Genomic DNA, 271,477 nt, shown 5'->3' on the forward strand with positions numbered 1-271,477 from the left:
TATAGTAGCAAAATCAGATCAGTTTAGAAATGTAAATACTTCTGCAGATCAGATGCTGGATAACCTATGCCCCGTAATCAAAGATGCTCACCTTGTATGCATATAGACCACCAAGTTCACAGGCAAAAGCCATTGTGGGTCAGATTCTTCAGCAGACTCAGAGATAAAATCAGTGGTCTACTTAGCCCAATGCCCCACTTACAGGGGTATTCCCACAAAAACAAGATTATTAAATATACTAAGGATAAAAAATAACACATTCTTTAATTCACAAAAATACAGCATTTCACAGATATAGCTCCAACCTGTCTCTATCAGCCCTGGTCTATACAATTTTGTTTGCTTTGGGATCCGACCGTAAATCTTATATGATTGAGCAGGACAGAATATTCTCATGAATAGCTTCTTCTGTCTGCACACTTCAATGTAATCTCTGCCTCTCCCCCTCCATTGGTACAGCCATGGGCACTCCCATTGCCTGTACCTGTGCAAAAACTTTTTTTTTAAGTCAATTTTTTTGGACAACCCCTACATCACACATATCAAAATGTTTCATAGATTTGTAGACATTTTTGTCGTCTAGGATGATTCAGAGAATAGTTTTATGGAATTTGTTAAATACCTTAATGAAGTGAATGACATGAAAATGCGATTTACTTTAGTGTTTGAGAAGAACGAATTAGACTTTCTTGATGTGAGACTAAATATACAAGAAGGAAAATTGATCACCACCACAAGTAGAAAACCGACGGCAACCAATTCTTTGCTGCAATATGACAGTAATATACTGTAATTAAAATCGAGACTAGTCGAACGTGGTTACCCATTACATATTATTGACAGAGCTTCAGAAAAATGTGAAAATTCTCAGCAGACAGCTAGCAGAAGGAAAAGGAATGCAGTTTATCTAGAAGAAAAAATAACGAAGAATTATAGTTTCGCATTTTCGTTTGTGTTTAACACACATGAGAATGCGATATGGGCGGGAAATTGGGAAATACCGAGAGAAGACCTCCACCTGGCAGAGGTGACAGGACAATTACCTGTAATTAAATTTAGAAGAAGTCAGACCATTAGAAATCAATTAGTGAGAAATGATTTTTTCACACCGCAAAAGATGAGGTTGGAAAAAAAGTATTCCCAAAGGCTATTTCAGATGTGGCACATGCTATTTTTGTAGATATAACAATCAGGCTAAATTTATATATATTGAAGAAATTTAATGGAATGGGAATGCTTTGATCACATGTAGAACTACATCCGTCGTATACATTATGTGGTGTCCATGTAAACGCTTTTATATAGGGAAGACCAATCGTAATTTATTTGTACGCTCCAGACTATAAATCTCTCTCAAATGGTTGTCCTCGGGTAATAGGACATATTCGGAATCAACATGGAGGGAACCCAGAGGTTCTGTGATTTGCCGGCCTAGAAAAAGTCGAGGTGAATCCCCACAAAGGGGATCGGGCACAAAATTTGTTATGTCAGGATGCTAGACACATCATCAAATTTGATGCGATGGGGAAATTAGGTCTAAATGAACGTAACAATCTAAATGTATTTTTATAACTGTACTAACTAATCTATTACCTACCTCTATAATCTACACCTATTTGTAAGAGTGGAGGCTGAAAATTAACATGGTATTTGTTTCTATTACAATTTACATGTTTTAAGAATGTCTTTGATGATGTTCATTGACACGACATCTAGAATTGGAGATGTTTAGAATGATTGTTGACATTTAGGGATACTTATGGATTCATAATGTATTCCTTATTCTAATGTTTTTAAATGTCCACATGGTATTTTATCATCACTGCAACGAGAACCTATACTGCTCTACTTCAGAAACCTGTGGTATTTCCAAGCAAACGCCACATGTGTTTATAACATGAGGAAACATGGCATAGCTAGAGAGCTATCTTTTTATGGTGGCACATGCTGGATATGACATAATACACACTAAAACTGCTTCTAAAATTTCAATGATTTCACTGGGTACTTAGCCATTGCACATAACTTTTTGGAAAGTACACCTGGTATCAAAATGTTCCCTTGCCCCTCTATAAATTTCCTTGATGGGTGTAGTTTCCCCTCACTCTATGGGGGTTTCCACTTTTCTGGTATCACATGGTCTTCGCTAATTCAACATAGCACCTGAAATATATTCCAAACAAAATCTACCCTCCAGTGTGCAACGTCTGCAGTTTTCAGCTCCATGTGGAGATTACATTTTATGCACAAACCCTGATACACCCATGGGGATAAAATGTTCCCCATACCCCTTGATAAATTCAGTAAGGGGTTTAGTTTCCAAAATAAGGTCACTGCCAGGGGTTTCCACTGTTCTAGTACCTCATGGACTTTGGGTCATTTCAACTGAAAAAAATTCCAAAATATTCTCTCCAAATATACAATAATCCTTCTTCCCTTCATGTTGCGGATCCATTCAGCGGTTTACATCCACATTTAGAGTGTTGCCATACTTGAGAGAAACTCATCAACAAATTTGCAGATGTATTTTCTTATTTTATCCTGTATAAATGTGTAAATTTTTAGTGCTAAATACCATATATACACAAGTATAAGCTGAGTTTTTCAGCACAAAAAATGTGCTGAAAAACCCTAACACGGTTTACACTCGAGTCTATAAAAACAAAAAACAAAATGTGTACTCACCTTCCGACGTCCCCCAGCAGCTCGTCTTCTTTTCATCGGTGTCCGGGAACGGCTACATATCGGCGCTGTTCCCTTTAAATAATGTGATCTGCCTTTATTGACCCATAAATAATGTGAGATGCTTAAAGGGTTCATTTTCATACATTACTTTTTATCTTAGATGCATGGAGTATTTCTAGAAATATGCAAATACCTTTTCCAGGATTGGATAAGAAAAATAATGCCTCTTTTAGTTCCAATGCTCAGCTGTAAGGTGTCTGTAATGAAGTTTTATTGATCATCCTTGTTCCCATGATAGAAAAAAATTAAAAAATTTAGCAGTTAGGCTACTTTCACACACATGTATGGGGGACGTATATACGGCATATGTACGTCCCCCATACACCTCTATGGGCTCACGGCACACGTGCAGCACCATACCGCTCCGTAGCCTGGGAAAAGATAGGACATGTCCTATATTTTCCCGTGTTACTGCGCCGTGCGCCATATGTTCCTATGGAGAGGGGCGTGGGTGAGCAGCGCTCACCTCCTCCTCCTCTCCCCGCGCGCTGCCGCGTGCCTGCTGTGTTACGGTGCGGCGGGCCACAGCAGTGTGCATGTAGCCTAACAGTTATAAAATATACAGTTCTGATTTATAAACAAATTCAACTTAACAACAAACCTATCTTGTACATAACCCTGTGACTTCCCGTAGCTGATAATTTGGACCCGATTGCAATCTGTACCCAGCACCCTAAGTATATGTCTCCTGGATGGTGAGGAAATGGGTGGTGGCCTATATAATAGACCCCAGTAATGTGATCTTCAAAGTGCATCCACTGTATAAAAAGACACTCCAGGAACTAAGTAGCCAATACATTTGTCATCGGGACCTAAGATTATAAGATGGTTTATAGTCGTGTCTATTCTATAAATTACAGCTGCCTCTTAGATGTTAATACAGCAACCAATGTGAGTGATAAATACACTGAGGGAAATAAGTATTTGATCTCAGGCCGATTTTGCAAGTTTTCCAACCTAAAAAGAATGGAGAGGTCTGTACTTTTTCTTGTAGATACACGTCAACTGTGAGAGACAGAATCTAAAAAAAATCCAGAAACTCACATTTTATGATGTTTAAATAATTAATTAGCATTTTATTGCATGAAATAAATATTTGCTTAAATAGAAAAACAGAACATAATATTTGTTATAGAAACAAACTACAGAGGTCAGATGTTTACTGTATGTTTTTAACAAGTTTGCACACACTGCAGCAGAGAGTTTGGTCCAGTCCTCCATACAGAACTTCTCCAGATCTTTCAGGTTTCAAAGCTGTTGCTGGGAACATTGAGTATCAGCTCCCTCCAAAAATGCCTGATTGGGTTTAGGTCTAGAAACTAGCAAGACCACTCCAGGACCTTCAAATGTTTCATATGGAGCCGCTCCTTAGTTGCCCTGGCTGTGTCTTTTGGGTCATTGTCATACTATAAGACCCACCCACGACCCATCTTCATGCTTTTTTTTCCCCAACACATTTTTATTTGATTTTAATATACATAAAACACCAACAGTTTTACACATTGCAGTTACATCTTTCCAATAATAGTACTGTTCGCTAGGCTATGACAATAGCCTCATTGATTACAAGAAGGTGGTCTGCAACCTATATAATCTTCTCGTTTCATATGGCTTGTACAGTCATGGCCATAAGATTGAGAATGACACAAAAATTATATTTTCACATGATCTGTTGCCCTCTGGTTCTTATGTGTGTTTGTCAGATGTTTTAATCACATACAGAAATACAAGTGCAATCATATTATGAATAACAAAAGCTTTTATTGACAGTTAGAATGAGTTACTGCAGCAAGTCAATATTTGCAGTGTTGACCCTTCTTCTTCAGGACCTCTGCAATTCTCCCTGGCAGCTCTCAATCAACTTCTGGACCAAATCCTGACTGATAGCCGTCCATTTGTGCACAATCAATGCTTGCATTTTGTCACAATTTGTTGGTTTTTGTTTGTCCACCTGCCTCTTGATGATTGACCACAAGTTCTCAATGAGATTAAGATCTGAGGAGTTTCCAGGCCATGGACCCCAAATCTCTATGTTTTGTTCCCTGAACCATTTAGTTATCACCTTTGCTTTATGGCAAGGTGCTCCATCATGCTGGAAAAGGCATTGTTGATCACCAAACTGTTCTTGGACGGTTGGGAGAAGTTGCTAATGGAGGACATTCTGGTACCATTCTTTATTCATGGATGTGTTTTAGGCAAGACTGTGAGAGAGCCGATTCCCTTGGCTGAGAAGTAACCCCACACATGAATGGTTGCAGGATGCTTTACAGTTGGCATGATACAAGACTGGTGGTATCGCTCACCTTGTCTTCTCCGAACAAGCTGTTTTCTAGATGTTCCAAACAATCGGAAAGGGGATTCATCAGAGAAAATGACTTTACCCCAGTCCTCAGCAGTCCACTCCCTGTACCTTTTGCAGAATACCAGTTTGTCCCTGATGCTTTTTCTGGAGAGAAGTGACTTCTTTGCTGCCCTCCTTGACACCAGGCCTTGCTTCAAGAGTCTCTGCCTCACAGTGCATGCAGATGCACTCACACCTGCCTGCTGCCATTCCTGAGCAAGGTCTGCACAGCTGGTAGCCCCATCCCGAAGCTGAAACACTTTTAAGAGACGGTCCTGGCGCTTGCTGGTCCTTCTTGGGCACACTGGAGCCTTTTTGCCAACAATGGAACCTCTCTCCTTGAATTCCTTGATGATGTGATAGATTGTTGGCTGAGGTGCAATCTTTCTAGTTGTGATATTCCCTGTTAGGCCAGTTTTGTGCAGTGCAATGATGACTGTACGTGTCTCTTTAGAGATAACCATGGTTAACAGAAGAGAAACAATGATGCCAAGCACCAGCCTCCTTTTAAAGTGTCCAGTGGTGTGATTCTTACTTAATCATGACAGATTGATCTCCAGCCATGTCCTCAACACTCAACCCTGTGTTAATGGAGAAATCACTGAAACGATGGTAGCTGCTCCTTTTAAGGCAGGCCTGCAATGAAGTTGAAATGTGTTTTGGGGGAAAAAGTTCTTTTTCTAGGCAAATATTGACCTTGCAATTAATTGCTGTTAAGCTAATCACTCTTTATAACATTCTGGAGTATATGCAAATTGCCATTATAAAACCTGATGCAGTAGACATTGTAAAAATTAACATTTGTATCATTCTCAAAACTTATGGCCATTACTGTACTAGTTAATAAACTTAAACAGAAATAAAACCCTTCCCTCCTTCCTTCCCTGCCTATTCCCTCACTCTCCCCCAGTGCTCCGGAGACCCCGTCGCCCCCCTTCCTATGTCCATCACCTGTCTGAGATTTTTAGTTCACCCAGCCTGCCTGCTACCTCCGCCTCCAAATACCAGGTTGTAAGTTTAAATGGAGATACCACCTCATGGATTTCTTCTCACACGTACAGATGTGTTATCACTTTGCCACATTTTTAAAAAAAAACTTTTTTGTCATTGTGGTTTTGTGCATTAACACTTCCACTCGCTCCAGACTGATATACTTCTTAATGCAAGATATTTTCTCTTCCAGGGTGTGTCATATGGGTTGGAGCCACCTAGCCAATATGCATCTCTTGACTGCTAAGATGTAGACGTGTGTCAGGCTTGCGGGATGTGGATCCGCTGGACCACTGCAGACGATGACTCAAGCCACTACCTGGGACCAGAGTCTAAGTGGTACCCGGTTTTCACCAGAGCCCGCCGCAAAGCGGGTTAGACAAGCTGCGGTGTGGTACCACCAGGTCGTTCCTCAGGCGTGACTTGTCTGCAGTGGCGGCCAAGGTTGAGGTACAGAAACAGCAGTCAAGCTCGAGGTCACAGTCCAGGCACAGGGTCAGGGCAGGCGGAGATGCAACGTCAGAATCCAAACCGGGGTCAGCAACAGGAGGTCCAAGCAGAAGGGTACGGGAACACAGAACTCACAACAGCAATACGGAGGGACACTGGTACACGGGAACACGGAGGTAGTCAGGCAACACAGGAACACGGAGGATGTCAGGCACGCAGGAGACACTGGAACGCAGGAGACACTGGAATGCAGGCAAATCGCAACAGAGCTTTCTCTAAGGCTGTGAGGCACAAAGATCCGGCAGGGCTTGCAGGAAGAGGCAGGCTTATATAGATTTGGGCAATATGGCCAGCGCCAATTAATGGTGCGCTGGCCCTTTAAATTTCCTGGAAGTGCCGCGCGCGCGCCCTAAAGCGCGGGACCGCGCGCACACGGAGCGAGGCCAGGACTCGGGAGCGGGGAGAGGTGAGACGTGCTGGCGCGGCGCCTGCGAGGAGCGAGAGGCACGGGTGAGCGGATTGCGGGTCGCGGGTCCACCCGTGACAGTACCCCCCGACCTAAGGCCTCCCCCTCTTCTTGGGTTGAAGAAATCTCTGCAGAAGATCACGGTCCAGAATATTGTCCTCCGACTCCCAAGACCTCTTTTCTGGACCGAACCCCTTCCAGTTGACTAAGAAGAACCGCTTCCCCCTTACTGTCTTCATATCAAGGATGTCTTTTACCTCATAGGTGTCGGTGGAGTCAGCCACAGGGGTAGGAGGAGGTACTTGCCGGGAGAAGCAGTTCAGGATGACAGGCTTGAGCAGGGAGACATGGAAGGAGTTCGGGATGCGCATGGTTGGAGGAAGGCGCAACTTGTAGGATACAGGATTGATACGGGTCAGAACCTCGAAAGGACCCAAGAAACGAGGACCGAGCTTGTATCCAGGTATCTTCAGCCGGATGTACCTGGAAGATAACCAGACCTTGTCCCCAGGAGAGAAGACGGGAGGAGGTCTGCGTTTCTTGTCGGCCTGGATTTTAGTGCGAGCTGACGCCCGAAGTAGAGATAGACGAGTCTGTCTCCATACAGAGCTAAGGTCCTGCACCAATTCTTCCACCGCAGGAACATCCGAGGGAACTGAGAGAGGGAGTGGTGGGCGTGGAATTCTTCCATAGACAACAAAGAATGGAGCAGCACCAGCAGACTCAGAATCCAGAGAGTTGTAGGAGAACAAAGTCGGACCAGTCGTCCTGACGGGCAGAGACAAAATTACGCAGATAGCAGCCCAGACTCTGGTTGACTCTCTCCACTTGACCATTGGACTGAGGGTGGTAGGCTGAAGAAAAGTCCAACTTCACCTGCAGTTGGCTGCAGAGTGAGCGCCAGAAGCGGGAGACAAATTGAACTCCACGATCAGAGACAATGTGCAGAGGAAGCCCATGTAGCCGGAATATATGTTGGAAGAAGAGACTGGCAAGACGTGGAGCAGACGGAACGAAATGAGACATCTTCGAAAACCGGTCTGTCACCACCCAGATGACAGTATTGCCCGAAGAAGATGGAAGATCCGTGACAAAGTCCATAGCCACGTGTGACCACGGGCGACTGGGTATCGGCAACGGAAGCAAGAGACCAGCCGGTTTTAGACGAGAAGGCTTATTTCGAGCACAGGAGGTGCAGGATCCCACAAAGTCCCGAACATCTTTGACCAAGTCAGGCCACCAGTAGTAGCGGGAGATGAGGGCCACGGAGCGTTGCACCCCAGGGTGCCCAGCCAGGCGGGAAGAATGTCCCCAAAACAAAATCCTCTTCCGCAGAGAAGGTCGGACATACGTCTTGCCAGGGGGAAGCTGCCGAAGATCCACAGGAGCGGCTGCAACCAACTGTTCCGGAGAGATGATATACTGAGGAACCGGCTCTTCTCCAACAACATCTGAGGCACGGGAAAGGGCATCAGCCTTGATATTCTTCTCTGCTGGTCGGAAGTGGATCATCAAATTGAAGTGGGAGAAGAATAGTGACCAACGGGCTTGCCTGGGATTAAGACGTTGGGCTGTCTGGAGGTACGAAAGGTTCTTATGATCCGTGTAGACACAGACTGGATAGCGAGCACCCTCCAAAAGATAACGCCATTCTTCCAGGGCAAGTTTGATTGCCAAAAGTTCCTTGTCACCAATAGAGTAGTTCTTCTCTGCAGGAGAAAAAGTTTTAGAAAAGAAACCGCACGTAAGAGTTCGGCCCCTGGGTCCCTTCTGAGTAAGCACAGCCCCTGCACCGACAGAAGATGCGTCCACCTCCAAGATAAAAGGCTTCTCAGTATCAGGCCTAGAAAGGATCGGAGCTTTAGCAAAGGCGGACTTTAACTTTGCAAAGGCCTCTTCAGCTGCTGGAGGCCAAAGGCGTGGATTAGCGCCCTTCCTGGTGAGTGCCACGATGGGAGCAACAAGAGTAGAGAAATGAGGAATAAACTGACGGTAGTAGTTTTCGAAGCCCAGGAATCTCTGAATGGCACGAAGACCCTCTGGACGTGGCCACTGAAGAACGGCAGACAGCTTGGTAGGATCCATCTGGAGACCCCTGTCGGAGATGATGTAACCAAGAAAAGGTAGACTCCGTTGATGGAAGAGACATTTCTCGAGCTTAGCGTAGAGACAATTGGCTCGAAGGCGGCCTAGGACTTGCTGTACGTGAGATTGATGAGTCTTGAGATCTGGAGAGAACACCAAGATGTCATCTAGGTAGACCACTACACACGTATACAGAAGGTCCCTGAAGATGTCATTGACAAACTCCTGGAAGACAGCTGGAGCATTGCATAATCCAAAAGGCATCACAAGGTATTTGAAGTGACCATCTCGGGTGTTAAATGCTGTTTTCCATTCGTCTTCCTTGCGGATACGAATAAGGTTGTAGGCCCCGCGAAGATCCAACTTAGAGAAAATCTTGGAACCGCGCAGGCGATCAAACAGTTCTGTGATCAGTGGCAGAGGGTAGCGGTTTTTAACCGTGATCTTATTAAGTCCACGATAATCAATACAAGGACGCAAGGAGCCGTCCTTCTTAGTAACAAAGAAGAATCCTGCACCCGCAGGAGAGGAGGACTTCCGTATGAAACCTCTTTGCAAGTTCTCCTGGATATACTCTGACATAGCTGTGGTCTCAGGAACGGAGAGTGGATACAGTCGGCCTCTGGGAGGAGAAGTGCCCGGCAATAACTCAATAGGGCAATCGTAGGGTCGGTGCGGTGGCAAAGTCTCAGTCTGCTTTTTAGAGAAGACGTCAGAGAAGTCCTGGTAGCACGTGGGTAAACCCTCCAAAGGCTTCGTAGACAGAGAGGAGGCCAATACAGGTACAGGCAGGGAAGCTCCCATACAGCGGGACCGGCACTCAGGACCCCAATGAAGGATCTCCCCTGTCATCCAATGTAGAACAGGAGCATGGAGCTGCAGCCACGGAAGACCCAACAGGATAGAGGACGTGGAGCGAGGTAGCACGTAAAAGGACAGTTTCTCCTTGTGTAACACTCCGACTTGCAAGGACAGAGGCTTGGTGCGGTACAAGACCGGGTCAGAGAGGATCTGGCCACTTACGGATGAGATGACCAACGGCTTCTCAAGGCGAACCACTGGGATGTGATGCCAGGAGACCAGAGCGACATCCACGAAATTCCCTGCAGAGCCGGAGTCCAGGAACGCAGAGACTTGGATCTGGGGACTGGCGCCAACGCTAAGAAGCACCGGAATCAACAGACGTGGAGAAGCTTGGCAGACACCTAGGGAAGCTTCTCCCAAGAACCCTAGGTGCTGGCGTTTCCCGGACGCTGAGGACGGATAGGACAGGAACCGATGAAGTGCTCCGGACTAGCACAATAAAGGCAAAGGTTACCCTGGCGCCTTCTGATGCGTTCCTGGGAGGAGAGTCTAGCTCTGTCCACCTCCACAGGCTCCTCTGCGGGTGGTATGATCTGAGGCTGGAGTGGTCTTTGGAAGACCGGGGCCAGGCGGGGAAGGCGGCGAGGACGGACTTGAGGTTGCTCGAAGCGTGATTCCTCCGCACGCTCTCTAAATCGCACGTCTATCCGGGTGGCCAAGGTGATGAGAGCACTCAGAGTAGACGGCAGATCACGAGCGGCCAGAGCGTCCTTCACATGAGAGGCGAGACCCTTCTTGAAAGCGGCAGACAAGGCGGCGTCATTCCAGGCAAGTTCTGACGCCAAAGTACGGAACTGGACCGCATACTCTCCCACGGAGGAATTTCCCTGGCGCAAGTTCAATAAGGCAGACTCGGCGGAGGAGGCCCGAGCTGGTTCCTCAAACACGGCCCTAAATTCGGACACAAAGCCTGAGAGAGAAGCCGTAACCGGGTCGCTTCTGTCCCACAGGGGTGTAGCCCAGGCCAGGGCTTTCCCAGAGAGTAGGCTGATTAAAAACGCCACCTTCGATCGTTCCGAAATAAACTGGGTCGGCATAAGTTCAATATGCAGGGAGCACTGAGTTAAAAAAACTTCTGCACATCTTAGGATCACCATCATATTTGCTGGGCATGGACAAGCGCATCCTGGGTTCAACAGCAGGGAGAGGAGTCGGAGCTGTAGAAGTCGCTAGAGCAGCTTCCGGAACCTGTTGTGGTTGTTGGTTGGCCAATAGTTGCTGCAACATGGCAGTGACCTGCTCCAGCTGATCACGCTGCGCAGCAATCTGCCGGGATTGGTGGATCACAATAGTAGCGAGGTCAGGCTTGCTAGGAGACGGAACCTCGGCGGGATCCATGGCCGGATCTTACTGTCAGGCTTGCGGGATGTGGATCCGCTGGACCACTGCAGACGATGACTCAAGCCACTACCTGGGACCGGAGTCTCAGTGGTACCCGGTTTTCACCAGAGCCCGCCGCAAAGCGGGTTAGACAAGCTGCGGCGTGGTACCACCAGGTCGTTCCTCAGGCGTGACTTGTCTGCAGTGGCGGCCAAGGTTGAGGTACAGAAACAGCAGTCAAGCTCGAGGTCACAGTCCAGGCACAGGGTCAGGGCAGGCGGCAGAGATGCAACGTCAGAATCCAAACCGGGGTCAGCAACAGGAGGTCCAAGCAGAAGGGTACGGGAACACAGAACTCACGACAGCAATACGGAGGGACACTGGTACACGGGAACACGGAGGTAGTCAGGCAACACAGGAACACGGAGGGAGTCAGGCACGCAGGAGACACTGGAACGCAGGAGACACTGGAACGCAGGCAAATCGCAACAGAGCTTTCTCTAAGGCTGTGAGGCACAAAGATCCGGCAGGGCTTGCAGGAAGAGGCAGGCTTATATAGATTTGGGCAATATAGCCAGCGCCAATTAATTTAGGGCGCTGGCCCTTTAAATTTCCTGGAAGTGCCGCGCACGCGCCCTAAGGCGCGGGACCGCGCGCACACGGAGCGAGGCCGGGGCTCGGGAGCGGGGAGAGGTGAGACACGCTGGCGCGGCGCCTGCGGGGAGCGAGAGGCACGGGTGAGCCCGCGACCCGCGATGTGGGTCGCGGGTCCACCTGTGACAACGTGCACATAGCCAGAAGGCAGGCTTCCACAGGGTGACACAATGGAATAGTAGAAACAGTGGGTCCAGGGGTATGGCGATTTGCAATTTGGTGGCTGCTAGCAAGATCACCTCTCCCTAGTGTCTGTATTCTAGGGCAGGAGCATATACCATGGAATAGGTCTGTCTTTGGCGTTCCACATTTTGGGCAAGCTGTGAGACGGTCTGGGACGTTTGGGTGAGGGGGATATTAAATCCATATATCGCTCTGTGCAGGAAGCGGTACTGGCTATCTTGCCAACCTTCTTCTATGAACAGTGTCCAATACAATGACCACACATGTAATTTAACAAAATTGATTACTTTTACTTCAGCTTATATGTTCTTCGTTCAAAGCATTTGTCTGTCCCAAGATCATATTCATATTATCCTATTCAGCTTGCATAAATATTAACCCCTTAACGCTGAAGCCACTTTTCACCTTCCTGACACGGCCCATTTTTTAAAATCTGACATGTGCCTATTTAAGTGGTTATAACTTTGGAACGCTTTAACATATCCAGTTGATTTTGAGATTGTTTTTTCGTGACACATTGTACTTCATGCTGGTTGAGAAATTTAATCAATATATTTAGTATTTATTTATGAAATAAATGGAAATTTGGCAAAAATTTTGAAAAAAACAATGTTTTCCAAATTCAAAATTTTCTACTTTTTGGAAAGTTGGTCATATCACTAAAATAACTTGATAACTAACATTTTCCATATGTCTGCTTTAACTTGGCATCATTTTTCAAACATCTTTTCCTTTATTTAGGATGTTAGGAGGCTTATAACTTTAGGTGCAATTTTTCAGATTTTCACGAAAATCATCAAAACCTACTTTTGGAGGGTCAATTTAGTTAGAAGTGATTTTATAAGGCCTACATGACAGAAAACCCCCACAAATGACACCATTTTAGAAACTACACCCCTCAAAATATTCAAAACAACCTTTGGGAATTTTGTTAACCCTTTGAGCGTTTCATGAGCGTGAAAGATAAATGAAAGTGAAATTAGAGAAATGTAATTTTATCTTACTATAGATTCATTGAACACTAAAATTTGCACCTTCACAATGGGTTAAAAAGGAAAATGCATTTTACAATGTTTAGGGCAATTCCTCCTGAGCATGCCATTACCCATTTTGTCACTGTACCCTGCTGTACGGGCACAGGGGGGCACTTGGAATGGAAAGAGCGTTGTTTCGTTTTTGCAGGGCAAATATGGCTGAAAAAGTTTTCATGTGTCAGGATGCATTTGGAGAGCCATAATGGTACCAAAACAGAGGAAAGCCCCAACATGAGACACCATTTTGGAAAGTACACCCCTTGGAGAGTTTAGCAACGTGTAATTTGTGTATTTTCCCCAACAGGTGTTTGATTCAATTAGGCCCCAAAAGGGAAAAAAGGTGAAAATTTTCTCAAAAAAGTCACTTTTACCCCAAATTTTTGTAAGACACAAGGGATAAAAGATGAAACAACCCCATAAATGTGTAAAACTATTTCTCCTAAGCACAGAACTGCACCACTTTTGCATATAAAGTGTTGTATGGGTACACAGTAGGGCTCAGAAGGGAATGAGGGGCTTTGGCCTTTTAGAAGCCAGATTTGACAATCATCCTTTACATGTGTCAGGATGCATTTGGAGAGCCCTAGTGGTACCAAAACAGAGGGGAACCCCAACAAGTGTCACCATTTTGGAAAGTGCACCCTTTGGAGAATTCAACAAGGTGTAATATGTGTATTTTCCCCTACAGGTGTTTGCTTCAATTAGGTCCCTAAAAGGAAAAAGGTGAACATTTTCCCAAAAAAGTCACTTTTACGGCTAATTTTTGTATCCCATAAGGCATTAAAGATGAAACAACCCCAAAAAATGTGTACTAGCATTTCTCCCAAGTATAAAATTGCCCCACACATGCAAATAAAATGTTGTATGGGTACGCAGTGAAGCTCAGAAGGGAAAGAGGGGCGTTGGCCTTTTAGAAGCCAAATTTGACAGACATCCTTTACATGTGTCAGGATGCATTTAGAGAGCCGTAGTAATACCAAAACAGAGCGGAACCCCAACAAGTATCACCATTTTGGAAAGCACACCCCTTAGAGAATTTAGCAAGGTGTAATATGTGTATTTGTCCGTAAAGGTGTTTGGTTTAATTAGGACTTAAATAGATAAAAGGTGAACATTTTCTTATAAAGGTCATTGTACCCCTAATTTTTTATAGCCACAAGGGATAAAAAAATGTAATAACCCCCCAAAATGTGTAAACCTATTTCTCTCAAGTGTAGAAGTACCCCACACGTGTATATAAAATGTTGTATGGGTGCACAGTAAAAGGAAAGGGGAATGTTTGCCTTTTAGAAGCCAAATTTGACAGAAATGTTTGACATGCATTTGGAGAACCCTAGTGGTATAAAACAGAGAAGAATCCGAAAAGTGTCCCTAATTTTTGAACGCACACCCCTTAGAGAATTTTGCAATGTGTAATATATGTATTTGCCCCTACAGGTGAATGATCCAATTAGGCCCTAAACATTAAAAAGGTGAAAATTTTCCTATAAATGTCACTTTACCGCTAATTTTTGTAAGCCACAAGGGATAATATATTAAATAACCCCAAAAAAGGTGTAAAACTATTTCTCCCGAGTGTAGAAGTACCCCACATGTGCATATAAAATGCTTTATGGGCGCACAGTAGAGGAAAAGAGGGATGTTTGTCTTTTAGAGGCCAAATTTGTAAGAAATCCTTCACATGTGTCAGGATACATTTGGAGAGCCGTAGTGGTACCAAAACAGAGGAAAACCCGAAAAGTGACCCTAATTGTTGAATGTACACCCCTTGGGGAATATAGCAAGGTGTAATATGTGGTATAGTGTAATACACATGGTGAAATGAGCATTTTGAACATATAGGTGGTTTCCAAATACGATGTGCGATGGAGTCCAAGATGGAAATTGCAATTATTTCTGGAAAGTTCAGTGCCCGTTATGTGGCGCCCCTTATGAAATAATGGAGGGGTACAGGGAGCAACGGGACATAACAGTTGCTACAATTATTCATTTTACCGAAATTAATTCACAACAGGTTGGGCGTGAATTATGAATGTGTTGCGTATAAGGAGGTAGAATATACCAGGGGACCAACTAAACTTTTGTCACTCTGGAGTTGTCGCAGGTCTCTTAGTAGTATGTAGTGTCCATCTTAACTTCTCTTTTGGAACAGACTCTTTATTGAGTCCTACCATTAGAAGCAGCAGAATTCACCGGGAAAATGCTGTCCTAGCAAAACACAGGAACATCTAAACCAGAGATACTGGGGCCGTGTCCTTCTTGTCCCAATATTAGTTTCCTAATATCTTCCTCTTGAAAACGGAGAAATGATACGGCAGGACCTGCACATTGGAACAGCTCGTAAGAGTTGTACAGCATAATCTGTACATTGTGCACGGCCAGCGCTTTTGTACCATATCTTCGTTTTAGTAGGGAAATTATAGCCAAGTGTTGCTCTTATTCACCTTAGCGATGCCCATTGTGACGAATATTGCTGCTTTTGGCTGGACCAAATCGACCAGCCAATAGCGACAAACATGGACAGAGGGGGGCAACAAAACCCATCTGGACCGCAAAGCAAAATTGGTGGCTGTCAGGAACAGCCGCCACCCTGCCCCGATCACCGTGTCTACAGACATGGTGACCGGTATTACAGACGTCATAAGTAAATTCGCTGCTATTGGCTTGTCTGAATTGATGAGCCAATAGCAGCGATAATAAACTGGGGGTGTGTGGGGGGGACGTAACCCTTCTGGTCCATGGGGCAGGATGGATGGCTGTCAGGAACAGCCGCCATCTTACCCCGATCAGTGAACAGCCGCCGTCTTACCCTGACCAGTGTTGGAAAGTCACTACCCGCCGCACCGTTCTATAACAACGCTCGTTGGGAATAGGCTATACAATCTTTATTTATTTTTTAAGCAATTTAGACAAATAAGGGCTTATTTTTTGCGAGACGAGATGCACTGTAAAAAAACTTAATTTTAGTGGGTTTTTAGCTTATTGAAGAAATTTTATTAACTTTTTACGTGTGGAGGAAAATAAAATCATCAATTCTTGTTTTGGATTTTTAGCATTTTTTTGGGGGGGGTGTTCACTGTAGCATAACAATAATATATTATCTTTATTCTACGGATCACTACGATTACGGTGATACCTCATTTATATAGTTTTATTTTTATTTGTCCAATTTTATTGAAGGAAAACTAGAATAGAAAAAATTGCATTTGTTTTAGTATTGCCATTTTTATAGCGGCATAATTATAGTATTTTTTAGTTGACAGAGCTGGTTGTAAGCTTATTTTTTGCGTGACAAGTTGCTCTTTTTATTGGTATCATTTTGGTGCTTGTAACTTTTTCGGATCACTTTTTAGAACATTTTTTGTAAAGCAATTTGATAAAAAGTTTTAATTTTTGGCAAGTTTTTGGGGTTTTTTTTTTACCACGTTCACCGAGCGGGTCCAATTATGATTAGGATTTATTGTACAGATTGTTACGGACGCAGCGATACCAAATAAGTGGGGGTTTTTCGTGATTTAGTGGTTTTTATACTTTATTACTTGTGTAAAGGGAAATGTGGTGTTTGGGGGGACTTTCACTTTCTTTTATTATTTATTTTTATTGTAAAAAACGTTTATTTATTTATTTTTACTTTTTTTACATTTACTGACATCTTAGCTTGAACAAGTGATCTTCTGATCACTTGTTCAAGCTTTTATACAGGTTACACAGTGCAATACAGATGTATTGCACTGTGTAATGTAAGACACTGAGCATGCTGCGCATGCCCAGTGTCTTACAGCCGGGTCCTGCCAGGAGGCAGGGACCCGGCTTCCGGACGAAGATCTCGCAGCCCCGGGCACCGGCAGTCCCGGGGCTGCGATCGGAGCAGCGGACCCCCCCGGTAAGCGCCGCGGGGGGGTCCGATTCAACTTCTATTAGATTTAAATGCCTCTGACACGCCGCGGTCAGCGCGACCGCGGCGTGTTAGGGGTTAACACCCGCGATCGGAGAAATCTCCGATCGCGGGTGTTAGAGGCGGGTGTCGGCTATAATATATAGCTGACACCCGCAGCTTCTGGCCCCGGCTCCGTTCAGGAGCCGGGGCCAGAAGCTTGACGTAATAATACTGCATTTTGCGGGAACGCACCTCCCGCCATGCAGTACTATTACGTCAAATGTCGGGAAGGGGTTAATACCTTGGAGCGTAGGAGTTTATTTACGTTCTAATGCATTATGTACAATTTTTTCTTTCAACGAGATATAATCATTGCATTATTTACAATTTTTTCTTCCATCTTCTTCTATCTAGCCAACCTTTTCTACCTCCTGTATGGTATATGGGAGTTTTTCCCCACTATGATAAGTACTCCTCCCTTTCTGTTTTTTGCCAGAGGAAAATCTTCCTCTGACAGGGGAGTTTCCTGCAACAAGTCGTTTTAAATTTTGGAGAACCATGGGCTGCTTGTGGGGAGAACCAGCCCCTTAACATTCCAGGACACACACCACATTATATTTGAGTCTTATTATGCCACTAGATGAGCTGAGATTCCCATGAGCACTGTCTCCCTCCTCCCTCCCCGCCCAGACCCTTTCCAGCGTAGGCACTGCCCAACAAAGATCTTGGAAAGTGGTCTTAACATTAAAAACACTTCCAACACCCCTCCCCCCAAAAAACAGTAGGAGGGGGAAAAAAGAAAGCGCCCCAGTATTTTAAGGGCTTGTGCCAAGAATATGACTTAGGGACTCCCTTCTTCCCAGACATGAGTAGCTGTCCATCCTCCTCCCCCCAGTCTCTGCTAGCTGGTGAAGTCCCTCATCGGAGTTCGGAGATGGACCCATCGGCATAGAAGATGCATAGCACCACTGGGTATAGAAGCGGGAATTTCACCTGGTGCTGATAGAGCACTATGCATATTGGAGCGTTCTATTGCGTTTCTTTGTGACCTCTATTGAATAATGACAGAATATCAGTAAATTGTGTCCTTGTGCCAGATCTGGATGTCTTTGAACGCTTTTGGGTGAGGGCTTATGTGGTGTACCCTTTCCACCTTGCATCTGTGCCAAATCCCCAGTACCTTGTGGATAAGTTCCTTGCACACATATGGCAGATCACGTTGAGGGACCAACTCTGGGATACCAATCACACGTAGGCTATTCCCCTTGAGCGATTTTCAAGATCCTCCAGATTTTCCCAGAAACGCTTGTTCTCCTGGAGGAGCTCTTGTATCTCTGTAGCTTGTGGTGGCGGAGTCATCTCCAGCTCTGTCACTCTCTCTTCCAAGCGGTCAAGGCAGACCGCTCCAGATCCTGCTGGATCGCTTGCAGGGTTGACGATTCGGTGGCTACCAGCGTCTATTGAATGTCTGGTGATAGGTGTTTTGCCACCTCGATGGCCAGGGAGCAGTAATTAGCCAGTACCTCTTCTGCATTGTACTTTCCTCCATCGCCATCCTCGTGGTGCTCCATTGCGGCCATTTTGGCTGCGGCAGTGGAGGAACGTGTCGTCTTCACCAGCAATTTTGGTTTAATCTGTGGCCCCATTTTGCTTATAAACCAATCCATATAAGTGCCGCTACTTATGGAAGGTTGTGAACCCGTGTGTTCGGGTTAGGTTTAAGTGTTGTCAGCCCTGCAGGCTTTAGAACTCTGTGGGAGGACAGGAGCTTCGCAGGTATCAGCCTTTCATGTTGGCCCCGGAACTGGAAGTCCTCTTCAAAGCTTTTAATGAGAGAGGGAGGTGTTTGTCCAAAATCTTGTGATACATGCCCCCATCCTTCCTCCTTTCAATACAATGCAGTCCTCCTGTCTCCTTTGCAGAAAACCACCCCCAAAGTAGAATGTTTCCACCCCATGCTTCCCATTTGAGACGGTATTGTTGTACTCATTCGTCTTCCTCCAAACCCAGCAAGTGAACCTTATAATAAAAAGTTCTATTTTGGTCTCTTCTGACTACATGGCCTTCTCTCGATCATTCAGATGCTCAGTCAGGAACTTCAAACAGGCCTGGACATGTGCTGGCATGAGCAGGGGGACTTTGCAAGCCCTGCATGATTTCAATCCATGATGAGACCGAGTGCCAAAAATGCAAGCCAGACCCATTTATTTATTTAGAAGTGCCAACACAGCAATTCAAGCATTAAATTATTAAAATCTTCTTGCTCTGTGCTTTAGCAAAGCTTTCATCGGTCCTGAGGACACCAATATCGTTGTCAGAAGGTGGTAAAATTCTGATTCCCATTGGAGCTTCCCTCAACAGAAAGAATTGTGGGGCCAAGAGTAGGAGCTTCAATGGCTCCAATAATAATCTGACAATGTCCTCACCTTCTCTTCCTGCAGTCTAAGGTAGACCAATATGCTTCACGTCCTGGGCTACCTGGGCCTGCAGGAGGATCCATCAAGTCCTGTCTGGTGAAGTCTGTGCTTGGGCAACAGCTTGAGTGCCCACTGAGAGGGCTCAGAGTGCCACCTCTGGCACCCGTGCCATAGGTTCGCAACCACTGGATACAGGCGGTCCCCTACTTAAGGACACCCGACTTACAGACAACCCATAGTTACAGACAGACCCCTCTGACCTCTGGTGAAGCTTTCAGAATGCTTTACTATAGTCCCATATTGCAGTAATCAGCTGTAAAGTGTCTGTAATGAAGCTTTATTGATAATCATTGGTCCCATTACATTAAAAATGTTTAAACTCCTATACCTGCTTTAGACGAGGAAACTGTGGCAGATATTTTATGTTCTCATTTACAAGTTTCACCAGCAGTGAACAATAAAATGATACAGCTACACATCATCCACCAGAGCTATCTTACCCCCCTGAGACTTGCTAAGATGCACCGCATCCCTTCCCCGGAATGCCATAGATGCCGATTTGCCCCTGCCGCATTCTGGCACATGATATGGGACTGCCCTCTGTTACAGTCATTCTGGTCAGAGGTGATCTCCCTGCTTTCTGACATCCTAAATCTCCCAGTCCCATTACGACCAGAGATATGTTTATTTGCAATTTTGGATGAGGAACTGTGGCCAAAATATGTTAAAATTTTCCTAACATCCACCCTCTTCCTAGCTAGGAAAACCATAGTCCTTAGATGGATGGACCCAAGACCCCCTACAGTGGACATGTGGAAAGGCCTTGTTAACAACATAATTCCATATGAAAAAGTAGTATATAAGAACAGGAAATGTCCTGACAAATTCCACAAAATTTGGGATAGGTGGTGCTCATCCGACCTAACTACCTACACCTCTAATGACTTAACTCCCCCCTACACCAAGACAGATCCTCCCTCATGTATAGTTTCAGTGTCTGTTTTGTTTGTTCCCTCTACTGGGATATATGTTAGGATTGTTAATTCCTTACTAATGTACACATATGTTTGTCTTTTGCATATACAAATGTTTAGCATAACTGGATTCAATACCTATTGTAATGATATGAGATTCTAATGCTTCCAACAACTTGCTTGTACAACGGATGTAACGCTTTTATTTGTAATCCATTGTCACAATAAAACTGAGTTTAAAAATGTTTAAACTCTAATTGTCACTGGGACAAATTTTTTTTCTCAACTTAAGAACAAACCTCCGGACCCTATCTTGTATGTAACCCGGGGACTGCCTGTAGTGTGTTACTAACGGTAATCTTTGAGTCTGTGATTCCAGCTAGCTTCAGGTCATTGACCAGATCTTCCTGTGTAGTTCTGGGCTGATTCGTGACCTTTCTCAGAATCATCCTTACTCTATGTGTTTCAATTTTCACTCCCCACCTTCAAAGATCTATAACTTTTTTTTATAACAAACTGTACTTCATAGTGACGGTATCTAAAACCCTATCTAAAACTTGTATTCCATGCCGTGTACTGGGAAGCAGGAAGCACTTGTAGAGTGCTGCTTGCTGCCAGGAAGTCTCTGTGTCTGAGATGGTCTTGTAATGCAGGGGGAGTGGCGGGAGGCAGAGAGCACTGCAGTGTGCATACAAGAGAAGCTATTCTTGAGAAGAAATCGACCATAGTCAGAAAATTCACGATTGTATCCAGGGGCAACCAAAATTGTAAACACCAGGAGTGATAGAGGCAGGTTGAATCATATCTTGGAAATGCTGTATTTTTGATGATAACAGTGAATTAGAGAATGTGTTATTCTGATATCCCGAGTATCTTTAAGAATCTTGTCTTTATTGGAATACCCTTTAAGGTCAGCTGAAACACTGTAGGTGGTAAAATCCCCCAGATGGTTAAAACAAACAAAGGGGTTATCATACAAAAGGGTGACATAAAATTAACAGACATATACAGATAATGCAAAAATAAACAGTTTGATAAAAGTGATTAAAAACCACTAAATGACATTATAAGTCATGGAAAAGCAGAAATTTTGCATTGAATATATCCGCTGGGGATCCCCCAAAAGATTGAGAATTTCTCTATGGAAGCTTCCATCTAAGTAGAAGTCGTAACCTGTGATGGCATGATGAAGTCTAGGCATGTACGAATAGATTTTTATGACTCAGGCACAGAAACTTCCTACCGGCAAGCAGCAGTGTGCAGAGACCTACTCCACAAGCAAGAAAATGTCTTTATCCAGAGTGGGGGCGCTCTATACAGATACAGAAAGTATATTAGAAAATTACATAACTTATTTTTATACAAACCATATCAAATATTTGCTGTGAGTGAACAACCCCTTTAACTAAATTTGAGACCTTTTTTTCATGGACCAATCCCTGTAAGGATAGAAATACATGGTATGTAGTTGATTTCACAGCGCCTGGCAGCAGCAGAGATCAGTGTATAATGCATAAGCGCTAATACATGACAGGACTAGCCTGGGGTATATTATACTATTATGTATTATATATCTAAGGCGGTCACAAAATACATAATGATACACTAGATAGAGAGTAATAATGTCTGCATAGTGACGTATATGTTATCATGGCTGTTTTTTTTGTGATTAGCAGTCAGCCAATGGCGGGACATGACAGTTAGTATCACATGATACCGCACGGGCTGCAGTGCCTCCATCCCTTCTAGTCACGTCTCAGTATCTTTTTCCGGAGTCCGGACTACACGTCCCATGCTGCAGCGCGGCGCCGGTCATCTGACTGAGGGGCGTGTCTGGAGCATGTGACTGCGGCCGCTGTACCCGGTTGTTGTGGAGAGAGCCGGGAAGATGAACGCGGAGCGGGATCTGAGTCCTCTGACCCCAAACATCGTGCGGGCCCTGAACGACAAGATGTACGAGAAGAGGAAGGTGGCGGCGCTGGAGATAGAGAAGTGAGAGACACCCGTCAGAAGGAGGAGACAAGAGAGAGGGAGGGAACAAAAGCATAAACGCCCGGCAGAAGGATGAACGCGAAATTAGATAACTGAGGGAGGGGAGAAAAGTTCAAACTCCCTATAAGGGGAGGGGCCAGCAAGGGAGACGCCTGCAAAGGGAAGGGACAACAGAAAAGACACCTAGGAAAGGGAGCTAGAGGAGAGACACCTGGAAGAGATAACACCCAGGAGAGGGTGGAGATGTCTGGGAGAGAAAGATAGGAGACACCTGGAGGAAAAGAAGGATTCTAGAGAGAAGACACCCGGGGGAGATGGTGGATGCTAGAGAGGAGACAACCAGGGGAAATGGAGGATGCTGGAGAGGAGACACCTGGAGGAAAAGAAGGATACTAGAGAGGAGACAACCCAGGGAGATGGAGGATGCTAGAGAGGAAACACCTGGAGGAGATGGAGGATTCTAGAGAGGAGACACGCCAGGGAAGATGGAGGATTCTAGAGAGGAGATTCCCAGGGGAGATGGAGAATTCTAGAGAGGAGACACCTAGAGGAAAAGAAGTATTCTAGAGAGGCGACACCCGGGGGGAGATGGAGGATGCTAGAGAGGAGACACCCGGCGGGAGATGGAGGATGCTAGAGAGGAGACACCCGGCGGGAGATGGAGGATGCTAGAGAGGAGACACCCGGCGGGAGATGGAGGATGCTAGAGAGGAGACACCCGGCGGGAGATGGAGGATGCTAGAGAGGAGACACCCGGGGGGAGATGGAGGATGCTAGAGAGGAGACACCCGGGGGGAGATGGAGGATGCTAGAGAGGAGACACTCGGGGGGGGGGGCGGAGATGGAGGATGCTAGAGAGGAGACACTCGGGGGGGGGGGAAGATGGAGGATGCTAGAGAGGAGACACTCGGGGGGGGGGGGGGGAGATGGAGGATGCTAGAGAGGAGACACCCGGGGGGAGATGGAGGATGCTAGAGAGGAGACACCCAGGGGGAGATGGAGGATGCTAGAGAGGAGACACCCAGGGGGAGATGGAGGATGCTAGAGAGGAGACACCCGGGGGGAGATGGAGGATGCTAGAGAGGAGACACCCGGGGGGAGATGGAGGATGCTAGAGAGGAGACACCCGGGGGGAGATGGAGGATGCTAGAGAGGAGACACCCGGGGGGAGATGGAGGATGCTAGAGAGGAGACACCCGGGGGGAGATGGAGGATGCTAGAGAGGAGACACCCGGGGGGAGATGGAGGATGCTAGAGAGGAGACACCCGGGGGGAGATGGAGGATGCTAGAGAGGAGACACCCGGGGGGAGATGGAGGATGCTAGAGAGGAGACACCCTGGGGGGGGAGGGAGGATTTTAGAGGGGAGACACCCTGGGGGGGAGGGAGGATTCTAGAGGGGAGACACCCTGGGGGGGAGGGAGGATTCTAGAGGGGAGACACCCTGGGGGGGAGGATGCTAGAGAGGAGACACCCTGGGGGGGGGGGGGGGAAGGATTCTAGAGAGGAGACACCCTGGGGGGGGGGGGGGAGGATTCTGGAGAGGAGACACCCGGGGGGAGATGGAGGATGCTAGAGAGGAGACACCCGGGGGGAGATGGAGGATGCTAGAGAGGAGACACCCGGGGGGAGATGGAGGATGCTAGAGAGGAGACACCCGGGGGGAGATGGAGGATGCTAGAGAGGAGACACCCGGGGGGAGATGGAGGATGCTAGAGAGGAGACACCCGGGGGGAGATGGAGGATGCTAGAGAGGAGACACCCGGGGGGAGATGGAGGATGCTAGAGAGGAGACACCCGGGGGGAGATGGAGGATGCTAGAGAGGAGACACCCTGGGGGGGAGGGAGGATTCTAGAGGGGAGACACCCTGGGGGGGAGGGAGGATTCTAGAGGGGAGACACCCTGGGGGGGGAGGATGCTAGAGAGGAGACACCCTGGGGGGGGGGAAGGATTCTAGAGAGGAGACACCCTGGGGGGGGGGGGGAGGATTCTAGAGAGGAGACACCCGGGGGGAGATGGAGGATGCTAGAGAGGAGACACCCGGGGGGAGATGGAGGATGCTAGAGAGGAGACACCCGGGGGGAGATGGAGGATGCTAGAGAGGAGACACCCGGGGGGAGATGGAGGATGCTAGAGAGGAGACACCCGGGGGGAGATGGAGGATGCTAGAGAGGAGACACCCGGGGGGAGATGGAGGATGCTAGAGAGGAGACACCCGGGGGGAGATGGAGGATGCTAGAGAGGAGACACCCGGGGGGAGATGGAGGATGCTAGAGAGGAGACACCCGGGGGGAGATGGAGGATGCTAGAGAGGAGACACCCTGGGGGGGAGGGAGGATTCTAGAGGGGAGACACCCTGGGGGGGAGGGAGGATTCTAGAGGGGAGACACCCTGGGGGGGAGGATGCTAGAGAGGAGACACCCTGGGGGGGGGGAAGGATTCTAGAGAGGAGACACCCTGGGGGGGGGGGGGGAAGGATTCTAGAGAGGAGACACCCTGGGGGGGGGGGGGGGAGGATTCTAGAGAGGAGACACCCTGGGGGGGAGGGAGGATTCTAGAGAGGAGACACCCTGGGGGAGGGAGGATTCTAGAGAGGAGACACCCTGGGGGGAGGGAGGATTCTAGAGAGGAGACACCCTGGGGGGAGGGAGGATTCTAGAGAGGAGACACCCTGGGGGGAGGGAGGATTCTAGAGAGGAGACACCCTGGGGGGAGGGAGGATTCTAGAGAGGAGACACCCTGGGGGGAGGGAGGATTCTAGAGAGGAGACACCCTGGGGGGAGGGAGGATTCTAGAGAGGAGACACCCTGGGGGGAGGGAGGATTCTAGAGAGGAGACACCTCAGAGAGGGAAGTAGAGAAGAGAGGAGAATCCCAGGATAGTGAGAGACAAAAAGAGTAGACACTGTGAGAGGGAGGAGATACAGATGATAGAGAGAATGCAAGAGAGAAGACACCTTGGAGAGGGAGAGCCAAGAGTGCACCTTCCATGAAGCAAGTTGAGCCTATCACCCCAGGGCAGCATTATACGCACTGTGGAACAGAAAAAGGGAGAAATTGTCAGCACCAGCTTGATGTAGATTAAAAACATGGAACATTTATTAATGCCACACTAGGCACTAGTAGCTGCTAAAAAGAGAGACCTTCTGCTTAAGCCTTTTGCCTCAATTAACAAAATTGTCAGAGCAAAACTATTGTAGTTGCTCATATCAGCCAATTAGAGTTTAGCTTTCATTTTATAAACTGCTGTGGGAAAATGAAAGTTGAGTGATTGGTTGCCAACTAGAACAGTTTTACTTTCAGAGACTTTTGTTAAATCTCCCCCAAAGTGCTAAGGCTCAGTTCACTTCTTAGATACCAGTTACTGTGGGCCAAAACCAGGAATAGTGAAGCCCATAGAACAGGGGCAAGTCTTTTCAGGGACTATAGAGAGGCAAAGTATAATGAAAAGACTTGTATCTGTTCTATGTGTTCAGCTGGTTATGGCTCACATTACATGGAATGATGGAAATAGCAGAACACCTAACCCAGATGTGAACAGGCCCTAAGAGTGCAGTCACATGCAGTGCGTTAACAAATGTCCCTAGGGGGCTTAATCCAATGGAAATTTGCAGTGAAATGCATCCAATCAACAACAAGTACCAGTTGTTTTGCATGTACACAACAATCGCATGCGTTTCACTGGAAACACATGTGATCAGGCCGAGACCCGCCCTGCATAACATTTCCAAACGCCTTGCAAGTACTGCGTGTGTTCGTACCCTTAGGAACAATTCACATCTCTGTTAGGTCTGAAAGTGCAGCATAGACTCTTGAGAGAGGTAACGGGCAAGGGCATAGACTCTTGAGAGAGGTAACGGGCAAGGGCATAGACTCTTGAGAGAGGTAACGGGCAAGGGCATAGACTCTTGAGAGAGGTAACGGGCAAGGGCATAGACTCTTGAGAGAGGTAACGGGCAAGGGCATAGACTCTTGAGAGAGGTAACGGGCAAGGGCATAGACTCTTGAGAGAGGTAACGGGCAAGGGCATAGACTCTTGAGAGAGGTAACGGGCAAGGGCATAGACTCTTGAGAGAGGTAACGGGCAAGGGCATAGACTCTTGAGAGAGGTAACGGACAAGAAAGAGCATAGACTCCTGAGAGCGGTAACGGACAAGAGCATAGTAATGGATAAGCATAGATACTTGTGTAAAAAGTATGGAACATGTGTCCATCAGATGAAAAGATCAGACAGTAGGTGTTCTCCTTAAGGAGACAATGCCAATTAAGGCCACCTTAAAGGCATGTGGAGACTTAAAGCCATAGATGCTCCACCAGGGAATTCTGGGAAAAATGCAAATAAGTTTTCCAAGGTGTTAAATGGAAAACAATACCTCCTGTTGCTACCTTGAAAGGCAGCCCCCTTAACATCTGATGTTAAGGGGGCTGCCTTTCAAGGTAGCAACAGGAGGTATTGTTTTCCATTTAACACCTTGGAAAACTTATTTGCATTTTTCCCAGAATTCCCTGGTGGAGCATCTATGGCTTTAAGTCTCCACATGCCTTTAAGGTGGCCTTAATTGGCATTGTCTCCTTAAGGAGAACACCTACTGTCTGATCCTAGTCAATAGCCTCTCACATAGCCAAATCAGTTCCCTACACTGTACTGAGGAGACCCAACCAGGTCGAAACAGTGCTGTCTACAGTTGGGAGTCTGTTCCTTATGGAATAGATATACTGGTTTGGCTTAATCCCACATCATGTTTTTAGACTTCTTGTAGGTCATACTTGATGTTAAGGGGGCTGCCTTTCAAGGTAGCAACAGGAGGTATTGTTTTCCATTTAACACCTTGGAAAACTTATTTGCATTTTTCTCAGATGAAAAGAAGCAGACTAAATGAGGGAAGGGAGAGACCCCTCTGTGAAACTGCCTTGATGGACCACATCCTTCCTATGTTTCTACAGGCTAGTGCGGGAGTTTGTGGCGCAGAACAACACGGCACAGATAAAACATGTGATCCAGATTCTGTCTCAGGAATTTGCTCTATCTCAGCACCCCCATAGCAGGAAAGGGGGTCTTATTGGACTGGCCGCCTGCTCCATTGCACTTGGGAAGGTGAGATGTTGGTTTGGGGATGAGAGCAGTCATGGTACAGCCCATTGCTAATCTTTTGTTCTTGCTGCAGGATTCGGGTCAGTATCTGCGGGAGCTTATTGAACCCGTCCTCACCTGCTTTAATGATGCAGACAGCCGGTTACGCTACTACGCCTGTGAGGCTCTCTACAACATTGTGAAGGTGGCCCGCGGCTCTGTCCTGCCACATTTTAATGTCTTGTTTGATGGACTCAGTAAGGTAAAGAGACAATGGCCGTATCCTTCAGTTTTCTCTCTTCCCCAAAATGTATTTGCTCTGGGGTTCTAATGGTAAAATAAGCAGCGTTTTGTGCAGGTCATGTGACCTCCACTCCTTAAGTCAAGTGACAGGAAGTCCATTGACCGACACATTGCATTAACCCTTTTGTTTCCAGGACAATTTTCCCTGAGATGTATTGGGCAATTGTGAAGCTTCTTACAAAAGATGAATGAAGTTACAGGAAAGTTGGGTCTCCACCTTGAAGATGTTTAGAGCTGCCAGGGAGATTAGGAGTTTGACACTCATTATTGTACAGAGCTATAAGAGAACTAGTTCCTTTGTTTTAAAGAAGACCCGTCACCAGAATTATACCCCTCACACCAGTAATACCTGCTGGTAAAGGGTTAAAAGTCCTCCCCATATCATCTAAATTGATCGGGCACTATAGCTTAATTACAGCCGTTTTTTTCCTGTCCATTACATGCTATATTTAGCAGTTAGCACTATGTGGGAAATTGCAGATTTTGTTACCAATTCACACGCCCTGCAATGGGAGGAGCCAAGTGCTGAAGGGGAGCGATTTTACTGGTGGAAGCAGGCAGATTTATGGGGGGGTGGGCAGGTTGAGTAAGTTTTATTGTGCCTGTTCTTGATGACATGTTCCCTTTTAAAGGTGTGTGGGACAGTTGGTCACTCTACCTTTAAAGATGCCTAGGGTTTTAGGAACAATGGGGACCTGGGGTAGGGGTGGGGGTTGTGGGTACAATCCTGTAGATATGAGGATCTGTAGGGGAATAGGGGGGCTGCACCCTAAAGCCATATGGGGTTTTAGGGGAGTTTTGCGCTCCACTTTAAAGATAAATAATGTAAGTGAGGTAGGGGTCTCCTTTTAAAATGTAGGGGTTGGAGGTTTCTCCAATGTAAAAGCCCTGTTTATATGTATTTTGCAGCTTGCTGCTGATCCTGATCCCAATGTAAAAAGTGGTTCTGAGCTCCTGGACCGACTACTGAAGGTTTGTGTCTGTGTGTCTTCACAACAATATGTATACTTCTGTCCAGCTTATGACACCTCTGCCAGTGCCTGGGTTCAGTAGTTATTAGCATGAAGCCAACAACAGTCATTTGAAGCAGAATGTGCATTCTCTGAAATCTATAGTGTTACATATCAGAAGAGAGATCACATGTCACACCTCATGTCATCCTAAAAAAAAGTTTCCTTTTTAGCAGGTGACTAATGTGTTCTGTCTTATCTCTGTGTTCTCCTGCTTTTCTCTTTACACACACTTTATCTCTATGAACCAGATTGAGGACCATCTCTGTACCAAGGGATTCATATATTTAGTCTATCAGTCCATGAGTTGCAGTGGAGTTGACATTGGTTCTGCAAAAAAAGGTTTTGACTGAAACATGGCCTTCATGCAGGAAATCTCTAACTGCAGTAGTGGAAAATCTTGAATTGAAAAAAGATCAGATGATAGGAACAAGCCCAGATGAATTATGGCTAAAGTGGTAGTAATGAATCATAATGAAGCACCCTGTACCCTGCTAATCCATAAAGCTGTTTCTGTGCAGTGTTACCTACAGTGTTATTACGAAACTAGAAATATCTTCTAGGAGAACACAAACTTGTGTCATGTAACTTCAATGTTTAGGCCTGGCTGTTCCTGTGAGATTATGTTCAATCAATTTTTATTTAACAAATACAAATTTAGGCTACATTTACACGGACGTATGAAAATGGCCATATCTGTACCGTTTTTTTACGGATTACATACGGCCACATTCATTTCAATGGACAATACGTTTGACCATTTATATTGCCGTTGTTAACTCCGTTCCGTACCGTACTGTATACTGGCCGTATAAAAATACAGAGCATGTCCTATTTTCTCCCGTATTTCAGTTCTGTATGCCCTAGAAGTCTATGGGGAAGTATAAAATACGGGTTACACACGTGCTGCATACGGATGAAAAACGTCACGTATATACGGCCCGTAAATACAGGACTGGAGAAATCATACGGTCATGTGAATGTAGCCTTACAAGTAAAATAACAGTAACAAACAGTTGTACAATTACAAATCAGCACTGGACCAATTCCGCAAGCCACTGAAGGAGCAATAAATGATATGATGATGGGTATATCTGAAAGCAGAGTGCTAGGGCAAGTCAGTAAGAGACAGTCCCTAGAGGATGCCATCGATTCCAGGTGGAGTGGTGGATATTAATTATGTAAACACTAGCGTTTGTGTTCCTATAGACCCAAGGTGATGGGGAGGGTCAGGAGGTACCGTAAATATGACAACTATGGGTGCTGCTTATTCTTTCTGTGAGTTTAAAGGGGTTTTCCTACAAACAAAAGTGAGGCCCTATTGACGGGATAGTGCTTAACTTGATGATCAGTGGGGATCTCAGTGCTGAGACCCCCACAGATCACGAAAATGAGGGGTCTATCAGATCAGACCCCTCGTCGCCCCGTTAACCTAATGGAGCAGAAGGCGGCAAATGACCATTCTGCTGCATTAATCTCTATGGAGCTGATGGAGATCTGTGAGGGCGGCGCTCGGCAATTTCCGTCAGCTCCATAGAGATTAATGGAGCTGAACATTCATGCATGGTCGTCTGCTCCATTTGTTTGACGGACCCCTTGTTTTCACGATCTGTGGGGGTCTGTACTAGGGGGCAATCTGTGGGGACCTATGGATAGGGCCTAACTTTTTTGTGGGGAAGCTCCTCAAGGACTACTTTAACACAAATTTATGATCTCTCTGGTCCCATATTTCGGTGCTTTATGAACCAGTGACATACATGCACGTTTAGATAAAAAACGTCACGTATATATTGCCTCTATACCGTATCCATATAAAATATGGTGGGCTGGCAAATGATGGCTGGCTGAAAGAATGCACCCCCAATGGTTCTGGTCTCCCTGGATACAGCACGTATATACTGCAGCATACGGTGTACAACTGTATGAGACCATGTATGTTACACGTATTTTAGACTTCTATGGGGCATAAGGAACAGAAATACTGGAGGAAATAGGACACACATGCTACAGTACAGTACATGGACAATATGACCATTTAAATGGATGATCATATTGCCCATTTAATTGATTGTGGCCGTATGTTACCCATATGAAAACGGTACAGTACGGGTAGCATTCGGCCGTTTTCATACATTCTCTTGAAAGAAGCCTTATCCGTACAGCATTATAGTGCCTTTGCTGTTTACTTCCTACTATCAATCACTGTTTTTTTTTATTAGGATATTGTGACAGAAAGCAGCAAGTTTGATCTGGTCAGTTTTGTTCCACTTTTGCGGGAGAGGATTTACTCCAACAATCAGTACGCTCGACAGTTCATTATCTCCTGGGTGAGTGACTCACCTTTTCAGATTGAAGCCCAAGAAAAGAGGTCACCACTAAGGCCCTCTTCACACCATCACTTGTTTCTGTTATTTTTAACTGAAAAATAATGCAGTCTTATTTTATGTTATGTTATTAACAGTAGAATAACAAAGGGGAGTTATTGGGAAAAGATGGTAAACAAAAAAAATCATATTAATATATTAAAAAAATATATTAAAAATGCTTCCCTTTGTTGGCCACTGGAGGAAGTTTCAGCTGTAAATTGTGTCCATACTGCCCTAACTCCTAGTCTGAAGCAGTAAATGTAATTCATGAGGACGTCATGATGGTGGATGATCATTCTCAGCAATGCACTCCAGATCAGATCATCACAGTACCATATAAGATTTCTTCTGTTTTCAAGATTTGTTTTCCTGCTTCCATCCCTAATGGGGACATTATCAAAAGGACTTTTATGGAAACAGTATCTGTGTTTTATACCTTGCATTAATATAGTAACCGGATGATGCACCCAACTGTGGTATATATTCTGTAATATTTCGCAAACTGAAGAAGGATGAATGGGGGTATTAAAAAGAACAAAATATTCTAATATTCTGTAAACTCTCAAAGAAAATTATCTTTGTTATCCATACAGCCAGCCCCAGTACAGCATATATTGTTTTTCATGAGGACTGTAAGAAAAGCTTTGCTTGGATCAGTAATTGTGGTTAACAGAGACCGCTTTTCTTTTACCCTTGTACACTAATATGTTCCTGTGTCAAGAAAATGGGAGGTGATTTGGGTGACTCCATCTTGGTAGTGGTGGGATTTTATGAGGCAGATTCAATCCTGGTAGAAATTTGACAAGATTTGAAAGACCGTGCCATAGATAGGATGTAATGTGGTTAACTCGACTGGCAGTAGTATATCATAGACAAAGTGCTCAGTGCAGATACACTTCTATGTATTTTTGATTATAGGGGTGTTCTGTCCCCTGAACTATTTATAATATTTCCACAAATTAGCTCCGTCCATAACATAAATGCTGTCTCTACTCAATAGGGTTGTTGCTCACCTTTACCATCATCTCCTGCCCTTATAGTTTTTGTTTTTTTTGGCCTTTAACGCTTAAGGTTGATTTGTATCTTTTTTGCGTGCAGACTGTGATACATTGTCATGTATTATTTCTGTCTCAGATCCTTGTTCTGGAGAATGTTCCTGACATCATTTTGCTTGAATATTTGCCAGAGATTCTGGATGGTCTATTTCAGATCCTTGGAGATAACAGTAAAGAGATCCGAAAAATGTGAGTGTATATGTGACTGCAACCTGTTTACTTGGTCACAAGTCCTGTTGGGGTTGATAATTCTAAAATATTGGGAATGGTGAGACCAAGTTTTCAGTTTATTAATAGCGTTCTGGGAGGAACAGCGCAGTACAGAGCTATGGAAAAAGAAATTCTTCATTCATGACTGTTGTCCATTACCTGGGGAGATGAAGGATTCACAAAGACAGACTTTTAAGGATTTCTAACTATAAAAGTGCTAAGTGAGGAGTCACAACCAGGGACTGGGGGCAAGTGCTGAACACTACAGTGAGGAGTCACAACCAGGGACTGGGGGTAAGTGCTGAACACTACAGTGAGGAGTCACAACCAGGGACTGGGGGTAAGTGCTGAACACTACAGTGAGGAGTCACAACCAGGGACTGGGGGTAAGTGCTGAACACTACAGTGAGGAGTAACAACCAGGGACTGGGGGCAAGTGCTGAACACTACAGTGAGGAGTCACAACCAGGGACTGGGGGTAAGTGCTGAACACTACAGTGAGGAGTCACAACCAGGGACTGGGGGAATGCTGACTGAACACTACAGTGAGGAGCTACATCAGGGTCAGGAACCTTTTTGACTGAGAGAGCCATAAGCGCCACATATTTTAAAATATAATTCTGCGAGAGCCGTACAATATGTTTAACCCCTTAAGGACGCAGGGTTTTTTTTCGCTCATTTCTCGCTCTACACCTTCAAAAATCCATAACTTTTTCATTTTTACGTGTACAGACCTGTGTGAGGGCTTATTTTGTGCGTAACAAATTTTACTTTCCCGTAATGTTATTTATTTTAACATGCCATGTACTGCGAAGCTGAAAAAAAATTCCAAATGTGGAAAAATTGAAAAAAAAGTCACGTTCTTGTGGGCTCAGTTTTTACGACTTTGACTGTGCACTCAAAATAACACCTCCGCTTTATTCTTTGGTTCGGTGCGATCGCGGTGATACCAAATTTATATAGGCTTTATTGTGTTTTAATACATTTTCAAAAATTAAACGAATGTGTACAAAAAAGAAAAAAATTTTTTTGCCATCTTCTGAGCTAATAACTTTTTCATACTTTGGCGCACAGAGCTGTGTGAGGTGTCATTTTTTGCAAAATGAGCATTGCTACCATTTTGAGGTCTGTGCAACATTTTTATAATTTTTTTATTCCATTTTTTATGTGATGTAAAAATGTGTAAAAGTCGCATTTTGGACATTTGGGCGCCATTTCCCGTCTCGGAGGTCACCGCCGGCCGTAACCATTTTTATATTTTGAGAGATCGGGCATTTTTGGACGCGGCGATACCTAATATGTCTGTGATTTTTACTGTTTATTATGTTTTATATCAGTTCCAGGGAAAGGGGGTGATTTGAACTTTTAATATTTTATTAATTTTTTTTATTTTTTAAACTTTTTTTTTTCCACTATTTCTTAGACCATCTAGGGCAGTGATGGCAAACCTTTTAGAGGCCGAGTGCCCAAACTACAACAAAGAGCCGCTTATTTATCGCAAAGTGCCAACACAGAAATGTAATTAGTGATTTATACTCCCTTCTCTGTCACAGTTTTCATTGATACCAGCCCCCTGAGTACACCAATAGAGCAGAAAATAGTCCCAGGTTGAGCTGTCACTTTAAAATAGCTCTGTGCACAGCAAGTCCTGGGCTGTCTGGGACTGCAGGAAGATACCTGGAGTCATCTCTGGTGATGGCCTGAGTGCCCACAGAAAGGGCTCTGAGTGCCACCTCTGGCACCAGTGCCATAGGTTCGCCATCACTGATCTAGGGTACACTAACCCTAGATGGTCAGATCGCTCCTACCATATACTGCAATATTGCAATATATGGCATTTTTGCAGCTCATTCATTACAATGAGCCACTGGCTCATTGTAACGAATCTGCAGATGCCAGATAGCCTCGGGTCAAACGAAGACCCGAGGCTACCATGGCAACCGATCGCTGCGCATCCCTATACATACGCCAGCCGCTGCAGAACATCCCTATACACATGCCAACCGCTGCAGAACATTCCTATACACATGCCAACCGCTGCAGAACATCCCTATACACATGCCAACCGCTGCAGAACATCCCTATACACATGCCAACCGCTGCAGAACATCCCTATACACATGCCAACCGCTGCAGAATATCCCTATACACATGCCAACCGCTGCAGAACATCCCTATACACATGCCAACCGCTGCAGAACATTATAATACACATTTATTAAAGTATCTGCACCAGTTTTCTGGGGGCTTTGCACTGGATAGAACATCTTTGATGCAGAGGGTCTGCAGATGCAGGGATGCAGATGATGCAGAGGGGGTCTGTAAGGGACACTTAGGAGCTTCATAGATGCACACAGGACACTAAGGGGTTAACGCATAGTGTGAGGAGACACTGGGGGAGGGAGCACTTAGCTCTGGCTGATTCCCAGCTGCTGACTCCTTCTCCTCAGGTGCTGCATGTCTCCTCAGTATGCAGCTCTCTCCTCTGTATGAATCTCCCGCGTTGCTACATCCAGCGCTGGGATTGGCTGCAGGCCGACAGTCCCTTCCCCTCTATCAGGCTGCTGCAGGGAGGGAGATGGAGGTGCCGCCCCTGAATTAACCCCGCGGACCCTACGCTGCTCTGCCGAATACATCCAGGGGCATAACTACAGCTGGGGCAGACCAGGGGCCCCGGTCATACGGCCCCTGGTCTTGGCAGGCATCTTAGTTGCTGCGGCTGTAGTTACGCCCCTGGATAGGAGCCCTGGCTGCGAGCCAGATGCGGCCATCAAAAGAGCCACATCTGGCTCGCGAGCCATAGGTTCCCGACCCCTGAGCTACATGGATACAGCTGTCCCAGAAACAATTGTGACTTCATGAGTCACAACCAGGGACTGGGGGCAAGTGCTAAAAACTACAGTGAGGAGTCACACCTAGGGACTGGGGGTAAGTGCTGAACACTACAGTGAGGAGTCACAACCAGGGACTGGGGGCAAGTGCTAAATACTACAGTGAGGAGTCACAACTAGGGACTGGGGGGTAAGTGCTGAACACTACAGTGAGGAGTCACAACCAGGGACTGGGGGCAAGTGCTAAATACTACAGTGAGGAGTCACAACTAGGGACTGGGGGGTAAGTGCTGAACACTACAGTGAGGAGTCACAACCAGGGACTGGGGGTAAGTGCTGAACACTACAGTGAGGAGTCACAACCAGGGACTGGGGGCAAGTGCTAAATACTACAGTGAGGAGTCACAACTAGGGACTGGGGGGTAAGTGCTGAACACTACAGTGAGGAGTCACAACCAGGGACTGGGGGCAAGTGCTAAATACTACAGTGAGGAGTCACAACTAGGGACTGGGGGGTAAGTGCTGAACACTACAGTGAGGAGTCACAACCAGGGACTGGGGGCAAGTGCTAAATACTACAGTGAGGAGTCACAACCAGGGACTGGGGGTAAGTGCTGAACACTACAGTGAGGAGTCACAACCAGGGACTGGGGGTAAGTGCTGAACACTACAGTGAGGAGTCACAACCAGGGACTGGGGGCAAGTGCTAAATACTACAGTGAGGAGTCACAACTAGGGACTGGGGGGTAAGTGCTGAACACTACAGTGAGGAGTCACAACCAGGGACTGGGGGCAAGTGCTAAATACTACAGTGAGGAGTCACAACTAGGGACTGGGGGGTAAGTGCTGAACACTACAGTGAGGAGTCACAACCAGGGACTGGGGGCAAGTGCTAAATACTACAGTGAAGAGTTTCAACCAGGGACTGGGGGCAAATGCTGAACACTACAGTCATGGCCATAAGTTTTGAGAATGACACAAATATTATATTTTCACATGATCTGTTGCCCTCTGTTTTTTATGTGTGTTTGTCAGATGATTTTAGCACATACAGAAATACAAGTGCAATCATATTATGAGTAACAAAAGTTTTAATGACCGTTAGAATGAGTTAATGCAGCAAGTCAATATTTGCAGTGTTGACCCTTCTTCTTCAGGACCTCTGCACTTCTCCCAGGCAGCTCTCAATCAACTTCTGGACCAAATCCTCACTGATAGCCATCCATTCCTGCACAATCAATGCTTGCATTTTGTAACAATTTGTTGGTTTTTGTTTGCCCTCCCGTCTCTTTATGATTGACCACAAGTTCTCAATGGGTTAAGATCTGGGGAGTTTCCAGGCCATAGAACCAAAATCTCTATGTTTTGTTCCCTGAGCCATTTAGTTATCACCTTTGCTTTATGGCAAGGTGCTGCATCATGCTGGAAACGGCACTGTTGATCACCAAACTGCTCTTGGACGGTTGGGAGAAGTTGCTCTTGGAGGACATTCTGGTACCATTCTTTATTCATGGATGTATTTTTAGGCAAGACTGTGAGAGAGCCGATTCCCTTGGCTGAGAAGCAACCCCACACATGAATGGTTGCAGGATGCTTTACAGTTGGCATGAGACAAGACTGGTGCTATCGCTCACCTTGTCTTCTCCGAACAAGCTGTTTTCCAGATGTTCCAAACAATCAGAAAGGGGATTCATCCGAGAAAATGACTTTACCCCAGTCCTCAGCAGTCCACTCCCTGTACCTTTTGCAGAATATCATTCTGTCCCTGATGCTTTTTCTGGAGAGAAGTGACTTCTTTACTGTCCTCCTTGACACCAGGCCTTGCTCCAAGAGTCTCCACCTCACAGTGCGTGCAGATGCACTCACACCTGCCTGCTGCCATTCCTGAGCAAGCTCTGCACTGCTGCTAGCCCGATCCCAAACCTAAAACAGTTTTAAGAGACGGTCCTGGCGCTTGCTGGTCCTTCTTGGGCGCCCTGGAGCCTTTTTGGCAACAGTGGAACCTCTCTCCTTGAATTCCTTGATGATGCAATAGATTGTTGACTGAGGTGCCAGTTTTGTGCAGTGCAATGATGACTGCACGTGTTTCTTTAGAGATAACTATGGTAAACAGAAGAGAAACAATGATGCCAAGCACCAGCCTCCTTTTAAAGTGTCCAGTGGTGTGATTCTTACTTAATCATGACAGATTGATCTCTAGCCCTGTCCTCATCAACACCCACAACTGTGTTACTGGAGCAATCACTGAAACGATGTTAAAACAGTCTTCTTTATTCATGCGTTCATGCAGTAAGTACACAGGGGGGCACGCAGTGCCGCTAAGCCGACGGGGAATTTCGCGCCAGCCGGCGCTTTCTCAAGGCAGTGGTATCAAGGCCAGCGCTTTCCCAAGGCAGTGCCTTGAGAAAGCGCCGGCTGGCGCGAAACGGCCCGTCGGCTTCCGCGGCACTGCGTGCCCCCCTGTGTTCTTACTGCATGAACGCATGAATAAAGAAGACTGTTTTCACGACCGGTGAGTGCTACTCCGTCTCTTCATTTCTTGTGGACTGTACTTGTCATTTTTGGGAGTTTGAGCACAACTTCAGTGTGACAGCATAAATCTCCGCACCTACCCATCCATTGCTCCTGCCTGTGCCCAGCCGTTTGACAATCACGCTGGCTGTGCCCGTGCTGTACTCACCTCTACAATTGAGACTGAAACAATGTTAGCTGCTCCTTTTAAGGCCAGGCCTGCAATGAAGTTGAAATGTGTTTTGGGGGAAAAAGTTCATTTTCTAGGCAAATATTGACTTTGCAATGAATTGCTGTTAAGCTGATCACTCTTTATAACATTCTGGAGTATATGTAAATTGCCATTATAAAACCTGATGCAGTAGACTGTGTAAAAATTAACATTTGTATCATTCTCAAAACTTATGGCCATGACTCTACAATAAGGAGTCGCAACCAGGGACTAGCTGCTTCTAATGTATATAGGATACAGCGGAAACCAGACATTTTGGTTTCTGTAGAAATTCACTAGAAGTACTGTGTGAAGTGTAGGTGGATATAATTTATTCCAATGTAAATTTGAGTTGTGAAAATCTACACAGTGTCTTGGTATATCTTAGGTTGTTGTTGCATGGTACGTTTTCATTGAGCTAAAAAATGCATTACAGTTGCTTCCGGCCAAAAGAGTATCATGTGCATTGTGACAGCAGTGAATGTTTGTAACCTTCATCATTGAAGGTAAAGTTACTAAACATGTGCATTTTGTATGAATGCAAATGTGATTTGGCCTCCTTTTGGTATGTGTCTGCAATGCAGCAGTCGCACCACGTGAGAACAGCTCTAGAGGAGACACATGGGGCGGCTTGGCTCTAGGTTACCCACATTGAGATAAACATCAACTAAGCCAATTGTTGGCACACATTCACTTATATAATAGCCATGGGACTGAGTTATTAAAATGTATTGCATTATAGTCATGTTTGTGCTATAGGTTAAAAAAAACAATCTTTCAGTGTCACGTGACCCATGTCAGTTTTCCATGATTTCATAAAGGCTGTGATTAGAGAGCTGCTGGTAATACTTTTAACTACTTCCCTTTTTCGATTTTGTGTTTTCATTTTTCACTCCCTACATTCAACATTCATCTATAACTTTTTTATTGTTCCATGTAAAGAGCTGTGCTTCTTTTCTGCGTAACAAATTGCACTTACTTGCGACAATATTTAATATTCCATGCCATGTACTACGTGGGGGAAAAATTTCAAAAGCAGTGAAATCGGCGAAAAAAACGCATTTGCCCCGTTTTCTTTTTGGCTTGGTTTTTAAGGCTTTCACTGTGCACTCCAAATGATATATCTTCTTTATATTTTTGGGTCTGTACGATCACATATGTTGTAATGTGTTTTAATACATTTAAAAGAAAATTCAAACCTGTACAAATCTGTACCAAAAAAAAAATCATTATTTCGCATCTTCTGGCGCTAATAATATTTTCATACTTCAATGTGCAGTTGTGTGACATGTCATTTTTTCGAGATGAGATGCTGTTTTCATTGCTACCATTTTGAGGACTGTACTGCACTGCCTTTTGATAAATTTTTATAAAAAATGTTTGCAAAAAAGTGTTTTCTTGGACATTTGGCCGCTATTTTCTGTTACAGGCTGAGCATTCGTGTCCCATATATCGGACACCGAGCTGATGCCGGCTCAACTTGAGATCAAAGCTGGCCTTGCCTGTCAGGGGTCTCTCCCCCAAGATCGCCCCTCCTCCCCCAATACTGTCTTTGGTGGGGGTGGGGGGTGGCATCCATTCAAGGTAGTCAATAAGGTGGCTTATTTCAGGCAAAGATAGTTATGGAAGATAAGTGCAGTGCTTGTGCCTGAGGGGGTTCGGGAAGCTAGATCACCTGAGCTCTGATAGAATTGGCTGCTGTGTTTCCCCAGGTGTGAGGTTTCTTTGGGTGAGTTCTTGAAGGAGATAAAGAAGATGCCAGACAGTGTGAAGTTTGCAGAGATGGCCAATATTCTGGTAATCCACTGCCAGTCTTCAGGTGAGTGGCCACCTGTGTCTTGCCTGATGTGGACACAATGGACTTCGCTCATATATATTCTTGCCCTTTGACAGATGACCTTATACAGCTGACCGCCATGTCCTGGATGCGGGAATTTCTTCAGTTGGCCGGGAGAGTGATGCTTCCATATTCCTCTGGGATTTTGACTGCAGTATTGCCTTGTCTGTCTTATGATGATCGGAAGAAGAGTATCCTTTGTGGTAGAGCAGCTGCATTTTATTATTGACATGTGATGGCATGGCTCCTATGTACTCCTTACATCGTGTGATTCAAGGTATTAAGGAGGTGGCCAACGTGTGTAACCTGAGCCTCATGAAGCTGGTAACCCCAGAGGATGACGAAAGTGATGACACAAGTCACTTACCAAGTCAGGAGGAGCTGCCATCTTATCAAGAGTCTGTGGACCGTGGTGAGTCTGTTACAGAGGAATAGATGAAATGTGTTGGTAGGTCCAGAACAAGTAGTTTTCTCATACGGCCCCCTTAGAGGTCTATGGCACCCAGTCACAGTGCGGGGACCACACGCTATCTCACTGCACCGTGTCTGAGACAGGCCTATATAGGAATATGTCCTATATTCAACAGTTTTTACAACGCAGCAGCTCTGCTTTCGATTTAGAGGGAAGGGATGATGAGCGCTCACCCCTTCTGCACCTGGCTGTATGTTCTGTCCGACATATGTTAATGTGTTTGAGGCCTGACTGGTAATTTAGCTTTTTTTCTTTTTTTGGGGGGGGGGGGGGGTGTCAAAACTTTTCATACATGAAATCTCAACTGCATTGCGCAAAGTGGGAACTTATGTGTGGCAGGCAAGAATTTTACCACTGAGCCACCATTTGTGTACATGGGATTGAATGGAATTTATCATAAGTATAAAAACAAACCTCGGGTCCCAGGATATGAAGAATAAAAAAAACACTTACTAAGGCTCCCGATTTCTGTTTCGACCAGGTACTTCCAGTTTTGGGCCCTGACCCAGACTGGAAGCTCAACCACAATTACTGGCTCTTTTGAATATGGAACATCATTTCCATTTTCCAGGGAACTTCACTTCTTGTTCAGGGAGGTAAGTAATTGGATGAAGTGGGTTGGAACTTCCAGTCGGGCAGATGGCCCAAACCGGAATTACCAAATCAATCTGAGAGCCAAAGCCGGGTGAGTGTGTGTGTTTGTTCTGTTTTCTTTCTTTTTTTTTTCTTAATTCTAGCCCCATAGGGCTTTTCCTCTAGACGTTTAGAGGATTTCAGCACATGAAGACTTATATGATTCGCTGTGCTCCTCCAGGACCTCAGCTGTGTGTATCTGGAAATCTCACAAAGTAGCAGCAGAATGTCTGAAGGCATACACATGGATTCCAGATGTGTGTCTGTCAGCCCTATGCAGCCTAGAACAGCTGTAGCATTGGTGGTTCAGTGGTAGAATTCTCGCCTGCCACGCGGGAGGCCCGGGTTCGATTCCCGGCCAATGCAAGTTGATTTTTTTTTTGTTTTAGCCCTGTAATTTTTTATTTTGTTTTGCAATTTTTGACATCTGGGCTTATCACACAGTCCAAATGTTTTCTTATAATGTACTTTTTTCAAGAAAAAGATTGAGAGACAGAACCACCCTCCTTCACTCACTTCAGAAGTAGTGAACAGAGGGCATACATATGTATAGGGGGAGGGATCAGAAGTAATGCTGCTTAAAGGACACCTGTCATCAGGTCTGTGTCACTAGTCCTGTCACCACTACCTGTTGGAGCAGCTCACAAGGATCCATCCCAGCCTTTATCTAGTTATTTCATACATTATTCATTGTAAAATCATCTATTCTTTATCATGTAAATGAGGCAGGTCACATGGTCAGAGGCAGTGATGTCACCCCTGTTACCCCTCCCCTCTCCTCCTCCTGCTCATGTCTGTGTGTAATGTATAGTAAAGCATAGTTAGTGTGTGTGCTGTATCTGCTGACATGCTGCATCCTCCTAATATACAGGAGAGAGACACAGACATCAGCTACACATGAATCTGACATGTTCTGCTGTAACATGGCTGCCTGGAGCTGCTGTATCTCTCCTATATACACACACACACACACACACACACACACACACACACACACACACACACACACATGCACACACAGGCTGCAGGGGGCGTGGCCACCAGCACCAGGAAGCACATCATTATACAGGCTGTCAGTCATGCACTGGGGGTGTGGCTGTGCCTCCCACTCATGAATAGAGTGGACAGCTTGAATATGCTAATGCTTCATTGGACATTTCACAGGTCATTTGCATACAGCTTTAGGACCTCATTGCTTAGGTTTACAGGCATGTAGAATACAAATAAAGTCTGTATCGGCTCTACTCACTCCAATACCAAACCGAAGGACTGCGTCCACGGAAACGCCCCGGCAAGGGAGGAATCACTGAAGAAATGGAAGAATTCCAGCGCACGTCCCAAACGGTATAAAATATACTTGTTTATTGGTGCATCAGCAAATATGGATATATACAGTGAAGAAAAGGCGATCGACGCGTTTCGGCTTGTTAAGCCTTAGTCATGATCTAAAAACTACTAAAATCTCACATCTTAAATACAAAATGCAATCAAGGTCACATGACCCTAGTAGTGAGGTGGGGCGTACTATAATTAACCCTTGATGGCAAAAAGCCTTATGTTGCATATAACGGTCTAATAATTAACCAGGGAATGTGGACATCACCTCAGTACTAGAAGACAATAAAGTAGCAATTCTTTAGCCTGTAGAGTTTTACATTTTTTAGTTTTTCATTTTGCAAATAACGTAGTATTTCCTGAGTCTCTAGTTTGAAATATTTAATTGACTAGATAAGTAATTTCATTTCCAGAGATAAATAGGTATTTACTGTGATATATGCTGATTTGGGACTCTTGCATGTCTTTATATGTAGCAGCCCAAACAAATATATTGCTGTATTCATCTTCCATTGAAACTGCAGTGTATGTACGGCAGTAACTGGTACACTCCGAATTGTGACTGACCCCCCTGTTTCTTTTTTAGGCACTCCTGATACAGATAATGACTCCAGTCTGGACAACATTAGTGTATTTGCACCTAGAAGGTAAGCGGGATTCATATTACAAGCGTTCCAAGGGGAGGGGGCAGCTTTACTCTCCCCCAGCTGTACTGTCTGCTGACCACATGGTGGCAGTAAGAGCTTACAGTTCTCTGCCCGTCCACCAGCCCTTAAATAAGTTGCAGAAGAATCTTTCACCCTTCATTTTCATTGCACTTGTGTTTTAACAGTCGTTTCTCAAATAGTATTATTCAGGGGAATGGAAAGAAGGTGTTGCTGTCTACTCACATGCCTCTTACTGAGAGAATCTACCCTAGTGTGCATTCTGCTGTAGCTGCCTTATTGAGTTGGGAGTCTTGCATTTTTATTCTTAAGATTGCCCCCATTGAAGTCAATAGCACCCGATACAGCAAGCACTCAGTATTACCCCTCCTCCAGGTTTTTTTCTATGCCCGGGATACAACCCATGGACCACACGGCTGTCTGCATGTGGCCTTAAAGGTATTTAAATGACAGTGTCAGCTGATTGACCCAAATATGGCTGCTCCTTCCACAGCGTAGCTGACTCCCATGTTTTTGGCTCCATCCAAAGTGTTAACTGGTTAACTGATTGACAACAGTCCTGGGTGTCATACCCACACAAATTGCTTATTATTCCCTTAGCCTAGCTTTTTATAGACATTTTTGTGTGCTGTAGGTTAAAAATAAAAGCACAATGGCGTACAAAGCAGAATAAGAAGTGTCATTTTAAAAAGCTGCTTGCTGTTAGTGAAAAGAGAATGTTATAGAACTGAATGTTATGCACTACTCAAGGTTTGTTACAGTATAATGGTATAATATACTTCACCACTGTCAGAAGTTGTATGGAAGAGTCTGGCAAATCCTTTAACATAACCTGCCAGAAGACATTGACCTTTAAACCACTACCAGTTTGTTGTGAAGCAGATTAGCACCTGCCAGAACATTTTTCTTTCATTCCCCATTGTGGTGGCAACATACAGAAAATCAACTTTGAAGTGAGATGTAAATTGGTTGCATAAAGTCAGGAGGGCGGAGAGTTAAGCTTCACCCAGCTCAGAACACCCCCATCTGCTGTGATTGACGTAAATTTACAAGACTTCAGGAGAGCCGTTTAGTGATGACCTGGAGAAAGGAGCATCAATTACAATGAAGGGAGAATTCCAAAGCACGGAGAGCTTGACTTCAGCACCCAGCTGTTCACTTTATACAACGAATATACATCTTACTTTAAAGTTGATATTTTTGGATGTTGCCATCACACTGGGCCATGAAAGAAACATGAACTGGTGTTAATCTGCTGAATACCATATCAATAGTGGTTTATCAGGTCAATTTCTGCTGACAGATTCCCACTGGTGTAGTTGGACCTGGAGACAAGCTTCCGGCCCATGTACTGTGTATACCTCAGCCCAGCTGAGGACATACATTATGCTGTGGCTTAGGTGGAATTTATATTTTTAGACTGGACATATTACAGCAAAACCACAGCTGTGAGAGGAGGTACATCTGTACAGATTTTCTGCCTCTATGCAGAAATGTTATCAATGTCACATAGGAGGCAGAGATCTTAAAACAGTAAGAAATAGATCTTGTGTAGTGAAGTGATAAATGGTTTTTCACAGGAGGCTGCAGCGACCCTTTAAATGATATCTGCAGTAAGCGGATGTTCTGGAGGAGATGATTGTAGGATTCCTGCATTCATCACCCAGCATTACCATTACAATGGAGCTGTGAGCATGAGAAGCCATTGCCAGGTCGCCCCTCTTCCATCTAACAAGTGATTAATTAGGTGTGTTAACCCTCAAAGTACTGAAGTGGACATTTGTTATTGTGATTGAGATGATAGCCTCCTCACTGCCGCTCAAAGTTGCAATTGATATTATGGAATATTATTAACTGGCAGAGGTCGGATAAGCTCTGTGTCTCCTCAAGTGAGCATATCCATACTTGGTTAATCTGTAAAGCGCTATGGAATTTGATGGCGCCATATAAATAAAGATTACTATTATTATTGGGTCACACAGGGATGTAGAGCTGACGGTCCTCTGTACAGTTGACTTCACACTTTGTTATTTTGTGGCCCACAGTTCCCCTGCCACTGCAGTAACCCTCAATCTGGACGGGATTGTTCAGGTACTAGACCGCTACCTTCATGAGCCAAGCACAGGAATGATGACCCGAATCTGTGTGCTGAAGTGGCTGTATCATCTGTACATCAAGACACCCCGTAAGGTGCGTATCCCAGTTTTATTGCCTAGCAGAAAAAAATTCCCTTATACAACTATTCTGGGCAGTAATCACTACTAGGTGTGAACACTCACCTTATCACATGGCACCAGTAGAAAGATTGATTCTTTTGCTTAGGGCGCCAGTATGTAGACATTAAAGACATCTTCTCTCATAGAGTTGTATAATACTTTGCTGTAAATCTGGGATAGGGGTTGGGTACCGCTGTACAAACCCTATGGCGCTGATCTCTCTTACCCTCTTGCTGCAGATGTTTCGTCATACTGACCTTCTCTTCCCAATTTTGCTAAAGACCTTGTCTGATGAGTCTGATGAGGTGAGTATTATGTGCTGTACTATCAGGTATCTGTATAGAGTACTAGACAGGTGTGAGGCTCCATGGTGAAGTCATGAAACTGGCGTTACTGTATTGAGGGAGTGGAAGAACCGTATCCACCGTATAATAATACCTGGTGTGTCCTGAGGGGGGAGCCTGATCTCTGATTCTATGAAATCCATGTGTCACGCACCCCCCCTCAGGCCTGTGTCTGATGTGATACACTCTACATGGCCCTCCTAGAGAATTTCATTCATTGATTCATTCATTTTTTTTTTTTTTTTTGCTCTGGGTCTCTGTCGATAATGCCAATTAAATAGGATTTTTGTAAATAGAGGTTTGGCTTTGTATTTCATTCCCTTGGCAATTTTAAGGATCTCTGCCCAGGACCTCTGTCAGTGACTGGAAAAAGTAAATATATACATAAAGGTGAGATTTATCAGAAGTGTCTGAGAGCAGAACTGCTATAGGTGCTCACCAAGCAGAGCTCAGTTTTCATTTTATAAACTTATGTGTGATAATGAAAGCTGCGCTCCGTTTGGTTGCCATAAACTCATTACTAATAGACTCGGCTGATAATTTTGTTGGGTGTGTAAGGAGCCTACAGTGCAGAACCAATAAGCCATCTCCATGTGGCTGTGCTTGTCATGCCATCCTGCAGCGCAGTAGGAAGGGCTCAGTAACTGGGGTGTTTATCATAATCCCTGTGTCTGGAGATGAATGCTGTGTGGGGTCTGGTTTGGAAGGGGTTACTGGCGCTGGAGCCCACTCTCCCCCTCCTCTGGCAGAGCTGCGGGGCGGTCGTGCTTGTTTCCATGGTGACAGGAGGCTGGATTGTTCTGCAGAGCATTACACCAAGCAGGGTGCTGTGTCCTGAATGTTAATGGAAGCGTCCATCCAACCACTGCTCTTGTACCCCTTGTAAACCATCCATAATTTGCTCTGATTAACCCTTTGTGTAGAGGGGGTTAGAGATACAGTCTGAGTACGGGGTCACTTGCTACATGCGTACTGTAATGAGGGTGCTTGCAGGAATTCCTGGTGGTTTTGACACAGATTATGATTGATAAAATTCTGCAGAGTGCTCAGTACCAGCCTGGTCTTTGCATTTCCTGACAGCTCAGGCTGATAGGACTGTATTATAGGGACACAATGCAGCAGAATGGCTGTGACATGGGACTGATGATATTATCGGTGCAGAATGTGATCATCTGGACGCCAATGCTCGGGCTCCTATTATCATGTGTCCATTCAATGAATAGTAGGGGCCCCATGTTTTCTGAGAACAGGCATCTCAGCATGTTCTTCTTTCTAACATGATAAAGAAAATGATTCCTGTCTATAGGTCATTTTAAAGGATTTGGAGGTTCTTGCAGAAATTGCCTCCTCTCCAGCCGGACAGAGCAATTCAGCCAATGAGGAGCCTGTGGGAGGCCAGACCAAGCTGCAGGTGCCATCTCCAGCTCGAGGAGTGCTGCCAGGCAGCTGTGGCGAGGGTGAGTGACTGCACGGGGGTCTCTGTAATACTCAGTGGAGATCTGCGTCAGGGACATCAGAAAATACAGCAGTTATCATCACTGTCCTCTCCTGACCCTACTTTGGATTATGTTGACAAATGCCCACTACAGGTCCTATCCTGAATTGGTGACTTCTGTTCACAGGCTAAACCTGAGAGTCTTAATACAATGAGCTAACAGTGTTGAGTCCAGGCCAGAAGAGAGATCTGTGTAGCTGTACAGCGATACAATTTAGCTGTGTGATCATAACATGTATTTAGACTCTCACTCTAAAACAAAATTATCATTTACTGGCAGCAAGGGAAGATCTTCAACTGGAACAGCCTGCCAAATATATGTGTGTGTACATATGATGAGTTGCTGGGCAGGCAAATGTCAAGTATCCTTCTGTGAGAAGCACCACTATTAGTCCTGGTGGCCATGTGATTAATCATGTGGTCTGTGATGGAGCTGGTGCTAGGGGGGCTGCTGCTGGGAATGTTCAATTGCACCAAGACCATCTTTTAACATTATATTCTTGCCCTAAAATTTATAGTTTTTTTAAAGTATTTTTTTTATAATTCTAAACCTTAAAATTCTAAAAAAAGAAAAGATGCAAAATTCACATTGCTAGGCCTACACACAACAAATTCATAGTAAAGTAATCACATGAAAACACTGTTTGGGCCTGAAGAAGTTAAAGCAGTGAAGTAGCTCCAACTTTTATTCTTCAGGTAAAATCTCACAAACTACTGTTCTTACTGTTTAGTGAAGGGGCAGATTTTCAGTGAGGGAGTCCACCCCAAGTGTAACCAACTTTGTATGCAACAGAGTAAAAAGTTGGTGTTTTTAAGTTTTAGAAAATTGGCCTCAAGTCCTATCTGGGAGTGTCTGCTCCACGTTCGCTTGCATGTAGCCCAGGGAGGCTGGCATCTGTGATATTGGTGAGCGGCGCCATCCTTGTGTTGGGGTTGGCATAACATTTGACTTCATTATTTCATGCCTGTTAATTATCCCTTCAGGGGCTCGTGGCCTGGAGAGCTCGCCCTCAACACCTACCATGAATTCCTATTTCCACCGCTTTATGGTAAATCTGCTTAAGAGGTTCAGCAGTGAGAGAAAACTCCTGGAGATAAGGGGAGCATTTATCATCAGGTAACAATGCAGGGGAAGGGACAATTTCCAAGAAAAGATGGAGGTGGATCTTCTTTTGATGTTTCCATTTGATAGAGTATTTGTATCCAAAAGTGTAGATTTCGCTTTGCTCTCCAATTGACATCTATAGTAGTATGAAAATAGAATTATTCCAGAATTAAGAAGCAGGCATGTGCGTCCATAAGGAGAAAGCTGTGGCGCTAGAGGCTGATAACCTGTAGGCCCAAGATCTGGGTTTTTTTCATGCACCATATTAAATGGTCCTGAAAGCGCTGGTAGTTAGGTCTGTGATGCTGGTTCAGTGATGTTCATGATCTCCCTGTCTTTCCTGCTGCGTCCTATAACAGCTGGTTCTTACATTTAGGCAGCTATGTCTTCTCTTAAACGCTGAAAACATCTTCCACTCCATGGCAGACATCTTGCTGCGGGAAGAGGATCTAAAATTTGCATCTACAATGGTCCAGAACCTAAACAGCATATTACTTACTTCATCTGAACTATTCCAATTGCGAAGTCAGCTCAAAGATCTGCAAACTCCAGTATGTATTTCCTCTGTCACTGTGAAAGACTTGCACTGTTCTATAAAAAGCATTATAGGGGCCAAAAAATGTAATGCACAGCTCCACGTATGCTGAGGAACATGTTGGGTGGATCTTGTTCCAGAGATTTTAGTAGGTGGTCTCGACCCATAGTATGGGGGATGACATCTTGTCCCATGGTGTAGGGGAAGGAATCATTTTGTGTATAGGAGAGCATGAGAATCCCATCCCTTAGTGCAGAGGAGGGCGTGAAGGGTCTTTTTCCAAAATATTGAGGCTTGTTTCTTCCAGGAAAGCTGTAACCTGTTTTGCTGCCTGTACCGTTCCTGGTGTCACAGTCCTGTGGCTACTGTGTCTCTGTGCTTCCTTACTCAAAACTACCGGCATGCTTATCACCTCATCCAGAAGTTGTATCCTTTGTTATTCTGCTCAGTAATATTTTGTACTCAGAGGGTGGCCACTGCTTTCAGATTCTGTTCTTGTTCCTTGATGTCCAGCCTGCAGTGGGGACCTGGAGGTCACTGTGGATTTCCTGACTGAAGTGGACAAGTTAGTGCAGCTGATAGAATGTCCGATCTTCACATGTGAGTGCACCCAGCGGCCGCTGCATATACAGCACCCCCAGCACTTGGTGGTAAATAGAGCAGAAGTGATGAAATGCTGCACAGGAGGATACTAAGCAGAACAAGTCAGGTCAGGACAGAGCAACTCAAAGGGAAAAAAAGGAAACCGCACTATAGTAGTTGAGATGGTTTACCTAGAATTTATATAGCAAATGGTATAAACATTGTATCGGCTATAACTATATCGGTTTGGATATATATGGTGTTTGTGGCTTATAGAAAACTTTTCTAGAGACTTGTTTAGGAGCACAATTACATGGATAGCAAAAATGGATCAGGATAGAGCAACATAATAGTGGATGAGACATGTAGAGTTTTAAGGGAATTAGCAAGTAGAGGTGCCTTTGTAGGTTGGGGGGAGCGTTTTTCACTGGGAAGTTCCCCTCTCTCGGGCTGGGTTGTAATCGGCAATGCAGCTGCATTTTATGATGTTGACCTCTGACCTATCCATTTCCTGCAGACCTGCGGCTGCAGCTCCTGGATGTGGAGAATCACCCATATCTAATCAGAGCGCTGTATGGCCTCCTTATGCTGTTGCCCCAAAGCAGTGCCTTCCAGCTGTTGTCCCACCGACTGCAGTGCGTCCCCAACCCTCAACTAATGAGATCTGGGTAAGTGCTGTAGAAAGGACTGTTACAAGCTTTGCACATTTGTGAGCAGTACAATGATGAAGCAGTGTGTATACACAAGACTCACCAACTTTTCTCTCCAGGCATGATGAGCCCCCACCCCCAAGTTCCCCAAAATCAGAATCTGAGATAATAGACTATGAAGAACTGCTGCAGCACTTTGAAAAGGTTCAGAACAAGCACCTTGAAGTAAGACACCAACGGGCGGGGACATAATGGATCAATGCCTGGGGCAGTGACTCCCTTCCATAGTGTGATGATGTCTACTTCATGCCTTTGGGTATATGTGGGTCATACCTGCTCTCTCTTGGGCTGATCTTCAGACACTTGCAGCCACAAGTGACCTGGGACAGCTGTGACCTTAGCTGTGCACAGGGACTGCACAAGACCAGTATTCATATGGCTGTCCTTATACATATAGGACAGCACACAACACTGGTCCTCCACCGTAATACACTGGATTTGTAGATCATCAGGTGACGGCACCAATGAAAATCTGAAGCAAGGACTGAACAATGATGTCTTCTGTGTGATTGGCGTCTTCTGGTCACTCATCTTCTTTCTGTTTTCTATGATCTCATTAAATTGTGAGACATTTCTTATGTTTGTCTTTATTTCTACAAATCTACAACTCAAGTAGCAGGGCACTCGCTGTGGGGGGCACCATAACGACAGGCCACTAGTTACACGACAAGATAAGCAGCACCAGGTGAAGGAGACAACTCACAAGTCTAGGGATTTCTTCTAGTAACAGCGCTTACAAATTAACATTAGAACCTAAATTTGCTTATTCCATCATCTGATAATCCAACACAGTACTGTAATCTATGACTATAAAAAGATTTTTTGGTCTAATTTTGGAGTGTGCACCTTCCTCCATCCACTGGACCGCAATATCAAGTGATCTAGTTAGACTATGTAGTAAGACCGGTAAATATCCCTGACTTAAAACACAGTGTTCTTTCTGGGGTTCATTTTTGCAGTTTTAGGCGGCCTGTTAGCAGGGATGGCCTGGGAGGATAGTGGGGTCAGGCAGGGGGAGGGCGAAGTTAGTTCCCACGGCTCTAAAACTGTTCTCACGGCTTGGGCTTTGTGCTGGGACACGGTCATTGTGCGCCTGTATTTATGTAACCGCACAGCTGCTTTTAACCCCTTGCTTGCCACTGCACTGCTTATCTCAAGCTAATTAACCTGTATCTGCTAGAGATGATGCAAAAGAGTAATTTTGGGAAGTCCACTGAGCAGCACAACTTATCTCCTGTCTACTCTGCACTGTACAAGGGGAAGATAGATGAGGGTGCTCATCCGCTCTCTGCATTTGCTGCTTGTTAAATGGAGTATACTATTGAAATATTGTCGTTCACCTTTATAAATAAACAAATTAGACCCCATCTACCTAAAAGGACCATGGAAGCTCCATATCTGTGTTGTCCCCTCACATCAGCAGGCACAAAGAAATTGTCCATTCCCAGGACGCAAGTTTACTTGCACTTTTTCTATACAAATGTCACTCTTTGGAACTCATTACCCACACCTATAGGAGAGATATCCTCCCTGACAAGACTCAAAACACATCACTTCAGTCTGGCAATCGGGGGTAAATGAAAACCTTTGTTATACACTCACCGGCCACTTTATTAGGTACACCTGTCCAACTGCTTGGAGGCAATCACATGGAGGCAACTCAGTGCATTTAGGCATGTAGACATCGTCAAGACAATCTCCTGCAGTTCAAACCGAGCATCAGTATGGGGAAGAAAGGTGATTTGAGTGCCTTTGAGCGTGGCATGGTTGTTGGTGCCAGAAGAGCTGGTCTGAGTATTTCAGAAACTGCTGATCTACTGGGATTTTCACACACAACCATCTCTAGGGTTTACAGAGAATGGTCCGAAAAAGAAAAAACATCCAGTGAGCGGCAGTTCTGTGGGCGGAAATGCCTTGTTGATGCCAGAGGTCAGAGGAGAATGGGCAGACTGGATCGAGCTGATAGAAAGGCAACAGTGACTCAAATCGCCTCCCGTTACAACCAAGGTAGGCAGAAGAGCATCTCTGAACGCACAGTACGTCGAACTTTGAGGCAGATTGGGTACAGCAGCAGAAGACCACACCGGGTGCCACTCCTTTCAGCTAAGAACAGGAAACTGAGGCTACAATTTGCACAAGCTCATCGAAATTGGACAGTAGAAGGTTGGAAAAACGTTGTCTGGTCTGATGAGTCTCGATTTCTGCTGTGACATTCGGATGGTAGGGTCAGAATTTGGCGTCAACAACATGAAAGCATGGATCCATCCTGCCTTGTATCAACGGTTCAGGCTGGTGGTGTCATGGTGTGGGGAATATTTTCTTGGCACTCTTTGGGCCCCTTGGTACCAATTGAGCATCGTTGCAACGCCACAGCCTACCTGAGTATTTTGCTGACCATGTCCATCCCTTTATGACCACAATGTACCCAACATCTGATGGCTACTTTCAGCAGGATAATGCGCCATGTCATAAAGCTGGAATCATCTCAGACTGGTTTCTTGAACATGACAATGAGTTCACTGTACTCAAATGGCCTCCACAGTCACCAGATCTCAATCCAATAGAGCATCTTTGGGATGTGGTGGAACGGGTGATTCGCATCATGGATGTGCAGCCGACAAATCTGCGGCAACTGTGTGATGCCATCATGTCAATATGGACCAAAATCTCTGAGGAATGCTTCCAGCACCTTGTTGAATCTATGCCACGAAGAATTGAGGCAGTTCTGAAGGCAAAAGGGGGTCCAACCCGTTACTAGCATGGTGTACCTAATAAAGTGGCCGGTGAGTGTATATAGAAAATACTGTTTCCCATGGAGCCCTATTAACTATGTGACCCCCTTCTCAGAGGTGGCATATCCCATGTACTCCTCCCCATGTATCATGCCTATTTTCAGCATTCAACATCATGTGAGTTCGTTAAGTTTGCTATATCTACCCCATGTATGTATCACATGAAATCAAAGCATGCCTCAATGGAATATGGGGAGTAGTAGAAGTCCTTGGTCACATGGCCAACGATGTAACATGGCTCTCTCTCAATGTTCCACACAGCAGCATGTTCTAGCAGTCAGACCTGTCAATCGGGGAAAAAAGAAGCAGGGCAGTGCAAGTAAAATTGACAATGCATGACTCACTTAGTAGGATGGACTCACATCAGGTGAGTTGCATATAAATTTACAAAATTATTTTATAACATTGCAGCCATGGAAATGAACCATTTAGGGATACAGCCAATGCTTTTTAATCATAGTTTTTAATTAAGTATTTATTTGGGGTGGATTAATTTAAATGGCAGATTCTCTTTAACAGCTGAGGTTATCTTTCTACAAAGTGAAATCCAATCTGGAGAAGATTTCCAAGCTGCAAACATCATTGTAGAAACTGGTCCATCCTGAAATCTGATACTAGTATCGTACCTATTGTAAAGGAATAGAAGTGAGGGATATGGGACTCCCCTTAATGTGACAATAATGTATTATGGATGAGAATGAGGGGATCTCACAAGCACTATATGAATAGGCGGTCTCTTACAATATCTGGGAACATTATCCTTTACTGGATTTGTCAGTGTGATTACTAACAATATATAGGGTGCTATATCTCTTTGTATGTGCTACCATGAACACTGTACACTTGCTTTACATTTGGTAAATTACCATACCATGAGTACATAGACTGACATCTACCTGATGACATAGGACAATCATTGGAAGACATGGAAGTCCGTGGAACTGAGATTTTTCTCTGCCTCTAAGCCCTCCCCCTGCATTCCAGGACGGAGCTCACACACCGATACACGGACACGGGGGCACATTTACTAGGGGCTATGCGCCAGTTTTCTGTTGGACTTTGAACGTTCTTTCTAGTGTAAACTCCTTGCACAGGTATTTAAGAAGTGTCTGCACCGCAAATGTGTCGCACGTGACCGTTTTGTGGCGCAGCTGCACTAGGCACCATGCAACACAAATTAGGGGGCGTTCTGGTGCTCAGTTGGACTGTGTGCCAGATTTAACATGCAAAGTCTGTTGCACTCCCTATGTTAAAGGTGCACCACAAAAAAGTTGGTGAACGCTGTCGAGCCAGTACAGGGCAGCGCCAGATTCATGATTACTGGCACACCCAGCATTATACACAGTTTCCTACATTCTTAGTAAATATGCTCCACTGAGTTCCTGTCGGCAGCATGAGGAATGTAAAAGTACAGACAGATAAGTTTAGATCTAGTGTGTTGTGGAATAGCAGAGATGTAAGAGAGCTAACTGTGTTATTGTGTGCAATAGGCATCTATTGGACCTCATCTCATCATCTTTGATCTGTCTTATATCTCTTTCTATGTGTCAGTGTGTTAGTACAATGTTCAGGAGCTAAATGAAAGTGTAAATAAACCTGTACCCTGATAATCTACATCAGTTTGAGACAATGTACACCACATTTTCACCCCACAGAACTAGATGGATAATAATCTGACTGTTAAGAGAGTCCCCGCCCACACCCTGGGATTTTTCACTGACCATCACTGAGTGATAGGAGCTAAAACAGGATTAAAAATGATCTTTATTGTGTGAACATCACTAGGGGATTGAAATTTGAAAATTTTCTTTCATGGGAAAACCCCTTTAAGGCTTGTCTTTACCCCATTCACCAAACATCAGTGACAGTCATAATGTACATATATAGCATTACTTAACTTGTAGATCGTGAGTTACATCTTGCATTGAACTCCTGAGCTGCAGTCACTATTCTGCTGATTTCATCTCCCTGTACATACGTTACTTAGCCAGTACTGATCCTGAATCACATACTGTATTGAACTCAAGACCAACACTCACTATTCTGCTGGTGGTGTTACTGTGTAGATCACAATACATAACTTGTAGTGTCCACAAATAAACTACAATAATCATAACAACATTATATATATAATTCCATCACACTAATGTTGCATAAAGACTAAAATATATTTTACAAGAAATAAATACAAATAGACACTAAAGATGAACTAAACCCTAACCCCCCAGAAATGGTTCTAACATCCAAATTCTGCGTTAGCAGTGCAGACCACTTTCCCCTACAAACCTAACTCCTATACCACAAAAACACACAACATAAAAACAAGCAAATCAAAACTGGATTAATCAAATAAATGTAAACATAAAAAAACACAAAGCACATGGCATATAGAAAAGCACCATGTCAACACAACATATATAAATTTTAAACCGTTTCCATATCCTATTTCTTAACATATATGTACGTTAACAATAATAAAGTATCCATGATGGCATTTCATTATCAATGTCTACCTCTATAAACCAAAAGAGAATATTCCCTTAAAGGGATAGGTAAAAAGAAAAAGAAGAGAAAAAAAGGTAAAAAGAAAATAGAGGGAAAAAGCATTATTTATTATTATAAATATAGCCCTCCAGAATTCCTGAACCAGTGCACATCCCCACCAAGAGAGTAGAAAATGTCCCACTAAACCGCAACCCTTCCAACACTGATTGCTTTCCTTACCACCGTCGTTGAATTTATTTACCAATTCTGGACAGTAATGCCATCTATACTGAATTTTCTTTTCTAGTTCTAAATAAATTATACAGATGGAGTATCCTACAATTGATTTTCAAGACCCTTCCCATTCTCTTAAACTAAAATTACTACCCAGATCCCTTTCCCATTTTACTGGGACAGGTTCAACACCTGTGAGATCTACATTTCTATGTAGGTCAAAGAAGAGAGACCCTCCTGGTGCCTAACATCCAGATAACGCACTCGCCAGGTCACTGTGAATGCTCCTACCAACCTCATCTACTGGTAAGAATCGGCTATGTTGATGCCAAGCACCATGCACTCCATTTGTGGTACCTGACTTCTAAGCAGAATTAATATGCAGAGGTTCTCGCTGTCCCACTCTGCAATGAGAGACTGAGCAACCTAATAAATCACTACCAGAATGTTTCCAAGCAGCTGAACACCTTCCAGATCATGTTTATTTGATGTTTCTTTCATGACCATTAAATCTACTTTGAAGTGAGATGTAAATTGGTTGCATAAAGTAAAACTCTCTCTTCCTCAGAAAGCCCCTTCATTGTAATTGATGGTCCTACATCCAGAGACATCACTAACCAGATCTCCTGAGGTCCTATGCACAATGTCAATCACAGAGGAGGAGGTATTCAGAGCTCCCCATCTTGACTTCAGTGTTAAACTCTCCGCCTCCTTGACTTTATACAACCAGTATACATCTCACTTCAAAGTTTATTTTCTGGATGATGTTACCACACTGGTCCATGAAAGAAACAAAAACCAGAAGGTGTTACACTGCCTGATAATATACTAGTAGTGGCTTATTAGATTAATTGCTGATGACAGGTTCCCTTTAAGAGTTATACTTATTATTCTGCTGGTGAATTTACTGTGCTAACCTTACAAAAGTTATCAATTTATCTTGAGTTACTGTATGCATTGCACAAAACGTCTCCCACCACACTTATCTTAAAGGAATGTAATCTACCATCAAAATCAAGCATGATAAGCCAGGGACACTTACTCATAGATTCAGGTACTGTGACTGTGGTAATGTTCTAAATTTGTTATCCATGGCCTCCTTTATTCTCAAATCCAATTTCTAAATTATGCTAATGAGCCCTAAAGGTTCTGGGGGGCATTACCAGAGCCCCTCCATGCTGGAGTTTCACAGGCTGTTACTCTCTCAGCACTTGCTGAGAGATTAAGGGGGAGTTTGAGACAATGTAACAGCCTGTAAAGAAACAGCATGAACGGTCATGGAGGTCGTGGATAAGTGCCAGTGTCTGGATCAAAGATTAAGTGTGCTTGGTTTACATTCTTACAACCTGGTGGTAGATGTCCTTTAAAAGAGTTTGCCCAAGAAAGAAATTTCTCAAATGACATAGAGAAAGAGAGATGGAACAGATCAGATATGATGAGATCCATGATATTACACACAATGACGCTGTCAACACTGCTACATCTCTGCTCTATCACTCTATCAGATCTGATGTGCCTTCCTCCCCCTTCCCTGGGATAAAGAACTTATCTGCCTGTAGCTTGTAGCTTTCCTCAGGATGTGATGTGTCAGTGTGTATCTATGTGTGCTCCTTCTGGAATTCAAAGGTGGGGGTCGCAGAGAGCAGAGAAGAGCTCAGCTCCACAGCGTTAAGACCCTAAACTCAGAAGATACAGGGTCTGAAACCAGGGACAACTGAAATTGTGTACACCAGGTCTGATAGAGACAGGTTGGAATGATATTTGTGAAATGCTGCATTTTTGTTAATAACATTGAATTAGAGAATGTGTTATTTTGTTATCCTGAGTATATTTAAGAAATTGTTTTCATGAAAATATCCCTTTAAGTTGACCTATACTATAAAATGTATCTTTTGTCTTTTGAGCAGAACAACACACCTGTTTAGGGTATGGAGCTTAGCCCTTTTAACCTGACAGGCCTGCACAGAGTAGGAGCTAGTAGTATATACTGTATATACCTCAGACTGTATCCCCTAGGACACCCGCTGTCCACCCTGCCTAATCTTTATAGGTATGTGATGAGGCCAGCAGAAGAGAAGGCGCAGCTCATGAGTGTAGCACATACAGTAACAGCTGTTCTCATAGAAAATAGAAGGATATTATATTGGTGGTGGTGACAGATCTCCTTGAAATCTCTGTTGACAATCTTCTCATTGTAAATTTTATGTATTCTGTTACGTTCCGTTTTGCCAGATATCCTTTAATCATGAATGGATCCATGCCAAACTGACCATAATTGATGACATAAAATTTACATTGATGTCAATGGAATTTTTAATTGATACGTTAAACCCTATTCTTTACTTTTTTTTAATATATATAAGGAACAGAGGTGTGAACTTAGCCTTATGTAGGTAAGTGTTCACATTCAATGGGGCAGATGTATTATCGCTTATGCGGTAAAAAAGTGTCGGAAAATCACTTTTTTTAGGCGCAAAAGTGTTACGGATCAGAAAGAACGGATGTTTTCGACTATCCCAACCCGTCCGTCTTTTTTTGGCGCACGTCGGCGTGGCCTATATTTTCCACATCATCCGCCACATTTATGTTGAGTTTGTCGCCTTTTTTAGGTGCAATTTCTGGCGCGGAACAGACCAGGAAAAAATGGTCTGAAATCAAAAGAAAAAGAGGCGCAACCCATGTAAGATTTTGACGCACATCTCATTTGTGTCGGCATTTTTATGATGCCGGACTGATTAGTTCCATCTGCGCATTAATTACTTACAGCCGTGCGCCACTTTAATACATCAGGCTATGATGTACCGTGGTCGGATCTCAGATGCCGACTGTCGAGGTTGCTACAGATCATTTTTATGATCTGACTAGTTTAGATTTTGTTCTGAATGAATTGCTTGGATTTCTTTTGATGTGACAAGATTTCTTCTGACTGGACCAGTTAGACTTATGTTTTTTCTAGTTATGTTTCTTTTTATTTGACCAGTTAGGTTTCTTCTTATCTGACTGGTTAGGTTTCTTTGGGTCAGACTAGTCAGATTTTTCTTAGTTGGGCTATCTCAATTTTCTCTGATTGGACTAGTAGTTATATTTTTTCCGATCAGACTGGCATGGTACAAAGGATCAGGTCCATGTGAGTGAATATGAGGTGGCTAGCGCTGGTGTCCGAGCTGTGACATCACTGGTGACAGTGTGAGGTATGTGTAATGTCCCCTCATGCATATATTGGGTCACTGGGGCAGGTATATGTCCGCGGATGCTCCGTGCTCTGATCCCCCCGTGTTCCACAGACAGCGCCCCCTCCCCTACCGGCTGTGACAGCTCCGTCCCTCCTCCTCTCCTCCCTCCCCTCTCCTCTCCCCAGTCTGCAGTGCAGGCAGCAGGCAGGCAGGCAGATCGCTGCAGAGCCGCTGCTCCTTCCCGATCATCGCTGTTGCAGATCCCCGCCGCCCGGCAGTGGCCGATGCCTTTCCCCGGAGCCCGCTGCCCTCCCCTGTGCCGGAGGATGAAGATGCTGGGCGCCTGCTGCTCTCCCTGGAGATGGGGCATCTGACTGCGGAGACTGACTGATCGGGGGCAATAGCGGGGAGGGGGCGTCTGATTTTCTGCCGGTACTGCACTCAAAATCTCAGGACACCTGCACCCCAACATCGGCGCAGCATGGAGGCGGTGGACAAGGAGTGCGGGGCACTGGGGGGGCTGTTCCAGGCCATCATCAATGATATGAAGGTAAGGGGGGAGCAGGGGAGCGGGGCCGCTTCTAGCACCCGGGGCTCTGTCATCTCCTGGCAGTGGGGGAGGGGCAGGGCTGGCATCTTTGTGTAAGTTGCAGGAGGCTGGGCTGCTGCAGAGTATTTCACTTCTGCATTACCAGGGTGTTACCAGGGATGTCACCCGCTGCCCCTACATCTGGCGGGCATCATGCGGCACTCGTCTCCGCTCATCTTCATGCAATCTGATGGGGAAGGTGTCCGCCGAGGAGTGCTGAATGCTGGTGATTATATGTCACTGGCATGGGAAATATCATAGCCCTCATACACCCCTGCAAAATACCTGTCATTGAAGGTCAGCATAATGGCGAAAAAGGGATTGGATCGGTGGTGGTCTGTAATAGAAGGGGCAGGGATTGGAGATATAAAAGGAAGGGGCTATGGGTCATTGATGTCCAAAGAGTCACCAGACTGGAGGTCAGATATCCCAGGAGATAGTAGGCAAAGGTCAGAGAACGTGCTGGGGGAGTGATGTTGCAGGGAAGAGGGGTCTGGGCATCAGAGTGATGTCCCAGGAATGAAGAGGTCAGAGTGATGTCCCAGGAATGAAGAGGTCAGAGTGATGTCCCAGGAATGAAGAGGTCAGAGTGATGTCCCAGGAATGAAGAGGTCAGAGTGATGTCCCAGGAATGAAGAGGTCAGCGTGATGTCCCAGGAAAAAGTGGTTAAATTGATGTCCTGTACGAGAAATCATTGTTGAGAACAGAAAAGTCCTAGATCAAAAAGGGTTGGGAATTATAATTATTCCCTGGAGTTAAGGACGAGGGGCGACATTATGGAGAAAAGGGGTCTAGAAATTAGAGTCATATTGTGGGAAAAAAGAGTCCATCCTGCTAAATAAGGAATCCCAGGAGAGAAGGGGCCAGAGGTCAAAATGATGTCCAGTGATGCCTTGGGAGAGATGCGGCTAAAAGTGAAGAAAAAGGAAAGGGTGAAAACTGATAGGGCCGCAGGTCAGAGTGAAAAAAAAAGGAACTGGTTACACTGCTTTTCTGGAAAGAATGGGGCACGGGATAGAGTAATGTCCTGCATTGGGATAGGGCACGGGTTAGAGTAATGTCCTGCTTGGGGATGGGGCACGGGTTAGAGTAATGTCCTGCATAGTGATGGGGCACGGGTTAGATTAATGTCCTGGGTGGAGAATGGGGCATAGGATAGCGTAATGTCCTGCGTGGGGATGGGGCACGGGTTAGAGGAATGTCCTGCATGGGTATGGGGCACGGGATAGAGTAATGTCCTGCATGGGGATAGGGCACGGGTTAGAGTATTGTCCTGCATGGGGCACGGGTTAAAGTAATGTCCTGCATGGGGATGGAGCACGAGTTACAGTAATGTCCTCCATGTGGGTCGGGCACGGGTTAGAGTAATGTCCTGCTTGGGGATGGGGCATGGGTTACAGTATTGCATGGTGATGGAGCACAGGTTATAGTAATGTCCTGCATGGGGATGGGGCACAGGTTATAGTAATGTCCTGCATGGGGATGGGGCACAGGTTAGAGTAATATCCTGCATGGGGATGGGGCACAGTTTGGAGTAATGTCCTGCATGGGGATGGGGCACGGGCTAGAGTAATGTCCTGCATATCCTGGGTGGAGATGAAGCATGAATTATTGTAATGCCCAAAGAGATAAGGTGCAGGGTTTTGAGTAATGTCTGATGCAAAGAATAAAGAACCCCAAGTCATAGTAATGTTTTTGGAGAGAAGAACCATGATCGGTAATATTCCAAGAAAAAGAGGACCTGGCCAAGCATTTGGAATGAGCATCACAGTTGGCAGCACTTCAGTAACAGCTCTAACTAAAATAAACTGATGAAGTGGGGTCATAGATTTATTCATGGGCTCCTTGGCCCTTTTTCCTTTGCCCTCTTACATACCCGCTATATTGGAAAGTAGATGCAGACCTGTTTTTAGATTCTGAAGCAGAAAACATATGGAGAGTCCAGTGTCAGAGCCTCATCTACAGATTGATAAACTACACTCCTGACTTCAGGTATTATAACTGTGCTTCTGAGATACTGAAAATCTTCCCTCTAAATACATTGCCAGCTGTTCATTGTTTTGTCACCATTAAAAAGGATTAGGACTGGTTATACTGGGGGATTTATCCTGTGCACATAGTTGAGGATGAGAGACCCTTGGTTTGATCATTCCTCCATAGCTGATGGGGGATGGGGGGATTGTTTAGTCATCAGATGCATTACCTGCATTATACACAACGGTGAATACATTCTACTCTCCTGTATGTCTAGTATAATTCTCAGTGCCTGCTTGTATAGAGAGAGGGAGACTATGTGAGTGTAGACCTGCTGCACCATTTTTCAGGACACAGATGGAAATTATGTTTTCAAATGGCAACAACATTTATTGACACATAGGCTTATAAAAGAAACACCAATAAATAATAGCAAAATATAAAAAAAACTAATAATATAAAAAGTCCTATGTTATTGATGAGAACAGTCCTGGTCACAGATATAGTTCCACAATGCAGGGGCCTTGCAGTGATCTTCTTGGTCTCAATTCACATGTGTGGAGCTTTGTAACACAGTGGTACAATGGTGATGTAAACAAACCTTTAGTATCCGAGTCTGATAAAGTTCCTAAATGTCTGGTATCCCTGCAAAATACCACACACTATTTATTTTATACTTAGCGCACGCTGTATGGTCACACACTCTCTCTGGTGGATCTATCTCTTTCTGGCTGCAGCTGATGAGGTGATACTTCTGCGCATGTGTCTTAGGAGTGAAAATGTCTGCTGGGTTTTGTAGTACTACAAGGTATGTTTGTAGTGACAGAAGGTTTCTCCCACGTATGAGGTTAGATCGGGAGTCTCCAATATCTCTTCTCAATGCTTTCACATGATGTGTTGTGTCACATTTTTTGATGCGTTTTTGATGCATTCCAAAGGCTTCAGCCCTGATGACATGCTAAGGTTACATTGCGTTTCCACTGCATCTGCTAAAACACAATGTAACCTCAGCATGTTGTCAAGGCTAAAGCCGTTGGAATGCGTTGCAAACTCATCAAAAAACGAGATGCAACGCATCTTGTGAAAGAGCCCTCAGGGTGCTTCCTTGGTCAGTTCTTCAACCACTCTTGGTGTGTTTTTGCATGTTGCCGTGCATTTGACTGCTTTGAAAATATTTCTCTTCAATTCTGGAAGTGTAAGTAGCTTTGACAATTTTAATACAGCTTCTTGCACTCATCAAAAATGCATCAGGTGACTGCACCCTTAGGTTGGAGGTAGTTTAGGCTAAAGCAAAGCAGGAAGGTAGAAGTCGGTTCCGGATGGTCAGTTTTATGTGTGAACCAGCTCTAAAAAAGCATCAGGATGTCAACTAAAGCCATTTTGGAACATGCACCTTAAAAGTACCTACTTATATACATACGTGGAAAAAATTGTTAGTACCACTTGTTTAATGAATGAATAAATTATGTTTCTATGAAAATGAACAAATGAAAGGCAGACATTGCTTTTCAACCATGCTCCAACAGGATTTTTAAGGCTTCGGTCACACGTATCACTAGCGCAGTGTATGTACGGGGGCAGGCCTTGGCCCGATCGCAAATACATTTCTTAGGAAACGCAAGCAATCTGTAGTCAGAAATCAGTTTTAATGCAAGGCACCTGGTTCTAGTTACTGTTCACATGTGTTTTCATACAACCGCATATGTGAACGGGCCTTTGGCCCACCCCCTAGTGTTAGCGCTGCGTACGGTACATGTGACTGCACCCAATAAGAATCAAACTCACGAAACAGTCCCTTACAGAAATGATGGTACTACTGAAAAAAGTGTGAGCCAAGGGGTGTATCCACAATTTTGTAGTCAGTCAGTGGGCCTGTTTACTGTGTATAGCTACAGCTACTTACTGTGCTGTTTGGTGACATGGTGTGTACCACACTCAACATGGACCAGAAGAAGCGAAGGAAAGAGTTGTCTCAGGACCTTAGAAAAAATAATTATGGACAAGATTGTCATAGGTCAAGGTTATAAGACCATCTGCAGGAAGCTTCATGTTCCTCTGACTACATTTGCGCATATTATTCAGAAGCTAAAGATGGGACTGTAGACAACCTCCCTAGACATGGCTGCAGGAGGAAAATTGATGACAAATCAAAAAGATGAAAATACAAATGGTAACAAATGAACCCAGAAAAACTTCTAAAGGGATACTTCTCAAGGATCGTACCATCCGTCGTTGTTTGAGACAAAGTTGGCTTTATTGGACACGACCAAGGAGGGCACCATGTTGACAAGCCACAAAGCTTCTTGAAGGATGTCCTACAGATGAGACTAAAATCTAACTTTTTGGCAAGGCAGGTCATGATCTCAGATGGAAATTAAGCATGTCTTGGAAAGAACACAGTCCCTACTGTTAAACATGGAAAATGCTTTGTTATGTTCTTTGTTGCATCTGGCACAAGGTGCCTTGAATCTATGCAGGGTACAATGAAATCTCAAGACTATCAAGAGATTGGAGAGAGATGGCTAAGAGGCTAAAATGGCTAAGAGGAAAACATTGGACTACTCTGAAGTGGCCTTCTATGAGCCCTGAACTAAATCCTATTTAGCATCTATGGAAAGAGCTGAAACATGCCATCTGGAAAAGCCCCCCTTCAAACCCAGACAACTAGAGCAGTTTCATGAGAAATGGCCCAAAATACCTGCAGAAGTCTCATTGAAAGTTATAGACATCGTTTGATTGCAGTGATTTCCTCAAGAGTTGTGCAACAAAATGTTACATTATGGCAACCATCATTTCTGTCCAGACTGTTTCATTATTACCGTATTGAAGCATGGCTGATAAGCAATGTATGCCTTTCATTTGTTAATTTTTGTGTATATATATATATATATATATATAATAATGCAACACTTGTCCTGTCCTGTATACTGGGTGTATTTCTCAGTATCTCTTATTCTGTATATATGGACCCTGCACAGTACCACTTCCCCTGTCCTGTATACTGGGTGTAATTCTCAGTATCTGCTTTTATTCTGTATATATGGACACTGCACAGTACCACTTCTCTTGTCCTGTATACTGGGTGTAATTCTCAGTATCTGCTCTTATCCTGTATATATCAACACTGCACAGTACCACTTCTCTTGTCCTGTATACTGGGTGTAATTCTCAGTATCTGCTCTTATCCTGTATATATGGACACTGCACAGTACCACTTCTCTTGTCCTGTATACTGGGTGTAATTCTCAGTATCTGATCTTATCCTGTATATATGGACACTGCACAGTATCACTTCTCCTGTCCTGTATACTGGGTGTAATTCTCAGTATCTGCTCTTATCCTGTATATATGGAAACTGCACGGTACCACTTCTCCTGACCTGTATACTGGATGTAATTCTCAGTATCTGATCTTATCCTGTGTATATGAACACTGCACAGTACCACTTCTCTTATCCTGTATACTGGGTGTAATTCTCAGAATCTGCTCTTATTCTGTATATATGGACACTGCACAGTACCACTTCTCTTGTCCTGTATACTGGATGTAATTCTCAGTATCTGCTCTTATTCTTTATAAATGGACACTGCACAGTACCACTTCTCTTGTCCTGTATACTGGGTGTAATTCTCACTATCTGCTCTAATCCTGTATATATGGACACTGCACAGTACCACTTCTCCTGTCCTGTATACTGGATGTAATTCTCAGTATCTGCTCTTATCCTGTATATAAGGACACTGCACAATACCACTTCTCTTGTCCTGTAAACTGGGTGTAATTCTCAGTATCTGCTCTTATTCTGTATATATGGACACTGCACAATACCACTTATCTTGTCCTGTATACTGGGTGTATTTCTCAGTGTCTGCTCTTATTCTGTATACATGGACACTGTACAGTACCACTTCTCTTGTCCTGTATACTGGGTGTAATTCTCAGTATCTGCTCTTATTCTGTATCTATGGGCACTGCACAGCACCACTTCTCCTGTCCTGTATACTGGGTGTAATTCACAGTATCTGCTCTTATTCTGTATATATGGACACTGCACAGTACCACTTCTCTTGTCCTGTATACTGGGTGTAATTCTCAGTATCTGCTCTTATTCTGTATATATGGACACTGCACAGTACCACTTCTCTTGTCCTGTATACTGAGTGTAATTCTCAGTATCTGCTCTTATTCTGTATATATGGACACTGTACAGTACCACTTCTCCTGTCCTGTATACTGGGTGTAATTCTCAGTATCTGCTATTATTCTGTATATATGGACACTGCACAGTACCACTTCTCCTGTCCTGTATACTGGATGTAATTCTCAGTATCTGCTCTTATTCTGTATATATGGACACTGCACAGTACCACTTCTCCTGTCCTGTATACTGGGTGTAATTCTCAGTATCTGCTCTTATCCTGTATATATGGACACTACACAGTACCACTTCTCCTGTCCTGTATACTGAGTGTAGTTCTCAGTATCTGCTCTTATTCTGTATATATGGACACTGCACAGTACTACTTCTCTTGTCCTGTATACCGGGTGTAATTCTCAGTATCTGCTCTTATTCTGTATATATGGACACTACACAGTACCACTTCTCCTGTCCTGTATACTGGGTGTAATTCTCAGTATCTGCTCTTATTCTGTATATATGGACACTGCACAGTACAACTTCTCCTGTCCTGTATACTGAGTGTAGTTCTCAGTATCTGCTCTTATTCTGTATATATGGACACTGCACAGTACCACTTCTCCTGTCCTGTATACTGGGTGTAATTCTCAGTATCTGCTATTATTCTGTATATATGGACCCTGCACAGTACCACTTCTCTTGTCCTGTATACTGGGTGTAATTCTCAGTATCTGCTCTTATCCTGTATATATGGACACTGCACAGTACCACTTCTCTTGTCCTGTATACTGGATGTAATTCTCAGTATCTGCTCTTATTCTGTATGTATGGACACTGCACAGTACCACTTCTCCTGTCCTGTATACTGGGTGTAATTCTCAGTTTCTGCTCTTATCCTGTATATATGGAAACTGCATGGTACCACTTCTCCTGACCTGTATACTGGGTGTAATTCTCAGTATCTGCTCTTATTCTGTATATATGGACACTGCACAGTACCACTTCTCCTGTCCTGTATACTGGGTGTAATTCTCAGTATCTGCTATTATTCTGTATATATGGACCCTGCACAGTACCACTTCTCTTGTCCTGTATACTGGGTGTAATTCTCAGTATACGCTCTTATTCTGTATATAAGGACACTGCACAGTACCACTTCTCTTGTATACTGGGTGTAATTCTCAGTATCTGCTCTTATTCTCTATATATGGACACTGCACAGTACCACTTCTCTTGTCCTGTATACTGGATGTAATTCTCAGTAGCTGCTCTTATTCTGTATATATGGACACTGCACAGTACCACTTCTCCTGTCCTGTATACTGGGTGTAATTCTCAGTATCTGCTCTTATTCTGTACATATGGACAGTACACATTACAACTTCTCTTCTCCTGTATACTGGGTGTAATTCTCAGTATCTGCTCCTTTTCTGTATATATGGACACTGCACAGTACCACTTCTCTTGTCCTGTATACTGGGTGTAATTCTCAGTATCTGCTCTTAATCTGTATGTATGGACACTGCACAGTACCACTTCTCTTGTCCTGTATACTGGATGTAATTCTCAGTAGCTGCTCTTATTCTGTATATATGGACACTGCACAGTACCACTTCTCCTGTCCTGTATACTGGGTGTAATTCTCAGTATCTCTTATTCTGTATATATGGACAGTACACATTACCACTTCTCTTCTCCTTTATACTGGGTGTAATTCTCAGTATCTGCTCCTTTTCTGTATATATGGACACTGCACAGTTCCGCTTCTCCTGTCCTGTATACTGGGTGTAATTCTCAGTATCTGCTCATAAACTGTATGTATGGACACTGCACAGTACCACTTCTCCTGTCCTGTATACTGGGTGTAATTCTTAGTATCTGCTCTTATCCTGTATATATGGACACTGCACAGTACCACTTCTCCTGTCCTGTATACTGGGTGTAATTCTCAGTATCTGCTCTTATTCTGTATATATGGACACTGCACTGTACCACTTCTCTTGTCTTGTATACTGGGTGTAATTCTCAGTATCTGCGACTATCCTGTATATATGGACACTACACAGTACCACTTCTCCTGTCCTGTATACTGGGTGTAATTCTCAGTATCTGCTCTTATTCTTTATATATGGACACTGCACAGTACCACTTCTCCTGTCCTGTATACTGGGTGTAATTCTTAGTATCTGCTCTTATTCTGTATATATGGACACTGCACAGTACCACTTCTCTTGTCCTGTATGCTGGGTGTAATTCTCAGTATCTGCTCTTATTCTGTATATATGGACACTGCACAGTACCACTTCTCTTGTCCTGTATACTGGGTGTAATTCTCAGTATCTGCTCTTATTCTGTATATATGGACACTGCACAGTACCACTTCTCTTGTCCTGTATACTGGTTGTCATTCTCAGTATCTGCTCTTATTCTGTATATATGGACACTGAACAGTACCACTTCTCCTGTCCTGTATACTGGGTGTAATTCTCAGTATCTGCTCTTATTCTGTATATATGGACACTGCACAGTACCACTTCTCTTGTCCTGTATACTGGGTGTAATTCTCAGTATCTGCTCTTATTCTGTATATATGGACACTGCACAGTACCACTTCTCCTGTCCTGTATACTGGATGTAATTCTCAGTATCTGCTCTTATTCTGTATATATGGACACTGCACAGTACCACTTCTCTTGTCCTGTATACTGGGTGTAATTCTCAGTATCTGCTCTTATTCTGTATATATGGACACTGCACTGTACCACTTCTCTTGTCCTGTATACTGGATGTAATTCTCAGTATCTCCTCTTATTCTGTATATATGGACACTGCACAGTACCACTTCTCTTGTCCTGTATACTGGGTGTAATTCTCAGTATTTGCTTTACAAATCATAAGGGGACATATACAATTATAATACTACATTACGGAGTAAAGTCATATGGAACAATAGGAGTGAGGGCCTTGCTCGCAAGAGTCTATGAGGATGAGGGGGTGAGACAAGAAATATAAAAGAGCCTGTATGGTTCAGCCGTTCTTTATAAGGGAACAGTATCTAATTAATAAATAAAAATGCTGCTTGAACCAGCCATCAACTGTCATGTTATTTACAAGTCGAGTTCAAGGTCAGTGGGACTGCAGAGAAGCCTGGTGCTTGGTATATATCTGCTGTTTGCCAGATAACAGATGGGAGATAGGACATGGGATAGATTAGTAAAGGGAGAGTTGGCATTTCTTGCATTTAGCGAGTGTGATAGGCTTTCCTAAAGAGTTTTGTTTTAAGAGCATGTTTGAATCTTTGGAAGGTGGGTATTAGTCTGAGAGTCCGGGGAAGGGCATTCCAAAGAATCGGAGAGACTCGGGAGAAGTCCTGGAGACGTGCATGAGAAATTCGAATTAAGGTGGAGATTAATCTAAGATCACTGGCAGATCGAAGAGCACAAGTTGGGCAATAGACTGAAATGAGAGAAGAGAGGTAGAGAGGTGCATCATTATGCAGAGCTTTGTGGATGAGGGTTATTATGTTAAACTGTATTCAGAAGGAGACGGGCAGCCAGTGCAATTATTGGTACAAACTGGAGGCATCTGTCTAGTGTTTGGTCCCTATCCCTATTTCTAGGTCTGGATCAGTGAGAATAGTGTGAGCAGCCATAAGACAAAGCAGCGAGGGAGTCAGAGTCCTGCTGCTGGCCATGTTTCAGTGATAGCCAACAGGTCAAAGGACCTAGAAAGAAAGAGGTCATGAACAGATTCTTGTTTATTGTACACGGTCCATGCATTACAGAGGGAACATTTAAAAAGGGTGATGGGTGGAAGAGAAGAATAATAGGGGATACAGGTTAGCAGGGTTCTTGTGGAAGTGTTAAAATGAGCAGAAAGTGGGCCTGGATTAGGAGAGATGACCCCTGCAGCAAACAGGAGGAGAAAAAAGAGAGACAAAAGCTGCTTCAGATTTATAAGTTATTTCTTGCTTCACAACAGAACACTGTGATAAGTCCATATGGTTATATAAAGTATAGAGGTTATAGGTGAGTGAAGAAGTAATGGATTGATGTGGATAGTTGGTACTGGTGGAATAGATCTTAGAAACATCTCCAGAATCCGTCCATTTCTTACAACTGAAACATCTAAAATGTTAGACTAGACTACTGTAACTCCCTACTGTACCTAGACTAATCTTCCACTCACTAAACTCTCTCCTCTCCAACCTATTCTCCAGCATCTATGCTTGTTTGTAGACCAAACACGGATCCCTCCAGTTTGTGCCACTCATTGCACTGTTTGCCTGTTTAAAACAATAACCCTCATCCACAAAGCTCTGCATAATACTGCACCTCCCTATCACTCTTCTCTCATCTCAGTCTATTGTCCAACCTGTGTTCGTCGATCTACCAGTGATGTTAGATTAATCTCCACCTTAATTTTAACCTCCTACGCACGACTTCAGGACTTCTCCCGAGCTGCACCAGGTCCCCGGTGACCTTTGAGAATAATACCCAACCAACAAAGTTTCAAACGTGCTCTTAAAACCCATCTCTCTATACAAGTCTGTAACACTTGCTTACAGCATGAAATTTCAACTCTCTTTACTAAATTATCCTATGTCCTCTTCTCATCCAGCAAACACCAGATAGATACCAAGCTCCAGGCTTCTCTGCAGTCCCATTTATCATTGACTTTGTATATAAGATGGCAGCTGGTTTAATCAGCAGCATTTTTATTTATTAAATTATTTTATTCTGCTCCCTTATAAAAAAAAATGGCTGGACCATTATGCAAGCTCTTATACCTACCCTGTTTCCCTGAAAATAAGACATCACCTGAATATTAGACCTATTACAATTTTTTTCAAGCTTAGAAATATAAGGCCTCCCCTGAAAATAAGGCCCGGCGGCAGCCATTGCTACAACTCCTCCCATGCTGTACATTAGTATTAGTAGTACATTTAGGTAGTTGTGAGACGGGTGAAGAACTCATGGGATAAAATCAGTGACTGTTGCATTTAATTTGCGCTACAAGGGCTCATTTAAAGAAACTGCTATTGCTAAACATGAGCCAATGATTCTAATAAAAATGGAGTCACAACATTCTGAGTATGGAGATTTATAAGGAGATGTTGGAGATGTTGTTCATGGGAAAATAAGACATCCTGGGAAAATTTGACGTAGTGCCTATTATGAAGTAAAAATTAATATAGGACACAGTCTTATTTTCGGGGAAACACAATATTGTGTCACCCTGTCATCCTCTTAGACTGTAGGCTCTTGTGAGCAGGGCCCTCACTCCTATTGTTCCATATGAATGTTTGTACTCTGTAATGTAGTATTTTATTTGTATATCGTATATACTCGAGTATAAGCCGACCCGAGTATAAGCCGAGACCCCTAATTTTACAACCAAAAACTGGGAAAACCTATTGACTCGAGTATAAGCCGAGGGTGGGAAATGCATTGGTCACAGACCCAGCCAAGTATATAGCCAGCCAGCCCCCTATAATATACAGCTTGCCCCCAGTAGTATACAGCCTACCCCCAGTAGTATACCGCCTGCCCCAGCCTGCTCCCAGTAGTATACAGCCACCCCAGCCAGCCCCCAGTAGTATACAGCCACCCCAGCCTGCCCCCAGTAGTATACAGCCATTCCAGTAGTATACAGCCTGCCCCCAGTAGTATACAGCCTGACCCAGCCTGCTCCCAGTAGTATACAGCCTGCCCCAGCCTGCTCCCAGTAGTATACAGCCACCCCAGCCAGCCCCCAGTAGTATACAGCCACCCAGCCTGCCCCCAGTAGTATACAGCCACCCCAGCCTGCCCCCCAGTAGTATACAGCATTCCCCCAGTAGTATACAGCCATCCAGCCTGCCCCCAGTAGTATACAGCCACCCCAGCCTGCCCCCCAGTAGTATACAGCATTCCCCCAGTAGTATACAGCCACCCCAGCCTGCCCCCCAGTAGTATACAGCATGCACCCAGTAGTATACAGCGTCCCCCCACTAGTATACAGTCAGCCCAGAATTAGAAAAAAAAACCCTTATTTACTCACCCTCCGGTGGCCCCGATGCGCAGCGCTGCTCCCCCGATGTCATCGCGGCTCGTCTTCTGGCTTCCCGGCTCCTCTTCTTGCTTCCGCGCCATCTTCTGCCTTCTTTAACATCGCGTTGGGCGCCGCAACTGTTCTCTTCTGTGCGGCGCCTAGTATGATGCGCCGCTGCTGACGTCATACTAGGCGCCGCACAGGAGAAGAACAATGGCGGTGCCCAGCAAGATGTTAAAGAAGACAGAAGACGGCGCAGAAGCAAGAAGAGGAGCCGGGAAGCCAGAAGAGGAGCCGCGATGACATCAGGGGAGCAGCGCTGCGCATCGGGGCCACCGGAGGGTGAGTAAATAAGTTTTTTTTTTTATATACTCGCATTATACACGAGTATATACGGTATGTCCCCTATGATTTGTAAAGCGCTAAGGAACATGATGGCTCTATATAAATAAAGATTATTATTATTGTTATTAGATAACCATGTAAAACATTCGAGAGAAAAAAGAAAATATTTTAAACAAACATAATTGTTTCTTTTTCTCTGCCATCTTATCTGTCCCCTGGCCTGTCTAACTGCTTTGTGTAACTGCAGCAGCATACTTGTCAGAATATTATACTATGCTAACAATCAAAAAATGCAAGCATCAAATACTACCACTAAATGTATACCCAGAAAAGACAAGATAGGCCCTATGTCATGTCAGAAAGAAACTGAAATGTAGGTATTTTTGCTTATTAATTAAATAAGAAAAACCGAATTACATAGTCGTAAGTATTCAGACCCTTTGCTTTACACTCATATTTAACTCTGTCCACACACCTGTTTATATAAGACCTCACAGCTCACAGTGCTTCATTGACCTGGTCGCCCAGCCAAACTAAGCAGTCGTGGGAGAAGAGCCTTGGTGTGAGAGTTAAAGAAGATCCCCGAGATCACTGTGGCTGAGCTCCAGAGATGCACAAGGGAGATGGAAGAAAGTTCCACAAAGTCCACTATCACTGCAGTGAGCACTTCCTAAATCTGTTAGATTTACCTGGGTTTGTGTTAATTGTTATACATAGGTGGCCTTAGAATGTGTATGGCCAATTGCTCTGAGCTGTATAAGGTCAGCTTCAGTCATGGACTTCTTTCCTGGTGGGTTCCTCAGATGCAGATCTACATAATAGTCATAGAAAGGGTTACGTTGTAGTGTCTGCTCCATTGACTAGATTTTTTTATTTTTGACAAATGTTAGGATTGCTGCTTGGCAGACAAGTAGTAAGACACATTCACACTCCGTCTGGCAGGAGTGGGAGACACATATGCTCAGACTGTAATGTGATAATAGATTCCCGAGCACTGAATATGGAACAAGGAATCAGAGGATCATTGTCACCGAGCCCCAGTTATCGTCCAGCGCCATTTAATATTCTGCACAATGTGCTGTCAAGCTGGAAAAGATTTGTAATGTGCTGGAATTGGGAAAATGTACTAGCACCATCTACCTGTGATTTTAATAAAATAGGCCTTTTCAGACACAGGGTGGCACATATACTAAGAATGTAGAAAACTGCACTAAAACTGTTCTGCCCGTGTGTAATGCTTGGTGCGCCAGAAATCATGATTCTGTTGCTTCCCTGCACTGTCACAATAGAGTTCACCAACTTTTTTGTGATGCACCTTTAACATATAGGGGGAGATTTACTTACTCGTCCGACTGAGTTCACCTAAAGTGCATTGTCCGACGATTCACTAAGATCGTGCGCCTGACATTGTGCATGTGTCGTTTCCCTGCTCAGGTCCGACAGAGTTCACCTTCTTCTTCCTGGTGTATGTAAGTGCATTGTCTTGTGACACAATTTGAAACTTAAATCCCGCACTGAGTCCGAATTAGTCGGATTGTTCAATGGCACGCCCCCGATTTCTGTCATACGAGAGCCAGTGCAGTGTATCCACATACACACGGGAACACTCTCGTCACTGCTATCCACACACACATGGGAAGACTCTCGTCTCTGCTATCCACATACACACGGGAACACTTTCGTCACTGCTATCCACACACACACGGGAACACTCTCGTCACTGCTATCTACACACACACGGGAACACTCTCGTCACTGCTATCCACATACACACGGGAACACTCTCGTCACTGATATCCACATACACATGGGCGCACCCCTGTCACTGCTATCCACATACACATGGGAACACTCTCGCCACTGCTATCCACATACACATGGGAACACTCTCGTCACTGCTATCCACATACACACGGGAACACTCTCGTCACTGCTATCCACATACACACGGGAACACTCTCGTCACTGCTATCCACATACACATGGGCGCACCCCTGTCACTGCTATCCACATACACATGGGAACACTCTCGCCACTGCTATCCACATACACATGGGAGCACTCTCGTCACTGCTATCCACATACACATTGGAGCACTCTCGTCACTGCTATCCACATACACATGGGAGCACTCTCGTCACTGCTATCCACATACACATGGGAACACTCTTGGAGCTGTGATCCACACGCATGGGACACATACTCAGTGTATCGATATAGCCCCGGGTGGTGGTTTGTATCTGGCCGATCTAAATACACATGTAGGGTTCACAAGTCCACTTCGGTGACATTATAGTCAATTACACTGCACAAGGAGGTGTATTCAAGAAAATTAAAAGAAAACCCTGGGATATTTTGAGGGAAGATAAAGTGATAGGAGAACTTATCCCAAGTAAACCAACACTTATCTTCAAAAGAGCAAAAAAACATAGGCAACAAAAGTGGACTTTGTGAACAGATCGGTCAGATACAAGCCACTGGCCTGGAATGTATCCATACAATCTAAGAGAATCCTGTGGACCCTATTTGGACTCGTACCTCAAGGAAACTTAAATAAAACCTCTAGCAGTCATCAGATCACCGAGCACGTGGACATTTGGATTTGGATACTATTAAGTTTTGGTAAAGCACAGAACGCAATCACAAAAATTATTTTTTAATATATTTATTTTTCTGTAGTACCAAGATAGGCGGTATGTGTATTGCTGCCAGCTTTAATGTATTTTAAGTTTAGAAGCTGCTCTCATACAGTAATGCTGCAAATTCAACAAATGGCCATTTTTTTTTTACATTTTGAAGAATATACTGTTATCATTGGGAGGTTTGTTCAATAAAATTCAAGTTATACTCTAACATGCAATGACTTTTATTATACTGATTGACCTTTTAGGAAAATCAGAGATAAATAACATCTGCATAATAATTTGAAACTTTGAATTCCACCTAGCGGAATCCTTATCTACCTTAGTACTATGTCATCGGAGAAGAATTGGTAGGCTCCAAGCACATTAAGGATGGCTAACCATGTTCAGCGAACCATCTTTTGTGAATGGGAATTAACAGAAAAACGGATTTAAAGGGAGTGCAGCGGCATTGCACGCCATGCCAGGAGCCACTGCACCACATTCACAAGTGATATGGATGCCCAAGGAGGTGGATCTGCAGGCTACTCGGGTCGTGGAGCAGTCTTAGCCCCAGGAGCTCAAAGAAGATACTCTATGTCCTGAGTAGCCTCTGCAGCTAATTTGCATATGAATAAAATACATGCACCAAACGGGCATAAGGATGATGTAGACATTGGGATTCTACCTCTGGATCTACTAGATTCCAGACAGTAGAGTTAATTTAAATATAGAGTGCCTTGTGAAAGTATTCCACCTCCCTTGAACTTTTCTACCTTTTGCCACATTCCAGGCTTAAAACATAAAGATATACAATTGTAATTTTTCAGTGAAGAATCAACAACTGGGACACACTTGTGAAGTACAACCAAATTTATTGGACATTTTAAACTTTTGTAAAAACTAAAAAATGGGGCATGCAAATGGGGCATTCAGCCCCCTTAAATTTATACTTTGTAGTGCCACCTTTTGCTGCGATTACAGCTGTAAGTGGTTTGGGGTATCAGTTTTGGTTTCTATCAGTTTTGCACATCGAGAGACTGAAATTGTTGTCCATTATTCCTTGGAAAACATCTGGATCTCAGTTTGGTTGGATGGAGAGAGTTTTCAGCGTGAACAGCAGTATTCAGCTCTTTCCACAGATTCTCGATTGGATTCATGTCTGGATTCTGACTTGGCCATTCTAACACCTGGATACGTTTATTCGTGAACCTTGCATTGTAGATTTTGCTTTATGTCCCAATCTCAGGTCTTTTGCAGACTCCAACAGGTTTTCTTCCAGAATGGTCCTGTATTTGGCTCCATCCATCTTCCCATCAATTTTAACCATCTTCCCTGTCCCTGCTGCAGAAAAGCAGGCCCAAACCATGATGAAGCCACCACCATGTTTGACAGTGGGGATGATGTGTTCAGGTGTATTCTCCTTGCCACTCTTCCATAAAGGCCACATTTGTGCAGTGTATGGGTAGCACGGTGGTCAAAATCTACAAAGGGTTTGTATGTTCTATCTGTGTTTGTGTGGTTTTCCTCCAGGTTCTCAGGCTTCCTCCCAAACTCCAAAGCATACTGCTAGGTTGATTAGATTAAGAGCCCCATGGGGATAGGGACCGATTTGGCAAGCTCTGTGCAGCGCTGCATAATCTATGTGCAGGGCCGGCGCTATGGGTAGGCAAAGGTGGCAATTGCCCAGGGCCCCTGGGAGAAAGGGGAGAATCTCTTCTTTCAAATGAATCTTGAATTTTGTTACTAGGTGCTATGGATCCAGAGATATTCAGGTTTAAATTGAGAATATCAGGTGCCATTTTTATATATAAAAATCACTCCCAACGGCAGTTTAACAGTTAATAGCTCCGTTTTCCTACATTTTAGAAACACAAATTTAGATTCATATAAAAGAGGAGACTATCTTCTTTCATAGGAAAAAGGAAGTAAGGTTCTATGTGTCACAGAGCCAGAGATACAGCCCCCTGAAATTAACCTCCCCCCAATCCAGATTCTTAGCCATCAGGCTGCAGGGAGCATTTGCTGCACACAGGAGCTGCTGCACCTCACAGGTAATGGAAATATTCACTTTATATGTTACTACATTTTGAGAAGGGATAATATCAACTAATATTCATGTTTTTAACCCTTCTCTATGCAGAACTATCTAAGAACACACTTTGGGCCACATGTATCAATCGTTTTTTTCTGTTGTTTTTGCGCCTTTTCATTCAGGCGCACCGTTTTTGTGCCATTTTTGCGACTAAACGCCAAACTAGCTGCGCAGCAAAAATACCCAGCTTTCCCTCATTTATCCTAGCAATCCAGATGTTTTGCTGTGCCTAATGATATTCATCATTTGCGACTTTTAATTTAGGCGCAAAAACTGGCGCAAAAACACTCCAGCCCGAAGGTGGCGTTAACTGAGAAGAAAGCACTGAGCCCCTTTGCAGAGCAGCTCATTTCTAGCAGCAAAGATCAGCCAGACACTGCACACACTAGAACAGATTATACAGACATGAGATACACTGCAGACACTAGTACATATAATACAGACATGAGATACTCTACAGACACTAGAACATATAATACAGACATGAGATGCTCTGCAGACACTAGAACATACAATACAGACATGAGATACTCTGCAGACAGGAGCTGCAGACTCTATTTACAGTTCATCACCTTCTATTTACAAAACATTCTACAGAATCCTGAGCTCAAAGCAAGAGAGAAGAGAACGTTACAGAATGTTGCACATAGTCAGGGCCGGATTAAAGGAGGGGCTCCTGGGGCTCTAGCCCCAGGGCCCCCACCACTTTCACTTGTTAAGGGGCCCCCACCAGTTTCTGACAGTCAGCTACTCAGCTCAGCTGATTCGCTGACTCTCTGTGTGCAATGCACAGCGGCCGTGGCCGCCCGCATCACACATAGGGGTCTAGGATGTCAGCTGTGTCAGTGAGACACAGCTGCCATCACTGGGGGAGTTCACTGATGCACTGTTTTGGTGGCAGCAGGTTGGGATGGGACGCCCCTGGATATTGATGACATCATGCTGTCGGCATCCGATCACTACATGCTGCTGCCAAAACAGTGCATTGCCGATCTCCCCCAGCGATGGCAGCTGTGTCTTCAGTGGCCAGCGGCTGCCTAAAGAGCGAGGAAGAGCCTGCAGCATCATGGGATCACTGGAAGGGAAGGTGAGGGTAAGTATGAAGTTTATTATTTTGTGGCCATTTTCTACAGGGGACTGGCGGCTAAATTCTACAGGGAGCTGGTGGCTAAATTCTACAGGGAGCTGGTGGCTGTATTCTACAGGGAGCTGGTGGCTGTATACTATAGGGGACTGGTGGCTGTATACTACAGGGGGCTGCAGGCTATAAACTACAGGGTCTGGCAGGCTATATACTACAGAGTCTGGCAGGCTATATACTACAGGGGGCTGGCAGGGTATATACTACAGGGGGCTGGCAGGGTATATACTACAGGGGGCTGGCAGGCTATATACTTCCAAAAACATTGTTGGAAGGGCCCCCACCAGTTTTCGCCCAGGGGCCCCCACCATCCTTAATCCGGCCCTGCACATAGTACTGACAAGTGTCCCCCATGTAATTCTGCACAGTATCACCAGTGTTTCAGAGGGGAATACTGAGCAGAATTAGAGGGGTGCAGCAGGAGATCAGCACTGGGGGATCCCCTCCAGGAGAAGCCCCTGCTGAGGAGGTCACTGGGTGCTGGGTGTCACACACCTGGGTGCTGCTGTGAGGGTCATTCTCATTCTGGGATGTGGGAGAAGCAGAGAGGAGCTTGTAGCAGGATCACATATAAGTGCCTGAATCTAACATTGCGCCAAAATTGCGCCTAAACTGTGTTAAAGTAAAGTGATTAATAAGAGACAGGAAATTAACTTATAACAGATGGTTGTAGCTTGTGATAATTCTGGAAAACAGTGCGCCAGAATTTAGGTGCAACTGCTACACTTAGGCGCACAAAAGTGATAAATGTGGCCCATTCTCTCTTATTCCCTTTTATTTTGTGATACTGTTTTAGGAAAGTAGATTTTCTTTATATAAGTATCTGGATTTGTACATATTTTAGAGGAAATTTTGAATGTTAATTGCCAAATGCATCGCCTGGTTGTCTGCTTTCAAAATGATATAGGTTTATGGCGCCTTTACTTTTTATTCTGTTTTATTGATATATTTTGCAGGTTGTGACTGTCTAAAAATGTCTAGCTGAAAAGCAGATATCTAGCTATTACAGTTTTAGTGATATTATGTGGATTTATTTATGTGCACATATCAATATGGGACATTTGTGAACTCTACAAATGTCCGTGTATTACATTTAGATGTGAAGGTAAACATTTTCTGTTTGGATCAAATTTTTTGCCATCAAAGTCAAATTTTAAGTATTTTTAATAAAATGTTTCAATTTGAATCAAAATTGCATGAAGGCGCCTATGTCTATAAAATTTTTGATGCAATTTTGAAAATGGGGCAAGTGTCTGCTTTCAGAAAATATCGGTCCCTCTCCCCAATGGGCCTCACAGTCTAATCAACCTACCAGTAAGTTTTTGGAGTGTGGGAGGAAACCGGAGGACCTGGAGGAAACCCACGCAGACACACGCATACAAAATCTTTGCAGATGTTGACCAGCGCTGCAAGGCTGTAGTGCTAATCACGGAGACACCATGCTGCCCATAAATCTCCCTATCATTTATCTATCTCCTATAAAATTCTCCCATATTACAGTTTGTTTTACCATACTAAAGGTGCCTCTTGCTGACTGTGACTGGTCATAAAATAGTTTTATTTTGGGGCCCCACTTTTAGTTTTGCCCAGGGCCCCACTTTGCCTAGAACCGGCCCTGTCTATGTGTGCTATATAAATAAAGGAATTAGTGTACAACTGATTGTTGTCGTATGGACAGACTCTCCCACCTCGGCTGTAGATCTCTGCAGTTCATCCAGAGTGATCATGGGCCTCTTGGCTGCATCTCTGATTAGTCTTCTTGTTTAAGACGAAAGTTATAGACAGAACTTGGTAGATTTGCAGTGGTCTGATACTACTTCCATTTCAATATGATCACAATGCTCCTTGGGATGTTTAAAGTTTGTGAAATCTTTTTGTATCCAAATCCGACTTTAAACTTCTCCTCAACAGTATCAGGGACCTGCCTGGTGTGTCCATTGGTCTTCATGATGCAGAACCCTAAGACTATCATAGAGCAGATGTATTTATAAGGAGACCTGATTACACACCGGTGGATTATATTTATCATCATCAGTCATTTAGGACAAGACTGGATCATTCAGAGATCCTCACTGAACTTCTGGAGTGAGTTTGCTGCACTAAAAGTAAAGGGGCCAAATAATATAACACGTCCAAATTTTCAGTTTATTATTTGTTACAAAATATCCAATAAATTTCGTTCCAATTCACAATTGTGTCCCACTTGATATTGATTCTTCATTAAAATATTACAATTTTATATTTTTATGTTTGAAGCCTGAAACATGGCAAAAGTTCAAGGGGATCGAACACTTTCGAAAGGCCTGCACTTAAAAAGAGAAACTCTATTAAAGAGTTAGTTTCCTCACTGTATAATTAAAGTTCAAATTCTTTATAATTTATGAAATATCTGATGTCATTCAGGTCCTAGCCTTATCCTAGTCTCAGAGCTGAGAATTTGTTAAACTTTAAAGCCAATACAGTACAAGGTTTTTGCCTACTAGAATATCCATCTGAAAGATTGCTGAAAATGCAGCACTGTGCTGGAAGTAGCAATACTGGAAGATGTGTGGTTACTCTCTGCAGGGACAGTACATGTATGAAAACTGATTATTCTACTTTATATCTTTTCATTGCAGAGTTCTTACCCGATCTGGGAGGACTTCAGTTCTAAAGCCACTAAACTCCACTCCCAGCTCAGGTAAGTGACCCCATGGTGGATCTTGTGATATTCTGTGATCTTATATGGTTTACTACTCGCCAAGTGCAAAGACACAGCAGGGCTGATTTATTAATCTCCTATTATTTTCCATGTTAATTGACCAGTTATTTTTCAGTTTTTTCCGTTAATACTTTCTACAAACTATAACTTAGCACATCTATGGGTTTTATATATCTTACTGGTGAACTTTTAGTAACTCTTTCTGTGCCACATATTTAAAAAAGAACGCAAATGTGACATTGTTTTTTCTAATGTAAATTTTCTACTTTTTATCATCAAACCTAAGTAAGATATAAAATGTGCAGGGATTGCAAATTTATAGGGTTTCGTTTAAAAAATAACCTTCCTTGGCATAATTAAATACTTTTGGGAGGAAAAAAAATTTGCATCGCCACCTTCCAAAGCCCATAACTTCGTCAATATGCCTGAGGGCTTATTTTTTTGTCATACAGGATAAATACTATAATAGTTTTTTTAGCCTGGGCTGGAATGGGTGTGGAGGTACAAAATGATTGCCTTTTTTTTTTTTTTTTTTTTAAGGGTCAAGTTTTGTGTGTTGGTGGGGGTTTTTTTTTAAATTTTTTTCCACAGTTTGTTTTTTTTATAATACGGAAGTGTACTTATGTAGTGCGGTGCATTATATGTCCCTCACAGTACTTCATGTAAGACCCTTTGTCTAACCTTTCACCACCTATTGGTTGGCTTAAAACATTTGGTACACATGAGACCACAATAAGCCACACTCAATTTCTTCAAGGATCTGATATTGAAGATTCTGCAGCATTTATCAAAATATTGAGGTCTCTTTATACAAGGGAATTGTCCCAATGACCAATATGATATTGCTGGTCTATCTTAAAGGGTTTATCCAGGTTTAAAAATTTTTTTATGGCCGGGCTGGGGAGGGATAGTTAAACATAATAAACATGGACTTACCTCCTCCGGCGCCGCCGATGTCCCGCGCCGCGGTCACTTCGATCCGTGCCCCTGTAAACAAACAGGGGCACGGAAGCCGCGCACAGGGAGCTTCCGGTCCGCGTTGTGGACGGCTCCTCCCATCCGTCCCTATCTCTCAGCGTTGTAAGCGCTGGGAGATGGTGCGCATGGGAGCATCCGGCCGGCCGGAAGCACCCTGTGCGCCCTTGTACTGAAACCGGCGCACGGAGAAGACCGGCCGCGGCGTGGGACATCGGCAGCACCGGAGGAGGTAAGTACATGTTTATTATGTTTAAATAGCCCTCCCCAGCCCGGCCATAAAAAAAATTTTAAACCCGGATAACCCCTTTAAGGCAGCTGCACTGTGTCTGCCACGTCACAACCTTCTGCACCTCAAGGGGCGCTCCAGTGCAGAGTCAGACCATGCACCACATTTAATACAATGACTGGACAGAATTGTGTTGCACACTCTATGTTAAAGGTGCACCGAAAAAAAGTTGGTGCACACCTCCTAAGCAATGATGCGTCAGATTAATGAATACCGTGCGCCGCTTTTGATGACTCTTGAACACTCTGCACATTCCACATGCAAATTGCAATCCTCTATTATTGTCCTAGGTGCGTGAGCATTGATGTTGCTTGCAGCCCAAGACCTGCACACGTTAGGGTGCTGCCCCAATTTAGCAGTTTGAGTGCGTTTTGTAACAGAATCCAAATGCCCAGCCGTTCATATATATGTGTTTGTATGCAAATGCATGCCATCGGCCGATCGTATGTATGTGTTTGTATGCAAATGCATGCCATCGGCAATCAGCACCCAGTGTCTTGCATTTACAACATATTAGACACCGGGTGCTGATTGTCAATCACATGCGTTTGTGGGCCGCCCCAGTACTTTTTGATACAGTTACAAAATGGATGGCGTACTTATGAAGTACGAGCGCCACAAATCCTGAAGCAGTTTGCACTGTTTTTAGTAAATGTGCCCTATAATCTTGACATTAGATTTGAGAAGTGGATACAGTGCCCTATAATACAAATATAATACAGTGCCCAAACTAAACAGCTAATATAGAAGATTTTACACAACTGTCTGTTTGTAAGCAGTCTGTTATAGAGCAGGAGAATGTGAGCAGATTGTAGTGGCCTGCATGCAGGGATAACATTATAGAACAGGAATTGCTTAATGTCCTGTCTGAAAGTAGCATGTTATGGAGCAGGAGTAATTGAGCAGCTAGTGCATTATGTCCTGTCTTTTAATGCTTATAAGCAGTCATCTAGTCTTGAGGGGGAGTTAACACGATGACGTTTTGTAAACGCAAATGTTAACAGCAATGTCATTGGTCAAATCTCCTCTCCTGAGCCGTTGTATTGAGTTCCAAAACGCAATGTAAACGCCACATGTGAACACAGCCTACTGAAATAGAACGCCTCTTTGACGCACAGATATATATGAATACATTGTACGATTATACAGAATCTCTTGCCACTAAACTGTGTAAAAGTGTAAAATTTGAATACAGTACACACATAATACAGGCATATAGCTGTAGTTTGATATACAACTATGTAGATTTAGGCTACGCTGTGTTTGTGTCCCTAGGACCACAGTGCTGGCTGCTGTTGCTTTCCTTGATGCTTTTCAAAAAGTGGCAGACATGGCGACCAATACCCGAGGTAAGCAGCTGGCGCAGTCATGTCTATGCATTATTGTCTCATCATCTAAACAAATTTAATGTGACTGACCTTTGGTTTTTCAGGAGCCACACGTGACATCGGATCTGCCCTCACCCGCATGTGTATGAGGCATCGCAGCATTGAGAGCAAACTCAGACACTTTACCAAGTAAGAGCCTGTAGGTCGTAGAACAAAGCTGCCAACTGAAACATTAGAAATATAGTTAAAATGTGATCAAATCTACTGACTCGAGGTATTAGCAGACGGAGCCTGGGAATGAAGGAGGAGCCCATTACAGTGTCCATTTTAGAACATGGTCAGAGTCATAGATCATATAATGGCATATTTGATACCTTACTCTGACACCTGAGTCTGACACCTGAGACTCATATGTGACTGTCTTCAGAGATCAGTCAGACTATGTGTATTGGATACACTATATCCACTTCCTGCCTAGCAAACATGCTCAAGTGATGAGGCTGATATCTGACAGAGTCTTCAGACTCAGAGATCAGTGTCAAAGTATATGTACTGTATACATTGTATATTCTTGCTAGCTTAGAAACTGACAGCCAATAAGAAAGAGAGCAGGGGGAGGGGGAAAAGAAGCAGGTATCAAGTGTATTAGTTGCCACACTTGTATACAGTTGCTTCTACAGACTTCTTAGCTAAAGGCAGGTATTTACCATATGTACTCGAGTATAAGCCAACCCGAGTATAAGCCGAGATCCCTCATTTTACCACAAATAACTGGGAAAACGTATTGACTTGAGTATAAGTCTAGGGTGGAAAATGCTTTGGTCACAGCCTCCCCCAGTAATGTAATGCCACGCGCTGCAGCTTCCCCCATAATGAAATGCTCTGTGTTGCTGCCTCCCCCGTGATGAAATGCTTCGTGTTGTGGCCTCCCCCGTGATGAAATGCCCCATGCTGCGGCCTCCCCCCTAATGAAATGCCCCTTGCGGCAGCCTCACCCGTAATGAAATGCTCCGCAGCCCCTTAATGTATATATAAAAAAAAAACTTACATACTCATCTTCCGAGGAGGAAGAGATGCGTCCATGCGCTCCGCCCGTGGAGCAGACTATGACTTCAGTAGCGGTTGCTGCTACCGATGTCGTAGTGTGCACCGCGGGCTGAGCACATGGCAGTGCCTCTGCCCACTCTGTTCTACATGAACGGGAGAAGGAAGAGGAGTCGGTCAGATCATCGGGTAGGTGAGCATGTAAGATAATTTTCTTATAAACTCCTGTATAAATCAAGTTGGGGTTTTTCAGCACATTTTTTGTGCTGAAAAACTCAACTTATACACAAGGATATACGGTAATAAATTACTGTATATGTTTATCATTTGCACACATCTCTTATCACTAGAAATCCGTATAACTTGGTTCAATTCACATAACATATACATTACTAGTATAATAACTGTTAACTATGTAATAAAGTACAGATCTAGTTTATAAAGTGGATTTTTGTGTTACATTCTGCACAGTATATACGTGTGTGCAAATGACTGTAACTAGAAGGTCCTCTATTTAGACACAAAGTTCATTTTTTTAAAAAGCAAAATAAGCTTCTGTATGTCTTATTGAGCTATACTGTGGAACTTTGTAGTCTGTTTCATACAAAATCATGCAATACGATGCAATGTATGAATTATGTTACAGGTAGGTTTATCTTTGAGGTCTGTTATATTTAGACACAAAGTAAATGCAGTGTATACAATACAAATACTCTGACTGATCTCTGAAGGAAGCCATATATCAAACTCAGGTGTCAGTCTCGGGTGTCACAGTCAGGTATCAAATATGCCATTATATGATCTATGACTCTGACTTTCTGACCATGTCCAGAAATGGACACTGCAGCCCATAGCACGTTTCCTCATCTGTCATACCTTGATAACTGGAGACTGCATTCACACGTGGCGTTTGAATTGCAATTTAAAGCACAAATCAAATGCTAGGTGTGAATGTGCATGGAGGGTCCTACACTATGTACAGCTCTCTGTCAACCCATTTTGTAGATGGGAAGAATCTGCCATATATGTGCCAGTTGATAGACATTAAAGAAAACCTACCATTTGAAAATGGTCATTCTGTCCCAAACATACCTTTACATAGAGGTAGGTAAACTGATGCTGGAGGTTGTCTTGTTTAGGCACAGAAATCAGCAGCATCGTCCAAAAATCTATTTATACAATAGACAAATAACCCATTTGGCGATCCTGTGCCCCTGGCTCTCGGGAGCGAGGTGCTGCACAGGCTCTCAGGGGCACAGGAGTGCCAAATGGGTCATTTGCCAATTGTGTAAATAGATTTTTGGATGAAGCTTCTGATTTCTGTGCCTAAACAGGACAACCTCCAGCATAAGCTTACCTACCCCTATGTAAATGTATGTTTGGGTCAAAATGACCACTTTCAAAATGGTAGATTACTTTTAAGCCACCTGATGTTGGTTCCCTTGTTGCACAGCCATACTCTGGATATAAATACCCTGGCTTATATGCTCCTCAACTCCATATACCTGACACTTTGCAGGCCTCATTACCAAAAAATACTGTTAAATTCTTATGTTTACTATGGAGTTTTTTCTCTTTGCAGCGCCCTTATGGAGAGTTTAATAACTCCTCTGCAGGAAAGGATTGAAGACTGGAAGAAAACGGCTAACACATTGGACAAAGAGCATGCACGAGGTGAAGAGTGATCCATACTGTGTCCCACACAGCTGCAAACCCCACATCTCTCAGCCACACAGGACATGCCACTACACATACCTCAACCACACAAATGTCATCCCAAGATGTCCAAGCATCCCAAATACTTCATTCTTACATCTTTGCATTTATACTAATATACTAGATAACAGAAGTCACAAACTCTATAATCTGCTTTTCCTTTCAGAATACAAGCGAGCAAGACATGAGATTAAGAAGAAATCCTCTGATACTCTGAAGCTGCAGAAGAAAGCTCGGAAAGGTACATGTATTCAGTAACACATCCATCACCAGCACAACCCATCAGACATAAGCTCTTCCATATGATTTGTTGCAATGTATGGGTCTGTCTAACCATTTCTTTCCTGAGGCTTTGCTGCTTTGATACTTGGGATGAATCTGCGCTTTGTGATCTCTCTTTGCATGTCTGTTTCTCACTAACCTTCCTTTCCTTTTTTCTTGCATTGCCTTCCCTTCCCTCCTGTAGAAGTTTTAGGTAAGTGATCATCTTCTGAACTGGGGGTTGGAGTGGGGTGCTGGAGCACATTTAGACAATACTAGATACTAGCAGGTTTTGTGGGGGAGAAATATTTGAGCTCACTGAACACATCTCCCGGAAGCCTTCTCTATTGTTTGCTGTAGAAGATCCACTCCATCATTCGAAAACACTGGAAGGATCTTTAGAGGAGAGGAAATCTGAGGGTGGGAAAAGAGGGACAATTTCTAGAGTGGGGTGGGTGAAGTTTTAGGGCAAAAAGGGCCTTCGACAGTGTTAATGTATTTTTAGATATTCCATTTGAAACTGCATGTATAACAGTTGTTCCAAAGTTGATTCCAAATACAAGGTGTGAACTTCTTTCTGGCAACATGTGTTTGTCATGTAAAGTGGGAAATGGGCCATTTTCTTTTTTTTTTTTTTTTAAAGTATTTTTTTATTTATTTTAACAAAACAATAAGGTTACATACAGAGGCCTACTTGCTCTGTGCATAGTAACATTCTGGTTTACATCCAGAGCTTTACCAATTTTAGATACTGACACCAAGCTGAGCCCTTTTATTATATATATAACATCATTTACAGAGGTGATGACATTTTCATTTCATATCACATACTCATCACTAAGATGTAACACTAATATGACTTGATATTTGTGATCCCCGCTGATAACTAGAACAAGGTGACCCTAGGAAATTGTTGTCTTCTGCTTCTAGTTCCCAGTAATGTGGCCTGGTGTAGATGGCAGGAGGTTTATAGTCTAGTGGTGGCAGCAAGTGCCCCATTTTCCTGTGAGTCAATTTTTTCTGTCCATCCTGCAGGGAAGGGAGATCTGCAGCCACAGTTGGATCACGCACTGCAAGATGTGAACGACATGTACCTACTTCTAGAGGAGACAGAGAAGCAGGCAGTGCGTAGGGCTCTGATTGAGGAGCGCGGGCGCTTCTGTACCTTCATTGCGCTATTACAGCCAGTGGTGGTAAGTACAGGCACATGATAAACGCTAAGGTATCACTACATAGAATACACTGCCTTCATGTCTTATGTATTTCTGTTTTCAGAATGGAGAGATTCACATGCTGGGGGAAGTGACGCATCTGCAGGCAATAATCGATGACTTGATGCTACTGAGTGAAGAACCTCACAAACTGCCTGCAGCTAGCGAACAGGTCAGAGCTCCATTGGATGCATTTACCTTAGAAACATTTTTTATACAATTTTATTTTACAGACATGTGAACTAAATCCATTTCACAGGTATAAAAATGCATTTGCCATTATTGATGTGACTTTAAGGGGAACCTGTCACCAGGAGACCCATTTTTAGCACTCCTCAAGTCCCCACAGAGCACAGTACATACACTGCCAAAGTGTTTTTGTATTAAAAATTGGTTTTACAGAAAAAAAGATATGTTATATTGTACCTATCTGCTGTGTGACTAGGCAGTTGCCAAATGGGAGGGGCTGGAAAGGAGCAGTCCCCCCCTCCCCCCCAACCTTGGGGAACAGCTACTCCATGTGACCTTTTCAAATATATGAATAACTCCCCTCACTGGGTTTAGCGACGCCCCCTGCTCCTCTACAGCCAATCCCGAGTGTGGGGAGTTATTCATATATTTGAAAAGGTCACATGTTTCCCAGGGGTGTTGGGGAACTGCTCCTTTACAGCCCCTCCCATTTGGCAACTGCCTAGTCACACAGCAGATGCTAATGAAAGGTACAATATAACATATCTTTTTTTCTGTAAAACCAATTTTTTATACAAAAACGCTTTGGCAGAGTATGTACTATGCTCTGTGGGGACTGGGGGAGTGCTAAAAATGGCTCTCCTGGTGACAGGTTCCCTTTAACCTCATCAAACCGCTTTGTAGATAAACCCTCATGCAGTCGTGCCTTGCATGACAGTTCAATGCATCTCAGCCCTGATGCACAAATACGTTGTTTCCTTTTGGGATGTGTTTTTTACAACTGTCCCACAGCTCCATATATTTCTATGGCCTCATGCACACAGCCATGATTTCCACAGCCCTGTGCATAAACTAACTGCCCGGGCCTTAAATTATAGAGCAAGTCCTATTCTCACATAATGCATGGACGGGAGACTTTCCATTGAGAAATATGATGCAAGGACTTCCATCCACTGCACTAAAAAATGGGGGGGGGGGGGGGGGGGATTTAGCATCACTTTGACTGTTTCTTCTAATACTTTTTGAGACTTTTTTTTTGTCTCGGCTAAGGCAGCAGAGCTGTGGGCTCAAATAGGGCTGCAGCCCAAGTCCAACGCTCTTCAACATCTACATCCATGAACTCACTGGAGGTGAGGTGAAATTTCTGCTATATGCAGATTACCTTCTGATATTGTCATCTACTTAGAGAAGTCTCCAGGACTGGCGATATGGAAATCCTGGATAAATTTTCCAACACCTTTTTATTTAATCTAAATAAAACCAATATCATGGTGTTCCAGAGGAGAAATGCAAGAGTGGCCAGACTACCCTCCTTCACACTGAGCACTGCCCATGACAGTGACTGACAGGTATCTACCTGGGCCTGGAAGTACCCCAATCGGGAAGCTTCAGCCATCCAGGTGCTCAGAGATAAGTCCTGAAGAACCTTCTACGCAATCAGGAGAATTTGACATTTGTCAGTTGAGACAAAAAAAAAGTCTCAAAAAGTTGTAGAAGAAGCCAAAGTGGTGATAAATCCCCAAATGGAGTGAGGTTCAAGATGTGAACTTGAATGCGCAACTGGCCTTAGCCTGAGCTTTTGCAAGGTGATCAAATGCAAGGATGTTTATTCTTTGTGGAAAGCCGTTTTTTGGGGTCCTATTATTGCAAAATATGCAAATAGGTTTTCTTAGTTTGGAAAAGGAAAACCAGGCCTCTTTTGCTATCCTATAAGACAGCCCCCTTACCATCTCACATGGCTTTCAGGAAGCCTAATGACATGATATAGGATTAAAGCCAAACCAGTATAGGCAGTCTCCGGGTTACGTACAAGATAGGTTCCATAATTTTGTTCTTAAGTTGAATTTGTATATAAGTTGAAACTGTATATTTCATTATTGTAGATCCAGACAATTTTTTGTCCCACTGCCAATTGAAATTTCTAATTTTTTTTGCTGTGATGGGACCAAGGATTATCACTAACGCTTCATTACAGACACTTTACAGCTGATTATTGCAGTCTGGGACTATAGTAAAGCATACAGAGAGCTTCACCAAAGGTCACAGTGGGCAGAGGGGTCGGTCTTTAACTAGGGGTTGTCTGTAAGTTGGGTGTCCTTAAGTATCTATTTCAGAAGAAACAGATTCACAACTGTAGACAGCACTGTTTCTATGTGACTGTGTTTCTTCGGTACAGTGGGAACTGGTTTATCTGAGTGAGAGACTTTTGACTAAGGTCAGGGACTACGAGTTCTCCTTATGGAAATTGCTAATTAAGGCCACCTTGCAGGCTTGTGGAGACTTAAAGCCAATCATGCTCCACTAGGAGATTCTGTGAAATATGCAAATCGGTTTTCCTAGATGGGACAGGGAAAACCACCATTCTTTTGCTACCTTTGAAGGAGGCCCCCGTACCATCAAGCTTGACTTTCAGAAAGTCCAATGAATGATAAGGATTACTATAACTATTCCAGAAGCATGATATTTCCCAACTGTAAAAAATGCACATTTATGTTCAGGAAGCCCAAAGTTGGATTTTCATGCTGATTGTTTTCTGCATTTTCTCCTCCATGTCTTCCTTGTTTCTCTAAGTTATATCCAGAATTCCTGTTGGCTTCCTTTGGGCACTCCTTATGTTTGTCATATCAATAGAGTTAATACTGTACTGACATTGTTACTAGTGAAATAAACTTCACTTGATTGTGGCTGCAGAATGTGCCCAGAATCACAGCTGATTTATTCTTAAATAGGGTTCATGGAGTTGTTGGATGCAGCAGATGTTAGAGATGAATAAGAGGCTGTGCCAAGTGATTGTGGTAGCCATGTTTCCTTCATCTCGTCCCAGTAACAGCTTCCCAAAAATTCTCATCTCTTGCAGGTTATTAAGGATTTGAAGGGATCTGACTACTCCTGGTCCTATCAGACACCTCCATCTTCCCCCAGCAGCTCTGGATCTCGCAAGTCCAGCATGTGCAGGTAAGTGATTCTGGTAGATAAAAGGAGAGGCAGTCCCCTTCATAGCTTCTTCACTAGATCCCATCACACTCCGGTATATGTGAGAGGTGTCCATAGTAATGTCCCAGTGTCTTACATCATCAATGCTCTGACCATTTACCACAGTACAAAAACTGTCCCCTCCTGGCAAGCTGCCTCGCACCCCCACTCACCGGGTTCCGCGTGTCGCTATCGCAGCCTCCCGCAATCCACTGGAGGAGCCCAGCGGCTGGTGAGTGCCTCTTCCCAGGACTCTGGATGCAGTTCCCATGAAGCAACCTATTCCAAGCCGCCATCACCTATGCCCTCGGATATCACAAGCCAGGTCAGTGCTGAGCCAGTTGTGCAGGTGATGTGCGGAATGATGGCACCTTCCTGTCTAATATATTCTTCCTTCCAACAGAAGTCCTCGAGCTCTGCATCCTCTGAAGCCTCTGAAACTTGCCAGTCAGTGAGTGAGTGCAGCTCCCCCACATCAGTGAGTATTATTTTGATAAGTGCGCATAATGGTAAAGGGCCAGTGCACTCCTTTGTGTGCTTCAAGTAATCTTTGCTTGCTGTCAGTATATGGAAACAGTTTTATTTACCTTCCAATAACGCTAACACCACTGCGGAGTACAGTACTAACGCCGGACCGTTTTCAAAGCGCCCACATTGTGTGAAAGCGCCCTCACGGTAGCCACTCACTTTAAAGACTCATTGACCCCTTCCCTACTGCACATTTTCTTATTGGGTTAAATGCCAAAAGTGAATAACAGAAGAAAAAGCCTCCTAGTCTCTCTTGTCTGACCATCTCAAGATTAGTTTATATCAATGCTACAGGCTTTCTTTATGCTCTTTCCTTCGAGAAGAAAATAAATAATGAAGATAAATAGTAGGTCTTCCATTGCACAAAGGGTTACATGTACAGCAGGTTATGTTATTCCTCTGCTGTGGCTCTATTTTTGGCATAATCATGGCCTTAGCACTGATGTGAACTTAGTCTTACAATGTATCGAATCAAGAAATCCTCTGAGATCCTGGACTGATTCGTTTTAACAAACAAGACAATAGCTTAGACACAATTGCAACATACCTAGTGAAACACATGAGATGTGTACAAGTTTTTAATTTCTCAATGTAATCAAGAGTGTTCCTCCTTACCAACAGCAAGTATAATCTTAAGACTAGCTACCAAAACCTAAAGAAACCTAGCAACCAATTTATTTCTAATGAATATTTCTGCAGGATTGGTCACGGTCCGGTCCATATGAAACGCCACCTGCAAGTTCTATTCAACGCAGAAAGGATCGCGTGGAACATCTGAGGGAAGCAGAGCTGGGCTCTGGCTATCAGGGTTTAGAAGACCCTTACCGGCCCAGAATGTCTCCCGCTGTTATTGCTGCCAAGGTAAACCTTTCTTAAAGATATATAATGTATAACCACTCAAAGCTTTATCTTATAACCTAATGTACACTACTCTCAGATCCTCCATATGTGTTGTAATAAAATAAACCACCCCACTCCCCATATAAAATTATATAATCCCCATCTTCCCCTCCAAGGACTTCAATTTATCTAATAACATAATATATATATCTTATCGGTAAAATATTGCAAAACACCCTGAATATCCTCCCCTCGGACCCCCACGATATAGTGTATAACCCCTTTTTCTACCCATACCCATATGCATATATCTGGTATTACAAAGTAACTCCTTCCACCAGGAATCCCACATACATATAGGGGGTCATTTACTAAGGGTCCGATTCGCGTTTTCCAGACGTGTTACCCGAATATTTCCGATTAGCGCCGATTGTACCTGAATTGCCCCGGGATTGTGGCGCACCGGCGCCGGCATGCGCGCGACGGAAATCGGGGGGCGTGGCCGAACGAAAACCCGACGTATTCGGAAAAACCGCCGCATTTAAGAACGGAAAATCTGTTGCTTGGGACGCACTTACCTTCACACAGCCCGAGCCGGTGAACTCCAGCGCGGTCAGATGCTTTTCAGCGCAGCAGCGCCACCTGGTGGACGGCGGAGGAACTACCTTATTAAATCCCGGTCGGACCCGAATCCAGCGCAGAGAACGCGCCGCTGGATCGCGAATGGACCGGGTAAGTAAATCTGCCCCATAGTCTTCTTCTCCCCTGCTCTGGTTCACGTTCTTGCTACCCAGCATTATATTCCTTTACTTTATTGTTACAGCACGGGGAAGAGGTGTCCCCTGCGGCCAGTGACCTTGCCATGGTTTTGACCCGTGGTTTAAGTCTGGAACATCAAAAGAGCAGCCGTGACTCTCTGCAGTATTCCAGTGGTTACAGCACCCAAACTACGACACCTTCATGCTCTGAGGACACAATTCCTTCACAAGGTAAGTCAAGCAATCCACCACCAAAGGGTTAACGGTGGTTTCAAGTAAGTATTTGATACACAGCAAGTTTTTTCTTTTGCAAAGAATGGAAAGGTCTGTAATTTTTTTCATAGATATACTTCAACTGTGAGAAACAGTATCTAAAAAAATCCTGAAAAACAGTTTGGGGGACCTTTACGAAGAACAGTGCAGTCTTTACTATGTGCACTTTTCCTGTGTAGTGTGCAGAGGGCGCCAGATTCAGGATTTCTGGCCCCCTCTGCTCTGCTCCAAAAGAATTCACCACATTTTTGGTGTACCTTTAACACCATGGGGCAGATTTATCAAGCTGTCTGAAAGTCAGAATATTTCTAGTTGCCCATGGCAACCAATCACAGCTCCCCTTTAAAATATTCATGAGCAATGGTAAAATTATTGCTGCACTGTGATTGATTGCCATGGGCAACTAGAAATATTCTGACTTTCAGACAGCTTGATAAATCTGCCCTCATGTTCCAAATGAACACCAGAACGCCCCCTTCAGTGCAGAAATTTGTGTCGCATGATGACTAGTGCAGCTGCACCACAAAAGGGTCTCATGCGACACAAATATGGTGCAGACACATTGAACGTGCCTTTAGCAAATGTGCCCCATTGTATGATTTTTAAATAATTAATTCACATTTTATTGCATTAAAAGGGGATTTAATACAATGGAAAAGAAGAACTTAATATTTGGTATAGATATATCCTGGGGTTCTTGACCAAGTTTGCACTCACCGCAGCAGGGATTTTAGCCAACTTCTTCATATTTAGATTTATTGCAGATCTTTATTCAGTACTGTTGTTGGGCAACATTGAGTTTCATCTCCCTTCAGATTTATAATTGGGTTCAGGTCTGGAGCCTGGCTAGAAAGAGCTTCACTCCAGAACCTTGACATGCTTCTTATAGAGCCATAGTTGCCCTGGCTGTGTGTTTTGGGTCATTGTCATGCTGGAAGATCTCGCCACTATCCGTCTTCAGTGCTCTTAATGAAGTAAGAAGGTTGTTGGCCTAAATCTCATGATACATGACCCAATCCATCCATCCTTTAATAAGGTGTGGTCATCCTGTCCCCTTTGCAAAAAAGCACCCCCAAATTATGATGTTTTTGCTTCAATACATCATGGTTGGAATGGTGATTTTGAGGTTGTAATCATCCTTATTCATCCTCCAGACACAGCAAATGGAGTTGATACCAAAAGGTTTCATTTTGGTCTCATTTGACAACATGATCTTCTTCCATGCCACATCTGGATCTAGATTTTCATTGGCGGACTTCAAACGGGCCTGGACTTATGAGCAGGGGGACCTTGCATACCCCGCAGGATTCGACCCATAATGGTGTAGTGTGCTACCACCAGAATGAAGGATTATAAACCAAGCACCCTTACTTTCTAGTGTGTGCCCCCTCTGGCAGGATCTACTTTTCTTTTAGCTTCATATGCCCTGTTTTTTGCAAAAAAAAAAGTTTTTTGAAAATATGCAAATTAGCATGGGGGGTCCTGGGCTCCATTTTAGACCTTTTTTTCTTAAAAATAAAGGCATAAGAAGATAAAACAAAAGTGGAACCTGCCAGAGGGGGCACTCACCAGTACGTAAGTGTGTTTAGTTTACAATCCTTCAACCTGGTGGTAGATGTCCTTTCAGATAATCTTTGAGACTGTGCTCCCAACTCATTTTAGGTCATTGACCACATCCTCTTGTGTAGTTCTGGGCTGATTCCTGACTTTCTCAGTATCATCCTTGCCTCAAGAGGCGAGATCTTGCAAGGAGCTCCAGACTGTGAAGGATTGACGGTCATCTTGTATCTCTTCTATTTTATCATAATTACACTTCTCACCAAGCTGCTTGTCTATTGTCCTGTAGCTCATCCCAGCCTTGTGTCACTGGTGTCTTTAGACAGCTCTTTGGTCTTGCCTATGGTGTAGAGGTTGGAGTGTGATTGAGTGTGTGGTCAGGTATCTTTTCAACAGGAAACAAGTTCAAACAGGTGCAATTAATTCAGGTAATGAGTGCAGAGTAGGAGGAGCTGAGAGAGCCAGAATTCTTGCTGGTTGTAGGGGATCAAATACCTATTTCATGCAATAAAATTCTAAATAATTATTTCCTATTCATACAATGTGTTTTGCTTTTTAGATTTAATCTCTCACAGTTGAAATGTGTGATAAATACATATTTCCAGACCTCTCCATTCTCCGTGCAAGTTTTCCTACCCACAATCTGCAGTGTGACAAATACTTATTTTCACCTCTGCAAGTCAGGCTTAGAGCACTGGTACAGACCTCTGTATATAAGCTGAAACAATGTACTGTATAATGGAAACTTGTAGATACTGAAACCCGATTCTTACTTCTCATGGCTGAAGGTTTAATGTGACAGTTGTAGACAATCTTCTGGATACTTTGAGCTGTACTGATCCATAGGACAGGAGATGTATTGTGTTAAGCTTAGGCTACATTCACACTAACGTATGGAGGACGTATATACGGCCGACATACGTCCTCCATACACGTCAATGGGCGCACTGCGCCCTACGGGAGCGGTACGGTGCCGCACCGTACCCGGAAAAAGATAGGACCTGTCCTATCTTTTGCCGTAATACGGCGCCGTGCCGTAATACTGTGCTCACCTCCTCCTCCTCTCCCCGTGCACTGACGTTGCCCGCTACTGTACGGTACGGGCGGGCAACGGCAGTGTGAATGTAGCCTTATAGTGGCTTCTCTAGATTGGATAAAACAATAGCAAACTATCAAATGTTTGGAAATGGAAATGGAAAATGCCAATGAAATACATTCTATTAGAAAGTTGGCGAACGTTGCATGATCCAGTTATTTACATGGGACTGTGTCTCTCTGTAATGTAGACATTACCTGCTTTAATTTCTTCTGACTTGTCATTTACACCTGCACAGGTTCTGACTATGACTGTTACTCAGTGAATGGAGATGCAGATGGCGAGAGCTCTGGGGACTTTGACCGTTCCTCCACGGTTCCCCGAAGCAGCAGTTTGGCACAAAATTATCGGCGCATGCTACAAACCAAGAGGCCAGCCTCTACAGCCGGTCTACCCACCAACATGCCTCCCTCTGGATCTGCACCTCCCCCGCCACAATCAGGATCAACGCCAGGTGTGGCCACCATAAGACGCACTCCTTCCACAAAACCGACTGTCAGACGTACTTTATCTAATGCCGGACCCATTCCTTGTCGCCCCCCTATTGTGCCAGTAAGAACACCTACTGTGCCCGACTCTCCTGGCGCAGGACTAGGGGGGCGCTCTCGTGTTGGAAGTGAAGAGTGCGTTTTCTATTTAGGAGCAGATGATGGGAGCCCCCTAGACTATGCCAAGTGCTCCCCCAAGCGCCTCAGTCTCCCTAATGCAGCTTGGGGGGGTGCAGGAGAAATGTCTGTGTATGGAGGGGGAGGAGCAGATGAGGAAGACATGGGAGGAGGTCTCTTGGCTGCAAATCGTCACAGTCTAGTGGAAAAGATAGGGGAACTTGTAGCGGGAGCACATGCTTTGGGGGATGGGCAGTTCCCTTTTCCTTCTGCTCCAGACAAGAGTCAGATTCCTGCCCCAACAGGTGGAGGGAACGGGTCAGAACCACCAGCAGGTGATATGCTTGCATCCATACGGAGAGGAGTACGGTTACGCCGAACCCTGACTAACGATCGTTCTGCACCCCGGATCTTGTGATCTTGATTCGAGGTTTTATAGGATTGAGGATTGGTGCTCTGGGGGAGGGGAGTGAAATATACTGTGACGCAAGCAAATCCAGAAACCAAGGGGTGCTTAATCCTTTCTGTCCAGGGCTAGAAGGGTTAAGTTTGGTGACTGACTTAAACATTTTTACCATTCCATGCATCAGTGGTACTGTACCATTCCATACAATGGTGGTTACTGTACAGACCATTGCTGATGAAGTAGAGTTAGGATGAAATGATTGGTCTGTAATAACACGAGCCCCCCCTTCCCCACAGGAGCAGCTCACCTACGCAGTGGCATACAGTGCTGCAATGAACATAGTGTCAGTAGATGTTGCTGCTGCATCACAAAGAGGAGTAGGATGGGCTGCACTGGTTTCCTTATTCTGTACACTATAGTGGCTGCTCTATAGGACCCGGTATCTGCTGAAGCACATCTCATGGCTTTATCTTCATTGCAGCCAAGTGACCGAAGGACCACGCCACCTGACGAAGCTACAAGAATTGTCTGGTTCTGGACTTTATAACTAAAAGTCACACTGGTCGGGGCTGTGAGGGGCGGTGGATGCAATGTTTCCACTACACAAAAAGCATTGCAGGACTCTGGATGACCCACCGTGGTGCCCCACAGCCCCCCAAAAACTCAACCGTTCTTACTGTACACTTTGTGCCAAGTGTTTGTTTTGGACACTGAGCGGCCGCCGCGTTTGTGGCAGATTTTCGCTCAAACAATAGGTGGAAGAGTCCCTCTGGCTCAGTAATGGACTTGGGCTGGAACATTCTTCCATTTCTTGGCCTCGTGGTAGTGGGGGAATAGCTGATCTCACAGGGATCCTGCCTTTATCGATCACAGAGGCCTCTCTTCTAGTGCCATTCAGAACAAGCCTTGTGCCACCACTGTGCCCAGCCATAGGGAGGAGCAGTTCCCAGTGTCACCTGTGCCTGAGCACCATATGGTGGGCAATATGCAGCAGGCACGCATAGTGGGTTCTGCAGTAATAAGGCACCGCACTGATGACCTGTAGAAATAGCACTTAGGATTTATAGATTTTACACCATTAATTTATGAGTCCTGTAGATTGTATGAATCTTACCTGTTTGAAAGACATTTCCTTAAATGGGTTTCCTCACTAATTTTCTTTTTTTCTAATGGCCCTCAATGCTCTGAATATGAACACAACAAAACCTGTATGTGCACGGCTTTTCCCCATTAATGACGTGCCATAAACAGGCCACCTCATATGGCACATCATCGCTGGTAACAGCGTCACAACTTTCCTGCACCATAACATTTATTGCCCATGGAAAACAACTATTTAAATTCAGTTTATTTAGTTTTATTTCAGTGCATTTAAAGGGCCATTAAAAATTAAAGATTTGATGGGGCCACCTCTTTAAAGTGAACTCATTCCTGAACACAGTTTATAGGCTTGTCTGAAGAACTGCTGACAGATACAAGGCACATGTCTTAGTTGTACAGACTGTATGCAGGGGTCACTTGATGGAAATGTCATCCCAGTTAAAGGCCTTTTGAGGGAAATGCAGCCCCTTGGCCAGGAGATGTGGCCCCTGTAGAGGGCCGTTACTATAGAGCTGTATTTTTTCAGAGATTAATAACAGGATAATGTTATCTCCTCAGAAGGAAGTGCGGAGAATTAGATCTAATGAGACAGAGAATATTTTTAGCAGCTGCTGGCGGAGCCAGGGTCACAGATCAATATTAAAATATGTAGCGATATTGTATCACCACCTGCTGGCCAGGTGGAGAACTGCAATGAGTTCCCTTGTAGCAGAAACCTAAATTCTCCTGCAGTAACAATGAGATTAGGACACCTGCAGGAATATGTCACCAGATTTTGCAGGAATAATATAATACCTCGATGAATCATAGGTAAAAAAAAGATTATAACTGGTGAAAATTTAGAAAAGAAATTATAATAAGTCCCTTTAATTAACTCAAAAATGTGAAAACTGATCCCTAGATGCCTGAGGCTGCACCACTGAGAAATTCTAGTTACAACAATCCTCTGTTATTGTAAATCATAATTTATAACCACACAAGGAGTGGAGTCTTGATACTTCTTAATGTTGCAGCCTCTGGTAATGGACATTGAATTTCTTGTCATCAGATGTGATATCTCAGCGTAGAGGGAAGGGACTTTTATTTTTGTAATACTTTACTTCTGCTGTATATACATGAAAATGTGGCCATTTGGGTGAAGGATAATTTGTGGAAATGTGGTCCACTTCTATAACTGATGGAGGTATTGCAGATGTATGCACTAATCCATTGAGAAAGCAGACACATGGAGACAGGGCTGCTTTGGGTGTGGTAATAGGTTGTGCTTGTGAGCAGCAGCTTATGCAGGTGTTTTCTGAAGGGTGCAGGAAGTTGTTAAGAAATAAGGATTTTTGGTCTGAGATTTGAAGGTTGACGTAGGTTCATTGGTTGTTTTGGATGGTTGTATGACAGCACTGATCTGTAGAGAGAGACTGTGAGTACGTTGCTGTATGTCCAGTTCATTATGTACATCATATTGTACATAAAACCCTTGACAGTTTGAAGTGAAGACAATGAAATGTGTCATTTTGCAACCTTATTACATTTCTTTGACAGTAACAGAAAAACCCCATAACCATCTCCTGACATCATGGGTGGAGACTGTGATCAAATGATCTGCATCTTAAACCAATTTGCCACTGCTCAGATGACTGTCATTCTGTTCAATGTTAACCATCACATAAAGAGGAAGTAAAATATCTGCTGTGATCAGTACTTCAAAGCCTCCACCTGTGAGATCAGTTGCCTTGATTTTCCTTATGAAGAGGACCTGTTACCTGTCATGACTTATTATTCTTAAATAATTGAATTCCTCATGTATTGTGGATCATATTTTCTTATATTTGCATTATGGTGTTATTCATCCTACAAATTTATATTTGGTTTTATAGATGTCCCAATTTGGGAGTATGTCCACGCAGTCTGATTATGTCATGGGGAATGCAACTATTTACTTAAAGTGGTTTCCCTTCTTGATTATATCCACGTCATAAATATATGATAGCTTCTATCGCAAGAACTGGTTCTGCTAACCCTCTCCCTCTGACTGACCTCAACTGATTGAACTCTATATGAATGGCGAAAATATCAGACAGTATAGGCCCTGCTTTTTTCAGCCCTTTCGTATGGCGAGTGGCCAGGCATGCACAGAATCCAACAGAACCCATTCTTGAGAAAGGTGCAGGTCCCACCACTGGAACCCACCTCTATCATCTATTCTTCTTTCATAACACTTATCATACTTCCTCTCCTTGCCCTGGTAAGTGCATGGAGTGGTCCCATGTAAGTAACTCTGGATGCCACAGCTGGCCATAGACATTGGATGCTGTAACTAATCATTTATTGGCAAAGTGAGAGAAAGATCAGGGGGTTCCTACATGTCAGTTTGGTTGTCAGATGTCTAATGTGTCTGGGCAGCCTGTTTCATCAGCAAAGGTGGCAAGAAGCCACACACAAGACAGATGGGGATGTGTATCTTTATTTTGACTTATTTTTTCACATTTTTTATTTTTTGCACATTTTTCTGCGCTTACACCAGGGTCTTGAGAAGTTTGCCGCTGTGTGTCTGTTGCAGTGTTCCTAATGTGTCTGCGCAAGACAGATATTTTCTTTGATTTGCACCTTCTTCACCCCTTATTTTTGAGCAAATTAGAGAGCAAATAGAAGTACAACTCACACCACTAATAAGAAAAAAAACTGAGATACAAAAGTGTGCCAGCAGAAGAACTATAATTATACATATGCCCCAGTGAATCAGAGACGTGTGACCAAGGACTACCCTACAAGCGGCCACAGGGGTGAGGTAAAAAGACAAGAGAGGTGGAAAGCGAGTGATATGAATAACCACCAGGGGATACAGATTGTCACCATCTCAGGTGTAGACTGTAGACTTCACCTTGTAATCGAGATCCCTGTCCATATCAATGTCCACATGATGCCTAAATAGTGTGCCATGTGGAGACGTTGATATAAATGGTGAGAAGACACTATTATATGCTTTATGCTTTGCAACAGGCTTTGGACCTGTAACTTTTGCTGCTCGGATCTCAGCAGAGTAGAGATTACAGAGCATTTTAATGCAGAAATTAGATGTTCTTTAGTTTCTTATGCTCCGTCTTCTTTTGGTGAACTGAATGACCTATGGTACCAGATAACAGACAGGAGCGGTGGATCCCATACAACAAAGGATCATCTGAAGGTCCCTGTTAGTTGCTGACATTTTAGGACACGGTCTATATTGAGGAATAGGCCTAACCTTGAGCTGTAATGGTTCTTCCACAGCAGAGAGACCCAAACTTTAGCAATAGGATCAACCGGCAATAAAAATGCAGTATTGGTGACTCCCATCATAGGGCTATGGCCATTCTGCTACTGGAGGATGACAGAAGGCAATGACTTCTGATAATGCAGGTGATGGATCAAGGACGGAACGACTCATGACATCACATTTATCGCTTGTTTTATGGCTCCCTTTGATCTCTTCGATAAGAGGATGAATCCTATTGGAGCCGGAGATGATGCACGTTGGTGTGACTCTTATAGAATAAATAGAATTTTTTTTTATCCCAGTGTAAAGATGTAGTCCCATCCCAGCAGCTATGCATCACATGAAAGATCAGTCCTGAGGCCCCTTGGTTATAGAGAATATGCAGGAGACCAAGGAAAAGCATTTGCAAGCACAAAGCTTCCCTCCCCCTCTATGTTCCACGTGTGGACAGCCTGGTCAGTACCTTTATATATGAAGCCCCCTGTGTTTGTATAACACATTGTTGTACAGAGTCCCCCTTCCCCATTACACTGGATTTCTGTGTCTCCGTTTGTATGTGTGTTCACTGGCCTGTATCTGTAACCTTGCTGCCTGACCTCTGGGTGCCGGACCCTCTGCTTTATTGCCATGTTTCACCCCATTCTGTATGATGTTAGAAATATTGGGGGGAACTGAACCCCTAACACTGTGTCTTAAAAATGTGTAACTGTCTTATGCTCGCTGTTCTTCCGGTTTTGTTGCATCCTTCCCTCATGACTTTTATTCTTTTTTCTAGTTCATCTTTTTCACTCAGAATTGCGCTGACGGTAACTCCGCACTGTGACGATCCAGTATTAATAAAACTTGTACTGTATAAATCGCCTCTGCCATGCATGGTCAAGTAACTTCTACTGGTATTTGTATAAAATAAGAGACTGTCCTATTCTGCGACTTTGAAGCTAGAATTTTGTAGGAAAAGCATGATAAATGTCCCCACGTAGCTCTTCTGGTTATGGAGAGACTATATAACATTCCTATATAAAAGGGGGATAGTACCTCTCAAAAGTTGAAACTATTTACAAGCAGCTTACCAGATGCACTGAGTGTTAACAATTTACTAGAAAATTATTTTGACACCTAATATATATTAGAAAAATAAATGAATCCAATAGCTGTCCAGCCTGTTCCACCTTCCTGTGTTACAAAAAAACTGTAAAAAAAAAAAAGGAAAGGCAAACCTTAAACTCTGGGTCTTTCCAGTGTTCCCACGTCTAAAGTCTGGAGTACTAATTCTTAATAGTAAATTAATCCAGTAAGGACAGATGTATAAGGGCGAGCAGATCCTTCACAACAGGTCATATGAGAACACTGAAGTCTCCCTCCTGTAGCCAGAGCTCTTCCATTAGACATGTAATGTTATTACCTGACCTCATACTGGACATCACTGTGCATTTATATTGTACATCAGCAGGCAGAGAGGGATGGTGGAGTACATGAGTGCTGGGGGTAAGTCAGTGGCTTAACCTTTGCATTGGGTAAGGAGTGGTCTCTTGGTCCATATCCACAGAGCAGCTGAGCTTATCCTTCTGAATCTTGGCAGGCTGGGTGAGGTAGAGCTCATTGGGTTCTCCTGACATTAGTGCACACTCTGCCCTGAGCCGTTCACCCATCTCATTGCACATAAGGGGACTCCAGTGATAGGGTGAATGCGGGTTGCCGCTATATCCTCTAGCAGGGTAACCTCTGAGCAGCAGAAAAACCTGGAACCGTTCCATTAGGGCAGAGCACATCCTCTGAATGTGACCTGGGCAAACACAGGTCACATTCTTCCTGGTATAAGACATCCAGCAATCTGAAGCAATCATCTAGCAGATTCTTCGGAGCAACACCTTTCACTCTGTCCCCTGGTATCAACAATCTTGCTAAAATATCATTAATGGTGTTACTCAACTCGGGCTGCAAAAACAGAACAAAGTTTTAAGTAAAATGAACAAACACCACAAACTACAAACAGATACACATTCCTGAAGATCTGTGTCACCAAGGAACATTCAACCACATGCAGAGCTGCTCTCACAGGGTTACTTAGTGTCTATACTCATAATAATGCTTCAAACTTACTAAAGCAAGTAAAGGAAGGAACTGGGGTATGTACAAGGTTTTATAATAATAATAATAATTCCTTTCCTTTATGCACAGAGCTTGCCAAACTGTAGGTTTGTTCTTATGTTGAATGTGTGTGCAACTTGGAACAGGTATGTTTTTTAACTGTAACTCCAGTTTTTAAAATCAACATGACAATAGTATTTTCCAAATTTTGGATTATAATGGGAACAAGGAATAACAATAAAGCTTCATTACTGACACATAGGATAACTCTCACAGTTGATCATTGCAGCCTGGGTCAAATTTACATTAAAATAGCATCATAGAGAGAGCTTCACAAGAGGTAGCAGTGGGCATGGAGGGGTCATCTGTAAGTCGAGTGTTCTTAAAGGGAACCTGTCACTAGGGACCTAATTTTCAGTAATGACAGGTTACAGAAGCCCATCACAACTGCATTGCAAATCTGCCTTTCTGCTTTCTCTAAACATTTGCATTACAATATACACTCACCGGCCACTTTATTAGGTACACCTGTCCAACTGCTCGTTAACACTTAATTTCTAATCAGTCAATCACATGGAGGCAACTCAGTGCATTTAGGCATGTAGACAGTCAAGACAATCTCCTGCAGTTCAAACTGAGCATCAGTATAGGGAAGAAAGGTGATTTGAGTGCCTTTGAACGTGGCATGGTTGTTGGTGCCAGAAGGGCTGGTCTGAGTATTTCACAAACTGCTGATCTACTGGGATTTTCACGCACAACCATCTCTAGGGTTTACAGAGAATGGTCCGGAAAAGAAAAAACATCCAGTGAGCGGGAGTTCTGTGGGCGGAAATGCCTTGTTGATGCCAGATGAGAATGGGCAGACTGGTTCGAGCTGATAGAAAGGCAACAGTGACTCATATCGCCAACCGTTACAACCAAGGTAGGCAGAAGAGCATCTCTGAACGCACAGTACGTCCAACTTTGAGGCAGATGGGCTACAGCAGCAGAAGACCACACCGGGTGCCACTCCTTTCAGCTAAGAACAGGAAACTGAGGCTACAATTTGAACAAGCTCATCGAAATTGGACAGTAAAAGATTGGAAAAATGTTGCCTGGTCTGATGAGTCTCGATTTCTGCTGCGACATCGGATGGTAGGGTCAGAATTTGGCGTCAACAACATGAAAGCATGGATCCATCCTGCCTTGTATCAACGGTTCAGGCTGGTGGTGGCGGTGTCATGGTGTGGGGAATATTTTCTTGGCACTCTTTGGGCCCCTTGGTACCAATTGAGCATCGTTGCAATGCCACAGCCTACCTGAGTATTGTTGCTGACCATGTACATCCCTTTATGACCACAATGTACCCAACATCTGATGGCTACTTTCAGCAGGATAATGCGCCATGTCATAAAGCTGGAATCATCTCAGACTGGTTTCTTGAACATGACAATGAGGTCACTGTACTCAAATGGCCTCCACAGTCACCAGATCTCAATCCAATAGAGCATCTTTGGGATGTGGTGGAACGGGAGATTCGCATCATGGATGTGCAGCCGACAAATCTGCGGCAACTGTGTGATGCCATCATGTCAGTATGGACCAAAATCTCTGAGGAATGCTTCCAGCACCTTGTTGAATCTATGCCACGAAGAATTGAGGCAGTTCTGAAGGCAAAAGGGGGTCCAACCCGTTACTAGCATGGTGTACCTAATAAAGTGGCCGGTGAGTGTAATTGTGTGTTTTAACTTACCTTTAACCCTGACAGAATCCTCTGTGTAGTCCCAGGGGTTGCGCTTTTTTTTTTTATACATTTTAAAAACAACATGTGACTTCTCTGCAGACTTCTCAGCTCTTAGCCCCCAGGACGGGAGCATAAAGGTGGAGGCTGAGAGCTGAGCAGTCTGCAGCACAGTCAAGTCAAATGTTGTTTTTTGAAACGCATCCAAACCAAAGCCCAACCCCTGGGACTACACAGAGGATTGTGTGCAAGCGAAGTTATAACACACAATTATATTGCAATCCAAATGCTTAGAGAAAGCAGAAAGGCATATTTGCAATGCAGCTGTGATGGACTTTTGCAACCTGTCTTTAGTGAAAATGAGGTCCCTGGTGACAGATTCCCTTTTATATGGGAACTGCCTGATGATTAAAGGGGATGGCCACTTTACCTCATGTTTTGTTTTTTTTTTGTAATGTGAGGGTCAGGATATTAAGTAATTTACCAATATACATCTATTAAAAGTTCTTCTTCGCTTTCAAAGGGTCATGAGAAGATTAGATCTGGATATGACTGGGGTAGAATGTGAAAATGGGACAGCTGTAACGAAATGCTGCAGTTGGTGCTGGCAGATGCCATTTCCTGCTTTTCCTGTTTCTCACTGGGGTGAGAAAGTATTTTTGGCAAATGTATCTACAGTGAGATAGAGTTGTACAATTATTGTTCCATCGCAGTACCTGATCAATGAGCCATGAAGGGAAGGGTATCCTTCCTTCCACTACTGATGCCCAAATAACATGCAAGACAGAGCATACAACAATGAGCAAGTGAGAGCTGCAGGATCATAAGTCCCAAGCTAATTGCAACAATATAGTAGAAGCAGCATCTAATATGCTTAGGAGTGTCCTTCTTATTCATCCATAGAAGCAATAAAAGCAATATTTCAGTTTTTCATTTTAGCTATTTTCAGGGTAAAGAAAAATTGCAGGTATTGATACATTGGGAGAATACATTGTTGTATACAATGACCAGAGTAAAATACACAATTATAGGATGACCTCACCTTATTAAAAACATGGTGGAATCTGTGAGCCGGGGAAGTGGTAAGTGGTTGTTAGTGAGCCATGCATGAGCCACAAAAAGATCAAATCAGCTGCCAGTTAATAAGACAAAAAATTAGAATAATTAAATGTAACAGGAGAGGATGTTTTTGCATGTAGCAGATTTTAAAGGGAAACTCTAACCATCAAACATCAACTTCAAATTATTTTTTTTTTTTATTGGCGCTACGCGACAAGAGCTACAGCCAGAACATTGATAATAATTCTGACATTACGTAGTCTATACTTCAGACACATCCAGAGCTGCATGTCAAAAGAAGAAGAGACCCAGGAAGGATGTACGTGGGCAATCTCTAGTTGCAGCTCATGTCACTAACATAGCAGCACTGCATTATACTCTACAGCTGGATGAACAAATGTTAGGTGGCATCTTGGGAGCTTCTGCAACATGTCTTACCTGAATGCCATTGTGTAGCTTCTTAAATATGTTCTTCAAGTCGTTGATATAGGAGCGAGAAGGGTGTCTCTCCGGTAGTGCGCGCAACATACTGAGCAAAATGTTCTCATTGACTATGCCCCATAGAAAACGCAGCTCATCCACTGTGATCCCATCGCTAAACTGCAAGAAAGGGATTTAGACAGAAACAATAATGTAGCACTACCATAGTCTCTATGAAACAGGTAAATTGATGACAGATGTACATTATAAGCCAGGGGAGACTTAGGGTCCTTTCACACAAATGTTTTCCACACACAATCCCCACACAAGTTTGTGACTAAAATTGCATCGGACACTGACCCATTATATTCCATGTGTCAGAAATGCGTATTTTCATGAATGTGCTGCAGCATAAAACTTCCAGCATGCCACATTTGTGAGAGACACATGAAAAATGCCCCTTCATTTTTTACTTAACTGTTCCTTGCGCGATCCCCGCTGTGCATTGTCCGATGATAATGGACTCCAGCGCGATTCACTAAGATTGTGCACCCGATTTCCTGCTTGTGTTGCTTACCCGCTCAGGTCCGCCGGAGTTCACCATCTTCTTCGCGGTGCATGTAAGTGCATGGCTTGCGACACAAATTCAAATGTTACATCCCGTGCTCAGTCCGAATCCATCAGATTGTTCGACGACCCGCCCCCCGATTCGTGACGCATGAAAGCCGGCGTGTCAGAGCCAAAATCCGATTGCGGGCACCACAATCCCCTTTTAAATGCGGTGCAAAACGGTAATCAGCTGAATATCCGACGTTTGTGTGGTCCACGGACCCTTAGTAAATGAGCCCCAATATGAGTGCATTGCATCTTTCACTGATCCATATAGGAAATGTATTTATTTACATTTATAATTTTTGTTAAGCATGTGAAAAACACATTACACTCCTTTGTTAAATTAGAAGACATAGAACAAATACCAAGAAACATGAGAAAATAAATGTATGGTATTTTGTGGTGAGGTCATGATAACTTAAGTATTTATCGATGTGTTGGTCCTTTGTGAACTTATCGCACTTTGCTTTCTGCTAATCTTTCCCATGATGGTCCTCCTGCCTGTGTACCCTATCCAGACACCCATGTACAAAGTTTTTTTCTCTAGAAAAATCATATAGATGTATGCCACCAGGATGGAGAGGATGGAAAGCCTTCCCTCTACTGGAGCACTTGAGGGATAACAATTTTCTTGTTGGCTGCTTTGCAAAGTGTTAGAGTTCTGAAACCATTGCTGGGCTTTTAATTTTCAGTATCCGTGCAATTGATGCATGTAACGCACAATATCCTGCATGATGAACAGGAGACATATATCATCCACCCATGGTTATATAATAAACTGTGGAGGACACCCTGAGTGGAGCTCTGAGAGAAAGAAAAGTCAATCATATTCCAGGGATCTGAGGCTTTCCTAGGCACTTTAGAGTTAACTGCCTTCCATTGAATGTACAGGATTTCAACTATAATCTAAGATAAATTCATCCATTACTTCAGGGGTGCACTGCACCCAGTTGCTGAGATCAGGGATCTTGTCCAGCTCCTTAATATCCTCCTCCATCATTGCAGCCTTAGGTCTTGGCAGCAGTATTCCCTTGAAAACGGTCAAGAGAGGACAATCTTGCCCTCAAAACTAGATAATCCATCAAAATGTATAACAGCTGCTCTGACCCCACCGTGGGTGACAAGTCTTCATAATGTGCAGATAAAACATAATAAAAGAGGACACACAATGTCTACATATGACAATACACACAGCTGTTTATACCAAGCTAGTGATGTTCTGACATTGAAGGATTTCTTCATACTTCACAGGCAGTTTATAATCGATGGGAAAGTAGTCGTGCTGCAAGGAGAAACCACAAAATTAATATCAAGAGGTACTGAAATTTTATGGATCTCAGAGACAATCGATATGAAAGATCAGCTAACAAAAACATTGCGCCACATTTATTAAAGGTTTGTGCCAGTTTACTGTCTGACTTTGCAACCTACTTGCACATGTACTTATAAAGAGTATTTATAGAGTACTGCACCTAAAGGGGCGTGCTGGTGCCGATTCAGACTGTGCATTTATTATAGCAACTCAACCTAATAGTGTTGCATGCTGTATGTGCAGCAAAAAAAAGTTGGTGCACACTTCTCGAGCAGTGCAGGGTTAGCCAGATTAATGAAGAACGTACACCAATATTCAATAATCTGGAGCACCCTGCACATTAGTGAGGCAAACTGCACATAGTACAGTTTGCACTGCTTTTGATAAATATGGGCCATTCTGTTAGAATCTCATATCTAATGTTGCCCTCCAAGATCCTATGACTATGTTACAGTTAAAATATTAGTGCGGCAAAGTAATTAAGAAGCGGTGATAGATGTATCCTACCATATCTTACCATGGTTCAGACCTGGAACAACATTAAAACTGAGGCAGGTAGACACACACCAACATACTAGCATAATAACAAGTCTGAAATAAGATAACCCCCATGAGGTAGAAGCCAATTTTAATTGTCTTGGGAAAATAATTCCCAACTTCCGAGCAGATAATCTATGAATCAATTACCCATTTCCATAAAACTTGTTACCTACCTAGTGGTGGATTTATACTCACCATATATAAAATGCGGTTTTCATAACTTAGCATAAGACTTATCAGTTCTATAATTTGACACTTCTCGCGAATCACTGCAGTCCTTGCCAGAATCAGAATACCTGCAAAATACAAGCTCTGGCTGTTACATCTGTACAGAGACAAAAATGCTATCCTCAGGACATTTAGCATACCTCCCAACATTTGTGAAAGGGAAAGAGCCACACCCCCCAATCACTCCCTGGCCACGCCCCAAATTTTAGCCATATTATAATAATAAAAGTCATCTCAATTAAAAAAAAAAAATTATCCTCATTGGGATTTGAACCCAGAGCCTGCAGTGTCCATGTACTATAATGACACAGTGCCTCAACCAACTGAGCTATAACCTCTGTGATTATCTAGGTGTAGAATTTTGGTAACTAAGAACTATGACTACTGTTACACTGTGACACAGATTTAATGCCTTGGTATATAGGGAGGGATCTTCTCAGAAATTATTGTAATTATTGAGACTATTATTATTATTATTATTATTGAGATGATTATTATTTTTACTATTATTAATAATCATCTCCATAATAATAAAAATAATAAAATTTATAATAATAATAATAGTCTCAATAATTACAATAATAACCTCTGAGAAGATCCCTCTCTATATATCAGTGCAGTAAGTCTGTCACAGTGTAACAGTGGCAGATAACACTTCTTAGTTACCAGAAGGCTTCTGTCTACAGTGCAGAGGGTCCCAGGTTCGAATCTCAGCCTGGGCAAAACTCTATTTAATTTAATTAAATAAAGAGCTTGTGTCTGGGGAAGCCCTGGAGACCATATATGGACAGATGCTGATCTGAGCCTGATGACGTGGTCCCTGCTCTCTCCGCTAACCCGACACTTCTCTGAAAAGGATTCCCTGCCCGATGTCTGCTCTGGGGAACCCTAGGAGATGCAGTGACCATAAATGGACAGATGCTGATCTGAACCTGATGACATGGTCCCTGCTCTCCGCTAAGCCGACACTTCTCTGAAAAGGATTCCCTGCCCGATGTCTGTAGAAGCCATTCTGTACTATCAGTTCTGGCTTTCAAAGTATTTACTATGGGGACACAGCGCCGGGACACAGCGTGACAATCTCATAGCTGCCTGTGACGTGGGGCAGAGGTAAGAAAAACGGGACTTTCTCGGCAAAATCGGGACGGTTGGGAGCTATGCATTTAGTTCTGTAGGTTGTGTCTTATCTTTGGTCTCTTAGAGATCTCAATAATTGCCTTGCTCCTGTTCTCCTTATGCTTTCAGGCAGTTTCCCCTGCAGATTTGGGAAAAAACTTGCAAACACGTTTTCCAGGGCAGACAGAGTTTCAATGTTATCTCATGAGTAGAATGTAGGAAACTGTTTGGGCCAAGTGAGAGGCCATAGATGTAAGTCAGGCAGAAATTCAGACCATCTTTTCAAGCATACCTGAATATTATCGATGATACTAAACTGTGAAAAGTCATTATAGCGTAACTGCAAAGTTATTTGACAAAAAATAGTTTAAGCACAGCTGGAGAGAGCCTTTGACAACAATTCCCACGATACCTGAAGCATGCTTCTGTCTTCTTTCTATCCTGAGATATAGGACTAATAGTTATATGAGACTATCTGTAATATCCTCTCAGCTTTTTTTTCCTCAGTGAGCGGGACTTCCTGGATGCAGATAGCTAGTAATATTGTGTAAATTACAGAAGTGCTTATTTTAGGTTAGTGCAGAGTTAGGCAAAACTCTACTTTACAGTAGCATAGCTCCCAACCATCCCGGATTTGGCGGGATAGTCCCGGTTTTTCACTTCTGGGAGAATGTCCATATTATTCCCTTTCTGTCCCACACTACCTGGGGTTGTCCCGCCTTCATCCTTGTCACAATGTGAAGCCAGGAGGCGGGGTAGAGCTTTCTCCTGCTATCTCCACCTTCACCTGGCACCTCCCTTATCAACTCCCTCAGCCCAGCGGTGGCCAACATGCAGAGCCCTGTGTCCTCATGCTGCCATCCCACACGGCTGTTTTAGCAATAGATCTCCTGCCAGGCATAGATGCTGCCACATGCTGAGAGCTACATTGATTCCTGGGCAGCCCTCGGAGGATCATCTGCAGTTGACCTGTTCTGCTATCACTTGTGAAGCAACAGCAGGTCCCTGCTTCCTTGCTCCCTCTTCCTCCTCACTGAGCTTCAGCCTGGGAAGACAGAGGCGGGGAGTGCACAGCTGCTGCAGTATAATGTCAGGTACTCTGTGAATGCTGTCTGTATAGGCAAGCAGCAACTAAAGAGTTAATTACCACACTTCCTATAGACCTCCTGCCAAATAGGATTCCCCAATCCCCTCAGTCCTATTCTGATGGATGTGACTTAACCCACTAACAACCAGGGCCTTTTCTTTTTCTGAGACCAAGTTTTTTCTACTCCAGTGTACGGAGCTGTTTATAGTTTAATTTTTGCAGTATAAGATGACATTTACATTAATACCAATTTGGGTTCTGTACAACTAGTTGTTCGACTTCTACAAAAATTTTTATGTGTTGCAAAATGGCAAAAGAGTGGCATTTCTGACATGTGGCCACTATTTTCCATTACAGGGTTCGTCGATAGGAATAAGCGGTTTTAAATATTTATAGATCGGGCCTTTTGGGACTTGAAGATGCCTAACGTGTTTATGAGATTTATTGTTTATTTTTATATCAGTTCTAGAGAAAAGAGAGGGGGTGATTTGAACTTTTAGGGTTTTTTAAAAAAAATTTTAGACTGTAGGGTACTTTCACCCTAGAGTGTCTAATTGAATCTACCATATATTACAATATAGTAGTAAATAGAAATTTTGCACATGATCTGTCACAATGTGCCACTGGCACATTGTATCAGATATTCATAGTAACTTAGCATCATAGTTTGTATGGTTGAAAATAGACACATGTCCATCAAGACATCCTTTCCTTCCTTTAATAATTCCTTTATTTTTTATTTTGCCAAATCAATCCCTATCCCCAATGGGGTTCACAATCCTGTCAACCTACCAGTGTATTTTGGAGTGTGAGAGGAAACCCTGGCAAACACAGAGAGAACATACAAACAAGTGCCATCAAATGCTTAGTACCCACCTCCGCATCCCGTGGTGCTGTGTAAGGACTACCTGTCTGCCGGCTGAACTGCAGAGCTCACACTGTAATCATGATGCTTACTGCTGCAGTGCGGCCTGTGGTTTGGGGCGTGGCCAGGGCATTGCTTAGGGGGTTAAAAATTGCAGTCCCTTTTTCTCATCCAGAAAAGTTGGGAGGTATGACAGTTGTACTTTAACTTAAAAAGTGTGGCGTTTCGTAACAGTATACTTTATAATAAGCGTCATTTAGTATTCAAGCTTCTCTGTGCCATTTTCCCTAAATTCCTGAGAATGGTTTATAAAGCTGGTTTATAAACATGAATAAAGTAAGACAGGGAGGGAAACTTTTATCATCTGTACTATTCATTTATGATATTTGCTGTAAAGTTTAGTTAAACACTGATAAATGTAAGGTTATATGGCAAAATTACACTTCAAGAATATTTTCTTATAGGGAAACTTTGCTGAAAATGCAGTATAAACTGCAGGTTATGTTGTACAGAAAATGAGACGCTAAGTAGATTGATTTATAGCTGACAAGAGAAGTCACTGTACAATGGGTTATTTACTCATATAAATCCCTCCGTTTTCCTCAGTGGACAAGCCATTAGCAGATTTGGGTTTTCATATCATCTTTATGCCCCGAAAATAATATTGGTCGACCTTACTACAGAACATTGTCTGTCTGCTGTCTCTAACATCATGTCCTCTCTCTACCTGAAACTTAATCCTTCTAAAACTGAACTTCAGTTTTCTTCCATCTACTAAGTGAACATCTCACATTTCTGTCTGTGGTCTTATCATAACTCCCGGGCAACAGGCAGCTGTCTTGGGGTTGTGCTAGACTCTAATCTCTAATTTATACCCTATGTTCAACCACTGGCTACATGCACCCCAACACCAATTCCAGGATTCACCCCTTTGCTGACTTGGAAACCTGTAATACCCTGTCACACTGATTTACTTGATTACTGTAATTTCCTATTAATTGGTCCTTCACTTGTTAATCTCTGTCATCTACAATCTTACATTAATGCAGAAAGCCACACTTATCAGAGATGCCTCCAGTCTGTGCCAGTCACTGCCAGTCCCTCAGTCTCCTAGCATACCTGTTCTCTTCGGTCAGCAATTCAAAACTGCACTAAAGACACCTTCACCTCCAGTGTTTCCTCTTGTTTCATAGATTGTAAGCTCTTGTAAGCAATGTGTTAACTCCTTCCATTCCATAGTCATCCTTGAAGATGACAAAAATACTCACATAAAAAGATGACCCCTCTCTCCATGATCTTCTGCCCGCACGTGTCCAGATAACTGGCCAACCTGATCTTCTACTAAAAGAAAAAGTGAAAGTAAATGATCCATGCACCCAACCTTCACATTTTTTTCCTTGGATTATACTGCCTAGAAATCCCAGTGGTGCAATTTACTTCTTCCCAGATATTCCAGCTGTTACATCTGCTGTATTACAAGGCCGGAAACGTGCATATTGGTTCAAAGCCTTAAATAAGTCAACAATCATACCAGAAACTCAGTACCATAAGGTGCCATGGTGCAAAGCAACTAGGATAAAACATGTATGAAGGACATTAGGGGGATGGGGAGTGAAACCGAACATCTTCCAATATCATAAGTGTCAGGCAAGTTCCAGCAAGCTCAGACTGTACCAGCGACTGACGAGACCAATAAAACCAGTGACCTCAAAAAAAGCAACTACTGCAGGTGTCCATAGCAGGCAAAGCTCATCTTATATCAGCTGTACATATATATAACTCAGATTAGACCAGCGCTGTCCACTTCACTATCCGCAAGAAGATTTGTATCTTATACCAACTTCATATGTACAATAATGAACAGATAACGCACAATCTAAGCCAGTCAATAAGTCAATAAAACTATACACAAGAGAATGGAGAACTAAAATCAACTTTCCATATATATTCTTATATAGAAGATATCCCGGTTATACCACGATTGGTCAACATCACAATTTACAAGAACATGCAAAACTTAAACCAGCTACACAATAGATACCTAGGTTATATCGCTATATAGAAGATGATGTATAACCTATACCACCTGTACACATATAATTATATATCAGAAGATGCCCATGTTATTCGTGTATGGCACTATATTACTATATACAGGATTATGTGTAACCTATACCAGCTGCGCATATATAATTATATACCAGAAGAGGCACAGGTTATACCTGTATCGTCTTTATTTCTATATACAGGAATATGTATAACCTATACCACCTGTATACATATAATTATATACCAGAAGATGCCCAGGTTATAGATGTATGGTGTATATCACTATATACAAGAATATGTGTAACCTATACCACCTGTACACATATAATTATATACCGGAAGAATGCACAGGTTATACCTGTATGGTCTATAGTACTATATACAAGAATATATATATAACCTATACCACCTGTACATATATAATTATATAACAGAAGATGCACAGGTTATAACTGTATGATCTTTATTTCTATATACAGGAATATGTATAACCTATATTCCCTGTACATATATAATTATATACCAGAGGATGCACAGGTTAGACCTGTATGGTCTTTATTTCTATATACAGGAATATGTATAACCTATGCCAGCTGTGAATATATAATTATATACCAGAGGATGCACAGGTTATACCTAGATGGTCTATATTACTATATACAGGAATATGTATAACCTATACCAGCTGTACACATATAATTATATACCAGAAGATGCACAGGTTATACCTATATGGTCCACAAGAAGATGCGTGACTTAAACCTGCTGGATGTATATCATCTTATACATAAGATACACAGAATATCCCATCACAATCTACATCGTGGTCTATAATAGTTTACACTGAATTCTGTAGAAGGGAAGATAATTGATAGATATGATTTTCCAGCATCATATCGCAATCATCAGGGAATTATTTGGGTTGGGCAGGCTTCTACGTAATAGCAGCATAAGATGCCAGGTTAATATTAAGCTGCAAGAACAGATCTACTGTCCAGGATCCTATAAAAGCTTTGTAGCAAATTCTGCGGTACCTGCAATACGGCTGCCACAGAAACCACTTTCTTCTAGGTCTTGCAACATGTAAGGGGATGCTACACCTGCTATCCACACCTTATTTTAATGTTCTGAACAGGGGGCTCCAAATTATTGCTCTCTGTTATCAGCCATATCCTGACATCATCTCTATCACATGTGCAGCATGGCTCTGTCTTCTAGATGTGTACTTACCAGGGTCTGGTCTTCTGCTGTGAAGGTGGCGTGCGTCTCTGAGCTCAGCTGTATATGAGTTCCTGTCTGGATCACTCTGACTGTGGGTTACATCTGGGGTCAGGGAAGAGGAGGGGGCGTGGCTGTTCCCTCCCTTCTAAGTAACAGATGTAAAGTGCAGACTCCTAGCAGCTCAGTCTACTGCCCAGTAAACACTGCAAAGTCACCCGCAGCTGGACATGCGTATACAACCATAGAAAGCATATCCACCGTTCCCTATAAATACTATACTGATAACCAAATCATACGGAAAAGTATATATACAAATATAGTTGTGTATAACTAAGCTGTAAATTCAGCAGCCGTAAAGGGGTATCCTCATCAAGCATTCACTTTTAACTTAATTAATTTGCCATGTATAAACATTTATTCAATTGGATGTTATTAAAAAATAAGTTCCTGTGTGAAGATAATTTCTGATAAATGTAGTCATGTTGTGCCTGGAAACGCATGTGCGTTTGGGCCGAGGACCTCCCCCTGTGCGCTAGCGTCGCCTAGCGGTACGTGTGACCGAGGCCTTAGAAATTAGATGAGTTTCCTCGGATACGACCACCCTGCACTCTGGCAGTGGTGGCCAGACATTCGTTATCGAGACCTGCCTGACCACCTGGCTTCAGCAATCATTACCACAGGACGGCTATGGGACCTGCAGTAACTGCCAGACATTTCATAAACAAAAACTTTTCATATACATGTACATTTCATATACAAAAAACAGCACAGGTGGTCATATCCAAGGACATGGTCTTGTTTCTTAAGGACGATATCACTACATTTATGATAAATTATCTTCACAGGTAATTTTTTTTTTTAATAACATAATTGAAGAAATGTTTATATATGGTAGATTAATGAAATTGAATATAAATACCCAGACGACAATTCCCCTTTAAGGCTAAATTCACACATGGGGGACATATATATGGCCACAAGCTTGCAGTCGTATATACGTCCCACATAGGCCACCAATGGGTGCATGGAGCAGAACAGTGCAGCACACGTGCCGCTCCGTACCTGGGGAAAAGATACCACATGTCCTATCTTTCCCCGTATTATGGCGCCATGTGCCATGCATCGCTATGGAAAGGGAAGGGGTCACCCCTCCTCCTCTCCATTGCCGTGAACATATGCCCGCCGTGCTACAACCCAGCGGGCATACGTTAGTGTGCATGTAGCCAGATTTTTGCGGGATGTCAATTTATTGCTGCCTATTCAAGATTATAAATGTAAATTGCAACACAAAGGTTAAGGCCTGGCCCCTGTTGCAGCAAAAGTATGACATAAAATGAAGTCAAGTCATGCTGCTGCTGCAAAATGACCGCTGTGTAAATTCTGCAGCCTTAGGGCATATTATCTGTGGATTTACAGTAGTGGCGTGTTGCATGGGATGTATAATCTGCGGCATGTCATTTAACTTCTGTAGAGCTTGGAACAGAATTCAACCTTTGCAATGCTGATGCACCCTTGACAGGTCAAAATCTTTGCATAAAACGCATCGGCTAGGTTTGTTTTGGATGCCTGCTGGATGGCTGTGGAATTAACACTGGCACCCATTGGAAAAGACCAAGAGCCAGCATTTCTTAATTTATTATTATTTTATTATGATTGTTTAACATTATTTAATTTAATTATTTATTAATATTTTTCTGACTTACATGACTATACTACCTTACATACACCAGTCTACCAGCACTACACAAGATTTACCCACTGTTTTACACCTCTCCATGTGACTGGAGTATAATATTTGGTGATATTGGGTACAATAAGGTTTAGCATTTGCTGAACAATATAAGAGTTTGATCCTCTGAGCCTTATTCTCCATGTGGTGGGTGGAGTAGTCTGGATAAGGATTCATTGTGCATGTGTCATTTTTGGCATTCACCATACCTAATGGATTTGGAATATTTAGTGACTGGTGAACAATGGTGTGGAGTCCTATGAGTAGTCGGTTCCTGGCAGTAACATATTCAGGGCATCAGTCATCAATATGTCAGAGAAATTGTAACAAATTCTCTCAGTGTCAGGATCTTAGATTATGACAGTTCTAGACAGGAAATGTGACTCTCCTGAGAGGGTGGACATGGAAACATGGAAGGTATTTTGTTGTCTGCCGATGATGTCTCTGCTACTCACTGGAAGCTCAGCTCTTTGTCATCTCAAGAATTTATAATCATAATGGTCACAGGGGACACCTACTTCAGAATAGGCAAAAGCAATCTAGTCTTTATCAGTCAGTAAGAAACTGTTCTTTGTGTCTTTGGTGCTGCTGAAGGAGTTTTAAGTCCTGGAATCCTCCAAACTTCTTAAAGGAAACCTACCACTTCGTATAGGGCTTATAAGCAGGACATGGCGTGCACCAGCTCAGGGTGAGCTGGTGCCGGCGCTTATCTTCTTTATATTTTTAAACAGTTTTAAAGCATTTAATCACTTTATTAATGTTTATATCGGAACTAGCTTCCCCACACCGGGGTCCGTGCTCGGTGCACCATGCGCATGACCGTGTGTGCGCCTGAATAGGAAGTGGTAGCGCGCATGGTGTGCCGAGCGTGGACTCCAGTGCGGGGAAGTTAGTTCCGATATAAACATTAATAAAGTGATTAAATTATATTATCTTACCAGTATTTCATGTGTATAAACTGTGATCTTTACACTGTGAATTTACTAACCAATTTCTCTGGACAAGACTTTTGGTATGGAATGATCATGCACTCAGCCTCTGGTAAGGAATGAGAAAGCACTCATCCTCTGTAAGTAATGAATATGCGCTCAGCCTCTGATATCTAATGACCATGCGCTCAGCCTCTGGTAGGTAATGAGCATGCGCTCAGCCACTGGTATGGAATGAGCATGCACTCAGCCTCTGGTAAGGAAAGAGCATGTGTTTATACACTGTACCCACGGCCTCTATCTGGTGAAATGTGCAGACTGATACCAGAATCTCTAAGTTCTGCTTATATGTATGTTCTCCATAGTCTCCTTTAGATGAATGGCATTGGAGAGTGATCCTCTCATATCCAGGCAGCAGAACTCCTCATACAGTGATGTTGGCTGAACATGGCTTGTCTGTACACATCTTTACCTCATACTAATGTGTTCTTTGTGTTTTCACTAGACATCCTCTCCTGAGCGGCTGTCACAGATCCCTATGAGAGGTGTAAAGAAGAGGAAAACTGGGCAGAGGTTATGTCCTTACCCATTGCCTATTGAGAATGAGTCTAATATCTATTCTCCTGTGTTTACCCCAGGATACAGATGCAGAGATCCACACAGATCCCAGGCTGAAGCCTTCCTTTCATGGATCATCTTCGTTTCTTCTAGATCTCTAGACATCCTCTACTGCCGATTCTAGTTTACAGAAATATTAAATCTCACAGAGATTAAATCTGGTTACCCAGATCAGATATTCCTTCTGAGGAAGGAGAATGTTTAGGGCCCCCTGGAACATTTGTGAAGGGGACGCATGGTGACATAACCCCCTTATATTACATTTTATTCATAGGGTATTGGTTTATGTGGTGGTACTTAAGTGGTTAATCGGGAAGTCTATATTTCCCGCTTTTGCCCGGTTACTGCTCACTTGTTCAGGTTCTGAGGGCCTGAGGTAAGCTCAGCTTTGATTGGTTATGGGCTGGAGCAATGAAATCGTTGTTACTATACTCGCTGGGTACGCTCAGCCCGGATTGGCTATGGGCTGGAGCAATGAAATTATTGATGCTGGAGTAGTTTGAGTAGGCGTATTTCTAATTGGCTAATAGTTCTGTAGCCTCACCTTTAAAAGAAGCAGTCGCCGGTGATCTTGGCCAGTCTTCAAGAAGAAATAGTTTGAAGCGCCCCGCCCAGCCCGCCCTATTATTAATTTTATGCTATTATCATCGCGGTGTTTATTAGTGGGAGTTATGTCTCCCAGCCATTGCCATTGGTTTAGTTTATTAAATACTTGTGATTTTAGATATTGATGTATGTAAAATATTATGTAATGTATTGTTAGAATTATTTATGGAGTTATTTAATTATTAAATATTTTATGGTTACCTTTAATAAACATCGCGGCCAATTTATTCCACTAAATTTAAGGTGTCGTGTCTATTTATTTTTATTGTTTTTAGTGGATGTTTGAGTGGGGCTTTTGTCACCATGTAACCACCAGTGGAATCCACTAAAGATACTGAAGGGAAACAACAGGGAAAGTATGATTCTACTTTCCAGTCACTGATGATGACGTCTTTCCCACTCACCCAGTCCTGTCTATATATTTTCAGCGTGGATGGACCACACCTGAAAACGGCATTAGAGGTCCAGTGACCAAGGGATGAAATCCTACAGTCTTTTCCGCTACTGGCCATGTAATCTGTCACAATACCTATTTGATGCTTCTATTACCAGCATTAAGGATTCCTCTTAAGTCCTGGTTGCTTTGGCTGTGGCAAAAAGAGCTGTATGGACAAAGCCCTGGAATATGGACGCTCCAGCAAAAGGATTATTTGAATTTTCAATGTTTTTTGCCAGTCTAAAGTAATTATTGCAAGATCCTGGCTTTGTCATTGTACCTGGCCCTGTCATTTTCAAGATATAAAAACTCAAAAATCCAGAAAGAACGGGAAGAGATTGTTGTTCTATCACATCCACTTAGTAAACAGGGTCGGTTCAGACACAGGCAACACCTTCCATGAGTAGGTAAAAAGCCACTTAACTCAAACCGGGGGAGTTAGTGCATCTGGCCTGGTGTAATATCAACAATAAGAAGAAGGAGGTACTTCTCTTCAGATTGGCCAAAGTCTTTATCAGACGCCTGGTGTCCTCAACAATACATTGAGTATACACTTCTGTAACCTTCCCACCTGACTGATTTTGACCAGTTGTTCTGCTAGTTGTATGTCTCTACTTCAGAGGTATCACTGCGCGGCATCAACTGTCCTATCAGATGTTCATATTCCCATCTTGCCTCCACATCGGGAGAACGGATCAGACTCCAGCGCACTGCATTGCCAGTCGCGTCATTAAAGGATCCCTACCTGGAGGCCTTGTTACTTCCATGGACTTCTGAATATTCTACTTTACATTTGAAGAAGAATAATGAAAGTCTATAATGTATTTTTGGAAATATTTCCCCTGACTTCAGCTAACAAAAGTTAGTGAGTGACAAGAGCATTGGCCAAATGCCTGTTACCATAGATGTAATTCAATGAGCAAAGCCCATATCTGAAGTGAAGGAACCAGTCCCATTAATTCATAGCAAGGAAATGCCAGATTCTTCATCCTCACACATTAAGTATAAAACTTAGTTTTTATTTCATCCTTTTAAAAAATAGGTTTAAAAGGTACCATGGTAGTGACAGAAACTGACGCGTTTCGAACTAAATGCTGTTCTTAATCATAGTCAATCCACTGGCAGTCCACTGGTAACAAGCTTGGTTTAATGAATGTCGATTACGATTGCAGCATGTAAATCTTTAGCAGATAATGATTCATCATTGATCATATATTGGATATGTATTACTCAAAAAAAACCTAGATTTTGTTTGGTCTCGAAAAGAGACGACTAAGAGGGGACATGATTCATTTATATAAATATATGAATGGCCCATACAAAATAAAAACCAGTGGAAAGTTGTTCCAGGTTAAATCACATCAAAAGACAAGGGGCACTGTCTGTGTCTGGAGAAAACCAGGTTTAGTTACAAGTTGTTTCAGATTAAATCAAAAGACGAGGGGGCACTGCCTCCATGGAGAAATCAAGGTTTGATCACCAGAGGCAACAGGGCTTCTTTACTATGAGAACTGTCAATCTGTGGAATAGCCTGCCTCGGACTCTGGTCACAGCAGGGACAGCGGAGAGCTTCAAGAAGGGTCTAGATGCCTTTTTATTCCTAAATAACATTGACGGTTAAGTTATATAGAATTGTTCCCCAAAATCCCTTCCTCATCCAATCCCTTCCCTTCCTTGGTTGAACTTGATGGACATGGGTCTTCTTTCAAGCGTATGAACTATGAAGATGCGCTGATAAAATAATTTTGTTCCATCCTATCCTTGCTAGTCTAAACACTGGTGTTCTATTTCCTCGCATCCTTGATTGATTTTCATCTCACTCGGTCTCCTGTGAACTGTGATCTGGTTTACTAACAGTTAATTTGCTGTGATGGACAGAGTCTCTTCCCACTCTCATTGCTGTCATGGCTGATGTAAGAGTACTGATCCAAAAACCTTTGGTCCTGAGCACTGGCATCTCATAAAAGGTTTGGTGGACTATTTCTCTTTGCTTGCTACAGTCTTGTACTCAGCTATCTGGTGTTCATTCTGTATTCTGTTATCATTTACCCATTGCCTAACTCTCTGACTATCTGTTTAGTGTGCTACTCCGATGTAGTACAACACTCGCCCACAACCTGAAAGGCTGAGAAACCGTTTTCATTGGCTGTAGTGAAATATAGTTTATTCAGCCTGACGCTAGTAAAATATAAGCCTGGTCTGAAATGAGATTACATTGAGCCAGCCCAGGTATCATGATCTATTAGACCAAGAACATGTGCATGTGGTTTTCTGGATTGAGATAAAAGAACAACTCAATATTTCATTGCCTTAAAGGAAACCTACCATTTTGAATGGCAGGGGTAAGCTGTAAGTACCGAGCACCAGCTCAGGGTGAGCTGGTGCCGGTACTTACTTTCGTTAGTGTTATAAACCGCGGTATCGCGGTTTTAACACTTTTTAAACTTTAGAGCAGAAGAGACTTCGGCGCTGCGTGTGCACGATCGTGCGCGCGCCTACATAGGAAACAGCGGAGATGTTGCGCGCGCAGCGCCGAAGCCCCTTCTGCTCTAAAGTTTAAAAAGTGTTAAAACCGTGATACCGCGGTTTATAACACTAACGAAAGTAAGTACCAGCACCAGCTCACCCTGAGCTGGTGCCCGGTACTTACAGCTTACCCCTGCCATTCTAAATGGTAGTTTTCCTTTAAGGGCACACAAGGAAACAAACGCAATACATACAAGAGTAAGATATATGTACAGTGGACAGAGTTGCAAGAAACAGGTGAAGTACAACACAACACAAAGGGTTTCAAAGAGAACCTTTCAAGGCAATTTGCAGTGGTAGGATCCGAACAGTTTGAGTGAGTCCGTTATTAGAATTACTGTATGACCAGGACAAGAAGCTTGATGATCCAGCTCCCACCCCTTGCCTTCATCTGCAGCTCATGTTATCATTCAGCTCCAGTGCTTCGCTGCTCTCCCTACAGCACACAGGCCCCAGCACCGCAGCCTGTGATGGTGGTGACCACATGCCCACATGCCCCATGTGGTTTATATATATAACATTGACTACTGGGGGTATCACTGTGACTGCTGGCCACTGGGGACCTCACTGGGACAACTGGCTACAGGGGGCATAATTGTCAATACAAGGAACATCACTGTAACTAATAGCTACTGTGAATGCATTACCGTGACTCCTGCCTACTAGGGGCATCATTGTGGCTACAGGGGCATCACTGTGACTACTGGCTACTGTGACTGCTGGTTGCTGTGGAAGAGGCACAGCGTCTATTGGCTACTGCTGACTGGCACTGTGACTAATGTCGACCAAAGGCTGCTGGTGTCAATATTGGCCACTACAGAGTTGGTTCTGTGTATACTGAGGATAACTGTCACTGTTGGCTTCTTTGTGGGGGCACTGTAACTAGATTATCTACTGTGCTTGGGCACTGTTACTATGTTGGCTACAGTGTGAGGGTAAATTATTATTTTGATGACTGTGGTGGCACTGTCACTATATTGGCTACTGTGTGGTGGGGACTGTGAATATATTGGTTAGTGTGGTGGGATTGTCACTATATTAGTAAATGGGGGGACATAATAATGATCTTTAGGGGAACAAAAGAACACTATAAAGTTTGTGATAAGAAGATCAAGGAGGTGATGATTAAGTGATAAACCTAAAATTTTGTGTTGCTAACTCCTCCAATCAAACATCATCGGATTTACAGTAAGAGCTGGCATCACACATGAGATTACAATTCTCACATTTTTTTTACATTTGTTCTATTTTTATGTACTTTGCTGGGTTGTGGTGCTGCATTTATTTACTGAACTGGGTTAAGGTGCTGTGAGACACTGAAGGGGTTAACTGTGGATGGGGCGATATGTTTCCCCTGGGTTTTCCTATTATGCAGGGTCTTAACACAGAGGTAGTTTTTGTCCAGCTGCAAACACTGTAAATCAGGGAAGATTAGTTATTTGTTGGAGCAACTGTCCTGCGCCGGATTTATATGGAATGGATTTGCAGGATGGTAGTGGGGCGCAGGTGGTGGGAGCAGCCCAATCAGGCTGCATAAAGCTGCTGAGCAGAGCTGAGAGAGTTGGCTCACACAGCCCTGACTTCCATGACTAGAACAAGCAATGTCCTTGCAGGTGACTTTATATGTTAGTGGTGAGTTAGGGGAACTTTCTGTTTAGCTAACACCCAGACAGGTAGGATTTTGTTTATTTTTGATGCCTGAACGTGGAGGCTGTTTTATTTTGTACTTGCTACTTGAATAAACGCAGGTGAGACCTGTTTTGGACTGTACTTTTTCACTGTTGTGAACAGCATCACAAAGCCATTGTACAGTATACACAAAAAGTTCATATAAATAGTGAATAAATATAAAGTGCATTTTAACCCCTTAATGACTGCCCTATCGGGATTCTACGTCGGTCATTAAGGGTACTTCTTCTGACGCGACGCCTTTCTACGGCGCCGCGTCAGAAGAAGATTTCGGGACATCGGGTCAGTTTAGTGCCGGTGTCGGGCTGTGATATCACAGCCCAGACCCGGCACTAACACCCGGGATTGGAAAAACTCCGATCCCGGGTGTTTAACCCCTTACACGCCGCGGTCAAGCATGACCGCGGCGTGCAAGTGTGTCCCCCGTGGATCGGACCCGATCGGATCCGATCCCTCCTGCCGCTGCCCCGGGTCCCGACGAGTGACCTGAGGCTGTCGGCTCCTCTTCTCGCCGGGTCCTGCCTTCCTGGCAGGACCCGGCTGTATGTAACTGAGCATGCGCAGCATGCTCAGTTACTTACACTATACACTGCAATACAAGTGTATTGCAGTGTAAAGGCTTGAATAAGCGATCGGATGATCGCTTATTCAAGCCAAGAAGTAGAAAATGTAAAAAAGTTAAAAAAAAAAATTAAAACTTTTTCTAATATAATTAAATAAATAAATAAAATAAAAGTCCCATAATCTCCCCAGTAACACATAAAATGCATATACAGTAAATAAAACACAAAAACATACATATTTGGTATCACCGCGTCCGTATTAATCTGTACAATAAATCTAAATCAATATTGAACCCGCTCAGTGAACTACGTAAAAAAAAACTCGGAAAACTTCCCATAATATACAATTTTTCATCAAACACCATCACAAAAAATGTTCTAAAAAGTGATCAAAAAAAGTTACGTTCCCTAATATGATACGACTGAAAAGAACAACTGTTTTCGCAAAAAATAAGCCAGATCTGACAACAGAAAAATACAGAAGTTATGGCCCTGAAAAGTTGTCAATAGTAAAAACAATGCGATTTTCTCCAATATTGGTTTTGCTCAGGAAAATTAAGCAAAAATAAGAAAATCTATATAAATGAGGAATCACCGCAATCGTAGTGACCAGAGAATAAAGATAAAATATTATTTTTACATTACGGTGAGCGGGGGAAAAAATAATGCTAACAATCCAAAATAAAAATTGATGATTTTGTTTGTGTCCCCCTTGAAATAGTTAATAAAATCTCAAGAATAAGCTTTAGACTCCCAAAATAAATTATCTATACATTGTATCTCATCCCATAAAAAATAAGCCCTCATATGTTTGCATTACCAAAAAAAATAAAAATGTATAGGTTGTACAATGTGACAGTACAAATCTGCAGTGAATGGCGTCTCCATTCATTCTATACTCGGCCGTGCGCCCGTACAGCAGTTTACCACCACATATGGGGTATCAGTACACTCGGGAGGAATTGGGCATCAAGCGTTGCAGTGCGTTTCATCATTTAATTTATTCTGAAAATTTCAGTTTTGGCCTAAATTAATGTATTTTCCAAAAAAATTCTATAGTTTCTAAATCGCAGGTCCATATTTTTTAACCCATGTGAAACACTTAAAGGGTTAATAGACTTAATAGAAGTTGTTTTACATACGTTGAGGGGTGAAGTTTCTATAGTGGAGTAATTTATGGGGTTTTACTATTATTTAGGCCTCTCAAAGTCACTTGAAAGCTGAGTTGTCCCTCAAAATGTGAGTTTTGGCAATTTTCATGAAAATAAGAAAAATCGCACCTAAAGTTCTGCACCTCGTAACATCCTAGAAAAATGACCGGAAGCATAAATTATCATCCCAACATAAAGCAGATATTCTGTAAATGTTAATGATCAAACTTTTTGGGTAGTTTTACATCTTGTCTGGAAACCAGAACATTTCAAACTTGGAAAATGAAGAATTTTTACAAACTTTTGCCAAATTTTCACTTTTTTTCAGAACGAAATGTAAAACTTATCACTTAAATTTTATAACTAACATGAAGTACAATGTATCACGAGAAAACATTCTCAAAATCACCGGGATATGTTAAAGCGTTCCGAAGTTATAACCAATTATCGTTAGACTTGTCAGATTTGAAAAATCGAGTCTGGTCATTGAGCTGAAAACTAGTGTCGGTGATAAGGGGTTAAGTATTGGAACTGTTGATAAGAGTCGGCATAATTTTATAGGAGGGTGCTAGAAAATCTCCTACCAATGTCCAGTGTACTTGTAAGCTTAGAACCCTCTTCTTTATAGGAGATCATAGAGTAATGGTTCTGGTACCATTGGATTTGGCTGGACCACAGTTAATTTGGATATCAAATATGAGCTTTCTAATATGCTTCCATTTAAAATCTAAGGGTCCCAGAGCAGTCTGAGACACAGGTGGGTCAAAGAGAATCTTTTAAGGTTTGGCTGCGTCTGTAGGAAAACTTTCAGTTCTGTCTAGTCTGACCAAGGTGTTGCATCAATCCTCTACCTTTAAGTCCAGACCCCCTTTGGTTAAACAGCTTGTAGGGAAATCTACATATAGTACATATAGTCACCTCCTCTTTATCTTGACCCCGGCTTCATCTTGCCTTCTCTAAGGGTACATTCACACAAACTGATATCCAGCAGCACCATTTGCGGCCAGATATTGGTCCCCATTGATACCTATGACACCTGGTCACTGTGCAGTGAGCACTGGTTGTCTCACTGCACTGCGACCGTGCACGGCAAAATAAAGGACATGTGACGTCACCTTCCTCTACCACCAGGGCCGGCGTCAGAGCTCCACAGGGGCCCACCACAACCATGGGTCAAAAAATGTAATTACATCAGTGACGGCATCCTTGTCGCTGATGTAATTGAAAGATATGCTGCTGCTATCTTACTGCGTCTGACAGGGCTTGACAGGGAGCAGCGCCAGCGCGGTTTATCGTGGGAGAAATCGACTCGGCAGCAGCGCGTAGATGAGCCTGAGAGCTCAGTGTGATGACTTCACTGCGCATGCGTCCCTGCTGGACACTGCGCTGAAGAGATTGTGGCAGAAGGAAAGAGAATAGTGGACAGGTGGTGGCTACTCCTCCAATTACATCTCAGCTCACAGACATACAGTATAACACATGTGATTGGTTGCTGGAATTACATCACAGAAAACAATTAACTCCTGCCTTACCAGGCAGATTCTACCACTGCAGTGTTCCCCTGTGTTGTGTAGTGACTATGTAGTGACATGCTGTGGGGCTGATCAGACCCTACACAGGCTGCAAGCTACATGATGGGACGTATTCGCAACCACTCCATCAGCGAGTGGTTGCGAATACGTCCCATCATTTCAAGCCTCTACTGAACACTGTCCTTGAGGAAATAAGAACAAGATTTGTTTTTTTTGCAAAAAATTCCTGCCAAGTTTGGATTTCTCAATGACCTCAAGGAAGCAGCCATTGATTTGCCTGTGTTACAGCAACATTGTTTAAGGTTCTCGGATCCAGGGGTTGAAGAAGAGGCTAATCTAGAGGAGCTTAAGACACTGGCTAGGATGCTGCCTGATCATCTAGTACCACAGGAGACTTTACAGTATATTGTATCTCACTCACTCATTCCAGGATTTCCAAATCTTGTTTTAGCACTGCGACTGTTGTTAACAATACCTGTATCAATCGCATCAGCTGAAACCAGCTTTAGCAAACTAAAGCTAATTAAAAACTAGCTAAGGCCCCAGATGTTGCAAGACAGGTTAAATGCCTTGGCAGTACTTTCAATTGAGTCTAAAGAAGCACAATGGGGGACATTTACTTACAGTGTCGGTGTCTGCACTGGCTTTGTTACCGACCTGGTCTCGGTAAGAAGACACACATTTAATATTGTAGAGCTGTGCAGAGACATTTCTGGCGCCGAGACCATTTTCTGTCCCTGGGACCAAAATCTGTCCCGAGCACCAGAAATGTGTCCAACAGTCCCTGCTAGACCAGTTTTCTTTTGGTCTACTTTCCGTCAGTTTACACCGCCCAAAAAGGGCTGCGACACATAGTAATTGTGTCTGAGTTTCCACTCCGCCAAAGCCACGCCCCTTTTCGGAGAAGAGTCGGAGCAGACGGAAAAAGGCATTTTTTCTGTCCCCGACAGCTAATAAATAGGTCTGAGAGCAGAACATGTGGTGAGAGCGCCACAAAACTGGCGGAAGCACCATAGTAAATGTCCCCCAATGTGTAGATTTGAATCAGGTAATACACCGTTTTGCAGCTGAGAAAACAAGAAGAATAACTTTTTAAAATGCCTAATCCATTGGAAGTCCCTTGATACATTGCACTTTTACAAATGTTTTGCAATAATGTTCTTTTAAAGTTTACCTCTTTACAATGCATCTAAATAAAATGTTTCAGACATTAAACACCACCCTTAGAGGAGGAGGAGCACCGCCTAGGGATATCGGGGAAAATTATAAAGTTCTTTTCAACTAATACCTCGGCCGACTAAGCCTTCCCTGTCACTTGGGATGCACACAAAATGGCGGTCAGAGGAGAGTTTATCTCCTTAGAGACATATGTTAAAAAACGGCGTACTCGCCTCCTAAATTCTATGCTAGCTCATATGACTAAGCTGGAGAATAAACTTAAGCAAAGTAAAGCACAATTAGCCTTAGATGAATTGACCAAGCTTAGGAATAAAGTACCGAATTTACTTAATGTTTGGTCAGCCAAACTGCTACATCTATGTAAATTCAGACAGTACATGCATGGGGATAGGGGAAATACACTGATGTCACTTTTGCTCAAGAAACAGAAGGAGAAGACATTCATACACTCCCTCAAAACCACGGAAGGCACCATAACTTCGGACACTCACAGGATAGCTAAATCATTCATGACTTTTTATTTGGAATTATATAACATTACACCACACCAGACGCACACAAAACATAACATTAGTGCTTTCCTTGACACCCTCTGCTTACCGATGCTCACGCACATAGTAAAAGCTTCCCTCCTCACCCCTTTTACAGAAGATGAGCTCAAGAAAGTGCTATCCCATCTCTAAAGTGCCCAGGCCCCGATGGACTTCCAATAGCATATTATAAGAAATTCGCTGAGTGTCTTATGTCACACTTCACCACTGTTTGCAACAACCTGCTAGCCGGGGCCTCATTACACTCACAAGCATTGATAACTATCATTCATAAAGAGGGTAAGGACCCCACAAAGTGTGGGAGTTACCGCCCTATATCCCTTTTGAACCCAGAGGTGAAGTGGTGGGCAAAAGCATTGACAAATCGTATATGCAGCTTATTACCGAAATTGATCTCCCCTGAGCAATCAGGATTTGTTATGGGTAGGCAGAGAAAGGACAATACATGTAGAGTACTAAGACTCATAGAATACGCTAGAACCACCAAACCTCCACTAGTCCTTCTTGGCACTGACGCGCGAGAAGGCATTTGATAGGGTTAGCTGGGTCTTTATGCAAAGCACCCTCACCAAATTTGGAGTCCGGGTGAATGGCACTCCCCCCTCCCCCTTTTCAGTAACTAACGGAACGAGGCAAGGATGCCCCCTCTCCCTGTAGTTATATATATTATTCATGGAAACCCTGCTACAAGCAATAAGGCAGAACCCAAATATTCAAGGCATAAAAGTAAAGGATTTTACACACACTACTGCGGCCTTCGCATACCTCCAAGTCATGACTACAAATCCCAAGGAATCCATCCCTATAATCCAGGCCTGGCGCCAGCACCCGGCTAACATAGGCAAATGCCAGGGCCCCAGAGTGCTAATTGTACCAGTGTCGCTTTAAGACTCTGGTACAAATTATCACCTTCCGGTTCTTTTACTTTTCTGTACTTTTTTCTTTCCAGAGAGGGGGCAGTGTGACTACAGGGGGTAGAGGGCGGGGGAGGGAGATCCAGAATGGCTACAGGGGGAGGAGATCCAGTATTGCTACAGGGGGAGGAGATCCAGTATGGCTACGGAGGGAGGGGTGGAGATCCAGTATGACTACAGGGGGAGGGGGGATAAGATCCAATATGGCTACACGGGAAGGGGGTGATCCAGTATGGCTACAGGGGGGGTGTTGGAGATCGAGTATAACTACAGGGGGAGAGGAAGGGGGGGTTCCAGTACAGGCAGTCCCCGGGTTACATACAAGATAGGGTCTTTAGGTTTGTTCTTAAGTTGAATTTGTATGTAAGTCGGAACCCTATATTTTATCATTGTAATCCCAGCCAGAACTTTTTTGGTCTCTGTGACAAATGAATTTTAAAAATGTTGGGTTGTCATAAGAATCAATATTAACACTTAAACTTCATTACATACACGTTTGATAACTGTTACAGCTGATCATTGTAGCCTAGGACTTAAGTACAATAAATTACCAATATCCAGAGGTCCGTTTGTAACTAGGGGTCGTATGTAAGTCGAGTGTTCTTAAGTAGGGGACCGCCTGTATGGCTAAAGGGGGATCCAATACGGCTACAGGGGGGGGGGAGATCCAGTATGGTGACAGGGGGAGGGGATCCAGTATGGCGACAAACGGAGGGGGAAATTCAGTGTGGTTACACTATAGACTATATTACAACACATTCAGAACAAGAAAAGAGGGGGGCGGTGACTCCCAGATCTTACTAATATCTACTGGACAACTCACATACAACTCTGGCTATCCCAAGTCAGAAAGACAGCGCCTTCCTTACGTGTCACGTTGGAACAGAGTTTTCTACCAAACTCTGAAAACTTGCAGCTCTGGGGTATTCCTGATAAGCACATAGCACGAAGCAAAAGTAGTATGCTCTCCTCCAGTATCAAGGATTGGCAGGCCATGCAAAAGAAATTGGGTCCCCTGCCCTTGGTCCCACCCTTGGTTTGGCAGACCACACAAAAGAAATTGGGCTCGCTGCCCTTGGCCTGCGGACAGAGATTTCTCCCAAACTCTGAAAACTTGCAGCTCTGGGGTATTCATCATAAGCACAATGGAACCAGAAGGTTGGGTGGATAAACGGCTCCTTCGGGAGAGGTCCTCCTAGCTCAATATGGAACCTCAAAAACTACTGCCACTTGTATATGTAACAGATAACAGCATAATGTCTTGTCTTATTGACAAAAAAGTTTAATAAAGAGTTTGAAAACAAATAAAATACCAAATATGAAACATTTTCAGTTTCTCAGTTTTTTTAATGCCGCCACATGAGTCCACTGTTAAGGGGCACATTGAAACCTGGAGCCGTCCCTGTCTCCCAGCATGGGAGAGGGAGGGGCAGAGGCTTGCATAATTAGCATCCCGGAGTGCCAGACATCTTGTCTCCACGCTCCATGCTGCTTTTTATAACTCTCCTTTAGGTGATCCTGGCATGTCAAGTTTAAAGAAGACAAGGGCTGGCATCAAGATGAAGTGGAGCGTAAGTGAGTATATGTAGGTTTTTTTTAAAATGCTAGATTTCCTATAAGATGATACTAAAGGGAGGGGTTGTTCTGTGTGGGATGCACTTGAAAACCTAACATGTGACACCCTTCCCCCTATTGTGAAGAGGATGGATGGTTTGGCAGGCCTGGTTTCTGAGCTGGGAAAGTAGGCCCATGCTCAGTGCTAATGTCCATTTTGCTTTGGTTCTGACTGGGACATGCTTTACTTCATAACACTTGCCTGGATCTATTGAAAAACATTGCTTTTAAAGCAGTGTTAAACATACATGGATCTGTGGCTTGTTTCAACCTCTTGGAAGCTCAGATAATTGTGGGACTGTCTGGCATTTGTATCTTTGACGTTTCCATAGATGAGATCTGAGTCCTCTACATTCTCCACAGGATCTGTGAAAAACATCTTCACGTGCATGGGACCATTGAAATCAATGTGTTAATGTGCTATCCAACAAATAAAAATGCCTTGCACACATACAAAAAAATAGCATGCATGTAGCCTTAGGTCAGAGAAGTCCTGTTTTAGTCATGATTACAGTTTGCGGGGAAGATAGAAACATACAATGCACAAAGTCCTATCCTGTGCACTTTGGTCAGTCCGCGCAATCCGTCTAGGGCAGGTCCTTTTTGCACAGACAACCACAGTTGTGTGCCGATGACCTTACGTGGACTGATCTGTGGAGGTACAGTGGACTCGTGGGAGAAGATGCTGGAAATCTTTTGCAGAGAACACTTTCAATGGTGTTAGTTGTTCACTGACTGTGAGATTTACTAGTGAGACACCTCCAGAACATTGAGGATGGGGTGACACCGGCAGTCTGCTGGTCATGTTACATGTTAGAGCTGATGGAAAGAATGTAAAACATAAGCAGATGAGTTGGAGCTGCCGGTCTCTTGCCTTTCTTTCATTAAAGTAAGGGCTGAATAGAATTATTACAACTTATGAGATGCCGTGCCACAGGGTTAATGTACAGCTGAAGCACACAATGTCCGTCTAAGGACTGCCGTGCACTTCTCTCCTAGCAACAAGAATATATTTAACCAAGTCTCAAGATCAACATCTCCCTCATGGAGATGCTATAGAGGTCATATGATCGCCATAAAGAAAAGGTGACTTAAGGTTTCGGCTCGTAAATAACAAGCGACTGAGTATTTATGTAACCATCTCGCAGCATTTCATCACATGCTGCTGTCATCCATATACCCAGGGAGCCTACACGAAATAACAGCCAATCGCCAGAGTAGCACTTTCTTAATCTATGGCATTACCAGGGCAATTTCTTTGCCTGAAAGATTATACCCAAGGCATCTGACTACACTGAGCTACAAGGGAGCACTGAGCAGAGGTCCTGCCCCTTAAAGGAAATCCATCACCAGGACAAACCAAGCACACTTACATGATGATGTGTGCCCCCTCTGGCAGGAACAGTTCTTTTAGTTTCTTATGTCCTTGTTTTTAGCAGAAAACCTGATGGGCTCCATAGTTGTTTAAGATTTTTTTTTGTAAGAACAAGGGCATACGCAGCTAAAATCAGAGGGGGCCAGAGGGGGCACAAACCAGTATGTCAGGTTGCTTGCTCTACAATCCTTGATCCTGGTGGTACATGGCCTTTAGGAATATGGACACTTAGGATAATTACTTAGCCTATTTTGGGACTCCATGACAGTAGTTTTGCTATTTCCCCCTGGGTTATTTCAAAAGTTGTAAAGTTTTGTTTTTCTTGATCAATGAGGGTTTATTTTTTTAGCAAAAAAAAAAAAAAGTAGCAAATAAGGGAACTTTTCTTTGGTTCATATTTCTAACATTTTAACTTAATGGTTTCTGGGCGACTAATAAAAAATTTTCATATTTTATTTCAAGGACAAAGAAATAAAATATGTTGCATTGCTGCTTTTTAGAAACATTTTTTTGAGAACCCCAGCTATCACATACTAACACAATGCAATTGCCTTAGCAAGGGTGCTAATGTCTAAAGATACCCCCCACACTCTCAGAAAAAAAATTTAGTTGCCACAGCCACTATTGAGTGGGACATCTAGAGATGAGCGAGCACTAAAATGCTCGGGTACTCGTTATTCGAGACGAACTTTTCCCGATGCTCGAGTGTTCGTCTCGAATAACGAACCCCATTGAAGTCAATGGGAGACTCGAGCATTTTTCAAGGGGACCAAGGCTCTGCACAGGGAAGCTTGGCCAAACACCTGGGAACCTCAGAAAAGGATGGAAACACCACGGAAATGGACAGGAAACAGCAGGGGCAGCATGCATGGATGCCTCTGAGGCTGCATAATCGCACCATTATGCCAAAATTATGGGCAACAGCATGGCCATGACAGAGTGACAGAATGAAGCTAGATAGCATCTAAAACATCCAATAATTGACCCTGACACTATAGGGGACGGCATGCAGAGGCAGCAGCGGCAGGCTAGAGAGTGTCATGGCGACATACCCTAAATGGACTCAGGCTTCAAACCAATGGGTGGCAGAGAGGAACCAAAGGAGGTGAGCAAGAAGCGCTCAAATAATATCGGTACATGATAAAAGTTTGCCAGTATATTTTGTGGATTACACAGCAGGGTGGCGACAAAGTTAACATGGAAGCCATGAAAACAACCCAAAATTCTGCCTGACACAGCTCGTTTGATAAGGGGACCATGTATGGAGGCAGTGAACTAGTAGTAGATTAAAGGTGCTGCAGTTAAAACTATGTTAGTTGGATCTTGGCATGGAGCTGGCGCTCCGCTGCCAGGCGAGCTTTCGCCAATCCAAGCCCCTGTCTCTAGCCTACTCCCCAAACAGCACTTCTAAGAACCTTTTGTATAAGATCAAGTGTAGTAGCGTTCTTATAAGTTTAGGATATGGCGGGTGAGGGGAATGTAAACAGATGCGCAAGAAGCGCTGAAATAATATCGGTAAATGATAAAAGTTTGCCAGTATTTTTTGTGGATTACACAGCAGGGTGGCGACAAAGTTAACAAGTTTGTTGTGGAAGCCATGAAAACAACCCAAAATTCTGCCTGACACAGCTCGTTTGATAAGGGGACCATGTATGCTTACAGTTCATGCCAGTAGCTGCACTGGCTGCCAGTCTCCTTTCGAATAGTTTAAAATAATAACCCTCATCCATAAAGCTCTGTATAATGCTGCACCCCCCTACCTCTCCTCTCTTATCTCAGTCTATCGCCCAACCCGTGCTCTTAGATCCGCCAGTGATCTTAGATTAACCTCTACCCTAGTGCGGACCTCCCACTCGCGTCTCCAAGACTTCTCTAGAGCTGCACCAATTCTATGGAATGCTCTGCCCTGGACTATCAGACTAATACCTAACCTCCAAAGTTTCAAACGTGCTCTTAAAACCCATTTCTTTAGGCAAGCCTATAACACTCATTAACTGCATGAAGTTTTAACTCTTCTACTAACCCGTCCTGTGTCGTCCTCCCATCTGTTATCCAGCAACCAACAGGCACCAGACTTCTCTACAGTCCCATTCACCCTGGACCTGGTATATAAGATGACGGCTGAGTGGTTCAAGCGACAGCAATTCCATTTATTATATTTTGTTCTATTCCCTAAGAAGAATGGCTTGACCATTAAATATTCTTTTACCTCGTGTTACCCCATCATCTTCATAAACCGTAAGCTCTGGCGAGCAGGGACCTCACTCCTGTTGTTCCATACAAATGTTGTGCTCTGTTACATTACATTTGTATTTGTTTCCTATGATTTGTAAAGCGCTACGGAATATGATGGCGCTATATAAATAAAGATTATTATTATTATTATGGAGGCAGTGAACTAGTAGTAGATTAAAGGTGCTGCAGTTAAAACTATGCTCCGCAGCCAGGCGAGCTTTCGCCAATCCAAGCCCCTGTCTCTAGGCTACTCCCCAAACAGCACTTCTAAGAACCTTTTGTATAAGATCAAGTGTAGTAGCGTTCTTATAAGTTTGGGATATGGCGGGTGAGGGGAATGTAAACAGATGCGCAAGAAGCGCTGAAATAATATTGGTAAATGATAAAAGTTTATTAGTATATTTTGTGGATAACACAGCTGGGTGGCGACAAAGTTAACAACTTTGATGTGGAATCCATGAAAACAACCCAAATTTCTGCCTGACACACCTCGTTTGATAAAGGGACGATGTATGGAGGCAGCTATATGGACGACTTTTGGAGGTAGCAATGGAGACAACGTGTGGAGGCTGCTATGGAGACAATTTAATTTGGATAGTGCCTGTATGTGGCAGTCCCAAAAAGTTTTCAAACCAGAGGAGCAGGTAGGTGGCCCTCCAGAAAAATAGAATAGATTGAGTGCCTGTATGTGGCAGTCCCAAAAAGTTTTCAAACCAGAGGAGCAGGTAGGTGGCCCTCCATAAAAATGGAATCGATTGAGTGCCTGTATGTGGCAGTCCCAAAAAGTTTTCAAACCAGAGGAGCAGGTAGGTGGCCCTCCAGAAAAATTGAATCGATTGAGTGCCTGTATGTGGCAGTCCCAAAAAGTTTTCAAACCAGAGGAGCAGGTAGGTGGCCCTCCAGAAAAATGGAATCGATTGAGTGCCTGTATGTGGCAGTCCCAAAAAGTTTTCAAACCAGAGGAGCAGGTAGGTGGCCCTCCAGAAAAATAGAATAGATTGAGTGCCTGTATGTGGCAGTCCCAAAAAGTTTTCAAACCAGAGGAGCAGGTAGGTGGCCCTCCAGAAAAATTGAATCGATTGAGTGCCTGTATGTGGCAGTCCCAAAAAGTTTTCAAACCAGAGGAGCAGGTAGGTGGCCCTCCAGAAAAATAGAATAGATTGAGTGCCTGTATGTGGCAGTCCCAAAAAGTTTTCAAACCAGAGGAGCAGGTAGGTGGCCCTCCAGAAAAATTGAATCGATTGAGTGCCTGTATGTGGCAGTCCCAAAAAGTTTTCAAACCAGAGGAGCAGGTAGGTGGCCCTCCAGAAAAATTGAATAGATTGAGTGCCTGTATGTGGCAGTCCCAAAAAGTTTTCAAACCAGAGGAGCAGGTAGGTGGCCCTCCAGAAAAATTTAATAGATTGAGTACCTGTATGTGGCACTCCCAAAAATTGTTTAAAACAGAGGACCGGGTCGGTGGCCCTCCAGAAAAATTAAATGCATAAAGTACTATAGCTAGAGCCAGTGGGCCCTGTCAAAAAATAGCCAGTTTCCTCTGCTTTACTGTACAAAGAGGAGGAGAAGGAGGAAAATGAGGAGGAGGAGGGGTGGATCAATTATTCAGGTTGAGCTTCCTTCACCTGGTGGAGATTGGAAATTAGGAGAAATCCAGGCTTTATTCATCTTAATAAGCGTCAGCCTGTCAGCGCTGTCAGTCGACAGGCGTGTACGCTTATCGGTGATGATGCCACCAGCTGCACTGAAAACCCGCTCGGACAAGACGCTAGTGGCAGGGCAGGCAAGAACCTCCAAGGCGTACAGCGCCAGTTCGTGCCACATGTCCAGCTTTGAAACCCAGTAGTTGTAGGGAGCTGTGTGATCATTTAGGACGATGGTATGGTCAGCTACGTACTCCCTCACCATCTTTCTGTAAAGATCAGCCCTACTCTGCCGAGACTGGGGACAGGTGACAGTGTCTTGCTGGGGTGACATAAAGCTGGCAAAAGCCTTGTAAAGCGTACCCTTGCCAGTGCTGGACAAGCTGCCTGCTCGCCTACTCTCCCTCGCTACTTGTCCCGCAGAACTACGCACTCTGCCACTAGCGCTGTCAGAAGGGAAATACTGTTTCAGCTTGTGAACCAGGGCCTGCTGGTATTCATGCATTCTCACACTCCTTTCCTCTGCAGGGATGAGAGTGGAAAGATTTTGCTTGTACCGTGGGTCCAGGAGAGTGAACACCCAGTAATCGGTGCTGGAATAAATTCTTTGAACGCGAGGGTCACGGGATAGGCAGCCTAGCATGAAATCTGCCATATGCGCCAGAGTACCAACGCGTAAGAATTCACTCCCCTCACTGGCCTGACTGTCCATTTCCTCCTCCTCCAACTCCTCTTCTTCTGCCCATACACGCTGAACAGTGAAGGACTCAACAATGGTCCCCTCTTGTGTCTCGCCAACATTCTCCTCCTCTTCCTCCTCATCCTCCTCCACCTCCACCTCCTCCGATATGCGCTGAGAAACAGACCTAAGGGTGCTTTGGCTATCAACAAGGGAATCTTCTTCCCCCGTCTCTTGTGACGAGCGCAAAGCTTCCGACTTCATGCTGATCAGAGAGTTTTTCAACAGGCCAAGCAGCGGGATGGTGAGGCTGATGATGGCGGCATCGCCACTGACCATCTGTGTTGACTCCTCAAAGTTACTCAGCACCTGACAGATATCAGACATCCACGTCCACTCCTCATTGTAGACTTGAGGAAGCTGACTGACCTGACTACCAGTTCTGGTGGAAGTTGACATCTGGCAGTCTACAATGGCTCGGCGCTGCTGGTAAACTCTGGATAACATGGTCAGTGTTGAATTCCACCTCGTGGGCACGTCGCACAACAGTCGGTGAGCGGGCAGTTGGAGGCGGCGCTGCGCTGCCCTGAGAGTGGCAGCATCTGTGCTGGACTTCCTGAAATGCGCACAGATGCGGCGCACCTTCGTGAGCAAATCTGACAGATTGGGGTATGTCTTGAGGAAACGCTGAACTATCAGATTTAACACATGGGCCAGGCATGGCACATGTGTCAGTCTGCCGAGTTGCAGAGCCGCCACCAGGTTACGGCCGTTGTCACACACAACCATGCCTGGCTTCAGGTTCAGCGGTGCCAGCCACAGATCAGTCTGCGCCGTGATGCCCTGTAATAGCTCTTGGGCGGTGTGCCTTTTATCGCCTAGGCTCAGCAGTTTGAGCACCGCCTGCTGTCGCTTAGCAACGGCACTGCTGCTGTGCCTAGAGCTACCGACTGATGGCGCCGTGCCCACGGATGGTAGTTCGGAGGAGGAGGTGGAGGAGGGGTGGGAGGAGGAGGAGGCATAGTAGGCCTGAAACACCTGGACCGAGGTAGGCCCCGCAATCCTCGGCGTCGGCAGTATATGACCAGCCCCAGGGTCAGACTCGGTCCCAGCCTCCACCAAGTTAACCCAATGTGCCGTCAGCGATATATAGTGGCCCTGCCCGGCAGCACTCGTCCACGTGTCCGTGGTCAGGTGGACCTTGTCAGAAACGGCGTTGGTCAGGGCACGGGTGATGTTGTCTGACACGTGCTGGTGCAGGGCTGGGACGGCACATCGGGAAAAGTAGTGGCGGCTGGGGACCGAATACCGAGGGGCGGCCGCCGCCATGAGGTTGCGAAAGGCCTCGGTCTCTACTAGCCTATAGGGCAGCATCTCCAGGCTAAGCAATCTGGAGATGTGCACATTAAGGGCTTGGGCGTGCGGGTGGGTTGCACTATATTTGCGTTTCCGCTCCAGCGTCTGGGGTATGGAGAGCTGAACGCTGGTGGATGCTGTGGAGGATCGTGGAGGCGACGATGGGGTTTTTGTGGCAGGGTCCTGGGCAGGGGGCTGACTATCAGCTGACACAGGGGAAGGAGCAGTGGTGTGCACGGCCGGAGGTGAACGGGCTTGTTGCCACTGAGTGGGGTGTTTAGCATTCATATGCCTGCGCATACTGGTGGTAGTTAAGCTAGTAGTGGTGGAACCCCTGCTGAGCCTGGATTGGCAAATGTTGCACACCACAGTCCGTCGGTCATCCGGTGTTTCCTTAAAGAACCTCCAGACTTCTGAAGATCTAGCCCTCGCCGCAAGAGCCCTCGCCACGGGAGCTTCACTAGTTGACACATTTGGCGCTGATGCACCAGCTCTGGCCCTGCCTCTCCGTCTGGCCCCACCACTGCCTCTTCCAACCTGTTCTGGTCGAGGACTCTCCTCCGTCTCAGAAGCACTGTGTTCACCCGGCCTCTCAACCCAGCTTGGGTCTGTCACCTCATCATCCTCCGATCCCTCAGTCTGCTCCCCCCTCGGACTTCCTGCCCTGACAACAACTTCCCCACTGTCTGACAACCGTGTCTCCTCATCGTCGGACACCTCTTTACACACTTCCACTACGTCAAGAAGGTCATCATCACCCACAGACTGTGACTGGTGGAAAACCTGGGCATCGGAAAATTGCTCAGCAGCAACCGGACAAGTGGTTTGTGACTGTGGGAAGGGTCCAGAAAACAGTTCCTCAGAGTATGCCGGTTCAAATGCCAAATTTTCCTGGGAGGGGGCAGACTGGGGGGGAGGAGGCTGAGGTGCAGGAGCTGGAGGAGTGGCGATTTCGGTGACATGGGTGGACTGCGTGGAAGACTGACTGGTGGACAAATTGCTCGAAGCATTGTCAGCAATCCACGACATCACCTGTTCGCACTGTTCTGGCCTCAACAGTGCTCTACCACGAGTCCCAGTAACTTCAGACATGAACCTAGGGAGTGTAGCTCTGCGGCGTTCCCCTGCTCCCTCATAAGCAGGTGGTGTCTCACCCCGGCCAGGACCACGGCCTCTGACCCCTGCAGTAGTTGGACGCCCACGTCCCCGCCCTCGTCCTCTACCCCTAGCCCTCGGGTTAAACACAGCGGTCGCAAGTCTCACTACAAATTGCTCACAATTGGCTAGTAGATGCACTGCAGCAAGTACAGCCACCAGCAGATCAACCAGAAATCAAATATATAACGCTACTGTAGGCGTAAGCCGTTTGGATTCTCCTATGGCTATTTTCTAGCCAAGTATGAAAGCACACTACTATGCCAGATGAGATGACGCTGAGTTATTAAACAAAATAAACGTAAAATAAAAAAGGACAAATGGCAGACTGTGCCTAATTGAAATCCAACCCCTACTAAATTTTCCCACTTCGGTCTTTGCAATGGATATGTGCGTCACTAAGCGCAAAACACAGCGGTCGCAAGTCTCACTACAAATTGCTCACAATTGGCTAGTAGATGCACTGCAGCAAGTACAGCCACCAGCAGATCAACCAGAAATCAAATATATAACGCTACTGTAGGCGTAAGCCGTTTGGATTCTCCTATGGCTATTTTCTAGCCAAGTATGAAAGCACACTGCTATGCCAGATGAGATGACGCTGAGTTATTAAACAAAATAAACGTAAAATAAAAAAGGACAAATGGCAGACTGTGCCTAATTGAAATCCAACCCCTACTAAATTTTCCCACTTCGGTCTTTGCAATGGATATGTGCGTCACTAAGCGCAAAACACAGCGGTCGCAAGTCTCACTACAAATTGCTCACAATTGGCTAGTAGATGCACTGCAGCAAGTACAGCCACCAGCAGATCAACCAGAAATCAAATATATAACGCTACTGTAGGCGTAAGCCGTTTGGATTCTCCTATGGCTATTTTCTAGCCAAGTATGAAAGCACACTACTATGCCAGATGAGATGACGCTGAGTTATTAAACAAAATAAACGTAAAATAAAAAAGGACAAATGGCAGACTGTGCCTAATTGAAATCCAACCCCTACTAAATTTTCCCACTTCGGTCTTTGCAATGGATATGTGCGTCACTAAGCGCAAAACACAGCGGTCGCAAGTCTCACTACAAATTGCTCACAATTGGCTAGTAGATGCACTGCAGCAAGTACAGCCACCAGCAGATCAACCAGAAATCAAATATATAACGCTACTGTAGGCGTAAGCCGTTTGGATTCTCCTATGGCTATTTTCTAGCCAAGTATGAAAGCACACTGCTATGCCAGATGAGATGACGCTGAGTTATTAAACAAAATAAACGTAAAATAAAAAAGGACAAATGGCAGACTGTGCCTAATTGAAATCCAACCCCTACTAAATTTTCCCACTTCGGTCTTTGCAATGGATATGTGCGTCACTAAGCGCAAAACACAGCGGTCGCAAGTCTCACTACAAATTGCTCTCAATTGGCTAGTAGATGCACTGCAGCAAGTACAGCCACCAGCAGATCAACCAGAAATCAAATATATAACGCTACTGTAGGCGTAAGCCGTTTGGATTCTCCTATGGCTATTTTCTAGCCAAGTATGAAAGCACACTACTATGCCAGATGAGATGACGCTGAGTTATTAAACAAAATAAACGTAAAATAAAAAAGGACAAATGGCAGACTGTGCCTAATTGAAATCCAACCCCTACTAAATTTTCCCACTTCGGTCTTTGCAATGGATATGTGCGTCACTAAGCGCAAAACACAGCGGTCGCAAGTCTCACTACAAATTGCTCACAATTGGCTAGTAGATGCACTGCAGCAAGTACAGCCACCAGCAGATCAACCAGAAATCAAATATATAACGCTACTGTAGGCGTAAGCCGTTTGGATTCTCCTATGGCTATTTTCTAGCCAAGTATGAAAGCACACTACTATGCCAGATGAGATGACGCTGAGTTATTAAACAAAATAAACGTAAAATAAAAAAGGAAAAATGGCAGACTGTGCCTAATTGAAATCCAACCCCTACTAAATTTTCCCACTTTGGTGTTTGAGGTGGATATGTGTGCCACTAAGAGCTAAACACAACGGTAGCAAGTCCCCCTGCTAATTCCTCACAAAATGGTACTAGATGCAAATAAAAAAAAAAAAAAAAAGTAGAACGTTATTGTAGCCCTAAGAAGGGCTGTTGGGTTCTTGGAGAATCACTCCTGCCTAACAGTAAGCTAATAGAACACCCTAACGCTTTCCCTGACCAGCAGCAGCTCTCTCCCTAGCGGCATCCAGACACAGAATGATCCGAGCAGCGCGGGCAGCGGCTAGTCTATCCCAGGGTCACCTGATCTGGCCAGCCAACCACTGCTATCGACGTGTAAGGGTACCACGTCATGCTGGGTGGAGTGCAGAGTCTCCTGGCTTGTGATTGGCTCTGTTTCTGGCCGCCAAAAAGCAAAACGGCGGGAGCTGCCATTTTCTCGAGCGGGCGAAGTATTCGTCCGAGCAACGAGCAGTTTCGAGTACGCTAATGCTCGAACGAGCATCAAGCTCGGACGAGCATGTTCGCTCATCTCTAGGGACATCCAAAGCCACACCTGCTCAACAGAGGGTGCTGTTCTTTGGCTATGAACAATGGATTAGTGGTAGTTTCTTTTAATCCATGTCATCAGTGTGTAATCTGTTACCAAGAGAGATTCCTTAGGGATGATAGTTTTCTTCACCACATGTATGTACTACAGGTAGAGATGCAAAATAAATAAAATTATTTAAAAAATGCATTTTTTGACATTTGTATATATGTGGAACATTGTGTTGTGACTGTACAGGCAGAGCTCTTTTCTGTGTATCCCATCTACTGCTGTTACCAGTTTTAGTATTATTGCTATGGATTTTAATCAAGTTTAATAAAGTTTGTTAATTATGTAAGTTTAGTCGTGCATAATTTGGCTTGATCTCCGCTTTGGAGACACAATAGGTCACATGCAAATATGGACAGCACACGGATAACATGTGTAGCATTAGAATTTTTTTCACATTCCCATAGACTTCTCTGGGAAGGCCAAAGCTGCACACATGGCCAAGAATAGGACCTGCTCGGAGATTAAATGCCTTCATATTGAAAATGTTTGTGCCAACCAGAGAAAGAAAAAGAAAAAAAAAAAAAAAAAAAAAAAAAAAAAGGCGGCTTTGCACACTGCCCAAAGCAACATTTGTGTGCATGCTGCCTAAGAGTTAAAGGAAACCTACCACTTCTGAAGGTAGGTATGAGATGCAAACACCGGGCACCAGCTCAGGGTGAGCTGGTGCCGGTGCTTAGTCTCGTTAGTGTTAAAACCGCGGTATCGCGGTTTTAACACTTTTTAAACTTTATAGTAGAAACTGCTTCGGCGCGCGCGCAACGCCTGCGGCATTTCCAATGTAGGCGCGCGCACGATCGTGCGCACGCAGCGCCGAAGCAGTTTCTGCTAGAAAGTTTAAAAAGTGTTAAAACCGCGATACCGCGGTTTTAATACTAACGAGACTAAGCACCGGCACCAGCTCACCCTGAGCTGGTGCCCGGTGTTTGCATCTCATACCTACCTTCAGAAGTGGTAGGTTTCCTTTAATGCTGTTTACCGTCCTTGCATTTTGTACAGTGTTATGATGACCCTGGTGATATGCTCCATATTTGGTGGCAATGTCCAATGATGGCAGATTTTGGGAGTAACGTGAAGATGCTTGTACACGGTTGACATCCACAATTCTTTTATTAGGTGACAAACCCTTGAAGGTGGCAAGTACATTGTTTGATTCCATTTTTTGCCCTTGCTCCCAGGACCAGTTATGTTAGACTTATTTTACATGATTCATACCGCCCACTTCCCCCTGCGGTAGGTCATTTTTGGCCTTTGGTCCGAAAGAAAGTCATTTTTTGCTTGTCCAATAAATCATTGTCAAAACATCACCTAATCGTGCCCTTCATTTGCCTGCTGATGTTTGGGGGAGGGGGGGGGAATTACTTCCTCAGTTTCCTCCCAGCCCATTGCAAGATCCTGAGAATGTGTCCTTCGCCCACTGCTCGTGGTTTGGGGAGAAGGGTTGCATGTGTGCTTGGCCCCTGAAGCTGGAATTACAAGACTGTTGTACTCACTCACGCTCACCATGACAGGAAAGGACTGAGAAGTGAACATGTTTGTGAACACACAATCATGAGCCAAGAAATCCTCTCCCTCTGTTAAGAGCCTTAGACACATTACTATTGATTGTGACAGCTACTATACAACTCTTAGGTCTTTGACCAGTGCCTGATGCTTGTCCTATGCACTTTTCAGAATTACCCTGAATGGTCAGTGCATAAGTAACATGATGATTGCTAATATACCGTATATACTCGAGTATAAGCCGACCAGAGTATAAGCCGAGGCCCCTAATTTTACCACCAAAAACTGGGAAAACCTATTGACTCGAGTATAAGCTGAGGGTGGGAAATGCATTGGTCACCAGTATATACGGTAGTTCAGAATATTTCCCGATTTTAACAAGTTGCACTTCTCAGCAAATACTGTAATGTACACCAATAACTTACACAAAGCTAATAGAAAACAGTTTATTGTGCCAGTCTCAGGACTTGCTGGCAAACTTTCTGCCAAAAACATTTAAAAAAAAAAAAAAAAATCATTTTACAAAAACTATTTACAAAAGTGGCAGAATTTAAAGTGAAATCACTAGTTTAAAAAAGATTGAATGTCACTGTCAGGTGAGATAAAGCCCCCCGCCACAGGCTGCTCTCTGCTGAATGGGTCTAGAAGTCCTATAGAAGAATCCTTTGTCAAAACAAATCACTCCGCAGACCTTGCTTAGCTTTAGAAGGCATATCTTGTACGGATGTCTTCCAGTTTTTTTGAAACCTCAGGTGGTGTCCTGTCAAGCTCTTCTGCCACACTTTTCTGCTTAATTGGCTCCATAGAGTTGAACTGTTCACACAAGTCTCCATCAATCACATTCTGAAGAACAAAAAAGGTCCAAGGTTATAGGTCACCTAAAACATATCACCCAAAACATATCACTGAACTGTATCAGTGATCTAGGCATAGTTGCAAACTCAAAGTAGTCTAATCTGTAGCCATGCAAAACCCTTTCTTACTAATATCTCCCACCCACCACCCTAATACACAGAATTATTCTACTTTTACAAGGACTTCATGCTGCCTAATGCATGGTGATAAATGACAATTAATACAAACAGCAGGTTATCATTAGTTTAAGCAAGTAGCCAAGACATGTGATCATATACACCGCTGTCACAGCCCTGGACTCTGATAAGAAGAGCACAACCTACCTTAACAGGGAAATAATACGATCGGAAGCTGAGGTGGTCTCGCCCACAGATGGGAGGGTGCTCAGACCGCAGATGCATCTCTACGTGCTGGAAGAAATCATGATCCTGTGGACAAAAGAGGTACCAGTTTCATCAGCTGGATGCTGTAAATAAAATAATAATCCTATCCATAAATCTTCAATCTCCAGACCATCAGTAGCATCTTGACAACCTGGGCTATAGGCAGCACAATGTATGCTGTACACAAGCAAAATACTCCATTACACCCAGAGACAAGGATGTAGCAACATTCATACCTCATGAGACGTAAATGGGACTAGAATGCCAATGCCACCCGATAGCGTTGTATAGACCAGAGATTCAGAGCCCCCAGGGATGAGAGTTGTCTTCTGAAGGGAAAGGACCGTCTCTCCTACGTGATAGTTTACAATCACCTCTGCCTGCATGATTAAGGATCAGTTATAGCAGGATGTACAAATATATGCAGCAGAGGTACAACCACCACATGCATGTTACCTTCTGAGAGGCTCCATTCAGCAGTCCTCTGTCCCATAAAGCCTTATTACCAGTGGGATCTTCATCTACATCATCATTTATATTTGGAGGCAACCGGACCTGTAGCAAAAAGAAACAAAATGAGGTCAACAAGGATGCCATCTGCAAGAAAACAAAATGATATATAAAAAGAGAATCTTCCCCATGGGCAAGTGTTCACAGACAAACCATGTGGCTCCCAAAGCTGAACTTTTACAAGGCCTGCACACGAGTCATTTCTGCAAATGCAGCGCACTACTCACCACACAGATGTTTCCAAACTTGTCAGCACCAGCTACAGTGTCATAGTCCAGCAGGCAAGCGTTGGTGACCCAGCGAGGATATGTATCATCAGCAAATATGATCAACTGGTTTTCATTGCGTTTGTACCGCACCCATATGAAGCTTTCCTGTACATCAGACACAATAATGCGTTGTCCGATTGTCTGTATGCCCACAATAAAGTTTGCGATGTGCTGTGAAATTAATAGAAGAGGGGTTTTATTAACCATCCAAGTGCTGCAAGCTGCCATTTAGACCGAGAAATGGCACACAAGACAAACCTTGTTTTCACATTTCCTCAAAAGCTTTTTCTTCCCCAAATCATAAATTCTCAGCAGTTTTCCAACTCCTATTAAAACCCGACCTTGATAAGGAGCAATTGCAGCTGGAACCTCCTCCACAGGGGTCTACAGAGTTAAATAAATCAAGTTAGTCACATTTCAATCTGAGACAAGTAGCTCACTAGTGTGACACTGTACAAACCTTGTGCATAAATTCCAACTTTTCTCCATTGTTCACTAGCTTGTAAGTATAAACCAGGCCTCCAGCCACCGAGCGAGGATTCAGGATTAGGTCTTTAGCAACACCAACCAAGACATACCAGTCATCACCAGTGTTGTTGAAGCGGCAGACTGCCACACTGCCAGGAGGAACAAGTCATTAATTTCTATACAGATGTAAGAGGGACCATATCCAAGAACAGGGCAGCAGATTCCAAATTACCTGAAGGCAGCCTCATTCTGCTCCAATTGTACTAGGTCCAGAGTGTTCCCTTGAATAGGATTCATCACCCGGATAACAGAGGCCCATTGACCATTCCCAGCTTTTGGTGCTCCAAAGATGGACTCTGGAAGGTTCTCATTGAGAAAAGCAGCAGCCATTTCAGCAGCCAGCTCTCGCTCATCTTCTCCTGCAGCTTCCACCATTTCCTAAGAAACATTATTGGGAAAAAGGAATTACCACACATTTCCTGCCCGCCACCTCCCCCTGTTTGGAAGAAGTTATGAAACACCAAACAACTGGGCAACAGTCCACTGTTGGCCCCTGTGCACAGCTCACCTCTGCCATCTGCTGCTTGCGCTGAGCCTTGGTGGCCTCGGTGTAAGCATTGTGGTCAGTTTCAATGATAATTAAGTTGTTACTCTCTGGATGGATCACAAACTTTCTTGGTGTGTACTGAAGCGGGAATGCCACCTGATTAAATACTGCACCCAACTTCTCCAGGGCCAAAATTCTGTCAGAAGATAACAATTTTAGTAGTCCACTTGTCCCCCATCCTCTACAACACACTAACAAAACACAAATAATAAGGACAATGCATTAACTTACCTCAAAGTATTGGTTGAAATGGCTACAATACCCTCTGGGCACTGTTCCGAGGCAAAGCCAGATGCATACTCCAGAGTCTCGTACGAAAGAGGAGTGAGGTGAAAACGAGACTGGTAGGAATAGCTGAGCCAGGAACGACTGGACATGGCCAGTACCTAAAAATTGAAAGCCAAACATTCATTTCAAACAAGAAAATTTCAATATGCACAACAAATAAAACCAGCAACATCTCCTACTAGAAAAGTAAATCGTGTACTTACAGCCTCTTGACCTTGCATTCTCACACGGAACAATTTGACAGGACGTGACCCGAGATATCGAGTTCTGGTATCAGACAGGTCTCCAGTTACTGGGTCCAAAACCGTTCTGAGCAGCACACCATTCTGCAGAAAGATTGGGAAAGAAGTTATATGCAAGGCAATTCACAAATGACAAAAGAGAGCCATATAAAGCCATTGTTACCTGAAGTCCAATGTTCAGATAGAGAAAACCGATGGAGCCTCTCTCCCCTAGCTCATCTTGCCTTTCTGCACCTCCCATCTCGACAATGCACAGTGCCTCTGGCTGTGCGGGGAGAGCCTGCATACTGAGTGGCTGCAGACAGTCCTGTCATAAGAAGATTACAATAATCATTTCTGCATCCAATGCAAAGGGCATATCATTTCAAGCCAGAGAGTTTATAAACAGAAAAAAAAACATAAGTGGTGGCTCACCGATGGGTCAAGAGAAATAATTCTGACAGTATTGTCCACCAGTCCAACAGCTAGGAAGCGAGATCTTTGCTCCCCTGGAGGGACATTGGCCAGACTCATACACACAACATCTGCAGACATTTCTTTCCTCTCTGTGTACTCATTCAGCTGACCAGACTGTGAACAGAAAGGAAGACAAAGTGAGATACTGGCAAGATGGTTAGAAAATAGAACACAAAACAGATCTAAAGAAAGCAAGAACTTACAGGGTCCATCTCAAAGTACACCAGCTCACCCCCAGTTAGAGCAATCACCACCTGCCGCTGGTTTACCGCACACTTCACTATCATCTTCTTCCCAGGCGTCTTCCACTCATTGACTCTCTTGTCTGCTCGAATGTGACGGATCCCATCAGGATACACCTGTAGAAGCAAATACACTTGATTACCGTGCATATCAAAAACCTGTCCAACAATTTCAGTCATCGTAAGGTCATACCTGGACCAAGGCATCTTCACCCAACAGGGAACATGACAGAGTGGGTGTTGTCCCAAGAAACCCAGAATCTGTGACTTCTTCTACAGTTTCTCCGATAGAGAGTACCAAAGTAGCGTTTACGAAGGACACAATGATGTAGGCATCATATTCATCTAGAAGAGGAAAGGTTACCAGGGTTTAGTCAAACAATATAAAGAGCCATCTTTCTAAATGGCAACCCTCTTCCCCAAACACACCAATGAGTTGCTCAGAGCTGGATTCATAACTGTAAATGCAGCAAGGACCATAAAGTTTTCGTATAGCAGGTAAATTAATAGTAAAAAGAGGGGAAACACAGCCATTATACTTTGAAAGCTGCATGAGTGGGTACAATTCAGTTCATAACAGAGGACATGGCTATTTCTTCCTAGGTCTCCTAGAATTATATGCTCCCTGTGCCTTATTAGAAGTGAGGTATAGACGTTCTGCACAACCATCAGGAAAGAACAATGCCAATCAACAGGTCCTGATATAGAAGGCGATGAAACCTGATCATCTTGTGCAGCATTGTTAGACTGGTCAGAGGTGGAGAATGGTCTAACACAACTCAAGGATAGACATACAATTGAAGGAACTTCTTTAATAGTTTCATTTATCTAGCTAGAGCTTGAGAAATCTGTACGTTTGCCAGAGAAAGAAATATCCCATTGCAATGAATAGAACGGATTTTTTAGTTGCAGCCTGATATGTGAACATACCCTAAAGAGCTCATACTTTAGTGGACGAACATGGTATGTGTGTAGTAAAACATTTGCTGAATTTTTAATACACCCTTTATTTAAATTATGCACCACATTCAACATCTCTGCCTGTGGCACATCAATGTTTGCAGCCCCAGACTGAGCCCAGCTTCAGTTAATATTAATGTTTTCCTTAGAAATGGCCGCCACATACTGCAAGGAGACAGGACATCAGCAGACTGATACACACCTGCGTGTGTGGAGGGGGGTTATAGGAGCACCACCTCCACCAGCAGCCACCTGTGGAAGAAAAACAGAGGCTTGGTATTGGGAGTGTATCACCAAGTACCAGCCAGAATTAGTATAAGCCGCCAATGATGACATGAAACATCAGAAAAGAAATAAAGTGAACTTAATTAGGGGGATACAGGAGATCATCGAGAATGGCCATAGCCCTTTGGCCACCCAGCAAATTTTCTACTTTTGCTAACGTCACAATAAGTGAGGAACTGAAGCAGGATTTATTGCAGCTTCCCTACTCTCAAGATTCTCAGATACCTGCAAAATATCACAGGCAGCCTAAATCCCATGATGCTTTTGCAGTTTAGTTGAACTAAAAATCACAACAGATTTTGGATACTAAAAGTACAGCAATCTTTTGCTAGAAACACTATGATTGGAGATTATGGGTCAGCCATACATGTTTTAAAAGGTAGGTGTGTTTTAACTAAATGTAAATATATAAAAAAGAGCCATGCTATACTTTCACCTCACCGGCACTCTGGTTTAGAGCTGCACTGCCAGCCTCAATTTGTATAGAGGCTCAATGGTGATAGCATATCAAAAGCCATTGCAGCAGTAAAAAGTTGGCAGCTTTCAACGCAACGTCATCATTGAGCTACTATATAAAGAGGCAATTGGCGAAACGGTGAAAAAAAGATTGCTGTAGAGAGGAGAATAGAGTATGTTTGTTAATTTTATAACCCCATGAGTCCTATATTGAAAACCCCTTTAAGAACAGCGAGGGGAAAAAAAAAAATAAAAAAATAAAAAAAAATGATACTGGCTACAATCCACAAGCCATTTGGAATATACAAAGTCAATGATAGAGTCTGTAGTGGCAAGTAGGTCTGACCATTAGATTTGTTTTTACATCCCACCTCACTATTACAAAAAGAAGGCTGCACAGTTCTACAAACCTTCAATATGTCGCCTTACAGTCCACACAGCATTAGGGTTACCGGGCAGCTCAGAGACGGCCATTTCAGAGACCTGTGAAGAAGAAACAAAATGGATCAGCAACCTAGAAAAATCCACCCTCTTTACAAAAATATAACCTTCCAGTGTCAGAAATTAACAACTTCCCCATTATAGTGGTCAGAGAAGAGACATAATTATTCATCATAGTGCACAAACACAACATGCCAGACAAAACAAAGCAGCAACTTACCTCAAGTCCGTGTCTCAAGACCCTGAGAGAAGAGCGTGGACCTCGCCCGCTAGCTACATACAACTGTGGAGTGTCTTCATTAGCCAAGTCTGCAATCTTTAAAAAAAAAAAAAAAAAATGGAGAGATCAGATGTTGTAAATCAGGGGTCACCAAATAAAGGACCAGGTACTAGTTTCATAAAAAGATGCTACTAGAAGATCCAAAGTCAGTACTTTACCTGACAGGACATGATAGGGGAAAGACTGTCTAGTTCATCCACCAACACCAGGTTCTTTAGAGGACGAGGCTGAAAGAAGAATGTATCTCCCTCTTCCAGTGGCATGGCAGAAGAAAACTCTGGTTCCTCATCATCATCTCCCAAGTGAGCAATTTGGTACAGGTAACTGTAGGATTAATATGTAGTCAATACCCACTCTCCAAAGCTTCAAACGTGCTCTTAAAACCCATCTCTTTAGGCAAGCTTATCACACTCGCTAACCGCATGAAATGTCAACTCTCCCTTTACTAATCCATCCTATCTGTTATCTGGCAAACAGCTGATATATACCAAGCTCCAGGCTTGGCTGCAGTCTTTTTCACCTAGGACCCTGTAAATAAGATGGCGGCTGATGGCTGGTTCAAGCAGCAACATCGTTGTTTAGTAAATTATTTATTAAATTATTTTTATATTGTTCCCTTATAAAGAATGGCTGGACCATTATACAACCTCTTGTGTCACCCCCTCATCCTCATAGTCTGTAAGCTCTTGTGAGCAGGGCCATCACTCCTATTGTTCCATATGACTGTTTGTTCTTTGTAGTGTAATATAGTTGTATATGTCCCCTATGATTTGTAAAGCGCTACAGAATTTGATGGCGCTATATAAATAAAGATTATTATTATTAGTCAGTAACTTATTTACAATGGGAGAAAACACACATCCCACCACCAGTGCTCAAGACAGCTGACACTTACTGGTTCCCAAATTCTGTAGCTACAAAGAGAAACCCTGTCTTCAAGACGGACATCGCTGCAGCTACTGGAACAGTGTCAAAGTACTTCAGACGTATTTCAGTAACCTGAGGGGAAAGGTGCAGATTGTTGGAATATAGCATTCAGTCCTGCACAAAGGAAAGTATTATAAGTCACTGCTCCAGTACTCACCATGTCCTCATCTGTCTCCAGGGTTATCTTAAAGATGTCGCCCTGCTCTGTCTGGGCCAGAAAGAAAAACATGGATTTGGTCTTGTGTGTGGCCGAGCAGACAAAGATCATCCCTCGCTCCGGGTCATCCAGGTCATTCTGTGCAAAGAAATTCCAATTTTAGGATCAAAATATTTACCCCCAAAAATACCACACAACAAATGACAAAAGACTGTGAAAAACATTTCAGTTTAACATTTCCTCTTCATGACATTTTCAGAGAAGAGACATGAAAATTCATCATTAACAGCTGCCAGATATTCGGAACAACACGTGGCACACACATAACCACTCACCCTCCTCCTTGGGATCGGACACCGGATATCTGGCTGATCACCAAAGTTCTTGTATGTAATGTAGTTTTCAGAACAAATCAACACCCCACTGGGGCCATCAGAACCTCCCGGAACTGCAAGAAGAATAATAACATGGAGCAATGACATTTCAAACAGACTAATCAAATCATGGCTGTATTCCAGGTTTACCAACTTGCAAATTTATAGATTAATGCAATAATTCTTTGCCAACAGTGGGACAACTTTTTAACAAAGCTATAATGGAAAAAGCCAGAAATATAGCATCCAGCTGAATAGAATACTGAACACTGATAGTTCTCTAATATACAAGTAGTCCCCGTGTTATGTACAAGATAGGTTCCATGGGGTTTGTTCTTAAGTTGAATTTGTATGAAAGTCGAAACTGTATATTTTATAGTTGTAGATTCAGACAAAAAAAATGCTTTTGTCCCAGTGACAATCGGAGTTTCTGCATTTTTTGCTGTAATTGGACCAAAAATTATCAATAAAGCTTCATTACAGACACCTTACAGCTGATCATTGCAGTTTGGGACTAGAGTAAAGCATTCAGAGAGCTTTAGAGGTTACAGTGGGCAGAGGGGTTCGTCTTTAACTAGGGGTTGTCTGTCCTTAAGTACGGGACCGCCTGTACTTGGAACTATAGCCTACATTAGTACATTCATTTGTCCCATTTAAACCCGAATCATATAGTAACCTAATCTGCGCTAATGACAGAAAGGATATCTGAAAACACAGTCACTGTACAGTAAAAGTAAGCTGCTAAAATGGGCTGAAGACATTAAGCTGATGCCAGAACAAAAAAAATGTAATTCTGCACAATTTCCTTGTTTCCTCTGTGGATAAGCCTTCCATTGCTGTTGACTCTGCCTGGCATCCACTACCCACCCATGCTTACCTGTAATTAAAAAGTTGCCATGTTCCTCCAAGGGTTCACTGTATTTGCGCACTACATGGTTTAAGCCAAGGTCCAGCTCATAGAAGGTCAGGGTCTGCTGGGTGTTGGCAGCAGCTTCCCCAGTGGGATCATTATCTGCTTCCTAAAAAATATAAAGTCCATCTTAAAAAAACCCCAATGCCAAACACACCCCTCTACTTCGTTTAAAAGTCTGCTCGGCATCAGAAAAAGAACTCTCTCCAGCAAGAGTCAGAGAAGAGACATAAAGAGTCATCACAGCGAGCACGGAGCAGGAATACATAACCCTTTGTTATCCTCACCTCATAATCCATCTCCAGGCAGGCAAACATGGGGTTCTCAAAGCCCACATCCACTCCAACCACATGATACACCAGTGTGTTGGCCTTATGGGCCTCCAGGGGGGAGGAGATTGTGAGTCGGGCAGCAGCATCTCTGTTCAGGATATATACCAACTTCTGTTTCTCTATGGCACCTGAAAATCGACACCATGGGTAAGTGTGAGGTCCTGCCATGAATTACAACACTGCCTCTTTATAACAACCCTGTTTTACAGTTTAGAGTCAAACCTAAAGACATCTAGAAGAATAATGGTACGTACTTATCATCACGGCTCTGCCCTTGGGGTCCACAGCCAAGAACTGCCCAGGTACAATCCTGCGACAGCCGCTCTTTCCAAAAGTTTCCTGATGGATCTTCTCAAACATGTTCTTAGATGGATGATACTCCAAAATTATAATTCGGCCAGAATCACTGCCCACCACAATGTAATCCTTGGTGCCGCCAGTCAGACGGAAAGCCATGAGAGAGCGGATGATGCCAAACACCTCCACTGTGAGCAATGTGTGCACTTTCCCTGTGTTGGCATCAGGGCGAAGAAGCTCCAAGATCTTTCCTCGGGAGACCACAATTTCCTGGAGTTTAGTTCCTAAGCAACAAGAGAACAAAGTAGACATGAGAACAGGGGAAGTACATATAAAAAAAAAAGTCAACCTAAAATGTACCGACTTAACTACATGATATCCCCTATACAAGGGATCTGCTGGGAGTCCTGTCGATTTAATTCTTTGGTAGTGTCAGAAGTTACTAAGTACAACGATCTGCTGCTGTCTTTGGCACCCATTCACTGTCAATGAGACTGCCAAAGATATTGCTGTGCTCAGCTGCATCTTCTCCTGGTCACTGACTGCCTTGTTCTCATGACTGGTGGGGGTCCTAGCAGTCAAACCATCATGATCAATTTGTTGTTTATATTGTGTGTAATGGATAACTCCATAAGTTTGTACAACTGCTTTAGTTGTTGTAGTTCATTATATATGCACTCACTGGGTTTTGGGCAACTAAAGAAATAAGGCAGCCAAATTACAGAGATCCTTGAAAGGCAAAAGCAGTTTACTACTTCTCACGTAACCAAATCTAATTCATGTTTTATATAGGAGGGGTAGTGCTTCTGCCTTTACTGGAACGTTGAATACAAGGATGCTGGATCTATTGCTAATGTAATGAAGTATTGGACGAATTTCAAGTATAAGCTTAGGGTAGAAAACGTCCAGCCGTGACCCCTCTATCACCTACTGGTGCGCCCTTATCCTCTTCTGACCTTTGGGATGCCAATAGTGCAAGCAGAAGTGTGCTCTGCCGGGCACACTATGACGCAGCGGTGTCATCATAGAGCATGCACAGGTAGAGTGCATAGACACAATTTTGCCAGCAACCCGAATACCAGAAGTGGAGATGTGGGGTGCATAAGTTTATTATTTTATTCACTTGCGTGTAAGCTCAGTGGGCATTTTTTCAGCACAAACATTGGGTTGAAAAACTTAGCTTATACAGTAGTTGGTGTAAGTAACCTGAGACATCAATGAATTGTAAGGCAATAAGTGTTTTCTAGAATCACAATAGATAATACCCATCTTTAAGGTAAATGAGGTGACTGCTTGATAAAAACCTGTAGAATTAGTAGGCTATTGTGCAGTGGACAGATAATGTCATGATATTGCCCATGTGAGGCTGAAATAGAACACTATAGAGCAGTGGTTCTCAACCTTTCTAATGCTGTGACCCCGCAATACAATTCCTCATGTTGTGGTGACCCCAAACCATGCAACTCGCAGTAAAAACACAATAAAATTGCGGCTCCAATGGCTTTAGACGACCCCCGGTTGTGGTCGTTTGCCCCCGCTGGGGTCCCGACCCACAGGTTGAGAACCACTGCTATAGAATGTGATAAATGGCAATATGGTATCAGATAAGAAGCTGCTCTAAAGGGATAGGAGTGACGTGAACATGTGCTGTGATTATCTGCAAAAAGGAAAAAAAGCTGAGACCTGTGTTTATTTGCAGCCCGTGTATCAGAGGTAGAAGTCTAATCACATTACTATTAAATTTGCAATATATGTTTGGCCCAGCAGAGCAATGGTCAGGGATCCAGAAGAGCATTACCTGAGAAGTTTCCATGGATGGCAAAGCTGATGCCAGTGGCTCTCTGCAGGGTGATGTTGTAGAGAAACATGGCGGAGACGGCTCAGTATCAGGAAAGTGTGAAGAGCACTGGAAAACAAGGGAGAAGCATTACATAACACAGAGATAGCAAAGCACTGCATGCATGCGATCCAGTATTTCCTTATCAGATATCAATAGTCTCCAGCAACAGTCAGAGAAGAGACATAAGAAATCATCACAGCAAGGAGGAGGTCACAGAACATATGGATGAGGGATATGGAGACCTCATGATCCCCACAATGCCATAGAGCTGCCCCACACTCCAGGGAGGGGGCCGACCCGGTATATATGTATATAATGAGCCCCAATACATTCAGTGGCCTTACTGCGCTCTATACACATACTGATCCCCACAGATCTCCTCTCCCGTGCCGGGAGCCACCAGGTTTCACACTGCCTCAAGCAAGGGCTCCCCGGCCTCCCGCCAGAGGCCTACCCCGTATGCACAGAGTTTCCCGCCCACCTCGTGCCCGGCTCCAGGGATGAAGCCGCGGGTCCCTCTGGCTGTCCTGGCAACCTATGGGCGCAGGAGAGGGACTGATGGCGAAGATTAATCTTGGATTGTAGATCGGGTCACTCTGCCGCCATTTCGCACCGCTCAAGACCACGACTTATGCCAAAGGTCCCCACCGAGCTGCCTGATCCCCGCCTATCATTTTAACAGCCGGCAACGCGGACACTTACCTGTAGTCTGGGGAGCTCCTGCAATATCTTTCAGCAGATCCTAGGAACCTTATACGGGTAAACTGGAGCGCTCCCTTGCTAACCGGCACCGCCAAGGACAGCCCTGCACCTGTACAGCAGGTCACCGGAAGTAACGCCAATGAGCCGGAAGTGACGCGGCCTATCAACATGGCCAGCTCAGCGAGTTACCAAGGAGACCGGGGCTCAGCTCTAAGTATGGAGCATATTCGTTCCCTCACTGACCTGCAGGAGCTGGAGGAAGCCTATGCGCGGCTGTGTGCCGAGGAGGTGACCCGGGGCTGGGCTGTCACATCATGTATATATCTGATGGGGTAACGTTTATAGGCGTAAATAGAACAGCGCCCCTGCTGGCTGGGTGTCCCCGTTGCATCTACTATGGCCCTGCAGGGCTCTGTCCTGTAGGTTGGGGATAAATGGCCGTTTATGTGCACCCCATGGAGTACAGGGCTGTCACACCTGCACTCACATTCAGTGCACCCCATGGAGGACATGGCTGTCACACCTGCACTCACATTCAGTGCACCCCATGGAGGACATGGCTGTCACACCTGCACTCACATTCAGTGCATCCCATGGAGGACAGTAGTGTCAAGCCTGCACTCACATTCAGTTCACCCCATGGAGGACAGGGCTGTCAAGCCTGCACTCACATTCAGTGCTCCCCATGGAGGATGGTACTGTCACATCTGCACTCACATTCAGTGCACCCCATGGAGGACGGTACTGCCACGCCTGCTCTTTTATACAGTGTTCCCCATGGAGGACAGTACTGTCACACCTGCACTCACATTCAGTGCACCCCATGGAGGACTGGGCTGTCACACCTGCACTCACATTCAGTGCACCCCATGGAGGACTGGGCTGTCACACCTGCACTCACATTCAGTGCTCCCCATGGAGGACTGGGCTGTCACACCTGCACTCACATTCAGTGCACCCCATGGAGGACTGGGCTGTCACACCTGCACTCACATTCAGTGCACCCCATGGAGGACTGGGCTGTCACACCTGCACTCACATTCAGTGCTCCCCATGGAGGACAGCGCTGCCACACCTTCACTCACATTAAGTGCACCCAATGGTGGTCAGTACTGCCACGCCTGCTCTTTCATACAGTGTGCCCCATGGATGACAGAGATCACTGATGTTATCAATGAAATAACATAATACATCTCTTTCTGTATCCCATCACTCTTGATGGGGACATACTCTATGTAGTATATCTGGTATGTTATCACTGGTCATCATCAGACTCGACAGTTTTTCCTGTCTTCTATTACAGATAGAGATAGAAGTGGAGCTGGAAGCATTGCTTGGACAGCAGGGGGCAGTAGAGAATAAGATGCTGTCCTTGCAGAGAATGGGGTAAGTAAATATGTGAGTCTTGGTGTTCTCTCTAAGACAAGTTCATTCATTGGACCAACATGTTAAATGTAAAAAAAAAAGTAGAACACAAATATTGCAGAGCTGTTAGACACATGGTTTGTCTCTGTTCTACCTGTGAATATTAAGGTCATGTATTTCCGCCCTGTTCCCTCCATCAAAGCTTCATAATCCTTCTCTCTTTATTTAGGCCAAACTTGCAGTTAATAGAAGGAGACGCTCAGCAGCTTTCCGGGATGATAACCTTTACTTGTAACCTGGCAGAGAACGTCAGCAGTAAAGTCCGACAACTAGACCTCGCCAAGGTATGTTGACACTGTCAGTGCTGGGTACAAATGATAAGAAAAAAATTACAACTATGTAATTTTTCCTCCAGCAAATAAATATTAAGGTGATTGGACGTTTTAGTATAACTCTTGAGTCTTTTGACAGGTGTGGCCCACCAGAGCTCTGACTTTGAACCTAAAAGTTTATCTCTAGAGAAATTCAAAAATTCCTGTTTATACAAATGTCCCCATCCAAACTGGTAGGTCTCTAACAAAAACCATGGCAGAATATGCCCAAATCCAGATGTGGCATCATTCCCAACACTGGAGGCTGCAAGCGCTGCCAAAGTAGCTTCAACTAAGTACCGAATAAAGGGTCTGACTGCTTCTGTCAGTGCAATATTTTAGTTTTTCCTTTTCAAAACATTAGCAAAGATTTCTAACATTTTCTTTTATTTGTCATTATGGTTATTCAGTGCATAATGGAATTGATGAAAACCTGAATATATTTATCTCCGTACAAGGCTGCAACATAACAAAGTTTTAAAAATTTATCAAGAGAGGCTGAAGACTTTTTAAACGTTTAGTAATACAAAGATTTTGCTCTATGTGCTTTGAGGACTTGTGACTAATTAATAGACTTATTCTCTTATCTAGAGTCGGCTGTATCAGGCCATACAGCGAGCGGATGACATACTGGATCTGAAGTTCTGTATGGATGGTGTACAAAGTGCACTGAAGAATGAGGAGTATGAGCAGGCAGCTGCACATATACACAGATACTTATGTCTGGACAAATCTGTCATTGAGCTCAGCAGGCAGGGAAAAGAAGGTGATATAGTATATATAACATGGATTCTTCTGTATACAAGTACTTTCTGACATAGTTACACTATTAGGTGTGATGTGCAGTGAATAGTGTCAAAGTCTAAAGTGTTTCTTCATTGTCTTCTAGGCAGTATGATTGATGCCAACCTTCAGCACCTGCAGGAGGCTGAAAAGCAGCTGAAAGTCCTGGTCGGTGAAAAGTTTGATGCAGCAACTAAAGCTGGAGACCTGCCTCAAGTGGAGAGATTCTTCAAGATCTTTCCATTACTAGGGCTGCATGAGGAGGGAATCAGCAAGTTCTCTGCATACCTATGTCAGCAGGTGAGAAATCGCTTACCTCTTTACCTTGGACTTCTACTCCTGCATCTCTCTACTGCCTTGACTCACTACTGTCTTTTCAATGCTCCCATATTGAGTCCTTTATTAATTCCTAGCTTGTTCACAACTTGTCTCTGGACAACATTTTCAATAGCTCTATATTCCCCTCTAGTAAGTGTCTCCTGGCTGATTTTGATTTTGACTTTTTAGATAGCCAAGAAAGCTGAAGAGAACTTGAACCTGGCTCTGGGGTCAGAGAGCAGTGAGCGGCGGGCAACTCTTTTATTTGCAGATACACTTACCCTTCTATTTGAAGGTGAGTATTCTTTAACTAAGAGGCTTAGTAATCAATACAAACATTGGGTCTAGGACTCATAGGGGGGGGGGGGGTAGGAAGGGCATCAGGTCATTAGGTTTCATTTAGTTCCAATTGACAACTCCAGTTCTCTCCAGCCATTAGTGAGATCCTCTTCCAGGTTTAAGGTTCAGATCCATAAAGTGTTGGCTGGTAAAGTGTCATCTTTGCAAGATAGTTTTATCCAATTTTGGGGTGAGAGGATGGGGGTGGAGGACACAGTATAATTAACACAAAATAAAACCAAAGAACAACATTGTTTTGATGTTATTTTAGTCTTGGCTCAGAGTTGAAAGAGGCTTATAACCTTTATTAGAAGTAATGCTAACAATATATGAGTGACTATTAAATTCTCACAACACTGCACCATCACATGCAAGCTGTTTTTAGGGATCATGGAATTGTAGCTATTTACATGACTCATTGCTTCTGTACGTCAGGTATTGCCCGAATAGTGGAGACTCATCAGCCAATTCTAGAGACTTACTACGGACCAGGAAGACTTTACATGCTTATCAAACACCTGCAATCTGAATGTGACCGGCAGATGGAAAAAGTAGTAGACAAGTTTATACAGCAGAGAGACTACCAGAGAAAGGTGAGGCATAAAAAGGGATAAATCCAGTGTTGATGTAAGCACTTCTGTAGGCTGGGATATTGACTACTTTGGTATTTTTTTGATACTGTTATGTGTATAATACACAGTTTAATGTCTTTTCCTGCAGTTTCAGCGGGTGCAGAGCTGTATAATGCGATCTTCATCCTCTGAAAAGATTGAGCCAAGGTAAGCATGCTGTTTTTGTGAGGTCTGTCAGACACATGAAGCAGTCTGATGTAGACTCCAATATCACTGCACAAGTAAATGCAGCATTGTGTAGGGTACTCTATAAATCACTTAAACATACAGTGTGGGGAAAAAGTATTTAGTCAGCCACTAATTGTGCAAGTTCTCCCACTTAAAAAATTAGGCCTGTCATTGACATGATAGATAGACCTCAACTATGAGACAAAATGTGAAATCTAGAAAATCACATTGTTTGTTTGATTTTTAAAGATTTTATTTGCAAATTATTGTGGAAAATAAGTATTTGGTCAATAACAAAAGTTCCCCTTTGATAACTGTTACAGCTAATCGTAATTGTATACTGGGGCTTAAGAACAGTATCCAGAGGCCTGTTTATGAGTCGGGTGTTCTTAAGTAGGGTACCTCCTGTATATCCTTTGTTGGCAATGACTGAAGTCAATGTAATGGCTTAAAGAGGACCTGCCACCCTGTATAAGCCCGCTAAAGTAAGCATCTCCTAGTGCTACCCCAGATGTAGTGGTGTTGAATTTTTAGCTTCCGATAAAGCTAGCAATCACTGCAGCACATGGCGCTCCTCTCCTTCTTCCCTGGACCACCCCTCCCACGCCATAGCTGGCGGTGACTTCTGCTTCTAGTGTTCTGTCATTTTAAGGAAATCAAAAATGTGGCATATGTAAAGTGTAACTGCGTACCAAAGTTTTAAAAAATTGGGGCAGATGGTATGACACTCCTAGAATGCCCTCTAGGGCCTGACTGCAAATTAGGGCTAGTTTAGAATGTCAGCTTGTGAGTTAAAAATCTGATAGTAAATGTTGTAGAACGCTTTAGATCAATGGATCTTCTGAAGGGGCTGGCTCATGGGGTGGGGTTGTTTGTTTTTGTTCCTAGATGAATAATGTAGGATACAGTCTGGTGCTTCACAGGCAGGTACCATACTTTGCATTGCTATGGAAATTTGATGTGCCATGCAAGAATACTACATGTGATTTCTGCTTGTTTGTTTAAAAAATTGGGAAAAAAACTCAATAAAAATATCTGATTTAAAAAAAAAAAAATGACAGTGTGTGGTGTATATGATCTTCCTGTGTTACAGGGACCTCGACCCTATACTGGCAGAGGTGACTTTGATGAGTGCGCGGACAGAACTCTACCTGCGCTTTATTAAACGGCGCATCACATCTGACTTTGAGGTCGGAGACTCGATGGCATCAGAAGAAATAAAGCAAGGTAATTTCTTCCTCACTTTTGAGATGTATATCTTGGTCACACACCTGCCTGTTTTTGTAGGTATATAGCATTAGTATTTGTATGCCTAAAGCAGAAGTGAAACAAACAAATAAAGAAAGTTAAAGGATTGGAGGTAAGATTGGTATGGAGTTTCTGTAAGACTGTGATAGTCACTGCTAACATACATTGGAGGTGATTCATCAGAAGTGTCTTAAAAACTGTTCTAGTTGCTCATGGGAACCAATCAGAGGTCAGCTTTAATTTCCCAATCACTGTTTCTAAAATGAAAGAAACTCTGGTTACCATGAGCAAATAGAAAAGTTTTTCTCTCACAGTTTTGCTAAATGAGGCACATAAAGTCAGTGTAATTAAAGGCTAACCAGCTACATGTAATGTAATGGAAAATATTGTGCAGATATCATTAGGCCCCTAAAGTGGTTGCTGTGTAGCTTTACTCCCAACATCACACTTTCTGTTTTTCTGTTCTAGAGCACCAGCAGAATCTGGACAAACTGCTGAAACATTGTCTTCTGAGCCGTTCAATGCAGGAGCTGATTGGATACTATATTACCATGGAAGAATATTACATGAGGGAGTCTGTCAACAAGGTGCAAAACAAATGCTGACAACTGGAAGAAAGCAAGCATATTGACTCTGTAGGGGTACTGAATGTATATAGGAGGTTTATAGTGTAGAGTATGGGAATAAGGGAAGTTGAGCACTTTGAAGCCGTTCCAGATACTACAAAATGAAGTTGTACCTCTGGTGTAATGCTCTTCTGTTTTTTTTTCTTTCTCTCATTTATAGGCTGTGGCCATGGACACATGTGAGCGGGGACAGCTCATATCCAGTATGGTGGATGATGTCTTTTACATAGTAAAGAAATGTATTGGCCGTGCACTATCCAGCTCGAGTATTGACTGTCTATGTGCCATGATTAACTTGTCAACAACCATGATGGAGTCTGACTTCAGGTAACAGTTGGAACAAGTCACACCTAAAATTATGGATGCTGCTCTGTTTTTTACTAAACATCAAAAAGTTTATATTAAGAGCTAAACCAGTTTCTGGCATCTTGAGTTGTAATTTCCTCAAAATCTTGATTCATTTGCACATTTTGCTTTATTTGCAGGGAGGTTCTGTGTAACAAGCTGAGGATGGGTTTCCCAGCCACTACATTACAGGACATCCAGCGTGGCGTGACCAGTGCTGTCAGTATTGTACACAGCAGTCTGCAGCAGGGCAAGTTTGATACCAAGGGCATTGAGAGTAATGATGAGGCCAAGATGTCTTTCCTGGTAAGATGCTAGATGATGGGCAAAGGGAGACTGCTTTAGTTATTGCTACTCACATACGCCGTTTTTTCCAGGTCAGCCTGAATAATGTGGAGGTCTGCAGTGAGAACATTATGACTCTGAAGAAGAATCTTGAGGTATACACTTTATAGAAAGAGTCCCTTACTATGGATAGAGTAGAATGAAGGTCAGAAAATAAGATACAGTGATACCTCGGTTCTCGAACATAATTCGTTCCGGGAGGTCGGTTGAGAACCAAATTGTTCGAGAACCGAAACAAAAAAACCCATAGGAAATAATGGAAACTGGATTAATTCGTTCCAAGCCCCAGAAAATGCCTATTTACTGGCCTAATTTGTATATAATATGTAGAAAAACATGAATCTCAACAAGAAATAAGAAAGAAAAGTGTATTTATTAAAACAAAAAAAATTAAATGTACGTGTGCCCTGTTCATATTTGTCAATGATTTCTTTCTTGAGTTCAATCGTTGTTCTCACAACTTTCCGCTTACCTTTGTCTGCATTACCACTTCTGGCTTTCTTTGGACCCATGTCTAAGGGTTAAATTCAGTGTACAGTACAGTAATTTGCAGTACACACTTGTGTGACTCTCTCCACAAAGCGACTCTCTCTCTCACTAACTCACAATGATGACGCAGGCAAGGCGCTGGGCCGAATGAACGCCATTCGGCTCAACTCGGCTAATCTCGGACGTTCGGCTGTTCGAGTTCCAAATATTTGTTCGGAGTCCAAGACAAAATTTTCTCGAACTTCCTGTTCGAATACCGATTTGGTCGAAAGTCAAGGCGTTCGAGAACCGAGGTATCACTGTACTTGTTGCAGAACACATTGCTCCAAACTTGTGGAGTGTGCATTATAGAACAGATCAAAGTTGCAGGAATGATTTGGGCAGTGTTGTGGTTCTCTGCAGTTGCCTTATCTACTATATTAAGATATTTCCACTGTTTGAATGACACACCACAGTAGCATTGGCCAAATGTGTGTGCTCATCTTTAAATTGTACAACGGTTAACTCTGTAAATTTAAAGATCCAATTGGCACCCTTGCCCAGTGGTAACCCTTTTCTAAGTTATTTCTCTTGTGTAACTTAGACCTGTTATACAATGTCTTTCAGAATGACTGTAGAAAGTTGTTTAGTCAGGACTTTGGAGGCGATCAGGCAAAGGCCAAGATTGACAGTTGTCTCTCTGATATGGCGTCTGTTTCAAACAAATTCCGAGACCTTCTCCAGGTGAGTCCAGTGGGTCCCGACTACTCTCCACATGTAATGGACAGATAAAGCTGTAGGTTTATGACATTTCTGTTTCTCCTGGGGCAGGAAGGTCTGGGGGAGCTGAACAGTACAGCCGTTAAACCTCAAGTCAAACCATGGATTAACGTTTTCTTGTCCGTGTCTCACAACATCGAGGAGGTGATGGCTCAGTGATTTGAGGTGGGGAGGAATTTTGTGTTTAATCACAAAACTAATGAATGCTGTCTCCTTGTTTGTACAAGGAGGAATTTAATGATTATGAAGCAAATGACCCCTGGGTGCAGCAGTTTATAGTGAACCTGGAACAACTCATGGCTGAGTTTAAGGTGAGGGCTGATCAGCAATGTCCAATATTCTGTCAGGGCTCTCTACTTTATGCCATATGCTTTTCCTTACCAACTGTGTATCACACGATTTATGTAAGTGTCCCTTCTTTTCTCTAGGCTGGCCTGTCATCCATCATCTATGAGAACCTCACAAGTCTGCTCACCAGTCTTATAGCCTTGGAACTTGAGAAGGTGGTTTTAAAATCCACATTCAGCAGGGTAAGATAAAAATGTGACTTTCAGCTTATATCACAGCTATTGCATTTGGTGGTGTCTTCATTTATAGGACAAAGTGTCAAAGGTCTGGACTGATATAGATAAAATATATCTATATTTAAATTTAAGCGTATTGAATATCTGCTGTAAAAAAATTGTGTTCTCCTCGCAGCTTGGTGGACTCCAGTTTGATAAGGAGCTGCGCTCTCTCATTGCTTATCTCACTACGGTTACAACATGGACAATTCGGGATAAGTTTGCACGACTTTCGCAAATGGCAACTATTCTAAACCTGGAGCGGGTAAGTTGTCAGTATGCATATGAACATTACATTATATTAGTCTTCTGAAACGCTTTTCTTGTTCACAGGTGACAGAAATACTAGATTATTGGGGCCCCAACTCTGGACCACTAACATGGCGTCTCACACCTGCTGAAGTCCGTCAAGTGCTGGCTTTACGTATAGATTTTCGCAGTGAGGACATTAAACGCCTGAGGCTCTAGAGAGTTGCTTATTATCCAACAGATGAAGACTAGAGACTTGTAAATAGCAGATGACACAGTGACTATGGTATCTTACAAAATCTGGAAAATTTATTGATTAGGTAAAAAAAATAGTGTAATCTACTGTATGCTTCAAGTACAAACTGAGGCGGAAGCAAAAGCTTTCCCCATTGTAAAATAAAAGTTCCTTACTTCCAGGATTTAAGTGGCTTTTTCATTTATGGCTAAATCTGTAAACTACCCGTAGGACAACTTGTCCAGTCAGTAGAGGGCATCGCCATAGTCCAACCAAAATAATTACAATGTGACGCAGGCTAGAGTAAGCAGAATATCTTTACAATGGGATATAAACCAATTACTGCTGAACACATTCATCACAAAAAAAAAACAACGTGTATCCACATATGTCTCCAACCAATGATGATTATAATTTGGCTTGTGTTACATTCAGATGTCTTTATCATTCTCCAGCCGTACCATGAAAGTCGTTGTTTCCACCTGTACAGTGTGGACGCGGCATCTCTCCAGACCCTAGAAAAAAAAAAGTTGTATTTCGACTTCAAGTTATGGATTCATTTGGGGTGACATGAATATTATAACCTTGTTAATGCTGATGGACCTGCTACCCTTGATCCCCCCCATCCCATCTGTGGGTGCTGCCAAATACCTGTATCCTTTCAAGCAGGTTCTGCAGGACATTTTTCTGGTTTGGCTTTTTGGTCAGTATGTAAAGGAAGCCACCTCCGCCAGCCCCTGCTAAACTTTGCCCATACACATAGGGCTCTAACGTGTCCATAATTCTCCGTACAGCCTGCGGCTCACAGCCAGGGGCCATGCACTTTTTCTGTTGCCAGTATATGGATAGACATTTTCCAAGAAGCTGTATATCCCCTATAAGACAGTACAAGATGTCATATGATTGGACTTTTTTAAACATATCTGGTATAGTGGACAGTCTTACCTTTCTGGAAGGACTCTGCACAGAGCTCAGCATTGTTTACCAGTGCGTCAACATTTTGTAGGATGTCAGGGAGGCGAGCATACCAATTTCTGAGAACATCCTGAGGAGCACATTTATTTAAAGTATAGTTATATAAATCTGCCCTAATTTAAAACTGTTGTCTAACTTTCCACCACCAATTCATTAAGTTTACACAAGAAATATGTCCACTTTTCTGAAAGTGTTTTAGTGTATATTATGACTCCATAGTTGACATAGATAAATACCCTACCACAATGCATAGTAGTACAGCCATGTGCTGTAGGTTAGTTTCTATATAATTTTCCTCCATAAAATTACATTATGTTGATTATGGTTTAGTTGACAAATATATAGTACCTGCAATAGATTGCGAGCTAGGCGAGTTTTTCCTGTATAAACAAGCAGGAGATGTTGGTTTAAGGTCTCCAAAAACCCATCAGGCAACTGGAGACATTCAATGGTTACATGAAGAGGAAGTTCTGGTGCTGAGCGGCCAATCTTGACTCCTGGAATTAGTCCTCCAACCTGGTCCTGCCAGCCTCCCCCTGACAACAAAGACATACTGAAGACAAATCCTATTCAATTCTGTCTACAGTAATGCTCGGTGAAGGCTGTACCTGTAGTGAGCACCTGCTCTAGGTGAAGAACCGCGTGGATTAAAGATTCTGCGTCCACTGACCTCCCAGATGCTTCATACAGCACCACCATTACTGCCCCAGCCAGGATGCTGCTTGTTCCTGCAGGGAAACCCATATGGAAAGTGAATAGTATGGAAACCAGCAAGGACATTGTAAATGAGCAAAACAGTGGATTCACATGAAGTGTAAATGTATGCAACAGATTTGTCTGCAGAGGATACGCTCCCTGATGTGCTTGTGTTACCAAGCAGATTTGCAATGCCTGCTACTATAGTTTATGAGAGAGTTTATATTATGGAGAATCTATCATCTTGTTGGAAAACTACTTTTTATTTTAAATTGGATATATATATTTTTTTTTTTAACTAAACTCCAACTCCTTTTCCAACAGAAAACATCATAACACGAACCATACATTATTTCTTTTGTGTCAATGTAAACATACAAAAAGAATAAAGTTATATGTGAAGAAACCCTCCCTCCAGCACAGACTTAGTGAAACGGCAGCAACTCAAGTAAATGGAATAGTTTAACCACTAAAGTAGCAGATACATCCGCCACAATATAGCAATAAGAAGCACATTGATGCTTATATGCTCAGAGGGAACGGCCATGAAAGCAAAGGAGCCCAAGCCCAGTTTCTTATACTGGCTCATATACGTAAGATAGACTTGGATCATATCATCTCTTAGCAAACGAACCACAGGTAAACCAGGGACCACCATCCATCCAGAAAAACAATGTTTACTTATAAGACATTTATGACCTACCCAAACCAGATCCGTGTGGCAGGTTAGACCATGTTTGCAGCTCAAACCCACCACCATACTTCCCAGCAAGTTGTTCAGACAACATCTTCTCAAATGTCAAGTTGACAGTCTTGGTGCAGATGAATGCAGCTTTCAGTAATGCCCCTGTTAAGAAGGTGACAACATAATGTCACATGGGTATTGATGGGAAGTTTCAGCGCATATGAATTTATATTACTCATGTCACCTGGTGCTTGAGGCTGACAGTAATCCTGCAGATCAGCAAGACTTCTACAAGTCAGGTTTGTATGGAATTCAGCCCCAGGTGGGCCACTCTTACTGGAGAGACGCAGTAACGGCTCTGGTATCCTCCGGGCTCGAGCACCCATTGGTCTCTGACCATCCACCAGCACAGCTACATTTACCACCGCACCACCATGCTCGTATGTGATTGGAGGGGTGTCACTCCAGCCTCCTGGCAATGAACAGAAGCAAAGTCCAGTGATATATATTTAAGTGGGAACAGACAGAGTAACAGGATTAGGTTTGGAGTCTACTAGCAGAACTCACCTGACATATCAATACGCGCCGGACACTCTGCAGTCACCCACTGCCCCTGAAGCGGTAACTCCTTCTCGCTAATAGATACAAACTTGAAAGAAGACATGACTGCTCTGCGAATTAATATTTGCTCTGCTCCCTCATAATGACGAGCCGCTCGGATCAGCATTGCTGGTCTGAAGGGAGGCAAATGAAGGCAATGTCAGGACAGTGGAGTCATACCAGTCAACTGCTACAAAGCTTTCTAATCTGAGGCACATCAGAACATCAGAGAAGTATCCTATTCTTCTTGAGCACAATGAATTACCTCCACCTTCTCAAATAAAACTTTTACCTGCTCAGCCATCTTTCCCGTTCCTCAGCCAGCAGTTTCACACCTAGCATCACATTGCCCTTTTCCAACAGGAGGTAAGCAGGAGTCCAGTCTTTATTAGCAGCTGGTCCACTCCTTAGTCCTCCTTCCCTACCTGCCATACAGCCAAGGAGATCAGCCACACAGGCAAGGGCCCGGGCAGCGATCCCAGGGTCATCAGTCATGGAGGCAACTGCAATGACAAAAACTCAGCTTAATCTCACAGTATTGTTATGTGTGTGCTGCTATCTGTCACCCATAAGCCCAAATCTTGTTGACCATCACTGAGAATCATTTTCTATATTTCTTATTAAGAAAGGTGCAGCCCTGTTTTGCACAGACATAACCCATATAATTGTGGCCTTCTGTTATCCCTAAAGGGAAATCTACCATTTGACTTTATGCATTGTGAACCAAACATACCTTAAGAATGCTGTAGCTACACTGATGCAGGATCTTGTTTAATCCCTGAGTAGTTTTGCTGAAAAAAAAAATGCATACCTGGCTCAGGGCTTCTCCTCTCATATTAACTATCAACTGCTTAAAGGAAACCTACCATTTAGAATGGCAGGGGTAAGCAGTAAGTACCGAGCACCAGCTCAGGGTGAGCTGGTGCTGGTGCTTAGTTTCATTAGTGTTAATAACCGCTGTATCGTGGTTTTAACACTGTTTAAACTTTAGAGCAGAAGAGGCTTCGGCGCTGCGCTCGCGACCGTGCTCGCGCAACGTCTCCGGCACTCCCGAAGCCTCTTCTGCTCTAAAGTTTAAACAGTGGTAAAACCACGATACAGCGGTTATTAACACTAACGAAACTAAGCACCGGCACCAGCTCACCCTGAGCTGGTGCTCGGTACTTACTGCTTACCCCTGCAATCACTGTATTGTGCCTGACTGGAAGAAGTAATCATTCGCACCGTCTCTCAGGTTGATTAGTCTTGTCTAGACTGTTTAGAAAGCTCTGTGTATTGTGTTTACCAACAGCAGGCTGAAGCAATCCAGCTTTCCCAAGGTCCTGAATGTTATAATTGTTTTTTCAACAAAACCACTCAGCTCAGGGATTAAACAAGATATGTTTCTGCATCAGTGTAGCTACAGCATTCCCAATGTATGTTTGGTTCATAATGCATGAAATCAAATGGTAGATTTCTTTTAATATGTGGAGAAGAGCAGACTTGTATCAAAATCTCACCATTATCAAGAGTGTCTAGGAGCTTGCGATAGGTACCATCCACCACAGCTGCCCGGATTATGGGCATTAAACTCTTCTCTTCCCTTTTGAGAAGGATCCTCTTTACTTTGTCCTGTGCCTGGCTAAAAAACAGTTCCCTTCGTGCCTGCAGTGCTCTCTCCTGATCACGATTCTGACGGATCTGCTGCCAGGACATGCGCCAGGAACTGCGCCAGAGTTCAAGTTGATGCTGGGTATTTTGGTCCTTTGGACTGAGGAACCACAAAACGTTTCCAACCCCCAGAGTCTGACAAGGGTGAAGAACAGGGAACAAGGGAGCAGTTAATACACTGCGCGCACTACTGCTTTCATGGCCCCAGAGGTCACGATCACTGCAAGTAAAGCACATAAGAAAATGTTCAATGTAGACAGGAGAAGTTAGACACAGAACCACAAGCTACTCAGCACTCACCAGATGCCTGTTCTCTGGAAGAACTCACTCCATGGCATATTAAGAAACGTGGGGGATCCACCCTCATCCGGGAACTGAAGCAAACAATATATAAAATGCATCAGGTTACAGAACATATACATGTGTATCTACTACTGATTCCACCAAGCTGGCAGGAAGCACAGGTTGGACAGTACCTTCAGATGGTCATCTGTCCCCAGCAGACTGTACACTGTTAATGGCAGTGACTGGACTCGGATGGGATGTGCTTGTAAAATAATATCCTTCAGCTTATGCCCTTGAAGAACTGAGGATGCTAAGTGGTCAATTCCATTCAAAAGACACCCACTGCCTACACACAAGGGACCCTGTAAGGTGAAGCAGTGAACAACAGGTGTAAACATCACATCTTGAGAATGATGCAGCAAACAATAGGAGAGTAGTAATAGAAATGGGCTGCAAGTTTAAGGAGTTGGCCACTTTACAATAAATCTTTTCCTTTAGACATGTCTTTTCATGTATGTGTACCTTTGCCTCTTTCCTGTTCTCACCATGCTGCCCCCTGCGTACAGTATACACACAACTTCCCTTTTCTCATTCCTTCATTTTGTCTTAATGGCATCGCCCACTGTCTCTCTTTCTCTCACAGCCCGTCCTCGATGATAGACACGGAGAGAGGGGAGGGGTGAGCAGGATAATCATAACTCTCCTCCTTCAGTCTCTCCTATTCATCTGAGCTCAGACATGTAAACAAAGATCCACAGAGAGTTTGCAGACAGCACTCAAGTAAGTAAATGCTAAATCACTTAAAGGACATCTATCACCAAATCAAGAATTGTAAATCAAACCTACAGACATACTGGTATGCGCCCCCTCTTGCAAGATCTGCTGTTCTTTTAGCTTCTTATGCCCTATTTTTTAAGAACAAAGGGCTGTAAAATTTATGCAAATAAGCCTGACTCTTATGGAGCTTAAGAGCCCTCGGGCTCATTTGCATAATTTTAAAAGCCTTGTTTTGTTAAAAAAAAAGGTATAAGAAGCTTAACCCCTTAACAACCCGTCACGGGTTGGCTGCGGGTGCATGGAGAGCGACCTTCCGAAGACCTGAGACTGTCTTGGATCAATCGGACAACCTAGGGTTAAAGTACCCTAGGGAGTCTGAAAAATAGTAAAAGTAAAAATTTAAAAAAGTTAAAAAAATATATATCAAATTAAAAAAAGCTAAAAATTGTAATTCAAACCCCCCTTTTCCTAGAACTGATATAAATCTGAATAAACAGTAAAAATCACAAACACATTAGGCCCGATCTATCAAAATATAAAAACGTTTTTTCACTGTGTTTAATCCTGTAACGAAAAATAGCGCCCAAAGTCGAAAATGGCACTTTTTTGCCATTTTGAAAAATATAAAAATCAATAAAAAGTGATAAAAAGGTCGTACAGTCCTAAAAATGGTATCACTGAAAACTTCATCAAAAGTTGCTAAAAAGGATACCACCCACAGCCCTGTACACCAAAGTATAAAAAAAAGTTATTAGCGCCAGAAGATGGCAAAATAAAAAAATGTACACAAGTTTTTTAATTTTTGTAAACGTATGAAAACATTATAAAACCTATACAACTTTGTTATCCCCGTGATCGCACAGACCCAAATAATAAAGTAGACATGTCATTTGTGGCACACAGTAAAAGCCGTCAATTCCAAGCCACAAGAATATGGTGCAAATGCGTTTTTTTACCAATTTCACTTCATTTGGAATTTTTTTCCTGCTTCCCAGTACACGGCATGGAATATTAAATACCATCACTATGAAGTGCAATTTGTTACACAGAAAACAATCCATCACAGAGCTCTTTAAGTGTAAAAAAAAAAAAGTTATAGATTTTTGATTGTGGGGAGTGAAAAATCAAAAAAGGACGAGGTCCTTAAAGGGTTAAAGAAGTGCAGATCCTGCCAGAGGGGGCACACATGTGATAGATGCCCTTTAATGAAAATTCTGGGTATGGGGCAGCGGTTGGTTGTGATTTACCTGTAGGTAACAGTTTTGAATGACACTTCCTGGGGACACAGAGACCTCTCCACTTAGGCAGCTGTTGATCACACAGCTCCCATCTTCTACCAGCTGAGGATTCTAAATGAAAACATTAATTCACAATGAGTATCTTAGGCCCCTTCCACACTTGCGTTGCAGATCACGTCAGAGTCTGATCAGGGTGCGATCAGTGTTTGGTCAGTGAAAAACTGACATTTTGCATCAGAGTTCAATCAGTTTTAGATCAGAGTTTGTTCAGTGTCTCAGTTTTTCATGCACATTTTCAATGCAATTTCAATGCGTTTTTCACGCTCAGATAATGGACTGAGCTCTATCTTTTCTATGGCAATTGATGCATGAAAAACGCATTGGACTTGCATGTGTCTCAGAGTGCAATGCGTATTTGAATTATCTCCATAAACTTGTATGGTGCAAGTCTGAAAAAGCCCATTGAGTACAATGGGTCAGAGTGCAAGCGCAGAACACGCGCGTGAAAAACGCAAGTGTGGAAGGGGCCTTAAATTGCCCAGATATTTTTGCTAAAGCTGTCAAAAACCAGGATATAGCTCCTTACTGTGCTCCCAAATGCCGCCTTTCACTACTGTACCATGACTGAAGAATGTGCCATCTTGCTGCAGTTGCCCCCAGCTGAGGCTGATTTAACCAGATTATTAATGTGATCTTGAGCGCTTGAGGACAGGTATTCGTAGCTGCCATCAGGAATGTACACTGCCGACAGAAGAGTCATTTTCATCAACAGAGTATTTCCTCCCCATTGATAACAGACGCACCTCGGACATGTCTGAATATTCTACCTACCCATACTCAGTGGGAGGTCATGCAACTCCTTCCATAAGACTGCCCTTGCACTTATTAGCTTATGGTTAAGTTGACATTTCTCATTGATGAACATCTCTTCAGTGATATCCCGACACATACTCAACAAAACGTCCAGGAACAGGGACACCTGAAAATGAGTGAGTAGGAGACTGTGAGTATAAGACTTCCACCTAGATGAGGTATACAAAGACCAGGCCACAAACTCACCTCAAGGGGCTCAGCACCAGAGTCCAAACCCTGGTATGTGCAGCCATCCAGGGGGGCAGCTGCAAAAGTGCTGAGGAAATGTTCTGCTGTCTCTGTGGAAAGGAAGACGATGCCTGAAACCTGCGAGATATAACAAGAAATAGAGAATGAAAATTAAAGAGAAAGCTCAGCCCATAGAGGACAGGGGAGGATAAGACAGGCAGTTGAAAATAAAGAGTGTGGAGACAATTGGGGGAATAAGCGATGAAGGAAAGACAACCAAACAGATGACAATGAGGCTGTGTGGACATTGCCTTGAGTTTAGAAATGCATGGCAAACCCTGTTGGGGCCGTGCTCGGCCCAATCATATAGGCATTTCCATAGAAACATATGCGATCAGTAATGAGCACCCACTGCTTTGTATTTAAACAATGCAAAACTGTGGGTGCTTGTTACCGGTCACCGAGCAATGCCCACAGGGGTGTACCTTGTGTTTCTAAATTCACATGTGAACACAGCCAAGACCATAAAAAGGATAGCAGGTGGAATAAGAGATGGGACTGAAAAGTAAGTGGCAAGAGTGATAAGAGACAGCTGCAACCAAAGAGAGCATGGAGATCAGGAATACATCACAAAGGAAGGCCATGGAGCAGATGTGTGGAGGATACCAGTGGAACGTGTTGTGCATCCATGAGACAGGCTTCAATCTGCTCAGTAGATCCACGGTATATGATGTCTCTCACAATCCCCTGAAAGAATGAGAAGGAAACTAAGAACTTAGTTACTTATGAAGAGAGAGCTCTATGGCGGGAGGTGTGCAACCATTTACCTGCTTATCTGTCAGGTACACACCATGGTTCCTGGCATATTCCGGGGTTCCTGGCAGAGAGATTACACGAGCCCCACGAAACTGATCCCAATTCATCCCTGCATATTTCACATACAATGAGGTCAGAACAGGTCGAATTTTAGCACGGTGTTGAAGACAGTTTTGTAAAGCTTACCCACACTTATGGTTATTATATAACTTTAACTCTGCAGTTTATCCCTCCATAGGCAACTGTGTGATTTCCAGTTTACTCTGATCTGGTGGGTGCTCTCAATCCCCCTCCCAATATCATGAAGCTTCTATGTAATCTGACGCCTCTGAAAGCTTTTGTATGTCTTGCTTGCAAGATAATAGGGGCCCCCCAGTTGTAAAAAAAATGTCAAAATAGTTAAAAATGAATAAGATTGCTTGGCCATATCTTACCCAGAGAAAGTACCTTAAATGATGAGATTGACAAAAATTTTGCAATTGTTCAGTATGCATCTTTTGACCAGGCAGCAATGAGATGACGGCGTAAGAAAGTTCAGTCAGGATTGCTATTGAGGGATGTGATATGTAGAGAGGGTTTTATACAATTGTTTCTCAGAAGGTCTAAGAAAGATCAGTTTGGTAGTGGATGTACAATCAGATTGCATAGTTTATAAGGCAATGTTTTATGCCCAATGGTAGATTGGTTGAAAGTTAGGCCACAGGGTGAAGGGTATTTGTTAATACATAATGATGGTCTGCCGTTAACTATTTTTCAGTTTAATGCAGTTCTTAAGAAATGTTTAAAAATAAATACATTTTTAAAAAAAAATTAAAACAAATATGGGGTTTAGGTTATAAAAAATTATTGGCCCATTCAATTCAGATAGGAGCTGCAACTGAATCAGCAAGATGGGAGTCCATCTGGTTCAAGTTATATGTTAGACCTAATATAGCATTGTGCTAGTTATTTTATCTTTGAAACAGTATGGATCGTTGGACACTCTTTTGCTTATTGGGCCAAGAAGAGGGCAGCCCGAAGACCCTACTCTGAAAATTTGGCAATCGGTATTCTGGCATGGTGTTAGAGGTTTGAAGTGGGTGGATCTTTTACCTACGTTCGTTCATTGATAGGTGTTTCCTAATCTAGGTCTTTTAATAGTACATAATGGGGTAATGACATAGGTAGGAGAAAAACAATTGGTTTACTGTGGGACATGATAAAATGATTTAGCTTTGGCGAAAGGTATGTTTCCAGATGTGGTCATTTGTTCTTCTCGGAAATAGTTCCTAGGTTAATCCGGTCTTGTAAGGAGCTTTCGTACGGGAAAAATAAAAATTGTAAAAGAATAAATTTTTCCATGTCCTGCACAGTCTTGGTGGCCTGTCAGGCATCAGGATTTGGAAGGAGATATCATATTTTACCGTCTAGATTGGGTGCACTTATCAGATATTGGTATTGAGGTTTTTAGCACAGGTTTACAGAATGTTATTGATTGTTGGCTGCAGTGTGTGTGTGTGGGGGGGGGGGCCTTCCCCTTTCAGGGTAAGGCTTATGGGATTTAGTCACCCAGTCATTGCTGGGTGGACTGGTTTATTAATTTTAACTTGAGAGTTATTAGATGAGTTGGAATTGTTATGGTGGTTTTAAAAGAATATTTATTTAATTGATTATTTATTTAAATGAGTATTTATTTATGAATTGATTATTTATTAAGTTATTTATGTAACCCATAATAAACGCCGCGGCCAAAATTGTTCCAAAAAGTCGTTGTTGTGTATTTATTTAGCATTAGTATCAGTGGGGCTTGTGATACCATGATAGGGCCCCCCCCCCAGTTGTAAGCTGGGGGACGCATGGAATCACAGCCCCCCCCCCCCCTTCTGGCATTAGTTAGTATATGTTAGTTATAGCTTTAGTGATTTGTATGAGTTAGGTATGTATAGGGTTAAAGGGCACCTACCACCACGAATCTACCTATAAAGGTAGATCGGGTGGTAGGTGGATGTATGGGACGTGAGGATAGCCCTTTTTAGAGCTAATCCTCACGTCCCCGCTAGCGTCACATAAACTTTATTGCTCTAATATGTTAATTTAATTAAGCGGCTACCGGGGCGTGGAGTAGCCGGACACGAGGCTACACGGCGCGGCTACTCCACGCCCCAGTAGCTGCTTTCCCCCGCCTACCCTGTGATCTTCGGCGCGCAGCTCCTGGCAGCTGCGCGCCCTCGTCCGAGAAGCCGGAGTTCTGCGCATGCGCAGTAACTCCGGCCTCGTTCCCGAGATCGCGCATCTTGGCCGGAGTTACTGCGCATGCGCAGAACTCCGGCTTCTCGGACGAGGGCGCGCAGCTGCCAGGAGCTGCGTGCCGAAGATCACAGGGTAGGCGGGGGAAAGCAGCTACTGGGGCGTGGAGTAGCCGCGCCGTGTAGCCTCGTGTCCGGCTACTCCACGCCCCGGTAGCCGCTTAATTAAATGAACATATTAGGGCAATAAAGTTTATGTGACGCTAGCGGGGACGTGAGGATTAGCTCTAAAAAGGGCTATCCTCACGTCCCATACATCCACCTACCACCCGATCTACCTTTATAGGTAGATTCGTGGTGGTAGGTTCCCTTTAATAGAGATAGTATAAGAATGGTATGTGCTGTTGCTGTGGTAAATGTGAAGTTTCATTTCCCTATTACAGTAGTTGGTATAGTCTTCTCTGGAAGCTTCCAGTTGCTGGGCAAAACATCTGGAACTGAACAGCCGATTGGCAGCAGTTTTTAGGCGGGAAACACAGAAGGTGATAAATGAAAGGAATTCTGCCTGGTCCAGCAGTTCATCAGGTGAAGCTGGTGAGAGAATTTTTCAAGTCCAGCTAGAAAAGAAGAAACAGTTACCCCCCCCCCCCCTCCCTTTATTTTATGTATGATGTAATTTGTCGCTGGCATTTACTAGTGGGATTTAGTCATTAAATTATTTATTTAAATGAGTATTTACTTATGAATTGTTTATTTATTAAAGTTATTTATGTAACCCATAATAATCGCTGCGGCCAAAATTGTTCCAAAAAGTTGTTGTTGTTGTGTATTTATTTAGCATTAGTATGAGTGGGGCTTGTGATACCATGGAATGCAACAAAGATTTATGAGTGAAACTCAATAGCAAGGGAGGGATCATGAGATGAGCAAATAGAAAGTTCCTTGTATTCGCTTGTATGGTCACATCAGATCATTTTTATTAACATTTTTAAATGTACAAAACTACAACTGCCACATTCACTTGTGTTATTGATTAATACAAGTATGTTGATATGTAAGCGACCATTGAAGGAGGCGCCAGTGGTGAGCAGTGGGTGCAGTAGAAATGGAGGCTGAGTGAAAAGAGGGGGATCTGAGAAGGTTCTGCGCTCAGTGGCCCCAGAGTAGTCAAAGGCAAGCAGTGAATAAATATATGAACAATCTTTTATCAAACTCCAAACTCACGCGGCTTGGTGTGAAGGGTCAGTGTCATGTCCATACTACAAATCCAGACACCAGGAGGAGACTCCGGACACAGCTGAAGGGAGAAGGGTACATTTTCAGTGACTACTGGAGGATACCTGCCATGCCAGTATTACCTCAGTCCATCCAGCTGCCAGGGCACAACACTGATCACAAAGAACCAGCATCTCACCTGGTGCCTTAGCAAAGTCAGCAAACTGTCCATGTTACAGGTCAGAGACTCCACCGCCATCAGGGGATCCTCCACAGGGAGAGTGGTGAAACCTCGTCCACAATCATCAAAAAGGAAATCCCGACCCTATTACAGAAGTTCGACATCTATTGAGCCCCGATCTCAGAAGCCCCCCCCCCCCTCTCTTAGTGCCATTACTCACTGTGTGCAGGATGAGCAGTCGCGCCCCCTGCAGGACGTCAGAGGAAACTACCTGCAATGCAAACAACACAATGAATACACATAAAAATTAGTCCCTAGCTATTGAAACATTTTATTGGCTAACTAAAAAAAGTTGATGGAAATCTTTTAAGACTACTTAGCTCTATTCATCGGGCATAGTATTACACAATATCTAATAGTTATCTTTAAACCAGTGTATAGATTGTGTAAGGGCATGCAAGATTGTAAACATAATATTTTCCTCTCATTGAAAATAGTAATAGTAAAAAATAGTAAAATAAGCGATAATAGTAAACTTGATGTGTTATACCATGCAGAGGTTGTATTAACGCCCCCATAGAGTTGAATGAAGAGTGGACACATGCGGTACACTCTCCTTTCAGCCCTGCTGCAGTAATGGGGTCAGTCAGTGCAGGTCCCACAGGTAGGTCCACTGGCTATGTCATAAATACGTTTGATGGGAAAACAAATGCTGCTGATTCTCTATGCGCATTGCTATGATGGACTTCTGCCCCCAGTTCAGATTATGTCGGTACAATGTAGAATTTCCTAAATAATCTATTTATGTATGAAGATAGATTAAATATGTCTACCCTGCATAAAATAATAATAATTATAATAATATAAGTGGAAAATAAAAACTATATATAAAAAAAAATGCTCAGAGGACCTCTGATACCATGTCTGGTGAGGAGGCATGAACTTGCAATTTTTATTTATCCATTTTATCCAATAAAAGGTATCAATGACAGGATCCTCAATTTTTATTTATCCAACCACTGGCTTATTAGGTACAAAGAATCTTTTTTCCTTACCATGAAAACAGCAGAAGTGTGCAAAACATCACATACATACACATCACTTACCGTGTAACCTGCCCGGGCACTTAGATGCTCTGCAGCAACGAGGAGGGCATTCAAGGTAGCTCCTCCACTTCCCACACGAGCCTGGGGGTCTTCAACAGTCAGTAAAATGGTGTCAGAAGGAAGAAGACCCCGACGCTGTCTGAGCTCTAATTCTAGGAGAACAATGAGGGATACGTCCTGTGAGTCTTTATAAGCTTTATTGGTCCGTAAAGGCTTGTCAGAAAAGGGCATGGGCTAGTTAAAAGTGGGAATTAGATTGCGCGTCCACCCTTCAAAAATGTGCTAAATTTGGACACATTTTCTGTTGTAAAAACTAAGTCAACTAAAAGAATGTGCCAGAATGTGAGGAATAAGTTAAAGGGGTATTCTCATCTGGGCACTCACATTCAGTTTCATTAATCTGCCAGATATATATACGGTGTATATATATATATATATATATATATATACACACACATTTCCTCAATTAGATATATATATATATATATATATATATATATATATCTATGTATGTATATGTGTGTGTGTAGTTAATTTCTCATAAATATAGTCATATGGTCCCTTAGAAACAAGACTGTGTCCTTGGATACGGCCACCTCTGCTGGAGGGATTGCACAAAGAAACAAAAGGTTTTTGTAAATGAAATGTCTGGGAGTTACTACATGTCCCATAGCCGTCCTGTGGTAATGATCACTGAATCCAGGTGGTCAGGCAGGACTCAATAGTGCATGTTTGGCAACAGCTACCAAATTGTGAGGTGCTCATATCCGAGGAAGCTATATGGTTTCAAAAGCGACAACATGACTACATTTAAGAGCAATAATCTTCACACAGAAACATTTTTTTAATAACTTCCAATTGAAGAAATGTTTACATATGGCAAATGAATTTATTTAAATGTCAATGGCCAGATGGGAATACCCCTTTAAGTCTAATTCTGTACGGTTTTTAAAATAGCTCTAGTTGATCATCATGAAAGAAAATAACGAAGGGGCACAGCTGGGCATCAAAACGAGACTAGTATAAATGGCACCGCTGAGTAGTGGGGTGGAACAAGCACAAGCAGGTATGACATCCACGGTGGTGCTCAACCCGGGAATAAAAATCCATATAACATCCAAGTAGAAAAAAGTAGTGGTATTCACCAAAAGGAATAAAATTGAAAATCTTTATTGATTCAGTGTTGCAGTGCGGGAAGGATGCAAACCACAGACAACAGGCCGCTTCGAGCAACTGTGCGCTTTATCAAGGTGGTGGGTCGTCACAGTAACAAAAATGTATCAGCGTACTCTATAGTACTCATGAAGTGCAAACTGTGCAAATTAAAAGGACATAATATAATCACAACACATAATTAAAAATGGCACATAGACGCACAGTTACAACCACGGAGGCATTAGATTATACAGAATTACCTAGCAGGAGCCTAATTACCAACAATCGTGGGAATGAGAGAGAAAAGATTCTCTTTCACGTTCGCATTTAGTCCACATGATGGAGCCATCAGGGCTGCCATATACAAAAATTAGTACTACAATAAGGAATCAACTGGTAAGAAGCAGGTATGCTGTACCCTATACTAACTGGTTAAATAAATGTATTCCTAAAGGTACTGTAAATATAAATCCGGCCACTGCAATTTCTGCAACTTGCGAACTAGGAATATTCGTATCAGAGGATTTTTCCACAGGGTCAGGTTATTCATTACCTGTAGGACTACTTTTGTGGTCTATGTGATGATCTGCCCTTGTGTAAAATACTAAATTGGTAAAACTATCAGATGTTTGTTCACCAGGATAAGGGGAATGGTTGACCTAGCTTAGTTACCCACGTTAGAGAATGCCATGCTGGCAATCCTGAAGTATTACAGTTTGGAGGTTTAGAAAAAGTCGAAATTGCTCCAGCTGGAAGCGATCCCTCACTGATCTTGTTGAGACAGGAAGCGAAATACATTATTAAATATGATGCCTTAGGGACTATGGGTTTGAATGATTGCAATGATCTGTCTGTCTTTCTTTAAGTATGTAGCTAACCCCTCAGCTGACTCCCTATTATTCCACGTCTGGACTATTGATCATGTTTAGGCTCATGCTAGGTAATTCTGTATAATCAAATGCCTCTGTTTTTGTAACTATGCTTCTATGTGTTTTTAAGTATGTGTTGTGAGTATATTATGCCCTTTTCATTTGCAAAGTTTGCTCTTCATAAGTACTAAGGAGTACGCTGACACATGTTTAGTTTGGTTACTATGACTTGCCCTCCGCATACTTGCCTGTCATGGTTGGTGTCCTCCCCAAACTGCTGCACTAAATCAATAAATATTGGTGATTGCCGGCACTGAGCACAAGCATTACCTATACCTATGATTTTGGCATATCAATTAAAGGACATCTACCACTAGGATCAAGGATTGTAAACCAAGTGCACTGACATTCTGGTGTGCGCCCCCTCTGGCAGGATCTGCTCTTCTTTTAGCTTCTTTTTTAACAAAAAGATTTTATTCTTAAACAGGTGTATAGGAAGAGTGGATCCTGCCAAATGGGGTACACACCTGCATGTAAATATGCTTGGTTTACATTCCTTGATCCTGGTGGTAGATTTTCGTTAAGCCAAGACAGGGCATACCAGGATAATTAATCTATGCCCCTGTTACTCATTACACATGACTACAGCATTTATGGAGTACTGTCACTGTCACAAATTGGATTAACAGCCACATACACCACTACTATGCTGATATCTACCTGAGGACCTGCTGTCTAATCTCTTTTCTTGTAATCTGAGGTCTTTCAATGAGATGACATCCCCTTCTGAAGGGTCTTCCCTTTCACGCTGCTTGGTAAACAAAGAGACACAACTACTATTCCTTGCCAACTATTACCGACTGGATCACAGCTGACAACCACCAAAACCTGCTAGAATTCCATCCCTGGAAGATGCAGAAAACTTTCAATGTGACCAACAATCCTGAAAATAGTCAGAACAACCTAGGCCTCTGGAGGTCCTTAGAATATCAGGAACTTCCTACGCTTTGTAGAGGATCTTCAATGTTGTTTTTGGGGAAACGCTGGACTCAGACAAACTAATCCCTAAATGTAGATTACAAGATTTTCGGATTGTGATAAATGATATACCTATGTTATGGGATATCTTCTCTGCACCTGTAAATGCTTACAAGTCGACGCAACATTTATGGTCTATTTCTATGAAATCCCTCATAATATGGAAGGAAATCATTGTGATTCTAACACTGTACTGGATAATAGATTGGCGATGGCTTCTGGGTCCAAATGCCTATGATGTGTTCATTTAACACCAAAATGACACAATGGGGAAGATTTATCAATCTGTCTACACCAGAATTCTGAAGTAATTTATACCTGAAATGCCTTCCATCACATTTATTGAGCGTTTTAGACCATTTTTAGGCAGTTTTCCATGTTGTTCTAAAAAAGGAGTGTGATTTCATGAAAAGTGGCAACAGATGCCAGGAAAATCAGTGGGAAACTAGAACAACTACTAGTTGGTCTAAAGTAGGACTCCACAGTCTTAAAATACTCCAGATAAATCATACAGCATGATTTATCTGGTTCAGACTAAGGCTCTATGCACACAGCTGTATTGGGGCCATTATAGGGGGTCTATAGCACGGATCATGGTGCGGTCAAAGAGCGTCTAACCGAACCATGAGCCAGACAGCCCCGTCGCAAAGGATAGAGCAGGTCCTTTTCCTGCCTGTTTTGTGGAGCAGCCACACTCAAATCTCCATTCGGTCTGGGCTAAGGCCTGGTGAAGAACACGGTCGTGTGCATGAAGACTAAGATTGTGTACATGCATTTTCTATAACTATGATTATGGCATATTAACTGGTCTATTCAACAACACTAGTTTGCTGTGCCCCAAATTAGAATTTTCTGTTGCATGGGCTGTTTGCCACAAGGCCAAGACCCCTTCCAGATGACTCTGGAAACTGCCTAAAACTCTCAATAAATTTAAGGCTCAAATTCCTCTAGTATTCAAGCTTACATCACCCCCATTATATGCAGAATACATCTCTCTCCACTGTGCTGGAAGACACTAGGGAATCTTTAGGAAAGGCTATCCGCCAAGTACCTAAAAGTATAGGAGCCTGATCCTATTCCAGGTATCGTAGCTTCTTAGAGTAAGCGTCTCAAATGGCGGATCTAGTCTGCAGTCTATTTTTGCACATCTAGTTTTGTTTTATGCAATGTCCATTGTTTCTTTATGTTTAAAAACTCAAAAGACAATAAAGATATAGATAACATGTCCTCCAGAGCTCTACTAACTATTCGACTGGTGAAATTACTCACTCTTCCAACACCTATAAAACAACAGGTTGATTTTAACAATACAAATCCCCCTGTTTGTGTATTAAAAATAATAAAAATGAGCTTTGAGACCGGACTGGTCTCGTCTTTATCTCGTATTTGTCCCTCTCTAAGTTGACTTCATCCCCACCCATTCGGATCAGCAGAAGTCTGTGTGGAAGAAAGTTGGTGTGGCATAAGGATGTCTAAAGTCTACGTTCCGTGAAGTCTGGAGCTGCTGAACTGGCTGTGTAAACAGACCGAAGAGTGTGTCAGGTTTTCCTGCCACATCAGACTGATAGCATACACAAAGAACTAGCTAAGATGTAGCAGTATTGAGGTTTCCATGAGGCTGCAGTTAGAAATATAAGAATGTGTATCGCAACGTTCCATACAGTGCCAAATAAATAGTGTTTTGTCATCCAAGGTTGTCCTCTTTACAAAACAGGTCACATATCTAGTGCCCGCTCTGATTCTCTTTCAGAAAAGGTTATTGTGGCTTTTGTATATATTTTTTATTGTAATTAAATTTTTGTGCCTACATATATGAGCAGCCAAAGCAGTGCTCCCAGAAGTGTGTTTTCCCGCAGGCAGCATCTAGGTTTCATGTGCTGTTGTGTTTCACATACTGTATATGAGAGTCCTGGTTATTAATTTCATTAATAGCAACAAAAAAATTTAGTTTTTTTTGCAAAGAATGTTTTCATTGCTAATTGTGACGCTACACTTCTCATTATTAAATTCAAAAATCTATCCCAAATAACTCAAAAACTAAAATTCAATGTGAATATTCTTTGAAAACAAGACACAGACTTATATGTAAAAAATTAACTTTACAAAAATGTCCAGTTTGTTAACACATTTCCCTTGCAGTCAAAGGTCTCATGCACAGTGAAAAAAATGCACGTGCAGTTTTTTAATGGCCAGCACATGGTTAGTCCGCATTCACACGACCATATGGGGGACATATGTATGGCCGCAAGCTTGCAGCCGTACGTAATGCATTGCAATGGAGAGGGGAGGGATCACTCCTCCTCTTCATCGTGGCTGACGTATGCCCGCCCAAACGTCAGTGTGAATGCAGCCTAACACATGGGCAAAAAGCACACAACTGTGGTTGGTCAGAACACATTGCAGAGAACGGGACTCCTAGCATCATAGTGATATAAGATACAAGGTGTTCCTTCCTTCCCGCAGAACTGCAGCGCAAACTGTAATTGTAATTATCAGAAGAGAAAGAGGAGGCTCCTGGCATCATATATCACAATGTTTTTCGGAGTCCCTTACTCTGTAAATTTTGGGGATTAGACCAATTTATGGCTAGTGTAGGTCTCACCTCTCTGGAATGCCTGGACGCTGTCCTTGTGCTGACATGTGAGAACCAGAACTGTCCAGTTTGTGTCCAACTCCATCCTGACCAGTTCGTCCAATTGAGCCTGGATGAAAACATTAGTTACCGATTGAAGGCTACATCCACTTTCTGCAACTCATACTAAGATTGCAGGGGACCCAAATTATATCCCATATACTGCAGGGGCCTCTGCTATATCTCTGTTCCCCATGTAATTATATTTATTCCACCCCAATTCATATGTCACAGTAGCATGCCCCCTATCCCACATCCTATACTTCAGCGAGCGGTACTATATCTGTTGTCCTTATGATACTATTACATTCCCTTCCTCCTAATATTCATACTGCAGGGAGATCTCTTATAATTCTATATCCCATGCTACACTCAGATCTATTATAACGCTATATCCCATGCTACACTCAGATCTATTATAACGCTATATCCCATGCTACACTCAGATCTATTATAACTCTATATCCCATGCTACACTCAGATCTATTATAACGCTATATCCCATGCTACACTCAGATCTATTATAACGCTATATCCCATGCTACACTCAGATCTATTATAACGCTATATCCCATGCTACACTCAGATCTATTATAACGCTATATCCCATGCTACACTCAGATCTATTATAACGCTATATCCCATGCTACACTCAGATCTATTATAACGCTATATCCCATGCTACACTCAGATCTATTATAACTCTATATCCCATGCTACACTCAGATCTATTATAACGCTATATCCCATGCTACACTCAGATCTATTATAACTCTATATCCTATGCTACAGTTAGATCTGTTATAAATCTATATCCTATGCTACACTTAGATCTGTTATAACTCTATATCCTATGCAACACTCAGATCTGTTATAACTCTTTACCCGATGCTGCAGGGAGATGTATTATAACTATATACCTCATACTGCAGGGAGATGTATTATAACTATTTAGCTCATACTGAAGGGAGATGTATTATAACTATATACCTCATACTGCAGGGAGATCTGTTATAACTATATACCTCATACTGCAGGGAGATCTGTTATAACTATATACCTCATACTGCAGGGAGATGTATTATAACTATTTAGCTCATACTGAAGGGAGATGTATTATAACTATATACCTCATACTGCAGGGAGATCTATTATAACTATTTAGCTCATACTGCAGGGAGATCTATTATAACTATATACCTCATACTGCAGGGAGATCTATTATAACTATATACCTCATACTTCAGGGAGATGTATTATAACTATATACCTCATACTGCAGGGAGATCTGTTATAGCTATATACCTCATACTGCAGGGAGATCTATTATAACTATATACCTCATACTGCAGGGAGATCTGTTATAACTATATACCTCATACTGCAGGGAGATCTATTATAACTATATACCTCATACTGCAGGGAGATCTATTATAACTATATACCTCATACTGCAGGGAGATCTATTATAACTATTTAGCTCATACTGCAGGGAGATCTATTATAACTATATACCTCATACTGCAGGGAGATCTATTATAACTATTTAGCTCATACTGCTGGGAGATCTGTTATAACTATATACCTCATACTGCAGGGAGATGTATTATAACTATATACATCATACTGCAGGGAGATCTGTTATAGGTATATACCTCATACTGCAGGGAGATCTATTATAACTATATACCTCATACTGCAGGGAGATCTGTTATAACTATATACCTCATACTGCAGGGAGATCTGTTATAACTATATACCTCATACTGCAGGGAGATGTATTATAACTATATACATCATACTGCAGGGAGATCTGTTATAGCTATATACCTCATACTGCAGGGAGATCTGTTATAACTATATACATCATACTGCAGGGAGATGTATTATAACTATATACATCATACTGCAGGGAGATCTGTTATAGCTATATACCTCATACTGCAGGGAGATCTATTATAACTATATACCTCATACTGCAGGGAGATCTGTTATAACTATATACCTCATACTGCAGGGAGATCTATTATAACTATATACCTCATACTGCAGGGAGATCTATTATAACTATATACCTCATACTGCAGGGAGATGTATTATAACTATATACCTCATACTGCAGGGAGATCTGTTATAGCTATATACCTCATACTGCAGGGAGATCTATTATAACTATGTACCTCATACTGCAGGGAGATCTGTTATAACTATATACCTCATACTGCAGGGAGATCTATTATAACTATATACCTCATACTGCAGGGAGATCTATTATAACTATATACCTCATACTGCAGGGAGATGTATTATAACTATATACCTCATACTGCAGGGAGATCTGTTATAACTATATACCTCATACTGCAGGGAGATCTATTATAACTATATACCTCATACTGCAGGGAGATCTGTTATAGCTATATACCTCATACTGCAGGGAGATCTATTATAACTATATACCTCATACTGCAGGGAGATCTATTATAACTATATACCTCATACTGCAGGGAGATGTATTATAACTATATACCTCATACTGCAGGGAGATCTATTATAACTATATACCTCATACTGCAGGGAGATCTGTTATAACTATATACCTCATACTGCAGGGAGATGTATTATAACTATATACCTCATACTGCAGGGAGATCTGTTATAACTATATACCTCATACTGCAGGGAGATCTATTATAACTATATACCTCATACTGCAGGGAGATCTGTTATAACTATATACCTCATACTGCAGGGAGATCTATTATAACTATATACCTCATACTGCAGGGAGATCTATTATAACTATATACCTCATACTGCAGGGAGATCTGTTATAGCTATATACCTCATACTGCAGGGAGATGTATTATAACTATATACCTCATACTGCAGGGAGATCTATTATAACTATATACCTCATACTGCAGGAAGATCTGTTATAACTATATACCTCATACTGCAGGAAGATCTGTTATAACTATATACCTCATACTGCAGGGAGATCTGTTATAACTATATACCTCATACTGCAGGGAGATCTATTATAACTATATACCTCATACTGCAGGGAGATCTATTATAACTATATACTTCATACTGCAGGGAGATCTATTATAACTATTTAGCTCATACTGCAGGGAGATCTATTATAACTATATACCTCATACTGCAGGGAGATCTATTATAACTATATACCTCATACTGCAGGGAGATGTATTATAACTATATACATCATACTGCAGGGAGATCTGTTATAGCTATATACCTCATACTGCAGGGAGATCTGTTATAACTATATGCCTCATACTGCAGGGAGATCTATTATAACTATATACCTCATACTGCAGGGAGATCTGTTATAACTATATACCTCATACTGCAGGGAGATCTATTATAACTATATACCTCATACTGCAGGGAGATGTATTATAACTATATACCTCATACTGCAGGGAGATCTATTATAACTATATACCTCATACTGCAGGGAGATCTATTATAACTATATACCTCATACTGCAGGGAGATCTGTTATAACTATATACCTCATACTGCAGGGAGATCTGTTATAACTATATACCTCATACTGCAGGGAGATCTATTATAACTATATACCTCATACTGCAGGGAGATCTATTATAACTATATACCTCATACTGCAGGGAGATCTATTATAACTATATACCTCATACTGCAGGGAGATGTATTATAACTATATACCTCATACTGCAGGGAGATGTATTATAACTATATACCTCATACTGCAGGGAGATCTGTTATAGCTATATACCTCATACTGCAGGGAGATCTATTATAACTATATACCTCATACTGCAGGGAGATGTATTATAACTATATACCTCATACTGCAGGGAGATCTGTTATAACTATATACCTCATACTGCAGGGAGATCTATTATAACTATATACCTCATACTGCAGGGAGATCTATTATAACTATATACCTCAAGCTGCAGGGAGATCTGTTATAACTATATACCTCAAGCTGCAGGGAGATCTGTTATAACTATATACCTCATACTGCAGGGAGATCTGTTATAACTATATACCTCATACTGCAGGGAGATCTGTTATAACTATATACCTCATACTGCAGGGAGATCTATTATAACTATATACCTCATACTGCAGGGAGATCTGTTATAACTATATACCTCATACTGCAGGGAGATCTATTATAACTATATACCTCATACTGCAGGGAGATCTATTATAACTATATACCTCATACTGCAGGGAGATCTATTATAACTATATACCTCATACTGCAGGGAGATCTATTATAACTATATACCTCATACTGCAGGGAGATCTGTTATAACTATATACCTCAAGCTGCAGGGAGATCTGTTATAACTATATACCTCATACTGCTGGGAGATCTGTTATAACTATATACCTCATACTGCTGGGAGATCTGTTATAACTATATACCTCATACTGCAGGGAGATCTGTTATAACTATATACCTCATACTGCAGGGAGATCTATTATAACTATATACCTCATACTGCAGGGAGATCTGTTATAACTATATACCTCATACTGCAGGGAGATCTATTATAACTATATACCTCATACTGCAGGGAGATCTATTATAACTATATACCTCATACTGCAGGGAGATCTATTATAACTATATACCTCATACTGCAGGGAGATCTATTATAACTATATACCTCATACTGCAGGGAGATCTGTTATAACTATATACCTCATACTGCAGGGAGATCTGTTATAACTATATACCTCAAACTGCAGGGAGATCTGTTATAACTATATACCTCATACTGCAGGGAGATCTATTATAACTATATACCTCATACTGCAGGGAGATCTATTATAACTATATACCTCAAACTGCAGGGAGATCTGTTATAACTATATACCTCATACTGCAGGGAGATCTATTATAACTATATACCTCATACTGCAGGGAGATCTGTTATAACTATATACCTCAAGCTGCAGGGAGATCTGTTATAACTATATACCTCATACTGCTGGGAGATCTGTTATAACTATATACCTCATACTGCAGGGAGATCTGTTATAACTATATACCTCATACTGCAGGGAGATCTATTATAACTATATACCTCATACTGCAGGGAGATCTATTATAACTATATACCTCATACTGCAGGGAGATCTATTATAACTATATACCTCATACTGCAGGGAGATCTATTATAACTATATACCTCATACTGCAGGGAGATCTGTTATAACTATATACCTCAAACTGCAGGGAGATCTGTTATAACTATATACCTCATACTGCAGGGAGATCTATTTTAACTATATACCTCATACTGCAGGGAGATCTATTATAACTATATACCTCATACTGCAGGGAGATCTATTATAACTATATACCTCATACTGCAGGGAGATCTGTTATAACTATATACCTCAAACTGCAGGGAGATCTGTTATAACTATATACCTCATACTGCAGGGAGATCTATTATAACTATATACCTCATATGGCAGGGAGATCTGTTATAACTATATACCTCATACTGCAGGGAGATCTATTATAACTATATACCTCAAACTGCAGGGAGATCTGTTATAACTATATACCTCATACTGCAGGGAGATCTATTATAACTATATACCTCATACTGCAGGGAGATCTATTATAACTATATACCTCATACTGCAGGAAGATCTGTTATAACTATATACCTCATACTGCAGGAAGATCTGTTATAACTATATACCTCATACTGCAGGGAGATCTGTTATAACTATATACCTCATACTGCAGGGAGATCTGTTATAACTATATACCTCATACTGCAGGGAGATCTGTTATAACTATATACCTCATACTGCAGGGAGATCTATTATAACTATATACCTCATACTGCAGGGAGATCTATTATAACTATATACTTCATACTGCAGGGAGATCTATTATAACTATTTAGCTCATACTGCAGGGAGATCTATTATAACTATATACCTCATACTGCAGGGAGATCTATTATAACTATATACCTCATACTGCAGGGAGATGTATTATAACTATATACATCATACTGCAGGGAGATCTGTTATAGCTATATACCTCATACTGCAGGGAGATCTATTATAACTATATACCTCATACTGCAGGGAGATCTGTTATAACTATATACCTCATACTGCAGGGAGATCTATTATAACTATATACCTCATACTGCAGGGAGATCTATTATAACTATATACCTCATACTGCAGGGAGATGTATTATAACTATATACCTCATACTGCAGGGAGATGTATTATAACTATATACCTCATACTGCAGGGAGATCTGTTATAGCTATATACCTCATACTGCAGGGAGATCTATTATAACTATATACCTCATACTGCAGGGAGATGTATTATAACTATATACCTCATACTGCAGGGAGATCTGTTATAACTATATACCTCATACTGCAGGGAGATCTATTATAACTATATACCTCATACTGCAGGGAGATCTATTATAACTATATACCTCAAGCTGCAGGGAGATCTGTTATAACTATATACTTCAAGCTGCAGGGAGATCTGTTATAACTATATACCTCATACTGCTGGGAGATCTGTTATAACTATATACCTCATACTGCTGGGAGATCTGTTATAACTATATACCTCATACTGCAGGGAGATCTGTTATAACTATATACCTCATACTGCAGGGAGATCTATTATAACTATATACCTCATACTGCAGGGGGATCTGTTATAACTATATACCTCATACTGCAGGGAGATCTATTATAACTATATACCTCATACTGCAGGGAGATCTATTATAACTATATACCTCATACTGCAGGGAGATCTATTATAACTATATACCTCATACTGCAGGGAGATCTATTATAACTATATACCTCATACTGCAGGGAGATCTGTTATAACTATATACCTCATACTGCAGGGAGATCTGTTATAACTATATACCTCAAACTGCAGGGAGATCTGTTATAACTATATACCTCATACTGCAGGGAGATCTATTATAACTATATACCTCATACTGCAGGGAGATCTATTATAACTATATACCTCAAACTGCAGGGAGATCTGTTATAACTATATACCTCATACTGCAGGGAGATCTATTATAACTATATACCTCATACTGCAGGGAGATCTATTATAACTATATGCCTCATACTGCAGGGAGATCTATTATAACTATATACCTCATACTGCAGGGAGATCTGTTATAACTATATACCTCATACTGCAGGGAGATCTGTTATAACTATATACCTCATACTGCAGGGAGATCTGTTATAACTATATACCTCATACTGCAGGGAGTTCTATTATAACTATATACCTCATACTGCAGGGAGTTCTATTATAACTATATACCTCATACTGCAGGGAGATCTATTATAACTATATACCTCATACTGCAGGGAGATCTGTTATAACTATATACCTCATACTTCAGGGAGATCTATTATAACTATATACCTCATACTGCAGGGAGATCTATTATAACTATATACCTCATACTGCAGGGAGATCTGTTATAACTATATACCTCATACTGCAGGGAGATCTATTATAACTATATACCTCATACTGCAGGGAGATCTATTATAACTATATACCTCATACTGCAGGGAGATCTATTATAACTATATACCTCATACTGCAGGGAGATCTATTATTACGCTTTACCCCATGCTGCAGGGAGATCTGTTATAACTATATACCTCATACTGCAGGGAGATCTGTTATAACTATATACCTCATACTGCAGGGAGATCTGTTATAACCATATACCTCATACTGCAGGTAGATCTATTATAACTATATACCTCAAGCTGCAGGGAGATCTATTATAACTATATACCTCATACTGCAGGGAGATCTATTATAACTATATACCTCATACTGCAGGGAGATCTATTATAACTATATACCTCATACTGCAGGGAGATCTATTATAACTATTTAGCTCATACTGCAGGGAGATCTGTTATAACTATATACCTCATACTGCAGGGAGATCTATTATAACTATATACCTCAAGCTGCAGGGAGATCTATTATAACTATATACCTCAAGCTGCAGGGAGATCTGTTAGTCCCCCTTATACTGTGCAGGGACCCCGGGAGTCAGGTACTAGCGGCGCCTCTAGAAGTGTCACAGCTGAGAGATGTATCACGCTTTGCGCCGCCCCCTGCACTATTTTCTTCGGGGCTCTTACTACTTATACCGCCTGGGGCTGAGTATTCAGTCTGGAGCTCGCTGCTTGTACACGGCGGTCAGCGCTGCCGGTGCCCCTGACACATCACGTACCTCACAGCAGCCACTTCCTAGTTGGTGAAAACCATGTGACATTGGCAAGTCACATGACTCAGAGGCGGCTGCTGGGTGTGATATGTAGGTGCAGGAGATGCGGGCAGATGGGGAGCTGCGAGCCTCGGGTGTTGTACGGAGGATGTGGGAGCTGATGAGGGGATGGTGGTAGCAACCATAGGGAGATGGGGGGTATCTGGTGTCCGGGTTACACAGGGGGGTAGTGCGCACCTATCAGCACCTCTTTTGAAAGAAATGGTGCTGATCACCCCCCCCCCCCCCCTTAACGGGGCACACGGAGCGGTATGTGCAGCACACGTGCGGGTCGGTACCGCTCCATACTCGGGGAAAAGATAGTGTGAGTATGGGTACATTCATACAGCCGGGCGGGCATACCGCTGTGTGCTGGAGAGGAGGAGGTGACCCTTCCCCCCTCCATAGAAAACAGAGTCGCACATGCGCATAGAGCATGCTCTTATATTTTCCTTATGTACTGCGCGGACCATACCGCTGCCGGGCTGCCATTGCCGCATATATACATACCTCTCAACTTTTGGATGAGAGAAAGAGGGACAAAAGCCCCTCCCCCTTTTTCTAAACCACACCCTTTGTCCCACCCACAAGCGCAGTATAATATCGACCTTGACGGTCCCCACATAGTACGAAGCCTCTTACTTTGGCTACCCCCCACACCCAGGGACCCGTATAATATCCCCTAATGCAAATCTGCAACATATAAAACCCATCTTTAATTTTATCCTCCCTTTACATTTCATTTTCCACTTTTATTTATATTCCCAAACTTACACATAAATCTATCTGTACTCCTACCTCCTAGTAACGGGTTGGACCCCCTTTTGCCTTCAGAACTGCCTCAATTCTTCATGGCAGAGATTCAACAAGGTGCTGGAAGCATTCCTCAGAGATTTTGGTCCATATTGACATGATGGCATCACACAGTTGCTGCAGATTTGTCGGCTGCACATCCATGATGCGAATTTCCCGTTCCACCACATCCCAAAGATGCTCTATTGGATTGAGATCTGGTGACTGTGGAGGCCATTTGAGTACAGTGACCTCATTGTCATGTTCAAGAAGCCAGTCTGAGATGATTCCAGCTTTATGACATGGCGCATTATCCTGCTGAAAGTAGCCATCAGATGTTGGGTACATTGTGGTCATAAAGGGATGGACATGGTCAGCAACAATACTCAGGTAGGCTGTGGCGTTGCAACGATGCTCAATTGGTAGAAATATAAAACAAGATTTTGGAAAGTAAAGATCAGGCTAGTTGTTCAGAAATGACGGCGCAATGAGAGAAGGGAAGGAATGGGAGTCCAGAATTCCTTATAGTCACAAATTGTCTAAGAAGCTTTTCCCTCTGCATCAACGTCTTTCAGGTATTCAATGTAGATGTGGGACAGTACCTTAAATCTGGTAAGCGATGTAATAACAAGGTAAGATCATCAGGTTCTCCATGTGTCACTGGCTCTGCGATGTTCACGTGGATCCCATGTTTCCACTTGCGGTATGCAGCGGGCGGCTGTGTGAGTTACTATTTCCTCCAGATGGAAACTCGATCGCAGCCCTTTTGGTTCCGCTTTACTCCGTAGTGGTCCGTATAGGAAAGAAAGGGATACGGAAAAATAGTGCAGCAGAGCTTCTATTTAGTGAAGAAAATGTTTTAATATTATACTCACAAAAGTAGATTAAAAAACAGGCCTTAAAAATAGATTGTGGTGCACGTTCGGCGTCAATACCCGACTCGAGTTTCGCCAGTAGCGGCTTCTTCCGGGGTGCTCAATTGGTACCAAGGGGCCCAAAGAGTGCCAAGAAAATATTCTCCACACCATGACACCACCACCACCAGCCTGAACCGTTGATACAAGGCAGGATGGATCCATGCTTTCATGTTGTTGACGCCAAATTCTGACCCTACCATCCGAATGTTGCAGCAGAAATCGAGACTCATCAGACCAGGCAACATTGTTCCAATCTTCTTCTGTCCAATGTCGATGAGCTTGTGCAAATTGTAGCCTCAGTTTCCTGTTCTTAGCTGAAATGAGTGGCACCCGGTGTGGTCTTCTGCTGCTGTAGCCCATCTGCCTCAAAGTTCGACGTACTGTGCGTTTAGAGATGCTCTTTTGCATACCTTGGTTGTAACGGGTGCCGATTTGCGTCACTGTTGCCTTTCTATCAGCTCGAACCAGTCTGCCCATTCTCCTCTGACCTCTGGCATCAACAAGGCATTTCCGCCCACAGAACTGCCGCTCACTGGATGTTTTTTCAGGCCATTCTCTGTAAACCCTAGAGATGGTTGTGCGTGAAAATCCCAGTAGATCAGCAGTTTCTGAAATACTCAGACCAGCCCTTCTGGCACCAACAACCATGCCACGTTCAAAGGCACTCAAATCACCTTTCTTCCCCATACTGATGCTCGGTTTGAACTGCAGGAGATTGTCTTGACCATGTCTACATGCCTAAATGCACTTAGTTGCCGCCATGTGATTGGCTGATTAGAAATTAAGTGTTAACGAGCAGTTGGACAGGTGTACCTAATAAAGTGGCCAGTGAGTGTACATCTGGGTCAATATGTTATTTACCAATGTGGACACTGCATTATGTGACTTCAATAAATTATCCATCAAATCTGTAAGCATTGCTATGGTTTATTTCCTTTTAGCCACTATTTTCATTGGGGGGTTAGAGACCTTGTCAGATAATGGGTATACAAGTGTAAGACATAATCCTAGATTTGTGACCTCCAATCAGCGAGTAGCTAGAAATAGTGGGTGTAAACTGTGTGGTGAATTTGCAAGTAATAATAAAAATTAAAAGGTAGCCCCCCTAGTTACGTACAAGATGTTGTTCTGTAAGTTTCTTAAAGCGTAACTATAAAGCTATAGGGATTTTACCAAATTATTATGTGATTCCCCCTCTGAAAACAAACAGAACGATACCTACTTTGTGCTGGTCCCCAGGGCCGGATTAAGGTTGGTGGGCCCCCATTGAATGTAGTCTAGACAGGGTAGAGCAATAGCTATATACTGACCCCCAGCAATAACTATATACAGCCCCAAGTAATCACTATATACAGCTCTCCAGCAATCAGTATATACAGCTCCTACTGTAATCAGTATATACAGCTCCCCCAGTAATCAGTATATACAGCTCCCCCAGCAATCACTATGTACAGCCCCCAGTAATCACTATGTACAGTCCCCTAGTAATCCCTATATACAGCCCCCTAACAATAACTGTATACAGCCCCCCAGTATTTAGTATATACAGGTAAAATAATAAAATTGTACTTACTCCGTTCCACCTATGCGTGCCGACCTCATCTTCTTCCTTCATGGTTACCCTCTGAGGTGCCATCTTGGTTTGCTCCAATCATCTAATGGCAGAGCAGGGAACTTATTGTTCCTTGGCTGTGCCATAGGCTGAAGTAGGAGCATGCCCCACATCCGCTGGGTATGGCTCAATCAACCCAGACCCAAATACACAGTGGGCGATTCGGGCGGCCATGCAACTGCCAGGCAAGGGAGATCTTGTACCTCACTATTCCGTGCAGGAGACATCTGTATTCACTGTTCTGACATCAATTCCAGCTCTGCTACATTCACTGAAACATGACCTCTTCATGGAGCATGGAGCAGCAGCTCCTCCCCTCCCAGGAAACCGAACAGAAACAAAGTGTAAACAACATACAGATTCACAATAGTGATGGGAATTATGGCTCTTCTTAGTGAGCTGGATCATTAGGCTCCGCTCACTAAGAAGAGCCGGCTCTTCTGGCTCCTGAACAGCTCCCGATTATATATATAATAGGGAGTTGCAGGTGATTGTATCAGGTTAAAGGGGTCATGGTGAGCCAGTTAGTGACGGGGTTAAGTGAGCCATCGGCTCACTAAGGTGAGCTGGCTCATTCGCGAACGACACAACACTAATTGCAGCAATGAGGTAATCTGAGGGCTACAGCAAAGAAACTACTGAATATAGGTAATAAAGATAATAGGCAAAGTTGTTTACATCCCAACAGCTATTGATTTGTGAAAAATAAAAAACCTTTACAGTTACTCTCTAAAGTACATGCACACATGTACAATGAAACAATGTACGGTGGGTAAGATCAAAAAAATGTTTTGCTCATTAATGTATTAATTCATCAATTTTGCATTACTGCAAACAAGAGGTCCTTGGACCAAGAGAGATAAAAATTAACTTTCATTTTTAATGTACTTATAAAATTGAGAAGACATACGAGGCTATATATATGTACGAGAAAAAACCTTATATAATGTGGTGGGAATAAAAAGTTTTTAAATAAAAATAAATCAATAAAAGAATAAAAATTCCCCAAAGCCCCTTTACATATATCGGGAAAAAAATGAAAATCACCACACAAACCCTACACAGATAAAACTAGCTTTATTGAAGTTGCACAATGAACGCCATAAAAAAAGCCAAGTCATATTTCTTTGCTGACAGATCGCATAGATGTGCATCTGGCGGCCCGACCAGGATTCCGAGTACATGGTGCGGGGAGAAGAGGACACCGAGGGACAACGCTGGAGGGTGAGTACTGACTTTATTTTTTTTAAAGGGCACTTTGCTGTGGACATTTTATTGATGAGGGGCACTCTGCTGTGGACACGTTATTGATGGGGGCACTCTGCTGTGGACATTTTATTGATGAGGGGCACTCTGCTGTGGACACGCTATTGATGGGGGCACTCTGCTGTGGACATTTTATTGAGGGGGGCACTTATACTTGGGTTGGCTTATACTCGAGTATATACCTTGTCTCATCCCACAAAAAATGCAATACAAAGTGATCAAAAACATGTATCTATTCCAGAATGGCACTGGTGTAAAGTACAGCATGTCACACAAAAAATAAGCCCTCAATCAAAAGTATTTTACCTGTTGGAAGAAAGCAAGATGCAAAGACTATAATTTTTTTCCTACATAATGTTTTATTCAGCAAAATCTATAACATGTAAAAAAAAAAAAAAAAGATAGAAATATGTTATTGCCATAATCGTACTGACCCATAAAATTAGGGTAACATTTAAATGGTGAACAAAAGTAAAAATAGTAAAAAAAAAATTACAGAATCAATATGTTTTCACCCCCCCTCCCCGAAATGAGTTCATAAATTTTTATCAATAGTGCATAGCTATTCCAAAATGGTATCACTGAAAAATGCATCTCATACCACAAGGAAATAAGCCCTCACATGGCCACATTAAAGGAAAAACACATTTTTCAGATATTGTATCACACCCAAAATTCTGGTATTGGTGCAACCCTACCGCAGGGGATGACATGGTAAGAGGTAAGTGTTAGCACAGAGATGGTACTGGAAGTTACATTTCCATGTAGTTCATGTTACTCCGTAGATGTTGAAGATATCATCACTTATTTTACAGGATGATTCCTGATATTGTTCCCTTCTGGACATTGAAAGATGTGTGGTAGGTGTAAATTCAAATTAGTAATTTTATGTATACATAATGGTCCCATTATTACTAACCCTTTGTGCCCCGTAGATAATAATGAAATACAGATCATATTTTTTTTTTACAGTATCTACCGTATGTACTCAAGTATAAGCTAAGTTAATAAAGTTAATAAAAAAACCCTCTGTACTCACCTTACTGAAGCCCCCGCAGGTCCTCTTCTGTCTTCTGAAGCTCCGGTTTCGTCTTCGGGTCTCCACAGCTGCATCACACACACCATGACGTCAGCCGCTTGCCGACAAACCCAACATCATAGTGTGTGCGTTGTCATCAACACACCCTATAATGTCAGCAACCGGAGCTGAAGATAGAAGAGGGCCTGCAGCACGGGCGTTGCTAGGGTGGTAAAAGATCCGGGGCACGGGCCCCAATGCATGTGTATGGCACTTTCAGTAATGCCCGCTACTGTACATACCTTCCATAACATTTGGTTCTGCCAATAATAACGTTATTGAGGATATATACAGCTACAGAAACACAGGAGAAATCCCTATGTCTTACAGACAGTGACTGCTGGTGACGTGTCCACTTCACTATTAGGCATCACCACATGTCCTTCATTGTCCCAATATCTTGGTTCTCTGAAGGTGCTGTCACACGTTGCAGTTCAAAATGCATCGCAATCAGTTTTGAGGTGGTTTTAGGTGCAGTTTTGTTATTTTAAGTGAACAACATTTGTGGAACAGGTTTCCCCTTCAAACTCAATTCACCCATTCAGATCAGGTCTTTCACCTGTTAAATTGACAAAACTGCACCTAAAACCACCTCAAAACTGATTGTAACTGCATCATGTGAACACACACTGACAGTGTTATCCTGTTGCTGCCCTAACATTCTCCCAAAATACTGTAAGGGTGATGTCACACGTTTGCATTTCAACAAATACAAAACACGAGGCGCTCGTTATCCATCACATAACCATCACTGGAAACTCATGTGTGAAAAAACCGAGGCCCCATGCTACTTCCATGTGTGAACACCCCCCAAGAAATGTCCCCCACAATTCCCCCCAGTAATGTTTCCCCCACACAGCCCCCCTGTTATGTTTCCCCCACACAGCCCCCCAGTTATTTCCCCTCACACAGCCCCCCCAGTAATGTCTCTTCCATACAGCCCCCCAGTAATGTCTCCCCCACACAGCCCCCGAGTAATGTCCCGCACAAAGCCCCCCCCTGCAATGTCCCCATTTATGTCCCCGCAGACAGCCCCCCTGTAAGGTCCCCCAGTAATGTCCCCACACACTGTCCCCTTGTAATGTCCCCATTAATGTCCCCACAGACAGCCCCACTGTAATGTCCCCACACACAGTCCCCCTGTAATGTCCCCAAGTAATGTCCCCACACACAGCCCCCCTGTAATGTCCACCTGTAATGTCCCCACACACAGCACCCCTGTAATGTCCCCAGTAATGTCCCCACACACAGCACCCCTGTAATATCACCTGTAATGTCCCCACACACAGCCCCCCTGTAATGTCCACCTGTAATGTCCCCACACACAGCCCCCCTGTAATGTCCCCACACACAGCCCCCCCGTAATGTCCACCTCTAATGTCCCCACACACAGTCCCCCTGTATTGTCCCCACACACAGCCCTCATCTGTAATGTCCCCACACACAGCACCCCTGTAATGTCCCCACTAATGTCCCCACACACAGCACCCCTGTAATGTCCACCTGTAATGTCCCCACACACAGCCCCCCTGTAATGTCCCCACACACAGCCCCCCTGTAATGTCCACCTGTAATGTCCCCACACACAGATCCCCTGTAATGTCCCCACATACAGCACCCCTGTAATGTCCCCAGTAATGTCCCCACACACAGCACCCCTGTAATGTCCACCTGTAATGTCCCCACACACAGCCCCCCTGTAATGTCCACCTGTAATGTCCCCACACACAGCCCCCCTGTAATGTCCACCTGTAATGTCCCCATACACAGCCCCCCCTGTATTGTCCCCACACACAGCCCTCATCTGTAATGTCCCCACACACAGCACCCCTGTAATGTCCCCACTAATGTCCCCACACACAGCACCCCTGTAATGTCCACCTGTAATGTCCCCACACACAGCCCCCCTGTAATGTCCCCACACACAGCCCCCCTGTAATGTCCACCTGTAATGTCCCCACACACAGATCCCCTGTAATGTCCCCACATACAGCACCCCTGTAAGTTCCCCAGTAATGTCCCCACACACAGCACCACTGTAATGTCCACCTGTAATGTCCACCTGTAATGTCCCCACACACAGCCCCCCTGTATTGTCCCCACACACAGCCCTCATGTAATGTCCCCACACACAGCACCCCTGTAATGTCCCCACTAATGTCCCCACAAACAGCACCCCTGTAATCTCCACCTGTAATGTCCACCTATAATGTCCCCACACACAGCTCCCCTGTAATGTTCCCAGTAATGTCCCCACACACAGCACCCCTGTAATGTCCCCAGTAATGTCCCCACACACAGCAACCATGTAATGTCCCCACACACAGCCCCCCTGCAATGTCCACCTGTAATGTCCCCACACACAGCACCCCTATAATGTCCCCATACACAGCACCCTTGTAATGTCCCCAGTAATGTCCCCACACACAGCACCCCTGTAATGTCCCCTGTAATGTCCCCACACACAGCACCCCTGTAATGTCCCCACACACAGCCTACCTGTAATGTCCCCACACACACCACCCCTGTAATGTCCCCAGAAATGTCCCCACACACAGCCCTCCTATAATGTCCCCACACACAGCCCTCCTGTAATGTCCCCACACACAGCACCCCTGTAATGTCCCCCAGTAATGTCCCCACACACAGCCCCCCTGTAATGTCCACCTGTAATTTCCCCACACACAGCACCCCTGTAATGTCCCCACACACAGCACCCCTGTAATGTACACCTGTAATGTCCCAACACACAGATCCCCTGTAATGTCCACCTGTAATGTCCTCACACACAGCGCCCCTGTAATGTCCCCAGTAATGTCCCCACACACAGCACCCCTATAATGTCCCCACACACAGCACCCCTGTAATGTCCCCACTAATGTCCCCACACACAGCACCCCTGTAATGCCCACCTGTAATGTCCCCACACACAGCACCCCTGTAATGTCCACCTGTAATGTCCCCACACACAGCACCCCTATAATGTTCCCCAGTAATGTCCCCACACAGAGCCCTCCTGTAATGTCCCCACACACAGCACCCCTGTAATGTCCACCTGTAATGTCCCCACACACAGCACCCCTGTAATGTTCCCCAGTAATGTCCCCACACAGAGCCCTCCTGTAATGTCCCCACACATAGCACCCCTGTAATGTCCCCCAGTAATGTCCCCACACACAGCCCCCCTGTAATGTCCACCTGTAATGTCCCCACACACAGCCCCCCTGCAATGTCCCCACACATAGCCCCCCTGTAATGTCCACCTGTAATGTCCCAACACACAGCACCCCTGTAATGTCCCCACACAAAGCACCCCTGTAAAGTCCACCTGTAATGTCCCAACACACAGATCCCCTGTAATGTCCCCAGTAATGTCCCCACACACAGCACCCCTGTAATGTCCACCTGTAATGTCCCCACACACAGCCCTCCTGTAATGTCCCCACACACAGCACCCCTGTAATATCCCCACTAATGTCCCCACACACAGCACCCCTGTAATGTCCACCTGTAATGTCCCCACACACAGCCCCCCTGTAATGTCCCCACACACAGCACCCCTGTAATGTCCCCCAGTAATGTCCCCACACAGAACCCCCCTGTAATGTCCACCTGTAATGTCCCCACACACAGCCCCCCTTTAATGTCCCCACACACAGCCCCCCTATAATGTCCCCACACACAGCACCCCTGTAATGTCCACCTGTAATGTCCCCACACACAGCCCCCCTGTAATGTCCCCACACACAGCCCTCCTGTAATGTCCCCACACACAGCACCCCTGTAATGTCCCCCAGTAATGTCCCCACACACACCCCCCCTGTAATGTCCACCTGTAATGTCCCCACACACAGCACCCCTGTAATGTCCCCACACACAGCACCCCTGTAATGTCCCCAGTAATGTCCCCACACACAGCCCCCCTGTAATGTCCCCACACACAGGCCCCCTGCAATGTCCACCTGTAATGTCCCCACACACAGCACCCCTGTAATGTCCCCAGTAATGTCCCCACACACAGCACCCCTGTAATGCTCACCTGTAATGTCCCCACACACAGCACCCCTGTAATGTCCCCAGTAATGTCCCCACACACAGCCCCCCTGTAATGTCCACCTGTAATGTCCCCACACACAGCCCCCCTGTAATGTCCACCTGTAATGTCCCCACACACAGCCCCCATGCAATGTCCACCTGTAATGTCCCCACAAACAGCACCCCTGTAATGTCCCCAGTAATGTCCCCACACACAGCACGCCTGTAATGTCCCCACACACAACCCCCCTGCAATGTCCACCTGTAATGTCCCCACACACAGCACCCCTATAATGTCCCCACACACAGCACCCCTGTAATGTCCCCCAGTAATGTCCCCACACACAGCCCCCCTGTAATGTCCACCTGTAATGTCCCCACACACAGCCCCCCTGTAATGTCCACCTGTAATGTCTTCACACACAGCCCCCCTGTATTGTCCCCACACACAGCCCTCATCTGTAATGTCCCCACACACAGCACCCCTGTAATGTCCCCACTAATGTCCCCACACACAGCACCCCTGTAATGTCCACCTGTAATGTCCCCACACACAGCCCCCCTGTAATGTCCCCAGTAATGTCCCACACACAGCACCCCTGTAATGTCCACCTGTAGTGTCCCCACACACAGCACCCCTGTATTGTCCACACACACAGCCCATATGTATTGTCCCCACACACAGCACCCCTGTAATGTCCCCACTAATGTCCCAGAACACAGCACCCCTGTAATGTCCACCTGTAATGTCCACCTGTAATGTCCCCACACACAGCACCCCTGTAATGTCCCCAGTAATGTCCCCACACACAGCACCCCTGTAATGTCCACCTGTAATGTCCCTACACACAGCACCCCTGTAATGTCCTCACACACAGCCCCCCTGTAATGTCCACCTGTAATGTCCCCACACACAGCACCCCTGTAATGTCCCCAGTAATGTCCCCACACACAGCACCCCTGTAATGTCCACCTGTAATGTCCCCACACACAGCCCCCCTGTAATGTCCACCTGTAATGTCCACCTGTAATGTCCCCACACACAGCACCCCTGTAATGTCCCCACTAATGTCCCCACACACAGCACCCCTGTAATGTCCACCTGTAATGTCCACCTGTAATGTCCCCACACACAGCACCCCTGTAATGTCCCCAGTAATGTCCCCACACACAGCACCCCTGTAATGTCCACCTGTAATGTCCCTACACACAGCACCCCTGTAATGTCCTCACACACAGCCCCCCTGTAATGTCCACCTGTAATGTCCCCACACACAGCACCCATGTAATGTCCCCAGTAATGTCCCCACACACAGCACCCCTGTAATGTCCACCTGTAATGTCCCCACACACAGCCCCCCTGTAATGTCCACCTGTAATGTCCCCACACACAGCACCCCTGTAATGTCCCCAGCAATTTCCCCACACACAGCACCCCTGTAATGTCCCCACACACAGCCCCCCTGCAATGTCCACCTGTGATGTCCCCACACACAGCACCCCTGTAATGTCCCCAGTAATGTCCCCACACACAGCACCCCTGTAATGTCCACCTGTAATATCCCCACACACAGCCCCCCTGTAATGTCCCCACACACAGCCCCCCTGCAATGTCCACCTGTAATGCCACCACACACAGCACCCCTATAATGTCCCCACACACAGCACCCCTGTAATGTCCCCCAGTAATGTCCCCACACACAGCCCCCCTGTAATGTCCACCTGTAATGTCCCCACACACAGCCCCCCTGTATTGTCCCCACACACAGCCCCCCTGCAATGTCCACCTGTAATGCCACCACACACAGCACCCCTATAATGTCCCCACACACAGCACCCCTGTAATGTCCCCCAGTAATGTCCCCACACACAGCCCCCCTGTAATGTCCACCTGTAATGTCCCCACACACAGCCCCCCTGTATTGTCCCCACACACAGCCCTCATGTAATGTCCCCACACACAGCACCCCTGTAATGTCCCCACTAATGTCCCCACACACAGCACGCCTGTAATGTCCACCTGTAATGTCCACCTGTAATGTCCCCACACACAGCCCCCCTGTAATGTCCCCAGTAATGTCCCCACACACAGCACCCCTGTAATGTCCCCACACACAGCACCCCTGTAATGTCCCCAGTAATGCCCCCACACACAGCACCCCTGTCATGTCCACCTCTAATGTCCCCACACACAGCACCCCTGTAATGTCCCCAGTAATGTCCCCACACACAGCACCCCTGTAATGTCCCCACACACAGCACCCCTGTAATGTCCACCTGTAATATCCCCACACACAGCCCCCCTGTAATGTCCCCACACACAGCCCTCCTGTAATGTCCCCACACACAGCACCCCTGTAATGTCCCCAGTAATGTCCCCACACACAGCCCCCCTGTAATGTCCACCTGTAATGTCCCCACACATAGCCCTCCTATAATGTCCCCAGTAATGTCCCCACACACAGCCCTCCTATAATGTCCCCACACACAGCCCTCCTGTAATGTCCCCACGCACAGCACCCCTGTAATGTCCCCACACACAGCCCCCCTGTAATGTCCACCTGTAATGTCCCCACACGCAGCCCTAATGTAATGTCCCCACACACAGCACCCCTGTAATGTCCACCTCTAATGTCCCCACACACAGCACCCCTGTAATGTCCACAGTAATGTCCCCACACACAGCACCCCTGTAATGTCCCCACATACAGCCCCCCTGCAATGTCCACCTGTAATGTCCCCACACACAGCACCCCTATAATGTCCCCACACACAGCACCCCTGTAATGTCCCACAGTAATGTCCCCACACACAGCCCCCCTGTAATGTCCACCTGTAATGTCCCTTCACACAGCCCCCCTGTAATGTCCACCTGTAATGTCCCCACACACAGCCCTCATGTAATGTCCCCACACACAGCACCCCTGTAATGTCCACCTGTAATGTCCCAACACACAGCACCCCTGTAATGTCCCCCAGTAATGTCCCCACACACAGCCCCCCTGTAATGTCCCCACACACAGCCCCCCTGTAATGTCCACCTGTAATGTCCCCACACACAGCACCCCTGTAATGTCCCCAGTAATGTCCCCACACACAGCACCCCTGTAATGTCCACCTGTAATGTCCCCACACACAGCCCCCCCCCGTAATGTCCCCACACACAGCCCCCCTGTAATGTCCACCTGTAATGTCCCCACACACAGCCCTCATGTAATGTCCCCACACACAGCACCCCTGTAATGTCCCCATTAATGTCCCCACACACAGCACCCCTGTAATGTCCATCTGTAATGTCTACCTGTAATGTCCCCACACACAGCCCCCCTGTAATGTCCCCAGTAATGTCCCCACACACAGCACCCCTGTAATGTCTCCAGTAATGTCCCCACGCACAGCACCCCTGTAATGTCCCCACACACAGCCCCCCTGCAATGTCCACCTGTAATGTCCCCACACACAGCACACCTATAATGTCCCCACACACAGCACCCCTGTAATGTCCAGAGTAATGTCCCCACACACAGCACCCCTGTAATGTCCCCACACACAGCCCCCCTGCAATGTCCACCTGTAATATCCAAACACACAGCACCCATGTAATGTCCCCACACACAGCACCCCTGTAATGTCCACCTGTAATGTCCCCACACACAGCCCCCCTGTAATGTCCCCACACACAGCACCCCTGTAATGTCCCCTGTAATGTCCCCACACACAGCACCCCTGTAATGTCCCCTGTAATGTCCCCACACACAGCACCCCTGTAATGTCCCCAGTAATGTCCCCACACACAGCCCTCCTATAATGTCCCCACACACAGCCCTCCTATAATGTCCCCACACACAGCTCTCCTGTAATGTCCCCACACACAGCACCCCTGTAATGTCCCCCAGTAATGTCCCCACACACAGCCCCCCTGTAATGTCCACCTGTAATGTCCCAACACACAGATCCCCTGTAATGTCCCCAGTAATGTCCCCACAGACAGCACCCCTGTAATGTCCACCTGTAATGTCCCCACACACAGCCCCCCTGTAATTTCCCCACACACAGCACCCCTGTAATGTCCCCAGTAATGTCCCCACACACAGCCCTCCTGTAATGTCCCCACACACAGCACCCCTGTAATGTCCCCAGTAATGTCCCCACACACAGCCCTCCTGTAATGTCCCCACACACAGCACCCCTGTAATGTCCCCAGTAATGTCCCCACACACAGCCCCTGTAATGTCCACCTGTAATTTCCCCACACACAGCCCTCCTGTATTGTCCCCACACACAGCCCTCCTGTAATGTCCCCACACACAGCACCCCTGTATTGTCCCCAGTAATGTCCCCACACACAGCACTGCTGTAATGTCCCCAATAATGTCCCCACACACAGCCCTTCTGTAATGTCCCCACACACAGCACCCCTGTAATGTCCCCAGTAATGTCCCCACACACAGCACCCCTGTAATGTCCACCTGTAATGTCCCCACACACAGCCCTCCTGTAATGTCCCCACACACAGCCCCCTGTAATGTCCCCACACACAGCACCCCTGTAATGTCCACCTGTAATGTTCCCACACACAGCCCTCCTGTAATGTCCCCACACACAGCACCCAGTAATGTCCCCACACACAGCCCCCCTGTAATGTCCACCTGCAATGTCCCCACACACAGCCCTCCTGTAATGTCCCCAGTAATGTCCCCACACACAGCCCTCCTGTAATGTCCCCTCACACAGCCCCCCTGTATGTCCCCACACACAGCACCCCTGTAATGTCCACCTGTAATGTCCCCTCACACAGCACCCCTGTAATGTCCACCTGTAATGTCCCCACACACAGCACCCCTGCAATGTCCACCTGTAATGTCCCCACACACATCCCCCTGTAATGTCCACCTGTAATGTCCCCACACACAGCCCCCCTGTACTGTCCCCACACACAGCCCTCATCTGTAATGTCCCCACACACAGCCCTCACCTGTAATGTCCCCACACACAGCCCCCCTGTAAAGTCCACCTGTAATGTCCCCACATACAGCCCTCCTGTAATGTCCACCTGTAATGTCCCCACACACAGCCCTCACCTGTAATGTCCCCCAGTAATGTCCCCAAACACAGCCCCCTTCTAGTGTCATCCTGTAATGTCCCCACACACAATCCTCTTGTAATGTCCCCACACACAATCCTCCTGTAATGTGCCCATACACAGCCCCCCTGTAATGTGCCCATACACAGCCCCCCTGTAATGTGCGCATACACAGCCCCCCTGTAATGTGCCCATAAAGATCCCCCTGTGTTCTCCCTCTCACCTGACTCGTGCAGCTCCGTGCACTGCTTCCCCCTGCAGTTCATGTGATCGTGACATTATCACAGGTCCTGTAGGGAAAGCAAGGTACACTGTGCACTCATCACAATCTATGTCCACAGGACACGAATCGTGATGAGACAGGGGAGGATGCCCAGGCAATGGGACAAATGTCCTGCTGTCCCAGGGAGATCCGGGGCACCAGCCAAAAGATCCGGGGCACCAGCCCCGGATCTTTTGACCTAGTGACGCCCCTGACCTGCAGGAAGAGTCGTAAAGGTGAGTACAGAGTTTTTTTAGGCTGAGCAGGGAGGCTGCTGGCTATATACCAGGGAGCAGGCGCTGGCTATATAATAGGGGGCTGTGACCAATGCATTTCCCATCCTTGGCTTATACTCAAGTCAATAAGTTTTCCCAGTTTTTTTGTGTTAAAATTAGGTGCATTGGAATATACTTGGGTCGGCTTATACTCAAGTATATATAGTACTTTATAGATGCAGAACCAGAAAAAAGCAGTTTATTACATAGTTATTGGACCGAAACCAAGCCTCCACAAATTAAGTCAATTTTTCCAAATATATGCAAAAAAAGGCAGCGCTCAAAAATTAAAATGATTAGAACCAAGATTAGTCACAGGAGCCTTCACTGTAGCCATTAGTCACAAGTTCCCCCATTGTAACCAGTACAGGTGCCCCGTGATGACCGATAGTCACAGGTGCCCACTGATTGTCCACCCCCTTCCCCGGTGCAGTACAGTGTAGTGTGTTGAAAAAAAAATCACTTACCTTCTCCGATTCCCACATCCACTTCTTAGAGGTGCGGGATGGAGGTGGAAGGACATCATGATGCCGCGCTTCCTTCCAGGATCATAGTGCGACGTGGGTAGGGGAAGACCCAAATGCTATTAAAGGAAACCTACCACTTAAAAGTGGTAGATTTATACACATATACATGGCACCAGCTCAGGGTGAGCTGGTGCCAGAGCATATTTTTGTTAAGGGAACAAAGCCCCTATCATAGAATTATAAGTTATATTAACTTATAACTCAGCGCACCGCACTTGGGCTCGGCGCACCATGCCGGGGAAACAGGCCGTGCTAAGTTGCGCAGGAGCGCGTGTGCTGGAGAACTCGGTGACGTCACCGGCTCTCCTACACTTCAGAATCCGGCGCACGCATGGTGCGCCGAGCCCAAGTGCGGTGCGCCGAGTTATAAGTTAATATAACTTATAATTGTATGGGCGATCGGTTGCCATGACAGCCTATACTAATGTATAGTGTGCAGAAATGCCATATCCTGTGATACAGTAGTATTGCAGTATATGGTAGGAACGATATGACCATCTAGGGTTAATGTACCCTAGATGGCCTAAGAAATAGTGAAAAAAAAAAGTTTAAAAAATGTGAAAAATTAATAAAATATTAAAAGTTCAAATCACCCCCCTTTCCCTAGAACTGAAATAAAATATAATAAACAGTAAAAATCAAACAGATTAGGTATCGCTGCGTCCCAAAATGCCCGATGTATCAAAATATAAAAACCGGTTACGGCCAGCGGTGACCTCCGAGACGGGAAATGGCGCCCAAATGTCAGAAATGCGACTTTTACACCTTTTTTACATGACATAAAAAAATGTAATAAAAAATAATCAAAAAGTCGCACAGTCCTCAAAATGGTAGCAATGAAAACAAAAAATGACATATCACACAGCTCCGTACCCCAAAGTATGAAAAAGTTATTAGCGTCAGAAGATGGCAAAAAAAAATTTCTCTTTTTTGTACACATTTGTTAAGGAGATCGCACTGGTTTCGGACGCCATCTTGACTACTGTCCGCCATCTTAGATACAGCGACCATGTTCCCTGACCATTGTCAAGTTAATGTCATGATTCAAACTTCATTTTATCTAACCTGTTTGCTCGCCTGTCAGCTAATACCCTTTGTCCTTGATTATATTATGATTCTGGAGTCCACTTATCTTCTTCTTCTCAACAAATTAGTATAAACAATATCTGTGTACAGGGTCTCTGAGAACTGAGCACAATTAATTAACTTTTTTCCCAGAATGTGCTGGTAGAAACATAATGGCCAATAGAATCTAAGTGTCTTATCTCCTTTCATACAACACCCAAAATGCTGATTTCTCTGTATTAAAATACAGCTGGGTTTTTTAAAAAAATAAACAGTGTGATTTGAGTGCATCTAAAGACCAGACTGTGTCTTTCTTTTACTCTGTCATCTCGCTGCCGGCAGCTATCTCATCCTCCCTCAAAAGGTTAATTAGGACTCACCTTACAAAAGTCAAGAGGGCTGTAGGGGCCCTGCATAAAAATCCCTATCAGTATTGGCGTCTTTTCTGGGTGGGCTTAGGAGTGAGCAAAAACAACACCGAGACAGCCTCCGTGAAGGGTCCCACCAGCTTGGTGAACAGAACTGACCAGAGAGCTCTCAGGGTAAGATAAATTTTTATTGTCTACCTTGATATGTCACTTCTGTGTCACTAATTGGACGGACCGGGTAAGACTGTCTCTGTGTCATATATTTGCCACTATTGTTCACTGTAACCTAAGCTCATAGTTTTGGCAAAGAACCTCTTTGTAAGGTGATTGACAGAGACTGGACAGTGACGGATGGTCAGACAGTCTGTGATGTTAGCTGAAACTGTGGGACGGGAGGGAGTAACCCATAGAGGTCCGCACTGCTAAAGTAGGAGATACTTTGTTGTGATTGTCAGATTATCATATTGTCTAGTAATGGCTAATAAATTGGTTTTCAAAAAGGGAGGGGGGGCAGATCGCTGCATTTAGAGTTCTCCCTGACAAATCTAAAAAAGACTTGATGGAAGTTAGGAATTTATTTGGTTGTGGAACAAGAATACAATATGATGTGATGTCCTCCTGTGTAACCCACGAACAGACTAAGCAAGAACGAGCCCCCCAACTGTATTGCAGAGCCTATGACTGACTTTTGTTCCTTTTTGATTAAAAACCAACTTAAGTGTACCTGGATTTTGTTGAGATGTTGGAGTCTGGCCAGAAGTTTATAGATAGTTAAGAGAATTCTATATGTCTGGATGAGATAAAGCGGAGACGCACGCGGTAATGGAAGAGTTCCATGGGAAAGGTTTGCAGCTTTGGGACACATGGGATGATGACCTGAGAGTGTAGTGTACATCTGTTTTGTAATGGGTTGTTACCAAAGGTTACCAAACGGACTGGAGACTTGCGTATACAGGGACTGTTAAGATTGTGACTGAAAGCCAGAGGGAAACAGAGACCAGTTTCACAGACCACGGCAAAGTGAGACTGAGAGAAAGTTGCGGTCCACTGACAGCCCGACCCAAGTGGGCGTGTTTTGACTGTGGGGAGGAGACATTACTATAGTGAGTGGCGGAGACGGGCCCAACAGAGCAGGACAAGGGGGGTGTTAATGGACAGGGATGTCAGCGAGAACAGTCCCCCTTCTGAACGGCCCCCCCAAACAGAGTTAGTGCCTTTCATTGTAGAACTGATGCGTGACTCTCCCCTGCTAGCCCGATGATGATTTTAACCCATTTCCGGTTCAGGAAAAGACCCAGAAAGAACAGCTGGATACATGTAGGATGGTCTATGACCTCCAAGCTGCCAATGAGTGTACTGAAGACCAGTGGTCCCTAGCCGAAACTGGCAGCAGTCCCCAGGGTGATATATTATTCACTGTTATTGATTTGGCAAATGTTCTCCTCTCTGTGCCCCTACATGAAGATTGCCAGTACCTATTTGCCTTTACCAGTTCAGTATTCCAGTATACCCGGTACAAGGGGGGGGGGGGGGTAAAACTCACCCAGCCAGTACTCCATACTCTACAGCCCTACAGGGAGTAGACTGGCAGACTAGCCCCTTAATGGATGATGTCGTTTTCAGTTTGCGGAGGACCTACTGTTTTTGTTTGCCAGGAAGCATTTATTGACCTTATGTGTTTTCTGTTCCAGAAGGGTTGCAAAGTTTCCAGAGACAAACTCCAGTGCTGCCAGGAGAAGTTGGTCATCCTAGGCCACTGCTTCTCAGCCACAGGCAGATACCTGACAGAGGAAAGAAAGCTGGCAGCCAGAATATGCCCCTGCCCTGAGGCCCTAAGCCTCTTCACGTGTTTCTAGGACTGACCAGCTCCTGCAGGCCTGGGATAAGGTCTGCTGCCTCCAGCCTGATGCTGCCCCTTTCTGACTGCATTGCCTCTTCCCCATTTGCCCTTAGTCAGGAGGCAATTGATGCATTCCATAGCCCTAAGCTGGCAAATCCTGTCTGCCCAGGTCCTAGGCAAATCCTATTGGATAAGACCTTTTGGGTTTTTTTTGCACTGAGTATCTAGGCCACGCCACAGGTGTCTTAGCCCTGGAACGTGGTGGCCTCCCCAGTGGCCCACTATTAGGCCTGGTTAGACTCAGTCGTGAGGGGAGCCCCTCATGTGTCAGTAGCTGCAGCCAGCAATCTGCTCAGCAAGGCCAGTGAGTTGATCCCAGACCCTAGATCACTCAGTTACCGTGCAAACCCCACATACCTTACACAGTATCCTCACCCAAGTACAGCCCAAGCATCTGAGCAAAGGCCAGACAGCTCAGACTTCAGTGTGCACTCCTGATGCCCCAGGATACACTGATAAGGTGCACAGCTCTGAATCCTTCATTCTATCGCCAGTCTGCCAGGATTCAGAGAGGGGGGGGGGGGAGAGAAGGGTGATTAACCCAGATGTTGAGTTTTTCTCATAGATGGCTCCAGGTCTGCAGGAGAGGACAGACGGTTCTACACTGGATATGCAGTGGTCAGTGGCGCACATGAGGTAGTACAAGCAGAACCACTCCCTCCACACAGGTCAGCTCAGGCGGTGAAGTGATGGCACTCAGGGAAGCGCTACAGCTGGTGGAAGGTAAAAGGGCGAACATCTATACTCAAGGTATAGTTTTGAGGTCTAAACACGACTATGAACCCACATGGAAGGCTAGAGATTTCCTCACCTCTGCCTTTAAGCATGGCACGCTGGTTAAAGAGCTCATGGACGCTCTCTTACTTCCACAAGAGGTGGGGATAGTGAAAGTAAAAGCACACACAATTTGGTAACTCCACAAGCCAATGGCAAGTATGTGGCTGACAGGATGGCGAAGGCAGCTTCACAGATGGAACCCAGAGACTGTCCTGAAGTCTCAGCGGTGAGTTCTGAGCTAAAAGTTTGATCCACAGGTGTTCCAGTCCCTGGTGGCCTGAGAGTCATCAGAAGTTAAGGGAGTGTGGAGGAAAGCTGGAGCCCAGATGCCGATGGGACCTGGATGCTGGGAGAGAGGGTGTCCCTGCCCAGAGCCCTGCACCCGACAGTAATTCGAGTAGCCCACGGACACACACACATATCCAAAATGGCCATGCTAGTGCTCATAAACCGCAAGTGGTTTGCCAGGGCATTACTACCCCTGTCACTAGACTAGTGAAAGCCTGTATAGAACCCACAGAAGGTGACACCCAAGCTGCTGTATCCCTTCCAGAGACTGCAGATGGATTTTATCCAGCTACCAAAAAGTGGTACGTAGGAGTACGTGCCTATGTGCATTGATCTCTTTCCAGGGTGGCCAGAAGCTTTTCCCATGACCAAGGCTACTGCCAGAGCTGCAGCCAAGAAGTTGGTGAGTGAGATTTTTCTGCAGGTTTGGACTGAAAGAGACCATAGAGTCCGGTCGCAGAACCCACTTCACTGGACAGGTAAAGACCTGAAGCCTTGTCCCTCCTGGGTGAAGAACAGGCCCTGCACACCCCTTACGCTCCCCAGGTTGGTGGTGTGTTAGAGATACTTTAAACGGCACTCTTAAGTTAGAGATCCGGGAGGCCATGGAAGTAACAGGGTAACCATGGCGCGAGTGCTTTCCTGCTGCCCACCTTTCAGTTAGGACCATCCCCAACAGAAAGATGGGATTGTCCCCTTTTGCAGTACTTTTTGGCTGTGCACCCAAACTAGGCCTTTACTTCCCCTAGACCCTATAGCTGATGGCAGGAAACCAGGTGGAACATGCCACAGTTGAGCCAGGCCTTGGAAAAGGTCCGCAAAAGTGTTTTTGATTCCTTTTTCAGATCCAAACATAGACCTCAGGACGCATAACCTGAAGCCTGGAGACTACGTGGTGGTAAAGAGACCAGAGAGAGAGTCGGGAGCCTCGCTTCGATGGTCCTTTTCAAGTCCTGCTGACCAGTGCCACGTCTGTGAAGCTAGAGGGAAATCAGCATGCTTCCACGCTTTATATTGCAAACTTACTTATTCTTCTTGCTAGCTGGTCTCTCCTGAGTGACTGTATGCTCAGGGACACCCCAACCATGACTATCATTGTATCTATAGGGGTGACCAGAATGCCCCCAGGGTAGGAGACTTTACCTACGGTTGGTGCAACACGACAATGACCTTCTTTAACATTGACAGCACAGGTAACCCTGTATTAGCAGTGTGTACTGGATTTGTGGGGATAGGAGAGTCAGGTCAAGCCTAGAGGCTGGGAAGGTGAGTGTGCTGCGATAAAACTTCTGCATTCCTTCCTCGTGATGACCTTCTTTAACATTGACAGCACAGGTAACCCTGTATTAGCAGTGTGTACTGGATTTGTGGGGATAGGAGAGTCAGGTCAAGCCTAGAGGCTGGGAAGGTGAGTGTGCTGCGATAAAACTTCTGCATTCCTTCCTCGTGATCCCCAGGGATAAGGTTGATCAGACACATAAAGAAAAGGTAGAGAATCCCAAAGGATTCCATCACCCATGCTTGTGAAAAGATTGAAGGACTGTCCAGGGAACTCAAGAGAAACTCAGGGGTGGACACTTTGTCCTTCACTCTGTGGTTGGGGGATTGTAAGGGTTTCCTTTAAGTGGGGGTGATATTGGGGATTGTGATATTGCTCTTGTCACTTATTGCGTGTTGTGTGGTCCCCCTTATCAAGTTCACCGTGTCCCAGGTGGCCGTCCAGGCGGTAAGCACCGCGACAGGAGAAGTGCCCGGAGCGGAGGATGATGCTGCCTATTTACAAACCTATGAACTATGGGAACTCAGTGATGTGATTTGAGTGTGCAGTCCTGTAACCCCTGAGTGATTGGCCTCCAGGGGATCTGGTGAAGAGTTAACAAGTCCAGCAGGTACGGGCTTAGCCTACCTGTGAGTACCTGGAGCTTGAGGAAGTCGCTCAGGATGGAGTTACAGGCCAGCAAAGCTCAAAGGGGGGAATTGTTAAGGAGATCGCACTGGTTTCGGACGCCATCTTGACTACTGTCCGCCATCTTAGATACAGCGGCCATGTTCCCTGACCATTGTCTAGTTAATGTCATGATTCAAACTTCATTTTATGTAATCTGTTTGCTCGCCTGTATTAAAATACAGCTGGGGTTTTTTTGGGTGTGATTTGAGTGCATCTAAAGACCAGACTGTGTCTTTCTTTTACTCTGTCATCTCGCTGCCGGCAGCTATCTTATCCTCCCACAAAGGGTTAATTAGGACTCACCTTACAAAAGTCAAGAGGGCTGTAGGGGCCCTGCATAAAAATCCCTATCAACATTAGTTTAATTTTTGAAAATGTATTAAAACACAATAAAACCTATAGAATAGGTAGAATAGAACCAAAGGATAAAGTAGAGGTGTTATTTGGAGCGCAGAGTGAAAGTCGTAAAAACTGAGCCCACAAGTGACACACATGCGTTTTTTTAACATTTTTCCACATTTGGAATTTTTTTTTCTGGCTTCCCAATACACTGCATGGAATAATAAATAACAACACATAAAATTTGTTAAGCACAAAATAAGCCCTCACACAGCTCTGTACACAGAAAAATGAAAAAGTTATGGATTTTTGAAGTTGGAGAGCGAGAAATGAGCGTAAATACCCTGCGTCCTTAAGGGGTTAATGGTTGCTTCTAATAGGATTTATAGCCGACTGGTCTACCTGTTAATATATTAGTTACATATCATTCAATATTTTTTGCTACAATAAGCAGTGTTATCTTTAGGGACCCGATACTGCCCATAATGTATTGATTTCCCTTGACATATGTTTAGATGTGCCGCATACACTCTCACATAGCATTTCCAATAGTCCTATAGTAGAGTCCACGGCTAAGCTGCAGCTCTAGTGTTCGCCCTCCATCTACCGCAATGCTAATGTCTGGATGAATGGACAAGCTGTGCGCCTAAAACAGGCACTGGGTCCCGTTATCTAAAGGAGGCAGATTTCCTTTAGTCTAGACTGCCTCTGGGGCTTGTAGTTTGTGTCGCGCTTGAAACACCGGCTTTAAAGGGAGAGGGTCTCTAATAACGGACTTCAATTACCAGAATGCAATGCGTAACAAACCACCGACCCCCTTTTGTGTAGGTACCTTGGGGGTTGTAGTTTTATCAAATGAGATCTGTGCTCATTGGTAAGAGGTGCTTATGAGGGGCACAAGACTACATTTCCCAGGAGCCCCCGCGTGCTGCGGCTCGTAGTTCTTCGAGCCTGTAATGTGCAGCTGGACGGAGGGGGCTCGTGTGGTCCAGGGATGAGCTTGAGATAAGAGGAGGAGGGACAGGGACAAAGGCCTGAGCGGCGGCGGCGGCGGTACCGAGAGGGTCCGACTGCTATGAGGTATGTGACGTCTCCACTCCCTTCCCCCCTGTATATTATATGCACCCCCACATCTATACACTGTACAGTATATACCGCGATTACACGTCCCCAAACTCTACATCCTGTATATATATATATATTGTATGCACCCGTGAGATCTACACACACGTTCTTCCAATATGTACAACACACAATGTGCAAATATATACTACATACATATACACCCCATGGGGCTTCATGCACACCGCAAATACAGACACCAGGCTGTATACACACCCCAAGTATAGGAATTTGGGATCCAGGCACACCCCAAATATATAGGCACGGGGCTCCAGGCACACCCCAAATATATAGGCACGGGGCTCCAGGCACACCCCAAATATATAGGCACGGGGCTCCAGGCACACCCCAAATATATAGGCACGGGGCTCCAGGCACACCCCAAATATATAGGCACGGGGCTCCAGGCACACCCCAAATATATAGGCACGGGGCTCCAGGCACACCCCAAATATATAGGCACGGGGCTCCAGGCACACCCCGATTGTATAGGCACGGGGCTCCAGGCACACCCCGATTGTATAGGCACGGGGCTCCAGGCACACCCCGATTGTATAGGCACGGGGCTCCAGGCACACCCCGATTGTATAGGCACGGGGCTCCAGGCACACTCCGATTGTATAGGCACGGGGCTCCAGGCACACCCCGATTGTATAGGCACGGGGCTCCAGGCACACCCCGATTGTATAGGCACGGGGCTCCAGGCACACCCCGATTGTATAGGCACGGGGCTCCAGGCACACACTCTATACCAGTGGTGGCGAACCTATGGCACGGATTCAAGCCATCTGAATCTTCCTGCAGTTCCAGGCAACTTAAGAGATCCTCTCAACGCTATTTTAAAGTGACAAATTATTGACTGTTTGGAACTGCGGGAAAAGTGAGAACGTGTGGACAGAACTGCATTATCTTTGGAGGTCATCCTGCTGGACCCACCATTCTTCCTGTACAAAGAGACCCTGGAGAGAAGCTCCAATGATAGACGTCTCTCCTTCTTTTAACTGTATTGGTGGCCTCAGGGGCTGATATGATTGAAAGATGTGAAAAAACAGGAAGCAATAAGTTACTGCTTTAACTTCCGTGCTGGCACTTCACTGTAAATAACTGGATTTTAGTTGTAGTTTGGGCACTCGGTCTCTAAAAGGTTCGCCATCACTGCTCTATACTATATCTATATATATGGGAAGTCTATAGTAGATCATTGTTTATACCATGGAGTATATATCTTTAGTGACTTCCTTGCTGGCACTTCTACAGATAATCTGTCATATTGTGGGTTATTTATTAGACTCTCTCCCCTCATATTTAGAAATCGGAGATGATAGAATAATTTGTTGCTCCTTATCTTGTAAGATGTAGACTGGGATCATCCATTATGTTGGCCACTCGTCTATGACTGAATGCTTGAAGCAGCAATGAATCGGGATTTAATAGTGGTCTAGTGTGAATTGTATTGTATAAGTATTATGAAAGCGAATCTACCAGCATATGCTGCATTCCGTGGGAAAGATCATTACTAAGAAGAATTTACAGCTTCTTTAGGTCCACAGCCAGCCCATGTTGTTTGCTTATACAGTACACCCAGCATCTATATCTATACTGCTCCAAACAAAGGGAAAATATGCTAGATACATTGGATATTTTAATCATGTGCTGTGAAAATAACATATGGAATAAAACTAGTTTTCTGTTTATAAAATTATATAGACTGCTGTGGGAAAATGAATATGACATCTGACTAGTTGCCATGAGCAACTACAACAATTGTGCCCCAGGACCTTTGTCAATCATTTTGTTTCACTGCTTCCCTTCTTTCAGGACCCATTATAATGACTCCTTTCCTTCATGTAGGACCTGCACTGATTGTTAAATTTTTTTTCACCCTAGGACCTATGTTGATCAGTACTTCCCTAACACATTAAAGGAAATTTACCACCAGGATGAAGGATTATAGACCAAGCACACTAATTTGGTGTTGTGTACCTTCTTTGGCAGGATCCATTCTGATCTCAGCTTCATATGCCCTTGTTTTAAAAATTATGCAAATAGTTCTGAAGGACTCCATAGCGGTTAAATGAGCCTGAAGCCCTTCAGGGTAATTTGCATAATTTTTTAACCTTTAAAAAAAAAATACAAGGGCATAGAAAGCTAAAAGAGCAGATCCAGAAGGGACACACACTAGCATGTAAGTGTACTTTGTCTACTATCCTTGATCCTGGTAGTAGATGTCTTTTATCCCGTTCCCCTCATTATTCTCTGAGCGAAAGTTAAGGATCAGTAGTTCTGTTCACCCTAAGCTATTTGGTTAAGCAATAGAATACAGGCAGTTCACGGGTTACGTACAAGATAGGTTCTTAAATTGAATTTGCATGCAAGTCAGAACTGTTTATTTTATAATTGTAGTTCCAGACATTTTTTTTTTTTTGCCTCAGTGACAATCAGAGTTTTAACATTTTTCGCTGTCATGGGACACAGGATTATCATTACAGACCCCTTACAAGTGTCCATTGTTGCCTGGGACTAAAGTAAAGCATCCAGAGAGCTTCACCAGAGATCAGTGGTGTGTAACTACGGGCCGTTTGTTAGTCGGGGACCGCCTGTACAAGAACTACTGACAACAAAAAGGAGGCTTAGTATGTGACTGTGTAAATTAGTATAGCAGGATATGTAGAAAGTTGCCTGCAAAAGCCAACAAAAAATGAGAATGATTTTAAAAGTGAGTTTTGTCTAACATACTCTGAGCTAACCAGTTCGGACCTAGATGACTGAACGGAAGAGACTTGCTGAAATAATTTATTCTAGGTTCAGTCCAGTAAATCTCATAGCACATAAATCGCACATATCAAGTGTGTTGGACCAAACACACTTGTGAGCATAAATAACAGATGCTTGGTCTGATGCCCATAAAAGATAAAAATGCAGACAGTACAAGGGCTTAAAGGGCACCTACCACCCCGATTCTACCTATAAAGGTAGATCGGGTGGTAGGTGGATGAATGGGACATGAGGATAGCCCTTTTGTGGGCTAATCCTCACGTCCCAGTTATCTTTTATACATGAGATATGAGGCTACAAGTCACGTCTACTCCACGCCCCAGTAGCCATGTTACTCCGCCCACCATTTAATCCTCGTCTGAGTCCCCCGGCATCTGCGGCCTTCTGCGCATGCGCAGTAGCTCCGGCCCCGGGGCCGCGGCCGTGCAGCCGAAGGCCTGCGTTCTGCCCATGTGCAGAACGCAGGGGACTAGGACAAGGGCGCGCAGCTACGAGGAGCTGCGCGCCGAAGATTAAATGGTAGGCGGAGTAACGTGGCTACTGGTGCGTGGAGTAGCCACGACTAGAAGCCTTATGTCCGGCTACTACACGCCCCAGTAGCAGCATAAAAAAAATGTACATATGCCTGCAATAAAGTTTTCTAAAAGATAGCGGGGACGTGAGGATTAGCTCTAAAAAGGGCTATCCTCACGTCCCATTCATCCACCTACCACCCCTTCTACCTTTTATAGGTAGAATCGGGGTGGTAGGTTCCCTTTAAATTGGGTTCTCTCATTATGCACAGAAGTTGGCATAGGACCACCCCCTTGTTAGAGACCTTTCATTTTGTCTTTTAAAGATTAGCTCTGAAACCTGGCCGTTCATATTACATAGCAATATGGCCCATAATGCAGTGTCCTGTGTTGTATAAAATGTGCTGCTGTGATAAGACATACATGAACTGTATATGACTAAAATCACATGATGTAAAATGTTTGTTTTACTTAATTTCACTTGCTGAAAAAAAATCTCCCTGCATTTGTGGATTAATATCATCTGCACCAGAGCTAGAACTCTGCTTGGCAAGAGACGTGACATTTTTGCTATGGGCAGATGTTAAGGGGCATTTGAGGCCCTGCTTGAGCTGCTGAGTATTACTGTGAGTAGTGTGGCACAGAGGAGGATTAAGTATTATGTGACTTTATCTCAGCGCAGGAATTAAATGGAATTTATCTATTCCCAAACCAATAAGAGTGCCATATATCAGCCTTTATATGGATAGAAACCTCCCCTCATGGCCACAAACTGATTATTCAGTGCAGAGATAACCATCTTTTTCTGGAGGTGTAGATCATCCTGCAAGTGCACCAGGGGCAGGTCTGAATTGCCTCACTTGACTACAAACAGATGACAAAGTGCCATATGCTGCATTTCTGGATCGCTCTCTGTGGCAACAATAATATGTTTCTGCTCCTATTATTGGCTCTTATGAAGCAATATGGATGACATTTTTAAGTGCTGGGGTTAATTTCACCGGGGACTGTGTGTAAGGAGACTATCGTTGGACATCATGTCTCTTCTCTTTTCCTCAGGTGAAGTTGCTATGGGATGTGGCAGTGATTCTTGCTGACTGGGTCGTGTGGATCCTGTGCACACATTCTCCACTTTCATTTTTGGACATCTTAGATGATAGTATCCCTGCTGTGTGAGGGAGCAGCGGATGACCAAGATAAATGTCTGGAGCTACTGGCCTAGGTGTTTGTAGCTGACACTTGCTTACATCTCTGGCACATGGACCTTAAGTTTTACAGCCAGAGCTCATAGGAGTGCCGGTGTGGAGGCTCATGCTGTGGAGAAGTTGGACTCGTGGTCTCCGGGTAGCTTGGGGGTGGTCCTCAGGATGAGGTGCTCCCTAAGAATGTGGCTCCTTAGCACCTCCATTCTGCTTTTCATCATGTCCCTCCTCTTTACCTTCTCTCACAATGGGACAGAGGCTCCACTGTACGCAGAGCTTGGGGAATGGTCATCAGCAGAGGGGCATCCAGTCCGGCTAGTACCAGGCTACCCTGGGGTCAGGCATCGCCCATCTTCTCTCCAGCTCTCAAAGGACTGCTCATGTCGTCACTGCCTGAGGCAGCCTGGAGGATCTACCTGGTTTGACAGTCACTACAATGCCGCTATCTCCCCTGTGTGGACCCTTGAAAACCAGGAGTTGCCAACAGATGTCCAGCATTGGTGGATGGTAAGTGCCTGTGTGTCAAAGAAGGGCTGAACTAAAACAATCTAAAATTTAGCAAAATCTCCTTCAATCCATTCCCTGCTGCCCCTATCTCATCCCTGGTATTACAGCTTAGTTTAACTGAAGTGAATGGGTCTGATCTGCAATACCTTCATGACAGAAAATTATATCCTGGCGCCACCATTCTACCAGAGACGCCCTTTAGGTGCTAGGTCAGAAATGAGCCCTGGGTTACAAGTGATAAACGCTGGAGGCAGCATGTAAGTCTATGCTAAATGCATGCTGTCTCCAATATAGCAGAATTGATGTTTTATTCTGAACAAGGATTTAAATGATGGATACTAAAAAAAAAAAAACATAAAAATTTCTTAAACACACATTTTACATATAATCTTGTCATATAATGACAACAAACACCATTCACGTAAATACAGTTTGCCCTGAAAAACACAAACCCTCAACCGGGACAAAAAAAATGTTTTGTTTGGTGATGCAAGAACAATTCCTTGATCAAATTTTTTGGGTATTCTGCAATATAAGTAAAACCTAAAAATCTGTTGGGATTTACCACAGTTTTACAAATTCATAGAACTTATTACCTAAGCAGTATGGTAAATGGCACTTTTATTGAGTGCCCAGAATAATGGGACAGAAAAATCCATCTCATCCTGCAAAAAAAAAATATTATAAGGCTATATCAACAACAAAAAATTAATTGCACAAAAATAATTGCCATTTTCTATAGGATGAATCTTTTTTGGGTAGGAAGGGGAGTGTATAAGTTGTGTAGGACTACATCGGGGTACACATCGTTTTGCCACCATTCAAATGTGAGTACACAGTGATTAAGAGGTTGTACACTTCCTAAAATGGTATCAGTGAAGTTTTCAGTTAGTCCCTCAACAGTGACCCCTTCTCCAGCATCGTAATGCATTAGAAATAAAGGTTTGGTCTTATTCAAAAGCATTTTTTTTCTTGAAAGGCTGAACATTTTTTTAAAGGTGTTTAAACTAACAAAACTATATAAATCTTTAGGTTCGTACTGACCCAATGAATTAACAAATGTGTCATCTGGTTTGGACACTGATTTTTCATCACACTAACACACATTGCACTGTGGAGTATTTGGCTTGTTGTAATCTACCGAGTATAAGCCGACCTGAGTATAAGCAGAGACCCCTAATTTTACCATCAAAAACTGGGAAAACCTATTGACTCGAGTAATAAATGCATTGGTCACAGTCTCCACCAGTCTGTAGCCAGCCTGCCCCCAGTAGTATACAGCTTGCCCCCAGTAGTATACAGCTTGCCCCCAGTAGTATACAGCTTGCCTCCAGTAGTATACAGCTTGCCCACAGTAATATACAGCCTGCCCACAGTAGTATACAGCCCAGCATTAAAAAAAAAAAACAAATAAAAACTTATATAATCACCCTCCGGTGGCCCCGACGTGCAGCGCTGCTCCCCTGATGTCCGCGTGGGTCCTCTTCTGGCTTCCGCGCCCATCTTCTTTCTTCTCTAACTTCGTGCTGGGCACCGCCATTGATCTCCCCCGGACGGCGCCTAGTATGAGGCGCCGCTGCTGACGTCATACTAAGCGCCACCTGGTAGAAAAACATGGCGGCGCCCAGCATGAAGTTAGAGAAGAAAGAAGACAGGCGCCGAAGCCAGAAGAGGACCCACGCTGACATCGGGGGAGCAACACTGCACGTCGGGGCCACCAGAGAGTGAGTATATAAGTTTATTATTTTTAAAAAAATTTTTTTTAGTATATATATATATATATATATAATATATGTGTGTATTGACTCGTGTATAAGCCGAGGGGACGTTTTTCAGCACATTTTTTGTGCTGAAAAACTCGGCTTACACACGAGTATATATGGTAACTTAATCTTCTCTCTAGCGTTTCCTCTCCACTAGGACACCGACTATTTAGAAGAGAAAAGAAAATCTCGTTGATGACCCTGCCTGTTTCTCAACCTTATCACACCCTTACTTATGCTTGTTTCCTCTGGGCTACTCCTTTTTCCCCACTTTTGACCATATGCCACATTGTTTGTAATTTGTGTCTTCCCTTTAGATGCTTCAGCCTCAGTTCCGGTCCCACAACACCCTAGAGATCTTGACCCAACTTTTCCAGATCATTCCTGGCCAAAACCCCTACAAGCAGCAAGACCCCCTTCTTTGCAGACGCTGTGCTGTGGTTGGAAATTCTGGCAACCTGCGAGGATCTGGCTATGGAAAGGACATTGACAACCACAGCTTTATCATGAGGTAGGATGGACACATACAACCCTGTGCCCAGACCCCTTATTTTATACAGGGGGGGGGGGAGTAGTCAGCCGCCAATTGTGCAGGTTCTCCAACTTAAAAAGATGATAGGCCTGTAATTGACAGCAAAGGTACTCCTCAACTATGAGACAAAATGTCATTTTTTTTTTTTTTTTTTTTAAGATTTTATTTTTAAATTATGGGGGAAAATAAGTATTTGGTCAATAACAAAAGTTCATCTCAATACTTCATCTTAATACTTTGTTATATATCCTTTATTGGCAATGACAGAGGTCAAATGTTTTCTAGAAGTCTTCACAGGGTTGGCACACACTGTTTCTGGTATGTTGGCCCACTCCTACATGCAGATCTCCTCTAGAGCAGTGATGTTTTGGAGCTGTCGCTGGGCAACATGGACTTTCAACTCCCTCCAAAAGTTTTCTATGGGGTTGAGATCTGGAGACTGGCTAGGCCACTCCAGGATCTTGAAATGCTTCTTATAAAGCCATTCCTTTGTTGCATGGGTGGTGTGATTGGGATCATTGTCCTGCTGAAAGACTCAGCCAAGTTTAATCTTCAATGCCCTTGCTGATGGAAGGAGGTTTGCACTAAAAATCTCATGATCCATGGCCCTATTAATTTTTTCATGTAAACAAATCAGTTGTCTTGGTCCCTTTGCAGAGAAACAGCCCCAAAGCATGATGTTTCCACCCCCATACTTTACACTAGGTATGGTGTTCTTTGGATGCAACTCAGCATTCACTTAATGTAATACTTTAGGACTGATAATAATGTTAAGTGTCTATAGGTTATTATATTTCTGGAAAATTATCTGTAGAGGTTCTCAGAAGTAGATATGTGACATTATGAAGTTTGGTTCCTCCCTATAAGTAAGGGAATCGCCACTATAGCTCAACTATAGAAGATGCTACACTGAGGTCCTTTGAGCAATTACGTTCTGAGTTTGACCATCCACGCTCCTGTTTTTATCAATTTCTTCAAATCAGGCATGCAATAACTCAACAGGAACATTCCTGAATGATTTAAAAAAAGTCAGCCCACAACATAGTAGTGAAAACGATAATTAATAAGAGGGATACACTCAGAATCATTTCAGTAAACTATTCGTATCTACGAGACGCCCATATTAAGCAATTCCCTGTAGAATTAATGTCCAAGTGCGGTTGGGATGTGGGAACTATTACCGAGGATCAATGGCAGGAGATACTGGAGTCTACACCCAGAGTGGCGGTTAGTGAGGGGCAGAAATTGTCCAACTTGTATCTGCTGCATAGCGTTTATTTCACCCCTGTCAGGCTGTTTAAGATGGGATACAGAGGTGATCATTGTTGCCCCAGATGCAACAGATCTAGGTTACGCTACTATTGGCAAGAAGTTCTTGATATGATTGGTCAGACATACTCCGCAGTGATTACACGTAATCCTCTTGTATGTATTTTAGGTTGTGTATCTGAATTGCAGCTGTCTGAGAGTCATAGATTGGCAGTACTCTGAATGCTTTATATAGCCAAGAAACTTGTTGCCCTCTATTGGAAAGACAATGAGCCTCCACAAGTCTCAGAATTTATTTCTAGGGCCAATCTTTTAATACGACTGGATAAATTTGTCTACCAAAAGCAAAATTCGATTACAAAATTTGATTCCATATGGGGCCCCTGGCTTGATACCCCAGGATTGGCTCCTCTAACCCTTGCTAGGGTTAGAATAATTTGTGGTAGTGTAAGATAATTGTCATCACCATTCTACTAAACCATGGCAGATAACGTAGATAAAGATCCATGACTCTCTGGCAATCGCTAATTGATGTTAATGTTTGTTCTATACATATGCATGTTTGACCTAATGTATATTATGTAATGTGTGAAGCGTGCAAGGTTTGCAGGGCTCTTCGATGGACTTTCTTTCAGACCTTATACGCCCAAACAGATGAGCACTGGATACGAGCTGTATGCAAACGCCTGTTCTGCATTGATACCTGGACATTCTACTCACCAAGCAGGGGAAGGGAGGGGGTGGGGTTAGTATTTGTCTACTGTTCACACTATTTAAATGCGGAAAAAAATGCTAAACTACTGTCTGGTTTTCAATAAAAATTTTATTTGACCGAAAAAAAATTATGGTAGTCCCTGTTATCTGCTATTATAGGCTATTCACCTGTGTAACAGCCTGCAATAACGAATAACATGAAGGAATGGATTGAATTCTCTTGTACAGTACATGGCGGCGCATTGCTTGTCTGTGCGTTACTGTGTGTAACCAGAATGAAGCGCCGTAAAGCTTGCTTGTAAAGTGGTAAGCAGGGCACTGCAGGTTGAAACAGTTACACACTTGGCATACTAAAAATAACCGTAAGCCTCTTGTCTTTTAGGATAAACCAAGCTCCAACACTTGGATTTGAAAATGACGTGGGCTCTAGAACGACTCACCACTTCATGTATCCAGAAAGTGCTAAAAATCTCCCCACCAATGTCAGCTTTGTATTGGTTCCATTCAAAGCTCTGGATCTCTTGTGGATCACCAGTGCCCTCTCCACTGGGCAGATTCGCTTGTAAGTACCCGGGGTTCATTCAGTGGTTACATCGATAAGGGGGATCTATAAATAATGTTATATTCATACCTGGTTTCCCATTCACTGGGATGTGCATAATTATACTAATATGACTGAACCATTGACCTTACAAGGACATCTTAGAATTGTACTATAACCATATGGGGTGAACAGGAGCTCAGTTGCAGGTCCTGCGGCTCACCACTATATAGAAAATGCAGTAGATCCAAATTTGTGAATATTGTTATTAAAACTGAACCTTTAAAGAGGACCTATCGGGGCGATTCTGAACATTTAATAACCCACAGGTTCTTTATCAAATTCTTCCATAGCCGCTATAAAAAAAAAACCTTTATACTTACCTTGATCTAGTGCTCCCCGTGCTATGAAGCCGATGTACTACACCTTGGCTTCATTGCGCTTGTGCTGTAGTTCAGAACACAAGAGATGGGGCAGAAGCACTTCATCGGACTCCTCTATAGGCAAGTATAACGTTTTTTGTTTTATAGCGGCCATGTTAAAGCAAAAAAGGGGGGAATATGTAAAACGCATATAATAATGAGAAATGTCAATATACTATCCAATTATAACAGAGAAAGATTGAGAAAAACTGTTAAGCCCCATAAACCTCAACTCTGGGGGGCGCAGCCCTAAACAGCCGCCACCTCGACAGGAGCCCGTCCCTACATAAAAAAGACCCTATTGCAACCTAAACTGGTCATAGTCCCAAATAAATGGTAGTTATGTAAAGTACAATCCTGACATGGCATGTTTCGCACATGTTGGATCATCAGGGGACACCACAATAACCAGATGTTGTTAGTGTGTGGACAAAGAGAATTCTACAAATGGTGAGTGTAGAAATAGGTCAAGCGGTGTAGTAGTAGCCATGATAGAAACTGCTGTTGTACTTCTAGCTCTGTGGATCCAGCCTTTGAATTGGTCATCAATAAAGTTGTGGGACGATCCTAAACCCATCCTTGTAGGGGCAGATGGCATCCTCTGCATCCTCTGTTCTAGCATGGAACTTTGAAAAGACCTGTCCTGTACGATTTACAGTTCTTCTTCTTTTGGATGTTTTGGTCACATATAAAACTCTTCTTCAGTTTCTTCAGTATATTTGACTTTGAAATCTACCATCAAATCATGCAAGATAAACCAGGGGCACTTACTCATAGATCCAGGCACTGTAATTTTGGTAATCTTCTTATGTTTTTTTTTTTTCCAGGGCCTCCTTCCTGCTAAAATCAACTGTTACAATTATGCTAATGACCCTGAGTAGTGGGTGTTTCCAGAGCCCAGCATTGATGTATTTTCACAGGCTGTTACAATGAGCAGAGCAGATCTCTCCTCCCCCTACACTTATCACACAAGCAGAATGAGAGAACAGGGGTTGGTGAGACATGTTCTGATTATTGTAACAGCCTTTGAATCAGCAGAACTGAGCAGCTTGGGTAACACCCCTAGACCATTTTAGCATAAAGTTTATTCTCTAGAGGGAAGGATAACAGATATAAGAAGATTACCACAGTCACAGTGCCTGGATCTATGTCCCAAGTTTATCATGCTTGATTTTGATGGTAGATTTTCTTTAATTAAATGATTATGAGGCATTTAATGGATTGATAAGATACTAAGTTTAAGTGATTTTATTTTATGTTAATTTCAATTAAGATAGTAGTCAGCGTTTTTATCACAGATTAGTCAGCGTTTTATTTTTTATGCTGATTTATGCTGATAAAGTTCTGGCAATAATGTACTGTAATTGTTGAATTCACTGATCCTACTTGTCTCCTCTTTTCAGCACATATGCTCCAGTGAAGGCTTTCCTGCGAGTGGATAAGGATAAGGTGAGGACATGGATTCAGGATTAAGGCTAAAACTTGTGCTATAGCTGTTACATAAGCGGCTCCTGGAAGTGGAAATCGGCTACATGGGGTAGAAAACGTGGGATGAGCAAAGCTGTAGAAGGGGCAAATCAGCAAGAAGAGCATTGAGTAGAAAGATGGGAATAGTGAAGGGAGCTATACAAACAAAATGAGGTATAGAAGGGAATAAGAGAGAAAAGATGGGAGTACCAAGGAGGCGGAGAAGTAGGATGGGTAGAGCCAAATGCATCTCGCTCATCAATGTGGTTCTTCCGGTGTAGAAACTCACATATGCTGCTAGAGGTTCTCTTTGATCTTGGATATATGGGTGGCTGCCCAGACTGCCACAAATCTTCTGTATGTGTGCATGCACTCTGCCCTAGGGTAGGGGAGGCCTGTTATTGGGACAATTCTCTTTTTGTGTTTGTGTCACTGGATGAGGTAATTAATGTTGATCTCTTTTTGCTGATTGTCCATTTATTATGATTGTACTGTGTATTTCCCGGAGGTTGAAACTAAAAATAAAGTGTGTGTTGTGTGTGGTTTTTTTTTTTAAAAGTAGGATGGATAGAGTAGTAGTATAGGCTCTATGGAGCATATTCATGGTGACACCCCCAAAAAGGAAACCATGTAACAAAGCAGAAAAGTGGCCACAGGTGCCGTCATACCTCTGGAAAGGGATGGATTTATATTCTGCTTACATTAGAAAGCGAGTTTTCTATAAATTTGGTATACCTACTTGACGCTGTTGACTTAAAGGGGTACTCCTCACGAAGACCAGATTCCTAAATATACTCAGGATAAAAAAATAACAAATTTGTTATTAACAAAAACACAGAATTTGACAGATGGAACCGATTTGGCAAGATCTGTGCAGCTCTGCGTAATCGGTGTGCGCTATATAAATAAAGGAAATATTATAGATTAATAATTCTTTATTTATATAGCGCCTACAGATTACGCAGCGCTGCACAGAACTTGCCAAACTGGTCCCTGTCCCCATGGGGCTTACAATCTAATCATCCTACCAGTATATCTTGGAGTGTGGGGGGGAAACCAGAATACCCGGAGGAAACCCACGGAGAGTACATAAAAACTCTTTGCAGATGTTGACCTGGGTGCGATTTGAACCCAGGACCCCAGCGCTGCAAAGCAGAAGTGCTACCCACTCAGCCACCGTGCTGCCCAGATATAATTCCAACCTGTCTCTGTCAGTCTTGGAGAATACAATTTCAGTTGCCCCAGGATCCAACAGTAAATCAGAAGTCTAGGGTGGGGCAGGACATTTTGTTTTCCTGTCTGATGCTGCAATGAGCTCCTTTCTGCCTCCAGCCCCAACCCTTGCATTCCAAGATGAGCTCACACACAGACTTCCAGCCAGCAAGCAGCATGAGGAGAGTAAAGCTACAGACAGATAAGGTCTTTATCCAAAGGAGGGGGGAGAGAGGCATACATATAGTGTATATAAACGGGTACCCCGATAATCTAACCACATTTTCAGCACACAGTATCTCATAGCACAGAGGAATCATAGTGGGGCAGATTTATCAAGCTGTCTGAAAGTCAGAATATTTCTAGTTGCCCATCGCAACCGATCACAGCTCCCCTTTAAAATATTCATGAGCACTGGTAAAATGAAAGCTGAGTAAAATTGTAAAGTAAGGGGTTAACAATGATCTTCATTGTGTAAACATCACTATGGATTTGAAAATTTGAGAATTTTCTTCCATGGGTAAACCCCTTCAACACCTTACCATTGCATGACTATGTGAACATCGCGTGTCGATTGCGGTTTCTTGGAAAAGGCTCACGGGCATATTGCCGCAAACAATTACCGGTAACACCCGCGATCGGTGTTAGCAGCATCTTGGCTCAGATCATCGCTCCCCATGATGAGATCAGGGAGCAGTGATCCGTTGCTAAGACAGCCTTGGGTTACACAAAGACCCGAGGCTGTCTCTTTTTCCATTATGCGATTTGTACATTGTAATACATTGATCCTACCATATACTGACATACTACATTATGGCAGCATATGGGGATTTTACAATCCAACAACCCAGGGTTAAAGAACCATAGGGGTTCTGAAAAAAATATTTTTAAAAAATTAATTTAAAAAAAAGCTAAAAACATTAATTTAAAAAAACCTAAAAATTCAAATCACCTCCCTTTACCTAGAACTGCTATATCTTTCAACAGTAAAAATCATAAACTTGTTAGGTATCACCATGTCCTACAATGTCTAATCTATCAAAATAATAATGTTTTTTACCAGCATTTAACCCTGTAGCGGAAAATAGTGCCCAAAGTTGAAAATGCCACTTTTTTGCCATTTTAAAAAACATAAAAAATTGTAAATTTGTAAATGTGTGAAAGCATTATAAAACCTATACAAATTTGGTATTCCTTTGATCATACCGACCCAAAGAATAAAGTAGACATGTCATTTGGGGCGCACAGTGAAAACGTAAATCCAAGCCCACAATAAAACAGTGCAAATGCATTTTTTTCACCAATTTCTCTGCTTTTGAAATATTTCCCAGTACACGGCATGGAATATTAAATAACGCACTATGAAGTTCAATTTGTTAGACAGAAAACAAGGCCATATACAGCTCCTTACAATAAAAAAAAAGTTATGGATTTTTGAAGGTGGGGAGTGAAAAATGAAAATGCAAAAACAAGAAAGAGCCTGGTCATTGAGGGGTTAACTTAATGAGGAGGGAGAAGAGTAAGTATGTTGTAATCAAAATACTAACAAAAGTAGAGTGAGTACAAACTATGTTCCCGTTAATTATTTTTTCATTTACTTTTTGTAAAGCGGTTGAATTGGGTAACTTTTGCCAGGAGAGTTAAACCTAGGTGATGAGACCCACCGGTCCAGGAATGATTTTGTTATATGGGATGTTGGTTTATTTTATCGTGTGGCGTTTGGAATTGTTGAAAAGAAAAAGTTAAAAAATGCATAGTGACATTGGTTGTGCAGCGGGGAGTGTGAGGCTGTTGGATCTGTGGCAGGTGCATTAAGTGGTAATGTATAATGTTTGTGGGTGGAGATCATAATGTTCTCACTTTTCCTCCTAAGGTTCAGATCTATAATCCAGCTTTCTTTAAGTACATCCACGACCGGTGGACAGAACACCATGGCCGCTACCCCTCCACTGGAATGCTGGTCTTGTTTTTCGCCCTCCATGTCTGTGATGAGGTAAGTGATGTATGGGCCATGTGATTCCATTCTCATAAATCCCAGTAGTACATAAACTGCAGTTCTGTCCTCATTCTGTCAGTCCATTTCTCCAAGAGATCACAAGATTAATATTGGTAGCATTAATGTGTGGTTATCCGTATCAGGTTTATGGAGGTCCAACATGCAGCACCTTCACTGATACACTTCACTTCAAGTCCACAGTACCAAAACTACGGTAGCTTATGACCAACTGATGTCCACTGTATAGTGGTGGGACGGGGTGCTGCAGCTGAAGCATTTTGGTCATTCAGACTAAGCGGCTATATTTCTAATATGCAGTGTACTGTATAAGCCGACCCGAGTATTAGCTGAGACCCCTAATTTTAACACAAAAAACTGGTAAAACCTATTGACTTGAGTATAAGCCGAGGGTGGGAAATGCATTGGTCACAGCCTCCCCAGTGTATATAGCATGCCAGCCCACTGGAGTATGTAGCCTGCCAAAAAAAAAAAGTGTACTCTCCTTCCTACGCCCCCCCCCCCTTGCATTAATCTACTGTGAATAAAATTCTTATACCTACACAAGATTATTGGTTTACACATTGCTCAATGCAGGGTCAGTTCTTATAGTGCAGTGGTGGCGAACCTATGGCACGGGTCCCCGAGGTGGCACTCTGAGCCCTTTTTGTGGGCAACCAGGCCATGAACCCAGCACAGAGTTTGCCAGACAGGACTCAGGGCTTCCTCCTGCTGTCCAATACAGCCCAGGATGTGCCATGCTCAGCTCCATTTTAAAGCAACATCCTTGGCTGCCAGGGCTACAGGAGGAACAAGAAAGTGTAGACAGAGATTATTGTTGGAGCACCTGCTCTGGGAACGCTGATTGTTCCTCTTCAGGAGACCCTGAATCCAAGTTCTCCATCATCTTTCTATTATATTGGTGAACTCAGGACACCAATACGATTGAAACCTGTGATACAGAAGGGATCAATAAGTTACTGCTTACATTGTCATGTTGGCACTTTGCAACATATAAGTGGGTTTTTGTTGTACTTTGGGCACTCTATCTCCAAAAGGTTCGCCATCACTGTTATAGTGGATCACATTTATGATACTTAATGTCACTCAATTAAACTGAACACTAGAATCTTCAATTTGGTAACCTCTTTTTTTTTTTCGTTTCCTCAGGTGAATGTGTTTGGGTTTGGTGCAGACAATCGGGGAAACTGGCATCACTACTGGGAAAACAACCGCTATGCTGGTGAATTCCGTAAAACTGGAGTACATGATGCAGACTTTGAGGCACAGCTTATTGACACACTTACCCGGGAAGGAAAAATCAAGGTGTACAGTGGGCAGACGGTGTAACTCTGTCCATTGTCAGAGACAATAGGATCCTGGGATAAACCACCGCTTATATTGAAGCCAATGGTTCTGATGTAGAAACTCAGGGGCTTGCTTGGGGTTCCAGAGTTTGATTTTCATTATAAATGCTGAATTCTGGCTCTACAGTCTAACCAGCGAGGATTTGGGGGTGACTGGAATTCATCATCAAATCTTCCCTCCCCTGCACCTTCAAGGAGTCTCCACACTGTAGCGATTCATATTTACTGACAAAAAGGAGGCACTTTATCAGACTTTACCTATGGGTGGCGCCGGTGTGATCTGAATGTATACCCAGACAGGGGACAATTCACTCTACTGGCATTGGGACAGGGGCTGTTCTCACTAATGACAATCTGCTGGAACGTATAAAGCTGGCCTTGTACAATCCTCCTCATTGCTTCAGCCAATCATATTGGAGGCATTTTTTTGACCCAGCTTATGAATTGATCCTTCTACCCAACCAGTGGGTGGTGGAGCAAGAGTAACCCCCATTTGGGGCAGTACTAGCCCTCATCAGTATTAAACACGTATCATTGGAAAGTGACAGTTTTACATGAAGACTGAAAAGTTCTGCAGCTTTGCTAATTGACTACTACAACTGATAACCTGATTTTTACGTTCAAGATCTCTGCTTGTTGTCAATTTACAGAGTCATATGATTGTCCATGCTGCAAACATTGTCACAAAATTCAAACTGTGAGAGCAGCACCAAGTTGGGAAACAATATCAGTGTCTCGCCTATTTCCTTTTGTTGACAGGATACAGAGGTCTTGAAGATGATGGGAGTTGTACAAAATACTTTATTAGAAAGTTTCAGAACTTTTTACATTTATCATTTAATGTGGATTTACTTAAAACCGGATAATTTTTTTTAAAATCTGTAATGATGACCATCATTCACTCCCCCTAAACTTTTCCAGTATTCTGCTCCCATAAAAGTGATGGGTCCATCGTGGTGGGTCCTATCAAGGCTTCTGTATTGTTTTTCCCTCCCCCATTCTCTTAATTTTGTTGCATGTGGACTTATTTTCTGAGGTAACTACAAACAAATGTTTTGGGGTTTCTTATGATTTGACTGTGACAGTGTCCATTTTACATGGTAACAAGTATTAGGGGCATTTCTAGTGCTGTTGGACATTATGCCAGGGACTCTCACAAGATGGCTGCTTGCGTAGAGGTCTGCTGTAGGATTTCTATATGTACTCCACATGCAGTGTGCACCCCTGGCAGCTGCCCTCGCAGGGTGAATTACTCTCACTTCTGCTGTTCTGTCAGTATTCTGACCTGGAGGACTCTTGTATTGGCACCAGGGACGATGACCTGTTTCCAAAGCAACCAATCACTATTCAGCTTTTGATCTCTAAAGTGCACTGTCAAAATGAAATCTGTATTCTGACTGGATGCTTTGGTCGCGTGGTCATTTCCTCTGTGATGGTGATGTCCTAGGCTTGATCACGGCTGTACAGGTTCTCTGTGCATAAAGACTTTATCAGTGTTTGATATAAATGTGACTCTGTGATTTTTCATTTGCTTTAAGCCTTCTGTCTTCTCCTTATTGTGGGGGTTATCAGTATTACTCTCTGTGCACTTTCTAGAGCGATGGTTGTGATGGTGCTGCCCCCAGTGGGAATGTGTAGCAAAGTCTGGAATAATAAACATGAAACACTTGTCATCTGTGGCTGGTTTATTCTCTGCCAATCATGGGAAACCTGAGAGGGGCACGTTTATTTCCATATGGTTGGGAATGATCAACATGAACACAAATGAGAGCTAAAATCGGACTAGTTGGTTTTCAGAAGCAAAGTGACTTTGCGCAGATGAATTTAACGTAAACGTAACTTAATCTATTAAGTAATTTTTATTATATTGCTGAAATGAATAGCAGTTGTGATAACAGTAAACTAATATAGATCAACACCAGCGCTCTAAAGTTTGGGGTCACCCAAACAAATTTCTATTTTCCATGAAAACTCATACATTGACAAGGTTTGAAATATTTTTTTCTTTATTTGAAATAATTTTCTCTTTCAAACTTTGCTTTTATCAAAGAATGTTCCCCTTTCTGCCATTCCAGCATTGCAAACCTTTGGCATTCTAGCAGTTAATTTGCTGAGGTAATCTGGAGAATTTTCACCCCATGCTTCCAGAAGCCTCTCCCACATGTAGGATTGCGTTTATGGGCACTTTTTTCTAACCATATGGTCAAGCTGCTCCCACAACAGCTCAATGGGGTAGAGATCTGGGCACTTCATTACAGATACAATACCAGCTGCCTGCTTCTTCCCTAAAAAGTTCCTGCATAATTTGGAGGTCCTTTTGGGTCATTGTCATTGTCCTGTAGAATGAAATTGGCTTCAATAAAGCACTGTCCACAGGGTATGACTTGGTGTTGCAAAATGGAGTGGTAGCCTTCCTAATTCAAGGACCTTCTACAAATCTCCACTTTATGAGCAACCCCAGACCATCACATGACCTCCACCATGCTTGACAGATGGCATCTTTTTAGTTGTTGTACGTCTCACAAATGTTGTATGAATCAAACACCTCAAGCTTGGATTTGTCTGTCCTAACAATTTTCTCCAATCTCCCTCTGTCCAATGTTTGTGTTCTTCTGCCCATATTAATCTTTTCCTCTCATTAGGCAGTCTTTTTCTTTACCACTTTGTCCTGATGGTCAGAATCCTGGAGCGCCTCTTCGATACTTTCTTCAGTTTCTTGAACAGAAAGTATATTGGAAAATTGGATAACTTTTCATTATACAAACTATGGAGGAAATTTGCTTACCGAAATTTCTATTTCCTTTAGTCCACGAGGCAGCACACATACGGGATTCTTCCCCTAGGTACAACTCAGAAGAGAACAGGTTAACAAGCAGTAGTAGACAATTAAACAATTAGTGTCTTGGCTGACTCCACCTATATAAGGCCGGAGCACACACACAACCCTTGTATGGTATATAGCAGTGGTGGCGAACCTATGTCACGGGTGCCAAAGGTGGCACTCTGAGCCCTCTCAGTGGGCACTCAGGCTGTTTCCCCAGCACAGAATTCATCAAACAGGACTTAAGAGATCCTCCTACAGGACCATGACGTGACATACTCAGCGTTACTTTAAAGTGAGAATTCAGGAAGAATAGATGTGGACATGGTCGGATTTTCATTGGAGCCATTGAAGCTCCTGCTCTTGGCCCCACAATTCTTCCTCTTCAGTGGTTTTTCAAGGGAAGCTCCAATGGCAATATGAATTTTCCCCCCTCCTGTCAACGATAGGTCCTCAGGACCGTTGAAAGCTGTGCTACAGCACGGAGCAGGAAGATTTTAATAAGTTAATGATAGAATTGCTGTGTGGGAACTTTTTAAATAAATAAGTGGATAAGGGTTGCGGTTTGGGCACTCGGTCTCTAAAAGGTTCGCCATCACTGGTATATAGCAATAACGTTTCATCATTTAAGGGCGGGAAAGTTGTCCGTGAGGCAGCACTAAAGGAAATGGAAATTTCGGTAAGCAAATTTCCTCCTTCCTTTTTGTCCGTTCTGCAGCACACATATGGGACTTAGCAAGCAGTACTTATGGCGAGGGATCTTAGTCGCCTGTTGCAGTACCACCTTGTGTAAGGCTAAAACCTTAGGAGGCAGAGAAGTCCATCCTGTATAGATTTATAGACGAGGATGGAGAGGACCACGTGGCTGCTCTGTAGAACTGATAGACGTGACACAGCTCAGCTAAAGAAGCTGATGTAGAGTTGTCTCTCAGCTGGTCTGGAGCTTCATGACCGGAGAGACTCAACAGCATCTCATGGAGTCAATGATCCAAGTGGACAATTTGCCCCTTTTTAAAGTTCTTTGAAATTGTATTGTTTGAAAGAATGGTTCCGAAGACTGTAAAAATCGTTGGTTGTAGGCTGCACACGAAAGTGACATGATGCTTTTTGGCAGAAAGTTGGGAATCCTTGAAGGACAGTGCTTGGAGTTCTGCAATCCTCCTGGACAAAATTGTGGCCATAAAGAATGAACATGATAGGCTGGCTTGAGGATTCTCCTGGCCCTAGGCCAGAAGATGTATCCTTTGTGAGAAGGCGTCCTGAACCTCCACTCCTCTGGCCGGGATGTGTCATGTGACGTCACGTGTCTTCATGCAGGAAGAAGCTAGGACGGCCCGCTGCCTGGACACACAGGTGGATTGGCCAGGTGAGGCAGGCTTAGGGACAGCAACAGCAGCAGGGACATAGAGGGACTCAACCGAGCTTCCTGGGCCTGGCGCCCCCTCAGCATTGCGGCTGCGGCAGCTATGGTCAATGGGGCAAAGCCCTACTAGGTACACGGCGTGCATAATTTATGGTTCAGCTGTGGGTCCTGGGCTGGCCATTAGCATCACTGCTACGGTGGTAGTAACGCCACAATTTACAATAAGTGTCTTGGCTGACTCCCCCTATATAAGGCCGGAGCGCACACACAACCCTTGTATTTCTTTTTCTCTTAGGTATTACAGAAGAGTTCAGGGCCTGTGTGTCTACACAGAAAAAAGGAAAAAAAAAATATCCACATAATAAGTTTTACAGGTCCTCTGTGTCTTTACACAGAACACTTGGATGGACCGCCCCGGGCTGTATACCATTGCATGCGGTTCCTTGTCCCGGAGGAGCCTGTACAGCTATTCTGTTTTTACAGGGGCAATAGCTGAGGCTGTGGTGTGTATCAGCCACCGGCAGATGAGATCGCTCCTGCATCTCCTACCTGCTGGGCCTTGTGGTTCATCAACCCTGCGTGCCTCACCAGCAGATGCCTGGATCCCCTCCTGCATAGGCCGCAGCTCAGGCTGTATACCATACCACTGCTGGTCTCTGGCCTGGAGGAGCCTGTACAGCTATCCTGTCTTTACAGGGGTAATAGCTGAGGCTGTGGTGTAGATTGGCCACCATGTACCCGGCACATGAGATTGCTCCTTCATCTCCTACCTGTTGGGCCTTGTGGTTCATCAACCCTGCGTGCCTCACCATCAGATGCCTGGATGGCCTTCTGCATAGGCCGCAGCCCAGGCTGTATACCATACCACTGCTGGTCTCTGGCCTTGAGGAGCCTGTACAGCTATCCTGTCTTTACAGGGGTAATGGCTGAGGCTGTGGTGTGTATCAGCCACCAAGTACCCACCACATGAGATTGCTCCTTCATCTCCTACCTGTTGGGCCTTGTGATTCATGAACCCTACGTGCCTTCCCATTGGACGCCTATATTGCAGCCCAGGTAAGAGCCTGTACAGCTATCCTGTCCTTACGGGGGTAATAATACAGACTGTGTTGAGTATCTACCACACATCACTGACACGTGAGATTGCTCATGCATCTCCTGGGCCTCGGTTCATCAACTCTGCGTGCCTCACAATTGGACGCCTGGATCGCCTCCTGCATAGGCCGCAACCCAGGTAAGAGCCTGTACAGCTATCCTGCCCTTACAGGAGTAATAGCTGAGGCTGTGGTGTGTATCTACCACACATCACCGGCACGTGAGATCGCTGCTAGCATCTTCTAGCTGCTGGGCCTTGGTTCATTAACCCCTTCCTGTCGTGGCCCTTTTTCGATTTTGCGTTTTCATTTTTCACTCCCCACATTCAAAAATCTGTAACTTTTTTATTTTTCCATGTACAGAGCTGTGTGATGGCTTATTTTCTGCGTAACAAATTACACTTCCAAATGGTGGTATTTAATATTTCATGCTGTGTACCGGGAAGCGGGAAAAAAATTCCAAATGCAGTGAAATTGGTAAAAACCCGCAGTTGTGCCGTAATCTTGTGGGCTTGGATTTTACGGATTTCACTGTGCACCCCAAATGACATGTCTACTTTATTCTTTGGGTCGGTACGATTACGGGGATACCAAATATGTATAGGTTTTATAATGTTTTCATACATTTAAAAAAATTAAAACCTCCTGTACAAAATTTTTTGGGGGGATTTTGCCATGTTCTGGGGCTAATAACTTTTTCATACTTTGGTGTATGGAGCTGTGGGTGGTGTCGTTTTTTGTGGATTTTGATGACGTTTACAATGTTATCATTTTTAGGACTGTACGACCTTTTGATCACTTTTTAGATAATTTAAAAAAAATTTTAAATGGCAAAAAAGTGCCATTTTCGACTTTGGGCGCAATTTTCCGTTACGGGGTTAAACGCAGTGAAAAACCGTTATCATATTTTGATAGATCGGGCATTTTCGGACGTGGCAATACCTAATGTGTTTATGATTTTTACTGTTTATTTATATTTATATCAATTCTAGGGAAAGGGGGGTGATTTGAATTTTTAGTTTTTTTTTATTATAATTTTTTTATTTTAACTTTTTTTTTATTTTTAGTATTTTTCAGACTCCCTAGGGTACTTTAACCCTAGGTTGTCTGATCGATCCTATCATATACTGCCATACTACAGTATGGCAGTATATGGGGATTTTACTACTCATACATTACCATGTGCTGACAGCACATGGTAATGAATGGGTTAACCCGAAGTAGCTTCGGGTCTTCGTGAGACCCGAAGTTACCATGGTGACGGATCGCCGCTCCCCGATGACGTCACGGGGAGCGACGATCCACGGAAAGATGGCGGCGCATGCGCGTCGCCACCTTTGCCGGCGGCAATCAGCGGTAAAACACCCGCGATCCATGCCGGCACCGATCGCGGGTGTTACTGGTAAGCCTTTGCTGCAATATGCAGCAAAGACTTACCGGCTATGGAGAGGGCTCGGCCCGCGAGCCCTCTCCATGTACCGGGATCCGACATGTGACGTACTATTACGTCACATGTCGGTAAGGGGTTAATGGTTATAATTAGAGATGAGCGAGCACTAAAATGCTCGGGTACTCGTTATTCGAGACAAACTTTTCCCGATGGTCGAGTGCTCGTCTCGAATAACGAGCCCCATTGAAGTCAATGGGAGACTCGAGCATTTTTCAAGGGGACCAAGTCTCTGCACAGGGAAGCTTGGCCAAACACCTGGGAACCTCAGAAAAGGATGGAAACACCACGGAAATGGACAGGAAACAGCAGGTGCAGCATGCATGGATGCCTCTGAGGCTGCTTAATCGCACCATTATGCCAAAATTATGGGCAACAGCATGGCCATGACAGAGTGACCGAATGAGGCTAGATAGCATCTAAAACATGCAATAATTGACCCTGACACTATAGGGGACGGCATGCAGAGGCAGCGGCAGCAGTGGCAGGCTAGAGAGTCTCATGGCGACATACCCTAAATGGACTCAGGTTTCACCAAAGGAGGTGAAATGATTTCCTATGTGAACAAAAGGTTGATGGTATATTTAGTCGATAACACAGCATGGTAGCGACATAGTGACCAAGTTCCATAACGTATCTGGTGAAACACCCTAAAAATGAGCCTGACACAGCTCTTTTGATAAGGGGACAACATGTGGAGGCAGCCATGGAGACGACTTCCATGATTAAGAGCGACAGTATGGGGCATTCATATTGCGCTGCTATGATTGCAACTTCAGGTCTCCAGCATGGCGGCGACAGATGGGCCGAGTTCCACTATGTATCTGGTGAAACACCAGAAAATTCTGCCTAACACAGCTCGTTTGATAAGGGGATGATGTGCTGCATATTCTCTCGTGCTCCAGCGTCTGGGGTATAGAGAGTTGAAATGAGACATTGGTGGACGCTGTGGAGGATCGTGGAGGCAAAATGGACAGGAAACAGCAGGGGCAGCATCCATGGATGCCTCTGAGGCTGCCTAATATTGGGATGGAGCTGGCGGTCCACTGCCAGGCGAGCTTTTGCCTGTCCAAGCCCCTGTCTCTCGGCTCCTCCCCACCCAAAATGGGCCTGGGGGCCAGAAGCGTTTACTTTGAAAAAATTATAATTTTCAAATCAGGCCGGGTCGTTTGAATATTTCACCTAGGAATAATGGAATAGCATAGTGGTTCTATTTTTAATTGTTTTTACGGAAATGGTTCCATGATTAAGAGCGACAGTATGGGGCATCCATATTGCGCTGCTATGATTGCAACTTCAGGTCTCCAGCATGGCGGCGACAGATGGGCCGCGTTCCACTATGTATCTGGTGAAACACCTGAAAATTCTGCCTGACACAGCTCGTTTGATAAGGGGACGATGTATGGAGGCAGTGAACTAGTAGTAGATTAAAGGTGCTGCAGTTAAAACTATGTTAGTTGGATCTTGAGATGGAGCTGGCGCTCCGCTGCCAGGCGAGCTTTCGCCAATCCAAGCCCCTGTCTCTAGGCTACTCCCCAAACCGCACTTCTAAGAACCTTTTGTATAAGATCAAGTGTAGTAGCGTTCTTATAAGTTTAGGATATGGCGGGTGAGGGGAATGTAAACAGATGCGCAAGAAGCGCTGAAATAATATTGGTAAATGATAAAAGTTTGCCAGTATATTTTGTGGATTACACAGCAGGGTGGCGACAAAGTTAACAAGTTTGATGTGGAATCCATGAAAACAACCCAAAATTCTGCCTGACACAGTTCGTTTGATAAGGAGACCATGTATGGAGGCAGCTATATGGACGACTTTTGGAGGCAGCTATGGCGATGACGTGTGGAGGTAGCAATGGAGACAACGTGTGGAGCCAGCTAAAAAGACGACATGTGGAGGCTGCTATGGAGACAATTTAATTTGGATAGTGCCTGTATGTGGCAGTCCAAAAAAGTTTTCAAATCAGAGGAGCAGGTAGGTGGTCCTCCAGAAAAATTGAATAAATTGAGTGCCTGTATGTGGCAGTCCAAAAAAGTTTTCAAACCAGAGGAGCAGGTAGGTGGTCCACCAGAAAAATTAAATACATAGAGTACTATAGCTAGAGCCAGTTGGCCCTGGCAAAAAATAGCCAGTTTCCTATGCTTTAGTGTACAAAGAGGAGGAGAAGGAGAACAATGAGGAGGAGGAGTGCATACATTATTCAGGTTGAGCTTCTTTCACCTGTTGGAGAATGAAAATGCGGAGAAATCCAGGCTTTATTCATCTTGATAAGCGTCAGCCTGTCAGTCGACAGGCGTGTACGCTTATCGGTGATGATGCCACCAGCTGCACTGAAAACCCGCTCGGACAACACGCTAGCGGCAGGGCAGGCAAGAACCTCCAAGGCGTACAGCGCCAGTTCGTGCCACATGTCCAGCTTTGAAACCCAGTAGTTGTAGGGAGCTGTGTGATCATTTAGGACGATGGTATGGTCAGCTACGTACTCCCTCACCATCTTTCTGTAAAGATCAGCCCTACTCTGCCGAGACTGGGGACAGGTGGCAGTGTCTTGCTGGGGTGACATAAAACTGGCAAAGGCCTTGTAAAGCGTACCCCTGCCAGTGCTGGACAAGCTGCCTGCTCGCCTACTCTCCCTCGCTACTTGTCCCGCAGAAGTACGCCCTCTGCCGCTAGCGCTGTCAGAAGGGAAATACTGTTTCAGCTTGTGCACCAGGGCCTGCTGGTATTCATGCATTCTCACACTCCTTTCCTCTCCAGGGATGAGAGTGGAAAGATTTTGCTTGTACCGTGGGTCCAGGAGAGTGAATACCCAGTAATCGGTGCTGGAATAAATTCTTTGAACGCGAGGGTCACGGGATAGGCAGCCTAGCATGAAATCTGCCATATGCGCCAGAGTCACAACGCGCAAAAATTCACTCCCCTCACTGGCCTGACTGCCCATTTCCTCCTCCTCCTCCAACTCCTCTTCTTCTGCCCATACACGCTGAACAGTGAAGGACTGAACAATGGTCCCCTCTTCTGTCTCGCCAACATTCTCCTCCTCTTCCTCCTCATCCTCCTCCACCTCCTCCGATATGCGCTGAGAAACAGACCTAAGGGTGCTTTGGCTATCAACAAGGGAATCTTCTTCCCCCGTCTCTTGTGACGAGCGCAAAGCTTCCGACTTCATGCTGACCAGAGAGTTTTTCAACAGGCCAAGCAGCGGGATGGTGAGGCTGATGATGGCGGCATCGCCACTGACCATCTGTGTTGACTCCTCAAAGTTACTCAGCACCAGACAGATATCAGACATCCACGTCCACTCCTCATTGTAGACTTGAGGAAGCTGACTGACCTGACTACCAGTTCTGGTGGAAGTTGACATCTGGCAGTCTACAATCGCTCTGCGCTGCTGGTAAACTCTGGATAACATGGTTAATGTTGAATTCCACCTCGTGGGCACGTCGCACAACAGTCGGTGAGCGGGCAGTTGGAGGCGGCGCTGCGCTGCCCTGAGAGTGGCAGCATCTGTGCTGGACTTCCTGAAATGCGCACAGATGCGGCGCACCTTTGTGAGCAAATCAGACAGATTGGGGTATGTCTTGAGGAAACGCTGAACTATGAGATTTAACACATGGGCCAGGCATGGCACATGTGTCAGTCTGCCGAGTTGCAGAGCCGCCACCAGGTTACGGCCGTTGTCACACACAACCATGCCTGGCTTCAGGTTCAGCGGTGCCAGCCACAGATCAGTCTGCGCCGTGATGCCCTGTAATAGCTCTTGGGCGGTGTGCCTTTTATCGCCTAGGCTCAGCAGTTTGAGCACCGCCTGCTGTCGCTTAGCAATGGCACTGCTGCTGTGCCTAGAGCTACGACTGATAGCGCCATGCCCACGGATGGTAATTCGGAGGAGGAGGAGGTGGAGGAGGGGTGGGAGGAGGCATAGTAGGCCTTTGAGACCTGGACCGAGGTAGGCCCCGCAATCCTCGGCGTTGGCAGTATATGAGCAGCCCCAGGGTCAGACTCGGTCCCAGCCTCCACCAAGTTAACCCAATGTGCCGTCAGCGATATATAGTGGCCCTGCCCGGCAGCACTCGTCCACGTGTCCGTGGTCAGGTGGACCTTGTCAGAAACGGCGTTGGTCAGGGCACGGATGATGTTCTCTGACACGTGCTTGTGCAGGGCTGGGACGGCACATCGGGAAAAGTAGTGGCGGCTGGGGACCGAATACCGAGGGGCGGCCGCCGCCATGAGGTTTCGAAAGGCCTCGGTCTCTACCAGCCTATAGGGCAGCATCTCCAGGCTAAGCAACTTGGAGATGTGGACGTTGAGGGCTTGGGCGTGTGGGTGGGTTGCGCTATACTTCCTTTTGCGCTCCAGCGTCTGGGGTATGGAGAGCTGAACGCTGGTGGATGCTGTGGAGGATCGTGGAGGCGAAGATGGGGTTTTCGCACGGGAGGTGTTTGGGCCGTGGTCCTGGGCAGGGGGCTGACTAGCAGATGACACAGGAGAAGGAGCAGTGGTGTGCCCGGCCGGAGGTGAACGGGCTTGGTGCCATTGAGTGGGGTGTTTAGCATTCATATGCCTGTGCATACTGGTGGTAGTTAAGCTAGTAGTGGTGGAACCCCTGCTGATCCTGGTTTGGCAAAGGTTGCACACCACAGTCCGTCGGTCATCCGGTGTTTCTTTAAAGAACCTCCAGACTTCTGAAAATCTAGCCCTCGCCGCGGGAGCTTGACTACGGGCAACATTTGGCGCTGATGCACCAGCTCTGGCCCTGCCTCTCCGTCTGGCCCCACCACTGCCTCTTCCAACCTGTTCTGCTATAGGACTCGCCTCCGTCTCAGAAGCACTGTGTTCACCCGGCCTATCAACCCAGCTTGGGTCTGTCACCTCATCATCCTCCGATCCCTCAGTCTGCTCCCCCCTCGGACTTCCTGCCCTGACAACAACTTCACCACTGTCTGACAACCGTGTCTCCTCATCGTCCGACACCTCTTTACACACTTCTTCCACTACGTCAATAATGTCATCATCACCCACAGACTGCGACTGGTGGAAAACCTGGGCATCGGAAAATTGCTCAGCAGCAACCGGACAAGTGGTTTGTGACTGTGGGAAGGGTCCAGAAAACAGTTCCTCAGAGTATGCCGCTTCAAATGCCAAATTTTGCTGGGAGGGGGCAGACTGGGGGGAAGGAGGCTGAGGTGGAGGAGCCGGAGGAGTGCTGATTTCGGTGACATGGGTGGACTGCGTGGAAGACTGACTGGTGGACAAATGGCTAGAAGCATTGTCCGCAATCCACGACATCACCTCTTTGCACTGTTCTGGCCTCAACAGTGCTCTACCACGAGTCCCAGTAACTTGAGACATGATGAACTTAGGGAGTGTAGCTCTGCGGCGTTCCCCTGCTCCCCCATCAGCAGGTGGTGTCTCACCCTGCCCAGGACCACGGCCTCTGACCCCTGCAGTAGTTGGACGCCCACGTCCACGCCCTCGTCCTCTACCCCTAGCCCTCGGGATAAACATTTTCCAAATTAAAGTGTAAACTTTTAATTTTTTTTTTTTTTGTGTTTATTTTTTTTTTCTTTTTTTTTTAACCAAAACGATGCTATCCTATTGCTATGGCTAGTTTCTAACCTACACTGACAGCACACAACTGGATTTTGTGCTTTGCAAGATGAGTTTGAGCTATAAAATGAAATAAAGGTAAAAAAAAAAAAATAAATCAGCAGACTCTGCCTAATTCTAATCAAACCCCTAATAAATTGTCCCACTTCGGTGTTTGAGGTGGATATGCGTGTCACTAAGAGCTAAACACAACGGTCGCAGGTCTCCCAGCAAATTCCTCACAATATGGTACTAGCTGCACTACTAATGCCAGCAAGCCCAGCCACAAGCAAACCAAAAAAAGGAAAATATAACGCAATTGTAGGCCTAAGTAAGCCGTTGGGGTTCTCCTATGGCTATTTTGTAGCTGACACTGAAAGCACACAGCTTTGCAAGAAGAGTTTGAGCTATAAAATGAAATAAAGGTAAAAAAAAATAAATAAATCAGCAGACTCTGCCTAATTCTAATCAAACCCCTAATAAATTGTCCCACTTCGGTGTTTGAGGTGGATATGTGTGTCACTAAGAGCTAAACACAACGGTCGCAGGTCTCCCAGCAAATTCCTCACAATATGGTACTAGCTGCACTACTAATGCCAGCAAGCCCAGCCACAAGCAAACCAAAAAAAGGAAAATATAACGCTATTGTAGGCCTAAGTAAGCCGTTGGGGTTCTCCTATGGCTATTTTGTAGCCTACACTGAAAGCACACTGCTTTGCTGATTTTTTTTTTTTTTTACCTTTATTTCATTTTATAGCTCAAACTCTTCTTGCAGACTCTGCCTAATTCTAATCAAACCCCTAATAAATTGTCCCACTTCGGTGTTTGAGGTGGATATGCGTGTCACTAAGAGCTAAACACAACGGGACGTGAGTTTCATGTGTTATTATTTTTATGTACTATGGTGGCGCTGTATACCGGGGGCAGGCTGTAAACCACAGGAGGCTGTCTAGAGGGGTGACTGGCTGTATACTGGGGCTATGGGGCAGTCTGGCTGTATACTGGGGCTATGGGGCAGTCTGGCTGTATACTGGGGCTATGGGGCAGTCTGGCTGTATACTGGGGCTATGGGGCAGTCTGGCTGTATACTGTCTGGGGCTATGGGGCAGTCTGGCTGTATACTGGGGCTATGGGCTGTTTGGCTGTATACTGGGGCAGGGGCTACTAGTAATAGTAGCTATATTCCTGTACATAAGGGGGGCATTATTATAGTAGATATATTCTTGTACGTAAGGGGGGGCAGCGTTATAGTAGATACACTCACCGGCCACTTTATTAGGTACACCTGTCCAACTGCTCGTTAACACTTAATTTCTAATCAGCCAATCACATGGCGGCAACTCAGTGCATTTAGGCATGTAGACATGGTCAAGACAATCTCCTGCAGTTCAAACCGAGCATCAGTATGGGGAAGAAAGGTGATTTGAGTGCCTTTGAACGTGGCATGGTTGTTGGTGCCAGAAGGGCTGGTCTGAGTATTTCAGAAACTGCTGATCTACTGGGATTTTCACGCACAACCATCTCTAGGGTTTACAGAGAATGGTCCGAAAAAGAAAAAACATCCAGTGAGCGGCAGTTCTGTGGGCGGAAATGCCTTGTTGATGCCACAGGTCAGAGGAGAATGGGCAGACTGGTTCGAGCTGATAGAAAGGCAACAGTGACTCAAATCGCCACCCGTTACAACCAAGGTAGGCAGAAGAGCATCTCTGAACGCACAGTACGTCGAACTTTGAGGCAGATGGGCTACAGCAGCAGAAGACCACACCGGGTGCCACTCCTTTCAGCTAAGAACAGGAAACTGAGGCTACAATTTGCACAAGCTCATCGAAATTGGACAGTAGAAGAATGGAAAAATGTTGCCTGGTCTGATGAGTCTCGATTTCTGCTGCGACATTCGGATGGTAGGGTCAGAATTTGGCGTCAACAACATGAAAGCATGGATCCATCCTGCCTTGTATCAACGGTTCAGGCTGGTGGTGGTGGTGTCATGGTGTGGGGTATATTTTCTTGGCACTCTATGGGCCCCTTGGTACCAATTGAGCATCGTTGCAATGCCACAGCCTACCTGAGTATTGTTGCTGACCATGTCCATCCCTTTATGACCACAATGTACCCAACATCTGATTGCTACTTTCAGCAGGATAATGCGCCATGTCATAAAGCTGGAATCATCTCAGACTGGTTTCTTGAACATGACAATGAGTTCACTGTACTCAAATGGCCTCTCAATCCAATAGAGCATCTTTGGGATGTGGTGGAACGGGAGATTCGCATCATGGATGTGCAGCCGACAAATCTGCGGCAACTGTGTGATGCCATCATGTCAATATGGACCAAAATCTCTGAGGAATGCTTCCAGCACCTTGTTGAATCTATGCCATGAAGAATTGAGGCAGTTCTGAAGGCAAAAGGGGGTCCAACCCGTTACTAGCATGGTGTACCTAATAAAGTGGCCGGTGAGTGTATATTCTTGCACATAGAGGGCAGTATTATAGTAGATAGATATATTCTTGTACATAGGGGGACAGTTACATTCTTGTTTATTGGAGAAGGTATTGTATTATGTTTTTAGTGTACATATATGGCAGTATTAAGTTGTGTGCTCTTAAAATAGAAGTTTTATTCCTTTACAAGGAGGCAGTATGAGTCTCTTTCTCTGCGGTGTACATGTTGATTTAGACCATCTATTAACAGTTTTATGAAGTTTAGTAACTCCACCCACATCACAAGGCCACGCCTACTTGTTTTGACCCCGCCCACAGAATGGGGCCACTTTAAATTCCCAATCCGCCCTTGGATGTCACACACACTGCTCAGCCTCCATTGTCTTGATGCATTACCACTGATCACCATGAAATTTTATTTTTCACTGATTTTGAGTATCATTCCAAATCCAGACATCCATAGGATATTCATTATGATTTCCAATGATCATTTTTATGCTTTATCGTTGGCAGCTCATTCTACTATTTAATACAGGATTGCAACTGGACTATTTTATTCATTGAGATCCAGGATTTTTGGCCTTACATTTTTACATTTAATACTTTTTAACTTTTTAATAGAATGTAAATATATAATAAAATATTAAGTTTCACAATAAAACTTGTTACCAAATACCCCATATAGAAATATGCCACATGTCATTCGCCTGTATGCTACAGCAGACAAAAGCTGATGCTGTTCCTAAGTTGACAACATCTTTATGCCATAATAGTTTCACACCAGCTGACATCTATGGGGTAAGAAGTGATCCAGGGGTAGTATGACATTTTATAATTAAATAAATGATACCATCTTATGTTTTTGAACTATTGTCTATTTAGTACATTATGACTGATGTAACTTTTTACATATACAGGCATTACGCACAAGATAGGTTCCATAGGTTTGTACTTAAGTTGAATTTGTATGTAAGTCGAAACTGTATATTTTATCATTGTAGATCCAGACAAAAACATTTTTTTGCCCCAGTGAAAATTAGAGTTTCAAAATTTTTTGTTGTAATGGAACCAAGGATTATCAATAAAGCTTCACTACAGACACCTTACAGCTGATCATTGCAGCCTGGGACTATAGTAAAGCATTCAGAGAGGTCACAGTGGGCAGAGGGGTCCGTCTGTAAGTCGGGTGTCCTTAAGTACGGGACCGCCTGAATATATTATTTTTGTTGTTTCAGAATAGCACAATGAACTTATTGGGGATTGTTGTTAAAGCCATGTAAGGGCCTTTTTTTGGCGGACGATGCAAAGTTCATTCTAGACCCACTTTGGGTTCATACAACTTTCAGAGTTTTAAAAAAATATATTTTTCATTTTTTTTTTTTTTTTACAATTTTATCATTTTTTTTTTTTTAAGTGTTTTTTTTTTCCATTTGAAAGTACTTTTCTTGCAGTGCATTGTTGCCCATGAATCTACTTGTTTTTTTTTTTCGGTGGCAAAAACTTTGATTTTGTCATCATGAGATCTCTGTCAAAAAAATCAGCCTCATGTGAATCCTCCCTAGACGTCCCTTTTATGTAACAATGACCCTATAACTGTTCTGCCAGGCTGTGCCCGTCTGTGATAATCCTAAAAACCTATTTTTCAGGAATTCTTTCCCAGTAGGAATCCCATCCATTAGTATAGATGAGCATTATACTGGTCCAGTGTATTCTCCAGGCTGTAACCTGGCCCCTACATACCGTATTTTTCAGACTATAAGGCGCACAAAAAATCCTTTGATTTTCTCAGAAATCAAAGGTGAGCCTTATAGTCCAGTGCGCCTTATATATGAACCGTACTGACAGATAACAGCTGCCACCTGCTGTTCATTCATCCTTATACTCAGGTGCGCCTTATATATGAACCTAGACATTCTAGCAGGCATTTATTGATGGTGCGCCTTATACTCCAGTGTGCCTTATAGTCCGAAAAATACTGTATCTGTGATGTAATATGTTTTATGTAAGGATAAATGTATGTAGGATGTATAAGGACACTAGGATTACATAATGGGGAACATCTACTAAGGGTCTGCGGACCTCATTGCCGCCGGGTTTCCCGACTATTTCTCCACAAGTTTAACATTCATCCCCTGTTGACAATATCAATGGATCCACAGAATAAAGGACCAAAATTCCCCCAACCCTCTCCATGCCAGATTTCGGAGGTCTTATAGAAGCCAAAAGAAAGCAAGACTCGGAAGAGCCTCTGGTGTAGAGTGGATGAGAGGACCTGTGGTTAGTGATGAGCAGAACCATTAAAATTTAGTTTCAACTGGAACTGAATTTTAAAATCCTGTTTGTGACCCCCCAACCAGTTGGATTCTGTTAACTGTCACCTGCAGCATCGAGGTTACACAACATTTGGAGAGAATCTAATGCCCAAAGGTTTTGTAATGTGTTGCGTAACAGATTTGCCTCTTGTCTGATTGGTTAATCTTAGGCACCGCCCACCAATCCTGGCTTATATAATGGAGGGACAGAGAAGTCTATGGCATCTTCACTCAACATCGAAACCACAGGAGTCAGTGTAGGGAACAGCGATTTCATTTATTTGGTTTGAATTTATCAAGAACCATTTTTTTTCTTATTTACTGCATGAAGTGAAATCTACAGGGTTTTGCTCTTTTTGTGCCTTTTGTGAGTCTATTTTTTGCCCCTCATCTGTCTTTGTAATTTTGTCTCTTTGTCAAATGCAGATTTTCTTTTCAGACTTTTTAGGTGCAAATTTTTTTAAAAAAGGCGCAAATTTTGGAGCAACTCCTACCGTTGCTTTTCCTAAGCATGGTTGGGACTGGAATATTTTTCCGCAATTATTTGCACCCTTTCAGGCACAAATTAATGTTAGATCAGGTGCAAACATCTGGAAGTAGGATAAATACAAAGACAAATTAGGCACAACCAGGAACTCCGGCGAACTGCTGGAAAAAGGCACAATGTCGCAAATAACCAATGCTCTCAGAAAGTCACTAAAATATAAACATATTTTAATTTGTTACATATAGAGAGTTTTGGTTACTTATTGTACATTGAGTGGACTTTCAATTATAGAATAGAACTTTTGTTGTACAGTATGGGGGAGAAGGTGGAGCCTTCTGATAGGTCTGATGGGTGCCGCAGGGCGGGGTTTGGGTCATACGCTGTCTCACTGTGTGCCAGATATTGATACATTCCCCTTATATAAAGTATACAGTGTATTGAGAAATCTGTATTTATATACAGATCAGTTTTCCATTTTATACCTTTTTTGGTGGTAATTGTACATGATATAACTGTTTATATTCATTTTAGCTGATGTAGTTGGTTATTAATACTTTAATGTTTTATCCTAGGAACAATGAACTTCTTCCATTTGATAACGTTTGGATGTTTCCTACTTGGGTCTGTGGCAGCGTTATCACAGGTAAGTACATTTATCTTGGAATGTTTTTGTACCTATGATCTTTGTTCTCATTGGTTCTGTCTTCATTTTACTTCAGTTTATATCACAAGGTAACAGTTTTACATCATTGTGTTTGGAGCGGTCGCCATTAAGGCTCCCTGCACATTAACGATGCAAAAATCGGACGTCAATGTTTTCTTCATGACCGATTTGCACCAGACCAGGGCTCTGTTTTTCACAGATTCCTCAAGAACTATAATTTACTAGTGATCCGTAAAAAAAGGTTCTGACTACGACCTGCTCTACTCTTTAAGGGATCGCTCACACAACAGTGTTTAATTCCATTCCATTAAACAGTGAAAACCATGTGCTCCCGACACCAACCTTAACAAGTCAGTTAATTCCAGTGATTAGAGGATAGCGTCGGGAGATTTCTTCCGCACACAAGCGATTTCCACCGACTGCACTTGTGGACAAGAGACCGTAGTGCAGCTGTGAGCTGTCCATTAAAAAGAAAGATGGTCATGTGAGTTTGCCCTAATTCATACAGGTCAGGAAGCCTTTAAGTGCAGCGGTTGAAAATGGTTGATACAATTAATAAGAATAATAAATACAACAGTGATGGGACCCCCTTGGATCATGAGAATGGGTGTACGATGTACCATGTCATACCCCTCATTGCACCTCGAGATGACCGGAGCATCCTCTCCCGTATGTGGAGGCTTCCTCCGTTCAAATATATGAATAACTCCCCTCACTCAGGATTGGCTGTAGAGGAGCAGGGGGTGTCGCTAAGTTTTCATATATTTGAAAAGGTCACATGGAGAAGCTGTTCCCCAAGGGTGGGGGGGAACTGCTCCTTTCCAGCCCCTCCTAAAAGGCAACTGCCTAGTCACCCAGCAGATGCTAATGAAAGGTACAATATAACATATCTTTTTTTCTGAAAAACCTATTTTTAATACAAAAACACTTTGGCAGTGTATGTACTATGCTCTGTGAGGACTGGGGGAGTGCTAAAAATGGGTCTCCTGGTGACAGGTTCCCTTTAAGTTGATATAGAGGATTTTTTTAAAATTTGTTTTTAACTCAGTGGGGGGCATTAACTGTACTATGGAAGTTTTTTTTTTTTTTTTTGACGGGGGGGGGGGGGGGGGCGGGCTTGCTTGATTTATCCCAGGGAGTGATAGTTCTGGGATATGAGTAATTTTTTTGTTAATTTTGGTTTTAAGTTGCCCAAAAACTGCAAATTTTTGTAATCTTTTTCCTACACCAGAGAGAGAGAGTAGTTTTTATTGCAGCCAAGTTGCCAAAATTAGTGATTCAAAAATTAAATCAGACTCTGCAAACTTTTCTGGGTGGGGGACAAGTTGCAAATTTTTGCACAAATCCATCAATGTGCCCAAACAAGTCACAAATACAACTGAAAAAAAAAATAAAGCTATATGGCCACTAGTATTTTTTGGCTTTTTTTCTTTACTGTTATCTCACTACTTCTCTATCCACCTTTAATTTTTTTTTAATTGCTATTTTAAAATGTAATAAAAACATTATTAAAAGTTTTACATTTTATATGGAAAAAGAGGCGTGTATTCATTAAAAAGGGTCTGGCTTAAGCCAAACAAAAAATATCCCTATGTCAAAATTAAATGCAATTTTTCCACCACATTCTAAGGCATCTAATCTGGAGGGAAAGTTTAGACTAGACATCTTAGTGTTTACCATTGTTGTTATATTTCTAAATTTACAGCACGTGATTGCTCAGAGATCTGGACAAGGAACAAAAATTCTTCCAGTGATATCTACACGATATTGCCAAACGGAGCTAACAGGACATTCAAGGTAAAAATCTAATTAAATTTCAAAAATAAAGAGCTTTTTCAATATTTGTTTTATATCTTCTCTTTTAGGTTTTCTGTGAAATATCAAAGAAAGGAGGTTGGACATTAATACAAAAACACAACGGAGACGATGGATTATCCTTTGTCTGAGTACCTTTAAGATTTCCAAAGCCATTTCATAGTATTTCCATGTCTTGTCACTCTGCCTCGTGATTGTGTTTTGCTCTCCTTGACCAGTGGAATAAGGAACCCCTAAAGGGAACCTGGCACCAGGAATGTCATTTTTAGCTGGTGACACTTTTCTATAGCCTCTGTTATGCTGATTCTATAAATGCCTTTGTCAGCATTCTGAATAATTTCAGTACTTTATATAAGTTTACTTCACATTACCTGGCTCCCTGCCAGCAGTGTGTGGTGAGTTCTGGGGAGGGACAGTGGCAGCCTGTGTCTCAATCTCCTATTCTACACCCTCATCCAGCCCCTTCACCTCTGCTCTCTTCCTGCCATGTGCATAGAGCAGGCAGGGGTGGAAGGGGAATGGTTGAGGAGGAGAGGAAGAATACATGAGGAGAAACATGCACACACAGGCTGCAGCCATCCCCTCCGCAGAGACTCCTCACACACTGCCAGCAGAGAGCCACATAATGTGAAATAAACAATTATAAAGTACTGAAATGATTCAGAATCCTGACAATGGTATTTTTAAAATCAGCATAACACAAGCTATCGGAACCTGACACCAGCTAAAAATCACATTCCTGCTGACAGGTTCCCTTTAAACCCTATCATAGCTGTTATAAATCTCTGATATATATATATATATATATATATATATATATATATATATATATATAATATATTATATTTTATATGTCTCTATAGGTGAACACTGGCTCGAGCTGAAATACTGAATGTTTTTGCTTACGCAGCAGAAACGTCGGCCCGCCAATCTACATATCCGTATTGGGGACTTTGCTGATTACGAGGCCTTTGCGGAGTACAACCCTTTCAGTATTGGGGATGCAAGTAAAGTTTATATACTCTCAGCTGGGACTTACTCTGGGACAGCGGGTAGGTGGCTATGATAAGTTCTCTAATTGAAGGTACATTGGAAAGATGTAGGTGTACAGAATCCCTAAACTTATCCTCACAATGTAGGCGACGCCTTTGCCGAAAATATAGAAATCCCCGGAAGTAACCATGGTAGTAATTTCAGTGCTCCAGATAAGCCCAATGATGGCTGCCACCCACAGTGTATATTTGGGGATATTGCATACATCAGCTGTAGTGGACGTTACCGGGCTGCCTGGTGGTTCAACGCCTCCGGATCCGCAAAACTCAACAGTGAATGGAGGAGGCCGCCACAGAATCAATGCAGAGCCTTAGGCCCGTTCCACACTTGCGAGTGTGATGCGATGAACTCGCATCCCACTCGCAACGCATGCTTCCGGGAACTCACGGCCCGAAAGCTGCACACCGGGAGTGAACTGACATGCTGAGTTCACTCCCGCGGTGCAGCGTTTGGGCCGTGCGTTCCCGGCAGCATGCGTTGCAAGTGTGATGCGAGTTCATCGCATCACACTCGTAAGTGTGGAACGGGCCTTATCTGTATCTTGGCCAACGTGGAGACCTCACAAGTCACTGAAATTCAGCGCAATGTATCTAATACGTGAATAGCTGGACATTATTAGATGTAGTATATACAGTATATATGTGTATCCTATTTTTCATTTTCATAAAAAATTCAAAAAGTCTATTCAGATGTGTTTATTCAAGTCACTTCTAAGCCAATGAAAATTGCAATATCTAAGGCCTCTTTCACACTTTCGTTGTGGATCGTGTCATGTTTTTGCCTGCGTTTTGGTCATTTTTTGCTTTTTCACATGTTGCATGTGAAAAAAATAATCAAACCGGAGATGTCTATGAATTATGTGTAATAATGAGGAATAACACAGGGAAAAGTATTAAACATGAATGAAGAGAGGTGCAAAAAGTCATGACACCAGTTGACATTGATCAGTAATTAGAAAGCAATCTTGTCACTTGGTGAAGTATAAGATCAAGTCTTTGATTGATGGCTTATAAAATGGTTTCAATATGCATAATATTCTCACATTAGTTGATGATATTACAAGTAAATTTCTGTATTTATCCTTATTTGCCTTATCAGAAACTGCATTGTAACTAAAATGTCTGTAAAACAGTTAATGAACCAAGCAAAATATGTTGATATACATGTTCATGTTTATTTCTGAAAAAACAAATAAAATGTTTAAAAAAATAAAATAAAACGGTCCAAGAACACAACTTGTGGCAGCACCCTTGGGGTGTGTTCGCACATGGCATTTTGGATACAGCAATGAAAAAACTTTTAGCAATCAGGAAAAACGCTTATGGAGTAGCTAAACGCATTGTAACATTTAAAAACACATGCGTTCTGACAAGTGTCTGGACGCACCCATTTTGATCCAAAACATCACATGTGAATGCACCCTTACCGCTGAGGAAAATCCAAGAAAACAAAAAACACCAGTGTTTTGGCATACAAAACTGGGTGAATAAAGAACTGGGGGCATGTGCTGTGGCTAAATATGTTCTGGGGCTACCTATCTACTAAAGGGGAAAAGCTGTGACCACCTACCGTATATACTCGAGTATAAGCTGACCCGAGTATAAGCCGAGACCCCCCCCCCAATTTTACCACCAAAAACTGGGAAAACCTATTGACTCGAGTATAAGCCGAGGGTGGGAAATGCATTGATCACAGACCCCCTCAGTATATTGACAGCAAGTCTCCAGTAGTATATAGCCAGTCTGCCTCCAGTAGTATACAGCCGGCCCAGCTGAAAAACTCGGCTTATACACAAGTATATACGGTATCTCAGCCAAAAAGGTTCCTGACCCCTGTTATATACAAAAAAGGTCCAGTTGACGGACCACACTTGAAACCCTTTGTCTCAAAACATAACTGTGATAAACAAAGGAGATTCACATGCCAGGTATTGTCCTGTTCATCAAGTCACCTGTGAATCCCCCATCAATATCCCTTAAATCAAAAGACAAAGGGTTATAAAATCTGTTGGTTATAGCAAGCTTGGACACCGAGATATAAATATCTTGGGATGGGACCATAGCAAATGGGTCAGGTTTGGTATCAATGCGATCCAGGAACTCTCCCGGATCCAATGACTTCCCCTTGAGAAGCTATGACTGCTTCAAGGTTCTGAATTTAATACCAAGTAGGAGGGTCCTATGAACCCTCCAGGGGGTGTGCCCACACCTAATATATTCCAAAGGCCCCTAACGACCTTGTATTTCTTCTGAGAAAACATTTACCATCAAGTACAGGAAGGAGGCCTATCAGTTTCCATTAGGCCCACAAACACAAGTAACTAACATACGAATCCCCACGCCTGTGTCTCGGTTATTTCTACCGGGTTGGTTCCTCACCCTTTATAATCCCATTTCGGACCAGGCTTATATTAAAGGAGAACAGCTCGGGTTGATAAGGTTCTGTTTCACTGAGGCTAGGGAAAGAAATGTTATAGCCATTCAGGATTGGGATTTATTGTTGTGCTATATCCGTAGGTTGTGTGGACAACTCTAAAATCACTTCCTGCGCCTTTTAGAACACGTGCGTTCTAGGATAATTGACCTTGCATACCCTTCAGGGGTCCGAAACGTCACGGTTTCCTTCACAATAACATTTATTCTAAATACTGTTAAAATAAAGAGTACCTTCCTATCAGTGAACTAACAGACTATTAAAAAATCTACAGTACAAGTTGCTTGTCGTTTATTGTTTCACACAGTGTGATGTCAGGGGGAAATTGAGGTGTATTTGTAGGGATGACTCCTATATTATATACAGCCATCCGAGGTTGCTAGTGTTCAGATATGGCAACACTAGCATACAATTTGATACATTTCTTTGATTTGTGTCGATTACTCAATAAGTATATAACTGCGCTTGACTGTGTATAGAATACAGCGTTGCCCAATTCTTCAGTTTGTTCTAAAGTAGGGGACCATCTGTATATTTCACTAACACTTTTCTATGAATAGGAAACCTTTTTCCCCCTCTTACTGCAGTTGGTCATTTGTATAAGCTTACAGTCTTACATTAAGTTCAGCAGTTATTTCTACTACGGTATGTATTTTCCTATGTTTTACTAATTACTGTCTTGCGGTTTGTTTTTTTTTGCCTCATGCACTTTTTACCTTATTTGCACTAAGTGGCACTATATTCACGGTTAGTTACTTCCCTAAGAGCATCATACAATATTCCTTCATTTCAACGATTTATACATCATACACTAGGACTGCCAAATAATTAAAAAGAAAAAAAAAATTAAGCATCACTGTAGCCTCGCCTACCGGATGTGAGCGTTTCTGGTGTAACACCGATTTATAAAGCATCTGTTTGTGACATCACATTGTTCGCCGTTATCATGTCGACCAACAAGAATGGCCCAAATATCAAAGCCCAATCAGGTGGACCAAGAAAGTACCAGGAAAGACCCATCATTGGTACAGATATACTCACCTTATTTCCTATGCGACACGCATGCGGGCAAAGTTACATATGCTCGCAGAGATTAGCCAAACTGCGGCTGCGCTGACACTGCTCAATCTCTGCTCATGAGAGTCAATGGCCGATCATGATAGCGACTGACTTAAGTGCGACTGCGCTGATTATATTCCGTATTGTGTCTGTGCTACTACTTAGCCACTCTAATGATGGAATAAAACACTCACATATCCCCTATAGCAGTGATGGCTAACCTATGGCACTGGTGCCAGAGGTGGCACTCAGAGCCCTTTCTGTGGGCACTCAGGACATCACCAGAGATGACTCCAGGTATCTTCCTGCAGTCCCAGACAGCCCAGGACTTGATGTGCACAGAGCTATTTTAAAGTGACAGCTGTACCTGGGACTATTTTCTGCTTTATTGGTGTCCTCAGGGTGCTGGTATAAATGAAAACTGTGAGAGTATAAATCACAAATTAAATTTCTGTGTTGGCACTTTGCGATAAATAAGCGGGTCTTTGTTGTAGTTTGGGCACTCGGTCTCTAAAAGGTTCGTTTGTGCTGCTATCATTTTTAATATATTCATACTTTTTTGCAGAGGTCATCAGAGTTCATTTCTTCCAAAGTACAATGTGTTTGCTAGCTCCCCCTGGTGATCAAACCAGGGAAGTGTCACTAAGTTTGTTTTTTACCAGTTCATCCTAAACACCTCAAACACCTGAACATACCTTAAAAATTATAGCAGCAAAAACAAAAATTTTTGCTGCACAAACCAGCACAAACGTAGCACTAAAGTTTGACACCAGTTTTGTTTGATTCCGTTAATGTGGGGGGGCTGCTTGAACTTTTGAACTTTCATTTTTTTTTCATATATTCAAAACAAAAGCAGCACAAACAAAAATTTGTGCAGCACAAACGTAGCAGAATTGTTCGGTCCCAGTTTTGTTTGATTTGGGCAACGTGGGGGGGCTGGTTGACCTCTGATGACCTCTGGAAACTTTCATTAAAATCTTAAAAACGATAGCGGCACAAACGAAAATTTCTGCTGCACAAACCAGCACAAACGTAGCACAAACGTTTGACACCAATTTTGTTTGATTTGAACAAGGTGGGGGGGCCAACTTCACTCAGGTCTTAAAAATGTATTTAAACACAAACAGATGTTAGAATAAAGAGACTTATTAAGTTCTGATAGATACTGGCCCTTCGTAGCAATTTAATTGTATATAAGTAGATACAAGATTGTCGCATAAGAATCGCTTTCATAATAATAAATTTCATCTTTTATGCTCAGAGATTGGTATCAGGATGCATTACATACATCACAAGACAATAATAATTTGTGCAATGTACTTTGATTGGATACAACCTTATGTAAAAATTAATCTCCAGACAAATTCAGAACCTTAATATGTGTTTTTCCTTATAGGATGCTGAGACTAGATTTAAGTTACTTTGTCGTTAACCCTCCCCCCCCCCTCCCATAAAAGCTAATAAAGGTTAAACAACGGGGGATTTCTCCCCCAAATATAGTGTTACTGCAATCCTTAAGGAGTCTTGTTTTTAACCCGTTCACGACCCGTGACGTAATAGCACGTCACGGGTCGGCCGCGGGTGCATGGAGAGGGCTCACGCGCTGAGCCCTCTCCATAGCCGGTAAGTCTTTGCTGCATATTGCAGCAAAGGCTTACCGGTAACACCCGCGATCGGTGCCAGCGGCTTCAAAAGGATTGCGGCGCATGGGCGCCGCCATCTTTTCGAGGATCGCTGCTCCCCGTGACGTCATCGGGGAGAGGTGATCCGTCGCCATGGTAACCTCGGGTCTCGAGGCTACTTCGGGTTAACCCATGCATTACAATGTGCTATCAGCACATTGTAATGTATGAGTAGTAAAATACACATATACTGCCATACTGTAGTATGGCAGTATATGATAGGATCTTACAGATAACCTACGGGTTAAAGTACCCTAGGGAGTCTGAAAAATACTAAAAATAAAAAAAAAGTTTAAAAAAAAAATTATAATAAAAAACCCTAAAAACTCAAATCACCCCCCTTTCCTTAGAACTGATATAAATATAAATAAACAGTAAAAATCATAAACACATTAGGTATCCCCGCGTCCAAAAATGTCCGATCTATCAAAATATGATAACGGTTTTTCACTGCGTTTAATCCCGTAACGGAAAATCGCACCCAAAGCCGAAAATGGCACTTTTTTTGTCATTTAAAAAAATAAAAAAATTCTATAAAAAGTGATCACAAGGTCGAACAGTCCTAAAATTGATAACATTGTAAACGTCATCAAAATCCGCAAAAAACTACACCACCCACAGCTCTGTAAACCAAAGTATAAAAAAGTTATTAGCGCCAGAAGATGGCAAAATCCCCCAAAAAAATTTTGTACAGGAGGTTTTAATTTTTTTTAAATGTATGAAAACATTATAAAACCTATATAAATTTGGTATCCCCGTAATCGCAGACCCAAACAATAAAGTAGACATGTCATTTGGGGCGCACAGTGAAATCCGTAAGATCCAAGCCCACAAGAAGACGGCACAAATGCGTTTTTTTACCAATTTCACTGCATTTGGAATTTTTTTTCCCGCTTCCTAGTACACGGCCTGGAATATTTAATACCATCTCTATGAAGTGCAATTTGTTACGCAGAAAATAAGCCGCCACACAGCTCTGTACATGGAAAAATAAAAAAAGTTATGGATTTTTGATCATGGGGAGTAAAAAATGAAAATGAAAAAACAAAAAAGGGCCAGGCCCTGAAAGGGTTAAAATGTGTCCACTGTAATTTTTTCACATTTTTCCTAAGTTGTTGAATTTTTACCCAAAAAACCCAGACTAATCACCAAAATTTTACTTACCGAATTTTTTTTGACTATAAGGCACACGAAAAATCCTTTGATTCTCTCAGAAATCAAAGGTGCACCTTATACTCCAGTGCGCCTTATATATGATCCATACTTAGACAAAAGCTGCCTTGAACTGTGCACAGGTCTGCCACCTGCTGGTCATTCGTCCTTATAATCAGGTGCGCCAAGTTAGTGTTAAAAATTTATTACAACACAGAGACACTATTCAGATTTCAAAAACATGGGCTGAGCCTTAATGTTAAAACTCACAGCGTCCTTAAGGGGTTAACTTTAGGGGCAGGTTGCCAAGGGGTATTTAACTCCCAGGAGTCTTTCTTCAGTATACCCCTGATGAAGCAAGGCAAAATATGTGTCAGGGTGGGGGTCGACCCTTGGTCTGTACATACTTGTGTATGTGTCCCCTGTCTTCTCTTATTCCTCTGGGTAATGTGCAATACTTGTTTGTAAGCAAATACCTCGACTCCCCATAGATGACAATGGCGGTGGTACATTGCCACGTGTGGCACCATTCTGCGCTGTACACCAGGAAAAAAGAGGATGCTCTCTCTTTCCCCGTGTGTGCGGCCATCTACTGCTGTTTTCTATGGAGGGGCCACCTACTCCTCCTCTCCAGCGTGGTGTCAATGTACTGACTGATCTATTTATTATGTATATTCAATTATTTGAACATTGGTGGACTTTTTCTGTATATTGTCTTTTTAAATGGATTTGTTTTAAATCATTCTAATAATAATAATAATAATAATTTCATACTTTCTAGATTTTTTCCTCTTTTTTTGTGGAGTTATTTGAATTTTGGGAACAATCTATTTTATCTAGCGGTGGTACATAGTGTCCATGCCCCCTACTGTATCTACGTTAATTTGTATAGACTAGTAAAATGGATTAATGAACATTGAAATAAATTTTTGACTCTAATTAAAGAGAAACCAGTAATTTTCCACAGCCATAGTAGAATTTAATTTTTTTTTTTTTTTTTACACAGGAGACTTGTTTACCAGAAACGCAGACAGCTTGACCTGTAGGGTGCGGTCACACACTGCACTTGCAGTGCTAGCGCTCCAAGCGCAGTGGGCCATGGCTCGTCCCAATCTAGTTAGCTTTTCCAGGGAAATGCATGTGATTGTTTACAGATTGCATGCGTTTCAATGCAAATATGTTCGGTCCGAGGCACACTATGCTTGTAATCACAACGCTAGCACAGCATGTGACCGTACCCTTAGAATGACAGTGTCTGGAAACTACTTTAGAACCTTTCTACCATAGAATATTATGGGGACTCAATGTAAGTCTACGGGAAAGTGCTTTTTCATCGTTTGTGCTGATATAGAAGGTACATAAAGAGAACTGTCCCTAGTGTCTTGCAGATAGTTTTATCTACCAAACTAGGTTCCCTGCCAGTCTACCTAAACAACCAAAAGAAGAAGCGGAGACAGGAATACTCTGCCATTGACCCTTGACTCCTAGCCTGTGACCAGGGCACCAGGCCTTTCCTCAGCGTAGAACCCTTCTTCTGCTGGGGTGAGATTGGAGAAGTCAGCCCTACGATTTTCTTGTATTGCCTTGTACCTGGATTTCTTCATTAATAAGGTAACTGTTGACTGCATCCCTGGAGAGCAACAACGTGTGGTGACACCTTGACGACCTTGATGCCTAGCAGACCCCACATAGCTTTGGGGCCACCACTAACCCAAGCACTGCACTTGTAAAGCATATCATCTGTCTCTGAAACAGAAGGGATGACAGCTGAGAATGGTGTGTGAGGGAGTTACAGAATACATTTTTATTTACAATTCACGTAAAAAACTAAACCACAAATATGACAGTGACAACCAGAAGTACTGCCCGCTCCTACAATCACACAGGATAAATAAGTTGCGAAGTTCCCCTAAGTGTCTATTAACGCCAGGTATTGGGGTAGCGGTGTCCTCTTTTACACAATGTTCAAGACCCCAAAACCTGAAATTCCAAACACATGTTCCCAGTCCTGTATCATTCAAATTTATCCAGATTGGGGCTGTGGGGCAGGAATCTTCCTCTTTGTTGCTTTTACGAGAGACTGCTGCAGCACCGGGTATAGCCGCTGGCAGCCCTCCATGCACATCCGCACAGCTGCCACCGAGGTGTCACCTTCCCATTCACCGCTGCACAGTAGACCAGAGACCTGCAGAACACAGAGACACATTAGTTACACCTCTTACTGCTTTCCACAGCAGATCACATGCACCCCCAATGCCTATACTCTGTCATACCATTCCTGCCCTCTGGACAAGATGTCACTGGGGCCGTGTAACAGCAGCCATCCCAACAGCCAGGATTACTGCTCTTTAGAAAGTTCTACTCTAATGGACACTCATTTACTCATTGTATGGGGGCAGAGCTCTAGAGTCCACCACAGAGCCTTGTTTATCGGACTGTATAGACTGTAGTAGATTGTAGCAATGTTATGCTGGGTTCACATCACGTTTTTTGCATCCGTTTAAAAATTTACAAAAAGATTAATTCTTTGTCTAACTTTTACTTTTTTGGTGTACAAGTTGTATCCGTCGCATATGTTAGCATCAGCTTTTACACTTTTTTTTTTTTTTTAAAGTATTTATTTTTGCAATTTTTGAAAATTTTTTTAACAATTACAATAAACAAAACCAAAGAACAAGATTGTCTGGTACATACTTTCTTCCCCACAATGCATAATGATTGAATAACATCCGTGGTAACGAACAGGATCTTATTGCGTTCCAATATTGACTAAGGGATATAGCGCAATGAATGACAGCAGATAATGTAGCCAGACGTCTTGTTACGACAAAAATAACTGTTGACATATAGACAGTCAGTCACCCACACACACACACATACCAGCACGCTCAGTCTCCTTCATCGTGGAGAGGAGTATATACCACATGTGATTATAAGGCTGTATGGGGAGTCGCGCACCATCTGGACCAGATGCGATGAAACTTCTGGGGACACTTCCTGTTGGTATACAGGGACCGGTAGTGGGGAATGACACTGTTAAGTAGTATCCATCTTTTTAATGGAGGGGGCCTTCCAAGTCATCACCACCACTTTTTGGGCGTAGTATAAGACAAACCTAAAGAAAATTTTATCGTAGTGGCCATTGACAACTTAATTTATGATGCCGAGGAGACACACAGAGGGAGACAGTAAGCGTGGGAAATCAAAGTGTAAATTTAGGAACTCCAGCACTTCGGACCAGAAGACAAGAACCCTAGGGCAGGACCAGACACAATGCAGGAAGGATCCGACTTCAGCCTGACAGCGAAAGCAAAGGTCATTAGGCATTGCTCCCATGCGGAATAGTCTAGCAGGGGTGAAGTATACTCGATGGAGGAATTTAGATTGGATCAGGAAGTCCCTCGCGCTCACAACAGATGTGAAGTAGGACAGTTCGACCTCCCTCCAGTCATCATCTGACAGGTCAGGGATATCCTGTCTCCAGCGTTCACAGGCTCTATCAAACGGTCTGGACTTTTGCTCTTGTAGGAGAGCATAGCACTGAGTGAGTGGCTTAGGGAGGTCCGGGGTACTCATCAGAGTCTCTAGTTTGGAGAATTTCACTGTCAGGCTGAAGGAGCCGAATTGGGCTTTGAATGCGTGTCGCAGTTGCGTGTAGTGGAAGCTAGCCGTATCGGGTACAGTATGTCTCTCCCTTATCACGTTAAAGCTGAGTAATTCTGCTTCCGGGGATAAGAGCTGACCTACAAATTTCACCCCCGCCGCCCCCCACATTGTCCAGCCTGGGAGGGAGAGGAAGTGAGAGAGCTACGGATTGAGCCACAATGGAGTCCTAGGCGAGAGAGGGGGAGAGCTGCTCGGCTGTACCAGGGATTGTGCCCTACGCCAGCACACCGCTACCGTACGTAGGGGAAGTGGGGTATCAGATGGGGACTTATACCTGTACAGCAGGTTTGTAAGGGCCTCGTAGGAACCTACAGGGCACCAGCCAGTGCAGTAGCTGCATTACCCATGTCTATATCTATTCACCACTGGGCATATACTAGCTGGGAAGCCAGGTAATAAAGATACAGATCCGGGGCAGCCAGTCCACCCCTAGACTTGGGAGCTTGAAGCAGCGCTAAACTGAAGCGCGGGGCACCACTCTGCCAGTAGAAGGATCTGAGAATGCCGTCTATGCGTTTAAATAGGCTCTTAGGAAGCAGTATAGGACAGGCATGGAAAAGGTATAGAAATTTGGGGAGGAAGATCATTTTGAATATGTTAATGCGCCTGTATAGGGACAAGGGGAGATTGGACCAGGCTTTTAAGCGCGATTCCGTTGCATTTATCAGGGGTGTAATGTTTAATTCCGTATATGCCTGGACCTTGCGTGACACCTGGACTCCCAGATATTTAAAAGTGGACACTACCTGAACTGGGACAGGGAGGGAGTGTACCCCTGCATCTAATAAGGGAAAAAGGGCCGATTTATCCCAGTTAACCCGGAGACCCGAGAACCCCCCATAGCGTTCTATCAGGGACAGAAGGGATTCCAGAGAGGGGCCCACATCCCCAAGGTATACAAGTGTATCATCAGCATAGAGAGATACCTTTTCAATGATAGAACCTCTAGTAATGCCCTTAATGCTATCAGAGTGACGGATCGCCACAGCAAGGGGCTCAATGGCGAGTGCAAAGAGGAGGGGAGATAGTGGGCAGCCCTGCCTAGTGCCCCAGGCCATAGGGAGAATGGATGAGATATTAAGATTGGTCCTTACCCTAGCCTTAGGGTCGTTATACAATAACCTAACCAGTGCTGTGAAGCGAGGGCCAATGCCCAGCCTAGGCAAGAGGGTCCACAAATAGGGCCACTCCACAGAATCAAATGCCTTACAATTGTCTAAGGATAATATAAACCCAGGGTCTGAAGACCTCTCTGCCTCTGCTATGTTCAGGTGTAGTCTTTGTATATTTATGTCAGTTCCCCTCCCAGGCATAAAGCCTGTCTGGTCCGGGTGAACCAAGGATAATATTACTGTGTTAAGCCTTGTAGCCAGAATTTTTGCTAGTATTTTAACATCCGAATTTAGGAGGGAAATTGGACGGTACGAGTCAGGAAGTAGCGGGTCCTTACCAGGCTTGGGAAGAACTACAATAAGGGCCTCTCGCATGGAGTCAGGAAGGGAACCGCTGTCAAGCGCATCGGAGTACAGGCTAAGGAGAAGGGGGACCAGAGTCTCACAGTTATCCCTATACCACTCCCCTCCCAGCCCATCAAGTCCAGGTGTCTTACCGGGGGGTAACGATTGGATGGCCAGTTCCACCTCCTCCGCCGAGAGCGGGGCATCAAGCTCCGATGACTGTGCCTGTGTGAGCCTCCATAGTGGAAGACTGTCAAGGAATCTGGAAATCTCGACGGAAGAGGCGGACAATCTGGAGCTGTAAAGAGAAGAGTAGAATTCGTGAAAAACCATGTTTATGGCCTGGGGTTCTGTGATCAAGGCTCCGCTACTGTTAAGGATAGAGGGAACGGAAGCACAAGGACGTTCAGCCTGCGAGAGATATGCAAGCAGCTTCCCATTTTTATCTCCGAATTCAAAGATGGACGCTTCCCTGGCCAGCAGGCGCTTGCTGGTGCGCTCCTTCACTACAGCTAGATGGTTCCTCTGCGCCTGAGCCCAAGTCTTTTTGCTCCCCGGAGTAGGTTTCTCTAGGTAATCCTTTTCTGCAGTCACCAGTGCGGCGGTCAGCCTCTCCTCTTGCGCATTTAGTGACTTCCTATGGCCAGCTACCCCCGACATGAATGCTCCCCGCACCGAGGACTTGTACGAGTCCCAGACTAGAAGAGGATCAGGATGGGTTGAATGTACATCCCAGAACTCGCTGTGCGCTGCCCTAACAGTACTCTGGACCGCTGGGGATAGGAGCCAGGCCGGGTGTAGGCGCCATAAGCGGGAGTCGCTGGGGGGGCCTATAAGGAGACTGATGAGCAAGGTGGAGTGGTCTGACGCACTGCGCGGGTAATAGGATACTTGATCAACGTGCTGCAACATGTCAGGGGAGACAAAGGCCAGATCGATCCGAGAGAAGCTCTTGTGCACAGAGGAATAGAATAAGTATTCTCTCTCTTGAGGGTGCTTACTACGCCAAACATCGGCGAGGTCTAGAGAAGTGAGCCACTCATTCAGACGGACCGAGCCTGTGTCTAGGCCGCTTGTGCGATCCAGGGAGGGATTAGGGACTGCATTGAAGTCTCCAATGCAAAGGACCGGACTAGGAGGCATAGAAGCAAGTTTACTGGAGATTAGGTGCAGCACAGCTGGATCAAAGGGAGGGGGGACATAAATAGACGCTATAGTAAAGGTAAAGCCCCACAAGGCACAATGTATGACTATGTACCAGCCAAAGTGGTCCGGCGCAACCTGTATGACCTCTATGGGAAGCGCTTTGGATATGAGTATGGATACTCCCCTGGCGTAGACAGAGTAGGAGAAATGATAACCTCGAGCCACCCAGGCCCGCTTCAGAGACAGGACCTTCTGACCCGTAAGGTGTGTCTCTTGGATACATACAATATGGGGGGCCTGACGCTTAATGACATCTAACATCAGAGCCCTCTTGAATTTGGAGTTAAGTCCCCTCACATTCCAACTCATTACCTTAAGTGAAGACATATTAGCGGAAGGGAAAGGGGTGTGGGGAAGGAAAGGGGTGTGGGGAAGGAGACGTGAGCAACCAAGCATTCATCCTTTCATACCACAGAGACATAGACAGACAGACAACAGTGAGCATAACAAATATAACAGAACTGTACTAACAATCCCAAGAATACAAACCCCCTGCTAGCACCCTAACAGCAGTAGTGTAGACCTATGCCCAATAACAATCAAAGAGTAGAACAGTGGTCCCTAACTTAAGACAAACCTACACCATTTGTCCCGGGACCCCCAACCCTCAGAGTATATATGAACAGAACAGGAGGTATTTAGGCAGCCATATTTAAAGAGAGCAAAGAAGGGGATAGGGGAAGGGTAATATGTAGGGGGAGTGGTAGGAGGATAGGGGAGGGGGGGAAGAGAATAAGTGCCGTGTGTGGCGCACAGGCCAGGTTGACCAAAAGAGATAGCACATCAGTTATGGGGTACAATATACTAGGCGCGAGCCCCAATGTAAGGCAATATTAATAAATAAAAAAAAAACAAAATTAGAACAGTGATTTAGAACCCCTAGGCATCAATTCAGGACTAAGTCCAGCATTGTCATAGCTAATCAGATAAAAGGATATATGAGTCCAGTCACTCAGGAGGTGCGGGCCTTCCAGCGGGAGCCCGTAGAGCTGCATCAGCCCAGTGAAGTGCTTCGGTTGGGCAGGTGAAGAATCGAGTCTTCTGACCGTCCACAATTCGGAGCTTGGAAGGGTACATCATGGAGTATTTATACCCCTTGTCACGGAGACGGGCACGGACCTCAGTGAATTGTGCGCGCTGTTTCCTGACCGATGCAGAGAAATCAGGGTAGAAGGACACTCTGCTGTTAGCATAGAGAATTTCTCCCTTGATACGGACCGCCCTGAGGATAGAGTCCCTGTCCCTAAAGTGCAGCAGCCGGGCCAGGAAGGGTCTTGGATTGCCCCCTGGGGGGCCAGGGCGGGATGGCACACGATGGGCCCTTTCCACTGTGAAGAACGGGGAGAAGGTATCTGCAGGAAGCATATTTTTGAGCCAATTTTCAAAAAAGGATACAGGGTCTGACCCCTCCACTTTTTCGGGGAGGCCGACCACTCTGACGTTGTTCCGTCGCAGGCGGTTTTCGAGGTCATCAGCTCTGTCGATGGATGCAGACATTTGGCGCTGAAGCTCTCTGATCTGTGTTGGCATAGGCCTCTGGACATCCTCCACCTCAGATATTCTGCGCTCAGTTTCTGTAATTCGCTCTTTAGCTTTGTGGACATCATGCCTTAACAAAACAAAATCCTGTCGCAGCTCATCCACTTTGGTGACCAGTTTGGATTGGCACCCGTTTATGGCCGCCAGCACCTCTGCAAATTTGTGATCCAACTCCGTGGCCGCGTCAGGCGGATCAGCACCCTCTTCATAGCTTACAAGCTGCGGCGGGCTCTGGGAGCCTTCAAAGAGGGAGGGAGAGGAGTTTGGGGACCCCTGAGGAGAGCAGGGCTGTGTGCGGGAGAATCTCCCCAACTTTTTGGCAGCGTTTGACTGTATCTGTGCAAGAACGGCTTGGGATGTGGAGCATTCCTGCCCCGGACGCTGCTTTGTGCAATTTAGCCGTCCTCCTCCGGTTACCCATGGCGTCTGGGCAGAGAGGGCCAGTGATAAACAATCGAGGAGCCTAGCGTCCAGTAATTAGCAGAAATAGAGTCAGGGCCCACGTGGGAAATTGCAGCGGCACTGCAAGGGTTAATATAAAACAAAACCCAGGAGCAGGGGATCACTGGGAGTATGGTGGGCTGCACAGCTTGGGGTCCCCAGGTGAGAGGAGGGCAGCAGCAGGGGAATTACTTCCCTACCTTACTCCTGGCTGCAGTCCGGCAAGGGAGAGGTTAACCCTGCGCGCCTAGGTCTCAGGCAGCGCAGGGGAGTCCAGGAAGATGGCGCCTCCGGCAGGATGCAGGGCTGGCTGGAGCGCTGCCGCGATCCTCTGACAGAGTGGGTCAGCGGCACAGTATGATGATCGGAGGGGGGTTTCCCTCCCCCGGTATTCCATACCGTATCACTATGCAGCCGCGATGTCGGGCGGCTATGGTCCCGCCGCCGCGCGGGACACGTGGGAGGCCGCAGGAGCTGGAGTGCGGGGGGACCGCACGGAGCCGGTGACCGCTGCGATACCGCCACCGGGGAACAGGCTGGAGGGGGTACAGGTGGAGGATGGCTGCCTAGAAAGGGTGATAGGGTGCCGGGTCCCGGGAGCTCCGCGGCCCACTTCCTCCTAGGTCGGCATCAGGCCCCGCCCCCCAGCTTTTACACTTTAAGAAAGTGGGGGGTATAAGCCTATACGCTTTTTAAGGGGTTTTCCCACAAAGGAAAGTTAGGCACAGCGCTCACTGATCGTCACTCCGTCAGATTAAAGGCGCAGACGGCCGCGCATGACCTTTCTGCTCCATTAATCTCTAAGGAGCCGATGGAGAACGGTGAGCCTCTCCGACGGACCCCTTGTTTTTGCCATCTGCGGAGTTCTCAGTACCGAGACCAAGATGGAGAGTTTACCAAGGTTGATTACCAAGATGGAAAGTTTTAAAATCCAAACCTGGGCATGAAAATAGATGTGAAAGATTGATGCATATTTCATCCATAAATGGTAGAACCATAACCAAAACAACGTGAAAAACGGCGCAGCACACATTTTTCTCAAAAAGGTCTCATTCGTCGTGTTCATAGACATGAAGGGATACACCGTAGCACACATTTAGATCCCTTTTTTCCAGTGTGTAAATAAGATGTGAGCCAAGCCTTAGGGTGCATTCACACCATGTTAGTTACCATACGTTGTAAGCACACATCAGACATGTCCTTACAAGGTATAGCACAGACAAATCCCACAGAATGCTTAGACAGTGCAATACGTGGCCTGGGGACCCTCACCTCACCCCCCCCCCCCCCCCCACCAATGTAGGATCATGTGTGTACATCACCAGCCACTGGCGACATACAGGGTGTTCCCCACCAGGTTCTCCTTCCTGCTGAGACACATCCACTCCCCATAGTCTTCCATTGCCTCCGCTAAGCGCATACATCACTCAGACAGAGGCTGCAGGATGTAGTTTGCTGCATCTTTCCATCCTGCATTTTATGGCGGACAGAATATTTAGTGGCCGAACAGAAGCAACAACTATGGCTCATCTGCCACTATTTGTCAATGTATGCACCAAGAGTCAGGTGCACAAAGAACACAAAAAGCGTGGTGTGAACCCAGCCTTAGTTGTGAGCTTCAGCATGTGCAGGGATTACCTGGTTGAGAGCAGGCAGCAGGCTGAGGTACATAGTGGCTCCAGCCTCCTCCTCGGAGTCGTCCGGGTCCAGCCGTAGCTCCTCGCCCTCCGCTCCCCGGCTCAGGCCCGCGCCCACCACCAGGTCGTACATCTCTACTCCCGCGTCCGCCAGCGCTAGAGAGGCGCAGGACACGGCTGCGGGTAACGCGGAGCCCCGGTCCTCCAGCACTAGCGCCCACACCGCCAGCTCCGCCCGGGGGTAGCGCTCCAGCCGCAGCGAGGCTTCCAGGCTTTCCTGCAGCAGGAGACCGGCCTGGCGGGAAGAGGCGGCAGACGAAGACCAGGCCCCTGCTCGGGAGAACGGAGCCCAGCGGAGATCACACAGGAGACGGCCGCGTCTCTCCCCGCCCGCGCCGCCCCACTCACGGGGCCCAGACACCGCGCACAGCACTTTGGTGCCGCCAGCTTCAATGTAAGCCGAGCCCGCCGCATGGCTGAGGAGCCCGGCCCGCACAAACACCGCCCGAGGCTCCCCGGCTCCACGACCTGTTCTCCCCACCGGCAGCTGTGCAGGCACGGCATATAACAGCGGACTCTGAGACTCCTCCGGGCCCCGCACACGGCGGCTGTCACCCGGCATGACTGCTTCTAGCTACACGTGTGCAGGCCACGCCCCTCACAACCAGCGAGAGGGAGGTACAGAGCGGCCCGGATACCAACAAGACGACTACTGACAATCAGCCAGGAAGTGAGACCACGGAGATCATCTGTCCCGATTATAGTTACTACTAGAGCTTCCGCCAGCCTCTGTGCCCTCCCCAGCGGAGTAACACGGCGTGTGCAGGTATATGGGGCGCATATGCGGGCCCCCATTGAATGTAGTCCAGACAGGGAACAGCAATTGCTACACACAGCCTCCCTATAACAATATAGTCCCCTATAATAACTATCTATATATACCCATAATATACTATTAATATAGTATAATATACTATATATACCCATAATAATTATATACAGCCCTAGGGAAAAAGAAATAATAAAATTGTACTCGCTTTCAGTCATTCCACCGATGTGCACCAACCTCCTTCAGTTCCCTCACTTGTGGATATCGGAGGTGTACCAAGATGGCAGCACCCTGCCATTGCGGTGCTGTAACATTACACGATGCGCATCTCCTGCCTATGGGACGCCGTCTTTATACAGTATTCCTCCAATCATCTATGGCAGAGCCAGGGAACCGCCTGAATCGCCTACATTTGGTAGGTATCCCCCCCTATAATCCAGCCCTGGTCCCACGGCCGGCTGTTTGCCTCCCGTGAGTCATTATCGGTTGAGCTCCACTGAGGTGCCGATGTCAGGGGGCTCATGTAGGGGGCTGTGAAATCCCCAGCCCTGTGAATAAGCCCATAGAAGTGAATGAAGATGTGTGCTACCTCTAGAAAATATGGCTAGAACATTTAACATGCCTTCTGGGGGTCTTTACCCCCACGATCGCCCCCCCCCCCCCCCCCCCGCACCGTTTTCGGGGGGGGGGGGGGGGGGGCGATCACCGTTTTGGCTCCTCTGGGGTCCGATCGGGACCCCAGAGAAGCCTGGAGGGTTTATCTTTAAGATGGCGTCTGTGACGTCATCTTAAAGGCAAAGTGTCAGCCTATGCATCTGCATAGGCTGGCACTGATAATACCCTGCAATACATTAGTATTGCAGAGTATTATCAAGAACAAGCAATCAGATGATTGCTTGTTCATATCCCATGGTGGATCATGTAAAAAATGTACAAAATAATGTTTTTCAATAAAAAATTACTTTATAAATCACTAAAAATGCCCATAAGCCCCAAAACATATAAAGAGACATATAACGCTCAAAAAAGTCAAAATCATAACACAAACCCCACATATATAGTATCACCGCGTCCGTAACAATCCATAGAATAAAACTAAATAACTATTGAACCCATATGATAAACGCCGTAAAAAAATCCATCAAAAACCCGCCAAAAATTATGATTTTTACCTATTATATCCCACTAAAAATGCAATAAAAAGTGATCA

General features: G+C 44.0%; 8 protein-coding genes, 1 long non-coding RNA gene and 1 other non-coding gene across 19 annotated transcripts; 6 read left to right on the top strand and 4 right to left on the bottom strand.

Moving 5' to 3' along the window:
• Positions 1-22,155: 22,155 nt before the first annotated feature.
• VAC14 (VAC14 component of PIKFYVE complex) lies at positions 22,156-50,462 on the top strand. The gene is made up of 19 exons (XM_072116979.1): positions 22,156-22,392; positions 27,336-27,486; positions 27,557-27,724; positions 28,675-28,737; positions 30,995-31,102; positions 32,276-32,385; positions 39,672-39,778; positions 39,853-39,987; positions 40,074-40,208; positions 42,823-42,883; positions 44,947-45,091; positions 45,357-45,422; positions 46,768-46,918; positions 47,941-48,073; positions 48,438-48,612; positions 48,904-49,022; positions 49,117-49,196; positions 49,696-49,846; positions 49,948-50,462. The coding sequence occupies exons 1-19, from the start codon at positions 22,289-22,291 to the stop codon at positions 50,078-50,080; spliced, it is 2,295 nt and encodes a 764-aa protein (XP_071973080.1). The 5' UTR covers positions 22,156-22,288; the 3' UTR covers positions 50,081-50,462.
• On the top strand, positions 41,197-41,267 carry TRNAG-GCC (transfer RNA glycine (anticodon GCC)). The gene has a single exon. It is a non-coding gene; the product is annotated as a tRNA-Gly (tRNA).
• An 8,274-nt stretch (positions 50,463-58,736) lies between the features above and the next one.
• MTSS2 (MTSS I-BAR domain containing 2) lies at positions 58,737-101,466 on the top strand. Of its 3 annotated transcripts, none has more exons than XM_072116980.1 (14): positions 58,737-59,121; positions 80,127-80,188; positions 82,749-82,822; positions 82,906-82,990; positions 85,428-85,519; positions 85,728-85,802; positions 86,858-87,015; positions 87,098-87,205; positions 90,080-90,177; positions 90,322-90,520; positions 90,599-90,673; positions 91,423-91,584; positions 92,387-92,552; positions 95,486-101,466. In XM_072116980.1, exons 1-14 carry the CDS (start codon positions 59,053-59,055, stop codon positions 96,268-96,270), a joined length of 2,208 nt encoding a protein of 735 aa, XP_071973081.1. In that variant the 5' UTR covers positions 58,737-59,052; the 3' UTR covers positions 96,271-101,466. The 3 variants fall into 3 exon arrangements, with proteins under 3 accessions (XP_071973081.1, XP_071973082.1, XP_071973083.1); XM_072116981.1 differs by having other exon boundaries at positions 90,394-90,520; XM_072116982.1 differs by lacking the exon at positions 58,737-59,121 and adding an exon at positions 59,293-59,457.
• On the bottom strand, positions 99,858-115,123 carry IL34 (interleukin 34). 3 transcript variants are annotated; one of them, XM_072116985.1, is made up of 6 exons: positions 114,933-115,123; positions 112,922-112,991; positions 108,553-108,653; positions 107,710-107,787; positions 105,912-106,073; positions 99,858-102,541 (listed from the first exon to the last, which is right to left on the bottom strand). In XM_072116985.1, exons 2-6 carry the CDS (start codon positions 112,944-112,946, stop codon positions 102,314-102,316), a joined length of 594 nt encoding a protein of 197 aa, XP_071973086.1. In that variant the 5' UTR covers positions 112,947-112,991; positions 114,933-115,123; the 3' UTR covers positions 99,858-102,313. The 3 variants fall into 3 exon arrangements, with proteins under 3 accessions (XP_071973086.1, XP_071973084.1, XP_071973087.1); XM_072116983.1 differs by having other exon boundaries at positions 112,922-112,994; positions 114,933-115,122; XM_072116986.1 differs by lacking the exon at positions 112,922-112,991 and having other exon boundaries at positions 114,933-115,121.
• A 28,787-nt stretch (positions 115,124-143,910) lies between these two features.
• Positions 143,911-155,899, bottom strand: SF3B3 (splicing factor 3b subunit 3). 2 transcript variants are annotated; one of them, XM_072116988.1, is made up of 26 exons: positions 155,760-155,899; positions 155,016-155,123; positions 153,175-153,501; positions 152,876-153,048; positions 152,556-152,697; positions 151,640-151,752; positions 151,305-151,442; positions 151,116-151,219; positions 150,379-150,544; positions 150,161-150,256; positions 149,910-149,982; positions 147,992-148,143; positions 147,760-147,915; positions 147,515-147,670; positions 147,264-147,407; positions 147,062-147,184; positions 146,802-146,956; positions 146,532-146,706; positions 146,196-146,401; positions 145,956-146,112; positions 145,754-145,879; positions 145,454-145,666; positions 145,173-145,271; positions 144,953-145,096; positions 144,657-144,761; positions 143,911-144,321 (listed from the first exon to the last, which is right to left on the bottom strand). In XM_072116988.1, exons 2-26 carry the CDS (start codon positions 155,083-155,085, stop codon positions 144,181-144,183), a joined length of 3,654 nt encoding a protein of 1,217 aa, XP_071973089.1. In that variant the 5' UTR covers positions 155,086-155,123; positions 155,760-155,899; the 3' UTR covers positions 143,911-144,180. The 2 variants fall into 2 exon arrangements, with proteins under 2 accessions (XP_071973089.1, XP_071973088.1); XM_072116987.1 differs by lacking the exon at positions 155,760-155,899 and adding an exon at positions 155,539-155,711.
• Positions 155,809-164,778, top strand: COG4 (component of oligomeric golgi complex 4). Of its 2 annotated transcripts, none has more exons than XM_072116994.1 (19): positions 155,809-156,047; positions 157,063-157,145; positions 157,354-157,468; positions 158,087-158,261; positions 158,385-158,578; positions 158,786-158,891; positions 159,371-159,528; positions 159,656-159,714; positions 160,829-160,962; positions 161,452-161,570; positions 161,770-161,936; positions 162,095-162,260; positions 162,332-162,394; positions 163,395-163,511; positions 163,599-163,691; positions 163,775-163,858; positions 163,976-164,077; positions 164,247-164,375; positions 164,444-164,778. In XM_072116994.1, exons 1-19 carry the CDS (start codon positions 155,928-155,930, stop codon positions 164,576-164,578), a joined length of 2,319 nt encoding a protein of 772 aa, XP_071973095.1. In that variant the 5' UTR covers positions 155,809-155,927; the 3' UTR covers positions 164,579-164,778. The 2 variants fall into 2 exon arrangements, with proteins under 2 accessions (XP_071973095.1, XP_071973096.1); XM_072116995.1 differs by having other exon boundaries at positions 155,939-156,075.
• Positions 164,779-164,918: 140 nt separating this feature from the next.
• Positions 164,919-192,260, bottom strand: FCSK (fucose kinase). Of its 4 annotated transcripts, none has more exons than XM_072116989.1 (24): positions 192,114-192,260; positions 183,749-183,848; positions 178,085-178,236; positions 177,199-177,249; positions 176,997-177,122; positions 176,807-176,879; positions 173,369-173,466; positions 173,208-173,288; positions 172,560-172,679; positions 172,332-172,479; positions 172,120-172,241; positions 171,510-171,611; positions 169,677-169,847; positions 169,501-169,574; positions 169,050-169,420; positions 167,843-168,053; positions 167,518-167,684; positions 167,195-167,422; positions 166,969-167,112; positions 166,178-166,297; positions 165,918-166,105; positions 165,540-165,639; positions 165,246-165,469; positions 164,919-165,109 (listed from the first exon to the last, which is right to left on the bottom strand). In XM_072116989.1, the coding sequence occupies exons 1-24, from the start codon at positions 192,153-192,155 to the stop codon at positions 165,026-165,028; spliced, it is 3,297 nt and encodes a 1,098-aa protein (XP_071973090.1). In that variant the 5' UTR covers positions 192,156-192,260; the 3' UTR covers positions 164,919-165,025. The 4 variants fall into 4 exon arrangements, with proteins under 4 accessions (XP_071973090.1, XP_071973092.1, XP_071973091.1 ...); XM_072116991.1 differs by lacking the exon at positions 192,114-192,260 and adding an exon at positions 192,022-192,096; XM_072116990.1 differs by lacking the exon at positions 192,114-192,260 and adding an exon at positions 191,874-192,014.
• A 23,258-nt stretch (positions 192,261-215,518) lies between these two features.
• ST3GAL2 (ST3 beta-galactoside alpha-2,3-sialyltransferase 2) lies at positions 215,519-233,749 on the top strand. Its single transcript, XM_072116996.1, has 7 exons — positions 215,519-215,758; positions 220,147-220,796; positions 222,877-223,070; positions 225,457-225,636; positions 227,441-227,486; positions 230,590-230,709; positions 231,880-233,749. Exons 2-7 carry the CDS (start codon positions 220,455-220,457, stop codon positions 232,057-232,059), a joined length of 1,062 nt encoding a protein of 353 aa, XP_071973097.1. The 5' UTR covers positions 215,519-215,758; positions 220,147-220,454; the 3' UTR covers positions 232,060-233,749.
• A 16,428-nt stretch (positions 233,750-250,177) lies between these two features.
• LOC140068852 (uncharacterized) lies at positions 250,178-252,263 on the top strand. Its single transcript, XR_011848589.1, has 3 exons — positions 250,178-250,277; positions 252,004-252,095; positions 252,164-252,263. It is a non-coding gene; the product is annotated as an uncharacterized lncRNA (long non-coding RNA).
• A 9,008-nt stretch (positions 252,264-261,271) lies between these two features.
• Positions 261,272-270,186, bottom strand: EXOSC6 (exosome component 6). The gene is made up of 2 exons (XM_072116997.1): positions 269,440-270,186; positions 261,272-261,677 (listed from the first exon to the last, which is right to left on the bottom strand). The coding sequence occupies exons 1-2, from the start codon at positions 270,058-270,060 to the stop codon at positions 261,516-261,518; spliced, it is 783 nt and encodes a 260-aa protein (XP_071973098.1). The 5' UTR covers positions 270,061-270,186; the 3' UTR covers positions 261,272-261,515.
• Positions 270,187-271,477: the final 1,291 nt, after the last annotated feature.

Source organism: Engystomops pustulosus, chromosome 7 (genome assembly GCF_040894005.1).
Source record: "Engystomops pustulosus chromosome 7, aEngPut4.maternal, whole genome shotgun sequence".
NCBI classification, from domain to species: domain Eukaryota; kingdom Metazoa; phylum Chordata; class Amphibia; order Anura; family Leptodactylidae; genus Engystomops; species Engystomops pustulosus.

Excerpts from the sequence above, each read along its gene's own strand:
- MTSS2 (XM_072116980.1), top strand. The coding sequence starts at position 59,053 with ATGGAGGCGGTGGACAAGGAGTGCGGGGCACTGGGGGGGCTGTTCCAG. Across the intron at positions 85,520-85,727 it reads GGACAAAGAGCATGCACGAG|AATACAAGCGAGCAAGACAT; the intron begins GTGAAGAGTGAT and ends TTTTCCTTTCAG. Across the intron at positions 90,674-91,422 it reads AGTGCAGCTCCCCCACATCA|GATTGGTCACGGTCCGGTCC; the intron begins GTGAGTATTATT and ends ATATTTCTGCAG.
- SF3B3 (XM_072116988.1), bottom strand. The coding sequence starts at position 155,085 with ATGTTTCTCTACAACATCACCCTGCAGAGAGCCACTGGCATCAGCTTT. Across the intron at positions 151,220-151,304 it reads TGGAGACAGATGAGGACATG|GTTACTGAAATACGTCTGAA; the intron begins GTGAGTACTGGA and ends CTTTCCCCTCAG. Across the intron at positions 144,762-144,952 it reads TCCCATTTACGTCTCATGAG|GATCATGATTTCTTCCAGCA; the intron begins GTATGAATGTTG and ends TTTTGTCCACAG.
- COG4 (XM_072116994.1), top strand. The coding sequence starts at position 155,928 with ATGGCCAGCTCAGCGAGTTACCAAGGAGACCGGGGCTCAGCTCTAAGT. Across the intron at positions 157,146-157,353 it reads CTGTCCTTGCAGAGAATGGG|GCCAAACTTGCAGTTAATAG; the intron begins GTAAGTAAATAT and ends CTCTTTATTTAG. Across the intron at positions 157,469-158,086 it reads GACAACTAGACCTCGCCAAG|AGTCGGCTGTATCAGGCCAT; the intron begins GTATGTTGACAC and ends TCTCTTATCTAG.
- FCSK (XM_072116989.1), bottom strand. The coding sequence starts at position 192,155 with ATGTCACATGGTTTTCACCAACTAGGAAGTGGCTGCTGTGAG. Across the intron at positions 178,237-183,748 it reads CGTCCAGGCATTCCAGAGAG|AATTAGAGCTCAGACAGCGT; the intron begins GTGAGACCTACA and ends TTGTTCTCCTAG. Across the intron at positions 167,685-167,842 it reads CGGGAAAGATGGCTGAGCAG|ACCAGCAATGCTGATCCGAG; the intron begins GTAAAAGTTTTA and ends GCCTCCCTTCAG.
- IL34 (XM_072116985.1), bottom strand. The coding sequence starts at position 112,946 with ATGGAGAGAGGGGTCATCTTTTTAT. Across the intron at positions 108,654-112,921 it reads GAGAGGGGTCATCTTTTTAT|GTATTCTGATTCTGGCAAGG; the intron begins GTGAGTATTTTT and ends TGTATTTTGCAG. Across the intron at positions 107,788-108,552 it reads AAAACCGCATTTTATATATG|CACGACTACTTTCCCATCGA; the intron begins GTGAGTATAAAT and ends TTCTCCTTGCAG.
- ST3GAL2 (XM_072116996.1), top strand. The coding sequence starts at position 220,455 with ATGAGGTGCTCCCTAAGAATGTGGCTCCTTAGCACCTCCATTCTGCTT. Across the intron at positions 220,797-222,876 it reads ATGTCCAGCATTGGTGGATG|ATGCTTCAGCCTCAGTTCCG; the intron begins GTAAGTGCCTGT and ends TCTTCCCTTTAG. Across the intron at positions 230,710-231,879 it reads CCCTCCATGTCTGTGATGAG|GTGAATGTGTTTGGGTTTGG; the intron begins GTAAGTGATGTA and ends TCGTTTCCTCAG.
- VAC14 (XM_072116979.1), top strand. The coding sequence starts at position 22,289 with ATGAACGCGGAGCGGGATCTGAGTCCTCTGACCCCAAACATCGTGCGG. Across the intron at positions 32,386-39,671 it reads AGTAAAGAGATCCGAAAAAT|GTGTGAGGTTTCTTTGGGTG; the intron begins GTGAGTGTATAT and ends GTGTTTCCCCAG. Across the intron at positions 39,988-40,073 it reads TTATGATGATCGGAAGAAGA|GTATTAAGGAGGTGGCCAAC; the intron begins GTATCCTTTGTG and ends GTGTGATTCAAG.
- EXOSC6 (XM_072116997.1), bottom strand. The coding sequence starts at position 270,060 with ATGCCGGGTGACAGCCGCCGTGTGCGGGGCCCGGAGGAGTCTCAGAGT. Across the intron at positions 261,678-269,439 it reads TGCTGCCTGCTCTCAACCAG|GTCTCTGGTCTACTGTGCAG; the intron begins GTAATCCCTGCA and ends TGTGTTCTGCAG.